General features: G+C 35.7%; 5 protein-coding genes across 7 annotated transcripts; 3 read left to right on the forward strand and 2 right to left on the reverse strand.

Moving 5' to 3' along the window:
* Nucleotides 1-2,168: 2,168 nt before the first annotated feature.
* LOC123545591 (gelsolin-like protein 2) lies at nucleotides 2,169-13,421 on the forward strand. Its single transcript, XM_053524659.1, has 13 exons — nucleotides 2,169-2,319; nucleotides 2,758-2,838; nucleotides 3,493-3,566; nucleotides 4,064-4,138; nucleotides 7,456-7,527; nucleotides 8,463-8,590; nucleotides 8,910-9,018; nucleotides 9,429-9,539; nucleotides 9,974-10,054; nucleotides 10,401-10,492; nucleotides 10,782-10,860; nucleotides 11,055-11,150; nucleotides 11,334-13,421. Exons 1-13 carry the CDS (start codon nucleotides 2,313-2,315, stop codon nucleotides 11,427-11,429), a joined length of 1,101 nt encoding a protein of 366 aa, XP_053380634.1. The 5' UTR covers nucleotides 2,169-2,312; the 3' UTR covers nucleotides 11,430-13,421.
* A 4,991-nt stretch (nucleotides 13,422-18,412) lies between these two features.
* LOC123545574 (peptidyl-prolyl cis-trans isomerase NIMA-interacting 1-like) lies at nucleotides 18,413-35,530 on the forward strand. 2 transcript variants are annotated; one of them, XM_045331903.2, is made up of 3 exons: nucleotides 18,413-18,510; nucleotides 31,690-31,881; nucleotides 34,756-35,530. In XM_045331903.2, exons 1-3 carry the CDS (start codon nucleotides 18,465-18,467, stop codon nucleotides 34,974-34,976), a joined length of 459 nt encoding a protein of 152 aa, XP_045187838.2. In that variant the 5' UTR covers nucleotides 18,413-18,464; the 3' UTR covers nucleotides 34,977-35,530. The 2 variants fall into 2 exon arrangements, with proteins under 2 accessions (XP_045187838.2, XP_045187846.2); XM_045331911.2 differs by lacking the exon at nucleotides 18,413-18,510 and adding an exon at nucleotides 18,656-18,813.
* A 10,315-nt stretch (nucleotides 35,531-45,845) lies between these two features.
* Nucleotides 45,846-123,063, reverse strand: LOC123553837 (deleted in malignant brain tumors 1 protein-like). The gene is made up of 44 exons (XM_053524085.1): nucleotides 122,687-123,063; nucleotides 110,010-110,160; nucleotides 109,386-109,558; nucleotides 107,616-107,787; nucleotides 106,469-106,647; nucleotides 102,642-102,798; nucleotides 97,527-97,696; nucleotides 95,876-96,073; nucleotides 95,390-95,549; nucleotides 94,892-95,064; nucleotides 89,070-89,223; nucleotides 88,404-88,576; nucleotides 87,642-87,789; nucleotides 86,090-86,262; nucleotides 82,047-82,206; nucleotides 81,010-81,182; nucleotides 79,805-79,964; nucleotides 78,449-78,618; nucleotides 77,855-78,014; nucleotides 77,466-77,629; nucleotides 76,738-76,894; nucleotides 75,315-75,487; nucleotides 74,693-74,849; nucleotides 74,171-74,340; nucleotides 73,273-73,429; nucleotides 71,545-71,714; nucleotides 71,163-71,319; nucleotides 69,008-69,180; nucleotides 67,946-68,096; nucleotides 67,311-67,483; nucleotides 66,108-66,312; nucleotides 65,626-65,798; nucleotides 64,942-65,178; nucleotides 64,356-64,524; nucleotides 60,899-61,026; nucleotides 59,914-60,070; nucleotides 58,641-58,750; nucleotides 58,194-58,322; nucleotides 56,981-57,175; nucleotides 56,382-56,624; nucleotides 52,040-52,240; nucleotides 51,118-51,306; nucleotides 49,196-49,340; nucleotides 45,846-46,862 (listed from the first exon to the last, which is right to left on the reverse strand). Exons 1-44 carry the CDS (start codon nucleotides 122,775-122,777, stop codon nucleotides 46,715-46,717), a joined length of 7,326 nt encoding a protein of 2,441 aa, XP_053380060.1. The 5' UTR covers nucleotides 122,778-123,063; the 3' UTR covers nucleotides 45,846-46,714.
* Nucleotides 123,064-133,835: 10,772 nt separating this feature from the next.
* On the forward strand, nucleotides 133,836-165,261 carry LOC123545555 (palmitoyltransferase ZDHHC23-B-like). 2 transcript variants are annotated; one of them, XM_053524660.1, is made up of 6 exons: nucleotides 133,836-134,126; nucleotides 151,767-151,883; nucleotides 153,306-153,883; nucleotides 156,165-156,318; nucleotides 160,240-160,407; nucleotides 162,208-165,261. In XM_053524660.1, exons 1-6 carry the CDS (start codon nucleotides 134,104-134,106, stop codon nucleotides 162,455-162,457), a joined length of 1,290 nt encoding a protein of 429 aa, XP_053380635.1. In that variant the 5' UTR covers nucleotides 133,836-134,103; the 3' UTR covers nucleotides 162,458-165,261. The 2 variants fall into 2 exon arrangements, with proteins under 2 accessions (XP_053380635.1, XP_045187829.2); XM_045331894.2 differs by lacking the exon at nucleotides 133,836-134,126 and adding an exon at nucleotides 151,410-151,523.
* A 32,696-nt stretch (nucleotides 165,262-197,957) lies between these two features.
* On the reverse strand, nucleotides 197,958-199,206 carry LOC128548677 (D(2) dopamine receptor A-like). Its single transcript, XM_053524034.1, has one exon. It carries the CDS (start codon nucleotides 199,178-199,180, stop codon nucleotides 198,281-198,283), a length of 900 nt encoding a protein of 299 aa, XP_053380009.1. The 5' UTR covers nucleotides 199,181-199,206; the 3' UTR covers nucleotides 197,958-198,280.
* Between the last annotated feature and the right edge of the window lie 4,548 nt (nucleotides 199,207-203,754).

Raw genomic sequence — 203,754 nt, forward strand, 5'->3', positions numbered from 1 at the left:
ACTGTGTTCGTATTACTGGTCTAGCTAAACTTTAGCCTGCTGGTGGCAAGTGATTTTGCCTTTGCGACCAGTGACCAAGATCATTCTGCAAGTCCGTGCAGGCTGATCATGGTCTGCACTGTTCGCTATTCAGTTAGGGGCGTATCTGGATGATTTTGAAGTGTACACCAGATCGTGACACGAGAAGCATAGCTAGGAACAAAGCAGCGGTCTCCGTCTCCTGGCAGGTTTGGATTCTTGAAATCATCGTTAATTTTTTCATACATGACTTCTGCACCCGCATTTTGACAGGTTTTTGATAAATGCGTCTACCCACACTATGCGAATGTGTTAGGTTTTATGAAATAATCATATCTTTCTCACACGAAAATATAAAATCTACTTAAGAGTTTTCCAGTGTGTGTTGCCCCATATAAAACTTAAAATTTTTCATTTTTATGTCTACTGTCCCACATAAAACTGAAACTTTTTCATATATATATTTTTTTTAAGTCTTTCATCGTACGCATGTGCGCTGTTTTAAACTTTTTCATTTTGTGTGTGTTTCCCCTAAACAATACATAAGAGTTTTCCAGTGTGTGTTGCCTTATACAATACTTAAAGTTTTCCATTTCTTTGTGTGTTGCCACATACAAAACTTAAAGTTTTTACATAGTTTTTTTTGCACCAAACAAAAAGATAAGGTATGAACTCAAACATCATAAACTAGGTGGCGGCAGGGGTTGGAAAGGAGGGTACGCGCGCACATTTTTTTTTTCAGAAATTTTCACTTTTTGTGCGTTGCCCCATTCAATACTTAAACTTATTTTTTGGCATTTTTATGCGTATTGTTCCATATAAAACTTTAACTTTTTCATTTTTGTGTTGTTGTGTTGTCCCATACAAAACTTAAAAGTTTTTTCACCATATGTATGCGCGTTGTTTTCAAACTTTTTTATTTTTCTGTGTATTTCCCCTAAACAAAATACTTAAGAGTTTTCTAATGTGTTTTGCCCCATACAATATTTCTTTGTGTATTGCCTCATACAAAACTTAAAAGATTTTTCTTTTTTTACACCAAACAATAAGATTAGGTAAGAACTCAAATATCTTAAGGGGTTGGAAAGGAGGGTACGCGCACACATATTTTTTTCAAACTTTTTCATAAACCTAACATCTGCCAGAAGAAAAGAAGATAAAAGCTGATCGGCAATATTGGCACAAAGGTGCATGACTTAAGAAATAGATCTAATAAAAAATTTCTTATGACAGTTTTGGCATTGCCGATGAGAGACATTTGATCTAGTGACAGTGAGTGAGTGAGTTGGGTTTTACGGCAGTATTACAGAAAGAAGTAACAAGAAGGAATAATATATCATAAAAGCCACAGACTGTCCAAAGACAGTGAGTGAGTGAATTGGGTTTTACGGCAAGAGGTAACAAGAAAAAATAATATATGATAAAAGCCACAGACTGTCCAAAGACAGCACAACTTGACTAAATGAAACCCTCCAATATCATCATCATCATCATAATCATCGCCGCCATCATCATCCAATATCAGCATCGTCATTGCCGCCGATGCCATAGTTATTTACAACAAAAACAACGACATTATTATCATTTACATGTAAATGAATAATAAAACTAAAACATATTTGTCATCTGACCTATTTATACAGTAGTGTCAGATAGTATCATATATGTACACAACAGATGTTCATTTATTGATCAGCAGCAACATGGGACAAACCTATGGAACGTAAAATCCGTCTAATATCCTCGCATATTGAAGCTATACACATTTCTTCGCCTGAAATTAAAAGACAGCGCAAAGTACATGATTTCTTGACATGGATTGACAGCTCCACTAATTTTGTAAATTCTAATATTTCATTCAGTTATAAACATTTTTTACATGTACACCAAGACAACAGTATATCCTCGTAACCTTCTGTATCGGAGAGAAAGCTATTTTTAGACTGCATGTAACTTTCGGATTGAATATACGTGGATATTCAAACGTTATAATTATTCTCTTTGTGTATGCTTACAATCTGGTGCAAAGTTACAGAATATACTTCCAAGCTGAATGTATTGTTCAACGATATTATTCTTCGATTTATATTCAGTCACAGCAGCTCCACGCAGTTGTCACTATAATTTGTAGAGTAACTAAAAACCATATTTATTTGTACAGTACGAGTGGATACAGACTTTCCCTTCCATATACAGATATATTATACGTATTAAGAGCGTATAAAAGGCAATTACTCTGTTGTTAATGCTGTAATATTTCGTTAGGACTTAGGATACAATATTAGTTGTCAATAATGTCAGGTAATACCTTAATATGTTTACTAATGAATTAGTTCTTTGCTTTAATACAAACTAATTAAATTAAGACTTAAATAACATCAACGCATGTAAAACCTTTTCACGTTTGTATTAAATGTAATATTACACATGTTTCATCCACCAACATTAAAGCTCTCATCACATATATCTTGTATATGTTCAACTAAGTGAAGTCTCCGTTCCTTAAATATCTCACTAAAAATGGAGTCCTCGCTTTTCAGCATTTTCTCGAATCTATTAACTTGCAACAATAGACATTATGCGACACCCAGCTGCTGCATGTGACTGCCAGTAAACAAAACTTTTATTTTATTCAGTTATTGTGCATATAAACAAATGATATATGCATGTTACCATGGAGACATACTGGGACCTATATTGTAGTGGTTCAATGTAATTATTCAACTGCGTTAATTGCAGGTCTAACAAAGCCTAAACAGTACAACTGGAAAGATACAAACTTAGCGCTGTTTGGTTCCGACACTGAGAAGGACATCAAAAGTAATTCTTTCCTTATCTATACGTAAAATGATTATAAATGCCTCTTGCGAATGCCGAGCTGAGTGAAAGTGTCAGCTTTTTGTTGACGACATATATACTTCGAGCAAAATCTTCGAAGGCATTTAGTAAAACTACACAAAATATGGGCTTTATTGAATTGAAATAGATACATATCTTATTCAACGTCACTTTACGAATAACTTTATTTGTACATTTTTCATTTGTTTCTTTTAAAGCCGATAAATAAATATCACATTCTCTAGAATGTTCACATCGAGAAATTTGAGTATCGACCAAAGCATTAACCATTTACATAAGGTATAATGTCAAATACAAATGAGCCGCACCATGGGAAAACCAACATAGTGGCTTTGCGACCAGCATGGATCCAGACCAGCCTGCGCATCCGCGCAGTCTGGTCAGGATCCATGCTGTTCGCTAACGGGTTCTCTAATTAAGATAGGCTTTGAAAGCGACCAGCATGGAACCTGACCAGACTGCGCGGATGCGCAGGCTGGTCTGGATCCATGCTGGTCGCAAAGCCACTATGTTGGTTTTGTCATGGCATGGCTCATTAATTATGAAAATACATGCTTAAAGGCATTTGCACTGTTGATGGTACAGCATTATTCTAATATTTATTTTCATGCACAGAGGCATCTGCGGAAATGGAACCTGCGTGGAAAAACGCGGGAACCAAACCTGGACTGCAGATATGGAGAATTGTTGTAAGTTTATTAAGGTGTAAATAGCCGTCCGAGTTGATAAAACTAAACAGAGAACACATAATGATTTTTTAACTGATTGTGATTTTAATTCAGAACTAATCAAATAGGAACGGTGGAAACTCAAGGGCAGCTAAAACATGACAGAAAGGAAAGTGTTGCAGGCTCTATTTGGTTGAGCATGTTCTTAGACGGTAGTGGATATGCATGTTACCGTCCGTGCCCTCTATCCCCGGGTTTAGCAAAACTCAATATCTGGACATATTGGAAGTACTAAAATGCACTTAGAGACATTATATGTTCAAAGTCCGCCCGGGGTCAGCAAATGAATCGCATATTCTGTACATTATTTAACATCAGACTTTATTAAGTTGTAATCTGTTTTGAAAATAAATGATGTACCGGTATATGGAAGTACAAAGTTATGAATAAGTATCGCTGAACACCTGTTTCAATATAATATTACAATTATCGGATGAGAAATGTGGTACTATTTACAGAAATTTAAAGTGACTCATTGGCCTGTTCCCGATTACGGCAAATTCTTTGATGGCGATTCCTACATCATACTTAATGTGAGTATACATACCACATTTACTTAGTGTAGTGTTGTATAAAAAATTAATCCTCTTTTTATGCTTCTGTAGTCACTAGTGTTTTTTTCTACAATACTAAGGCGGGAAATGGTGCGAAGAAACGGCGGATTTAAATAGTTTCTGCTTTTCAGATTTCTATCTGTACAGTTTGTACTTTTTGCCCAGATCTCAGAGAATTTCTCTGCTTTCCCCTTATCCATGCATTTAATTTTATGACCGTTTAATGGACATTAGTTAATCAAAAGCTGTTTATTCAGACGTGGTGCAAATTGATATGATCAGTGGTAATGCCTCACCTAACTATGGTGACTTAATGTTAATGAACATTTAATGGAGACCAAATGCAAGTGGTATTAGAAAACTTATTTTTCCTTGAAAAGATCAAATATCCAAATTTTTTATGCAGCTTCTTCAAGCCTCGTCCTTTAACAAGTGCATGTACTTATTTCACATCTGCCGAATAAGTAGTGTATCTATTGTGAAATTGGCGAAATGGCAGGTTTTCCCCTTTTCAATAAAAACATATGAAAATGTACTAAGAATGTGAAACCCCTTATCTAATGTATTGTTTTATAAGAAGACTTATAATATTTTCTACATATTCACAAGCACATACAGTAATTGTGGTCTAAACTGAAGTAAAACTCTTAAAAAGAAACCTTGAAAAATTAAACAAATTCCTTGAAAAACAGTACAAACTATTATCTGATGAATTGTTCTTCCACCGCTATAAACCATTTATCTACCTGGTACTAACAACGTACCGGTAATTATTGGTTTTTAACCGATATTGCGTCAAGTTCAGTGATTTGAATATTACTTTCTTTTCCTTAAAACAATGCAAAAAAGCACTTACACATCTTAAAGATGATTATCTCTATTATTAAAGTGAACTGAAAAGATAAGGCAATTAATTTTGATGGCATCTACTTATTGTTACGATCATTCTGTTAACTATGTATCAATAACAAGAGCCGTCAAGGGCACCAACGCATCATTCTACAGCCTTGTCAAATGAATTAATATAAAAGTCGAAAAAGGGGCTTAATTTTATGAAAATGCAAAGTAGAAATATGAAATCTGTAAATTGCATGTCAGATAATCACAGTGAACAAGTGTGTGAAGTTTCAATCCATTCCAATTAGCAAGTACTGATAAACAAGAAGGTTATGATGACCATATATCGCTAATGAGGATTTCTATTTTTCGAGTAGTGAGTTTCGAGTTTAAAAAAGTGAGTTTCGAGTTTAAAAAAGTGAGTTTCCAGGTAAATTAAAAAAAGTGAGTTTCGAGTAAAAAAGGTGAGTTTCCAGTTAAAAAAGTGAATTTCGAGTTTAAAAAAGTGAGTTTCCAGTTAAATTAAAAAAAGTGAGTTTCGAGTTTAAAAAAGTGAGTTTCCAGTTAAATTAAAAAAGTGAGTTTCGAGTTTTAAAAAGTGTGTTTCGAGTTTAAAAAAGTGAGCTTCCAGTTAAATTAAAAAATGTGAGTTTCGAGTTTAAACAAGAGCTGTCTCCATAGAATGACACATGCCCCCGATGGCACTTTGAATGAATAGTTATGGCCGATGTTAGAGTGATTGTGAATGAATGACAAACATATGGACAGGTCACGCCCATCAATGCACTTTCCTGAAATATGACCTTTAAAGTCCAAGTGCCTCCTTGACCTTTGACCTACGGACCTGGGTCTTGCGCGCGACACGTCGTCTTACGTGCCCACATCATGCGTATATCTGCATGAATGACAAAGATATGGACCGGACACGCCCATCATTGTACTTTCTAAATATGACCTTTAAAGTCAAGTGTGACCTTGACCTTTGAGCTACGGACCTGGTCTTGCGCGCGACACGTCGTCTTACTGTGGTACACATTCATGCCCAATAATTTTAAAATCCATGCATGAATGACAAAGATATGGACCGGACACGCCCATCAATGCACTATCAGGAAATATGACCTTTAACGTCTAAGTGTGACCTTGACCTCTGAGCTACGGACCTGGGTCTTGCGCACGACACGTCGTCTTATTGTGGTACACATTCATGCCAAGTTATTTGAAAATCCATCCATGGATGACAAAGATATGGACCGGACACGCCCATCAATGCACTATCATGAAAAATGACCTTTGACGTCTAAGTTTGACCTTGACCTTTGAGCTACGGACCTGGGTCTTGCGCGCGACACGTCGTCTTACTGTGGTACACATTCATGCCAAGTTATTTGAAAATCCATCCATGGATGACAAAGATATGGACCGGACACGAAAATTGCGGACAGACCGACAGACTGACAGATCGACAGACGGACAGACGGTTCAAAAACTATATGCCTCCTTTCGGGGGCATAAAAAGTGAGTTTCCAATTAAATTAAAAAAAAGTGAGTTTCAGGTTTAAAAAAGTGAGTTTCCAGTTAAATTTAAAAAAAGTGAGTTTCGAGTCAAAAAAGTGAGTTTCGAGTTTAAAAAGTGAGTTAAGGGAAGGTATGGGAACCACAAACTATGATTTGAAATGAAATGGTACGGCCTGAAATACATAGTTTGACGTGGTATGCGTTCTAAATCCAGTTAGACCTCAGATTTTTCTGTTATTTCTCTTTTTTATGTTCTGTTACATTTGTGTATTTTTGGATATTTTGTTTGTTGGTTAGAACACGACAGATACGCCATGTTCATTTATAGTACTGTTTAGCAATGAATTATAAAAGATAATAGGTAAGGGTAGATTTCTTGGAAGCATATGTATAGTATTTTTCCGTAAAACTGTTGCATTTTAAGAAGTTTTGATCATACACCACTACCATAATTTTACGGTGAGCTTGTTTGACTTAAAATTACTTTCTTGCATCAAACATGGCCCGAAGACTTCCTTTTAATTTTAAATCAGCACTTATAATGTTCTTCAAGAAAAGGTAAGTAACAGACATTCAAAGAGTATTATAGTATATATGTTACAAACAGTTTAAAAGGGTCATCGTGTGTACTGCAGTCATTTGAAGTTTGTTGGATTTATAATGGATACAAATTGCCAACTGTTTAGTGTGTTTATGCCTTCGAAGGAGGTATCTTAAAATCTCAGTTACCACAACATCCGATTAATCTTGGATAAAATGATCAGAAGTCATCACTTAGACATTGACCACGCTATCAGCAATCATTTATGGTCAAGAGTCGAGGAGACTGGAATCGAGAGTAGCTAAAATACATAGAGTAGTTTCTACAATCGATGCTTAAGTTATTGTCGATTTTAACCAACAAGGCAATTTTCACACTAATGAATTGTCATTGATTTCAGACGTACAAAGAGGAAGATTCTGACCAGTTGTTATACGACGTCCATTTTTGGATAGGCAAAAACAGCTCGCAGGTTAGGCTGACAACATATGATACCGTCATAATTCAGAAATGCATACGTATTTTATTATATTGTTCTAATACAATGTGATATGACTTGATTTCTCTTTCTGTTAGTCAAAGAAGACTGAAAATTGTGTGTTACTATGCAACAATTCACTGTTTGTTCGTCACAATTGTTACGCTATATTTACGTCAATCGTCATAGCGGCGCGCTAGAAAAGGAAACTCACTCAAAACAGGCAAATATTTGGTGGGTGTTGTCAAAATCCTAAATATCGTATTAGAATCGAAACAGTGGTTTGCTTTTGAATAAAATCAGTGTTTGCCGTTTAGTTTTGTATTAGTATATCTCTCGGGCGGTGCCCCCGTGATATTATTCCAAACTCCAAAGAATGATTTTATTCAACAACAAATAAATTTTTGGTATATATCATTTCTAAGTAAGCAAAAAATATAGACTGCTGAAAAAATAAGCGGTTTGTTTTTCACGAGTGTCAGAAAATCAAAATAGATATAAGTATATTGATCTTTTCAGTATCTAGATAGAACAAGAAAATGGTCCGTTCACTTTAAATGTTCGCCTTCCGATAAAACAGTTCTTTATCTACCGTAAGAAAACTAACTTTAGTGTTAGCTACAATGTTCTTTTCGAAATTTTGATGTTCAATTTTGAAAGATTTTTTCGAACGACGCCGTTTTGTTAATGTTTTTGGCAAGTCACGCCAGGATGTACAATATCGCGGAAATGGCTGTCTTTGGTGTCATTACACCAATGTTGTTTACATGAAATAAACGCTTTTTTCTTTCCGTACAAAATATACATGGTAAATGTGACAATAAAGAGTAAAGTGGGAAGGACATAGTCTTTTCAAATATTTTCTTGTCTTTACACAAGTTACAAGCACTGTGTTATTTCGAATTTGATAAAAAAATTGTGGATTTCAGGACGAGTACGGGACGGCAGCATATAAAACTGTAGAACTTGACATACTGCTGGATGACAGGCCTATCCAGCACAGAGAGGTACAGGGACACGAGTCTAAACTCTTCAAGTCATACTTCAACACTGTCACGTGAGTTCATTCCTGATTGGTAAATAGAGACTAAAATGTCTAAATCCTAAGTAGTGGTGGCAGTTTGCTTAACGTTAAAGCAGAGCCTGACACCTTAAACTTTTGTGTCAGTAATTTTTATTTATAATCAACAGCTGCTTAGATCATTCTGACATGTAGTTTTAATTTACATCTTGTTTCATAAAGGGCGTGATGCCATTAAAAACATTCAATAATTATTTTTAATATATTTTACTGTCTGTAAAGCAAGCACGCGAAGAAGGGAAAAAATGCTGTTACATTGTATTTTTTGTATTGTTAATTTGTACGTTTCACTCAGAATTTTGAGGGGCGGTGCCGAGAGTGGTTTCAAAAAGGTAGAAGCGACAAAATATGAGTCCAGACTTCTACATTTCCATGGTGACAGAAAACATGTTGAAGTTACAGAAGTAAGTTGTCTTATATTAAACTTCGCGCATTTACACCATATTGCAGTTAAGTTTCGAGACGAAGAAGAAAATCTCATGTATTCAAATCGATTAGTTTAAGGAAAATAACTGCTTCAGAATGCCCCGGCAGATGTCTTGTTTTCATTAATCACAAAATTTTGTAATCGTTTCATCTGCATCAATTCTAAGGTTAGCAAAGACTTGCAAAATTTTCAGTATGCAAAATTATTGAAACTGACAAGTATAATATGTACGGATGCATGTATAAATGTCGGAAATAATTCATAATAATTAGGGATTGTAATAGAGAACTATAAAGAAAATCTCTATTTGTGTGAACATCTTAAAGCATATTTCGTTGCGAAGTTTCTTGCCTGCTGTTTATTATAGTAATTTATTCCCATTTTCAGATTGCGCGTTGTCTGGACATGGTGGATTCGTCTGATGTGTATATCCTTGACCTTGGTCTCAAAATCTACCAGTGGAATGGACGGAATAGTAACAAAGATGAGAGGTTCAGGGTAAGTGTCTGTTGTTAATAAGATCCTTTGGAAGCAAAGAATGCAACCAAGAAGAATATTAGCAGACTCGGCTTGATTGCGTCTGTTCATGAGAGGTAAAGAAATGTACAACACCTCACATGCATTATATCCTATATATAATCTTTTTGTTATCATTATACAATTAGCTTTATTTTCAAAAACATACAGGATTACACACTTCTTTAATATAGTATAAAGGATGCAAACATTCGGAAATTTTAGCAAACCGTATATATCCCATCTTAAAATGCACTGTAGAGTAGTTTGAGTATTATACATGTATGTACAATGGAAAGGGAATAAACTGCACTGTCATTTGTAAAACCAGCAGAACTTCGAGACATGTTTCTTTGAAATAACTAATATTTCTAAAAGAGACCGTTTTATGCAATTAACTCAATGGAAAATTTCAGGCCGCAGGGTATGTAAACGAAATAAAACATCAACGTGGAAAATGCACGTCAGAGACGATTGATGAGGGGACAAAGTCATGTGTAAGTCAGTTTTCTCATGTATTTCAGTAACGTTACACCGTATCAATTCAAACGATAAATTTGCTGCAAATAAGCTGAAAAAAATCTTAACAATTATATAAAGTTTATATAGTTGATACGTCGTAGAAGTTGACTGGCATGTGAATGAGGTTTAGAGTTTTTGGGGGTTTTTTTTCTTTAAATAAAAAATAGGACGTTTAAAATTTCCTGTGTTATCCTTTTTTATTAATTACATTTCTCCCCTGTCGGTACATTTACAGTCGATATACCTCTGCCGAAGAGTATACGATGTGAGTTTATCTTGATTTTAGCAGCATTCATGTCGAAATGATCCAATTCGTTTCAGGGTGCATTTTACAACAGACTAGATGAGGTTGCAGAATCGAATGGAAATAATAACGTGCATTCCACTGAACCGTTGACAAAGAAATTATTCAGGTGAAAAATGTTTTATAGAAAATTAAAGAACATCACACATAATTTCACATAGTTAATGTATTTGTAGTTTTCAATGTGTTACAGCCAGATAAGAGTTCGGTACTATTGCGGTGTTACTTCTGAAAATTATTACAGTGCTGTTTAAATAAAACTAAACGCTGAAGGCTGGTAGTTTCCCGCAAGATATCTTTCGAATCACATAATATTTTTCTTTTGAAATGTTATACATGTATTCATTATATAGTTTTTCTGTAAAAAGTGTCTGAATCAATTTTATTTAATCTGGCAGATTGAGTGATGAGACTGGACAGATGACCTTCAAACTTGAAAAGGAAGGGAAAATGACACATAATGATCTTGACACAAATGTAAGTAGGCTGAAATACGGCACAAAGTTATCTTGATACGACTGTTTTATGTATTATAACGCTTCTTATGACTGTTTCTGGTTGTTTATAAAATAAATAAACTCTTGAAACTCTTCTTTTCATTTAAATTGTCGCTGTTTTTGCCATTTATTACCGTTTATTAAAATCTGTGTTACTTTAATATTATATTTAAGGATGTGTTTATCCTGGACACGTGCAATGATGTATTTGTGTGGATCGGAAATGACACTACAAATAATGAAAAGAAGAACGCTATGGCATATGCACACGTTAGTATTTTTGTTGTTTCAATGTACAGTGTATTCTCTTTCACAGTCAGTGGAAAAATCTTTTTTCCCCAAGGCGTTTAAAAAACAACAACAAAAAATCCATCGTTTATATTGATATATCCATTATTATGGTCCTTTTTTATTTTTATCGAAATAACATACGTATTTTGTTTTTCATTATAGAACTACCTAATGAGAACACAGCATCCATTGATTCCAATCACGTGTGTTGGCGAGGGAAAACTTTCGCAAGAGTTTAACGTTGCGCTGACTGCATAGTTCTGGAACATACCTTTTTGAGCACAGGCACTTTAAAGCACTTTAATTATCTCCCCTGACATTATGTATATCATATATCTGCCATTTAAAACACCATTTTCGTTTGAATAAAAACACCACAAATCAAAATAACTAATCCTCTCCCCCTCCCCATTTTCCTGAAATATACGGGGTATTAAATACATGTATGTGACTGTTTAGATCACGGTTATTGATTTGCATAAATACTGTTTATAATAAACATATAGTAGCTTATTTTCGTCAATGCTTGGACTTTATGACCTGGCAGCATGCATAAAATAACATACATAGCCAGACCAAGTGTCTTGTTTTCTTATATGAATTTAACTGAGACATGTTATTGCCACGTGAGAATTTTGATAACCAGTAAGACTGAGAGAACTCTCTTTAGCTGTTTACATGAAGCAGAATACAATAATACAATCTGGATTATCTATAGTTGTTAATGGGTAACACAATACAAGACTATGACAGTTGTTTATGGAAAAGTAATGCAAGGTTATCTATACTTGTTCATGGAAAACGCAGTACGGGCAGTCTATATAGTTGTTTGCAAGAAACGCGATACAGGACTGACAATACTTGTTTGCAAGAAAAGCGACACAGGACTGACAATACTTGTTTGCAAGAAACTCCACCAGAGGACTATCTATAGTTGTTTACAAAAAACACAAAGTTACTATGATACAAGACAAACTACATTTGTCGACATGAAACACAAAACTGGACTATTTATAGCCGTTTACAGTAAATGCAATACAGGGTTATTATTTTTGTTTACAGGAATCACAATACTGTACTATTCATAGTTGTTTACAAGGAACACAATACCGGACTATATATTATTGTTTACAGGAAGCACAATACTGTACTATTTATTGTTGCTTACATGAAGCACATAATGCGATACTGGTCTATTTATAGTTGTAAACACAAAACGCAATACTGGTCTCTTTATAGTTGTTTACAGGAAATGCAATACTGGACTCTTTATAGTTGTTTATATAGGAATCGCAAAACTGGATTATAATTTATCTTAAGGGTAAATGCCACAGTTGCCTATATGTATATAGGGCAAAAAATTTCCGACGGGCAGAATTTCTTTAAACTTTGTGTACTGACTGAGAATCAAGTTTGAAACGGAAATATGTATAAAAAAGTCATAGGTACCCAGGCTTGATCTTGAATTTACAAATCGGATTCAATAGAAATTATACTGGATTATTATAATGGTTAATATTAGCAACAAAACATGGCTCAATTCAATAGTCATGACAGAAAAGGTACTACAAATATATTGTAATAATAATAATAGTAATTGTAATAATTGCATTTTGTGGGTGTAGGTTCGATATCATTTTCAAGCTTAGTGTTTTGTTGTAAGAAAATACAAAACATAACGTTATGTTATTTCATATACTCTTGCGAGAAATATAGGTAAATGAAATAATATGGAAGTCTTTTGCCTATTGTTAGATATTTTTAACTAAGTATAAACTATTTTTATAGTTCTAAGACACAGTTAATGTACTGTATAAGTATGTTATGAAATATGTTATGACTGTATCAAATGCTATGCTAAAAGATGTGTTTTGGAACTGTTTAATCTGACTTCAAGAATCCGCTGACACAAACGGAGAAACCATGGATACCGCTGACACAAACGGAGAAACCATGGACACCGTTGACACAAACGAAAAAACCATGGATACCGCTGACACAAACGAAGAAACCATGGATACTGCTGATGAAGCATTATGGATTATATTTTATATAAAAATGAGTTTACTAGACTAAGTATAATACGACAATAGTGAAAAATATAATTCCAAAAGTAAGACAACATGTTTTGGCCTAATTTTTAGAGTTAGAAAAGAAATTAAAAAAACTATACTTTCTTTCTTCTAATAATGTGTGTAATCGATTGCAATATCAGACAGCTTTCTGGAAAATATAATTATTCTCTTATAATATCGTTATAACTGTTGCACTGTAAAACTATATGATGCCTTGCCATTTCTTGAGGTTTTTCTTGAAACCCTGCTAACGACCAGTTTCAACGCGTATAGTAGTGACCCTGCACCCGAATTTACCAACATACTGAGTAACATTATTTTTACAACTTTACACTCTTGAGGCGTTTATATAATCTGATGTTAAAAATTCCTCCCTCTCCCAGATTTATATATCTCCCAAGGGCGTAACTACTGTTACGCATAATACGCATGTATGATTTTTTGTCAAAAAAGCACCCTAAAAAGCAGTCTGACTGCATCAAATAAGGTCAATATTTCAAAAAAAAAAAAATCCGGGGGAGGTCCCCCGTCCACCCCTCCCACACTCACCACCTTTCCCTTGTGTATAATTCTTATTGCCCTGGGTACGCCCTTGCCCCCTATGTTGAACGAGGTAACAATAATAAGTTCTATTGTTTTAGTTAATTCTTGGAAATGAGGGCGCCAAATCTAACACATTTATCTATCTATTTTATCATCCGTTACTGTCTGACCCTTAAGACACTTTCGTGTGCGCCAAGCCACAAAGATTGTTCGTAGAAAACAAAAGAAAATCGGGCCAGATACATGGGAAAGGAAAATGTATTACTGATCTAAAAGATAACAATAGGGGTGAAGAACCAGGTTATAATGAAGTACGTATGGTCAGTGTTGCAAACAGCGGCTTTGAAGTTGGAAGGAAGGGAATGTCAGGTGGAAGATTTTTTCATTGGACTATAACCTTTGGAAACAAGGACTATTTGTAGTGGTCAGTGTTGCAGAGATTAACCTGTAATTATCACCCACCGCTGTGGGTGATAATGGCGTGATTGCCTAGCTTGTTATGGGGATGAGATAATCTTCCATGGGGATTGCAACCATTTGATTTGAGATTTTATGTCAGTGACACTGTAGGTGCGGCCAAAGTTGGACATAGCCCAACGCGCGTCCCTTCTTTTGACTGCTTCTTTTTGGTCTATTTGGGTTTTTATGGGTGGGAACAATACTTCGGAGCTATTCCAGCTGTGGTCTGACGAGTGTCTGATATGCCATGGACTTGAGGGGGTTGGACCTTTATATTCCTGCGGAGGAAACCTAGAGTATGATTAGCCTTTTTGGTTGCCCTATTTTTGTGAGCGTTTCGCGAGAGATCGTTCAAGATATAATTAAAATAGTTCGTTTCTGATAAGGGAAGAAAATATACTAGTGTGACTGTAAACCTTATACCTTCTTGAGAACAACTAAATATTTTTAATATTTATTATTCACGGGAATTTCAAAATGTGGTATCACCGTAAATCTTACGTTTTCCCCTCACCTTTTTCAACAATTCACTGTTCGATATAATCATTGGGAAAAAACTCTAGAAAGGTCATCAAACTGGTCTAGTTCTTTTAGATTTTAGCAAGGCATTTGATAAAGTCGGTCATCTAAATATATAAACTGCAAGAACATGGCATCAACAACACTACTTTATTATGGATTAAACATTTTCTTAAAGGTCGCACACAGCCTGAACATTATTCTTGAAGGTGAACAGTCATCCGAAGTAGCTATTACATCTTGAGTACCACAGGGGTCCGTACTTGGCTGTTACTATTTTTATTATATATAAATCCCAATATGAATCCAAAGTTCGCTGTTTACCTAACTATTTGTAGTCCTCAAGTTTCCCGCATTCTTCAAGAAGACCTAATAAAGTTGGAAACATGGGAAGAAAAGTGGGAAATGGAGTTTAATCCAAGTAAATGTACTCTTAAACATTACTAGAAATGTGGTTTATACAAATTTCGTAAGATGTTGGGTCATTGTAATTTTTCAACTGTATTTGGTAAAATTATAAAACGTTTTATTAAAAGAGGTCCAACTGCTTTGAGACATGCCGCATGTTAAGTGTTTACAGTTGGACACTGCGCTTCCATCTTTGATTGTGTCTGACGGAAGAGGGAAGGACTCTGTGAGAAGCAGTTTTTAAATCCCACCAGGACTGAACTGTTTTGATTTCTGTCTTCTGTCGGGTCCTTAAGTGTGTTTCTCTTGATGCTCTGTCTTTTGCAAAGGCATTGAGTATACATACGTTTTTGTTTCTTAATGTTTTTATATTGACTGACTGACTGACTGACTGACCTGACCTGACCTGACCTGACCTGTCTTCAGTATACCAAATACATGATATGGTACAACACTAATTAAGAATGTCAAATATCACATATACAATGAGTAGAAATTAAAACATCTTATCACATGTTTAACGTCGCGGGAGTGTAATAAATGATAATACACTAGTGTAATAAAGCTTTGACGTCGACGTCATTTACAGTATAGGAGACGTTGGTCAAATTGACTTGTTTATATAGTAAAAGAAAGTAGATTTGTTGATGTTTCGACAGGAAACGATAACATGTAATAAAAAGAATATTACATTTGGGACATCAGAAGTAACTTTTTCTGGAAAATAAAATAAATCTATCCGAATTGCTAAAAATCTTGCCTTTCTCACGCTGTTTTTTATACGAAGTTTGAAGGTGGAAGGATTTAAAATAAAACTTCAGTTGAGTTTTTTTCATTTTTTCACTACTCTTAGTAAAAAAAGTTAATTCCATATATTATCCCGTAGAGTTCTGCAGTGAACTCTTTGAAACCATTTCTATATCACTATCTATAAAGCATACATTGATTGATAATGTCACAAAATGTTTAATCCCAGTGAAGTAGATGACCTTCATATTTTTTTTGAAAATTTAAGGGTGGTGGGGTTTGGACACAATGAGACACCTGCAAATGGGCACCATGGGACAGTGTTAAATACAGCTGGAAGAAACTCACAAGCTATTACACTGGTTAATAAATGCATACAAATGTAGAAAACTTGACCTATGAGTTTTCTTGAAATGTCAACCCATGAAAAATATAGCTTCAGTGTTCATTATACCAGACAACAAAGAAACTGATGAGATGGAATATGATGACATTGTAATGAAATTGCCTCAGCCAAGCAATAAGGCAGGCACTGCAAAAGCTGAAAAATAGCTGAGGTTTGACCTCGACCTAACTCACTATTTCTGAGTAAAGGCATATTTTTATATTGTTGACATGCCATTACTGGATAAATCAGTTATCAGAAGTCAGTTTATACTTTAAGTTGAGAAGTTAATTAACATAATTATATATACTGTTGTATTGTTTTATAACTAAGGCATTATCAAGTTAAAAGTATATAGGTCTGTCATTGTAATTAAAATGCATTTGATTAGCCTTTTTCTCGATGTTGGATGTTTAAGCAAATGTTATCATTGCAGTTCAGATGAAATAGAGTTTATAGATTTCTTTATTTCTGTCACTGTCCCATGGTTGCCAGGATGTGTCCCGTGGTGCCCCGGTTTCGGGGTACAATGGGACATTTTAGTGCTAGTCTTCTATGATGCATATCTCAGAATCGATAGCACAAAACATGACCATTAACTACCCCTCATGTACATGAAGTATTGTACTTTAAAATAGTATGACAATTACAGAAAGTTAATTCAAGATGTTTTAGAAAATTGAAAAAATATAATTTTTGTCCCAAGGTGCCCCGGTCTCCCCTACTTAGCGTTTTTTGTAGTTTTTAATTCATGGTTAGGTAACTTATAGGGAAAAGTGATGGTTTTTCTCTTTTTTGAAATTCTAATCACTTCGCACTTATCTGGATTAAACTCCATGGACCAGGTCTTTTCCCACAGTTCTAATTTGTGTAGGTCCTGCTGGAGAGTCTCACAATCATGCATGGTATTAATAGTGAGGTAAACTACTGTGTCATCAGCAAAAAGTCTTACACTGCTTTTAAGTGAGTCTGGTAGGTCATTGATATAAGTTAGGAAATAGAACAATCCTCGGCGCGTTCGAGGTTTCAATACTCACCTTGCGGAAAGAGAAAAGTCAAAATGCAAGGAAACGCCAAATGCAAATCAGAAATCAGGTTGAAAAGAATTATATGATACTAAATAAATGTTGAATTAGACTGCAAGTTATATATCTCTTTTTCAAAATATTGGGAGGGGGCTATATATTGTCCAACAAACGCCCAAATTTGCCGTTGAAAATATTAATTTGTCATTTATTTAGATATTTGGCAAAGCAGAAAAAAATCATAACTTTCTCGAGGGTGACTTTTTTTAGTCTATCAAACCATGATTACTTTGCCGGTAAGTGTCGTAGTTTTTTCATATGACACCAAAGTTGGGGCAAACCTTTGGAATGGAACAGACCTTAGTAAAAACACGTCAAATAAACTGCTTACAATACAATACAATGCAATACAATAAGTTTTATCTTGAGTCGGCAAGAAAACAACATTACAAAACATAAGTTCTGAAGAGCTTTTGAAACGACTATAAAACAAAAACAAATTTAACAGAGTTATAAAATAGCTACAAAAGAAAAAATTGTTAAGCACACAAATTTGAATAGAACTAGTTGAGCATGTGCAATACTATAAGCTAGTGTTAAAACCTGTTAAAATCTGTGTTGAAGCTGCTGATCTAGACAGTGCTGTCTAAAATCTGCCATAAGAAAGGAAAATAAGATCTACAATACTAAAAAAAAAAACAAAAACAAAAAAAAAAAAAAAACACAAGAGTGTATTCTTGAGAAATGGTGATAAAAACTGTATCCCCCCAAATCCCAAATCAAATTTGGAAAGAACTGATTGTTGTATGGATGTTTTCAAATGCGATGAAATGTTACAGGCTAGAGGATCCAAGTCATGGATTGATTCCATACAGTAAAAGACCTGGAGGAAAGTTTTAATATTGAAGTTACAACCATACTGGATCTCACAATAGGATTAACTAAGTCACTAACAAAGAATTTAATTTGATTACTGTATATGTCTTACAAAACCATGATTTTTTAAAAACTTTTTTATTCCGAAATCCTGTGTTGTCCCTGTATTGTGGTGGTTATAGGCTGACGGTGAATATCGGTTATTGTGGTAAAATTAAGAAAAGCCGGTAACCAATGGGAGGTAACCAATCAAGTTATGGATTTACCGGCGGGCTGGGAAGTACACAAGAGCAAATCTTCGGGTAAGTAATTGAGCACGTGTTGATAAACACATTTCAAATTCTAACATAAGAGCTCAAGTTTCGTCTGTTATGATATTTCATGTATTTAAACCTGGTGACTGTGAGTGGTGACAATGACTTTACAATAACCGAGAACCATAATTTGGGCTGCACGCATGCGTAGTGTATGGCTGATTTCGTTTAACATCTACGTTTTATTTCAAAGAATATGTGAATGCTCAAGATATATAGAGTTCTGACATTGATCCAGAGTAGAGCTAACTACAAAAGTTATGTCAAGTTTTCTGGCAGCGTATTTTATGAGTATGTTTGAAAAGTGTTATACAGAGTTCACAATACAATTACAGTAGCTCAGGGCAAAGAAGTATATGAAATACACAGAATGGCAACTGGCTGTAATCTCGCGTGAGCTCGTGTCAGAGCGTGATTCGGCATTATCTTACTAAAAACAAGAAACTCTTAATTGTTCATTCCATAATTGTTTTGTTTACATTCCGCACATGGGGGATTTCACGTGCAACCAATGCGCATGCGCAAAGAATAACTCCATAATCCCCAATTAAGTTGAAAGTTCCTCTTTTTGGCAGTTGAAACCAGATGATTTACCAAAAATACATAATAAAGATAAAAATGAGTCATTTTTGTGCATCGGTAGAACATCGGCTTCACAAGCATGAGATCGCGAGTTCGAGTCTCAGGTTTTGCTTTTTTTTTACCTCCTATTTTCAACAAGGTGTTCTCTTTAGGAGCATTTTACGGAACTGAAACGTTCAAGAAAAAAGATATTTTAAAAACCTTCATTTTATGACGGAAACTGCTTCGAAACCAGTATATTTATAATTCAGTTAAATTCATAAAAATGCAAAATAATGATCTTGACAGGGCTGGCAAAATCTCAGAAAATTTTACTTGTCCACAGACAAGTAACTTAGAAAATTTACTTGTCCGTACTGCTAGTTTACTTGTCCGTACTGGTCGGGAACATTTTCCGGACAGGACCAGTTTCCGGACACATGTAATATCCGCTTTATTTCGTTGTTATTCATGTAACTCTTTCATCTAGATCATTTAGATGTTTGTTCTTCATGTCTACAACAAACTCTATTTTATAAGGCTGTATAATGTTTGGGTTTTTGATGATAACTCACCTGCGTTTACAAAACAACTTTCTGTCTTAACGGGGCATGAAGATAGCATTGCGCATGCGCAGTAGTTCACACATGCCAAGGTATCAAGTGGGGAAGAAATAATCAAACTACATAATGATTGTCTGCTGATAACATGTTCTACTTTTAATTTCATGCTAAAAGTTACGTTAGATCAAAGAAGTATAAAATACACAGAATGGCAACTGGCTGTAATCTCGCGTGATCTCGTGTCAGAGCGTGAATCGGCGTTATCTTAGTAAAAACAAACATCGGCGAGCATGGAGTTCCAATTTGTACCTTTAAAACTACATTTAAAATACATGTTAGCTTCTGAAACAACATTAGTTTAATGTGAAATAGTCTTAAGACACAAATTACACCTTTCTTACCATCAAAAGAAGCGTGGTCATACGGTGGTAATTAATTTACCGATGAATAATTGCTTTCGCATACAAAATGGCGCATGGAGAACGCGGCACTTCCAGTAAGCGAGATCTCATTCAGTTGTCATGTTTTTTTGACGAGATTTGCTCTATATGCCTTTCAAGTTGCCGATCTATTTATTTTTATAGCTCTTTGGTAAGATGCAGGAAAGTCGATTTTTGAAATAATTTTATTCTATTCTATTGCAGGGATCACTTTTGGCAGATACTGTTATGAGATTAATTCCCATTTGCCTTGAATCAGTGAGATTTTTGACAAAATGAATGGGATTTTTTCTTTTTATAATGGGATTTTACATCGGCAGACAGCTTTTATTACCAGGGCCCTCTCTACATTTTGGGGGATTGGGGCCGGGGCCCTTGGAGGGGGGAATTTCGCGTCGTTTTCAAGGGAGAGGGGAATTCATTCTGGAGATATGACATCTGATCATAACCCCTTAAATTAAGGTCAATTGAGTATTACAGATATCAAACTAATGTGAATATATCTGAAGTATTGTACAGAACATAATCTATTGAAAACAGGCAACTTTTATTTTCTTTTATTAAATCAGTTATGTGACATCCAGTCGAGGTTCACATGTCGTCATTATCTGTAGCACTAGCAGTATCCACGGACATTGTCTCAGCTGCAGCCGGAGCAGAGCTTCTCTTCATCGTATCTACCTGATTGTGCATGTCTGGCCCTGATGAAACAGCGGTGTCCGTGACAGTAGTTTTTTTTTTTTTTTTTGAGAGCATGCTGCTTAAAAAGCAAATCTATTTTTGCGCATTTCGCCCCTGTTGCATCCGTGATCTTTTTACGGTATGATGTGCATTATGCGACATTTTTTTTCAAAGGGAAGTAACTTTGCATACACGCATCCAGGGAACTGAAAAACGCGCGTATTATACGGATCAGTAAAACCAGGGGTTCCACTAGACCTGAAAACCCAAGAGTCCCGGCACCCTTGGGTCCAAATTTTGAAGGGTCCTTTTTCAAAGTACAAGAGTCCTGTCCCAACACATCGATACAATTGACTATATTTTCTTATAAAGTAATACTAGGTAATTAATAGCTACTATAACCAAGAACATGTTACAGCATAATAACAATTTCTGTTTCAGGTCATATAATCTCATATTGTAAATAAATTTTTATCAAAATTCATTTTAATTTGATGAGGTTTTTCTTCAATATTTTTGTTTGTTAGCAGAAAAGTGCTAAAACACTGTAAAAATGTATCCAAAAACGTACTATCCGGATACTGGTACACTTTTGGAATGTCGTCTGAAATGTTATTTTTGCCAGTTAACTTGGTCCACTAAGGTAAACCAGAGATAGTTCCTCAATTAATGATGCTACTTTTCATTAAAAATTGCATTGAAAGTCAAGTTTTTGCATAATTATGTCATCGGGTGTAATTAGAATCGTGAACGGACATTCTAAACTTTTTTTTACTTTCCAAATTCATTTAAATTTGTGGATTTTCTCGTTGATATTAAGGTACAATCATTAAACAATGATCTAATTTAAAGTTTGCATGAAGAAATCATGCAGGACACTTTTCACATGCTCGGTAATTAGCTGGTCGCTTAATTACGATAATAATTGGCGCCTTTTTTGACAGTATGCAGGCTCAATACGGGTAACGCTTTATCAATTAATGTTAACACTTCATTGATTCTCATTACCTATGTTCACTCGCCGTGACGTAACTTGCTGATAAAGAAAAATCAGCGTGGCATGTCCAGGATAAAGGGCGGGAATTTAGCAGAAGATCAAAGGCAGGAGGGCATGACCGCGAGTGTTTATTTTGAATACACGTGTTTATCGTGGACATAGTTTTACTGTAGGAAATGACTGATAAGAGGAAGGATTATCAAAGGAAAATGTCTCCGGGTCCCGAGTGACGCACAGGCAATTATCATGCCGGGTCCTTTGAGCGTCTTTTGAAAATCTCCCGGACCCGGGTTCCCGGGTCAAATGAAACCCCTGAGTAAAACTTTATCAGGCCCATTAAGTTACGAGACGCTCCTAAGACTATCGGGTATCGATTTTTTTCTTGATTTTTTTTTTCTTTCGAGGGGGAATTTTTCTACACTTGGGGGGAAAAAAACATACTATTTCGAGGGGGGAACGGGGCCGAATTTCGGCCCCAAAAATCGGCAAACGAGGGCCCTGATTACACTGAAAAACAAACATCTGTTTATTTGTAAGAACAATTATCTTGTAAATAAACAAAACATATCCTTTCAGAGACACCTTTTATAACTCTAAAATTCAGTGCCAGGAATTGCTGAATAGGTTGATGAAAGTTGTAACCAAGTCTTGGGTCCACATGCCTTATTCCCCTAATGATTTTACTTCAAAGCTGCTTTGTCAAAGTTGAAGTTCAGTTATGTTTTAATCTTTCTGGACTTGATACACTTCCATTAGGTCAAAACAATGTTAAAGTCAAACTTATTTATGACCCTACCCTCAACCATTTCGTATTGAAATTCGGGCATTCAGCTTTTTTTATGAAGGGACTTCAGCGGAGGTTTCTCCACCATCTTGTTATTCTCATCGCTATTAGTCAGCGCGAATGGAGGCAGAAAGTTTGTCCTTCCAAATGCTTAAATTTCTGTTATAAGAAATGTTTCTTATTAAATTTCACACCATTTTCATCTCTATTTCCAAGAAAGATGTAATACCAAACATATTGCCAAGTTTCATTGTGAAATTTCATGATTTTGGAGAAATATAGACATTTAATAGAAGCCACCCCCTACCCATTTACAGGGCTAATTTTTGGCCTTATGGACCTTTTATTGTATATTTTGGTAAAAGTTTCATTTTTTTGCATCATTTTTCACTGGGATTCTGAAATATCGTTCATTCCGTCATGAATAACACCCAGAAGGATGCATTTTGTGCATTTTCTGACATTCTGGAGACAAAGTTTGGCTTTTAAATCCCAGAAATCGCAGCTGAAATAGACGCATGTACATAAAATAAGGTCAAAATTCAAAAGTTTTCAAATTTCATTATTATTTTGCTTTGGAAACACTCTTTTATATCATTTTGAAACATCGCGAAAACAGATTATTTTTGTCTGATTGTCATAATCATCGGACGCTCTAAGGAGATAAAAGCGAAATTCAAGCGCCTAAATGAACGTCACACGAAAACAGGGCCAGACACTAACCATTTTTGGCCACTGGTCCGAAGAGCAGTTTCCGCTACATTTTTAGCTCACCTGTCACAAAGTGACAAGGTGAGCTTTTGTGATCGCGCGGTGTCCGTCGTCCGTCGTCTGTCCGTGCGTGCGTGCGTCCGTAAACTTTTGCTTTTGACCACTCTAGAGGTCACATTTTTCATGGGATCTTTATGAAAGTTGGTCAGAATGTTCATCTTGATGATATCTAGGTCAAGTTCGAAACTGCGTCACGTGCCTTCAAAAACTAGGTCAGTAGGTCTAAAAATAGAAAAACCTTGTGACCTCTCTAGAGGCCATATATTTCACAAGATCTTCATGAAAATTGGTGGGATTGTTCACCTTGATGATATCTAGGTCAAGTTCGAAAGTGGGTCACGTGCCTTCAAAAACTAGGTCAGTAGGTCTAAAAATAGAAAAACCTTGTGACCTCTCTAGAGGCCATATATTTCATGAGATCTTCATGAAAATTGGTCAGAGCGTTCACCTTGATGACATCTAGGTCAAGTTCAAAACTGGGTCACGTGCCCTCAAAAACTAGGTCAGTAGGTCAAATAATAGAAAAACCTTGTGACCTCTCTAAAGGCCATATTTTTCATGGGATCTGTATGAAAGTTGGTCTGAATGTTCGTCTTGATGATATCTAGGTCAGGTTCGAAACTGGGTCAAGTGCGGTCAAAAACTAGGTCAGTAGGTCTAAAAATAGAAAAACCTTGTGACCTCTCTAGAGGCCATATATTTCATGAGATCTTCATGAAAATTGGTCAGAATGTTCACCTTGATGATATCTAGGTAAAGTTCCAAAGTGGGTCACATGCCATCAAAAACTAGGTCAGTAGGTCAAATAATAGAAAAACCTTGTGACCTCTCTAAGGCCATATTTTTTACGGGATCTGTATGAAAGTTGGTCTGAATGTTCATCTTGATGATATCTAGGTCAAGTTCGAAAGTGGGTCACGTGCCTTCAAAAACTAGGTCAGTAGGTTAAATAATAGAAAAACCTTGTGACCTCTCTAAAGGCCATATTTTTCATGGGATCTGTATGAAAATTGGTCTGAATGTTCATCTTGATGATATCTAGGTCAAGTTCGAAACTGGGTCATGTGCGATCAAAAACTAGGTCAGTAGGTCTAAAAATAGAAAAACCTTGTGACCTCTCTAGAGGCCATACTTGTGAATGGATCTCCATAAAAATTGGTCAGAATGTTCACCTTGATGATATCTAGGTCAAATTTGAAACTGGGTCACGTGCCTTAAAAAACTAGGTCAGTAGGTCAAATAATAAAAAAACCTTGTGACCTCTCTAGAGGCCATACTTTTTATGGGATCTGTATGAAAGTTGGTCTGAATGTTCATCTTGATGATATCTAGGTCAAGTTCGAAACTGGGTCAACTGCGGTCAAAAACTAGGTCAGTAGGTCTAAAATTATTAAAATCTTTTGACTTCTCTAGAGACCATATTTTACAATGGATCTTCATGAAAATTGATCTGAATGTTCACCTTGATGATATCTAGGTCAGTTTCGAAACTGGGTCACTTGCGGTCAAAAACTAGGCCAGTAGGTATAAAAATAGAAAAAACTTGTGACCTCTCTGGAGGCCATATTTTTCATGAGATCTGTATGAAAATTAGTGAGAATGTTCACCTTGATGATATCTAGGTAAAGTTCAAAACAGGGGCATGTACCTTCGAAAACTAGGTCAATAGGTCAAATAATAGAGAAACCTTGTGACCTCTCTAGAGACCATATTTTTCAATGGATCTTCATGAAAATTGGTCAGAATTTTCATCTTGATAATATCTAGATCAAGTTCAAAACTGAGTCACATGAGCTCGAAAACAAGGTCACTATGTCAAATAATAGAAAAAACGACGTCATACTAAAAACTGGGTCATGTGGGAAGAGGTGAGCGATTCAGGACCATCATGGTCCTCTTGTTAAATGAAACAGTTACTGGTCCTCCAAATATTTCACTGGTCCTTGTTGCTTTTCACTGGCCTCGGACCAGCGGACCAGTGTTAGTGTCGAGCCCTGCGAAAATTAAGTAACGGCAAGACCACATTTCAGCGAAAAGTTGAAATTTCGGCAAAAGATCTACAGCCACGTAGATGCGATTTTTAAGCGCATTTGAGCAAAATTTATGCAATTTTCGCCAAAATAATGCGAGAATATCGCAGCCAAAAGTGATCCCTGCTATTGGAATTATCAAGAATTCATATAAGACGAAATTCGAGTTTTTTAGCTCATCTGATTTTTTGAAAAAAAAATGATGAGTTATTGTCATCACTTGAGCGGTTGTCGGTGTCGGCGTTGGTGTCGGCGTCGGCGTTGCCTGGTTAAGTTTTATGTTTAGGTCAGCTTTTCTCCTAAACTATCAAAGCTATTGCTTTGAAACTTGGAAAACTTGTTCACCATCATAAGGTGACCCTGTATAGCAAGAAACATAACTCCATCTTGCTTTTTGCAAGATTTATGGCCCCTTTTGTACTTAGAAAATATCAGATTTCTTGGTTAAGTTTAATGTTTAGGTCAGCTTTTCTCCTAAACTATCAAAGCTATTGCTTTGAAACTTGGAATACTTGTTTACCATCATAAGCAGACCCTGTACATCAAGAAACATAACTCCATCTTGCTTTTTGCAAGAATTATTGCCCCTTTTGGACTTAGAAAATCAGTTTTCTTGGTTAAGTTTTATGTTTAGGTCAGCTTTTATCCTAAACTATCAAAGCTTTTGCTTTAAAACTTGCAACACTTGTTCACCATCATAAGCTGACCCTGTACATCAAGAAACATAACTCCATCATGCTTTTTGCAAGATTTATGGCCCCTTTTGGACTTAGAAAATATCAGATTTCTTGGTTAAGTTTTATGTTTAGGTGAACTTTTTCTCTTAAACTATCAAAGCTATTGCTTTGAAACTTGCAACACTTGTTCACCATCATAAGCTGACCCTGTACAGCAAGCAACATAACTCCATCCTGCTTTTTGCAATAATTATTGCCCCTTTTGGACTTAGAAAATCATTTTCTTGGTTGAGTATTATGTTTAAGTATACTTTTCTCATAAACTATCAAAGCTATTGCTTTAAAACTTGCAAAAGTTTTTCACCATCATAAGTGGACACTGTACATCAAGAAACATAACTCTATCCTGCTTTTTGCAAGAATGATGGCACTTTTTAGACTTAGAAAATCATGGGTACAATGTAGGACAATATTTCTATTATACAAAAAAAATCAGATGAGCGTCAGCACCCGCAAGGCGGTGCTCTTGTTTATAGTCAACCTCGGTTTGCTTTCGTAGCTGCTATTGAACGTCGGGTTATGTTTCATGTGCAATTTTTAAGAGATGAATGATAAAGAAATGTGTAGAAATAGTTTAATTACTTATTTTATTATCAAATTAACAACAAAACACCGTCAAAATTTGTCCAGATACTGGTTTACCTGACGGGAAAAATAAGTTATTTTAGTGACCCCATTTGAGGCCCCATGGAACCCATATTTTACGTCACAACACGATGCTGATTACAACAGCGGATGTGGAAGGAGCTGAAGTTTGTGCAGCCTGGGCTTCATTTATGTCAAATATTTTTTTAGAGAATAATGGAGCCGAAATATGAAAATGTGTCCGGAAAATGGTTCCCAACCAGTACATTAAGTATAAACTTTTAGTTTTGGTATTTGTCTAATAAAATAAAACAGTGTACTAATTTTCTACTTACTTGTATTATTAGACAGCCACAGCAGCCTATAAAGCCTTATGCTATAAAAAGTCAGACAGTGATTAAATCAGCTTTAAAGTTTAACAAGATAATCACTGCTGTGTGTAGTTTCATACACAGTCAGTAATAAGAGTTATGGTTATGTCTCAGACTCACTTGGTCCTTGATTCGAAAAATGGCCAATCCTATTTCATTCATTTTCTTAGTAATGTCATTTCCAACTCGAGGACTAATGTTTCAATAAAGTTAGTTGTTTTCAAAACGGCGTACTGACAATTTTGTAATATTTGCGCTATACCAATGTAAGGAAAGGGGTTTATTTCTTATTAACACCAAGTCACCAGTCTGGCATTAGGGGTGTAACGATACATCGAAATATCGATGCATTGCGATACTGAGTGTCCCGATAGTATGCATCGATAGAAAAGTCACGATCCAATAACAATCGCCAATAGTTCCTTCAACAATCGATAGTTTCAATAGTTTTGAAATTTTAATAAATACAGAAATGATTGATAATTTATAAACCAAGAAACAAAGCCAGCTTTTATTTGCGCCTGGGAAAATGTTTACGTCTCCATTACAATAATTACCCTCACGGAATTAAACTTCCATAAAGAACTGAGAAGTCTTAATTGGAGATAATAAATAAATTTAGTTTCTTAGAAACTTTGATTAAATATATTTAAATAACCTGTTAATTTTAAATGAGAAAAAGTACTTTAGACATGGAGAAAGTAGGCTTCTTGTATGATATAGCAAACAGTTCGGTAGGGTCCTTCATTTAGTGCTGGTACACCTTAGTCCGATCCGTCAATTTTCGTCTTTTTCGATGCTTTACGTTATTAAACACGTTGACATTTGCAACAAAATGGCAAATTCGTTTGAGTATACCTTGCATAGGTTTATTGTTTCAAAGCCATGGAAGGCAAGAAATAGAAAAAATGTTAAAAATATTTAATGTTAGATTTATTTCTGTCCATTTCAGTTATACAAACATTCAATGTGTATTATTAATACTATTAACAGCAATTATAAACAGTGCCGTGTCTTACACTGTGTAATAATGCCAGTTGGTAGTTTTACTGTATAAAACATGGTGGCCGATAACTATTGCAATAGTATCGCAATAGTAACTTGCAATAGAATAGTATCGCAATAGTTTTTCAGCAATATCAATAGTATTGCAATAGTCAAAATTGGCCTCAATAGTCACCCCTATCTGGCATTACAAAAACAGCATCTCACTCGAATAGAAATGAAAAGTAAATTGTGGAAAATAAAGATATGTGTTCAATTTTCATATCAGTTGATCGACGAAAGATGTCTGCCACCCATCGTCTTAATGTAGTTGAATATTTTCAAATCAATCTCGGGGGGGGGGGGGGGGGGGGGGGGGGGGGGGGGTGAATTTAATCATTTTGGAAATCATACCTGACAGACCCGTACTACATTCATAAAATATATATAGATATATCCCTGTTTCTCGTATTCTCAGGGTTTCTCATATTCTCGTCTTTATGCCCACCTTCGAAGAAGGAGGGGTATATTGTTTTGCAGATGTCGGTCGGTCGGTCTGTCTGTCGTTCGGTCTGTATGTAGACCAATCCATTTCCGGATGATAACTCAAAAACGCTTTAAAAATCTTCTTGTGTTAAACTGCTAGCGTGATTTTAAAATAATTTTACACATATGGTTCTTGTGTGACCCTCTACCAAGGTTGTTCAAATTATTCCGATTCGTCAAAAAACATGGCTGCCAGGAGAGTGGTCACTTTTCCCTTGATGTATATAGATCTAAACAAAATCTTCTTATATAAAACTGTAAGTCTGATTTTAAAATAAAATAATTTCACACAAATTGTCCTTGTTTTACCTCCCACCAGATTCTAGCCCTTTCATTGGTTGAGTAGTGTCACGTGGTTGCCCTCTATATTTCTACAGAGGGTCAATGGGTGACCCTACATGAGAATTGCAATGAGCATTGCGGGATGTTGACCATAAAATTAACATTATTATTTTAAAAATTCAAAAGGATCCTACTACCACCTTCAGAGACCTTTTGAGAAGTACACAAATGTAATCAAGTGGTCGGGAAGTGGAAGGAGCTGAAGTTTGTGCAGTCTGGGCATCATTTATGTCAAATATTTTTTTTAGAGAATAATGGAGCCGAAATATGAAAATGTGTCCGGAAAATGGTTCCCAACCAGTACATTAAGTATAAACTTTTAGTTTTGGTATTTGTCTAATAAAATAAAACTGTGTACTAATTTTCTACTTACTTGTATTATTAGACAGCCACAGCAGCCTATAAAGCCTTATGCTACAAAAAGTCAGACAGTGATTAAATCAGCTTTAAAGTTTAACAAGATAATCACTGCTGTGTGTAGTTTCATACACAGTCAGTAATAAGAGTTATGGTTGTGTCTCAGACTCACTCGGTCCTTGATTCGAAAAATGGCCAATCCTATTTCATTCATTTTCTTAGTAATGTCATTTCCAACTCGAGGACTAATGTTTCAATAAAGTTAGTTGTTTTCAAAATGTCGTACTGACAATTTTGTAATATTTGCGCTATACCAATGTAAAGAAAGGGGTTTATTTCTTAACACCAAGTCACCAGTCTGGCATTACAAAAACAGCATCTCACTCGAATAGAAATGAAAAGTAAATTGTGGAAAATAAAGATATGTGTTCAATTTTCATATCATTTGTTCGACGAAAGATGTCTGCCACCCATCGTCTTAATGTAGTTGAATATTTTCAAATCAATCTCGGGGGGGGGGGGGGGGGGGGGGGTTAATTTTCATTTTGGAAATCATACCTGACAGACCCGTACTACATTCATAAAATATATATAGATATATCCCTGTTTCTCGTATTCTCAGGGTTTCTCATATTCTCGTTTTTATGCCCATCTTCGAAGAAGGAGGGGTATATTGTTTTGCAGATGTCGGTCGGTCTGTCTGTCGGTCGGTCTGTATGTAGACCAATCCATTTCCGGATGATAACTCAAAAACGCTTTAAAAATCTTCTTGTGTTAAACTGCTAGCGTGATTTTAAAATAATTTTACACATATGGTTCTTGTGTGACCCTCTACCAAGGTTGTTCAAATTATTCCGATTCATCAAAAAACATGGCTGCCAGGAGAGTGGTCACTTTTCCCTTGATGTATATAGATCTAGTACAAAATCTTCTTATATAATAATAAAACTGTAAGTCTGATTTTAAAATAAAATAATTTCACACAAATTGTCCTTGTTTTACCTCCCACCAGATTCTAGCCCTTTCATATGTTTGTTTGTAATTGAATTGTAATTAATTACATCTGGAGAATGTAATTGTAATTTAATTAATTACTTTCAGAAAATAACAGTAATTGTAATTGTAATTTAATTGGCTGATTTGACAAGTAATTGTAATTCAATTAATTACAATTCAAAGCAATTGACCCCAGGTCTGCTTCTGAGGCCCACTTTAGAAAGAATTTGTCTCTCAGATATTTTCATTGTTGTCTGTAACCGATTATGCAGCAATTTCGATTTTCATGAGAAATTGTTTTTACGCATGCCGCTAAGGCCAATTTCGAGTTTGTAAACAACGTTTTCTTACTGATTTTCGGTGCATATTATATTCCAATGTAAGCATTTTCCCAAGATTTTGATACTAGATCGTGGGGTGCGTAATATACACGCTAGTGTAATATATTCGAGTTTTTACGGTACTGTAATTATTCAAATTATTGCCCTAGGTTCAAAAATGTGTGTGACATGTATATAATATAGGCTAACATAGAAGAAACCTAACTCTGTACTTACATAAACACACTTGAAGCCTTGTACACAGGTGAGCGCTTTAGGGTCAATAGCCCTCTTGTTTAAAATGTTCATTGTTTGAAATTTATTGATAATTTATCAAATTTGTGATTGTGTTATTTTTCAGGATTAAGGGATTATAAATAGTTCTGTTTTCCATTATTTGAAATATATAAATTTAAAACCATGAAAACAAGAGCAAATTTTTGAAATCACCTTTTTTCCATATAGATAAATGAAAGTTTCCTCTCTGCAAATAACCTTTAGTCGGCCCTGCATGGGTTATCTACGGGTAAGATAACTTAACCTCTAGACTCCAGGTCTAGAGTTCTGGTTACCGGACCCGTAGCCACCGCCATCTTTGAAAGCAACTCCATCATCTGCAGGAAAAGCTGCCTTAGAATTTTCACTTGTCCTGCAGAAATTCGTACTTGCCTGCAATTTACAAAGAAAATGATACTTTTACAGACAGCATCTATTTTAAAGTCTGTTAAAAAATGGTACATACTGGAATCTTGCTCTTCGCTATCGAGCATTAGTACATAATTGATGTCCAGAACCCAATTTTTGTGATGAGATTTTGCAATGCGCAGTAATATAGCAACAAAAACAGTAGTACATGATTTTCTTAGGAGTTTTTCTTGGGATCTTTCATACATTTCACTTGCCCATTTGGCAACTGCATCAGATTTTTTGCCTGCCTCAACACTCCACTTCTACCTGTACAGGCCAATAGGGCAGTCCTTTAGGTCAAACTCTGTCAAGGGCAGTCATGGCCTCTTGTTTAGTTCGATCAGGCTTTTGTAATTATGTGTAGAAAATTATTTATTGATAAAAAATGAATGTATCTAATTTACATTTTTGTCAGGACGTGATTATTACCTGAACGTACACACGAAGGAAAGTCAGTGGGAAAGACCGACTGCGGAGGCAAAAAGAAGTATGGCTCAAGTACAGTGTTCTCATCTCCTTGTAAAACATCGTGATTCACGTAGACCAGCATCTTGGCGTGAGGATAATATCACAAGATCTAAGGAAGAAGCTATCGAGATTCTGAATGGTAATTCCGATGCTTATAAATTAAATGTACCGATATGAATTTTTCACAGGTTTGTTGTAAGTGAAATATGCATATTATGGCATAATAATTGAAAGTAAAGAAAAGTCATTCAATTTTAACAATTTTCTGGTGGTACTGGTGTTGTTCATATATAGAAAAAAGAAACAAAAATTAACACAAATTCAAGTGCAGATTAGAAGATTCTCATTAGCTCATATTTTCTATTTCATGAATAAAGAAGTTGATTACTCAAAGCAGATTCATTAGTACTGATATTTGTTTCAATCCACTTAATGCACTTTACCTGCCCGCTTAGCTCAGTAGGGAGAGCATTGGTCTATGGATCGCGGGGTCTCGAGTTCGATCCCCGGGCGGGGCGTATGTTCTCCATGACGATTTGATAAAAGACATTGTGTCTGAAATCATTCGTCCTCCACCTCTGGTAATTCATGTGGGGAAGTTGGCAGTTACTTGCGGAAAACAGGTTAGTACTGGTACAGAATCCAGGAACACTGGTTAGATTAACTGCCCACCATTACATGACTGAAATACTGTTGAAAAACGGTGTTAAACCCAAAACAAACGAACAAAAAAAGCAAAAACTTAATGCGATTTAGCTATATGAAGGAAAAAACAAAAAGTTACGTTCTCAAGAACTGTACTTTAATTTGTATTAATTTTTGTCCCCCTACTTTGGGCAGCGATTTTTTTTGCCATTTTGGGAAAGCGTCCGCGTCCGGACGATTTGGGAAAAATAGCGTCGTTTTAATCCTAATTGGGAATTTTGTGTAACATATAAAATTACAATAACCCCTTTCCTGGATCTAATTGAGTTACACTAGAGCTAGTGTTCTGATCATCACAACATGATACAGTGGCCTGACTCTGAGATAACAATGGTTGTTCTAAAGGCACACACTCTGGCACAAATTCAACCGGAGTTACACAAGAGTTCTCCCGACTCTGACATGAAAACGACACCGGTGTCGACGATTCAACGGACGTTTCCTCAGTCAGAACTGGCTGTGAAGATGCCCGTGAGAATCTGAATTCCACAAGGCTTTTGCAGCCAGCAAGCTTGGATTTTGTTAGCCTTTGAACATTATATTTGCTGTTGTGACTCATTGTTCGCACAGTTTGTCACTGGTTCTACAGAAAAAGATCGTGGAAACCGATTACCGAAAACAATACATGGTGCGATTGATTAAATTCACGCTTGTGATGACAGAGAACATGTTCTTAATTTTAATCGGGTATTTGCCCTTTGGTCAAAATTAGCAAACACTCGATTAAAATTCGGAACATATATTTTCTATAATCGGCGAATTTCACGATGTCGGGACAGCAGCCGTTTCAAAAATATTTGTAGGTCATTTTTGGGAATAATTTGGTCTGAAATTGGGAAAAATGGTCATTATTTTCAATTGGGAAAGGGTCCGTTTTACGGACCCTATTAAAGAAGGAAAAAAATCACTGTTGGGATAGAGAGTAGCACTTAGAGTTGCCCATGTCCATTGAAAAAAATTGGTGTTGCACATCTCCAAAACTAAAAAAGTGTCTTGAAACTTTATAGGAATGTTATTCAGCATATTAAATTATGCTTATGCATCTGGGTACAGAAATCGGTCACCGTTTCTCTAGAAGAACGGAAGTATGTCATTTATTTGGCTTAAATTTTTGGTTGAATTTAATAACTATAACCCTTTTTCAATGCAAATAATATGGTTCTGCATGCAAGTATCAAGCTGTATTTCACTAGCAGCAACTAAAAATGTTTTGGGTTCACAATTTAAAGAACTCTTTGTTGAATTTAATTCAATTAATGGTTCTTATTTGACTTTAAGTTTTGAATGCAGGTTGTCAGATTGCCATGATAAAATTTATTTGTAACACATTCAGTCATTGTGTAATGAAATAACAGTCAAAATCTTGGCAAGTTATAGCCCTTGTTTGACTTAACAGCTCCTTTTTTCCTGAAATGTTTCAAGGAGATTGTTAAATTATCTAACGGATATCCAGTCTGTATTAATAAAGATGCATTAGACCCAGATTCATATTTGAAAATATAAAAAATTGTTCCATGGAATCTATCAAAACATAAAATTAGCAAATATTTGTGTGTAATACCTGGAGTATATTAGTAAACAGTACTGTTTGTTTAAAATAGTACACACCTAATACATGTCACAATGTATAGCAAAGCCGTGCACAGTGTAAAAAATTGTACTTCCACCAAAAATTGGAACTCCATTCAGGGTTTCACTTAAAACTCTTTAGAGCACTTGCAAACTCTTTAGAGCACTTGCCTATGGGGCAAAACTACTATTTTACTTGCCTGAACCCAGTTTTTGCCAATGAATCATGGTGATGTGATGAAATACTGCAATGCAGTATAGCAACAAAAACAGTAATACATGATTTTCTGGGAAGTATTTCTTAGGATCTTATATATAGTGAAACCTGCTTCAGCAGTCACCTCTATTAAGCAGCCAACCTGTCTTAAGCAGCCAGTGTCCCATTTCCCAAACTGGTTACTCATTCTATAAATTACCTGCATTAAGCAGCCGCCTGCTGTAAGCAGCTGTTTTTCCCAATCCCTTGGCTGCCTGCTTAAGACAGGTTTTACTGTATTTGCTCAGCAACTGAGTATGATTTTTTGCCTTTACCTGACCGACCAAAGGGCAGTCCTTCAGATCAGTCCTTACTGTTTAACAGCTGCTTTACATGGTATTTAGTTATGAATGTAGCAGTATGAGCACAGTTAGTTTGTATATTTAGTCAAGTTAAATTCACTTTATGAGAATTTTCTACATTAGAAGTTAGTTTGTAAAAATGAACTATTTAAGTATATATATTTTATCATTGTTGTTCCAGGTTATAATCAGCAAATTAAAACTGGAGAGAAAACGTTCGAGGAGTTAGCCTCTGAGTTCAGTGACTGTAGCTCGGCTAAACGAGGCGGGGACCTTGGACCCTTTGGTCGTGGTCAGATGCAGAAACCGTTTGAAGAGGCGAGTTTTAACTTGAAGGTGGGAGAAATGAGTGGTATAGTGGAGACAGATTCAGGTGTTCATATTATAAAGCGAACTAAATAACAGTGTGTTACTTTAGTAGATACAAGAAACGCTTCCGTCATAGGGATATAATGCCTACATTTACAGAGATTTGGGGTTTTATTTGTCAGACAGGGGATATTGATCCACTGTTGTCAGATATTTTTTAGTAATGTTTGTAATGCCGGTAATGTTATTGGTTTCTTCATTACATATAGAAGGGTTTAATTTTTTGTTGCCATAATGTTAAAATTCAGTGTTCTTTGTAGAATGTTAATTACACACATACATTCTTAATTCAATATTAAAGTAGTTGTTTTACTTTTTGCATTTTTTCCTTAGAACACAATGTGTAGTATTAAAGGTTAAAAGAATAGTGTTACGATTTGAGAGGCTTACAGGTGTTTCTGCAAGAAATATTTTGAAACCTCATGAATTATTGTCAGTATGAAGTGCTATACATGTTTTTTTTGTTATTATAGAGCAGTGCCCTAACAAAAACATGGCTCGTGCAAGTGTTTATTTTTGTCATTTTTTCCATTTTATTTCTTTTTGTCACATTTGTAATTTGTAGAAGTAAAGTATGGTTTTAAGTCGGTATTTGTTTCTTTTCCATTTGAAACCTTGTGTGTTTAGGGCGTGACCATTTGAACTTCTTGGTGGGGGCCTGGGATTTTCCTCAGCGCAAAGAAAATGTTCCGCTTGAACAAAAGGAATGACTTTATTGAGCTTAATGGCCAGATTTTTAACTCAACTATGGGGGGCCTCCGTGGCCGAGTGGTTAAGGTCGCTGACTTCAAATCACTTGCCCCTCGTCGATGTGGGTTCGAACCTCACTCGGGGCGTTGAATACTTCATCCAGCTGGCTTACAGAAGGTCGGTGGTTCTACCCAGGTGCCCGCTCGTGTTGAAATAATGCAAGGAGGGGCACCTGGGGTCTTCCTCCACCATTAAAGCTGGAAAGTCGCCATATGACCTATCATGTGTCGGTGCAACGTTAAATCCAACAAACTTAAACTTAACTCGACTATGGAGAGCTATTCAGCCTGGCGATGGCGTCGGCATCCTTCCGTGTCCACACCTTGGTTAAAGGTTCTCTCTTTTCTCTTGATCTCTGTAATTACTTTATGGATTAGCTTCAAACTTAAAATAGTTATTCCTCATCATCACCCATATCATCTGGCATTAGGGCCATAACTCTTTCGACAATATTTTATGAACCCTCTTCCTACTTAGAATTTCAGGTTAAAGTTTTAGTGCACTTTCACTCCAGCTCAGTTATTATGTCTCCTACACTACTGTGGTGGGAGACATATTGGTTTACTCCTGTCTGTGTGTGTGTCAGTCTGTCACAAATTCTGTCCGCACTGGTAAGTCGAACATTTCTCATCCAATCTTCACCAAACTTTATCAAAATGTGTTTGCCAATAAGTCCTCTGCCAAGTTTGATAGTTAGCCAAATTGGCCCAGGCACTTTGGAATTATGGCCCTTGAATTTCCAAAAAATACTGATGCCAGTGATACAGGTCTGGTATCACTATTTCATGTATTATGCCCCGTTTTACTTAGAATTTAGGTTAATGTTGTTGCACTTTCACATAAAAATATCTTTGTTATTACTGATTGAATTTAATTCAAACTTACAATAGTTCTTCCACATTGTCATCCTCATCATATGACAAGGTCCATAACTTTGGCACAAATATTCATTGACTTCTGTCCCATTGTAGTTGGTTAAAAAGCACAGTCAGAGCTTTATGTTGTATTGTTGTATGTCTTGCCAACTTAAAATAAAACTTATCTCATCTTATCCCCTTTTTACTTCAGCTTATTTCAGTTCATTTTTATGCTTTTTCGCTATGTTCGGTTGTTATAAAATGGATTTTATTCAAATGTAAAACGGTTGTCCACATGGTCAACCACATCATATGATACAGTTTTCATGATGCTGGCATCAAAATGCTGAGTTATGTCCCCTTTTTTCAGGTATTTTAGGTTCAAATTGAGATGCATGCCTGCTCTATCTCAAATATTTGATTCAAACTTCAAGTAGTTGTTCCACATTAATAGCCACATGATATGACACTGCAGAAATTTTCCCTGAATTATGTTCCTGATGTTTTGATACACTTCTGTATCTCTGTTATTACTAAATACATAAAAATGGTTTGACACAGACTTAAGGTTCATGTAAAGTGTTTGAGACTGCCCTGCTAGTGAATTTTTGTTTCAAGACCTCATAGGCCTTTGTTTTTCATACATTGTATACCAGACTGTTCAGAAAAAGTAGACGCGTCATTCAAGAGAGGTTGTTTTGTTCGGTACAATAATATTTCTCTTATATGACATGTACTTTGCTTGTCCACATTCTGTTTTGTAAAAAATATCAAACTTCTTTTTCAAAAATATTTTGACATTAGGTCTATACTTATTGTGTGCCTAACATATTTCTCCAGGTACTCCCAGTGTTAAAATTGCTACAATACATCTACATTTCAAACAGTTGCCAAAATTTCAAAACGAAAGTGAAAGTAGAGCTGTCAAAATGACAAAATACTCCTATATTTCAGAAATTATTGAAGTTAACTGTATTTCAATACTAGGAGTACCTAGATAAATATGTTACAGACACAAACAAAACAAATTAGAGAAAAAATACTTTTGAAAAATAAGTTTGATATTTTCTACAAAATAGAACCGTGATGGTCGAAGTACATGTAATTTTAGACAAAATACTTGTTCTCAAAGAGGCTTACCTTTGTATAATGTATTCCCTACTTCCTGTGAACAGTGCAGTGTATTTATAATAAATAGAAACGGTCTTTGAAAAATAAATTTCCAAAATCAGAATTCACCTGAGGGGTGGTCTTCAAACACTTTACATGAACCTTAAGCTACTGTTCAATGTCTTCATCCACATTGGAGTAATTAAGCACTCCAGTGACAGCCCCAGCTTCCTCAGATGTACCCAATTTCACTATCCAGCATCAAAATAGTTGAGTGCACTGTCTCCTGTGACAGTTCTTGTTTATCAAGTAAACCCAAATTTTTTTTATTTTTTTTCCCAAAATAATTTTTTCAGAAACTAATCCAAGCATGGTAAAAATACACATTCTGAGTAGTTTGTTTAAGTAAACTGAAATAGCAAACTGCAAGTCTTTGGCCAACACCTTGTTGATTTGAGTTTCAAAAGAAGCAGTTTGACCCAACTATAGCTCCTGTATTTGACCACAGTCACGCATTAAGCAGAATTATTCAATGTGCTGTTAATGCCTATATGTTTATTTGATTTATATCTAAAGAATAAATGCGACACTGGGGACATTACAAAACAGTTCTGGGAAAAAAGGGGAAGCTCCCATGGAATAATTTTGACTAGGTATATTTGTTGTCCCAAATCCCCCTTTAGAAATTATTATATTTCACTGGAGGAGACATTATCCCCCACTGATGAAAGCGGGAGGAGGGTATTGAAATGGCGTCCGTGCATCCTTGTGTCCGTCCGCAGCCATTTCTCAGTAACTAGCTGGTAGAATTTCATGAAACTTGAAATTAAACTTGAACCAACATACTGCGATGATGCCCGTCAAGTATTTTTCTTGATTGGGCAATTTCCCTTAGAGTTATTGCCCTTGATTTAATGAAAAATGTCCGTCCGCAGCCATTTCTTAGTAACTATCAGGTAGAATTTCATAAAACTTAAAATAAACATGCACCAACATACTGCAATGACACCCGTCAATTTTATTTTTTTTGATTGGTCAATTTCCCTTAGAGTTATTGCCCTTGATTTAATGAAAAATCCACAACGGCAGCCATTTCTCAGGAACAAGCTGGTAGAATTTCATGAAACTTGAAATAAATATGAACCAACATACTCCGATGATGCCTGTCATTTTTAGCTCACCTTAGCACAAAGTGCTCAACGTGAGCTTTTGTGACCGCCCTGTGTCCGTTGTCGTCAACATTTTAACTGTTAACACTCTAGAGGTCACAATTTTGGCCCAATCTTAATGAAACTTGGTCAGAATGTTACCCACAATAAGATCTGAGACGAGTTCGATAATTGGGTCATCTGGGATAAAAAACTAGGTCACCAGGTCAGATCAAAGGAAAAGCATGTTAAGACTGTAGAGGCGACATTTATGACTGTATAACCAGGTCAAATTGAAGGAAAAGTTGGTTATAACTGGAGAGGCACATTTATGACCTTATATTGTAGAAACTTTTTCAGAATATTATTCTTGATGATCTTTAGTTCGAGTTCAAATCTGGGTCAGCTAGGGTCAAAAACTAGGTCACAGGTCAAATCAAAGGAAAAGCTAGTTAACACTCTGAAGGCCACATTTATGACCATATCTTATTGAAACTTGGTCTGAATGTTAATCTTGATGAACTATAGGTGAAGTTAAAATCTGGGTCAGGTGGGGTCAAAAACTAGGTCACCAGGTGAAATCAAAGGAAAAGCTATTTAACACTCTGTAAGCCACATTTATGACTGTATCTTCATAAAACTTAGCCAGAATGTTAAGCTTGATAATCTTTAGGTCATGTTTAAATCAGGTCGAGTCAAAAACTAGGTCACCAGGTCAAATCAAAGGAAAAGCTAGTTTGCACTCTATAAGCCACATTTTTAACTATAACTTAATGAAACTTATGCAGAATGTTAATCTTGATGATCTTTAGGCCAAGTATAAATCTTGGTCAGGTGGGATCAAAAACTAGGTCACCAGGTCAAATCAAAGGAAAAGCTTGTTAACACTCTTGAGGCCACATTTATGACTCTATCTTCATGAAACTTGATGAGAATGTTAACCTTGATAATGTCTAGGTCAAGTTTGAATCTGGGTCATGTTGGGTCAAAAACTAGGTCGCCAGGTGAAATCAAAGGAAAAGCTTGTTAACACTCTTGAGGCCACATTTATGACTCTATCTTCATGAAACTTGATGAGAAAGTTAACCTTGATAATCTTTAGGTCAAGTTTCAATCTGGGTCAGGTGGGGTCAAAAACTAGGTCACCAGGTCAAATCAAAGGTAAAGCTTGTTATCACTTTAGAGACCTAATTTTAAGTTTGAAACACATGGGAATTGATCAGAATGTTTGTCTGGATGACCTCTAGGTCAAGTTCAAATCTGGGTCATGTAGGGTCAAAAACTAGGTCAACAGGTCAAATCAAAGGTAAAGCTTCTTAACAATCTAGAGGTCAAATTTATTACTGTATCTTCATGAGGTCAGAATGTTAATCTTGATCTTTAGGCCAAGTTGGAATCTGGGTAATGTGGGATCAAAAACTAGGTCACGAGGTCAAATCAAAGGAAAAAGTGGTGAACACTAGAGACCACATTTATGACATCTCTATGAAACTTGGTCAGAATGTTAATCTTAATGATCTTAAGGTTAAGTTCCAATCTGGGTCAGGTAGGGTCAAAAACTAGGTCACCAGGTCAAATCAAATGTTAAGCTTGTTAACAATCTAGAAGCCACATTTATGACTCTATCTTCATGAAACTTGGTGAGAATGTTAATATTAATATTTAGGTCAAGTTCGAATCTGGGTCATAAAGTAGTTCACTAGGTCAGATTAAAAGAAACACTAGTTAACACTCTAGAGGCAACATTTATGACCATATCTTAATGAAACTTAAGAATGTTAATCTTGATGATCTTTAGGTCAGTAGGTCAGGTGAGTGATACAGGGCCTTCATGGCCCTCTTGTTTTTTTAATTGGTCAATTTTTCTTAGAGTTATTGCCCTTTAATTATTTAAAAATCTACAGATTTGTACGAAACAAACCAACCAATTGGTAGAATTTCATTAAGCTTCTTTCATTCTTTTCCATGAACATTTATTATAAACATGTGAAGTTATGTACCCACAACTGGCCACCACCTTACCTTGGTCATACCCACCCACCCACCTCCCAAATTTTTTTAAATTTTTCATTCATTCCTTTTTAGCTCACCTGTCAGATAGTGACAAGGTGAGCTTTTGTGATCACCCTTTGTCCGTCGTTTGTGCGTCCGTGCATCAACAATTTCGTGTCTGCACAATAGTGGTTTCGTTTATGATTTTATTTTAACCAAACTTGCACACAACTTGTATCACCATAAGATCTCGGTTCCTTTCTTGAACTGGCCAGATCCCATAATGGGTTCCAGAGTTATGGCCCCTAAAAGGGCCAAAATTAGCTATTTTGACCTTGTCTGCACAATAGCAGCTTTATTTATAACTTGAATTTTACCAAACTGGCACACAACTTGTATCACAATATAATCTTGGTTCCTTTCTTGAACTGGCCAGATTCCGATATGGGTTCCAGAGTTATGGCCCCTGAAAGGGCCAGAATTAGCTTTTTTGACCTTGTCTGCACAATAGCAGCTTCATTTATGATTTGATTTTAACCAAACTTGCACACAACTTGTATTACCATATAGATACTTCATTTATGGTTTTATTTGGTACAAACTTCCAAAATATCTTCAACAACAATATATCTTGGATTCCATGACAAATCAGATCCAATCGTAGGTTCCAGAGTTATTTTATATCTGATTACCTCCCCTGATTGTAATCAAAATGGATTTATATCAGTAAGTACTTATAGGACTTATTTGAAATTTCATTATTGACATTAGTTGGACTGAGCCAATCAGGGTAGATAACTATGGACTGATTTTATGTCAAATTACCTCCCTTTATTTCAAATTAAAATGGGTATATCTCCGTAACTAATGAAGATACTGATCTGAAATTCCACTTATGTCAACAGATTTATTTGGCAGATCCTTCTTTTGTTCACTTACAATAATTTCTTTTTAATTACTTCCCTTTTACGTTACTATAAATAGCTTATTTTTAGTAACTTTTTTATTATTGGCCATAGGAAAAACCCGAGACCACTTTTCTGTGGTACAACATGGATGGTACCTCCAATTTTTAGGTGTATTTTGACATATCTGTACCTTGTAAGAATTTTTTTTTCTTTTTGGTTAAATTTCTTCTCTTTGTTATTCCTGTCCTTTGGACTTAGATATTTTTTCTGAGGACCTTCTTGTCCTCAAGTGCAATGATAACAGGTGAGCGATATAGGGCCATCATGGCCCTCTTGTTAATAATTTTTTTCAAACCTTTCATGAATATTTATCAACATGCAAAGTTGTACTGTTCCTCCACCTCACTCCTCCACCCCGCTGTGTCAACCGTACATGCATCAACACCCACCCCCTATATTTTTTAATTTTTTTTTAAAAATTTTCCATCAATATTTAAAATCAACATGTGATGTTTTGTACCCTCACCTGATCACCCCCTCTCCCCCACATACCCCAAAAAAAAGCATTTTCTGTTAACTGATTTTGAGTATTGAAATTATTTGCTTCTTAGTAACATCCTTAACTTTTTGCCGGATATATTTTTTTGCCATTCCTCACCACAAACCCTTTTGGCGGGGATACCAATTCATCGAATTTGCTTGTTGTTTTTGGCCTGTCCGTCACACTTTAATTTTGATCACTAAATGGAGAACCATTTGACATAAAACCTTCAAGCTTCATAGGGTGATGGGGCTTATAGACTAGATAACAGCTATTGAATTTGGGGCCACTTCAAACGTTGAGGTAACAGGCCTAAACATAGAAAAATGTTTCTGATCAGTAACGTGTGAATGACTTGACCCAGAATGATGAAACTTCATAGGATGATTGGACATGCAGAGAAGATCATCCCTATTGATTTTAGAGTCGCTCGATCAAAGCTCAATGCCATAGGGGAAAGAACATGGAAAACTGTTTCAGATCCATAACTTGAGAACCACTTGACCCAGAATGTTGAAACTTCACTGAATGATTGGACATGCCTAGTAGATTACCCCTTTTGATTAGAGGTCAAGGACATGGGGGCCAGAACATGGAAAACTTTCCAATCCATAACTTGAGAACCACTAGACCCAGAAGCAGGTTGGGATCCACTGCAATGAGATTTGAATCCAAATGTACAATTTTTGACTGTATTACTGTCTGATGTGAACATCAAAGCTATTTAAAATGAATGGTGGAAACTTCATGGGATGATTGGACATGTCAAGTAGATGACCCTATTGCATTCAGTCAGTAGGCCAACCATCAGAGTCTCTTGACTTTCGCTACTGTCCCCTAGTTTCTTCTTGCCTGTTTCTACTATGCTTTGAGGGAGACATGTGCTTTTCTACAAAAGCATCTTCTAGTTTAATGATATAATAACCTCCCCATGTCAACAAAAAAAAAAAAAAAAAAAATTCCGACCTACCTACCCTAATTTTTTTGAGCATGTTACTAGAAACAAAGATTTTTTTTTAGGCCTTAGGAATTTTGTTGAGTGTAGACCAAATGCAAAGTACAGGCAGTCTGATTGGTAGAGAGAGAAGAAAAGTATCTAGTATAATGGAAACCTGTGTATCATCATTATGTAGGGTGAGGAGACACTCCTCTGACACCACTAGGCAGATTTACACCAGACTTCACAGGAGTGATCATTGCCAAGCCTAGCTGTGCACATTTTTTTCTGGTTATGTGAGTTATGGCACTCAATTTGTTCAACTTAGAAATCATCAAATGGTGGAGTGTGATGCCTTAAAAGACAAGCTCCTATTATGATATTCAAAACTTATGTACATAAAAACTGCTTACAAGAGATTCACTGAATTTTACGACCAGAATATTTATTTTCTTTAGGCCAAGGGGCCTTTGCGGCTGAATGGATAAGTTTTGTTGATGTTATCGGGGTACATTGCTGTAAGTTTGTAACCTTGCAAGAGATAGAATTCTTTTATGTGAAAAAGTCATACGGCTTGCTTATGAATGAATAGCGGTTCTATACAGGTGATCAACCTGTGCTGTTTAGGGGGTCTTTATATAGTGTTTTTTTGAAATTACGTAACCTCCCTCAATCACACTTTAATCATTTTAAGCAAAACATATCGGGGGCATGGCCCTATAGCTGATTTCAGCAGTGTTTACTGACTGACAAGGTGCAAACCTACTGTCCCTGAAATTGGTCTTTGTGAGACTACAAGAGCAGGTCATGTTAATATCCATTCCGCACCTGTAACATAATAAAACGTATTAGCGTCTGATGGCCCTTTCATGCTTCCGTAAAATCAACATTTATTACACGAAATACATTTTGAAATTATTTCTGAAATGTCTTAAATCTGCAGCTCTCAAATATGGAAATATCTCGCATCCGAGGCATATACTGACACTTTCAGACAACATCAAAAAGGACCTTTTGAACAATTTGACGAAGTTAAAAAAATCTCCATATACACTTGCTCCTTTACGAACCCCTTTGGGATTTGTGTTTATTCAGAGTCCACATGCATACATTTTGACGAGGTGACCCCTGTGCGTGAGCCCTGTCTATCGAACAATGCAGATGTGACTTTCGTCTTCAAGTTTGGCTTGTCTACTTTCATTTTCTTTACTTCTCGTAATAGCTGAGGATGAGTGAGGTCATTTTCTGTGTTGTCAAAAACATGCCAATGCCTGACGAGATTGCATGAAAATGTGCCCAGTGTCCTATTAAGGACATAGAACATTTTTAAAAAAGAAAGTTTTATATAGAAATGTTTATTATTTTATTAACAGAAATATAAACAATTCAAAATATAATAAAAACAACAATGAAATAAATCAATAGAATTTCCTTTAAGTTCATAATCATTGTGTAAATAATTTCATCTATAATGTAATATCATATATAAATGTTTCAGGTTAAAAATAAAACATAATTTACACATACATATTGAACAAGACGAGGCAAAATGTAATATTTGAATACTTTAGCAATACATGAAAGCTATACATACAGCTCATATAAAAATCTTCACGCTTTGAATAAAGTTTGAAATATTGCACACCTTTTTATTGCATAATTTACAGATATGACATCGCACCTAAATTTGTACACCGGTTACCTTTGTGTGACTAAAACCATCTCTGAGTATCTGGTAAACTCTACAAACTTATGATGATACCTAAACTGTAGGGATTCTGATCTAGCTGCATTAGCAATGCAACATACATTGTAAAGCATTCTTAGGAGTGGGATTTTGGAGGTATTTGTGTTATGATGAGAAATTATTTTATTGATGACACCCAGAACTTACATTAAAACAAAAACAGTTCTTATTGCAAGTATTAAGTCATTCGAGTACAGTTTAATCTCGGTATCTTTTAAAAGTTTGTTTCTGAATTGACACAGCATCTTCAACAGTGTTATATTAGGTAACAGATAAATGTACGCCTTTCCATTTCTCTGATTGTCATTATCTGCTATGGAAAAATTAATACAATATTAAAGTATTTGTGTTTTTAAATAATGATGTTAATAAATAGTGATCAACGTAATGTGATATGCAACTGTGACTTCAAGTATGAAATAATGTATGAAATAATTTTCAGCATGTTTTGTAATTATTTGATTCAAAATATTATGTAAGAAGTACATGAATTTATAAAATAATTACATTCAATTCAGTTCATGTTGCAGTCAATTACCTAAAGTCCAAGGAAATATCAAAAATCTAGAATGATTAAATGAAATGTAAATCAAACAACTAATTACCCATAATGCATCATTTTCTTGCCAAAATCCAGGTTATCAGAAAGTATCAACTAAAAACTTTTATGTCAAATGCATGATCTTTTCGCTCTTCGTCGTTACATTTATACAGTGCAGACAGTATTGAATCTTTGTACATGCAATTCTGCAGCTACACACAGTTCAGCAAAGTTTCATTAGTAGAAATATGCTAAAAATGAAGTTGCGGTGGCAAACTGAATATTTGTCATTCTTAATTTTATATATCAGACTAGTTGTTGATTATTATGACCCCAGGACAAGGAAGGTATACCCCACATCTTTGTTTTACATAGTCTATATACATAATAAATAACTAATGAAATCTAAAAAAAAAAGTTTATTACAAGGAAAATATGTGGAAAAATATTAAATTTTATACAAAAATGAAATAAACATGATAAACATTCGACATAATTCTAAACAAAATGACAACCTTACATCTCACATAGAGTGGCAACCTTACATCTCACACAGAGTGGCAACCTTACATCTCACACAGAGTGGCAACCTTACATCTCGCATAGAGTGGCAACCTTACATCTCACACAGAGTGGCAACCTTACATCTCACACAGAGTGGCAACCTTACATCTCACACAGAGTGGCAACCTTACATCTCACAGAGTGGCAACCTTACATCTCACATAGAGTGGCAACCTTACATCTCACACAGAGTGGCAACCTTACATCTCACATAGAGTGGCAAAAAGTCTTACTGAGCTGTAGAACTAAACAGATTGCATTTTTCACCACTAACATGTTGAGAGAAATACAAATCAATCCATACGAATTCATAACTAACATGAAACCCAGCCTTACCTATCACAAAACTCTGTATATCCACATTATAAGACCCAGTGTCCTTGTAATACTGAAAAATACCCTGGCTAAAACCATCCCAAAAACTATTTCGATACACAGAAGTTGAGCATGTTAAACATTTATTAAGCAGAATATATTGTTTTCTTTCAACATTAATGCTTAAAATACCAGTTTTTAATTCATACGTGTATTTGAAATGTGGGTAAACATATCCCCGTTTCATTTGGCATTTATGAAATGAAGGAGATGACACTGTCTGATACAGCGTGTATCAGCTGCTGTTCTTGTGTATTTTTCATGAATATTTATGAAGTTTATAGTATGATGTAACGTAAGTTTATGCATCAGCATCCATGTTGTCGTAATTGGGGTTTTCCCAACCTGCTGTCCCTGTGGCCCCACTTCCTTGTTTCTTTGAGGCAGATAATGATGTAGACATGTTCTCCATCTGATAAACACCAGAACCCATACTTGCTTGCATTTGCCTGTAAAAACATACTTATTAAATCATTCTTAAATACAGAATATAAATAAACCAGATGTATGAAAGCAACCCGCTCTCTTGATTAAAATACTTCTAGTTTAATAGCAGACAACAGAATCTCAAAGAACAACAGAGCAATAATTACATACAAGAGGGCCATGATGGCCCTATATCGCTCACCTGTTATCATTGCACTTGAGGACAAGAAGGTCCTCAGAAAAATTATCTAAGTCCAAAGGACAGTAACAACAAAGGGAAGAAATTTAACCAAAAAGAAAAAAAAATTCTTACAAGGTACAGATATGTCAAAATACACCTACAAATTGGGGGTACCATCCATGTTGTACCACAGAAAAGTGGTCTCGGTTTTTCCCTATGGCCAATAATAAAAAAGTTACTAAATATAAGCTATTTATAGTAACGTAAAAGGGAAGTAATTAAGAAACAAAAAATTATTGTAAGTGAAGAAAAGAAGGATCTGCCAAATAAATCTGTTGACATAAATGAAATTTCAGATCAGTATCTTCATTAGTTACGGAGATATACCCATTTTAATTTGAAATAAAGGGAGGTAATTTGACATAAAATCAGTTCATAGTTATCTTCCCTGATTCTCTCAGTCCAACTAATAACAATAATAAAATTTCAAATAAGTCCTATAAGTACTTACTGATATAAATCCATTTTGATTACAATCAGGGGAGGTAATCAGATATAAAATAACTCTGAACCTATGCTTGGATCTGATTTGTCATGGAATCCAAGAATTATTGTTGTTGAAGTTATTTTGGAAGTTTGTATCAAATAAAACCATAAATGAAGTCTCTATATGGCTGCAAAAGCAAAAATAGCCAATTTTGGACCTTTAAGCGGCCATAACTCTGGAACCTATGAAGAAATCTGGCCAGTTCAAGAAAGGAACCAAGATCTTGTGGTGATACAAGTTGTGTGCAAGTTTGGTTAAAATCGAATCATAAATGAAGCTGCTATTGTGCAGACAAGGTCAAAATAGCTAATTTTGGCCCTTTCAGGGGCCATAACTCTGGAACCCAGAATGGAATCTCGCCAGTTCAAGAAAGGAACCAAGATCTTATGGTGATACAAGTTGTGTGCCAGTTTGGTAAAAATCAAATCATAAATAAAGCTGCTACTGTGCAGACAAGGTCAAAATAGCTAATTTTGGCCCTTTCAGGGGCCATAACTCTGGAACCCAGAATGGAATCTCGCCAGTTCAAGAAAGGAACCAAGATCTTATGGTGATACAAGTTGTATGCCAGTTTGGTTAAAATCAAATCATAAATGAAGCTGCTATTGTGCAGACAAGGTCAAAATAGCTAATTTTGGCCCTTTCAGGGGCCATAACTCTGGAACCCAGAATGGAATCTCGCCAGTTCAACAAAGGAACCAAGATCTTATGGTGATACAAGTTGTGTGCCAGTTTGGTAAAAATCAAATCATAAAGAAAGCTGCTACTGTGCAGACAAGGTCAAAATAGCTAATTTTGGCCCTTTCAGGGGCCATAACTCTGGAACCCATAATGGAGTCTGGCCAGTTCAAGAAAGGAACTGAGATCTTATGGTGATACAAGTTGTATGCAAGTTTGGTAAAAATCAAATCATAAATAAAGTTGCTATTGTGCAGACAAAGTCAAAATAGCTAATTTTGGCCCTTTCAGGGGCCATAACTCTGGAACCCATGATGGGATCTGGCCAGTTCAAGAAAGGAACCGAGATCTTATGGTGATACAAGTTGTGTGCAAGTTTGGTTAAAATAAAATCATAAATGAAACCTCTATCGTGCAGATAAGAAATTGTGGACCGACGACGGACGAAGGGCGATCACAAAAGCTCACCCTGTCACTATGTGACAGGTGAGCTAAAAACACGTTCATTATATGTAAAGCATAACATGTCATATCATAAAATCATATATCATCCTCTAGAAAAATTAAGGTCAATAAATGGTGCATGCATCATCAGTTTGTCTGCGTTTTGATTAAGACTTGCATACTGATGAAAAAGCTAAATATTACGATAAAGACTTCTGTTTTCTGCAAATATTTTTAAATGAAGACTTGCACTTGCTTGCAGCAGAACACTTGCATTTGCTTGAGATAGATATTTCTCAATAAATACTTGCCCGAGCCAGAATGTAGTTGCCTCTGTCAAAGAAACATTTGGACATCAAAACTTATACTGTCCTTTGGATACAGATTTATTTGGACATAAAGACTTACTTTACGTAATAAGAAAATGACTTATCTGAAGGAAGTGACTTGGATTTATAGATTGTAAAAGACCAACAGAAATAAACAAATATTTAAATATGACTTACATTCGCTTGAGATAGACAAATATTCCTCCAAGAATGAGAACAATGAAGACTACACCAACAACAACAGCAGCTGTTATACCCACATTGCTCTGGCTTCCTCCAGACGATGGTGCCGAGCCTGATAGTGCCTGGGCGCCACCAACTGCTATAAAAAAAAAATGGTAAGATGTGCATAACTATTAGTCGTTATTTCTCCTGAATGTTCTAGTCATCTGAGTTTTTTTTAGCTGCTCAGGTGAGTTATTGTGATTGCTCGATGTCCGTCGTCTGTCTGTCTGTCGTCTGTCAACATTTAGCTTTTGTATGCGATAGAGGCTGTATTTTTCAACTGATCTTCATGAAATTTGGTCAGAATGATTATATTGATGAAATCTAGGCCAAGTTTGAAAATGGGTCATCTATGTTCAAAAACTAGGTCACTAGGTCAAATCAAAGAAAAACCTAGTGTATGCAATAGAGGCTGTATTTTTCAATTGATCTTCATGAATTTTGGTCAGAATGATAACATTGATGAAATCTAGGCCAAGTTCGAAAATGGGTCATCTGGGGTCAAAATCTAGGTCACTAGGTCAAATCAAAGAAAAACCTTGTGTATGCGATAGAGGCTGTATTTTTCAACTGATCTTCATGAAATTTTGTCAGAATAATTACCTTGATGAAATCTAGCCCAAGTTTAAAAATGGGTTATCTTGGGTCAAAAACAAGGTCACTAGGTCAAATCAAAGAAAAACCTTGTGTATGCAATAGAGGCTTTATTTTTCAATTGATCTTCATGAATTTAGGTCAGAATGATTGCCTTAATAAAATCAAGGTCAAATTCGAATATGGGTCATCTAGCGTCAAAAACTAGGTCACTAGGTCGAATCAAAGAAAAACCTTGTGTATGTAATAGGAGCTGCATTTTACACCGGATCTTCATGAAATGTGATCAGACTGTTTGTCTGGATGAAATCTAGGTCGAGTTTGAATATCGGTCATCTAGGGTCAAAAACTAGGTCACCCAGTCAAATTAAAGAAAAACCTTGTGTACGCAATAGGGGCTGCATTTTACACTGGATATTCATAAAATTTAGTCAGAATGATTGCCTTGATGAAATCTAGGTGAAGTTAGAACATGGGTTATCTGTGGTCAAAAACTAGGTCACTAGGTCAAATCAAAGAAATACCTTGTGTATGCGATATAGACTGTATTTTATTTTTCAATTGATCTTCATGAAATTTGGTTAGAATGATAGCCTTGATGAAATTAAGGTCCAGTTTGAATATGGGTCATCTGCGACCAAAAACTAGGTAGCTAGGACAAATCAAAGAAAAACGTTTTGTATGTGATAGAGGCGGTATTTTTCAATTGAGGTTCATGAAATTTGGTCAGAATGATTGCCTTGATCAAATCTAGGCCAAGTTCGAAAATGGGTCAAATGTAGGTCATCTTGGCTCAAAAACTAGGTCACTAGGTCAAATTGAAGAAAATACTTGTTTGCACTTAAGAGACCACATTTTTGGTCCAATCTTAATGAAAATTGGTCAGAATATTTGTTTCCATGAAATCACTAGGTCAAACATGTTTACACTGTTATGGTGTGTTTCTCAGGTGAGCGACCTAGGGCCATCTTGGCCCTCTTGTTTTCAAAAAAGCTTGATTATCTGAAGAAAATGAAGAAGTAAGTACTTTTCAAAACAGTAATAAAACAGATTTTTAGTTGTAAGTAATTGTAGGCATCATGTAAATCAATCACTTATACAAAATTATAGTAAAGGAAAATATTGCAATTTTAACTGATTGGAAACTGAACCAGATCATTGTAGGAAATTTATAAATCAATTTTTTCTGATTATTTGCTAGTTTTCCTCACAAAAAGGAAAACCTGTCCAAAGTATGGTTAATCATCCCTCATTCTGTTCAAATACAGTAAAGGACTTACCATTATTGCTACAGATAATAGACTGTCCAGACCAGGTACCATCCCTCATACACATACGTGTATCGGTTCCCTGTGTTCTATAGAATCCCGATTGACACTGCTGTTGACACATAGCTGCAAACTTGTATGGTGCTGTACAACCAGACAACATCGCATTCTTCGGGGCAGTCAGCTTTGGACAGGTCAAAGCTAAATACAAAAATAAAACTTCCATGTCTAAAACGTTGTACGCAAAATATTCTTCGGACAAGAGTTTATATCATATTGTCCCCTAGGATCTTTCAATATTGGACTAAGCTTTAACAAAAGAAAGTATTTACACAGGAAAAAAAGTCAATTACTTCCCCCTTCAAACATGTACCCTTAATAGACCATATTTCCACCTTGATCAAAGTTAGATAAAAATATATTGATTTACAAAGTTTAAGGCTTGTCAAGAAATTTGCAATGTACCAACTGAAGTATGAAAATAATATTTCTTACAGAGACAAGATGATAAAAATAAAACATATGTTAAATGTCCACTCTCAATTCATTTCTTATTTTTCATCTTAGATACATCTTTTATATCAAATTCTCATGTAACTGAAATATTCAATCTCTCCCATAGTGAATAAAAAACTTTAAAGTAAGTAAGGTCCAAAAATATACTATTTAGAATAAAACTCAAATAAAAGGCCTAATGCTACTTTGAGTTATTTAAATGATTATGTCACAAATGGCTTGGATGCAGAATAACAAGGAATGTTAATACACAAAGATCAACTTTATAAAACTGAACTGAGAGTACACCTTGCCCATTGGTCAATTTCAAGACAAAGGCAAGAATACACATTGCAATTGGTCAATTTCAAGATTTGGATTTTGAGACTTGTCTTTTAACTTAGCTTAATGACCTAGATCTCTGACTATAGATCCTTACCTTGGCACGACAGTCCTACTCCATCCCATAGTGGTCTATTGTTGGCATCAAGATTACATGTAATCTGTCCATTGTGAGTTGGATCACTGAGCTGGTACCCGGGGTTGCATGCCAGCATACAATGTGCACCATAGTAGTCTGGACAGAAACCAGACAAAATGTAACCATTCTGTGGAGCAGTTCGTGCAGGGCATCTATACACTGAAACAATATAACAACTAGAACATGCTTTTGTAGAAAAGTGCATGTTTCCCCCAATTCATAGTCATAAAGGCAAAAAGTCAATAGGGAAAAGGAGCGAAAGTCAAAGAGACACTGATGGTTGGCTGCAATAGGAATCATCTACTCAGAATGTCCAATCATCCCACTAAGTTTCAACATTCTGGGCCCAGTGGTTCTTAAGTTATGACCATGTGACCTTGACCTTTGACCGAGTGACCCCAAAATCAGTAGGGGTCATCTACTCTGCATGTCCAATCATCCTATTAAGTTTCAACATTCTGGGTCAAGTGGTTCTCAAGTTATTGATTGGAAAGTGTTTTCTATGTTCAGGCCCCTGTGACCCTGACCTTAGCTCAAGTGACCCAAAAAACGATAAGGGTCATCTACTCTTTAAGTCCAATCATCCTATGAAATTTGAAGGTTCCTGGTCAAATGGTTCTCAAGTAACTGATTGAAAATGGTTCTTCATGTTCTTGTTCCTGTGACCTTGACTTTTGATCAAGTGACCCAAAAAGCAATAGGGGTTATCTACTCTACATGTTTAATCATCCTATGAAGTTTCAACATTCTGGGTCAAGTGGTTCTGAAGTTATTGATCAGAAACAGTTTTCCATGTTCAGGCCCCCGTGACCTTGAACTTTGATCTAGTAACCACAAAAAAATAGGGGTCATCTTCTCTGTAAGCCCTATCACCCTATGAAGATTGAAGTCTGTAGGTCAAATGGTTCTCAAGTTACTGATCGAAAATGAAACAGAGAACAGAATAATATAATTTTTCAAGGGTAGTTCTGCACATATTTTATTAAATGGAATTGATGGTGTAACATCATTTATCCAGAAAAACTTAGAATCATGCCTCTAAAAGGAATCTATTATATCCCATGTATTAAGTGTTAAATGGTCAATGCTACTGTCTTTCATTAGGTTAATTTTGACAACAGATAGGTTTTGATGTTAAATAATTCAAATAATGACACAAAATAAGCATAATTATAACATACTCGTTTCTATTCCCCGTTAAGTTACACTGGTACCGGAAACGTCAATATTTTTCCATACACTGACGCCTGAATTTCATATCGGGTGCGTGACGTAATTCAGTGTGTGTTGTTGCACTGTTTTTTTCTATTTAGTTCAGTATTATCATTCCTATTCAGGCTATTGAACATATTTATGATATTTACATAATATTTATACGTGCAGATGCGTATGTAATAAAAAGGTTATTATCTTTGCATCGGGAAATATGCACTCGTTCTTCAGCGGAAGAATATTGCGCTCCTAAAGTAACGTAATATTTCCGCTGAAGAACTCGTGCATATTTCCCAATACAAAGCTAATGACCTATAAATGTAAGAACTCCAATAACTTATATTGGCGCAATAACTGATATTGGAGAATTAAGTACAAAGACATACACATTTTATTTGGTCCACGACTGAAAATAGGTAAATATGTAAATATGAGGTTTCCTTAAAATTCACTTTGTGGAACTTTTTCTATATACATGTATGAATATGTCATAAAAAGTGTTGATCCTATTTGTGAACAAGAGGACCATGATGGTCCTGAATCGCTCACCTCTTCCCACATGACCCAGTTTTGAGTATGACGTTGTTTTTTCTATTATTCAACATAGTGACCTAGTTTTTGAGCTCAAGAGACCCAGTTTTGAACTTGACCTAGATATTATCAAGATAAAAATTCTGACCAATTTTCATGAAGACCCATTGAAAAATATGATCTCTAAAGAGGTCACAAGGTTTTTCTATTATTTGACCTATTGACCTAGTTTGTTAAAGGTACGTGACCCTGTTTTGAACTTTACCTAGATATCATCAAGATGAACATTCTCACTAATTTTCATGAAGATCTCATGAAAAATATGGCCTCTAGAGAGGTCACAAGGTTTTTCTATTTTTATACCTACTGGCCTAGTTTTTGACCGCACGTGACCCAGATTCGAAACTGACCTAGATATCATCAAGGTGAACATTCAGATTAATTTTCATGAAGATCCATTGAAAAATATGACCTCTAAAGAGGTCAAAAGATTTTTCTAATTTTAGACCTACTGACCTAGTTTTTGATCGCAGTTGACCCAGTTTCAAACTTGACCTAGATATCATCAAGATGAACATTCAGACCAATTTTTACAGAGATCCATTCACAAGTATGGCCTCTAGAGAGGTCACAAGGTTTTTCTATTTTTAGACCTACTGACCTAGTTTTTGACAGCACATGACCCTGTTTCGAACTTGACCTAGATATCATCAAGATGAACATTCAGACCAACTTTCATACAGATCCCATGAAAAATATGGCCTTTAGAGAGGTCACAAGGTTTTTTTATTATTTGACCTATTGACCTAGTTTTTGATGGCACATGACCCACTTTGGAATTTGACCTAGATATCATCAAGATGAACATTCAGACCAACTTTCATACAGATCCCATGAAAAATAGGGCCTCTAGACAGGTCACAAGGTTTTTCTATTATTTGACCTACTGACCTAGTTTTTGAAGGCATGTGACCCACTTTCGATCTTGACCTAGATATCATCAAGGTGAACATTCTGACCAATTTTCATGAAGATCTCATGAAATATATGGCCTCTAGAGAGGTCACAATGTTTTTCTATTTTTAGACCTACTGACCTAGTTTTTGAAGGCACGTGACCCAGTTTTGAACTTGACCTAGATATCATCAAGGTGAACATTCTGACCAACTTTCATAATGATCCCATGAAAAATGTGACCTCTAGAGTGGTCACAAGCAAAAGTTTACGGACGGACGACGGACGCCGCGCGATCACAAAAGCTCCCCTTGTCACTTTGTGACAGGTGAGCTAAAAATGACTGGAGGACCATGCAATATTTTCAAATCAGTCTATCAAAAAAACAAGGGCACAACTCTATCTTTTGATGCTTTGAAAAATATAGTGTTATAAAATTCTACATTTAGAACAAAATTGCAGAAGTACCTGAAGGTGCAGAATTAAAGTATCCAATCCACAAATAAGCAAGTTTATATAACAGTGCTATTAAAATATATCAAATATTGATGCCTGGTAAGCTCATATAATTTTGGTATCATTTGAAAGTGTATTGTCTACTGAAAAAGAAAATATAAATTACATAACAAAAATATGTAACAGAATTTTTATTATTTTACTTTATAGTTTTCAATGATAATTCAACATAAATCCAGTCATTACAGTGTAAGATTTGTCATTTCGCAGTTAAAAAACATGACTGAAAGGACTCTTGCATATTAATTATGGTCATCTTATTTACCAATTCTAATTCAGCAGACAAAACTCTTTCAAATGACACCAAAAAATTATGGGGTCACCAGGCATCGAAATGTTACCTTTAATTTTGTGGATCGGATACCTTAATTCCTTCAATTAAATAACATTTTTAATTGCATGACTAACATCTTCAACAGCTTTTCTATTCAATTTACAAACTTAGTTAATACCTATCTATTTGAACTAGATGTGTGTCCATTGGACACTGATGCCCCAACTTCCTGTCACCATTTATGTTTCCATGACTATAGGAGAAATCCCAAACTAAACTCCAGTTACACAACTTCACATGCTGAATAATATTCCTATTATGTTTCATGACCCTAGGTTAAATATGTTTTAAGACACATGAGAAAGAAAGTTTCATGCCCATTTATGTATATTTTTGACTAAGTCAAGGGCCATAAACCTGGTATGGCTGAATGAAATCTCTAAAAAAAACTGGTGCACAACTTCACAGGCTAAACTATATTTCTGTAATGGTTCATAATCCTAGATTAAATACTTCCTCATACATGTGACACAAACATTTAGGCCCTTTTTACCAAGAACCATAACTCTTGTCTGGCTGTGTGAAATCCCAATTAAAATACCAGGTTCAAAATTTCACATACTGAATAACAATCTTGTGAGGTTTGATGACTTTGGGTAAAATAATTTTAGAGATATACAACACACAAATATGGACAGACAGATGGATAAGGGCAAGTCTAAATCCCCTAACCCCCAATTTTTTTCAGGGACACAAAAATGCATATATGAGTGACTAAAACATATATGAAGATACATGTAGGGATATACAAACCTTTAACTGTGACCTTGAAGCTACATGTAGATGTAAGACCAATCTTGTCTGTTGCCATGGCAGTGACACTATAAACACCTTCAGCAAGGGTCATACCACTCTGCATGCTCTGGAACAAGTTGGGAGTTACACCAGAATTGTCTGAGGCAGTCACTTTTGGCCATGTGGCCTTAATGGTTTGCTGACCTTGAGGAACAATCAATGTCTGATCTCCTGGGCATGTCACAGTGGGTGGGGTAATGTCTGAAACAAAACGAAAATGCAGTAGGTCACTTATCCATTACAAACTACATCTGAATAGTTGTATTGCTGCTATAATGTTGTATGTATTATACTGATACACAGGCTATATTTTGTATCATTATTAGTACTACATTGTGTTTCCATTCTAAAATCAAGTCATTCAATATTTCAATATGAACATGGTAGAAATATGCACGTTGTGACAAATTTTAAAGAAGTTCATTTTGGCCAAATTTAATCAAATTCTGTGAAAGACAGAAGTTATTTTATTCACCTATGTTAAAACACAGACAGACAGACATCATTAATAATTCTTACTCACAGACTGATGAGAAGCACTGTAAAAACTATTTTACCTTTACATGTTACAGGATATCCATTGTTACTCCACTGTCCACTTCCAAAGCATTTTAACTTTGTGTTGCCAGAGAATCGGTAACCTTGGTTACATGTTACTGTGCATACCTGACCCGGTTGTGACATACCACTAGTACAGCTAGCAGGTGAGATTGTTCCCCCAGTCAGTGCTGGCAGAGCTTGGCAAGGATTAGCTGAATACAGATATAGAATTTTGTAAGAATGACTTTACAATTCATAATACCACAGGCATATAAAAGCTACAGTAAAACCTGTGATAAAACTACCTGGCTCTCAAGACCTGTGACACTTCGAATTTGACGACTTGCACTTAACCTTTGAAAAATGACAACATGCAAAGTACTTAACCTGTGAAAAGCTTCATTCAGGTTTGTCACACTTAATCATTATAATACTATTGCAAGTCAAAATATATAGCAGAGAATATACAGCCAGAAATACGTGCAGCATATAGTTGAAATGTGTGCAGCATACAGCCTGAAATGTGTGCAGCATACAGCCTCAAATGTGTGCAGCATATAGCTGAAATGTGTGCAGCATACAGCCTGAAATGTGTGCAGCATACAGCCTGAAATGTGTGCAGCATACAGCCTGAAATATGTGCAGCATACAGCCTGAAATGTGTGCAGCATATAGCTGAAATGCGCACAGAACACAAAAATGCTTGCACAATCTAGCTAGAAGTGTGTGTAGCCTGTAGCCAGAAATAAGTACTGCAAAGCATATATAGCTAGAAATATGTACAGCATATAGCCAGAAATACATACAGCATAGAGCCAGGAATGTGCAGCATATAGTTGGAAATGTGTACAGTAAAAATACAGTCAGAAATGTGTATAGCAAGGCATATAGCCACAAATGTGTGCAGTATACAGCCACAAATGTATACAGCATATAGCCAGAAATGTGTACTTGTTAGAGCACAGGAATAACAAACATGTTTTGTTTCCTTCTAACATAGATCTTTAGAATCTCAATGGATTAGTTTGTGCCTGATCTCGTCCTGACGAGGGCACCAACATATCCTGAGGGATTGAGTAGCTATTATGACTGGGGCTACATGTTAAAATGCATTAAAAAGTGTTTTAACAGCACACGGTCTCCTTGCTCACACACATTTACCCTCCTATTGAAACACTGCTTGAAAATGACAAACACTCAATGCTAGACTAAAAGACGGAAGTCACTTACAGTTGCCACAGCTGATTCCGTCAGGCTGAAGTGACATGCCTGTTGAACACATACATGTCCTGCCTCCTCCAATGTTTGGTAAGCAAATATGACTACATCCACCATTACCATTTGTACAGCCATTTATACCTGTCACATGATAAACAACAGTTATTTATATCTGTCACAAGTCACATGATAAACAACAATTATTTGTACCTGTCACCTGATAAACAACAATTATTTGTATCTGTCACCTGATAAACAACAATTATTTGTATCTGTCACCTGAAAAATAACAATCATTTGTACCTGTCACATGATGAACAACAATTATTTGTACTTCACACATGATTACAACAACCATTATTTGTATCTACCACATGATAAACAACAATTATTTTATCTGCCACATGACTAACAATAATTATTTATAACTGTCAGATGATAAAAGACAAAAATATTTACCACTAGGATTGTATCCATTCTTGTGCACATGTATATCATTAAGTCTACGGAATCCCGGGGGTCCAAAACGTGTACTTGATCCTCCACTGGTTGGCAGACTCATCACTGTGCTAGATAAAAGGCAAAATAATTTTTTAAAGATACATTTCTGTTAAACTAATGCTCTTCATACATAAACCTACAACTTGTTTATTTTGCCACCAACTTATATAAGATAAACTAGAGCTATTTCTGAAACTGATTAATACCCCAACCCAACTCTAAATACTACTGTGTCAGAGAAATAATTAAGGGCTCTTAGCTCTGCAGCATATCTCTGATCCCACTCCTCCTATACATATAAAAGCATTTTTAAAGTTTGGTTATCAGGGTGTTTTTTTTTGTTTGTTTTGGGTTTAACCCCATTATTCAACAGTATTTCAGTTTATGTAATGGCAGGCAGTTAACCTAACCAGTGTTACCAGACTCTGTATCAGTACAAACCTGTTCTCCTCAAGTAATGCCGACTTCCCCACATGAATCAGAGGTGGAGGGTGAATGATGTAAGACACAACGTCTTTTATCATATTGTCATGGAAAACAAACATCGTGCCCGAGGATCGATTTCACGACCCCACGATCTGTAGATCTGTGCTCTCCCTATTGAGCTAAGCGGGCTGGCTGTTATGAGGGTGTAAAAGTGTGCTAGCAGAATAGCTGTGTTAGAACATTAACATACCATGGATATTTAGTCAGTGGCAAACAGTACAGCTGTTCTCAATTTGGAAGAAAAATGCAGCTATACTATTGAAGCTGATATTTTATTAGGATGATGTAAAAAACAGCTAAATTCCTTCATATACTTTACGTCATGTTTCTACTTTTTTTTTTTTTATATATATATCAATGGCCACCTTTCATGATGCCAAATTTGTATTTTGGGCAATTTCAAGCTTTTTTTCCATCATTTAATCTTCCATATTTTTGAATGATGAAAATCACCTATCCATTCAGAAAAGCCTAATTTGATCATTTGATAAAATGTCAAACAACGATTGGTCAATAGTAGACAATAGTGAACCTGCAAAAATTCTGCATCTTTTATATAAGCTGGTATTTAAGATTCGCTAGAAACTAAACTGCAATTTCAACATGTTTGTAACTTTGGTTTTTATCATCTTTTCCTGAAAAATTTAATTTGCTTCTACTGGCAAGTTTTCGTAGGTTCATCATCTTGAATGGTGACCATGAACATGTATGACATAATAACAAAATCTTCTGAAAAACTGTATACCCTTGCTGCCAGTCTGTGTAATACAGTGTATTCATATAGAGTGCGAGACCAAAGTAGTGAGCCTGAATATCTCTGTGCAGGACAACTCTGTTACTGCCGTCTAAATTGGCCTTCTCTATTCTATTCTTTGATCCATCAGCCCAATAAAGTATTCCAGCTGTGTAATAAAACAAGAAAACATTAACAATTTGTGCTTGCATTTTGAATATCCTTCTAGAGGTTAAGAATATATAAAACAAACACAAACAAACCTATCTGACCTCCATGAGTGACCTTGACCTCTGACCTTAGTGGTCTGGACAAGTATTTTGCACATAGTCTTGAAGAAAAAAAACAGTATTTATGCTAGTTTATATCATGCCTTCATAGCTAAATACATTTGTTTGTTTTATTAACCCAAATTCTAATATAACTAACAATGCTTTAATCATCACAATGTTATTGTGTTGATGTCACGTCAACGTGATATTTAGCGCCATGTATGCATCGAGAAATAGCACTTTTAAATTTGATCAAATATTTTACTTTAAAACATGTTTAAAATGAACGTCACATAGCATAACTGCCTTAATTAATTTACACATACTCGGAGTTGGTTATTAGCTGTGAAGAATAATTTGCCCTCATTTGCGCCCTAATGGAACTATTCCACAAGACATATTACCATTTCCAGTCCTGGCATGTATAAACAAAGGAGTGTGACGACCTTCCATTTGGTGCCATACATGCAAAGATATATTAGAATCGAAATAATTTATAGCAAAACCGTGTTTGAACACTATTTATACACTCGGGCGGTGAAACTTCATATGAAATTATTTCACCCGACGTATTACCACCCATCGTGTATAAATAGTGTTAAAACAAGATTTTGCTATAAATTATTTCTTAAATGAAAATTCAGACTGTATTACCAAACACAGACAGATAAGTGTGGTTTTATTGACCAAAAAAAAGGCCAAAGAATAAAGCAAAAGTTACAAACCTTTGTTATCTACAGCTATAGCGTTAGGCCATGTAAGGTCATTCTGTACAATTATTCGCCTGTTAGAACCGTCATAATTGGATGTCTCGATCTTAGGCTGATGTCCCCAGTCAGACCAATATAGTTTTCTGATAACAATAACAAACAACTGTGTAACTAAACATGAGAAGTATGATCAGCTTCTTTGTAACTCATGAAGATGTAAAGCGCCTAAGAAACTAATATAGTCATCATTAACTAGAACTGTATCCATTCAATCTAGGTTCCTCATAGAAATGTATCTATTTAACCTAGGTCCATCACAGAAATGTATCTATTTAACCTAGGTCTGTCATAGAAATGTATCTATTTAACTTAGGTCCGTCATAGAAATGTATTCACTTAACCTGGTCATGCCTGGGAATGTATCCATTCAACCTAAGTCCGTCATAGAAATGTATCTATTTAACCTAGGTCCGTCATAGAAATGTATTCACTTAACCTGGGTCATGCCTGGGAATGTATATATTCAACCTAAGTCCCTCACAGAATTGTATCTATTTAACCTAGGTCCGTCATAGAAATGTATCTATTTAACTTAGGTCCGTCATAGAAATGTATCTATTTAACCTAGGTCCGTCATAGAAATGTATTCACTTAACCTGGGTCATGCCTGGAAATGTATCCATTCAACCTAAGTCCCTCATAGAAATGTATCTATTTAACCTAGGTCCCTCATAGAAATGTATCTATTTAACCTAGGTCCGTCATAGAAATGTATCTATTTAATGTAGGTTCCTACCAGAAATATATCAATTTAACCTAGGTCCTTCCTGGAAATGTATCTATTTAACCTTGGTCCCTCCTGGAAATGTATCTATTTAACCTTGGTCCCTCCTGGAAATTTATCTATTTAACCTGGGTCCCTCCTGGAAATGTATCTATTTAACCTTGGTCCCTCCTGGAAATTTATCTATTTAACCTGGGTCCCTCCTGGAATTTTATCTATTTAACCTGGGTCCCTCCTGGAAATGTATCTATTTAACCTTGGTCCTTCCTGGAAATGTATCTATTTAACCTTGGTCCCTCCTGGAATTTTATCTATTTAACCTTGGTCCCTCCTGGAAATGTATCTATTTAACCTTGGTCCTTCCTGGAAATGTATCTATTTAACCTTGGTCCCTCCAGGAATTTTATCTATTTAACCTGGGTCCCTCCTGGAATTTTATCTATTTAACCTGGGTCCCTCCTGGAAATGTATCTATTTAACCTGGGTCATGCCTGGAAATGTATCTATTTAACCATGGTCCCTCCTGGAAATGTATCTATTTAACCTGGGTCCCTCCTGGAAATGTATCTATTTAACCTGGGTCCCTCCTGGAATTTTATCTATTTAACCTTGGTCCCTCCTGGAATTGTATCCATTTAACCTAAGACCCTCCTATAGATGAATCCATTTAACCTCAGTCCCTCCTAGAGATGTATCCATTATACTTAGGTCCTTCCTAGAGACGTACCCATTTAACCTAGGTCCCTCCTTCAAGTAAGTAACATTAACCAGAAATGGAAGGCTGAATGTACAACTGTCTTATCTCCTTTATTAATACGAGTTAAACATTTTTTCATCCCCCTCGGAATGTTTTCATTTATACTCATTCCCTCCTAGAAGTAGTAGACAGTGTCTCTCAGCTGTTAATAATTAACAAAGGGCTATGTAACTCTAGGAATTATGTTCCTTTAAAATGACTTTACATCTACACCTAATGGGTGATTTTCTGTAAACATTTCAACCAAGTCTGTCAAGTAATAAACAAGAGCTGTCTCCATAGGATGACACATGCCCCCGATGGCACTTTGAATGAATAGTTATGGCCTATGTTAGAGTTTAAGACCTTTGACCTACGGAGCTGGGTCTTGCGCGCGACACGTCGTCTTACTGTGTCACACATTCATGCGTAGTTATTTTAAAATCCATGCATGAATGACAAAGATATGGACCGGACATGCCCATCAATGCACTATCATGAAAAATGACCTTTAACGTCTAAGTGTGACCTTGACCTTTGAGCTACGGACCTGGGTCTTGCGCGTGACACGTCGTCTTACTGTGGTACACATTCATGCCAAGTTATTTGAAAATCCATCCATGGATGACAAAGATATGGACCGGACACGCCCATCAATGCACTATCCTTTAAAGTCTAAATGTGACCTTGACCTTTGAGTTACGGACCTGGGTCTTGCGTGCGACACGTCGTCTTACTGTGTCACACATTCATGCGTAGTTATTTTAAAATCTATGCATGAATGACAAAGATATGGACCCGGACATGCCCATCAATGCACTATCATGAAAAATGACCTTTAACGTCTGTGACCTTGACCTTTGAACTATGGACCTGGGTCTTGCGCGTGACACGTCGTCTTACTGTGGTACACATTCATGAAAAGTTATTTGAAAATCCATCCATGGATGACAAAGATATGGACCGGACACGCCCATCAATGCACTATCCTTTAAAGTCTAAATGTGACCTTGACCTTTGAGTTACAGACCTGGGTCTTGCGTGCGACACCTCGTCTTACTGTGGTACACATTCATGCCAAGTTATTTGAAAATCCATCCATCGATGACAAAGATATGGACTGGACATGCCCATCAATGCACTATCCTTTAATGTCTAAGTGTGACCTTGACCTTTGAGCTACGAACCTGGGTCTTGCGCGCGACACGTCGTCTTACTGTGGTACACATTCATGCCAAGTTATTTGAAAATCCATCCATCGATGACAAAGATATGGACCGGACACGCCCATCAATGCACTATCCTTTAAAGTCTAAGTGTGACCTTGACCTTTGAGTTACAGACCTGGGTCTTTCGCGTGACACGTCGTCTTACTGTGGTAAACATTCACGCCAAGTTATTTGAAAATCCATCCATCGATGACAAAGATATGGACCGGACAAGCCCATCAATGCACTATCCTTTAATGTCTAAGTGTGACCTTGACCTTTGAGCTACGGACCTGGGTCTTGCGCGCGACACATCGTCTTACTGTGGTACACATTAATGCCAGGTTATTTGAAAATCCATCCATCGATGACAAAGATATGGACCGGACACGAAAATTGCGGACAGACTGACAGTCCGACAGACTGACAGACGGTTCAAAAACTATATGCCTCCCTTCGGGGGCATAAAAATTAAAAGGGGCGTTTGATATGTAACACTTATGGTAGAAAAAATTGCAAACTGATACTTTAATAGAATTATAAGGTCATACAGGTCACAAAAATTCTTCTGACTTGACTTTGTAATTCTAAGCAGTCGAAATGTTCCCCTCTATTTCAAGGTACTAACATTGTTTCTATATGCATCTTATTATATAACTGACCTGTTTAAACTGAGTGTAAAATCTGTTCTTTCTCAGAAATACACTCACACAGCCACTCAATTACAAACAAGTTTACACTCACGCTTTATTTGGATCAGCTGTTATAGCTCTTGGCTGGTCTAAGTCAGAGTTTATGATTTCAGCTGAGGCGGACCCATCTAAAGTGACAACATAGATTTTATTCTTCCCGGTGTCGGTATAGAAGATAAGTCTTGACTTGGAATCCACAGCTATACCATCAGGCACTGAGTCTGAGAAATGCAGAATATAAAGCATCTAATAAGATTAACATGTAAACTGTGACAATGTGCACATTAATATTACAGAAACTGTGATAAAATGCCATCATCCAATTCTGAATAAAAGTTTGACAGCTGTGCAATATTGCTTCAGATATGTAGGCTTTATTTCAAGGCTATAAAACTGAGGAAGAGGACCAGTCTCAAAACACTAGCATCTGATTGGTTGATTCTAATTTCAAACTAGAAACTGACCAATCACAGGCTTCCATACTGAGACTGGTCTAGAAACTGACCAATCAGAGGCTTCAACACTGGGACTGGTCCCCAAATTTAGTCTTATATTCTTCGACTCACCCTCCTATGTGACAGAGCAAAACATTATAAGCAAGTCTATTTTGAAGACAATAGATAAGCAAAGAAACTCACCAGAATCAAGGATCAAGACTGTTTTTTCTGAGTTTCCATTGATAGAGGCACTTCTAATTTGTTTAATACCAACATCAGTCCAGTAGATTCTTCCATCAATATAGTCATAATCTATGGCTATAGGTTTGTCATGCCCTGACAAAGGTATTGTCACATAACTTTGTGTTGTCAGGTCCATGCGGTATATCTGTTTCTGGCTGGAGTCGGTAAATAAGAGGAAGCCATCTGGTAAACTATCTATAACACAAAATCAGTACTTACTTGAACATTTATTACATTGTTCAGTAATAAACATAAAACAAATAAAAGGTACTGATCACCTGAGAATGAATTACACTGAGGCTGCTTTTAGTGTGTGCACACTTAATCACTGCATATAATAAATGAAAGAAATTAGAACACTGATGCAGTAAAACTCAGATATAGCAAACACGTCATCGGGACATTGGTCAAATAATCCTTGTAACTAATATTTGTTGTATCGGTATAAAAAAAGTCCACACCATTGCTTATGATGTTCTAGATTATATTTATTGTATACATGACTGAATCATTTACAGTTAAATGACTTGGATCATCTTTGGTAACAACTGAGGTGTGAGTAATGTGTTATAATCATTTTTTTAAACTGTCATAAAAATATATATATATATCTTATGTACATATAATTGAGTGGTATTGTACCTGTTGCACAGGAAATCCCAGCATCCTCCTGATGTCCACAGTTATGTGCTCCCCAAGCATTAGCTGGACAAGTTGCTATGGACCTCTCATTACCATGGCAATGAACGTTGTCAAGCCAGATCTGACCACTTCCTTGCCCAAAGTATGCACTACTTCTGGCTGCAGCTCCAGTTCTAACCGTACAAATTGTTAGTGTTAATCTCAAACAGACAGTCCATGTAATACAGTGTTATAGTACTTGCAATGAAATCATACAAGATACTTTATTTCATCTTGCATTTTAAATCATCTTAATAAACAAATAAACTTTTATTTTACTTTATCTGTACAACAGCAAACTTTGCAAAAGTAAGTCATTCAAACAGCAATAAATCATTTGTTAAATAAACATGACTTAGCATAAGTCCCTAAACCTCCACAGTCCAGCTATATAATGGTGATCATACTTTATAACAAATGGTAACTGAGGTATGTCAGTTTACCTCTGATATCCCAGCATGCCACAGACAACATTAGCGCTGCTGGAGTTCCATTGATCGTCGCAAACTGTTCCCCACTGATTGAAGGCATACACTTCAACACGGCCATCATATGCATTGCTTCCACCAACAAGCCTCACAAATACACTAGAGGGGCTGGGAGTGGATGGTGGTAGACGTGTCGTTGGTGTTGTTGCAGGTGTGGTAGCTATAAAACACAATGTCATGTTCATTGTTTACAACACCATTCAGAAAACTGTTTTAAAGATTGTCATTACTAGAAGTTTCAACATAGCTGAATTCCACTGTTACCAAAGGATTTGTTGCCAACATGCCATTTTTACAGATCATGTAAGAGAGAAATATAGGATTTCAATGAAAAAAAAATTGAAATCACTTACAGGAAAACTCGTCATATATTCATTCCATTTTGGAAAATTTAATGGTAAGAATCAAAAACATCACACCACATCTTTCTTCTTTTTTTCAAAACAGCAAATGTCATAATCATATAATACTGATTTGACCTGAGTAATATGCTCACTGACAGTTTTAAAGGGGCTTAAAGTGATTCAGTTTTTATACTTGTAAGCAGGTAAAAAGTATCTAGTGACTCAATTTTTATAAGCAGGTAAAGGGTATCAAGTGACTCATTTTTCAAAATCAGGTATTAAAGGGTATCTAGTGACTCAATTTTTAGAAGCAGGTAAAGGGTATCAAGTGACTCATTTTTTATGAGCAGCTAAAGGGTACCAAGTGACTCCTTTTTCAAATGCAGGTATTAAAGGGTATCAAATGACTCAATTTTCATGAGCAGGTAAAGGGTACTGTGAAATCATTAAATTTCGTGGGCATGAAATTTCGTGGTTTTGGTCCAAATGGCAGTTTCGTGGGGATATGAATTCGCGGATTTCAACTTTTGAACATAAAATAAATGGGAATTTTACTTGTTCATTGGGATAAAATTTCGTGGATTGACTCAACCATGAAAATTAGTCCCCCACGAAAATTAATGATTTCACTGTATCAAGTGACTCATTTTTTATGAGCAGGTAAAGGGTATCAAGTGACTACTTTTTTATGAGCAAGTAAAGGGTATCAAGTGACTACTTTTTTATGAGCAAGTAAAGGGTATCAAGTGACTATTTTTTTATGAGCAAGTAAAGGGTATCAAGTGACTACTTTTTTATGAGCAAGTAAACTTACTAGCAGTACAGAAGACACCAATATCTTCATTATGACCACAGTTGTTTGATCCCCAGTTATTGTGCCGACAATTAGCTATAGAAGATTCATTTCCAGTACACACAAGATTGTCTAGCCAGATCTTAGTTGGAGGGTTAGACCAGCCTCCACGTGTTACTTTGTATGCTCCAGCGCTGAAAATGCAACGTTGATAAGTTTAACAAAAAACACTGCAAATATCCTACACACAATAATTTGGGAGAGAATTTTAACTGAATACTTCCCTGGAAATTTCTTTTCACATTAACTTAAAACTTACTAAATTCAATACTTGGTGAAGTACTTTTGCTTAATGGCTGTAGAAGTATTTTTCAGGAAATTGCTGTATAAACAAGAAGTTTTAAAATGTCTTCATTTTTGTGCACATACTGATAGTTACAAAAGTGGTCTTCTTTTCAAAATCAGCTTCAGAATATGAAGCAGGATAATGAACAATAAGACAATGAAAAACATGGTTATGAATGACAGGACAATGAAGTCCCTCATAGTGAACAACAGGACAATAAAGAACATTAAAATGAATAACAAGGCAATAACATAATAAAACATTTAAACAATATGATTATGAAAAACATGATCATAAAAGAAGTACATACGATGGGTAATGTAGCATTGAGCAGACAACCTTGGCAGCCTTGTTTGTGAAATAATCATCACAGACTGTGCCCCAAGTTCCATTATAGAGCACTTCAACACGTCCTGTATACTGGCTAGATCCACCAACCAGTCTTACGGTTGATAATGAGGCTGTAATACATATACAAGAATAAATACAAAATATTCATTTGGAAAATTTTGCTATCAAGCATTAACAAAAACATATTTTATATCAGTTCAGATAAATCCATGCAATTCTTTTAACAAACATTTTTATATTCTTCTAAATGTTTTGACTTTGAATTTTTAATGGTCCTTGGAAGCTTTTGCTATTATGAAACTGATATGGAAACGAAAAAGAAACAATCAGCAATGAAAACGATTCTTTCACATCATGTAAATATAAATCAAAAAGCAATTAATTCTGGTGGTACTGGTTTTTCAATAAACTACTGTACCGGTATTTCTTTTACAGAATGAAATTCACCGGATAAATCCTTTCTTATTAGTCTAATGATATGAAAAAAATGCATAATTCTTCATCAGTTTACGAATTAGAACCACCATTTTATTTCAATGACTTTTTTCCAGGCTACTAATATGATTGTGCTTTTCTTGCTGATAACAGACACTTGTATTCACATAGAAAGCTAAGAAATAGCATGCAAGGTTATCTAGTGATTCTTACATTGGATGTGATAAAACTGTAGCACACTAGTCTGTTATTAAACAACCAATCCCATTTCATGGAAGTAAGGTATATATTTACACAGCCACTTTAACCCTCATCATGCTGGACACGATTGATTCTGCCTTTGCGAACAGTGTAGATCATGATCTGCACTGTTCGCCATTCAGTCACTATCTTTTTGGTAAGCACCCCTTTTTACAGTTAATGGTACTGTCCGGATTGAAAGATGTTCAAGTTCATTATAGAAATTTAGCAGGATGAGGGTTAAATCAAAATTTGATAGAAATGAAAAATAGGTGGCTCAACCTTCCAGGTATCTATCAAACAGCCCGTAAAGAAAATGACAGAAAAGAAGTACACCAGTACTCACATGTCTGACAGATAACTCCGACATCCTCATCATGACCACAGTTGTTTCTGCCCCACCCCTTGGCATCACACTGTAGAATGTTTGTTTCCTGACCTAAACAGTGTAGATCATCCAGCAGGATAGGTCCAGAGCCCTGCTGGAAAAATGCACCCCCTTTAACCACAGCACCAAGCCTAAAAGTAAAATAAAGTAGAAGATGCTTTTGTAGGAAAGCGCATGTCTCCCCCAATGCATAGTCATATAGGCAAGAAGTCAATAGGGGACAGGTACAAAAGTCAAAGAGACACTGATGGTTGGCTGCAATAGGGATCATGTACTTGGCATGTCCAATCATCCCACTAAGTTTCAACATTCTGGGTCTAGTGGTTCTCAAGTTATGAACTGGAAACGGTTTTCCATGTTCAGGCCCCTGTGACCTTGATCTTTGATTGAGTTACCAAAAATCAGTAGGGGTCATCTACTCTGCATGTCAAATCATCCTATGAAGTTTCAACATTCTGGGTCAAGTGGTTCTCAAGTTATTGAATGGAAGCTTTCTATGTTCAGCTCCCTGTGACCTTGACCTTTGATGGAGTGACCCCATAAACAATAATAGGGGTCATCTACTTTGCAAGTCCTATCACCCTATGAAGTTTGGAGATTCTAGGTCAAATGGTTCTCAAGTTATTGACCAAAATTGGATTTCCATGTTCTGTCTGCTGCGACGTTGACCTTAAATAGAGTGACCCCAAAATCAAACAGGGGTCATTCTGCATGTCTAATCATGCTATGAAGTTTCAACATTCTGGGTCAAGTGGTTATCAAGTTATTGAGCGGAAATGGTTTTCCATGTTCAGGCCCCTGTGACCTTGACCTTTGATGGAGTGATCCAAAAAACAATAGGGGTCATATACTTTTTAAGTCCTATCACCCTATGAAGTTTAAAGGTTCTAGGTCAAATGGTTCTCAAGTTATTGACTGGAAATGGATTTCCATATTCTGTCTGCTGTGACCTTGACCTTAAATAAGTGACCTTAAAATCAATAGGGGTCATCTACTTTGCATGTCCAATCATCCTATGAAGTTTCAACATTCTGGGTCAAGTGGTTCTCAGGTTACTGACCGGAAATGGTTTTGCATGTTCAGGCCACTGTGACCTTGACCTTTAATAGAGTGATCCCAAAATCAATAGGGGTCATCTACTCTGCATGTCCAATCATCCTATGAAGTTTCAACATTCTGGGTTAAGTGGTTCTCAAGTTATTGATCAGAAATGGTTTTCCATGTTCAGGCCCCTGTGACCTTGACCTTTAACAAAGTCATTTCAAAATCAATAAGGGTCGTCTACTCTGCATGTCCAATCATCCTATGAAGTTTCAACATTCTGGGTCAAGTGGTTCTCAAGTTATTGATCGGAAATGGTTTTCCATGTTCAGGCCCCTGTGACCTTTGATGGAGTGACTCCAAAAACAATAGGGGTCGTCTGCTCCACAAGCCCTACCATCCTATGAAGTTTGAAGGTTCTAGGTCAAATGATTCTCCATTTATTGGTCGGAAATGAAGTGTGACGTACGGATGGACGGACGGAGCAAAAACAATATGTCTCCCCCCCCCGGGGGGGGGGGGGGGGGGGGGGCAGGGAGACATAATAATCATACTGAAACATGCACTCCTATGTTTAGAATTTCATTTTTTATTTCAATAAGCATCTGAGGTGTAAGCTGTTTTAGAACATTTCAAGTTATTAACATTTCAAGTTATTAACATTTATAAGCCATAAACATTCAAATGTACTTCTTAAACCAAAATCTGAATGTTCAAACATGCAGATTAATTTTCAAGGAAGAAACATGCTTAATTTATTGAACAAATTTTAGCAGACCCTTTACATTATTATCATACAGAGATTTACTACAAGCATGAGAAATGACCGCATGGTTTGCAATCTTTTGAAAAATGAATGAAAATGTTCCATTGAATTTCTTGACCCCTAAATGTCCCCTATAGAACATTTAAAACAAAACCAGGTTGGTAAATTAAGGACACACATCATTGATGGTGCAATCTGTAAAAGCATAGGTGCATGTAAGACATTCCCATAAAATGGATATCCACTATATGCATATAAAAAACATATGAAAAAATATGCAGAACAAATAATTTGAATGTTAGGTACCTGGAGAATCCAAGCATTCCACAGACAACTCCAGCAGCTTTTGAATCAAACCCATCATCACAGACTGTGCCCCAGGTATTGTTGTAGTATACCTCTATGCGACCTTGATTTGCTGCGCCGCCCGGTGGTGGAACCAGTCTGATCTGGACAGTTGGAACTGGAAGAATTCAGTGAAAGAAAACAATATTAATCCAGTAATGATTTTAAAGCAAGCAATTTTCAGCTGAAATTTATGTTACAAACTTATTTGTATACTGGGTAATTATTGGAGCAAAAATGCCACCAGGTAGTGTTTCTAAAACATGTAATTTGACAAAGTGATTTTATAAGAAGTTTAACAATAGAAAATACTTAAACCTACATGGAGCTTTAAGGAGCTTACCTTGACATATAACACTGACATCTTCATTATGCCCACAGTTATTGACGCCCCAGTTGGCGTATACACAATTATCTAGCACAGATTCATCGCCCTGGCACGTCACATCATCCAACCAGATCTGACCTTTACCCGGACCAAAAAATGCCTCCTTTCTCATTGCAACATTATCTCTGAAATTACATGTGCAGTGTACTATATTGTTAATGTATGCACTCCTAAGATACAATTAGGAAAAGGCAAAGGTAATTTCAAAAGCTATGATAAACAAAATTTATCTTTACCTTCATACAATGCAGCACTTTATCTTCCCCTAACATCCTAACAGTTTTCCCCACAAAAATGGTGGAAGTAATTTGAGATGGAGAAATGACAGAGAAAATAGATGGCAATACAAAAGCAAACAGTCACTACTGATTTGAAAAACTTCATCTTGGGGAGTGTTTTATGTGCATTGTATCATTTCCACTTGCCACCTGATTGTATGTACAGTCAAGCATTTATCTTTGTGAGTTATACTGATGTCTTGCTTCTTCAAGTTTTTCTATTTCTCCCTCTAATTGAATATAAAGAGAAACAAGAGCACCGCCTTGCGGGTGCTGACGCTCATCTGATTTTTTTTGTGTAATAGAAATATTGTCCTACCCATGATTTTCTAAGTCTAAAAAGGGCCATCATTCTTGCAAAAAGCAGGATAGAGTTATGTTTCTTGATGTACAGTGTCCACTTATGATGGTGAAAAACTGTTGCAAGTTTTAAAGCAATAGCTTTAATAGTTTATGAGAAAAGTTGACTTAAACATAATACTCAACCAAGAAAATGATTTTCTAAGTCCAAAAGGGGCAATAATTATTGCAAAAAGCAGGATGGAGTTATGTTGCTTGCTGTACAGGGTCAGCTTATGATGGTGAACAAGTGTTGCAAGTTTCAAAGCAATAGCTTTGATAGTTTAAGAGAAAAAGTTGACCTAAACATAAAACTTAACCAAGAAATCTGATATTTTCTAAGTCAAAAAGGGGCCATAAATCTTGCAAAAAGCAGGACGGAGTTATGTTTCTTGCTATACAGGGTCAACTTATGATGGTAAACAAGTGTTGCAAGTTTTAAAGCAATAGCTTTGATAGTTTAGGATAAAAGCTGACCTAAACATAAAACTTAACCAAGAAAACTGATTTTCTAAGTCCAAAAGGGGCAATAAATCTTGCAAAAAGCAAGATGGAGTTATGATTCTTGACGTACAGGGTCTGCTTATGATGGTGAACAAGTATTCCAAGTTTCAAAGCAATAGCTTTGATAGTTTAGGAGAAAAGTTGACCTAAACATAAAACTTAACCAAGAAATCTGATATTTTCTAAGTACAAAAGGGGCCATAAATCTTGCAAAAAGCAAGATGGAGTTATGTTTCTTGCTATACAGGGTCAGCTTATGATGGTGAACAAGTATTCCAAGTTTCAAAGCAATAGCTTTGATAGTTTAGGAGAAAAGCTGACCTAAACATAAAACTTAACCAGGCAACGCCGACGCAGACGCCGACGCCGACGCCGACGCCGACGCCGACAACCGCTCAAGTGATGACAATAACTCATCATTTTTTTTCAAAAAATCAGATGAGCTAAAAAAACTACGGAATTTAGATAAACTATGAAAATATAATTTTAATTTTCTATTTAAAAAAAACAAACAAAAAAATATTTTCATACAAAAATATTTTGAAATTTTTGCTTGACTTACATTGGATAACCGAGTTGTCTGCAAATAACTTGTGCAAAGTTTCTGTCCACTTGATCATCGCAAATAGTGCCCCATGTCCCATTGTGGAAAATTTCAACACGACCCTCAGCACGTGTAGTACCATTGGCAAGTCGTATAGGACTGGTCCGTGTAACACCTACAATAAATATTATTTAATCAATGATAAGTATAAAAGAAGTAAACAGAACCACAGGTTTAGAAAATATAGCAACAGAAATTGAGATTTCATACCTGCACAGGTACATGGAAATGTAGGACGTTACTTGCATAGGGCATGTATTGTTAATTGAATATCCACTGTAAAGTTTTGAAATATGCCTTCACATGCAAATCTAGGGGTATAATAATTGTTAAATGTCCTGCTGATGACTACAGGTATTTTTCAGAATCAAAACACAAACAATTTCTGTAGTTCTTCGAACATTCATGGAGATCATTTGGAAATGGTGACCAGATATAAACAAATACAAGTTGTTGTAGAGAATTTAGAATTCATTCCTGATAGAATATCAGACATTGTCTGAGAAACTCCTTGAAAATCCCAAGGGAGACTTTTATAAAATAACATTTATGTACATATAGCCCTTTTATTTTCTTCAGTTCAGACCGGAGTTCAGGGACTAAAGTGAGATACGACAGGCATAAATCACAAAGACAACTTTTACAAGATGATTATTATTGGAATTTTCTACAAGTCTGTGCATTAAAATCTTAACCTGTCAACTTTTATGAACCAGAAGGAATGGAAACAATACCAAAATGATAAGTTCTAGTCTAAAGCAAGTTTGTAAACAACAACATTATCCAGTGATGTATAAATCATATGAATTTACAACTGAACAATCATACATGGTAAAGAAGCACTATATGTATTTACCTCCACATACAACTCCGGCATCTTCCGAGTGTCCACAGTTGTTGGTTCCCCAGGAAGCATGTCCACACAGTGCAAGAGAAGTCTCGTTACCTATACAGTTTACATCATCTAACCAGATTTGTCCGGTACCCTGACCAAAAAATCCTCCCATCCTTGGTCTTGCAGTTTGTCTGTTTAAAATATATTAATGTGTCCACTAAATTAGATCATTAAAAGCCACCTCTTTGACTTCTCAGTATTTTCATTTATACACGGAATTGACTAGAATGAACATTTTACTTGGTAACATTTTTTTTCAATCTAACTAAAGCATTGTGTATGATATCAGGGGTAAGACAACTGATACCTTATAAAAGTGAACTGAGATCAATGATCATACAACTGACACTGAAGATGAGAGAACTGATATCAAGAGTAAGAGAACAGATGTATGACTAGTAACTGAGTTATGTTGGGCAAGAAAGCAGACTTCATTCAGTAAGAAGACAGACATAACAGGTAAGAGAATACCGGTAGACTTACGCAGGGAACTGGAGCATACTGCAGACAACCTGAGCATCATGTATATTCCAGTTGTCGTCACAGACAGTCCCCCATGTTCCATTATATCTCACTTCCACACGACCTTCATTAGAGTTACTTCCCCCTACCAGTCTAACCTGTAGGCTTGTCACTTGACCTGGAAGAAATCTGTTCATGTTCATTTGGAACTTCATGAGAATTAATGAGATAAATATTTTATCAATGAAAGAATCATTTTTGTTCTAATGATTTTAAAGGAAAGGTTAACATTTCTAGAATGTTGTAAAATCTGGTGCAAGTCAGGAGAAGTAGGTTCTCTTCTAGTAAATTCTCAACACAAATCCCGCTTGGTATTAGGCTGGTTAGGTAGTTGATGTCAGGCTGGTTAGGGTGTCAATCAATAATTTTGTGATTTAACTAAAAAAATAAGTAATGATTTCTGCGTGGATGAATACAACCACAAACAAAATAAAACTGGAAAGAAAAAATAGGACATATCATCACCTCAGCATGAAAAGTGCGCAATGGCACATTTTGAAGAAGCACTTATCCATTCCATGTGCTGATGTGATTGTATGTTTCCTATCACAATAAAGGAACAGTAAACTTTCAAATATTATACCTCCTCTGCACATGACACCAGCCTCTTCCCCATGGTTACAGTTGTGTAGTAACGGTGGATTAGACGGACACTGTCCTAGATTAGTCTCTGTTCCCACACAGTTGACCTGATCTAACACAAAGCTGGAATTACTCTGTCCATACTTAGCTCTGCCATAGGCTGTAGCCCCATCACTGGCAACAAAAAAGTGGAAAAAAAATCATTTAGATATAAAATCAGAAATAGTAGAAATGACAATACTAATTGTAATGAAATACTTGTTGACAGTTTCAAACTTAAATGTTCATTATTAAATAGCAGATAAGCTTCCAACTACACATAAAATAACCATATAAACACGCTGTTATGCTGTTCATTAAAACAAAACAAAAATCGTCATTGACACTGGAAGTTTATTTGCTTTTTACCAAAACTAGAAAAGAGGTATCCTGACGTCATGTGTTCTCGACATACATGTATTCTCAAGCTATTATGGAAATGGCCAGTATATTTTTGCATGCAACATAATCCTCACAAGTAAATACACAAGAGTGTAAACATCGTGTCTGCTGTTTTAAAAATGAAAAAATAAACAGTTTACCTCGAGTCTGAGCAAGACAGTTTCAGTCTGATATCAAATTATGTAATTAAGTTAGAAAATCTTAAAACTTTTAACATGGTTTAAAAATTGGTATATCTCCATATATCTTCCATCAAGCAACATTACTGCTATCAAAATTTCTACATCGGAAGTGAATCAAATAAACCATGATGACATCAATCTGCCTGATTTCAACTGTAAGAGATGGTGACTGCGTAAAGTAGCAATAGGCGTTACGTGAAAGAACTGAAACACATATTTATTTTCTCAGATATAAATCAGGGTTGTCTGTAAAGGAAATATTTTAGAGGAAAAGTGTTAACTGTTCAAAGAAGTTCAGCCTATAGCCTTTTGATATTGATATGGGTATATAGGTTCTGAAAAATATGTAGCAATTTGGGGTTTTCGAATTATTTCAATTGTCAGATAAGTTGCCGGGCAACCATATCATTTCTACATACCCTTTGTTTTAGTTTAGAAATATTAAGAAAATAATGAAAAATGCTATTTTTATAAAACAGGTGATATTTCAAAATTATATACTTTTTGCAGTGACACAGTTTCACAACAGTGATTTTAACAGAAATGGTAAAAATATCAGTTTCTATATATAGCTCGGGAATATATGACAGGTGCTTCCTGGAACTAGAAAGTAGGTCACTGATAAAATGTGCTACTATGAACTCAACGAAAATAAAAACGTGTATTTTTTAAAGCAGGATGATCAGGAAGGGGTAAACTTTTGAGGAAATGGTAATTTGAAAGATGAATTAATCTTATTTATTTTTTAAATATGCCTGTTTTTGTTAGACTGTTGAGAACACAGGATACCAGGATACTTACGTTGTTGCACCAAGCATTCGACACACAACCTGGGCGTCAGCGTTCGTCCAGCTATCATCACAAACAGGACCCCAATTTCCACCAACAAATACTTCCACACGACCTTCAATTGTACTTGGCCCATTTGCTAGTCGTACCTTGTAGTTCTGAACCGTAGCTGCAAACAAAAAGAAAAATTATATTTGCGCCATTTCTGCCCATATTTGATTTTACGGAGTTTAACTGTGAACTGCAGATCTATTTTGATAAACTGTGAAAAAACATCCCTGTAACAGGGATTTTAAGTTTTCTAAGTGTACTAAGTACTTAACGACTGGTGCATGATTATAAAGAATGAGGCCATTCTGTTTCTTTGACGACTTCAATTATGACTTCGATTATGAAAGACAATGTTCAAAATTGAACCATTACTGTATTTTTTCTAAGTTACTTTCTAGTTGTTTTGCAATACTTGTAAATTGCTCGATGTGCAGATCCATATGTTTGAACTCACCGGGTTATTCCATTTTTGGATCATTCAGTACATAAACTACAATGCCAATAAATGTATAATGATTGTTTGGTTGTCTCTTATTTACATATCTGTTGTTTTTTTCATGAATGTATAAATATGGAAAGAAAACAAGATCATTTTCATTAAAAACAAACTTCAAGCATGCTCTATTTAAAATAAAGACAATGGAATTTATCTGCTATTATATGAACAAGGAAAATAACTCTTGACTTACTATCGTTACAATTAACACCAGCATCTTCAGAGTGATCGCAGTCATTTTCAGCCCAACCTTTAAATGGGCAATTTGCAATGTTTGATTCTGTACCAACACATTCCACATCATCCATCCATATTGGACCCCGGCCTGTACCAATAGACTTCAGTGCTGTACCACTCCTGCAATAAAGAATCATATGATATACATCTCAACATTTTTTCATCTGCGTTATCTACTAACTGACTTACGACTTTAACGTTAAAATCTGTTTTAGAGGAAACATTCATCTTTTTTCCAGTTCTGTTTCTTTTCAGTGCAATGTTAATGATATAAAACTTACTCTTTACCTCAAAAACTTTTATCCTTTTAATGAAACATTGTTAAGCAGGACTGATGCTACTTACGAATATCCAATTTGTTTGCAGATGACAGTTGCATCACGATCATCCCAGGAATCATCACAGATGGAACCCCAGACACCCTGGTACCTGATCTCAACCCGTCCTGACCTACGACTCAGTCCACCAGCTAATCTTATACTTATACCACTTGTAGGTGCATGTGCTGAAACAAAACAAGTTTAGGAACTCATAGAGAGTGTGCATTGACTGAGAGCTGTTACATTTGTAAATATGTTACACAAGAAAAGATTTTCACTGCTTATGCAACTCAATATGCCTAGAGCTTCAGTTATTATTTCTGTAATATTAAAATGTTCTAGAAATCAACTTTGGATTGTTTCTTGAAACAACCATCATTTGACTCAGACTGATCAGCATGATACTGATACATGAGAAGTCAGTCTAAATTCTAACATTAGATCTATCTGTAAATATTCTGACATAGGATTTATCAAATTGAAATCCAAAACATAAAATTTATCAGTCTGAATTCTGACATAAAATTATCAGTTTGAATTCTGAAATAAAATTCATGAGGAAGCCCAGTCCTTAACACATACATCAAGGTATGTCAACAGGAACTCATACAACACATACCAAGACACATAAGTCCAGCATCCTCGTCATGTCCACAGTCATTAACACCCAGTGGTTTCCTGTCACACTGACCAATATTTGTTTCATTCCCAATACAGTTGATCTCATCAACATAGATAGGTCCTGTACCAGCACCATAGTAAGCATTGGACAGTGGTACAGCAACAGCACTGTAAAGTAACATATCCTGTTGTTATTTTAACTTTTACCCTGCTAAATTTTATTTATGGATTGGTCTATCATTCTATTTTGACAGTACCATTTACTACTTTAAGGGTTGTTTACTCACTGAACTGTGAACAGTGCAGACCATGATCAGCCTGCACAGATGTTCAGGCTGATCATGGTTTGCACTGCTCTAAAAGGCAGAATCAACCCTTTTGGTTGTAGTGTAGTTTCTCAAAACCATGACAGATCAGACAAATCTGACAGCTCCAGACGGATATTTGGCAATGGACAGTCTTGTGTGGAAATAATTTGGTTTACAGGAAGAAATCTAGGGTGGAAAGACCTCCTGTCATGAGTTATCTTAGTTTGCAGTTTGTGGTTTTCCAGTTTTGTCTGGAAACCTGCGTTAATAATGGTTAATCTTTTTTGCCTTTTCATAGACGAACATGTATTTATTCATAAAATGCTTAGCTGCCACATAAAGAAGCAGTAATCATTACATATATTTTCATTTCACATTATCAAAAAAGCAATTCGATCAATAATCGAAAATTGACAAAAACCCGTATCAGATTATTTTCGATGATCAGTCAGGAAAATGGACTCATTAACCTTTAGCCTGTTGGTGACAACTGATTACAGTTTTGCATAAACAAATGTTGCTCAATGAGTGAGCTACTATGCAGAACTCATTTGGTTTTTCTTTCTGTGACTTACCCTTTTGGTTGTAGTAAAATGATTCTGCCTTTGCAACCAGTGCAGACAAAGATCAGTCTGCACATCAGTGAAGGCTGATCATAGTCTGCACTGTTCGCTATTCAGTCAGTAAATTTTCAGTGAACATCCCTTCAAATAATCAATTGTATTGCCCTAATTGAATGATGTTCCAGTCCATTTTACAAATTTAGCAGGTTAAGGATTGTAGCATTAACTTAGGTAAAACACAATTTTTTTTTCATAATGTTGACTGATATTTAGTATCTGGCCACATCCCACAGAGATGTGCAGACTTTGAACCAGCATGACTGAATGTTACTATCCCCATTTGCATCTCATTATGGCAAACATTTTGGCAAAGCTTACTGAAAAACTAGAGTTAAAACGATACGGAGCAAACATGGAAACATGGTTATTGGACCTCTGATCTCCTAAAAAATTGTGACAAAATTAGACTGAACTGGTACATACGTTGGAATACCAAGTTCTCGGCAGGCAACCTGGGCCTCAGCAAGTCCAAAGCCATCGTCACAAACAGTTCCCCATACTCCATTGTTTTTGACTTCTAGACGACCATTACGAGTAGTTGTTCCATTTCTCAAACGCAGAGGTCCCAGTTTGAGTTGTACAGCTGATATAAAAAGAAATAGCTAAAGTCTGGTTTACAAAAATAAAGCTAGTTTGCTAGGTAAGATTTAGATTTTATAACTTTTTTTCTTTTTTGAAACTTACACAAGTGACCGCAATTTTTTTTTAGAAATATAAGTGCACACTTCTTTCAATGCAAGAATTCTCTTCCATCTGCAAGTACTGAACTATCCTTTTAACAGCATATACCCAGTTTCTTTATACAATTCTTAAAGGTGTGCAAAGAAAATCTGGTCTAAACAGAACAAGAACTATAGGGCCATGAACTGAACATTTTGCTAGACTGATTTGAAAAACTTGGATCACATGCAAGCTTTCTTAATGCAAGTCTGTGGGAAAATTACAGACTTCATGACACTTTGTTATATAGAAACAGTATCTATAAATAGAAAGTAGGTTCAAATGGAACTTCTCAAGTAATATAACATCATATGATTAAAGAAAGATGTATTGTGCTTATTTCCTAGACATCTGCCCTTACTGAAAAAGGTTCACTAATTTTAAGCTGATTTTATGACATTATTTTGAATTATTTCCTATGATCACAACTTGTTGACATCCAAGTCTTTATGATAACATTCTGTCAGTGATGACTAACGCCTGGCACCTGACACAACCGTAGCATAGACAACTCCTACACATTCAGAATGATCACAATCTGACTGACACCAAAGTAACTATGACTACACTATGTCAGTTCAAGCTAGTCTCTACAGAACTGAACGCAGTAGTACAGACAATGCCAACAATTAGGTATGATCACAACCCGTGACACCAAAGTAACTATGGCTACACTGTGCCAATTATAAAGCTAGTCTCAAGAGCACTGGACTCACCTGTAGCATACAACCCAACCAGAGCACTGGACTCACCTGTAGCACAGACAATGCCAACCAGAGCACTGGACTCACCTGTAGCACAGACAATGCCAACCAGGGCACTGGACTCACCTGTAGCACAGACAATGCCAACCAGAGCACTGGACTCACCTGTAGCACAGACAATGCCAAACAGAGCACTGGACTCACCTGTAGCACAGACAATGCCAACATCTTCAGTATGATCACAATCTGTGACACCAAAATCACTATGGCTACACTGTGTCAGTGATGACTCATTCCCAGCACATCTGACATCATCTAACCATATAGGCCCAACTCCAGGTCCGTATTTGCCTGACTTGCCAAGCACTGCTTTTACACTAGAATATAAAATGTTTAAAAGCTTTTATGATTGCAAAAAGTATCTGAGATAAAGTCTATAGAAGTCCATATTTTTTCAATGCTCATTTCCTGTACTGAACCAATAATATTAGGTACTGGAATTTTTAAACTAATCTGAGCTTTGTCCTCTTGTAAAATAAAATCTTGTACAAGTATGCTAATGTGTATAAATGTTCTCTATAAACAATCTTATCACTTTACAATTTAAGCCAAATTTCATTCAAGTATGTACAACTTTTACCTTCACATGCTCCCTAAATTAATGCACTTAATCTTATGTTAAGACAAGCACTGAACATTTCTGTATATTCTAAGCCTTAACTTCTTTAAACTAACACTGATCTTTATATTTTAATAGTATTATGCCCAATATGTAACACTATGACCTCACTGCATTACCAGCACCAACCTTTAATGTTACACCCAAAGATATACACGATGTTCAATTAATCATAAAGATGTAAGTGTCAGTGTGTACACAAGTAAGTTTTAAATGGATTTACAAATCCATTGTCTAAATATAGAAAATCATTATAAAATTCGGGAAGAAATGTGTAAGCAGCCCAGTAGCTTAGTGGACTGAGCATAAGAATGGGACCTTGAGAGTTTGATACCAGTCTAGCTGCATATTCTTGCATCACATTAAATAGAACTGCATACGACTGAAAACATGATAAAATGGAAGATCAGAGGTATTTATGTTGGCACTATAAAAAGACAATGCACCAGAATGGCACTATCACAAACCATGTGCATTATACAGTATCTGTCACTTAAACATTCTAGATTCGTAACTCTTCATACATTCAATATTTACATTACTTCAACAAACTCAAACTTACTACGTTACATTCAACGTGTCACAAACTATCTTTGCTGCCTTATTATCAAAACTATCATCACAGACTGTGCCCCATCTTCCTGCATAGTTAACTTCAAGTCTTCCCTCGTTATTTCCTGGTCCACCGCGGAGACGGTACTGAAGATTAGTTGATGGAGCGCCTGAAGTTTGAAGGACTATTTGTTACAACTATTGTAATTCTACCTCACTGTACAGAAAACATCATTTATCACACAGCAACAATTTACAGAAAATAGATTGTTTACAATGATACAATCCTAATTAATGTATTTCTATGATTTTAGAATTTCATGAATTTTGTTAAACACTGAAACTCAGTTGTATGTAAAACTATGCTGGCTATTTTACAATATTGATTTTTTTCTTCATTGTACAGCTATCCCTATCTTTATGTTCTAATAGTCTTTGTGGATAACTCAACTACTACACTGTTTAAAAGTATAAATGGTTGGTGGAGTTTAACAGACTTCTCTGTAAAGTAAATGGTGTGTGCTGTTATGTACAATGTGAGGTACTAATGATATGTGCAGTTAATCAAACTTCTATTTCAAGTACTAACTATGTGTAGTTAACCAAACTTCTATTTCAAGTAATAACAGTCTGTACAGTTAACCAAACTTCTTTTTCAAGTACTAACAGTCTGTGCAGTTAACCAAACTTCTTTTTCAAGTACTAACAGTCTGTGCAGTTAACCAAACTTCTATTCCAAGTACTAACTGTATGTGCAGTTAACCAAACTTCTATTCCAAGTACTAACTGTATGTGCAGTTAACCAAACTTCTATTCCAAGTACTAACAGTCTGTACAGTTAATCAAACTTCTTTTTCAAGTACTAACAGTCTGTGCAGTTAACCAAACTTCTATTTCAAGTACTAACAGTCTGTGCAGTTAACCAAACTTCTATTTCAAGTAATAACTATGTGTAGTTAACCAAACTTCTATTTCAAGTAATAACAGTCTTTACAGTTAACCAAACTTCTTTTTCAAGTACTAACAGTCTGTGCAGTTAACCAAACTTCTTTTTCAAGTACTAACAGTCTGTGCAGTTAACCAAACTTCTATTCCAAGTACTAACAGTCTGTGCAGTTAACCAAACTTCTATTCCAAGTACTACCAGTCTGTGCAGTTAACCAAACTTCTATTTCAAGTACTAACTGTATGTGCCATTTTCCAAACTTCTTTTTCAAGTACTAACAGTCTGCGCAGTTAACCAAACTTCTTTTTCAAGTACTAACAGTCTGTGCAGTTAACCAAACTTCTATTTCAAGTACTAACTGTATGTGCAGTTAACCAAACTTCTATTTCAAGTACTAACTGTATGTGCCATTTTCCAAACTTCTATTTAAAGTACTAACAGTCTGTGCAGTTAACCAAACTTCTTTTTCAAGTACTAACAGTCTGTGCAGTTAACCAAACTTCTATTTCAAGTACTAACTGTATGTGCCATTTTCCAAACTTCTATTTCAAGTACGAACTGTATGTATAGTTAACCAAACTTCTATTTCAAGTACTAACTGTATGTGCCATTTTCCAAACTTCTTTCTCAAGTACTAACAGTCTGTACAGTTAACCAAACTTCTATTTCAAAATACAGACTGTATGTGCCATTTACCAAACTTCTATTCAAGTACTAACTGTCATGTGCCATTAACCAAACTTCTATTTCAAGTACTAACTGATGTGCTTTTCATACAACTTCTACTTCAAGTACTAACTGTATGTGCCATTTTCCAAACTTCTATTTCAAGTACTAACTGTATGTGCCATTTTCCAAACTTCTATTCCAAGTACTAACAGTCTGTGCAGTTAACCAAACTTCTACTTCAAGTAATAACTGTATGTGCTATTTTCCAAACTTCTATTCCAAGTACTAACTGTATGTGCAGTTAACCAAACTTCTATTTCAAGTACTAACAGTCTGTACAGTTAACCAAACTTCTATTTCAAGTACTAACTGTATGTGCCCTTTACCAAACTTCTATTTCAATACTAACAGTTGTACATTAATCAAACTTCTATTTCAAGTACTAACGATGTGCATTTCCAAACTTCTATTTCAAGTACTAACGTATGTGCATTAACCAAATTCTATTTCAAGTACTACAATCTGTGCAGTTAACCAAAATTCTATTTCAAGTACTAACAGACTGTGCAGTTAACCAAACTTCTATTTCAAGTACTAACAGTCTGTGCAGTTAACCAAATGTCTATTTCAAGTACTAACAACCTGTGCATATAAAATCAAACTTCTATTTCAAGTACTAACAGACTGTGCAGTTAACCAAACTTCTATTTCAAGTACTAACAGTCTGTGCATTTAACCAAACTTCTATTTCAAGTACTAACAGTCTGTGCAGTTAATCAAACTTCTATTTCAAGTACTAACAGACTGTGCAGTTTTCCAAACTTCTATTTCAAGTACGAACTGTATGTATAGTTAACCAAACTTCTATTTCAAGTACGAACAGTATGTGCAGTTAACCAAACTTCTATTTCAAGTACTAATGTTTGCATTATTCCAAACTTCTTATTTCAAGTACAACTGTATGTGCATTACCAAACTTCTATTTTCAAGTACGAACTGTTGTAAGTTAACCAAAACTTACTTTCAAGTACTAACTGTATGTGCCATTTTCCAATCTTTATTTCAAGTACGTGCAACTGTATGTCTATGTAGACCAAACTTTCTATTTAAGTCACTTAGTCTGTATGAACATGTTAACTCAAACTTCTTATTAAAATGTACAACTACTGTGCATTCTATCCATATTGAACGTTTCTGTAACAATGCTGTTCAGTACTATACTGTCTTTGATGACAGTCTGTATCAACTACTTGAGCACTTACTGTCTCTGTATGGACAGTCTGTATCAACTACTGTAGGACTTACTGTCTCTGATGACAGTCTGTATCAACTACTGTGAGCACTTACTGTCTCTGTATGAACAGTCTGTATCAACTACTGTAGACTTACTGTCTTTTGCATGAACAGTCTGTATCAACTACTGTGAGCACTTACTGTCTCTGTATGAACAGTCTGTATCAACTACTGTGGGCACTTACTGTCTCTGTATGGACAGTCTGTATCAACTACTGTGAGCACTTACTGTCTCTGTATGAACAGTCTGTATCAACTACTGTGAGCACTTACTGTCTCTGCATGAACAGTCTGTATCAACTACTGTGAGCACTTACTGTCTCTGTATGAACAGTCTGTATCAACTACTGTAAGGACTTACTGTCTCTGCATGAGCAGTCTGTATCAACTACTGTGAGCACTTACTGTCTCTGTATGAACAGTCTGTATCAACTACTGTAAGGACTTACTGTCTCTGCATGAACAGTCTGTATCAACTACTGTGAGCACTTACTGTCTCTGCATGAACAGTCTGTATCAACTACTGTAAGTACTTACTGTCTCTGCATGAACAATCTTACTGTAAGTACTTACTGTCTCTGCATGAACAGTCTGTATCAACTACTGTAAGTACTTACTGTCTCTGCGTGAACAATCTGAATCAACTACTGTAAATACTTACTGTCTCTGCGTGAACAGTCTGTATCAACTACTGTGAGTACTTACTGTCTCTGCGTGAACAGTCTGTATCAACTACTGTGAGTACTTACTGTCTCTGCGTGAGCAGTCTGTATCAACTACTGTGAGCACTTACTGTCTCTGCGTGAGCAGTCTGTATCAACTACTGTGAGCACTTACTGTCTCTGCGTGAGCAGTCTGTATCAACTACTGTGAGCACTTACTGTCTCTGCGTGAGCAGTCTGTATCAACTACTGTGAGCACTTACTGTCTCTGCGTGAACAGTCTGTATCAACTACTGTGAGCACTTACTGTCTCTGCGTGAACAGTCTGTATCAACTACTGTGAGCACTTACTGTCTCTGCGTGGACAGTCTGTATCAACTACTGTGAGCACTTACTGTCTCTGCATGAACAGTCTGTATCAACTACTGTGAGCACTTACTGTCTCTGTATGGACAGTCTGTATCAACTACTGTGAGCACTTACTGTCTCTGCAAATCACTCCAACATCTTCTTTATGTGTACAGTCTGTATCTCCTGGAGCACTTGTATCACACTGCATTAATGTTGTCTCATTTCCAAAGCATGTAACGTCATCCAGCCAGATTGTACCTGTACCAAATCCATACGATCCTGCCCCAGCTGGAACGGCATTCTGACTGGAAAAGAAATGTCCAAAATAGATCTAAGTCATGTTACCCATGGAAAGTAAATGTCCAAATAGATCTAAGTCATGTTATCCCTGGAAAGTAAATGTCCAAATAGATCTAAGTCATGTTACCCATGGAAAGTAAATGTCCAAATAGATCTTTGTTTGTTTGTTTGTTTTGGGTTTAACGCCGTTTTTCAACAGTATTTCAGTCATGTAATGGCGGGCAGTTAACCTAACCAGTGTTCCTGGATTCTGTACCAGTACAAACCTGTTCTCCACAAGTAACTGCCAACTTCCCCACATGAATTATCAAAGGTGGAGGATGAATGATTTCAGACACAATGTCTTTTATCAAATCGTCACGGAGAACTTATGCCCCGCCTGAGGATCGAACTCGCGACCCCGCGATCCATAGTCCAACGCTCTCCCTACTGAGCTAAGTGGGTGGGTTTTCCAAATAGATCTAGGTCTTGTTACCCCTGGAAAGTAAATGTCCAAATAGATCTAAGTCATGTTACCCATGGAAAGTAAATGTCCAAATAGATCTAAGTCATGTTACCCAAGGAAAGTAAATCTCCAAATAGATCTTAGTCATGTAACCCATGGAAAGTAAATGTCCAAATAAATCTACATCATGTTATTCATAGAAAATAAATGTCCAAATAGATCTTTAGTCATGTTATCCATGGAAATAAATGTAAGTAAATGTCCAAATAGATCTTTAGTCATGTTATCCATGGAAAGTAAATGTCCAAATAAATCTAAGTCATGTTATCCATGGAAAGTAAATGTCCAAATAGATCTTTAGTCATGTTATCCATGGAAAGTAAATGTCCAAATAAATCTAAGTCATGTTATCCATGGATAGTAAATGTCCAAATAAATCAAAGTCATGTTATCCATGGAAAGTAAATGTCCAAATAAATCTAAGTCATGTTATCCATGGAAAGTAAATGTCCACATAGATTTTAGTCATGTTACCCATGGAAAGTAAATGTCCAAACAGATCTTAGTCATGTTATCCATGGAAAGTAAATGTCCCAATAGATCTAAGTCGTGTTACCCATGGAAAGAAAATGTCACAAAGAAATCAAGGTCATGTTATCAATGGAAAGGAAATGTCCATACAGACTTAAGTCATGTTATCTATGGAAAGAAAATGTCACAAATGAATCAAGGTCGTATTACTAAACACATGATTGTGTAAGTTTTTAATATTTTTTTTTTTGCGATGGTCTACAAGACTTTAACAAACTTTGTTATTTAATGGTTTTTACATTATTCCTTTACGAAATGTTTGCTACCCAGTACCTGAGGCTAATATCACATAATGAACATGCAGGTGAATTTTGTAGCTTTCCCATACATATATATAAGATGACTTACTATGGACGATGCAAAGACTTGCAAATAACTCTAGCTGCTTTCACATCAAAGTGATCATCACAGACTGTGCCCCATTGTCCTGCCAAGTAGACCTCTACACGACCATTGTTGAGATTGGTACCATTCACAAGGCGATATCGTGCTGCAGCTGAATTGTTAATAAAACATATCTCTATATTACAGGCTAAATTAAATAAGTCAAGTGTTGTTCTTAAAGTTCAGTGAGTATGACATTTTTTCCTCTATCCAACCTCCCTGCAAATTCTGGACATTTTAACCCTTAGCCTGCTGGTGACAAATGATTCTGCCTTTGCGACCAGCGCAGACCAGGATTAGCCTGCACATCTGTATTGTTTTGGTAAGCATTCCTTTTAACAGGTAAGGCATTGTCCGAATAGAAAGATGGACAAGTTCATTATAGAAATTTAGCAGGCTAAGGGTTAATGATTTTTTTTGGGGGGCTCCGAACAGGGATAACCCCATTTATCTTTATAAGGTATGAATATTTATAAATCAATAGCCATAAAAAATGAAGATATCAAAACAAATTAAGACAAACATATTCTGAATAATAAATTCAATGATATCTTGACACAACAGTTACTTCACCAGTGAAAAAGAACTTGTGTTCAATTTGATAAAGTTTCTTTTTTCTTTTGTTGTATTTGTAAAACATGTAACTGCATGCAAATATGCAAAACATTCCGATGCAATTTTTTAATATTTCAAATGTATATGGTAAAGACAGAAATTATTGTTTACCTGCATTGCAGACAACTCCGACATCCTCGCCGTGGTTACAGTTGTTGCTATACCAGCCCTTGTTACGACACTGTACAAGATTGTTCTCTGAGCCGAGACACTGTACATCATCTAACAGGATAGGTCCTGTTCCATTACCATAGTGACCACCAGATACAGGTAAACTGTTAGCTCTGCAATACAGTATAGTATGTCAAGTAGTTCAAGTGAAACAGTACATTTACATAGTCACAATTTTTGTATGCTCATTATCTAGTAAAACAGACTCATACAGACTGTGTATACAAATTATGCAAGAGTGAACTTTTAAATGAATTATTTAAAACAGACAGGAACGCAGACTGAATATATGTGATTAGAAGAACTTGCTACAAACAAGTGTCTCTAGCCAGTATTTCTGTACATTCTTCATTAATTTCCTTATACCCGAGTATGTAGTGACAATGATTTATGATAAAAAAAATTCAGTTGTGGGTATTCAGATTTTTTTTTAACCAAATGTTCAAATCCATTTTACTGGAAAGAAAACCCTGCAAAAGCATTTACAGAACCCTGTAGAAAATATGCAAATACTTAATAGATTTAACTTTTAATGGCTAATATGCAATAAAAAGGCAAAGAATGAATTTGACAGAATGCAATGTACAGCATAAATATGAAACATACGTCTGAAAGCCAAGCATACGGCACACAACCTTGGCATCATTAACACTGAACCCATCATCACAGACTGTGCCCCATGTATTGTTGTAAAACACCTCAACACGACCATTGGATGTAGATGATCCACCAACCAGTCTGACTCTCACATTGTTAGCAGCTAAAAACATGACCAAAAACTATTACAAATGAAAGCTAGACACAAGTCCTTATAGTTCTAACACCACAATATATCTCACAACTACTAAAAATGTACCTTTACTAATACAGTAAAAATGTACACATTCTTCTAAGGCCAGAGTTTTTTTATTTTTCGTTTTACGGGAGCGCTGGTCCTAAATATTGCAAAAATGGAATAAAATTAAAATTCATTTTCCCGAGTTTTATTTTATTTTTTCCGCCGGTCGGTTGTTTACAGCCCCCCCAAAAATAAAATTAGTGTATTTCACCTTGATGTAATTTCACAGGAAGGAAGTTTAATGCGCGCAGTCCACTCGCCCGCTCGCATTGGCGAGTTAAGTCTCAGTAGGACGAGTAGACATCGCTGTGTACTCGACCGATCGGGCGAGTGTTTTTTTACGTCCTTACTTTACCAAAATTCAGAAATTACATCTCCAAAACGTCAACAAACTTTGAGATGGTTCAGTCGCTACCTGGATTGACTGGAATTTACCCGTGAATCGTAAAGATATCAAAACGTCATGCCAGTAATTTTCCATTCCACAAGCACGTGTGACCTATCGTAATATCTAATTTACATCGACATGTACACAAAAACCGTGCGTAGTGAATTCATTTTTTAACATTTTCGCTTCAAGTTTTCAACACCACTTGAGAAATAATACTATTTGAATTCTATAATGATTTTAATAAGATATCGACAGAAATGTAGGCAAAATTCTATAAAACGGTCGAATTTTCATATAATCATTTGTAAAAATTCAAACAGCGCGATCTTAGTTACTTATTTCTTTCTAAAAGTAAATAAATGATGAATACTATGGGCATAAAATTCAGACTTTTGACCAGAAACAAAGTACAAGAAACAGAATAAAAAAATCTTAAATAATGAAAAAGCGGCAGCAATTACAATACATGGAGTAAAACGATTTTTGGCAAACAGATTTCTGCTGGTGCGGCAGAATAGGTTACGTGACCTCGTGAACGTAAATAGAAATGCGATTTTAAAATTAAGCAATGTGATGTCACTGCGGTTTTTAATAAATTTTAAAAGAATCTTTGTACATGTATTTTTTGACCGACAATTTAAAAGTTTTTCTTGTCAAACAATAATGTAAATTCCTTGAGGGCAAATAGGTCACAGAGGTAGGATATCCACTATAGTAACTATCGTTTGAGACATTTACCTTTTATACAGGATATAGCACATTCGCTTTTGATAACAAATTAAAGAAGAAACTTTTTATTGATTTCTATTTCTCAGCAATTTTAAGAACCGATGCGGTACGATCAGACACTGATGTGTCACATGGCGCGAAAACATGACGTAATGCCATGACAATCTCGAGCAAAATACCGCTTTGATCTCCACGATACTGACACACTTCTTTTAGCTCTTTGAGGAGGTGTAAATTGATCATGAAAACAAGGTCAACAAGCAAATTCGATGAATTGGTATCCCCCGCCAAAAGGATTTGTGGTCAGGAATGGCAAAAAAATATATCCGGCAAAAAGTTAAGGATGTTACTAAGAAGCAAAAGAAGCAAATAATTTCATTTGTCAAAATCAATTTAACAGAAAATGAATGCTATTTTTTGGTTGGGGGAGGAGGGGCAGCGGGGGTGACTGGGTGAGGGTACAAAACATCGATTATTGTCATTGATTATTGATGTTGATTATAAATATTGAAATATGGATGGAAAATTAAAAATGAAAAAAAATAAAACTGTGGGGGGGGGGGGGGAGGGGGGATGACTGGGTGGAGGAGTGAGGTGGGGGAACAGTACAACTTTGTATGTTGATAAATATTCATGAAAGTCTGAAAAAAATAATAATAAAAAGGAAAGAATTTTTTTGGGGGGGGGGGGGGGGGGGTTGGGGGGGGGGGGGGGTGTGACGAAAGCAAGGTGGTGACCAGGTGTGGGTACACAACTTCACATGTTTATAATAAATGTTCACGGAAAAGAATGAAAGAAGTTTTATGAAATTCTACCAATTGGTTTGTTTGTTATGTACAAATCTGTAGATTTTCAAATAATTAAAGGGCAATAACTCTTAGGAAAATTGACCAATTAAAAAAAAAAAATGACATACATCATCAAAGTATGTTGATTCATATTTATTTTAGGTTTCATGAAATTCTACCAGCTTGTTACTGAGAAATGGCTGCAGACGTGGATTTTTCAGTAAATAAAGGGCAATAACTCTAAGGGAAATTGACCAATCCAAAAAAAAACTTGATGGACATCACTGCAGTATGTTGGTTCACATTTATTTCAAGTTTCATGAAATTCCACCTGCTAGTTACTGAAAAATGGCTGCGGACGGACATTTTTAGGCATTTTTCATTAAATCAAGGGCAATAACTCTAAGGGAAATCGACCAATCCAAAAAAAACTTGATGGGCATCATCGCAGTATGTTGGTTCATGTTTATTTCAAGTTTCATGAAATTCTACCTGCTAGTTACTGAGAAATGGCTGCGGACGGACACACACACGCACGGATGCACGGACGTGACAGACGGACAACGCCATTTCAATACCCCCCTCCCGATTTCATCGGCGGGGGATAATTACTTAGTTTATCAACTGAATAATTACCGATAATCTTTAACATTTTTTTTTCTCTCTTTCAACACGGGTGGATGGACGGTGATTATTGTGGCCAAATTGAGCTGATGGTAAACTTCATTTAAATGATTAAATTACTAGTAATACTAAAGTGTAGTCTGGCATATCTATAAATTGTCTAAAGATTGTCTTCCTCACATATTGTTTTCAATAGATTCAACTTACAAGTTTGCCATAGAAAGGTAATACAATATCAAAGGTGCTTTGACATTAAATTTTATTCAAGATTTTTTTAAAATTTTTATTTCAATGGTGACCCCTCACACTTTACACAGGCTTGGGACTGTCTGGCATAAAGCAGCTGGTAGTGTTGGCAAAATCTCAGACAGATGGTCCATTTCTTTTGTAACTTCAATAGAATTCATAAGTGTATTAAGAATAAAGAATACTTTTCATTGGAGACAATATTTTGACAAAAGTGATGCAACTTCAGTACTTGAACTAAATGTACTATAAAAAGGTGCAAATTACAGAGTTAAATGAGGTAAATTTTCAGTTTACTTTTTGCTAGATTATCTTTCGTTTTTCATCACTGAAAAAAAAAACCTTGTCATCTGAACTGTTACTGTTATTCAAAGTTATTAAATACTTTATTTTGCTGATAAAACCCAGTATATTATGAGCTGGCATAAACTGAAAAGTAACCTCCTTAAAGATGATATTGGTGAAAGATACAATAAGTAAATATTACTTATAAAATGCAGGTTACACAGCAGAGCAAGCAAACCAAACCACCAAAACTACTACACTACTAAGCCACTTTACACCAGACGTGTTTAGTCTCTACTTGATGTCACTGAAATTCACTGTGGCTGTTGTTACAGATTAAATAATTTTTGTCTTCCACTTAAATTAAGTAAAACAAGCTTTCCGAATTTTAAAGACTTGCCAGTGTGAGTTACAATGACTGAAGCAGTTTATTCACAAGCATGCATGAAAATAATTGTCTGGCATGTACATTTCGACAAAATTTTATTCAATGCTCATCCTGTATAAATGGCTTTTATAGTCTTAAAACATAACAATACATCACAATATTTAATACTGGACACAAACACAAGTAAACAAAACTTGAAACGAAAGTCCATCAAAATAAAACAAATCTTTAAAAATTCTATTTTATTTTCATTTTTTTCCGAGATGCTCACTTTCAAGCTTTTTATTTTTATTTTTATTCCCTCCTCCCCCTGCTCATTTTTCAAAAATCTCCCGTAAAACGAAAGATAAAAAAACTCTGGCCTAATCACTTTTATGCAGAATAACTTGAATCTGTGGTTAGAAATCAAGGTCATTTGGTCTACATCTATATCTCCTTAACCACTAGAAGGATTTTCATAAAATTAGGACTTATTGTTAACCAGAACAAGACAAACATGCAGAGTTCACAGTCCATGTCAATATGTCCAAGGTCATTGTCAAACTTGAAGATCAAAGGTCATTTTTTCTTGGTTTTAATGTCGCACCGATACAATTATAGGTCTTATAGCGACTTTTCAGCTTTGATGGCAGAGGAATACCCCAGATACCTCTCAATGTGACTGGACACTTGGGTAGAACCACTGACCTTCTGGTAAGCCAGTTGGATGGCTTCCTCACATGAAGAATACAGCACCCCGAATTAGGCTCAAACCCATTTCGGTGAGGGGCGAATGATTTTGAGTCAGTGACCGTAACCTTTCGGCAATGGAGGTCCCTGTTTATCTGCTATATATACTGCCAATTGATGATACACCGGATATAAACCATTTCATTAGGAAAAGCATATTTGCAGAATTGCACAAAGAACAAGAGCTGTCTCCATAGGATGACACATGCCCCTGACGGCACTTTGAATGAATGGTTATGGCCGATGTTAGAGTTTAGGACCTTTGACCTACGGAGCTGGGTCTTGCACGCGACACGTCGTCTTACTGTGTCACACATTCATGCCTAGTTATTTTAAAATCCATGCATGAATGACAAAGATATGGACAGGACACGCCCATCAATGCATTATCATGAAAAATGACCTTTAACGTCTAAGTGTGACCTTGACCTTTGAGCTACGGACCTGGGTCTTGCGTGGGACACGTCGTCTTACTGTGGTACACATTCATGCCAAGTTACTTGAAAATCCATCCATGGATGACAAAGATATGGACCGGACACACCCATCAATGCACTATCCTTTAACGTCTAAGTGTGACCTTGACCTTTGAGCTACAGACCTGGGTCTTGCGCGCGACACATCGTCTTACTGTGGTACACATTCATGCCAAGTTATTTCAAAATCCATCCATGGATGACAAAGATATGGACCGGACACGCCCATCAATGCACTATCCTTTAACGTCTAAGTGTGACCTTGACCTTTGAGCTACGGACCTGGGTCTTGCGTGTGACACGTCGTCTTACTGTGGTACACATTCATGCCAAGTATTTGAAAATCCATCCATCGATGACAAAGACATGGACGGGACACGCCCATCAATGTACTATCCTTTAATGTCTAAGTGTGACCTTGACCTTTGAGCTACAGACCTGGGTCTTGTGTGCGACACGTCGTCTTACTGTGGTACACATTCATGCCGAGTTATTTGAAAATCCATCCATCGATGACAAAGATATGGACCGGACACGAAAATTGCGGACAGACTGACAGACCGACAGACAGACCGACAGACTGACAGACCAACAGATGGTTCAAAAACTATATGCCTCCCTTTGGAGGCATAAAAAGAAGACTGGCTTTATATTTATGGTAACTAATTTCATTCGCAGAACACTGAATTGCTGCCAGAAATGGATAACAGCACTATTAAGCATATATCTATGTTTATCTTAGAGAAGTTAGTACCTTCTACCATAGGTAGATATTTCATTTCAAACTGGACTTAGCTTTAGTATTTTAACTCTTCACAACAACACTTCCTTAAACCAAAAAAAAAAAAAAAAAAAAAAGATCAGTTTTTAATACAATTTCTGTTCCACACAGGTTGCATAATAGGAATATGAAAGTACACAACTAAATAGTGACCTGTATCACACAGGACTCCAACATCCTCGCTGTGGCCACAGTTGCTCACTCCCCAGTTGTTATGACGACAGAATTCTATACTTGATTCATTCCCAGTACATCGTAAATTATCTAACCATATAGTTCCATTGCCTGGACCATAGTATGACTTCGGCCTTGGCTGAGCACCAGTGCTGAAATACATATAACAATTTAATAATAATTAGGTCTAGGTACAGCACTAGCATGTATAATAGTTTTAGTAACTGATCTGATAAGCCCTTGTTAGCAAATTGAAGTATAAGCACTGAGTTTAGTAACAGATCTGATCTGGGCTAGGTACCAACAATTTTAGGCTGTAACTGTTTTCAAAAATACTCTGATATGACTTTAACTACTAGTACTGTACCACTATAATGAAACACATTTTCCTGTAAAAATGCAGATTTAATTTTGTGTTGCCTAAAGTTTATAAACTGATGGGTATACCAAATGCAGAAATGAAACAAAAAGTGTTACCTTGGTAACCCCAGCATTGCACAGACCACACTTGCAGCCTTGGTATCAAAGTAGTCATCACACACAGTACCCCACTGGTTATTGTGGTATACTTCAACACGACCCTCTGAGGAAGATGCCCCACCCACAAGTCTGACAGTAACATTGGGATGTTGCGGGGCTGGTAGAATATACAATACAGTTATTATTATTATTATCGAAAGATCTATATTTCATCCTTGAAACTATTACTGTGACACTAAGTAAGTCAAACATGTGATGAAGACCACTGCTGCAATAAAATCTGCCTATACAGACCACTGTTTTCTATACCCAACTAACCCTAGTGTGAATTTACCTGTATTAAGAGACCATCTGTTAACAAATATTTCACCTTTTTAATTTCTCAGAGACCGTCTCTATATAGATAAGTTAGCCTTTACATATGTGTTTCTTTATCAAATTTCATTGCATATAAACTTTCATGCATTAAACAAAGGTGTCAACCAGAAAGGCAAGGACATAACAAAGTGTGATAAACATCGTACAAGGGAAGTCCCAGCATCCGGCATACAACAGCAGCATCAGAAGGTGACCATATATCATCACAGACTGTCCCCCACATACCATTGTACTGAACCTCAACACGTCCTTCATTTGCATTTGTACTGCCTGCCAAACGCACCTTTATATTTGGTGGGGAATCTAATGGATAGAAGACATAATAAAAGATCCTAATAGTAAATCTGTAAAGGGAGATAACCAGTATCTATCTTGCTGATTATCATTGATAATTGTAATTCATTGTTGAGAAAATAAAATTTCTACACATAGAATTTGATTGAATCCTAATATATTCAAAATCTGAGTACACACTGTGCAAGATAATTTGCAACGAAAAAGGTATGTGAACTTATTTTGTTTTTCTGATTTAAAAACATTAGACCTCTGCTTAAGCATGGCATCTTGTATTATAGGAGTTTATAAAATAAAACATCTTTCTTTTTACACATGATAATGAGGCATTTGATTTCAATTATGTATCCTGCATTTGTTAAACATATGGTTTATAGACAGGCTTAACCTGTGGTATGATTTAGTGATTTTCACAAATCTGAGCTCCATTTTCTACCTGAAGTACAAATGACATGAATCTAAGCTCTATTGTCTGCCTTGTATGTACATGGCACACATCCGAGCTCTATTTTCTACCCTGTATACAAATGACATGAATCTAAGCTCTATTTTCTGCCTTGTTTGCACATGGCACAAATTCGAGCTCTATTTTCTACCTTGTATACCAAGACACAAATCTGAACTCTATTCTACCTTGTATAATCTGAGCTCTTTAATATACATTGTATAATCTGAGCTCTATTTTCTACCTTATATATCAGCTCTATTTTCTTCCTTGGATAATCTGAGCTCTATCTTCTACCTTTCTCCCTTGTATACACATTACTCAAATCTGAGCTCTATTTTCTGCCTTTTATAATCTGGGCTCTATTTTTTACATTGTATAATCTGAGCTCTATTTTCTACCTTTCTCCCTTGTATACATACATAAAACACAAATCTGAGCTCTATTTTCTACCTTGTATACACATAACACAATTCTAAGCTCTACTTTCTACCTTGTATACACATAACATACATCTGAGCCCTATTTTCTACCTTGTTTACACATAACATACATCTGAGCTCTATTTTCTACCTTATATATCAGCTCTATTTTCTTCCTTGGATAATCTGAGCTCTATCTTCTACCTTTCTCCCTTGTATACACATTACTCAAATCTAAGCTCTATTTCCTGCCTTGTATAATCTGAGCTCTATTTTTACATTGTATAATCTGAGCTCTATTTTCTACCTTTCTCCCTTGTATACATAAAACACAAATCTGAGCTCTATTTTCTACCTTGTATACACATAACACAATTCTAAGCTCTACTTTCTACCTTGTATACACATAACATACATCTGAGCTCTATTTTCTACCTTGTATACACATAACATACATCTGAGCTCTATTTTCTACCTTGTATACACATAACACAATTCTAAGCTCTACTTTCTACCTTGTATACACATAACATACATCTGAGCTCTATTTTCTACCTTGTATACACATAACATACATTTGAGCTCTATTTTCTACCTTGTATACACATGACAGCAGCATCTTCATTGTGCCCACAGTTGTTAGATCCCCACGGTTTGTGAACGCAATCTTGAATTCTTGATTCAGTGCCGTTACATTCCAAATCATCCAACCAGATTGGTCCACTTCCTCCACCAAATGATCCACCTTTAATCACCCTGCCACCCCTGTAAATGATAAAGCCCAGTTCTTTGATATGATCTTTATATAATTGTTACACAAAAAATAACCATTACCAGTAAATAAAAGAAAGTTTCAATAATATCATAAAAACACCCAGAAAGCAAAAGTGTACACAGAAATATCATATATAGATGAATATTCCTTCAAAACCATACATCATTCCCTGCTCATGTTAAGATCATGATATAAAATTGAGAATTACAGGCCCTTATGCCCAGTTAGTAGTAGTTTTTAGAAAGTTTTGTAGTTTTCTTACATTCAAAATGGAAATCTATCAACCAAAGGAACGCTCATTAAAACCCCAGATACCTTGTCTTCATCAAAGGCAACTGACCTTTAAACCTAAACTTATGATAAACTGTAATTTTATCAAACATGATATTTATTTTCCCTGCAATTTTGATAAAAAAAACCTTTGCAAGAAAGAACAGACATACTGACATGGTCTCCATGAAACAGATCATGACATGCCTAAAAGTTTATTCCTAAATTTTTTCCCTTACGAACTGATATTGTACGGTGTTACTGTATGGTGATATTGAGTAACATTTTGTACAGCAACAAAAACTGCTAACTATAGTTCACTATTTTTATAGTTCTTAGTCGTCACACTGAAAACAGAACTACATGTACTTAAACTCAAAGTTAAGAAGTTAAATTCATTTCTCTTAATAACATCCCTGTTTATAGTATTAGAGCCAACAACGGTACCCTGTATTTTTTTCTCTAAGCAGACCTTATACTGAGTACATGTATGTAATAAATAAAATATCAAGTTTCAGTAGTATCAGTACTTAATGTATTTGACTAGTAGAATAAAAGAGTCCAGGTTTTTTTATAACATACTTTATTCAACTTGTTTTAACTTTAACAAATTAAGTTCTACAACTACTTTCATTTCATATTCCCTTTTTCATGACTGAACTGTTTTCCTGACACAAAGAAAGAGGTATACCTATGATGTCTAGCATTTTACAGATGACAGTGGCTTCCTGGCACAAAGAAACGGGTATACATACCTATGATGTCCTAGCATTCTACAGATGACAGTGGCTTCCTGGCACAAAGAAACGGGTATACATACCTATGATGTCCTAGCATTCTACAGATGACAGTGGCTTCCTGGTGCAAAGAAATGGGTATACAAACCTATGATGTCCTAGCATTCTACAGATGACAGTGGCTTCCTGGCACAAAGAAACGGGTATACATACCTATGATGTCCTAGCATTCTACAGATGACAGTGGCTTCCTGGCACAAAGAAACGGGTATACATACCTATGATGTCCTAGCATTCTACAGATGACAGTGGCTTCCTGGCACAAAGAAACGGGTATACAAACCTATGATGTCCTAGCATTCTACAGATGACAGTAGCTTCCTGGTGCAAAGAAATGGGTATACAAACCTATGATGTCCTAGCATTCTACAGATGACAGTGGCTTCCTGGCACAAAGAAACGGGTATACATACCTATGATGTCTAGCATTCTACAGATGACAGTGGCTTCCTGGCACAAAGAAATGGGTATACATACCTATGATGTCCTAGCATTCTACAGATGACAGTGGCTTCCTGGCACAAAGAAACGGGTATACATACCTATGATGTCTAGCATTCTACAGATGCGGTGGCTTCCTGGCACAAAGAAACGGGTATACAAACCTATGATGTCTAGCATTCTACAGATGCGGTGGCTTCCTGGCACAAAGAAACGGGTATACAAACCTATGATGTCTAGCATTCTACAGATGACAGTGGCTTCCTGACACAAAGAAACGGGTATACATACCTATGATGTCCTAGCATTCTACAGATGACAGTGGCTTCCTGGCACAAAGAAACGGGTATACATACCTATGATGTCCTAGCATTCTACAGATGACAGTGGCTTCCTGGCACAAAGAAACGGGTATACATACCTATGATGTCTAGCATTCTACAGATGACAGTGGCTTCCTGGCACAAAGAAACGGGTATACATACCTATGATGTCCTAGCATTCTACAGATGACAGTGGCTTCCTGGCACAAAGAAACGGGTATACATACCTATGATGTCTAGCATTCTACAGATGACAGTGGCTTCCTGGCACAAAGAAAGAGGTATACCTATGATGTCTAGCATTCTACAGATGACAGTGGCTTCCTGGCACAAAGAAACGGGTATACATACCTATGATGTCTAGCATTCTACAGATGACAGTGGCTTCCTGGCACAAAGAAATGGGTGTACATACCTATGATGTCCTAGCATTCTACAGATGACAGTAGCTTCCTGGTGCAAAGAAATGGGTATACAAACCTATGATGTCCTAGCATTCTACAGATGACAGTGGCTTCCTGGCACAAAGAAACGGGTATACATACCTATGATGTCTAGCATTCTACAGATGACAGTGGCTTCCTGGCACAAAGAAATGGGTATACATACCTATGATGTCCTAGCATTCTACAGATGACAGTGGCTTCCTGGCACAAAGAAACGGGTATACATACCTATGATGTCTAGCATTCTACAGATGCGGTGGCTTCCTGGCACAAAGAAACGGGTATACAAACCTATGATGTCTAGCATTCTACAGATGCGGTGGCTTCCTGGCACAAAGAAACGGGTATACAAACCTATGATGTCTAGCATTCTACAGATGACAGTGGCTTCCTGACACAAAGAAACGGGTATACATACCTATGATGTCCTAGCATTCTACAGATGACAGTGGCTTCCTGGCACAAAGAACGGGTATACATACCTATGATGTCTAGCATTCTACAGATGACAGTGGCTTCCTGGCACAAAGAAACGGGTATACATACCTATGATGTCTAGCATTCTACAGATGACAGTGGCTTCCTGGCACAAAGAAACGGGTATACATACCTATGATGTCTAGCATTCTACAGATGACAGTGGCTTCCTGGCACAAAGAAACGGGTATACATACCTATGATGTCTAGCATTCTACAGATGACAGTGGCTTCCTGGCACAAAGAAACGGGTGTACATACCTATGATGTCCTAGCATTCTACAGATGACAGTGGCTTCCTGGCACAAAGAAACGGGTATACATACCTATGATGTCTAGCATTCTACAGATGACAGTGGCTTCCTGGCACAAAGAAACGGGTATACATACCTATGATGTCTAGCATTCTACAGATGACAGTAGCTTCCTGGCACAAAGAAACGGGTATACATACCTATGATGTCTAGCATTCTACAGATGACAGTGGCTTCCTGGCACAAAGAAACGGGTATACATACCTATGATGTCTAGCATTCTACAGATGACAGTAGCTTCCTGGCACAAAGAAACGGGTATACATACCTATGATGTCTAGCATTCTACAGATGACAGTGGCTTCCTGGCACAAAGAAACGGGTATACATACCTATGATGTCCTAGCATTCTACAGATGACAGTGGCTTCCTGGCACAAAGAAACGGGTATACACACCTATGATGTCCTAGCATTCTACAGATGACAGTGGCTTCCTGGCACAAAGAAACGGGTATACACACCTATGATGTCTAGCATTCTACAGATGACAGTGGCTTCCTGGCACAAAGAAACGGGTATACACACCTATGATGTCTAGCATTCTACAGATGACAGTGGCTTCCTGGCACAAAGAAACGGGTATACACACCTATGATGTCTAGCATTCTACAGATGACAGTGGCTTCCTGGCACAAAGAAACGGGTATACACACCTATGATGTCTAGCATTCTACAGATGACAGTGGCTTCCTGGCACAAAGAAACGGGTATACATACCTATGATGTCTAGCATTCTACAGATGACAGTAGCTTCCTGGCACAAAGAAACGGGTATACATACCTATGATGTCTAGCATTCTACAGATGACAGTGGCTTCCTGGCACAAAGAAACAGATATACATACCTATGATGTCCTAGCATTCTACAGATGACAGTGGCTTCCTGGCACAAAGAAACGGGTATACATACCTATGATGTCTAGCATTCTACATATGACAGTGGCTTCCTGGCACAAAGAAACGGGTATACATACCTATGACAGAGCTCCAGATAAGCTTTTGGTGCAATTGGGTATTTACCCATCACTTTTTGTCTGAATTGGGTATTGGAAATTTGAATTGGGTAAAAAAAATATCATTACCCAGCCTTTTCAGAAGTAATTGGGTATTTGCTAAAACCAATTGGGTATTTTACCAATCTCGCACTAACAATTGAGTATTTTTTTGCTTACAGTATACATGGTATATATCATTAAACAGGACTGACTAAGTATTTTAATGGCGCCCTTCAATGTTTAATACAAAAATGTATTTAAAATTGTAATGAATGTTTCATACTGTTGTTTTCTTTTTCACTTTTAATGCAGTCTGAGATCAGTTCATCCACAATATCCCGAACGATATGGTCACCGCAATATGCATTCTCCCAAAAGATGTCATCCAGTATTGGTGACACTACATCGTCACAAACAGAACTGTCATTGTTGAACAGCAAAATATCCCACTTATTTGTTTGTTTGTGCTGCAACAATGTTTTCTCCTGCAACCTCTTTACATTTTATCGGCGTAAAATTGTTTACAAAGCGCCCAAATAACACCGATCAGCCGACTGAATGGTCCTGTTATTTTTCCGATAAATTGCAACCTGTTCTGCAGTAACGTATAACCAGTCAGTCAAATCTAGCGTTAAAGTCTAGTACCCGTTCTAGTTATAAGGAAAATGCGATACGCAAGCTATTTTTTACGAATTGGGTATTAGGAATTTTAATTGCGTTTCAGTACGCACACTGTATGAATTCAATTGGGTTTTCTGCAATTTTAATTGCGTAAATACGCAAATACGCAGCTTATCTGGAGCTCTGCTATGATGTCTAGCATTCTACAGATGACAGTGGCTTCCTGGCACAAAGAAACGGGTATACATACCTATGATGTCCTAGCATTCTACAGATGACAGTGGCTTCTCGGTCATCAAATCCATCGTCACAGATTGTGCCCCAATGATTAAACACACGTAACTCTACACGACCTTGGAATATAGACAGTCCTCCCGTCAACTGTACCGTCACATTAGGATTTGGTCCTGAAACATCATTGATTAATTATCAATTGGTAGTCTTACCAGTGAAATAGTAAAAGGTTACAACTACATTGCCACTCATTACAAGCTGCAACAGACCCCTTACAGAAGAAAAAGGCCTGCTGCGTACTCTTGCTGTGTACATACAGCGTATATGATGCGTACATGATGTGTACTGAAATCAAGGGCTTTAAATAGTACGCAGGATATACACCGCACATACACCGATAGTACGTTTGTAGTACACTTTTGACATGCAAATGAGCTCTGCCACATACTACTTGCTGCGTACATGCTGTGGACTACATAGTACACAGGATGTACGCTGGAGGAATTTAGTATGTGGGAAATAGTACACAGCATGTACGCGGCACATACACTTTTCACATGCAAATGAGCCTGCGGTGTACTACCCCTGCGGCGTACATGCTGTGTACTCCTGGCCCCGGGTCTTGCGGCGTACATGCTGTGTACTCCTGCGGCGTACATGCTGTGTACTCCTGGCCCGAGTCCTGCGGCGTACATGCTGTGTACTCCTGCTGCATACATGCTGTGTACTCTTGTGGCGAAACTGCTGTGATAATGTAAATTCCTTACCCCACCAACTTTCATATGCAAATGCTGATCATTTGGACAGAAAAAAACAGAAAAAAGATAAGTGACAAGTCACATGCATCAATAAGTATTTACCCTTACCAAAATAATGTAGACTGATGTTATCAAATAAATTAGTATGCTTTTCTTCATCCACTTTTCAATGAAATAAATCAATTTTGTAGCATGTAATTTGGTAAACATTTGAAGAAAATGGCGTAACTGCATCAAGGGGAAACAACTTTAATGCAACTAAATATAAGTGTTATGATTTATTATAGACGATGTGTGCGTAGTTTGTATTTATTTTGATTAAAATCCATCTGAGAACAATCTAGGACTGGAATTATATAAGCATTTATACACTTTTACGTCCGTAAAAGTAGCGCACCAAAAAATTTTGGATTGATTTTTTCCAATGGGGCGAGCGCAATTAGCCAAAAACGTTCTGAAAATATAAGAGCGGCAAATCCGATGAACAACTTTTTAATTTGGTGAATCCTTAATGAGTTAACATAATGAGCATTAAAGCCTTTATAAAACATGATAGAATGGTGTTTTGCTTAAGAGTATTCAAATAACAGTGAGAGCTATTAATTCTTCTCTTTCGGGCGCTGTTGAGGCATTATCTTGGTAATTATTTCATGTATTACAAAATGTAATGCAACGAAGTTCAAATAAGGCTTTTCAATTATCCAAGTTAGAAAGCTCCAGGATTAATTCAAAATGAAAAAGAATATATTTTTACACTGCATGCAAGGTGCAGCTCAGAAATCACTAAGATGTAAGCTTCACAAATGAACATTGCAAATAGTTTGGCAAATTTTCATTGTTCAGAATACCAGGGGCCTCTGTGGCCGAGTGGTTAGAGTCGTTGACTTCAAACCATTTGCCCCTCATCGATGTGGGTTCGAAACCTCATTTGGAGCATAGAATTCTTCACGTGAGGAAGCCATCCAGCTGGCTTACAGAAGGTCGGTGGTTCTACCCAGGTGCCCGCTCGTGATGAAATTGTGGACGGAGGGGCACCTGGGGTCTTCCTCCACCATTAAAGCTGGAAAGTCGCCATATGACCTAAAATTGTGTCGGTGCGACAATAAACCCAACAAAATAAATAAATAAATATTGTTCAGAATACCGGTAATCTGAACTATTCTATGCTATTAAGATAAAAGTTCTCGGAAATCAAATTCTTGCTTCCAAAAAAAAAAAAAAAAATGTACAAATCCTTCCTGCATGAAGTGTACTTCAGACTTTTACCTAAAAACATTCAAAGTATAATCACCAAAAGAAAATGAACAAGTCCCTTCAGCGTATATGAAGTTTACTTCAGACTTTAACTTATAACAAGAGCTGTCCATAAGACAGCCAAGCTCGACTATTCGAAATATTGTCACAGAAGCTGGAAATTATTACCCAAAATGTTAAATATCAAAAGAGTTTTAAGTTCAAAAGGGGACATATCAGAGTTATGGGACTTGATGCTATCAACTAGTTTTATAACCCCGAAGAAACATGTTAAGTTTCAATTCAATATCTGCATTAGTTTTGGGGATAGTAACTTGCATGTAAAACTTTAACCAGAATTTTCTAAGTCCAAAAGGGGGCATAATTTGCTCAAAATACATGTTAAGAGTTATGGAACTTGACCCAGTGAGGTAGGTAATTGATCTAGAAAAAGAATAAATAAGTTCCAAATCTATATGCCTTTTAGTAATAGCTGTATGTACTTGCACGCAAAACTTTAACCAGAATTTTCTAAGTCCAAAAGGGGGCATAATTTGGCCAAAATACATGTTCAGAGTTATGGGACTTGACCCAGTGAGGTAGGTAATTGATCTAGAAAAAGAAAAAATAAGTTTCAAATCTATATGCCTTTTAGTAATAGCTGTATGTACTTGCACGCAAAACTTTAACCAGAATTTTCTAAGTCCAAAAGGGGGCATAATTTGGCCAAAATACATGCCAGAGTTATGGGACTTGACCCAGTGAGGTAGGTAATTGATCTAGAAAAAGAAAAAATAAGTTTCAAATCTATATGCCTTTTAGTAATAGCTGTATGTACTTGCACGCAAAACTTTAACCAGAATTTTCTAAGTCCAAAAGGGGGCATAATTTGGCCAAAATGAAGGTCAGAGTTATGGGACTTGGTGCTATCAACTAGTTTTATAACCCCGAAGACACATGTGAAGTTTCAATTCAATATCTGCATTAGTTTTGGAGATAGTAACTTGCATGTAAAACTTTAACCAGAATTTTCTAAGTCCAAAAGGGGGCATAATTTGCTCAAAATACATGTTAGAGTTATGGAACTTGACCCAGTGAGGTTGGTAATTGACCTAGAAAAAGAATAAATAAGTTTCAAAGCTATATGCCTTTAAATGATAGCTGTATGTACTTGCATGCAAAAACTTAACCAAGGTGTGACGCCGACGCCGACGCCGACGCCAGGGTGAGTAGAATAGCTAGACTATTCTTCGAATAGTCGAGCTAAAAACTAAGTATAAATGCCAAAAGAAATTGTACAAGTCTTTCCCGCGTATATGAAGTGTACTGCATAAATTTCAAAGTATCTGCGGTGTACATGCAGTGTACTATTTTCTTGTACAAGTCCCTCCTGCGTACATGCAGTGTACTCCTTAAATTTTCAGAGTCTGTGCTGCGTACTTGAAGTGTACTAGTGACCTCCTGCGTACATGCTGTGTACTCGTCGAAATAGTACGCGGCATGTACACGGCATGCGGTGTATGTAAAATGTACTCCTCTGGCGTACTACTGTGTTCGCGGCATATACACCGCAAATACGCAGCATGTACGCCACAGAGGCTTGCTTCTGTAAGGGACATGCAGCCATAAAACATAATAACATCATATAATTAACTAGGTTGGACTAAAAGAGAAGATAATAAATACTTGTTATCTAAAGTAATGTTGAATATTACTAACACACTGTTGTATATTCAAACATGGTATTATGCTGTCTGTGGAGGTTTTGGTGGTATGAACTACCATGGTCTTAAAGGTGTTTTAATACATCAAAGAAGAACTTATTTTTCAGTGTTAAAACACAGCAACTTACCTGATTTAGGTAGACACATGACACCAGCATCTTCATTATGTTGGCAATTTGACTGACCCCAAGGTTTATGGGCACAAGCCCCGAGCCCTGCCTCGAGTCCCGTACACTTTACATCATCTAACCAGATGTTACCTTGTCCCTGCCCGAAAAATGCTCCAGTCAAAGGTATAGCTGTAATGCTGTAAAAAAATGACTTAACTTAAAAAACATTTTTGATACACTGACGGACGGACCGACCGACTTACTGACTGGATTTTAAGGTGATTCAATACAAGAAGGTCATATAATATTGAGAGCATTTTCTAGACTTTATTTCCACAATTCAGTTTTTCCATTTATACCTAAACTACTGGTTCCAAATGTACTCCAGCCTGACAGAGGCTTGTGTGGCATATTATTTAAGACTGAAGAGTACAAATCATCGGGCTAAGTCAACTATAACATTTCACATCTTTTTGTGGAAAAAGTAGTACAGCTGGCTTGCAGTTCTATGGTTATATCTAGGCCCCCTAAACTGGCTTACAAAATGCATGGAAAGGTACCTGGCACCTTAATAAACCACTAAAGTTTAAAACATGTTGCATGATGTCAACCAACATTGCCACTCAACCCCACTGAACATAAGAGGAAAAAGGCTTCACCTCAAGTGAAATTTTTATCAATGGAAGTGTGGAATTCTATACCAGTTATTATCCGAAATGCAGTGAATGTGAATTTTTTCAAACAGTTACAAAAAACTTTTATTTGATGAAGTCTGCACTGCATAATCATAATGCTACAGGTGCTCAGATCAAATGTGTTTTTACCTTTTGTTGTTTTTGATATTGTATTGTTTTAATACGAATTTTAAAAAAAAATACTTTGTACCTTGTTGAAGGCCTCATTGTAAATATGTGATTTCATTTGTATCTGCTTATGTGATTGCATAATGGGTTTACCTTTGTAAAATAAAGAAATTATTATTATTATTATAATTATTATTATCAAGTATCAGAAAACATCTAAATACACAGTCAAAAAGCTAGAGGTCTTAACTTTTATAAAATTACTGAAATATAATCAGCATAAATAAACTTCTTAAACTGTAAATCCTCTCTATCCCCATCCCCTCCTCTCACCACAACAAAAAGATATAATAATGTCTTACCTATTTTGACTACGTTTAGTAATTTGTTGACAAACAATGAGAGCTGCTTTCTCATCCCACTCATCATCACAGATTGTTCCCCACAACCCGTTCACACCATGCTGAACTTCCACACGACCTTCATTTCCGTTTGAGCCGTTCACAAGACGTAATGTCACCTGTGCATCTCGATCTGTGAACATATCATCACTGTCATCAGTATTATCATTTTCACAATCATGAAATACAGAACATGCTTCTCCAAGATTTTGCTGCAACAGATCACAACTAAATCAGCATCAAAACTGGAATATTATTATTCTCTGTTAATAAAAACTCAATAAGTACCAAAATATGCTAGCTGGGTAATGTTTGTGAAGACATGCTTATCACTCATTGATGACTTATGTGACTTGGTTTGTACATGATCATTTACAACGTAGGATCAGAGTCCTTGAAAGGCAGGTACAAGTTTTCAAGGATAATAGTTTTTAAAAGAGGTTTTTAACCCTTAGACTGCTAAATTTTTAAAAATGGACTGGTCCATATTTGAAGGGATGTTCACTGAAAATTTAATGACTGAATAGCAAACAGTGCAGACCATGATCTGACTACATAGATATGCTGGTTGATCATGGTCTGCACTGGTCACAAAGACACAATCACTTGCCGCCAGCAGGCTAAATACTCACATACTATGGTAGTCTGTATGAAATTCAAAAAGTGGAAAACCACATGACTTGCTTTTAAATAAACATTCCTAAGTTCTCTATAACTCAGTTATTAGTACATTGGATTCACAAGTGGGAGGTCATAGGTTCAAACCCCACCACAGGCCAGACACTACGAAATTACTAAAAACTTTAGTAGTCTTTGAGATGAGACTTTAAACTGAGGACAAATGAAGTGTGTTTGACAGTCTGCATGTTAATAAAGATACCAGTGGAAATGTCTAGCTTTGGATGTATCCTTTGGAATAGCATGTAAGTATCTCCTCTAATAAGAAGTATTCTCTTGAATTGGTGTATGCATATTCTGGAAATGGGTGAATCTTCTGGAACTGGCGTGATTCTGAAAATGGGTGAATCAAAATTCTGGAAATGGGTGAATTTTCTGGAACTGGATGTTTGGGTGTTTTTCCAGTATGTTACACTACCCTCCAAAACCTTCTCCTGGATGAGTAGCCGATACAGAGTAACCGGTGGCAACTATATTTAGCCGTTACAGAGTAACCCGTGGCAACTATATTTAGCCGATACAGAGTAACCGGTGGCAACTATATTTAGGCGATACAGAGTAACCGGTGGCAACTATATTTAGCCGATACAGAGTAACCGGTGGCAACTATATTTAGCCGTTACAGAGTAACCCGTGGCAACTATATTTAGCCGATACAGAGTAACCCGTGGCAACTATATTTAGCCGTTACAGAGTAACCCGTGGCAACTATATTTAGCCGTTACAGAGTAACCCGTGGCAACTATATTTAGCCGATACAGAGTAACACGTGGCAACTATATTTAGCCGATACAGAGTAACCCGTGGCAACTATATTTAGCCGATACAGAGTAATCCGTGGCAACTATATTTAGCCGATACAGAGTAACCTGTGGCAACTATATTTAGCCGATACAGGGTAACCTGTGGCAACTATATTTATAAACCTAGATTCATATTATACAAACATTTGCATACTACGATCATAGTTTGAGTGAAGACTGGTTTTCAAACAAATATTCACATGCAAATATTATAATCAACTAAATGCTGGTCTTTAAAATATTCACATACTAGGATCACAATCTACACCAACATCCTCGTCATGTCCACAGTTATTTTGACCCCACGGATTTGTACGACAGCTGAACAAACTAGTCTCGTTTCCCTGACAGGTAGTGTCATCAAGCCAGATCTGCCCTGTACCAGCACCAAACTGAGCTTTTTCTCTTGCAACAAATAAATTTCTGTAAAATATTATTTATACATAAGTATATATGTTGAAGTATATAAGTATATGTATATATGTTGATGACATAACTGAAATATGCACTCAATAAGAATGATTCGTATCATTCCATGCACTAACTGCCTATATAATGTATATCAGCTAGTGTCTATGTAAATGCAAAATGAAGTCAGACTTCCGTGATTACAAGTCCAAGGGTACAAATTGTAACATGGTTAAGACTTTACGTCAGATTTTCATATATAAGCAACGCTTTGATAATTTTGAAACAAGTATTTTAAATGAGCATTTTTGACTCTAGAGACAGTACTCAAACACTTTTAGTCATTGTCAGGCTTGAATATACATTAAGTGATAATTTAATAGAATACATGACAGTTTTCAGAAATACAAAACCAAGAGTTCTGGAGGAAATGTTTTGATAAAAAGGTATAGTACCCAGTACTGACCCAGTATATCCCAGCATACGACACACAACTGTAGCTGCATGATTGTCAAAATTGTCATCACAAACTGTCCCCCATGTTCCATTATGCCGAACTTCCAGTCGACCATTACTGTTACGTGTTCCATTGACCAGACGTATGTTGGAATTCTGTGCTGTAATAATTCAGTTCTAATCTTAAATATCAAACTACATTAATTTTCTTTTCTTGAATTATTTCCTAATGTCTTATTGCAAAGAAACACAAAAATGATTCCAGAAGTGGGAACAGAATTGGAAACGAGTTCTACAGTGGAAATACTGCGCGACTTTAGGAGACTAATATTATTCTGCGAAAGAACGAGTGCATATTTCTTGATGCAAATCTAATAATCTTTTATTACATTCGCATCTACACTTAGAAATATTACATAAATGATACAATTAAATTATTTATTTATTTATTTAGGTTTTACGGCGCACCAACACAGTATAGGTTATATGGCTCCAAACACGACTACAAATTTTGGTTCCACATCTCATTTACATCGAAATAAAAACATGAGGTATGGAATCAAAATTTGCATACCTGCTGGAATCACAGAGTTACTGCAAAACCAAGTGTTAAGACCCTATTAGTCGCCTCTTATGATCACGCAAGGGTAAGGCAGCTAGTGGTTCCAATTTTTTTCATACACAGATCGCCCCAGAACCACATGGGGCTATAAATGATACAAATCTGCTATTAAGCCTAATTCTAGCATAAAACTGCTGTTCTTGTCACTTTTTGGGGGTGTTTTAATAGGAGAGAAAACGTGTGTTAACAGAGAGATTCTCGCGCTCGCGTGCTGTTATAACATCTTTTTATATATGCGCGATCCGTGACAAAGCGTAAACGTCATTCGGCCCCAGAACGGATAATTCAAAACGAAATGACGTCAACGTAAAAAACAACCTAGACATTCCCGCGCATTTCGTGGAAAATTAATGATGTTGAGAGACATTGCATCCATTTATCAGTTTTAACGCGTTTTATGCTAGAATAGCGTTAGCGCATGTTCATTTCGTGTGATAACATTTGCAGAATCCCTCGGGATACGTTGGTACCCTCGCCCTAACGGGCTTGGGTACCAACCAATCCCTCGGGATTCTGCAGATGTTATAACACGAAAAAACATGCGTTATCCCTAAAATGAAATATAAAATATTGTCATTAAAAAACTTTAAAACACAACATACACGAAAAACAGAGATCAAAAATGACGTCACACTCACATACGATATGAAATTTGAACGTTAATATGGCAAAATATTGATGTTTCTGGTTCAACTGAAACTTAACGGAGCTAATAAATAAAATGAGAATGTAATAATATCTAACACAGTTAGGTCAAAAATTTTAATGAAACTGGTCATTTGTTGCAAAATGATAGAAAAATATCCGATACCAGACAGTGAAAAAAATTGACTCAACATAGAGATATACTTCATGTTTATGTGAAAATTACTTTTGGTTTGAAAATCAGCTCAAATACAATAAAGTAGTAAAAAAAGCAATTAATCCAAAATGAGAATTCTAAAGACTATATCAATGTTCTTACAGTAAATCTCGTTTATAAGGAACAGCTCGGGACCTTTAAAATTTGTTCCATATATCCGTATAGTGAACTAGTTCCTTGTAACCGAAGTTGGTATAACGAACACAATTTGTATAGCGAACACGATTTGAATAACCTTTGAAAATGGCTACGTTTTCTCACTCCGGGACGACCATGAATCTTTATACCTTAATCAACCATTCACCTATTGGAAAACGTGGATCTCTGATTGGCATGCAAATGGCGTAGTTGAAAAGAAGGGGCGTAAGCTGTAGAACCTAGTCTACGAGTTCTACAACACTGAAGCTAGATTATATGATTAGCATCAAGTTATAATTATGAAAAGAAGGTGGAAACTGAATAAATTCTACCTAGCAGTTGTTCGGATAAAATTAAAATTTCCCGCGATTCTCTACTCCGGTACTTTTGTTAACTTAGTACTTAACGAATAACTAAATCGCACATCGTCTCAGTCACTATAGTAATTTGAAGATTGGGATAGTCATTTTACTGAGCTACATTTTCGTCCGTTTAACCAAAGCCTCTCTAATATCATACACATTTCTGGTGGGAGTTTCTTACACTGCCAATTGGCTGCTCAATGCGGATTTTACTAGATATTGCACCATGTTACACTGGTGGATCAGCAGCAAATAACAATTAATGGGTAACTTTTGCATCTACTCTAAACTAAACGGGTCATTTTGTTGTTTGTGTTAGTAAAATGGCAACATATGAAATAATACACAAACGGTACGCCATCACGTTCTCTTTTTTAAAACAAAGAGCGTCTCTGTTTTTTAATTTCGCTAGGAAACGTATATTTCATTCTGACTTAGAACTATTCAATTTTCTAACACCTTTCGTGATTAAAAGTCGTAATTTAATTTCGAGTTATCGCCGTTATAATAAAAGATCAAACGAAATGTGATCTGAATGCATGCTTGTAGTAGTTTTGTTTATATGCTAACATCTTTTTTTTTTTCAGGAAAAAAAACAACAACTTTTTTTCTGCCTTAACATATAAAAAATTAAGTCCCCTTTATTGACGTGAGCTGATAGAAAATAATACCCAGTGTCTTCATCAAAACAAGTTTAGGTTTGATCTCAGAAAACTTTATTAGATTCTTCGGTTCATAATATAATATCTACGATATGGGAGTGTCCAAATTAAGTAAGAACGATTGTCAACAAGTCATTCACCGAAACCGTAGGCCATCCCACAAGATTCAGGTAGATTCAGCTTGTTGACTAATCACACACCGAGACTAAGCCATCCCACTAGATTTTAATTGTTTAGTTTGTCAACAAGTCACTCATCGAAATAAGGTCATCAAGATCTCACTTTTCAACAATCACTCCTCGAGACTAGTCAATCCCGCAAAACTCTAATGGTTCAGTTTGTCAACAAATCACTCATCAAAAAAGGCCATCTCACAAGATTGTAGTGGGTCGTCTTGTCAACAATTACTCCTCGAGACTAGTCATCCCACAAGATTCTAATGGGTTCAGTTTGTCAACAAATCACTTATCGAAATAAGGGCATCTCACAAGATTCTATTGGGTTCATCTTGTCAACAATCACTCCTTGAGACTAGTCCATTCCACAAGACTCTAATGGTTCAGTGTGTTAACAAATCACTCATCGAAATAAGGCCATCTCACAAGATTTTAGTGGGTTCGTCTTGTCCACAATCACTCCTTGAGACTATAGTCTATCCCATAAGATTTTAATGGGGTCAGTTTGTCAACAAATCACCCCTCGAGGCTGGTCCATCCAGCAAAATTCTGGTAGGTTCAGTTAGAGTATTGCTACCTGTAGATATATTTCACCTTAACACTAAATTCATTTACTCTTTTAGTTCTAGAGAAAACTCTTTCGTCTCTTGCAATATAGCTTTACAGCTTATTGTTATCTGCGGTACTCTACTGTATAACACGGGCCTTACAGAATATATTGTCTAATTGTTGATTTTTAAATGGTTGTACGTGTTCGTCGATGTTTAGCATTTTAATGGTTGTACGTGTTCATCGATGTTTAGCATTTTAATGGCTGTACGTGTTTGTCGATGTATAGCATTTTAATGGTTGTACGTGTTCGTCGATGTATAGCATTTGCTGTAAGTGTAGGCGACTGTGTTCAGATAGTACAGGAATGTCAAAGTATACCGATAAACAATTCAGTTATTTCAATCTCGTCAATATGAGTTATCTAATGAAAGTGATTATACTAATCGAAATGAAGATAGTTATCTTGTATTTGTACAGACACATCATGTACAGTATCAGAAGGCGTACGGACAGATGAACAGAGATATCTCTCAAGTTCATGATTTAGTGGATGACTTGCATTTGCAAATAGATTGTGTTATCAGTATTAATTCGAAATTGGTGTCATAAATAAAGAATTCTTAAACTATTTGTGAAATATTTTATAATGATGTCGATGATTTAAACCCACATAATGAAACTGCTCCTGTTTTGAAGAAATTTACATCAGACATTAGTTTGTAGTTCTAAATTCAATTATACCTTTTAAATACAATGTTTCGGTACATTTCAGATGTGCTTAAAAGCTTTCATTCCTTTATAGGATATGATATAGATGTAATGATGGTGATGATAATGATGATGATGATGACGATGATAATGATGATGAGAAGGAGGAGGACGACGATAATGATGATGACGATGGCGACGACGATGATGATGATAATGATGATGGTGATGAAGATGATATAATATTGAAGATGATAATGATGATGATGATGATGATGCTGATGATGAACTATGATAAACTGTCGTTTTCTGGAAAAAATATACACAAAACACCCTTTATTATTATGTATATCTTAACTTAACATGCGTTTTCATATCATAATAGATTCGTAATCTTTCATATTAGATGTATATGTTAACTAAACATGTGTTTTCATATCATTATAGATTCGAGATGTTTCGTATTAACTATAGGAATGCATTGCCACTGTGAAAACACGTTTGTTGACAACTTTATTACATGGTCACTTAAAAATAATATGCATGTCAATTTGGCTTGTTCGTGAAATACCATCTATATTATAATATACCTTAGGCGTAAAAAATGCTTGTTTCCGATATCCCGACCTACCCTAAATTTTTGGCCCGACCCTAAATGTTTTATGGCCCTGGAGAATTTTTTTTGCAACCTTTTAACAAAAAAAAAAAAAATGCAAAACTGCACTTTTATGCTTTCAACATGGTCAATAATGTTAGAAATCAACTTACTGATGCTCTGAAGGCATAACCCCCTTATTTGTATTCATCTTTTGACACAACAATAATTTCCGAAAAGTCTCACATAATAAAAAAAAATATTCAAAAAAAAAAAAATCCGAGCTACCTACCCTAATTATTTGGAGCTTGTTACCGGAAACAAAGATTTTTTAGGCCTTACTATTAACAGTAACAAAACTATAGACCAATAACCGAATGCAGGAAAATGATAATAGCCTTGGATCTATGTGTCGTGTACTTTTTACGGCATTTCACTATCAGTGTGCCCATACCACGTGACTCTGGCGTCATTTTATGGCTAAGACGGCAAGCCAAATTCCGTCGATTCGATTCTTCGAAGTGGCGTAAGTTATTTATTTCTTGATCAAATATGACCAAATAAAGTGCAGGCTAAGGAAAAAAGTGAGTACTTCACTCACAAGTAAACGGTTTTATCAACAGATGAACAGTTTTGGCCTGAAAACGGGAAAACTGTTTTGTTTAGAGAAAATGAGCATGGTAAGACGGCAAGCAAGAGCCCTTTTTGACAGAAAACGGATGATCGTACACATCAAAGAAGTCGCACGTATTACCGATTCACAGGAATTTAATGCCGGCTCTGTGGGAGGCCTTAATTGACAAAAATGTAGCCGAATTATTTAAAAACTTTTTAAAAATCCAAAATATGCTAAGACGGCAAGTCCGCTAAGACGGCAAGTCATTTTTATTAGATAGACCTGGTTGCACCAACTTACGTAATTCAAAACTTCCGTGGTTACAGGCCGTCCATCCTTCTATCAATCCGTCCGTCAATAACATTTTGACTATGTTTTATCAATGCTTGTGAAATAAAATAGAGAAAAGTGGAAACTTTACAGATCGCCCAACACGACAAAAACGAAAATGTTGCAGGCTCGGTTTGACTGAGCCTGTTCATGGACGGCAGTGGGAATGCATGCTACCGTCCACGCCCTCTAGCCCCGGGTTGAGCAGAACTCAACATTTACACATGCTAAAAGTACAAAAAGCAATTTAGAGACATCCGCAGATGTATTCAAACGGCGGTGAACATGGAACCTTCAATGAACACTTACATAAAAGTTCAGTGACATTCACTGATCATCTTTCATCTTCTCCTTAAATCACTAGTGCTGGGCAAAAGAGATATGAACGGTTTATCCTCACTGTTTTCTCATTAAGGTAAAACAATTATTTTAATTAACTTTGGACCATACACCGTTTTGGTGGAATTACACACTACCATTGAAATTACCATCTGCATCGCCGGATGAATACATCATCGGATGTTGCTAAATTGCTTAAGGGGGAATGGTACTTTGTCAAAATTTAAGACTTGCTAATAAAGCAATTTCTTAGTGATCATTAACATGAAAAGGTATTTTCTATCCGAATTTTCGAAGGAGGTTCGAAAACAGACATTTGGTTGTTTAAGAAAATTCAGGAAAAAAATCTTTTCTGATCCATTTTGCAAAAAAATGGCCCGTAGAATTTTTGCCAATTTTTTGTTATGTAAAAATTCATTATGTTGCTAATGGCTGTGCCAAAATAGAAAAAAGTTCACCGAAGCGTTTTTCTAGTACAACCGTTTGAATTAGAGCATTGTGACGCAATAAACAACGTCGCTTAAGACATGACGTAAGCACGTGAATATTTACATTATTAGCCTTATTTTTACACCAGTGGCTGCAAAGATGGTGCTCTCCATACATATGTGGAACTATGCTTTCTAGCGCCTGTATTAATTCAGCTTCTCCTTTTTCTTCAAAATTTATTGGAACTCACTTTGCACTGGAAAACAAGCTTGCAATGGAAATTATTTTCTATTGTTAATTGTTCTTTAAAAAAAATATTCAGGACAATTAAAATGTAGAGAAAAAATATGTTTGTACATCAGTCCAGAATTGCTTGCCTCTTTATGCAATTGAGCACGAATATCGGGCTCCATAGCTTTTACAGAATTGCTCCATTTTTTTGGCATCTGTGAAGTTGACCATATTTAATTGTTTTCGTGTAAACTTTGATAAGTTTTCACACAGTTATTGTTACTTTCAAACATTACATATGTTGCAACAATATTTGTTACTTATTTATAAACTTGAAGCCATATAATAAAACAGTTATTGACTGTTAAGCCATCGGATATGATGTGATATTCAACGGAGGACAATATTGACCTCTTCCAGTGAATACCATAGCATATCCAATTGCTCAAGGGTCAATAATAATATAATTTTCAAAACGAAATTAACATAAATAACTGACAAAAAAAATCAATAAAAATGTTGCTCTTTTTCACTCTAACTTTTAGAAAATTATTAAACTTATATAGCAGTCATAGATAATTATCACTCACACGGGTGTGTTAAATTTACATATATATTATTTTTGTATGTGTATTTATTTTATGTAATAAGTTGCTTTGAAACAAACATAATATTTTGATGGCAAATTTATATTTATAGATAGATTTATTGATAATATTTCTTTAGTACTAATATTTACAAGATTATCGCATTTTTGTTTTCATGCAAAAATATAGCCAAGGGAGACAAACAGATACTGATTAAGTACGGCTGTTATAACATTCTTATTACAGAAACACAACCTAAATTATAGATTTGTACCAGCATCGTGTTGACTTGTCAGGAAATTATCAGTAGCGCGGTACGGTGACCTCGGAAAAGGGCGCATAACATGCGAGATTGTCGGCTTATATGGAAATTCCAAATGAATTCATATTATTGTTTGTTTTGATTGATAGAATCCTGTTTTACGGCCCTTTCAGTATTTCAGTTATGTCAGGCAGGTAGACAACATTGGCTGGTTTTTTTTATTAAAAATATAAGCATTCTTAATTTATTAAGACCTATTATACAGCCATTCCATTCAAACTTATTCTTTCTAAAATACGTGTAAAATAAAAGCTCAGTACATAATCCAGGATCGGGAACGGATTTAGCATCTTTTTGAGTGATCGTTCTCTAGTGTATACTGCTAGTTTCTATTTGGACCAACATTGCAAACTTTAATATATTTTTTATTGAATTTTAGGAAAGACAATATTGTGAAACAAGCCGCGACGGCATATGGACGAACATTCATCATTCTATATCGTTATGTCGTCATGTAAACGGAAGGAGCATATCCGTGATGGCATGTTTAAAATTCATAATTTAGTCGTTTCTATTCAGGCTTTTTCCCCGTCCTGTGCAACAAATAACAAATAACAGAAATATTTAAATGAAATGAGCCGCGCCTTGTGAAAACCAACATACGGTGGCTTTGCAGTCTGGTCAGGATCCATGCTGTTCGCTAACGGTTTCCTAAATTGCAATAGGCTTTAAAAGCGAACAACATAAATCCTGACAAGACTGCGCAAACTGGTCTAGATCAAAGCTAGTCGCAAAGCCATTATGTTGGTTTTTTCATGGCGCGGCTCAAATAACATTATGTTAAAACAGGTAGAACGGTATCCATTTATGTAAATGTTTTGACGTGTAATCTTTGCAAACAGTACACGGCGGAATCTTAAAATTCATACGTAACATTCGAATTTTAAAATTCCATTGTACTGCTTGCAAAAGAAAAATAACGTATATATATAAACTGTCAACTTTTAGGACTGCCTACGTGGTCTGATTCACTGAGATATCTCACTGATGGAGGACTGTAAGTTCGAGCCCCGCTACCGAACATGGCTCTTTATGTGAGAACACTTGGTAGTTTGTGTCGGAGGTTAGGGGTTTAGTACAGGTCGTTCCCTGGAACAATGTTTAAGGAAACTACCCGCCATACTGTTGAAACGAGCGTAAAAACTTGATTCAGAAAACTAATCAACCTTTTTAACAGTCTTATTACCGTTTCTATAAATCTGCCTTTAATTGTATCATTAATACAATTTAAACGAAATTCACATTCGGATAGAACTGTGCGGAAATGTTTGTATTTTAATTATCCCATGCTTACATAATGCAGCTGCAACGTTTATTAAATAGGGGTTCCGTAAAATGCCGTAGCATTTTAGATTTTACATTTTAAAATGTAGTACACTATATAGACCATACATAGTTTCGGAAAATAGGTTTTTTCCAGTCAAGTCTTTGTTTTGAGTTTAACGCCATTTTTTCAACAGTTTTTCAGTCATATAACGGCGGGCTGTTAACCTAACCAGTTTTCCTGGATTCTGTACCAGTACAAACCTGTTCTCCCCAAGTAACTGCCAACTTCCCCACATGAATCAGAGGTCGAGGACTAATGATATCAGACACAGTGTCGTTTATCAAATAGTCACGGAGAACATACGCCCCGTCCGAGGAACGAACTAGCGACCCCGAGATCCGTAGACCAACGCTCTTACCTATTGAGCTAAGCGGGCGGGCTTCAGTAAAGTCTTTTTCCGCATATTTTGCAACCATTGTCAAATACATTACCAAAATATGCATAATCGACGATTCTTCTATTTTGCTTTTCTCCGTTTTATTATCACTCCCGACACTCCCTTTCTTCAAAAACTTAACTTTTTTAGCCTTCTGAACTGTCCGTATTTATCGCGACTTATTTTAGAGAGCAGCTGAGTTTGAAAAAGGTGCATGAAGTGGCTATTGAAATGAACATCAAGAACTTCTAGTAATTTTAAAGATACGCACTTTTCAACGAAAATATTTTGGAATACTGCATGTTATGAAATGTGTAATATTTTTACGATTAGATTGAAATATTTAATTCATGTCTCATAACTGCTTGTTTATAGGTTTCCAGGTAGAATTATGACAAGCCATTTAAAATAAACACATGCAACGTTACATAACGATTACATGTCTTTTAACGACGCTGCAGTAGTCAAGTTCAAACGGTTTTACTACAAAAACGCTTCGGTGAACTTTTTTCTATTTTGGCATAGATATTAACAACATAATGAATTTTCACATATAAAAATTTGGCAAAAATTCCACGGGCCAATTTTTTGCAAAATGGATCAGAATCGATTTTCTTCCTGAATTTTCTTAAACAACCAAATGTCTGTTTTCGAACCTCCTTCGAAAATTCAGATAGAAAATACCTGTTCATGTTAATAATCACTAAGAAATTGCTTTATTCTGTCGTTTGATATATAATCTAATGCATTGACGCCAACAATACGCTTGTAGTATCGAGTTTTATACTATTTTAGTGCTACCATTAACGGACGTAAAAAGCGCGAAAACGGGTCATGTTTGCGACGTCATGGTAACGTCATACGCATGTTTATTGCTCTAAAAGATGATGATATCAATTGGAAATATCTTCAAGTTTATTTTGGTATATAAGACAATCAGTAAATCTTAAATTTTGACAAAGTACCATTCCCCCTTAACCAAATACGTTTTCGAAAACGGCATTTCACTATGAGTCGTCGCGTTTTAAAGATGTTTTTCACGATTATTTCTAGCGGACGGAATTTTTTGTAACTTTGCATATTTATAGATTGATGTATGACAAGTTAAAATAAAAAATAAAAATGATAGGTACCCGTGCTTCTTTTTTCAATATTTAAATTTTATTAAGAACACCAAATCGATATTTTTGTCTGAAGAAACAATACATGCATGTCATAATAAAACTACTGCAAACAACTATTTATTCAAAGTTTCATTCTGATGTTACTGTTTATACATCACAATTAATGAAACCACTATAACTATGCATAAAATGTCAACATATAGATATATTAATTCAGAAAAATTACTCTTGACAGATGTCGAAAGTATCTGAAACTGATAAAAACACGAAGTATTTCTTAATGATATGAAAAATCTAGTGGACAGAATTTTACCAAATTTTATATTATGTAAGCTAGAACTAAGGCAAAAAAATCTAAACCAAAAAAATAATATCAACCCGTGCTTGTTTTCAAGAAAAATTAAAAAATATTCACGCCACCCACAAAAGTATTTTTTCATTACCCCACCCACCTAAAAATTATGAATATTTTTTTCTTACAAAACAAATTGCACAATGTTATTATCAGTTTCTTAACCAATTTTCTTACTCACATGCGGAATAATGCCCCTTTAAGGTTGCATGCCTCTAGGTCAAATACTTTTTGAGATACGTGCTACACAAGCTTTCACATGCCATTTACGTATACATTTGACCACGTCAAGGGACATAAATCTGTTTTTACTGAGTGAAACCTCTAATAAAAGCACTGGCGCACAACTTCGCATGCTGAATTTAATTCTTGTGTGGTTTCATGACTCTTGGCGCAAATACTTTTGAGGTACATGCGACACAAATGTTTAGATCCTTTATGTACAATTTGACTGTCAAGGGCCATAACTCAGGTCTTACTACGTGAAATGCGGGATGGGGCACAAAAAAAGTATAACAACATTTTTAGGAAGTCACATTTGAACTTGAAGGAAATAGATCTACGTTAAGATTTTCTGGAATTTTATTTGACTTGGAGTCGGCTGCATCATTACTGGACGAAAGAGTTTACTTTCAAATTGGCTGTCCACAATGTATTCGATTCGAGCACCTCCTACGACTACTCCTCCAATAAAACACCATCACTTTTAAAGGTAAAATATGGATGCACGACCTATATTGTCAGTACGTACGATATACGAGTGCGTTGTATATCCGACAATTATGCACTTTCGGCGGCGAATCCTGAACTTTACAGTGGTTATTGCTTGCTGCGCGATTGAGCTGCGCACAAAATATTGTGATGAACTCCTTTAAATTAAGTCTACGTCGACATTTTATGCAATTAACCAAATACGTTTTCGAAAAATGTTTGAATGCTTTATGGTCGTGATATCAAGAAGGTATTGTACAATGTATTTATTTCAAAAATGTTAGAGGTCGAAAAACTTTATGTAAAACTTTTATGTAAAACTGGGCATTTTTTCACTAGAATTTAATATTATGTAAATCATTTTACGCTTATTGTTTTGACCTCTTAATGTTTCTTTCGCTTGTTTTTGGTTTAAATCCATTTTCAACAGTATTTCAGTTAGTATTTAACTGCGGACAATTAAACTACTAGTAACCATTGTTCCTAAATCCTGTACCAGAACAAACCTGTTCTCCGCAAGTAACTGCCAACTTCCTCACAAGAATCAGAGGTTGAGGAAGCATGCTTATCAGACACAATATCTTTTATCAAATTGCCACGGAGGACATGCGCCTCAACCGGTGATCGAACTCGCGGTCTCGCGATCTATATTTCTGCGCTCTTCCTATTAGGATAAGCGGATGGGCTCTTAATGTTTCTGAGTCTTGTAAGAGATCATCCTGTTGTCAACTTGTTAAACGAAATTTAATAGGGCATTTATGCACGAAAATAGGGCATGCTATAAATTATATTGGACATTATTAATTCATTCCGCAGCAAAAGTTCAGAATAAACCGTCTATTAGAAGAAAAATGTCGGCTATGTCGAATACTCGTTATTGTAATTAGGTCTATAATAAACAATTTATTCAAATATTAATGACTTGTTGTTACGCCTAAGCCTGAGTTGAAAGTCAGGCTAGGCAGCTATAATTTTAAACCACTTCAGTCCCATCATTGCCGTTTGGTTAGTGTACAGTATTGGACAGGTAATACGTGGAAAAGTCCTATATTTTCCGGTCGTTACAGAACTAGCAAGAAGTATATATACCGATTGTTACTACCTTCTTAGTCTTGAAAATTAATATTGATTACGAAGTGATAAAATCCTACATTCGGTAAGTTTTTTTCTAGTGAAATCCTACATTTAGTGAAATCCTACATTCGGTAAGAACTAGAACCAATTAAATCATACAGTAATTGAAACAGGAATGATTAAATTTCATACCTAATGATACTGATGCAAGGTGTAATATAAGAAGACTTCCTATCCACAGATATCCCACTCCTCCACTCCGAAACCACTGAGACATCAACATTGTTTATTTCGTGAGATTTCAGCCTTCGTATATTGAGTAACGGCTACTTCTAATCAGATCTTATTGTATTTAGTACAAAGGTGTTTTTTTTCACTACTCCTTTTTCCTTACATTGAGAAAATAAATCACAAAAATATAAAAGAAGAGAAGGTAAATGACGTGAATTCCTCACTGACTTCAACTGTTGTACTAGTATAAACGTTCCTGTCCATATGAAATATGAAATAGATAATCTATGTATTGTTTTGCCCTAGTTGAACTGTGATACGGGTGTACATACGGACAAACAATAAGAAGAGTGATGACAAAAAGGCAGTGACAGGTACATTGAAATCACGGGAGTGAGGGAGCAAGGTCCGAGTTAAACTGATACACAGCAACATGACTGATAACTCTGTTAGATATACTCTAGTGTCCGCATTTCATAACAACGTTATCGCAAATTTTAGATAATCAGTTAACGAGTGAAGTTTCATGTTGTTTTCGATTTCATGCAGACATTTTATAAATGCAGCTTTATATATTTCGCAGGTCTAAAGTTGAAATTAAAGAGTCTCGTACGAACGTAATGAGAAGTAATTTACATTTACATTTACAGTTTGGATGGGAGTTTAAGGTTTAGGCCAAGCCTCTTGTGTCCCATGTCTCTTAGTTACATTCCAGTGGTGGTCTAATCTTTTTTTGAATGTTTCAACTGTCTGAGCACTTACAACCCTTTCGGACAATCCATTCCATGCATTTACTATTCTGATGGAGAAAAAAAATTTCCGAAGGAGGAGTCCTTTCTTAAGAGTTGGTTTGTAGAGCTTGAGTGAATGTCCTCTGGTAGATGAAATATCTGATAACTTGAAAAACTTGTCAGGATAAGAATTGTATTTACCAGTCAAAAACTTATAGGTTTCAATCAAGCAATCTCTGTAAAGTACAATGCCGGGTGTTTTATGCTTAAAAAATATACGTGTCTTTGGATAAAATTGGCTTCCATATAAATTATATTGAAACAATTGCAATATCGGTTTAAAGAGACACGTTAGACATGTTATATCCCTGTTCCGTATGCATTTTGACCTTCATCTAAAAGATACATTTACATGCTATTTTGGTGTCTACAAAGAATGTGATACCGTCAACAGAGATTGTAAAAGTGTGTAATGTCGACCTGGACAGTATCAGACACAAATCGTAACATCATCGTTCTAAACGACTATTGGAAACTCACTTTCACTTTAAAGTCGCATGTATGATTGTCATTTATGCCAAATAGTATCTGCATATTATTATATGACGTAACCAAGCATTGGTGCCGTGAAGAGGCATTACTGGTCATATCAGGGTATTATCGAAAGGCAGAAAAACACTACTGGATGAATTAACCGTTACGTTGGATACCACAGCATTTTCAAACATTAATCTTACCTTTCCTTGCGAAAACTGAAATTATTTAAAAAATCTAAAAGAAGATCCTTTGAAAGCATAGATCGCAACCCTGCAAAATAGTATCATAGTCGGTTTGACTGCTCAGTCTGTTCTAGAGAGGTAACGATGTGTACAACATCGCTCCCGTCGACTAGCACCAGCTTAAGCGGAATTCTATCATAGTAAAACTGAATGTACTCAGTGATCTTTTTAAAGGACCAGAAAATACAACAACAGTCGAGGTACGGGGACACATTGTACAGACGCCACACGACAGGGGTGTATGTGAAATTTTGGAAGTTGAAGGTTTCGCTAGGGAGTTCTACAGGCATGCTCCTTTACATCGATGTCTAAAATGGACGTTAAATGATACAGTCAAGCACATTCCAGGGGTACTTTTGAAGTCATTACCACTCATCTAAGATTTCGACTTGATGTTTACTAGCGGATGACTGTATGAAATTTCGGCAATTGCCAGAGGCGATTGCTATGGGCGGCGGTAACCGCCAAAATTAGTAAATATACAATCCATTCCTAAACAAGTCAGTCAGTGCAGTGCATTTCAACGCCGTCTAATCTAAAACTCAACCCCGTCCAATATATTTGCATTCAACGCATTGCATTTTGAGACCATTTAATGCAAAACTTCATTCCATTCATTTAAACATGGAACGATGAATTGAAAAACTTATTCTGATCCTGTTTAACGAAACACGAGTGCGTGCAGTGTAAAGTGAAATGATTTATTACAACTTGACGCCGTCTAATGCATATTGAAACCGCTCTGTGTAATCTAGGGCGGTGTATAAAAACTTGATGCCATGCAGTCCAATGTGAAGACGTTTAACGGAACATGAATTCGTGCAGTGTAAAATGAAACGATTCATTAAAGCTTGGCGCCGTCTAATGCATACTGAAGCCGTGTTGTGTGACTTGGAGCGGCTTATCAAAATTGACGCCATGCAGCCATTAACGAAACACGAGTACGTGCATTGTAAAATGTTAATAAGACTATCAGTTTATAAGTTTGACCTGTTATATTTATAGATTCTGGATCAGTTTTATATAAAAATATCTTAAAATTTGTCCTAAAACCGACCTTGAGGTAAAATTCTAACATTTGATTTAAACAGTTCCTGCGATTTATCTCAGTATTAAAAGGGACCTTATGTCTGTGAAACGAAACACCTTTCTTCTTAGAGTTACTCGTTAATAATATAAAATCAATGTTAACATGTTTATGCTTCTAGACAGAATGTCTAAATTACATGTACTTCACTGTACAATGTTTTGTCAATGTTTGTTTGTTTGTTTGTTTTTTCGGGGGTGGGTGGTGGGGTAGATCTAACTATGCCGCAGTTTTTGAACAGTATTTCATTTAAGTTGGTCAGTCAGTTTCCTGGATTTCATACAAGTATTAACTTTATCTCCACAAGTACCTGCTACGATCAATCGGTTCATAACAGGCCCGGATCAAGGACGTGAGAAGTGACCTATACTCATCAAAAATTCACCCTAATAGACCTAAAAATGCACCAGAGGCCACCATTCCATGCCTGTATTAAAAACATTTCCAGGGGAGAGCCCCCTGATCTCCACCCCCCCCCCTCCCCAAATAGGAGGGGAGTACACACACCAATAAATGCACCTGGGGATACCATTTCATACCTGTATTTCAAATTAATCCCTTGGGAAGTCCCCCTGAATTCCCTAACATTGGCAAAGGCACTCCACTCCAATACCTTGCTATGCGCCTCGGCTGGTGCCCCCTCCCCCTCCCCACTCCCGTCAAACATTTCTGGATCCGGCCCTGCCAAACCCGCTTACAGGTCGTATGAAATCCATGTTAACATTGATTTTATATTATTAATAATTAACTCTGGAATTTTTTAGTGTTAATTTTGTCATTATTATTTCTATTACTGAGACTGTTTCACGAATCATACTTCTCATAAAGCTTAAACTAAGAAGAAAGATGTTTCCCGAAAATAAGGCCCCTTTTAATACTGAGATAAATCGCAGGAACTGTTTGAAATTAAATGTCAGAGTTTTACCACGAAGTCGGTTTTAGGACAAAATTTAAGATATTCTTATGAAAACATATCCAGAATCTATATTTATAACAGGTCAAACTTATAAACTGATACTGTATTACTAATCTTTTACAATGCACGCACTCGTGTTTCGTTAAACGGCTCACATTTGGCTGCATGGCATCAAATTTTGGTACGCCGCTTGAAATCACACAACACGGCTTCAGTTTGCATTAGACGGCGCCAAGCTTTAATGAATCGTTTCATTTTACACTGCACGAATTTCATGTTGCGTTAAACGTCTTCAATTTGGACTGCATGGCATCAAGTTTTTATACACCGCTCTTAATTACGCAGAGCGGTTTCAATATGCATTAGACGGCGTCAAGTTGTAATAAATCATTTTACTTTACACTGCACGTACTCATGTTGTGTTTAACGGCTTCACATTGAGCTGCATGGTATCATGTTTTGTTGGATGATTTCATATTACGGTGCATCGCAACAAGTTTTTCAATGTATCGTTCCATGTTTAAGTGAATGGAATGAAGTTTTGTATTAAATGGTCTCAAAATGCAATGCGTTGAATGCAAATATATTGGACGGGATGGAATTTTAGACTAGACGGCGTTGAAATGCACTGCACTGACGGACTTGTTTAGGAATGGATTGTATATTTACTAATTTTGGCGGTTACCGCCGCCCATAGATTGCCTCTTAACTTCCATATCACGACGAACGAGTTTTAAATGGACTATTCGTTCGCAAGATAAGACGCTAATGTAACAGGTATTGACAGCGATCAAAACTATTTGTGTTTTATGTTAAGAATATGGTTGGAGAAAACACCGCATCCGCGAGATTTCTTGAAAATGTAGAATTGTTTGTACAGCAGCTAACTTAAACATTTTTTCAAGTCAGGATCTAGAAGCACGGCACGTGGCGTACAAGAGTTAGACAGTACCGGTGTAATGAAGTATTTCGACCCAAATAGAATAATGACCCCCCCCCCCCCCCGGTCATTATTCTACAGAAAAAGTGACCCCCCGGTCATAGTATTATGACCTCCAGATCATAATACTATGACCCCCACGTGAAGTAAACTGAACCTCACGAAGAATATTGACTCCCATAAAAAAACGACCCCCGGTCATTTGGTCAAATTTAGCGATAACTCATGTATCTAAGGCCTAATTGCTGCATTTTATGCCCCCACTCGGGGGAGGGGGGGGCATATAGATTTGCCCTTGTCCGTCCGTCCTTCCGTTTGACCATTAGCCTCAGATACCATCTCTTGACACAGAAATCAGAGCATTCCGCAACGGGAAAAGGGATTCTATTTCTAGACGCTGTATCTTGGTGTATACATTTTTTTCAGGAAAATAACAATTCACAATACGTTCACAAAACACACCAGTGTCATTAATCCCTGCAAACTTCGGTATGAAGTAATTATTCAGAAGAAAACTGCACAAGAAACTTCTAGCATAGAACTTAGTATTAATAGAAGTTGCAATACTTAGCAGTGGCAGTAAAGTACGGTAGCGGCAACAATAGAAAGTAGTAGTAGTAGCAGTAGTAGTAGTAGTAGTGGCAGCGGTAGTGGTAGTGGCAGTTGCAGCAGCAGCAGCAGCAGCAGCAGCAGCAGCAGAGGAATAAGTGACAGCAACAACAGTAGCAGGAGAAGAAGAGGTAGATGTACAAGACGTATTAGTGGAAGCAGGTATAGTAGTATCAGTGGTAGCAGTTGTAGTAGTAGTAGTAGTAGAAGTAGTAGTAGTAGTAGTAGAAGAAGAAGATAGCAATAGAAGTAGCGGCACCAGTAGTAGTAGTAGTACAATCAAAATGTTAACTATTGGCAATGGAGGGTATTAGAGTTGTAGATCTAGTAAAATTGTCCGTTAGGTTTGGTGGGGATCACTTTTTAATAGATATTATCGTCGAAAGTCTTTTTAGGAGCCGGTGTTTTACACGGAAAGAGTAACTTTTTTAAATAGAATAATGTCCGGGAATCGATATTGTATGAGAGTTCGAATGCAGTAATTTCGGCAGTGAGTATTTTACATGGAAGGAGTCACTTTTTCTATAGAATAATAACCGGGGTCGTTTTTCTATGAGATTCGAAGGGAGTCATCTTTAGGGAGTCAGTATTTTACTTGGAGGGGTCAGTTTTTCTATAGAATAATGACCGGGGGTCGTTATTCTATAGAGTTTTCAAAGGGAGTCAGTTTTTTATAAGGGGAGTCAATATTTTACAGGAAAGGAGTCACATTTTCTATAGAATAATGACCGGGGGTCGTTATTCTATGGGGGTCGAAATACTTCATTACACCGGCCTAAAAATGCTTTGTTTCCTGTGACATACTCAAAAAATTTAGGGTAGGTAGGTCGGATTTTTTTTTTCTTGGATTTTTTTTTATTAAGGGAGACTTTTCAGATTTTTTTGTGTCAAAAAATGAATACAAATAAGGAGGTTATGTATGCTTTAGAGCATCAGTATGTTGATTTCTAACATCACTGGCCATGTTTACAGCATAAAAAGTGCAGTTTGGCAACTTTTTGTTAAAATGTTGAAAACAAAATTATCCAAGGCCATAAAAACATTTAGCGGCGGGCCAAAAATTTAGGGTAGGTCGGGATACCGGAAACAAACAATTTTTTTACGCCTCAGTGAAAAACTTAAATCTTTAAAACATACAGATGAATAAAGTGCATCCGTTACAAGAGTCTAGAACAAAAGCCGTGGTCCTTAAGAGACGCAAATAGATTAGTTGTAAAATTAAAGCATATTTTCTGCTGTCAGAAAGAGCTACGTTTAATCAGAAGCAAATAGATGGAACTTGTAAGAACTGTGAAATAGAAATTGAAAAAAATGGAACATTTCATATTCCATTCCATTTCATGTTCCGATGTCCAGTGCTCTCCCCGATGTGAGATCCTGTTAGCATTCTGTTCGACTTGATCCACGAATTTGAAAATGTTGGTGTTACATGATGGGACCAGTTGTCACAGCCAGAACAAACTAAATTAATCATTGACTGTACACATCTCTGTCAGGATCTAAAAAGAAGAAACTCAATGCTACATACGCTAGAAAAAGTAGAATTCCAGTGCAGAAGGCTCTTGTTTAACCTTCAATATTTATCCAGCGATATTTGACTGCAATCACGCAAGCAGAAAATAACAAGTGAATGAAGTATTGCCATGCAGTACAAAGTCCTCTGTTGAAATGCATCTAATTTTCTCTACTGCAGCATAATGAACTGATATCTGTCAATGATGTATAAATAATGTTGTACTACATCAAAGAGCTATAAAAATAAACTTCTTTGACTACATGTATATATACTATACTATAACATAACAACTGAATTAAAATTTGCATATATAAAAAAAAACCTACAGTTGTTTTCATATAGAATTTTTCGGCCGATTATAAAAGTTGTTTTATAAGTTAATCCTAAAAATATATAATCTATTTATAGTATCAACAAAGGGAGATAGTTCTAAAAAAGGTTGTCTCGTGGTGGTGAACATGCCAAGTTACATCAAAATCCCTCCATGCATGAAGAAGAAATGCTCCAGACAGGGTCATTCCTGAATTTGACCTTTGATCTCCAAGTGTGACCTTGACCTTTAAGCTAGGCTTCTAGTTGTTGGGCATGACATGTGGCCTCATCATGGGGAACATTTATGCCAAGTCATAATGTAATACCTTGATGCATGACAGAGTTCTGGACCGGACAGGAAAAAAAACTACTGACCCTTGACCTCCAATTGTGACCTTGACCTTTAAGCTAGGGGTCCGGGTTTTGTGCGTGACACGTCGTCTCATCATGGGGAATATTTGTGCCAAGTGATATAAAAATCCCTTCATAAATGAGTTATGGACTGGACAGGAAAAAATCCCCATTGACCTTTGACCCGCAGTTGTAACATTGACCTTTGAGCGAGGGGTCCGAGTTTAGCGCATGACAATTCGTCTCATCATGGGGAACAATTGTGCCAAGTGGTATTAAAATCCTTGATGAATAACAGAGTGTATGTAACGGACACGAAACAGACCCTGTTCATGCCAGTTTAACATTTGAATGCCAAGTGTGACCTTGACCTTTGTGCTAGGGGTCTAAAAGTTATGCATGACACATCGTCTGATTATGAGGTATATTTGTGCCAAGTAATATTAAAATCCGGTATGACTGAATAGCGAAATCTAGTAGATTTCGCGAAATCTAATCAAATTAGCGAAATCTAGACATAAAATGTTAACTAATGAATATTTTTTAAAATCCCTTTAAGCTTTTGTTAAAAGTGTAAATCTACGTTTGCATGCCAATTTTCAAGAAAAAATATTTATATTTAGGGTGGTTTTGAAGCGAAAAACGTATACGGGTCTAGATTTCGCCCGATTCTACATGCGCGGAAATCTCAAGTGTCAGGCAAAATCAAGATAAAAAAATCTAAAGTGATGAATTTGATTTCTAAATCTTTTTAGGTTTTTATTAAGAATATATTTATAAGTTTGCATGTCAATTTTCAAGAAAAAATATTTATATATAAGGTGGTTTTGAAACGAAAAACGTATACGGGTGATGATTTCGCCAGAGTTTATTTGGGCAGAAATTTCAAGTGGCAGGCAAAATCTAGACATAAAATTTAAACTAATGAATATTTTTAAAAATCATTTTAAGCTTTTATTAAAAATGTAAATTTACGTGTGCATGTCAATTTTCAAGAAAAAATATTTATTTTTAGCGTTTTTTTTTTTAAGCGAAAACGTATACTGGTCTAGATTTCGCCCGATTCTACATGTGCGGAAATCTCAAGTGTCGGGCAAAATCAAGATATAAAATCTAAAGTGATGAATTTTCTTTCTAAATCTTTTTAGGTTTTTATTAAGAATATATTTATAAGTTTGCATGTCATTTTTCAAGAAAAAATATTTATATATAAGGTGGTTTTGAAACGAAAAACGTATACGGGTGATGATTTCGCCAGAGTTTATATGCGCAGAAATTTCAAGTTTAATTTAGTTTAAACATATTTATTCCATATATATGTACATATAGTTACATAAGCATATATTACATCTGTATGGACAGGATTAGAACGAAAGACAATGTCTTATAGAGTTCTTCTCCTATGTCTTGTATATTTGTACTTTATTATTTCTACTGCCCTGAGCTTTAAGATTAACGAAATATGGAATATCTGATTGAGAAAAAAATGAAAATGACCAAAACTCTAACGAAAGAAATTCTTTGCAAAATGTATGAAAGTGACTGAAAGTGGAAAGGAAAGAAAGGAAGAAAAGAGGAAGGGAAAAGCAATGCCTCATTTCCGGTGAGTTGGATATGTTTGAATCAGTTGAGAAATCTCTTGCTGCTTGATATATAAGATTGTACTAATGTAAAAATGAGAGAATTATCTTGATCTGAAAGAGCTGGGTCCCCAAATAATAGTGTATCCAGGTTAATATTAAAATTTTGAAGACTGCCAAGCAGAATTGTACGAATGTCATTATAAAACCTGCAGTCGAAGAAAAAGTGAAAGTTTGTCTCAATTTTACCACAGTTGCACAAAGGTGTAGGGGATACGTTTTTCAGAAACAGATGATAGTTGAGAGAACTACATTTTGTACGAAGGCGTGTGTGAAGGACCTGAAGTCTTCTAGTACCTACATAGAAAATTTCAAGTGGAAGGCAAAATCAAGACATAAAATTGAAAGTGATGGATATTTTTTGAAAATCATTTAAAGGTTTTATTCAAAATAAATTTCTACGTGTGCATGTCTATTTTCAGGAAAAAATATTTATATTTAGTATGATTAATAACATATAATGATGTTGATTTCGCCCGATTTTATATGCGCTGAAATCTCAACTGAGAGGCAAAATCAAATCCTAAAATTTTAAGGAATGAGAGTTTTTAAAAAAAAATCCTTGTGAGCTTTTATTAGGAATATATTTCTACGTGTTCATTTTAAGTTTCAAGAAATAATAATAATTAGTGTGGCTTTGAAAAGAAAGCCTATGAATTTGCCTGATTCTATATGCGCAAAACTCTCAAGTGTCAGACAGAATCGAGACATGTATTTTTAGGTAATGAATATTTTAAACCTCCTTTTGAGCTTTTATTCGGAGTGTATTTCTACCTGTCCAAGTCAAATTTAAAGAAAAAATATTAATATTTAGCATGGTTTTTCATTAACACATTTTCCATATGAAAACGTCTTTCTAAGAATTAAATTGAAGTTAAATGTTTAGGATATGGCCCATTTTCTTAATGTCATTCATATATGCATTCTTTCTCCAATCATTGTTGAATACAATCTCTTTCAGGTATTAAAAAATTTAGATGATGATTGATAAATATGACACGTGCAAACATAATTATATTCTCAATAACGGCTCAACACTATTTTAATAAATAATACAAACTTTTAATTTTTCGAGTTGATTTTTTTTCTTTCGCGCAGAATAGGACGAAATCAACACTCGCACAGGATTATTCTTTTCAGAACCTTGCTAAATATAAATATTTTTTCTTGAAAACTGACATGCACACGTAGAAATGTATTCTTAATAAAAGCTTAAAAGGATTTTAAAAAGTATTCATCACTTTAGATTTAATGTCTTAATTTGCCTGTCACTTGAGATTTCTTGAAAATTGACATGCAAATGTATATTTTTACTCCTGATAAAAGCTTAATAGGATTTTAAAAATTATTCACTACTTTAAATTTTATGACTTGATTTTGAATCAACATCAGTATATGTTATTAATCATACTAAATATAAATACTTTTTCCTGAAAATAGACATGCACACGTAGAAATTTATTCTGAATAAAACCTTTAAATGATTTTCAAAAATTATCCATCACTTTCAATTTTATGTCTTGATTTTGCCTGCCACTTGAAATTTCTGCGCATATAAACTCTGGCGAAATCATCACCCGTATACGTTTTTCGTTTCAAAACCACCTTATATATAAATATTTTTTCTTGAAAAATGACATGCAAACTTATAAATATATTCTTAATAAAAACCTAAAAAGATTTAGAAAGAAAATTCATCACTTTAGATTTTATATCTTGATTTTGCCCGGCACTTGAGATTTCCGCACATGTAGAATCGGGCGAAATCTAGACCAGTATACGTTTTCGCTTCAAAAAAAAACGCTAAATATAAATATGTTTTCTTGAAAATTGACATACACACGTAAATTTACATTTTTAATAAAAGCTTAAAATGATTTCTAAAAATATTCATAAGTTTAAATTTTATGTCTAGGTTTCGCTAATTTGATTAGATTTCACGAAATCTACTAGATTTCGCTATTCAGTCATACCCATTAAAATCCCTTCATGGATGGCAGAGTTGCGGACCGGACAGGGAAAAAGCCCTGTTGGCCTTTGACCTCCAATTTTGACATTGACCTTTGAGCTAAGGGTCGGGGTTTGTGCATGACACGTCGTCTCATCATGGGGAACATTTGTGCCAAGTAATATTGAAATCCCTTTGTATGATAAATATCGTAGACGGGAATTCCATTTACGGTACGGGAACGATACGGGGATTAGGAACAACCACCAGCGCTTGCTAATTGTGTGCGTCTAAAAATGCAGATGACAAAGAAAAAATCAATTTTATATTTTCATTTTAAAATTTAATACCTTGGTCTGTAGATAAACAGCTGTCGGCAAACACATGTTCTTTTCACGGTACATCGTGTTTGCTGCAGTGTCTTTTCACAAAGAAGAGCAAATCGATAATAAATTAAATCGATCTAAAACATGTTTCCGCGACATCAGTTCAAGCTGTCGTTGTTTTATTTAAGAAAGAGAAACTAGTGCGCTATTTCTTCAAAAATTCATGAAGGATAAATACATAATCAGGTAAATTTACTGCCTTAATATGTGGAGGTCCTTGCAAGTTTATCAAGTCTTAGTTTGATGTATGGAAGTGGCTATTCTTATGGCTCTCCCGTAAGAATAGTGAAAAGCCCGCAGACGTCTATTCCTACGGGAGTTTTCTGTTACAATACATTGTTCTGAAGTTATTCAACTGATATATTTTTAAACGATTTCAGAAATGACATGTAATCACATTTGGTCATTGTGTTACATAATGAACTTCCGCTTCCGGTCTAGTATGGCGGAAAAATAATAGCTCTCGGAATATTTTAAGAAAATCCAGTTAAATCCTTGGATGTAGTGAAAAATATGAAGGGATACTTGGCGGTTTAGTGCACATAGTGTTACTGCGTACTTTTGCAAAAAAAGTTTATTAGATTATTTTCGAATATTGAGGAAAATGGCTTGTACAGACACCGCCTCGTCGGGCAAACCATCGTGTAGAGATTGTGATTTAACTTTCACTATGAAAAGCAGGGGATTACAGTGTAGTTTTTGTGAAAATTCATATTGCTTGAAGTGTTCAAAGTTAAAAGCTAGTCTTTTTAATGAAATTGGTAAAGATGAATCTGTATTCTTTAGCTGTACTCATTGTAGGATTGCTATGCCTTCACTGTCCAAAGTGCTTGCTAAGATTTCATCGTTTGAAGAAAGATTTGAGAAAATTGAGAGAAGTTTGGATACTTTGACCAAGCATGGAGATTCTTTGACCAAGAATGGAGATTCTCAAAGCAGTACTAGTGATAGGATTAGGGAAATTATACAGGAAGAAAAACAAGAGGAACATGAAAGGGAGGTGAGAAAATTGAACATTATTATACATTCTCTTGCCGAATGTGACGATGATAAGAAGGAAGTGGATCAGATTTTAAATGGAACTTTGAATTTAAATCTGGAATTTGAAAATGTGATCAGAATGGGGAAAACTGCAACAAATCACAGGAAGCCAAGACCCTTGCGTTTCACTGTAAAGGATGTGGATTTGAAACACAAAATACTCGGGACCTCAAGGCTCTTGAAAAATCATGATAAGTATTCTTCAGTAGTATTTCTCACACCCGATCTTACACCGAGGCAACGTGAAATAGCTTTTAAATTACGTGAGGAGAAACGTAGAAGAGAAGCAGCGGGTGAGTCAAATCTAGTAATTCGTAAAGGTCGGATTGTCCAACAGGACAATGATAGAAGGATGGGTGATCATGGTTACAATGTAGCACAGCGCCGTCATAATCCATCTATGCTCCACTCCACTCCGCGAGGCAGTGGTGGGGCTTTTCACTAGAAACGCTTGCATAGTTAAAGACTGAACATGTACATATGTTAACAGTTTACAGTTAAATCAAAGTTCAAGTTTTAACAGTTCAAATGTTAGTGCACCAAATAAGGGGGCAAATGTTCTTTTTGACTCTTGTTCTACATTTTTGTATTCTGGAGATGATACAAATGACAGTTTTGTTACGGTGGGTGAAAATTCTACAGTTTTATATTCTGAACAGCATTCAGATTTTATTTCAGACTTTAGTTTGGGTGGTCAGTCAGATCTTTTTTCAGATTTAAATTCGAGTGGTAACTTGGGTAGTTCAATGTTGGCAAAAAGCCGGTCAATATGAGTATTGACCGGGCCGGCGGTCAATACTGGTTAAAACCAGTCAATACTGGTCAATACCGGTCAATACTGGTCGATTCAATACTTTGGTCACTCTTGGGTGGTCAATACTGGTTTATTCAACACTTTTACATAATGCACATTCACAGATTAGAACAAGCTGTAACAGTAATGTAAAAATTATAAAGCAGTCTGAATAATATAAAATTTTGTTTGTTAAAAAGTATAGTGGATTAGTGGTCAATACTGGTCGATTCAGTTTTGGTCCTTGGCAATGTGTCCTGGTCAGGCTCAGTTCTGGACAATATACTTAGACTGCTCAGTGGTCAATACTAGTTTGTTAAATGCTTTTATCACCTTAAAGTATAGCCTTTATTTTGAATTAATTAAAAAAAATATTACTATTTATAAATTACACTCATTGAAATGGATAGTACTGGTCAATTCAAATTTTGGTCCTACACAGTATCCCTGATCAATACATATATTGGTCAATACTAGTCATTTGAATACTTTGATTGCATAAATGATTTTTTTCAGATAAAGTTACTATGTTCATTAATACAGTGGGATTATTGATCATGACAGTTAATTAGTGACTAGATAGATAGGCCTGCAACATATAATCTGTTGTATATTGTAAGACCAGGTGTCAATTAGGCAATATGACACTTGCTATCAAAACACAATTAAACCACTTCAATGAAAGGGTCCAGTTGTAGGCAGCAATTTTTCATTGAATTAAATACCAGTAAAAATAATTAGATTTATCACATGTGAATCAGACAGTTGATGAAATACTTTCTACAAATGAAGTTCAGTTAAGTTAGCAGACTAATGACCAGTATCAACCAGTGCTGACAAACTGACCACTTCTGACTAATTTGGGAGTATTAATTTGGTTGCTTGAACTAGATATAATGCATGCAAATACCTTCATCAAACTCCAAATGCTCTTAACAGTCATTATTTAAATTGTTCATAAAGTCTGCAAAATATCTTAACAGTCAGTATTTACTAATTGACCACTATTGACCAATCGACCAGTATTGACCACTTCAGGGAGTATTGACCGGGGCGGTTTTAACCGGTTAAAACCACTGGTTAAAACCGGGGGCGGTTTTAACCGCCCAACATTGGGGTAGTTTGAATGGAAATTCTTCTAATTCATTTGAATTTAGCAGCACACAGAGAAATGGACTCGGTCTGTATTATACGAATGCAGATAATCTGTTAAATAAATTTGATGAACTGGAAATATTGGTTTCCTTGAATAATTTTGACATTGTTGTGGTAACCGAGGTTTTCCCGAAAAATGTAAAACCAACTATCATTGACTATCATGAATATGCCTTGAAAAATTATCAATGTTTCATTTCGAATGTTCACGAGAGTAGTCGTGGAGTGGTAATTTATATCAAAGACAGTATCCCTGCTGAGTATTGCAAGGTTCTGCAAGGAAATGATTTTTCTGAATCAGTATGGTGTGTAGTAAGAATGTCAAATTCACAAAAACTGCTTTTAGGGGGAATTTACAAGTCTCCGTCTTCTGATATTGAAAATCATCGGAAACTGAACATGTTATTAAATCGGGTATCTTCATTGAAATATGATCATTTAGTAATTGCAGGAGATTTTAACTTTCCAGAGATAGACTGGAGCACGTGGTCTGTAAATAGAACTGAAACACATCCGGCATTCTTATTTGTAGAATGTTTGAGGGACAATTTTCTTGTGCAGCATGTAAATTCATATACAAGGTATAGGGAGGGTCAAGACCCCAGTTGTTTGGACTTAATATTAACTGACAGTATGACAAATATTGATAAAATAAAAACAATTGGTAATTTAGGTGCCTCTGATCATGTGGGTATTGTTTTTGAATTCCTCAGCCCTGTTGAAGAAAATTGTGAAAAAGTTCCCAGACCTAAATTTTACAAAGGAAATTATGATGATATAAGAAATTACTTGGAAAAAGTCTCGTGGGAAGCTATTAATGATTTGGATGTTCAAGAAGCATGGAATTTCATGTTGAATCATATAAGACACTGTATAGAAACTTATATACCAAAAACTTGTGACAGTAAATCAAAATTTAAGAAGCCAAAGTGGATGGACTCATATTGTGTTAGGAAAGTAAAAAAGAAGTATCATGCATGGAAATGTTTCACGTTTAGCCATAGTTACCGGGACTATCAGGAATTTTGCAAACACCGAAATCTTGTGACAAGTGCTATACGTTTTGCTAAAAAGAAATATCAAAAAGGAGTAGCTGAAAATTCTAAAACTTCTCCTATTTTAAAGTCCTTTTGGAGCTTTGTATGGTCTGAAACCAAAAGCAAGGATGGGATTGCAGATTTAGTAGATGAAAATGGTAACATTGTAACAGAAAATATTGGGAAAGCAAATACACTAAATAACTTTTTTGCATCAGTTTTTACGGAGGAAGGGCAAGCTGATTTACCAGATTTTGAGGAGAAAATTGATAGAGATAGTTTTATTTCTGATATTGTAATTTCGCCTGAGAGCGTGCTCAAACATTTGAAAAATTTGAATGTATCAAAGGCTTGTGGCCCAGATGATTGTCACCCTATGTTTTTAAGACAATGCAGGCCTTTTTTTATGCTGATTTTAGGGCCGAAATTCGGCCCCATTCCCCAATCTAAAAAGTATACTTTTTTCCCCCACCTTGGCCAAAAATTCCCCATGCAAAAAAAAAATGAAATTAGTTTTGATTTTCAGTCCTGATTTTAACAACTTTTCAGCAAATATATTCCTCCAAACAATGATTTCGCGACGTAAATTTCCCCTCCAAAAGGGACCTGGTACCCTTCCCCAAATTTACAAAAAAAGGGCTGCAATGTGCAGAACAGTTGTATAAACCTTTAAGTAAAATTTTCCAAAAATCTGTATCTACAGGGGTGTTACCTGAAGACTGGAAGGTTGCAAATGTTACTTGCATTTTTAAGAAGGGAGATAAATCTTCACCAGGAAATTATAGACCCGTTTCTTTAACTTCAATTGTTTGTAAAACTCTTGAAAAGCTTATAAGACAAGTAATACTAAATCATCTGACAGAACACAATCTGATATCTGATTGTCAGTTTGGCTTTAGGAAAAATCGTAATACTATTTTACAACTGTTAGCTGTACTTGAAGATTGGACGAAGGCTGTAGATAATGATATTCAGGTTGACACAATATACTTAGACTTTCGAAAGGCTTTTGACAGTGTTCCCCATCGTCGTTTACTTCAAAAGGTGGAAGCTTATGGTATAACTGGTAACATTTTGAACTGGCTTAAAAGTTTTTTAAATGGTCGAAGACAACGAGTAGTATTAAATGGACATAAATCAAATTGGAACTCAGTGGTATCTGGTATTCCTCAGGGATCCATATTAGGGCCAATTTTGTTTATTATTTTTGTGAATGATCTGCCAGATGTAGTTGGTTCTGTATGCAAGATGTTCGCAGATGACTGTAAATTATATCGTAACATCACGTCAAGGCAAGATCAGCTAGACCTGCAAGATGATATCGCACATTTATGTGACTGGAGTAAGGACTGGTTGTTAAAGTTCAATATACAAAAATGTAAAGTTGTTTCATACGGAAATGAAAAAATCCGAAAAGACTATACTATGCCTGATGCAACTGGAGTAGAGCATAAACTGACAAGAGATAACTCTGAGAAGGATAATGGGAGTATTGTTTACTAGTAAACTGAACTTTGAGCAACATATAAGCAGTTTAGTGAATAAAGGGAATAAAATACTTGGTCTTATGAAAAGGAAATTTACGTACATGGATAAATCATTGTTTTTGACATTGTATAAGGCATTAGTTCGCTCCCATATCGATTATGGTAACTTAGTGTATTATCCAGTTACGAAAAAATGTAAACAGCTGGTTGAAAATCTACAAAGACGGGCTACAGCACTAGTTCCTGAAATTAGACATCTTTCTTATTGTGAGAGGTTAAAGGAATTAAATCTTCCTTCTTTAGACTATCGTAGAAGTAGATATGATATGATCCAGGTATTTAAAATAATACACAAGATAGATGATGTAAACATGAACACTTTCTTCAGTTTTGCTGGAAATAGCGGTACAAGAGGTCATAATTTGAAACTCTACAAACCAAAAGCCAAAAAATCATTACGGTTAAACTCCTTTGGACATCGCACTATAACAGTATGGAATAACTTACCAGAGGAATTAGTCAACCATGACACTGTAACTTCATTCAAATCAAAACTGGACAAATACTGGATATCTAAACGATATGATGTTTCTCAAGTATATTAGGTCTAGACTAGACCGGAGGCAGAGAACAGTTTTTATGAGGTATTTCAAGGGGACTTATTTTAATTAAAGGGCTATGGAGTGTCCCCAGAAGACAAAAGGTAGACAAAAGGTAGGTATATGAAATATCAGGTCTGAAGTGAGGCACACATGTCATGCTGATGTGTGGAAAACATGTTTAGAGTGGTAAGGGATTTATACTGTTGTGAAAATGTTGCATGTATATACACAAAACGTAAATCAATAATTCTCCAACTGGTTCAGTTGAAAAAACTTGGTCAATATTTTTAGTGTTTCAATATTATAACGTATGTATTTTCATCTACATCTGTACAACCAACAATAAATTGTTTTCCGATTTATTTGGAAGACACATTTTAGTTAAAAAAGTATTTACACTTACGATAAATTCGTTGTATCAGAATTGTTTGTTTATGTAATAAATGGAACCAATAAAATGTAATAATATGTGTAATACTACTACTAGGGGAAATCACTTCTATTTTTTGTCTTCTCTGGATTTCCTTACCGGAAAAGTAAAGAAGCTAGGTGAAATTATATCAGTCAAATGAATTCAGTATGATGTGTAATGCAAAACTGCCGTGCAGACTTTTCATAATTCGTACGGGAGAGCTGTAGGGATAGATACCTGTGGGCTTTTCACTATTCTTATGGGAGAGCCGTAAGAATAGCCTGCGAGGCTATTCCTACAGGACCGTAAGAATAGCCACTTCCTTGATGTATATATTTACAAATTATCTCTTTATAACCTGATTACTCTATAGGTAAGTATTACTTTACAGATTTTTCCATCTTTTGATCAACGGTAAAGGTAAGCTTTATTTAACGTTGCAAACTAGGTATCCAGTAACAAATACTTACCTGTGCTTGTTTTACCTCCTGGTACTGCCCTTTCAATGCTGAGTGCCAAGCAAGGGAGCTACTGGTACCATTTTTCACGTCTTTGGTATGATGCGGCCATGGATCGAACCCCAGACCTCCCGCACTCAAAAAAACAAAAGATTGTGTGTTATTATGTGTTTGAAAGCAGCTAAAATTATACTAATACATATATTTGACAAAAAAATGCATGCAGCTTGCATTTAAAAAATTCATTAATAATATGCATGAATAAAACAGGGATCACTTTTGGTTGAGATTTCGCCATATTCTCGCATTTTTTTTTTTTTTTTTTTTTTTTTAAATCACATCAATTTTGCTCAATTGTGATTAAAAATTGTATCCATGTGACCGTGGATCTTTCACGGAAATTGCGACTTTTCGCTGCAATGCTGACTTGCCATTACTTGCTGATTGTATTACTACAGTTTTTAGGCACCTGAATTTCACTTTTGTCTTCATAGTGTCCATTGATAATGATTATCAGGCAAAAATCACCCATTTTCGCAGTGTCAGTAGCCACCAAAGAAGAAATTGAAGCGTTTGGCAGGCAAAACTTTGCTTCCTTTTGCTCGGACGAGTAGTGGTGAGAATAAGAAGGTGGAGAAACCCCTTGTGAAGTACCTTAATGAATAAAACCAAAAAAAACGCTGAACGCCCGAAATTCCATATGAAATGTTTGTAGTCGAGGGTGAGGGTAGTGTCATTATGAGTTTGACTTCAAAGCTGTTCTGGCCTAATGGAAATGTATCAGATCCAGAAAGATTAAAATATAACTGAACTTCCACTTGGACATGGCAGCTTTGAAGTAAAAGCTTGAAGTTAATCCCTTTCATTAAGGAAGAATGCATGTGGACCCTGCACTTGGCTACAGCTTTCCTCACCTATTTAGGCACAGAATTTTGAGCAATGTTAAAAGTGTCTCTGGAAGGAACTGTTCTGTTTATTTACAAAGATAAATTGTTCTTACAAATCAACAGATGTTTTCTTTTCAGTGTGATAAAGCTGTCCGCTGATGTAAAATCTCATTATAAAATAACTCCTATTCTTTTTGTCAAAATCTCATTGATTCAAGACAAATGGGAATTAGTTTCATAAAGGTATCTGCCAAAAGTGATCCCTGATAAAGAAGATTTTTTGTTACAATTACTATTTCCTATAAATGAACTATCTGTTAATAAGTACCATATTTCGTTTGATCTCAAATCATTGATGTAGGTAGAAGGTTAAATAGGTCATACCGGCTTGACTCATTTAATATTTTTTATTACCTCTGCATTTTTCAAAGAAAAAAAGGGGGACATAGTATACAGTGCATCCTTCAGTCCATCCTTCTGACCATCCGTCACTCTTTGTGTCTAATCCATAAATGATTTCTCATTTGACACTGGTCAGTACTGGTTTTTCCAGAAAGCAGACTCAAGAGTGGTTCAGATAAGCTGTAAGCTTTCATCACAATCAAGCTAAAACAAATTAGTATAAAACCAATCAATACATGGATTTTTATATGCCCATTTTAAAAAAATGGACGTATTATGTGATGGCGCATGCATCCGTCTGTCTGTCTGTCATAATTCGTGAAATTCTGTCCGGAACATAGCTTTATAACTATAAAAGCTTTTGACTTTAAACTTAGCATATAGGTAGATGGCAGGACTCCAAATAAAATGTATTAGCAGGGGTGTGGAATTCCTATGTCCAACTCGGGACTTTTTGCCAGCAGACAAGTGCATTTTTTCATTCCATTTTTCTGCAGACAAGCATCCATTTTCTGGTATAAATTACGCAAAAAACAAGAATAATTAAGTCACTTTGTTGCTTGAAGTTTATGGAAGTGAAAAAATAATCTTTTCTATGAAATCCATGTTATACCCACCGATGGCTCGATGATGCAGTTTTAGAAAAAACATAGACTAGCGTCTAAATTTAGAATCTATTTGCTCTTGGTTCCAATCTCGCATGATTTTGCACACAGTAAATCTACGAATATAAACCGGAAATGTTAACAGTTCTTGCAAAAACCTTTAGACAAATTCTCGCTGACAAAAACGGGAGTCAATGGTCAGGTAAAAACAAAAATCAAAAGCACAGAGAAATCGCGGATACAATTCGAAATGTGTCAGATCATTTCAAGAGTCTTGATTATCTAAATTCAGCTGGCTTCGCACGGGCAATGTTTCGGCATGGCATTTTTGTTATACTGAATGCGAATTCAGCCTTGTATATAGCAAAAAGTGTTGTTAGCTTTTTTGTCTCAGTTAAGTAATACACTATAATGTTTACTATGTTCCTACCTGTAGTTCATAAAAACACTTGCCCAACATAAAGAATATTTGGCAGTTTAATGTAGGCTTTGTTGAAAATTTGGACAAGTGAATTTTGACTGCGGGCAAGTGGACAAGTGAAAAATATTGCGATTCCATTCCCCTGATTAGCGTAAATTACGCTTTGAAATAATGCATATACGCATGTCTGATAATTTTTATGTGAATTAAAAGGTAAATGAACTTACAGAAACGCATGCAATGACTTTTTACCAGCGTAAACAAAATCTGAATTGTCTGGATGCTTAAAAAATACGTAGCAGAGAATGGTAGGCATTAATTTTCCCACAGTGAACATATACATATATATACACACATGCATTGAATGGTACACACTAAACCTAGGTTAAACTATATCATGAACTCAATGAGTGCATAAATCAAGGTCAAATCTGCCAATTATATTTTGTGTCTGTAAGAGCTACAGCTTTGAAACTTTGTACACTTGTTTATCATCATTAGATTACTGTGTATGCCAGAAACCATAGATCTGATATGAATTTTGTTAGATTTATGACCCTTTTGGTACATATGTAGCAGAATTACAGCATTAAATATTTTTCATACAAAAAAAAAAATCAAAGGCCTGAAGGGCCAGAGTCGGCTAATGATTGATGTACTGACAGTATAGTCTACCAGTTTCAGTTTGTTTTTAGTTTTTTTCTAAAAATTTCATAACACAGCTCGATATTTACCCAAAATATTATATCAGGATACGATTACACTTTTCTCCAGTTTCAACAATATATTTTACAAATTGTGATGATACGAAGACATTTAGCAGCAATTGGCAGTATCTGACATTGAAGTTTATGGTTAAATTACCTCTTATTTAAATATTTTCATAAAAAAGTTGTTTCGTTTCGTGAAAGCAGCCAAACATAGACGATCTACTTTCGATTTCAAAAACTACAAGAAAATACAATTTAATGTTTCGCCGATTTGTTTATTTCTCGAAAAATAAGAATTAAAATCATTTTTAATATCAGTAGCAACTAAACAAACCAGTAAGAGCTTCTTCTTCCGATAATTTATCTGTTTACTGACTGCAAAATTCAACCCACGCAAAGTTTATAGAAATCATATGATGCGTGTTTACGTTCAATGTGGGAGAGTTAAGGCTGATCGGCTATGTTACCTAACGCATCCAGACGATTCATATTTTGTTTTTAAAAAAGCATTGTGTGCTTTTCTGTAATTTTATATACGTTTTTATACGCTTAGAAATTATTAGACATGCGTATTTGCATTATTTCTATACATAATTTACGCTAATACTTATCTTATCTGGAGCCCTGTGGAACTATTTTTTGTCTTTCGCTGGATGTTACTCAAGCTTTGTAAGCCTGCGCAATTCTTAAAATGCACATTTATGCTTAATGAGTTACATTCGAGTATTGCACAATTACAAGTCATAAATATGACAGATTACATCGTATATTGGTTATAGGAAAGGGAATTGACACAACTTAACTTCATTCATGCAGTGAACTGTTTGAAGTTTGAGAAATCTAATGGAACTACATCCCTTCACGTGTTATTCGGTCCATTTAGAGAATCGCTGAACAGCAAGGACTCGTCAAAAGGCTTTCAGCCTTTAGCCGACTCAAAAATTGGGAGGTTTCAGTTTTGGGGATTTTTTTTTCATTTGGGGATTTTTTTTTCTAGGGGAAGATACCGAATATCGGCCTCAGTTTCTAAAGAAAAAAAACCTGCCATAACTTTGCCATCCATGTAGGGATTTTGAAATAACTTTTCATAAATGTTCTTCATAATGAGATGACATGTCATGTGCAAGACCCAGCTCGAAGGTCGAAGTTGCAGAGGTCAAAGGTTAACAGGGCCTGTTTCGTGTCCAGTCCATTATTAACTCTGCCATTTATCAAGGAATTTTAAAATTATTTGGCACAAATAGTTCCCATAGTGAGACAATGTGTTATGCCCAAGACCTAGAACATTTTTATCTACGTTTGTTTTTGTCTCAAAGGTCAAGGTCACAGGCACCCAAGTCAACTTATTTTGTTTTGGTACATGAAATTACCTCCCTTTTATATAATAAAGTATTGTCTAACATTGCTCATTTTGTGTGCCAGTTAAATAAAGAAGAGAAGTTCAAGCTCTGTATATTCCAGAACCAACAATGGTTGAATTGCTGACTGGTAAGAGAACATTATGACATCACATTCAAGACATTCAGTTCATTACTACTGAATAAATGTAGCTTAGCATAATTTTTATCAAAACATTTTAATGACAACAATCAATGCCTTCTTGTGGTTTGTCACCTAATTTACCACGGTTGGTCATTCAGATGTTTGAATATGGAACCACTAAGGCTTACACCCTTGTGATTCAATGCCTGCACATCTGAACCATGATTAATTAGATGACAAACCTCTCAAAGGCCTTGATTATTTGTTAAAAACGTGTTTTTATATCAGTTTTCCCACTAATTTGAAAATGAAATTATTTTTTAAGTACTGATGATATATATTGATAGATGTAAAAAGCTATTAACAATTGTAGAATTCAAAACCAGGCACAAGCTATAACTTAATGGTAATACTATATACTGTGTAGGTTACTGTAAATGCAGTATTAGGCCTAAAAAAAAAATATGTTTGTTTCCTGTAACCCGACCGACCGTAAGTTTTTACCGCCAACCGCAATTTTTTTATGGGCTGAAATTCGAGATTCTGATCATATCTTTATTGATTATAGGGATAATTTAGTTGCACCCGACCTCGTCGCTCATAGTCACGAACGTTCCTGGTTCTGTCGACATGAAACAACATGGCGAAAAGCCTGTTTGTCGGTAGACTCGAGGTTCCGGGTTTTCACCCGCGAAAATCGAAAAGTTTTCTTTGATGCATATCGAGTTCAAAAGTTCTGCCCCTAGTCAATCAAAATCTCGGTGAATTTCAATACTGTTCGCCGCCACAAGCGGAAGTATGGCAGTAGGCGGAGCGTCATATACTAATTAGCTACTGACAGATGTCAATCACGCCACGCGCCGACTGACACGTGGTTATCTCGCGGTTTGTATTTAGTACAATCTGACTAAAGTACATCTCCTATTACGCTACGCATAGGATCTGAGAACGACCTATTCATAGCCTCGTTCTGACGACCCTTTCGCTAGCCAATCAGAGCTTAACTTACAAAATTTAGCAAATTACCTGTAGCCTTGTCTTTTGATATTTACAATTCTTATGTCGGAATATGTCAGATAGCCGGTTAGCTCAGTCGGTAGGCCACTTGCTTAGTAATCGAGGGGTCCCGAGTTCGAGCCCTGGAATAACTGCACATTTTTCTTACTCTTTGACATTCTAACAAGTCATCTCATTGGTTAAAATAAAAATAGCAATGCTGGAAATCCAAAATATACAGAAGACGTATGTGAATGGGTCGTTCTCAGATCTTCGTTTAGAAGATCAAGTACTTCAGTCAGATTGTATTTAGTACTTCATTATGAAAAGTGTTTATTGATCAAGGTGTAAACGTTAATTGATAAACAATTCGTAGAAGAGCAGTCTATTATCATGTTTGTACCACTTGTTAAGGGGTCACGCTGTCGGTTGCACTTGAGCCATTTGCGACAAAAGATTAATTGTGGCCCCGAAAATCTCTAATCGGCAAAAACGGCCCGAAGCTATTTCTGTCTGCAAAACTATGAACTTTGCCTGTTACACAATGTTTACTGAACGAAAGGAATCACTGTAGAAAAAAAAAACTTGTATGAACAACATCTGTTATTGAAAGGCGGGAGCAAATTTTCAACAATTTTATTTGATTAGTAATTTAATTTATACAGGCCTCGACCTTAGCGGTGGACCGTTGGACCGACGCAACCAAAATCGGCAGGTCCACTATCAAAAGTTGGGTAGACCGACTGTCAACCAATTTTCAGTCACGGTCTGCAAATAAAATAAAACCCTTAAAAGTGGAAAAATAGGGGTGATGGGGGGTGGGGGATCGTACCCATATCGGCGAATTCACAAAACGAAAGTTGATTTTGCCTTAGTACGACATTCTACAGTTATAAGCATTGGCGAGTTTATGGGCTATATTCATAGACAAAACTCCAACACCACTCATTGAGTATACTCAAATAAATTGCCGAACGGTCACGTCTTCACTCAGGAAAGATTTCATTTGTATTCATAAAGTGAGTGACAGTCGAGTCAACTCCCAAGAGTGAGTGACTGTTAAGGGAGGTCCTGGGGACCCTTGAGTGTTTCTCAAGGTCTCATAATGTAAGTTTAGATGATAAATTTACAATATTTAATTAATTTGAAGGTAAGATAACAGTGTCATTTAAAAGCGAAAGTTCATATTTGTGCAAGGTATTTTGGTAAAAATATATTTAGTTCTTTTTTTAAATACATGTTGTTGAGGACGACGAAAACGTAAAATTACCCAACAAATTAAAAGACTGTTGAATTAATAAAAACGGTTAAAGATAGATACAGGAAATCAAATATACATCTACTAAACCTAATCTGACGGGGCTCATCAGTCACTCTCAGAAACACACGTCTTAGTAACTAATATTTACATTTCACAACCCTAGATATCGGTTATTTTTTCTTCTTCAATAATTCATACTGAAAAAATATAACAATTTAATGTTATGAAGAACCCATCATTACGGAAACATTTATTTTATAAAAGATATGAGCCGCGCCATGAGAAAACCAACATTGTCTGGTCAGGATCTATGCTGAGAATAGAGAAACTATTAGCGAACCGCATGGATCATGACCTGACTGCGCCGATGCGCAGGCTGGTCTGGATCCATGCTGGTGGCAAATTCATCAGTCAATCCAAAAAAAAAACAAAAAAAACACACGTCCTAGTAACAAATATTTACAAGCCTAGATATCTGAAAATTCATACTGAAAAATAAAAATATTTCCCTCCGACTTAATGTGTCATTAAAAAAAAACAATATTCACCAAATCTCATTCGAAAACATTTATTTCACAAATGATATATACGTAATGATTGGAATTTACGTGGAATGGCTTTCGGAAACACCAACAGTTAAAGACACGAGTATTATTCAGTTGTAATAAAATCTCAATACAGCGGAAAAAAAACTCATGTATTTTTAAGTATAAATTTTATTCTACTAACATGACTAATAATACTAATATTAATACGTTATATAAAACAAATAGACGGACGGACAAACATTCAGACAGGCAATAAAACGACAACTTCCGACTTTGCAAATAGATCTGCAAAAATAACGATTAACACTTTTGCATACCTTTGATGTTATTGTCATATATACCGTTATAATCCTATAAATATATTGTGTACAATGAAACCAATACTTGAGTTACCCTTCCGAAAGTTAAGATTGGGTGGGATTTATGAATATGACATTCGACTTCCACTCACACTCCCGCAAGGTCTACTCGAGGCCTACTTGAGTGATACTTACACAAGTTTGAGTCAAGTGTGAGTTTGAGTGGCGACTTTGAATATGGCCCAAAGTCAGGATAGCACGAATGGACTACTCCACCGATCGGGTGAGTGGGTTTTACGTGGTAACTTTACCAAATTGAGTAATTACATCAGGCAAAATTACCTGGATGACTGGAATTTACCCGCGAATCGTAAAAATATCAAAACGTCATGCTGGTAATTTTCCATTCCACGAGCACGTGCGCCCTACGTAATACTTAATTTACATCGCAGTTACTTTTGACACAAAAAACGCGCGTAGTGCATTCATTTTTTCATATATTCGCTTCAGATATTCAACACCGCTTGAGAACTAATACAGTTTGAATTCTATAACAATTTTAATAAGATATCGACAGGAATGTAGGCAAAATTCTTTTAAAACGATCAAATTTTCATATTATGTTTTGTAAAATTTCAAACAGCGCGATCTTGATTATTTATTTCCTTTTTAAAGTAAATAAACGGTACATACTATGGTAATAAAATTCAGACTTTTGACCAGAAAGTACAAAAAACACAATTAAAAAATCTTAAATAATGAAAAAGCGGCAGCAATTTAAATACATGGAGTAAAACGATTTTTGGCAAACAGATTTCTGTTAGCACGGCAGAATAGGTTACGTGACCTCATGAACGTAAATAGAAATGTGGTTTTAAAATGAGGCAGTATGATGTCGTTGCGATTTTTAATAAGTTTTAAATGAGTCTTCGTACATATATTTTTTGACACAACACTTTGTTAGATATTCTTCTCAAACAATAATGTAAATTTCTTGAGGGCAAATAGGTCAGTATCGTTCACGATCTGACACATTTACATGTCAGTTTATTCGGGATATTGCACATTCGCTTTTAAAAAATTAAAGAAAAAACTTTTTTACTGATTTCTTCTCAACAATTTAAGGAATCGAGAAAGTACGATCAGACAGTGATGTGTCACATGGCGCGAAAACATGACGTATTGCAATGACAATCTCGTGGAAACTATACCGCTTTGATCTCCACTGCAGATGCCACAATAACCGACACATTTCTTTTAGCTCTTTGAGGGGGTGTTAATTGATGATGAAAACGAGGTCAATTACTTAGTTTATCATCAGAATGATTACCGATAATTGTTGATGTTTTTTTTTTCACTTTCAACACTGGTGCTGATTTCGTCCATATTTTGGGACACTTTTCAAAATAATTATTTTTCGGGATAACAGATTGCTACAGTCTTCCATTTTTAATTATTCAGAAATAAGTCCTGTTTCTTTGAGTCATATGAAGTTATGACGTCTACAGCATCACAATTTATGAGATAGAATTGGAGGTCCACTAAAGTCTGGGCAGGTCTACTAGACTTTAGCAGTTGGTGAACCTGCTGGCAACTGCTGAAGAAAGTTAAGGTTGAGGCCTGATTAGGCAGTTAATTGGCGATAATAAGGTTACTAAACACTGAAATGTTCTGACACCTACTAAAAAAAAATTAAAAAAAAAAAATTCCCTACCTACCAACCCCCATTTTTTTCAGCATGTTACAGGAAACAAACATATTTTTTTTTATGCCTTACACCGATTGCAACACATTAGGTACATATGTAGTGCAACTCTGCATTGACCAACAATAGAATTCAGCTTTTTTCTGGTATGTAATTTAAAACAAGTGTGTCATGCATTTCATTTATTTTTATTAATTACCTCTCATTAATGTGATCAAAGGCAGAATCGCTTGTTGCCAGCATGCATGCTAAAGGTTACAAAAATGTATACATGTGATATTTTAAAAAATACATATTATGCATTTACATGAATTAATTTTAGCAATGTCTTTCAATCTACATTTACAATGCGATATATGACCTTTTTGTGTTGATTTGCTGTAAAATCCAACTCAGTCATCTCCCCTTTTAGTGATGTATGTGAAGAAAATTGAAACACATGAAAGAAGAACTTTCCAAACTTAATGTTATCCCACTATTATCTGAGCTTCACTCCTTAGCTATGTTCATGTACCAGTTTATTTCTCCTTGTCAAATTTTACATTTAAAGTATTTTTTGAAGTTCTGTGCAGAAATGTCTGTAAAATGTCTTCTGTTTGTTTTTTTTTTAAACCACAAGAAAACTAAATAGTTTTACCAGCAACTTGTTACTGTATACACACAACATGTCTGCTTAGTGATAATGTTATGGTAGTTTATTCGATGGCATCTATTTACAAACCATTTTTTATTTTTTTAATAAAATTCAGTTGGTTTTAACCCTTAGTGGCCTTCCCATGCTAAATTTCTATAATGGCTGGTCCATCTTTCAATTAGGACAGTACCATTAACTGTTAAAAGGGGTGCATTCCAAAAGGATACTGACTGAATGGCAAACAGTGCAGTCTGATCATGATCTGCACTGGTCGCAAAAGTAGGTTCAATCATGTCCAGCATGATAAGGGTTAATTGTTGACTGATAAATAAACACAAAGATGAGAAGCATTAATACTTAATTGCTTTTTGTGATTTCAGGATAGTTGTCTTCAAAGTGAATAATAATTGGCTTATGGCTCTCAGATCATGTACTATGTTGGGCATTTACCTGTAATAATGATGGGCAATCGTGTATTAACTTATAATTACTGTTGTTATTAACTTATAATTACCCCATGTGGTTTTGGGACGATCTGTGTATGAAAAGTGTATGAAAAGAATTGGAACCACTGCCTTACCCTTGCATGATCGTAGTGGTGACTAATAGGGTCTCAACACTTGATTTTCTGTAACTCTGTGATTCCAGGTATGCAAATTTTGTTTCCAAACCACATGTTTTTATTTTGATGTAAATGAGATATGAAACCAAAATTTGTAGTCCTGTTTGGCGCCATATAACCTATACTGTGTTGGTGCGCCATAAAACCCAAATAAATAAATAAATAAAATTACCGTTTGCAGTTGTAATTTATTAATTGCTTTTGCAAATAGTTGAACCTGATTTACATAGATAAAAAGATACAATTTGTACAACAATTGATTGTTGCAGAAAAATGGCATCAGACGATGTATTATGTTGTTGCGAGTACCGAAACAAAAGTGGTGAAAGAACTCATTTGTTGGCTTGTTGTTGCGACTGTGAGGCCCTCGACCAGATGGCAGACAGGTATTTCTCCCATTTATTTCTGTATTGCTGGGATCTTGACCTGATGGTTGATTATGTATATTTTTGTATATGCCTGAAATTGCACCTTGAATCTAGAAATTCTAGCTGAAACATTTTCATATATATAACTTTTCCAGTCCTGCAACAATGCATAGACAACATTTTCTTCTGTTTGAAAAGATTGTATCTGAGAAAGCTCATATATAGCTCCTAATAAAACATTCAATATTATTGAAATGTACATACTAATTGTGGGTAATATTTTAAGCTCAGACGAGTTACTGTTATAACTTGATTGGCTTCAGCGTTGCCAAGTTAAAATTTATGCTTAGGTCAGCTTTTCTCCTAAACTGTCAAAGCTATTGCTTTAAAACTTGCAACACTTGTTCACCATCAATAGCTGACCCTGTACAGCAAGAAACATGACTCCATCCTACTTTTTGCAAGACTTATGGCCCATTTTGGGCTTAGAAAATATCAGATTTCTTGGTTAAGTTTTATGTTTAGGTCAACTTTTCTCCTAAACTATCAAAGCTATTGCTTTAAAACTTGCAACACTTGTTCACCATCAATAGCTGACTCTGTACAGTAAGAAACACAACTCCATCCTGCTTTTTGCAAGAATTATTATACTTCCTTTTGGACATAGAAAATCAGATTTCTTGGTTAAGATTTGTGTTTATGTCAGTTTTTCTCCTAAACTGTCTAAGCAATTGCTTTAAAACTTGCAACACTTGTTTAGCATCAAAAGCTGACTATGTACAGCAAGAAACAAAATTCCATTTTGCTTTTTGTAAAAATTACGGCCCCTTTTGGACTTAAAACTGTTAACCCTTTCTCTACTATAAACATTATGAAACTTATGATATTGTGCATGGCATTTCACAGACAAAGTAGGTAAATCATGTAATCACTTTATGAAAGATACCGTACTTCAGTCTTACACTGAAACAATCAAATGCATAACATCCAAAAGTGGAAACTAACCGATAGAATTTAACATTTTATAAATCATAAAATGGAATCATTGTTCAATTGTAAATGGCATAGACAAAGCATTCCGCGTTACTTTGGAAAATATTTATCAGTCTTCTCCAGTCGTGTCATATAAAAACACCTTTGTTTAGCCAGGAAAAAAAGTCTTTAACCCTTACCCTGCTAAATTTCTGTAATGAACTTGCCCATCTTTCAATTCGAACAGTACCATTAACTGTTAAAAGGGGTGCATACCAAAAAGATACTTACTGAATGGGAACAGAGCAGATTGTGGTCAGGCTGCATGGATGTGCAGGCTGATCATGATCATGACAGATCAACAGTAGTAGCAAAGGCAGCATCAGTTGTGTCTAGCATGAAAAGGGTTAATTAAATTAACTTTGAAAGTTTCTGATATATTGTCAGTTGTTATATTTCTTCTTTCAGATTGTTTAGATGTGAAAAGATTCCTACGTCCCTAGTTGACAGGTTTCTTGATACTGTGATGGATAGGTGCCGTATACCAGGTTTCTCCGGAGGCGGGGCCACACAAGTCAACTTTGAAATTGTCACACCTATTGTTGTTATACCTATCAGCTTGATGCTATGTGCGATTGGGCCAATTTCATCCTTTCTGATATTGAGCTGTTTTCCATACTTCTGTTTCTTCTTCTACCGTACTTGGAGGAGGAAAACAAACAAAACAAGGACCAAATTTTTCTTTGTGTGGGGCTTAACATCTCTCCTATTCATGTATTTTCTTTTTGAGATGATAATATGCTCTTACACAAATGTTTCATTTATAGACAACCTGATTATAAGTTTATCAGTTATAGCGATGTGTGTAGCCCTAAAATTTGCAAAGAAGGACCCTGGAATAATACCTAGTGATAAACTCAAACAATATTTATATGATTCGTTCAGTTTGTTTGGAATGCTAGAGAATGCAGACAGAGATGATGAGGATATAGCTGACTTTGAAGTTGTAGAACATGATGACGTACCAGGTGATGTTGGTGAAAAAGGTAAGTTGACGGTGAGAGGGAATTATGTAGCAAGTGTTGTTAAGACGATTTGTTTAAATTTATTCAGTTACTGATTTCATTATATACACTATATACAGATGCTGATGTAAAAATATTTATCAGTAGAGAACCAGAAAATATGTGCAAGTAGTGATTTTAATCCTAGTGTTTGGTCCACTCAGTCCATAGCAGGCTTTTTCATTATTATGCAAGATCATTTTGCATGTGCAACATTGCGATGATAAGTATCATAGAGGGAAATTTCCAAATACTCTGCTGCACAACAGTATTCCAATTCATGTACACATAAAAATTGAAAATGAATTACTTTGAACTTCAAATTTCAATTGCTGCACACAACAGATACTTTTAAATGATTCACCAAAATCTTTTAGTTAAAACTGTAGCATTTTTTATGATGTAAAACACTGCATGTAAAGAATATTCCATAGTCCTCCATATAACGGTTTCTATGATTGCAATAGGCTTTGAAAGCGAACAGCATGGATCCTGACCACACTGTGCGGATGCACAGGCTTGTCTGGATCCATGCTGGTTGCAAACGCACTATGTTGGTTTTCTCATGGCGCGGCTTATATTATGTCTCAAAATCAGTTTAAGATGTGTGAATCTCTGTAATTATGGTCAGCTGTCTTAAAAACAAGCACAGACACCAATACATTTTATTTCACCATTATTATAGACCATAATTTCTTGACAATCATTTGAAGTATCAACATTGTAGAAACAATTTCATTTGCGAAAAATGTCATCAAAATTGTCATTTTCCCAGAGACAACCATTATGAAAACTTTCCCGGGGTCCAAATTTTCAAATCAACCTAGCAAAAAATCAGGCACCCGGCCCTATCTTTTTTTTGCCTAATTTTCAAAGTATATTTTGAAGTTTTGAAAAGTTGGCGTTTAACTATAAAAATGTTCGATCTTAATATGCACAAATACCTTAAAAATATAAATTTTAAAAAATTGTTCATGTCAAAAATGGCTGAAATTACATTGGAAAATACCCTATCAGAATTATATTTGTTACTCTAAATTTTAAAAGAAACCATGATAAATGAAAGCTATATAAAGTTTCTGTAACCAGCCTTGCCTAAGTTTTTCACAAGAAATAAAAAAAAAGCTTTGTTGTGGAAAATATAGATATAACAGTGTCAGAGTAAACATTCTAGCACATGTAGTGCAGGAATGTACATAGATATAACAGTGTCAGAGTAAAACATTCTAGCACATGTAGTGCAGGAATGTACATAGATATAACAGTGTCAGAGTAAAACATTGAAGCACATGTAGTGCAGGAATGTACATAGATATAACAGTGTCAGAGTAAAACATTCTAGCACATGTAGTGCAGGAATGTACATAGATATAACAGTGTCAGAGTAAAACATTCTAGCACATGTAGTGCAGGAATGTACATAGATATAACAGAGTCAGAGTAAAACATTGTAGCACATGTAGTGCAGGAATGTACATAGATATAACAGTGTCAGAGTAAAACATTGTAGCACATGTAGTGCAGGAATGTGCATAGATATAACAGTGTCAGAGTAAAACATTCTAGCACATGTAGTGCAGGAATGTGCATAGATATAACAGTGTCAGAGTAAAACATTCTAGCACATGTAGTGCAGGAATGTGCATAGATATAACAGAGTCAGAGTAAAACATTGTAGCACATGTAGTGCAGGAATGTGCATAGGTATAACAGTGTCAGAGTAAAACATTGTAGCACATGTAGTGCAGGAATATAATTTGTTAATTAAAGCGGTAACTTTAGTATTGTTGATAATTTACAGGACATTTGTGTGTCCGAATATACATGGAACCCTCTGAGAAATTATAAATTATTGTTTCATTTTACTCATCTATTAAAAGAAAATATTCTTGGATCTATGGATTAATTGTACAAATTAATTCAGGGACCTCGTGGACTGAGTGGTTAAGATTGCGGACTTCAAATTGCTTGCATCTTACTGCTTTGGGTTCAAAACATCATGTTGGGTGTAGAGTTCTACATGTGAAGAAACAATCCAGCTGGCTTAGGGAAGGTCAGTGTTTCTACCCAGGTGCCTGCCAGTGCCTGAAACAATACCTGGAGGTACACCTAAGGTCTTAATCCTCCATGAAACAATGCCTGGAGGTACACTTAGGGTCTTCATCCTCCATGAAACAATGCCTGGAGGTACACCTAGGGTCCTCCATGAAGAGTATGAAAAGTTGCTATATGATAATATGATCTAAAATTGTTTTATTTCTAGCTATAGAACTTCAGAACAAGAACTCAGCAAATAATGAACAGCTTAGTAAGGGAGGTAACTGTTGTGATTCATGTTGTGTAGAGAAACCTCCAAGATCTGGGCACTGTACTGTGTGTGATGTGTGTATATACAATAGGGACCATCACTGTGTATGGTAAGTTTGCAATTGCACTGAACCTTTACCCTGCTAAAATTCTATAATGAACTTGTCCAGCTTCATTTAAGGCAGTACCATTTATTAGTCCCCTACTGGTTGAAAACCAGTTTTGGGGACTATAGGAATGCTCTTTTCCGTCATTCCGTCATTCTGTCATTCTGTCATTCCGTCATTCCATCCGTCCGCAATTTCGTGTCCGGTCCATAACTCTGTCATCCATTAAGGGATTTTAATATTACTTGGCACAAATGTTCCCCATGATGAGACGACGTGTCATGCGCAAAACCCAGACCCCTAGCTCAAAGGTCAAGGTCACAATAGGAGGTCAAAGGTCAACAGGGCTTTTTTCCTGTCCGGTCCACAACTCTCCCATCCTTGAAGGGATTTTAGTATTACTTGGCACAAATGTTCCCCATGATGAGATGATGTGTCATGCGCAAATCCCGGACCCCTAGCTCAAAGGTCAAGGTCACAATTGGAGGTCAAAGGTCAACAAGGCTTTTTTCCTGTCCGGTCCATAACTCTCCCATCTATGAAGGGATTTTAATATTACTTGGCACAAATGTACCTCATAATAAGACGATGTGTCCTGCACAACTTTCAGACCCCTAGCTCAAAGGTCAAGGTCACACTTAGCAGTCAAATATTAACATAGCATGAACAGGGTCTGTTTCGTGTCCGGTCCATAACTCTGACATTCATTAAGGGATTTTAATATCACTTAGCACAAGTGTTCCCCATGATGAGACGATGTGTCATGCGCAAATCCCGGACCCCTAGCTCAAAGGTCAAGGTCACAATTGGGGGTCAAAGGTCAACAGAGTTTTTTTCCTGTCCCGTCCATAACTCTGCCATCCATGAAGGGATTTTAATATTACTTGGCACAAATGTTTCCCATGATGAGACGACGTGTCATGCGCAAACCCAGTACCCTAGCTTAAAGGTCAAGGTCACACTTTGCGATCAAAGGTCAAGAGGATTTTTTTCCTGTCCGGTCAATAACTTTGTCATGCAAAGCAGAATTTAGATATCAGTTGGCACAAATATTCCCCTGGATGAGACAACATGTCATGCGCAAGAACCAGGTCCCTAGCTCTAAGGTCAAGGTCATATTTAGAGGTCAAAGGTCAAATTCAAGAATGACTTTGTACGGAACATATCTTCTTCATGCATAGAGGGATTTTGATGTAACTTGGACCAAATGTTCACCACCATGAGGCACCCTTGTTTTTAGAATTACGTCCCTTTGTTGTTACTATAAATAGATTTTATTGTAACTTTTTTATTACTGGCGGTAGAGAAAAACCGAGACCACTTTTCTGTGGTACAGCATGCATGTTACATCCAATTTTTAGGTGTATTTTGACCTATCTCTACCTGGTAAAGAGTTTCTTGTGGACTCATATTATATATATATTTTTTTTTTTTTTTTTTTTTTTTTTAAAGATTAATTTCCCTTTGTTGTTACTATAAATAACTTACATGATAACATTTTTATAATCAGCCCAAAAAATTCAATATGAAAACAACTGTGGGTTTTTATATATGCACATTTTAATCCAAGTGTGTTGTTATAATGTTATAACATATTGTATATGTAGTACAATATTGTTTATACATCATTGACAGATATCAGTTCATTATGTTATACTGCAGTAGAATAAATTAGGTGCCTTCCAGTAGGGGACTCTGTATTGCATGGCAATACTTCATTCACTTGTTTCACAAAGGGGTGTTCACAGGAAATTTACTGGCTGAATAGCAAACAGCGCAGTCTGGTGAGGATCCATGCTATTCGTTAATGGTTTCTCTGATTGCAATAGGCTTTGAAAGCAAACAGCATGGATCCTGACCAGACTGCGCGGATGCACAGGTTGGTCTGGCTCTATGCTTGTTCCAAAGCCACCATCTTGGTTTTCTCGTGGAATGGCTCAAACAATATCAAAACGTTTTTTTTCTCAAACGAGCCTGCTAACTGTCAAAAGGACTGGGAGTTGCACATGACACTCCTTGTCACATTTAGGCAAACATTTATGCCAAATAAAAAAGAGATTGCAAATAGTTACAATATAACAAAGCTGCTATGTTGATTTTCTCGTGGCACAGCTCATTTGTAAATGGATTTCTGAAAGACTTGCAAGATATCTTAGTGTATAAGCAACGTTTCCTTGAAAAAAAGTTTGTAACATTTCAATTTTAGCTCACCTGAGCACAAAGTGCTCAAAGGTGAGCTTTTGTGATCGCCCTGAGTTCGTCGTCCGTCTGTCCGTCGTCGTCAACAATTTGACTGTTTACATTTTGGAGGTCACAATTTTGGCCCAATCTTAATGAAACTTGGTCAGAATGTTACTCTCAAATAAATCTTGGATGAGTTTAATATTGGGTCATCTGGGGTCAAAAACTAGGTCACCAGGTCAAATCAAAGGAAAAGCTTGTTAACACTCTAGAGGTCACAATTTTGGCCCAATCTTAATGAAACATGGTCAGAATGTTACACTCAATAAAATCTTGGACGAATTTGATATTGGGTCATCTGGGTTTTAAAACTAGGTCACTAGGTCAAATCAAAGGAAAAGCTTGTTAACACTCTAGAGGTCACGATTTTGGCACAATCTTAAAGAAACTTGGTCAGAATGTTACCCTCAATAAAATCTTGGACAAGTTCGATATTGGGTAATCTGGGGTCAAAATCTAGGTCACCAGGTCAAATCAAAGGAAAAGCTTGTTAACACTGTAGAAGCCACATTTATGATTATATCTTCCTAAAACTTGGTCAGAATGTAAATCTTGATGATCCTAAGGTTGAATCTGGGTAATGTAGGGTCAAAAACTAGGTCATCAGGTCAAATCAAAGGAAGAGCTAGTTAACACTGTAGAGGCCACATATATGACCATATCTTAATGAAACTAAGTCAGAATGTTAACCTTGATGATCTATAGTTCTTGTTCAAATCTGGGTCAGGTCGGATAAAAAACTAGGTCACTAGGTCAGATCAAAGGAAAAGCTAGTTAACACTCTGGATGCCACATTTATGACTGTATCTTCATGAAACTTGGTCAGAATGTTAATCTTGATGATCTTTAGGTAAATTCAAATCTGGGTCATGCAGAGTCAAAATCTAGGTCACCAGGTCAAATCAAAGGAAAAACTTGTTAACAGTCTAGAGGCCACATTTATGACTGTATCTTCATGTAACTTAGTCAGAATGTTAATCTTGATGATCTTTAGGCCGAGTTTGAATCTTGGTCATGTGGGGTTGATCTTTAGGCCAAGTTTGAATCTTGGTCATGTGGGGTGAAAAACTAGGTCACTGGGTCAAATCAAAGGAAAAACTAGTTAACAGTTTAGAGGCCACATTTATGACCATATCTTAATGAAACTTGGTCAGAATGTTAATCTTGATGATCCTTAGGTTTCTGCTCAATGTTTACACAGGGAAAGTATGTGGACCAAACAGTTTGCGTTATGAACCCTTAGCCAGCTGGCTGCTAGTGGTTCTGCCTTTGTGACCAGTGCAGACCAAGATCAGCCTGCACATCTATGCAGGCTGATTATGGTCTACACTGTTTGCTATTCAGTCAGTAAATATTCATTGAACACCCCTTCGAATAATAAATGGTATTGCCCAAAATTGAATGATGGACAAGTTCATTATAGAAATTTAGCAGGGCAAAGGTTAAAGATATTTTAAGCCCTCAATAAGTATCCAGTAAGTATCTACTGTCACACTAAGAGACCTTAAGAATGATGTATAGTTTATGTCTGAATCTTGTAAAATAAAGCCGCAACTCCCAAAAAAACATGGTTACAGATTAGGTTGATCAACCAGCAGATGGAAATTCTGTAAATGTATTTCTGTTTGAAACTTTACCTGCATAAGTTTCATGATATATTAAAACATACTGGTATAATTTCAGGATAGACAGCTGTGTTGGAGCCAGAAATCACCGATCATTCCTTGTTGCTATGACGATATTTGTGTTTACTTGTTACTATGGAAGTTATTTGACCTTGACCTCAGTATGCGATCCTAACTGGCCCCATGAGATCACTTGCTCCTTCCATACAGCTTACAGGGACTTCAAGTAAGTTTTCAGCATATACATAATGAAAAAAAAAAGACATGGAATAACTTTAAAATGCAGAAAATTTCCTTACCTACAAATGCAAGTAGTTAATTTATAGCATTTAGTTTTGCACAGTTCAGATGGAAGATTTGAGCTATTTTAATCCCATTTGAGTCTGTTGACATGTAAATTACATGAGAAAATATCCCATATATGGTTTTAACCCATGGTCTATGGGGTGGGGGGTTGGCACCTTAATATCTAGATCACCAGTATAATCTAATCATCAGATTTAGATTGTTAGAAACATATAGTTTTACAATAAAAGCAAACTTGCATAGTTCTCAAGCTAGCATCCTGTTCATATATCCCAGATGATCCTTCCCTGTCTTTTTGTAGACATTACATGATACATTGCAGTAAACTGGTATCTGCTGAGCAGGCTGTCAATCAGCTTTTTCATTCTGAAGTTGTTAAGAGACTTTCTTTTTTGAGGACCTTACTTAATTCCTATATTGTCCTTAAATAAGTTATTATGTTTACTCTAAGAATTATCATGTTTCCACTCTACATGCCATATTTTCTAACCATGGTCAGAAATATTTGTCTTTACATTCGAAACTTGGTCAACTTTGGTTGAAAGTTAGGTAACTAGGCCAAATCAAGTTAGGTAACTAGGCCAAATCATAGGAAAACCTTGTTAACACTAGAGGTCTTATTTTCTACTTTATGTCAGAATGGGTTGTCTTTATGAACCTAGCTGAAGTTCAAAACTATGTTTTCTTTTGTCATAAACTACATCTTTTGATCAAATCAAAGAGAAACGTGTTTACACACTAGAGGTCACATTTTCTATTTGATTTACTTGAAACATGGTCAGATTGTCTTAAAGTTGAAAACAGGGTAAACTGAAGTCATAAACACGGTCCCAAGGTCAAGCTTTGTTAATATAGTAGATAGATAATTTTATCCCCAATCTCCATGAAACACTGTCAGAATATCTCAGTCTTAGTCTAAAGTCTTAGTCATGTCTGCAACTTTGTTACAAAGGGTAAGAAGAAGGCCACTAGGTTAAAGCATAGAAAATCTTGGTTAACAGGGTCTGTCTGAAATATATTTATGAAACCTAGTTGAAGTTCAAAACTATGTTATATGTAGGCTAGTATTACTATTATTATGCTAAAAAAAAATGAGCACACAGTCATTTGACAACTCATTTTTGTTACTTTATTTAGTTATTTAATCTTTATCAGGATACTGAGTTGCTTGTTTTATCAGTTAACCAAAAAAGTTGCCTTTCATTTAAGACATGGGCTTCATGCCAGATTCAGCTTTTTATTATGCCCCCAAAGGGAGGCATATTAGTTTTCAACTGTTTGTTCGTTAGTTCGTTCATCACAACGTTAACTTTTTGCATGAAGGCACTTTACTCATGAACCACTGCACCCAGGACCTTCAAACTAAACATACTGATAGTACTTATTGAGTACACAACCCCTATTGACTTTGTCACCAGGTCAAAGGTCAAGGCACTGCAGGGGCATTTGTCACCATTAGTGACAGGTCTTGTTTTGTTAAGAAATGAAGTAAATCCTTGACTCTATATGTAATTAATGTGAAAGCAACAAGAATGCATACATTTTTGTCAATATTAAGCAAGTTTAGTTATCAAAGGTTTTATACCAAACATCAACATTCACAAGATAAAAGCTCTTAAATTGTTTTATACAGGATATGAGTTTGTAGACTGGGATCGGCACTCCTATTTTTCTAAAATGCCTGCATGTAAATTCAGGTGTATATTTTCTTTTATTTTAGATGGGGACTTTGTTATGCCAGTGCTTGGTATGTAATTGTTGTGGCAACAATAATGTTGTTCGGGCTGTTTCACCAGATTGTGCTAATATCACAAAACATGACTTCACAAGAGTTGCACAATGCAGCTAAACAAGGAAACACTCGATTGTTGATGTTCAACACCAGAAATGTGTACAACAGAGGAATTTTAAACAACTGGAATGATTTCTGGATGAAACAAAGATATGTAGGAATGTATGAAACTGTTTAAATATTTACTTTAAGGTAGCTCTGCACGTTTGGATCGAAAAATTTTCTACAATGTAGCATTTGATAAAACTCCCCTTTTTCAAATCTTAAGAATATACTTAGAAAACTCAGCAAATAATAAAGACAGAGTGGTGTGCTTGATTTTTTTACTAGACTGATCTGAAAAGTTTCAACCTCACGTAATTTTTCATAATGGAAGTCTATGGGAAACTCACAACTTTCATAACATTTTCACAAATAGAAATTTTTCTACAATGTAGATTTTAATAAAACTTCTCACAGTAGTAAGTAAACATATGGTCTATAATGTGGTGAAATAAAATGTGTATGTCCGTGTACTTATTTTAGAGATAATTGACCATGATTAAAGTGAACAGCATATTTCAAGCTAATTTTCGGACATTATTTTGAATAATTTAACATGTATCATATTTTAACTTTAGGAAAATAGTAACATTGCCATTGTAATAAATTTACTCGTGGATTGCCATTTATTCATAAAATGATTTTCATTTCCGTACTCCTAATATAGGCTTTATTCTATGTTTTCTGGATAAATAATGTTACTCCATCACTTCCGGTTTATCAGATGTGCAGAATTACCTTAAAACAGCAAAACTGTAGAAAAAATAAAATCAGCATCTTTTATGTGCTTGAAGTATTTACCAATGCACTTGCATAGTATCTGTTAAACACTATATTGCTAAGTACTCTAAAAAGATCTTTTTGTTTTTAAACTATTTTATCTGTGATTAAATAATCAACATTTTATTAACCTCTCAAGACTTTGTGGTGTTTGTAATTTTTTTAAAACTATTTTATGGTTTGTTATTATTTTAACTGTGCAATAACTTCTTAAATGTTTGAGTGTTTTGTCTTGAAATTTGGAACATGAAAAAATGGCTAAATGGTGGGCGCCAAGATCACTCTGTGATCTCTTGCTCCAATTGTAACAGAACTTTATAAAAATAATCTTTTCAGAAACTGATTGGCAGATTTTGAAATAATTTCACCTAAATATGTCTAGTTTCAAATTATTCCAGTTTGTCAAAAATTTCTTATAAGATATATTGTTGTTTGTGTTTGTTTATTGTGGAAGCTTGAAAATCATCGAGTCAGAAACCACAGGCCAAAATTCAGACTGATTTCACATTATTTTCCTTGTATGACCCTCTGCCAAAATTGTTTAACTCGGACGAGAGACCATAGAGGCTCTCGTTTTTACCTTATTGATGATTAAAATAGTTGTTAGAGATTTCATTTCCATTGTTACAAACTTGTAGATGTGGAAAAGTTTCTAATTTTAACATCCTCAACTCTTGCCATGTATATACAATGCTTTATTGATTAGCTTAACCTTTACCCTACTAAATTTATGAAATGGACTGGTCTATCATTCCATTTTGGCAGTACCATTTATTATTTGAAGGGGTGTTCATTGAAAATTTACTGACAGAATAGCGACAGGCTGATCTTGGTCTGCACTAGTCGCAAAGGCAAAATTTCTTGCTGCCAGCAGGCTAAATGTTAAAATTGTAATGTAGTAATTAGTCAGGATAGTTATTTTATTTGCATATCAAAATAGATGTAAGATGCAACTTGTTAAAGAGATAGTTTGTATAATCAGTTTATTGTACCCCCCGACAACAAAGTTGTAAGGGGGGGTATACTGGTTTCAGGTTGTCTGTCTGTCTGTCTGTCCGTCTGGTCGTCTGTCCGTCTGTCCGTAAACGCAATCTTGTGCGCACCATCTCTCCTTATCCCCTTGGCAGAATTTAATGAAACTTCACACAAGTGATCAGTACCAACAGTAGTTGTGCATGGGGCATGTAAGGTTCTTTAAGAAAAAAAATTTGCAGAGTTATGGGACTTTGTTTTTTTGTTACTATACTATATACATAGACACAATCTTGTGCGCACCATCTCTCCTCATCCCCTTGACACAATTTAATGAAACTTCACACAAGTGATCAGTACCAACAGTAGTTGTGCATGGGGCATGTTAGGTTCTTTTAGAAAAAAAATTTGCAGAGCTATGGGACTTTGTTTTTTTGTTACTATACTATATACATAGACACAATCTTGTGCCCACCATCTCTCCTCATCCCCTTGACACAATTTAATGAAACTTCACACAAGTGATCAGTAACAACAGTAGTTGTGCATGGGGCATGTTAGGTTCTTTCAGAAAAAAAAATTGCAGAGTTATGGGACTTTGTTTTTTTGTTACTATACTATATACATAGACACAATCTTGTGCGCACCATCTCTCCTTATCCCCATGACACAATTTAATGAAACTTCACACAACTGATCAGTAACAACAGTAGTTGTGCATGGGGCATGTTAGGTTCTTTCAGCGACAAAAATTGCAGAGTTATGGGACTTTGTTTCTTGTTAACATACTATGTACATACAGCCTGCATATGCAATCTTGTGCGTGCCTAATCTACCAAACCCTTGCACACAATTTAATGAAACTTCACACAAGTGATCAGTACCAACCCTAGTTGTGCATGGTGCATGTTACATTCTTTTAGATAAATATTCTGCATAGTTATGGGACTTTGTTTTTTGTTACTCTACTGTATACATACAGTCCACATAATTATGCAGTCTTGTGTGTGTCAAATTCAGTGTACTGTGTCAGTGCATGCGGGGGGTACATTCATCACCTTTAGTGATAGCTCTAGTTTTATGATTAAATTCAATATTTTAAAACTAACATATTGTACTTACCTGATGATAATTATTGTTAAGACTACATATTTTCTAAGGATGTTTTTTTCATATGGAGGATATGGAGCATTACATGCCATTGTTAAGTATGAAGAGAATTATGAAATGGCTTAAACAGAAAGCTCTCTTGAAGTTCATTTGATAAAGACAGGACTGGTGATCTCTTGGTTCATTTTCGATTTTGATAATTTTTAGCTAGACTATTCAAAGAAGAATAGTCTAGCTATTCTACTCACCCTAGTGTCGGCGTATCACCTTGGTTAAAGTTTTGCATGCAAGTAATACAGCTATCATTTAAAGGCATATAGCTTTGAAACTTATTTTTTCTTTTTCTAAGTCAATTACCAACCTCACTGGGTCAAATTCCATAACTCTGACATGTATTTTGGCAAATTATGTCCCCTTTTGGACTTACAAAATCCTGGTTAAAGTTTTACATGCAAGTTACTATCACCAAATGCAGATATTAAATTGAAATTTCACATGTGCCTTTGTGGTTATAAAACTAGTTGATTTCATCAAGTACCATAACTCTGACATGCATTTTGGTCAAATTATATCCCCTTTTGAACATAAAACCTCTGCTTAAAGTTTTGCATGCAAATTACTATCTCCAAAAATGATGCAGATACTGGATTGAAACTCTATAGATATTTTGACATTTAGGGAAACATTTTCCTGCTTCTGGGACAATAATTTGAATAGTTGAGCATTGGCTGTCTTACGAACAGCTCTTGTTAAACATAGTCTGTCCTTCAAGTACGCCTGCTTAGCTCAATAGGGAGAGCACAGATCCACTGACTGCAGGGTCGCAAGTTAAAGCCCTGGGCAAGGCTTATGTTCTATGTGATGATTTGATTAAAGACATTGTGTCTCAAATCATTCGTCCTCCACCACTGATTCATGTGGTGTAGTTGGAACTTACTTGCGGAGAACAGGTTTGTACTGGTACAGAATCCAGGAACACTGGTTAGGTTCACTGACCGTTGGTACATAACTAAAAAACTGCTGAAAAAGGGCGTTAAACCCAAAACAAACAAAAAAAACAAGCAAAAGAAATAGATTAAATGTCTTGAGTGTAGGACTAAATTAATGACACACATTGACTTTTCCCGTAATAACTCTTACATGTAAATAAGTGTCTTTGTCACAAAAAATATGTGAATTTTTTTAAAGATCTAATCAGACAAATGTTTTTTCATTGTATTAAGGAACTTGTAAATAACCACAGTATATTATATCTAATATAACAAAGGATAGGTTAATTTTGAGCTTGTCCACAAGACAACATACTTTAGGCAATGCCATGTTGGAAAGTGGTTCAGAATCATTTGCAAATTATACAGTCTATGGGAAAAGTTACCTTTTTTGCAATTTTGACCAACTTGTGAATTTTAATTTTAAAAGAAATATATAAAATGGCCCAAAATGATATTGTCTGTTAGATAACTAAATGTGTTTGTGAAATGAATGCAATGTACATGTGCTTCAAAAATGATATTGGGCAGACTTTTGTTTCAGTTTGTTTAAGACATGTTGCTATAGATCCTCCTGCAGTAAAATCATTGAATGTGTTGATAGTATTTATAGGCCAATAGAAAATTAATGAAAAAACAAAACAAAACAGTATTTTTCAAAATAGTAAGAAGACCTAATATTTATCATATAAGAGTTTTATATTCGAAATGAAAATGAGATGTGATATAATTATTATGTAATTAAATATATGTTGAAAATTGTTAATTGACATTTTTACTAACTAATGCTTGGCCAGTTGTGAATTTATTTTTATTGTCAACAGAAATTCAGTGCATTTAAATCATAGAGTCTGGTGAATGTTGTTCAGAATTAGTCCTGTGACACCCAATAAACCTGGCAACACTTACATTGATAAATAGACTAAGTCCTTTTTCACATGGAAATATTATAGATTAATCCTTCCAATTAATCTTGTTTATTCTGGCTAAATTCCAATTTAATTGTTTGTTTGTAATTTTGCATCGGTTGTCATAACGCTAAGTCGTTGCTATGGTATGTATCGCGAGATTTCGTAGCAGACGATAATTTATAAGTAAAGTCACGTGTTTGCCGTGCTTCCGATTTGCCATTCAGCACGAGGCCGTTTTAAGAACAACCCGCCCACCGCACCCCTTTTTTAGCATAATTTAAATACTATTTCGTTTGTTTTATGATACTATAGATTTTCAATCAATAATTATAATGTTAAAGTATTAAGGCAGTTACACGTTATATGCAATACTTGCCTATTTTTGCAACATTCTTTTTACTTTTTTGCTGCCGAGTTTTTCTCACTCTTTCAGAATGCTTTACTTTTTGGAAGTGTCTAGGGGTACGGATCCGTACCTCTAGAATCTGATTCTAGAGGTACGGATCCGTACCTCTAGACAAGCCTGTTAGGAGTTTTCTAGGGGTACGGACCTCCTTTTTCTAGATATGTAGGGTCATATATATCTTAAATTTTGTTGAAAATGAAATAAAAAATAAGACTTAACCAGTGTTCACTTAAAACTTGGATCTAAATGGTTTACAGATACCAGCGTTCACCCGATGTTTACCTTCTCTTTCAAAACCTAAATAACCGAGGAACTCCAAATGAATACACTGGTTTGTTGTAAAATGAACTGTTGATAACAGATAAATGAGTGCTTGTAACCCTTTAATGAATTCTATTTGATATTCAGCAGAAAAAAATAAATTAAGCATAATAATATGCACCTATTTATTTTGTTATTTAACAAGATATAATGATAATCGGCACGGAACTGATTGTTTAATAATCAATTAACCGACATTAAGTAAAAGAATTAAACTGTTTGTGAAAACGTCCACGGCTATCAAATGTGTGGAAAACATAAATACCCTAGGGGTTAATTATCATAAAAATAGTTTTTCCCCAAGATATTTAACTTTTTTGTTTTTGTTTAATCTTTATATATATATTTATTTTTTTTGCCAGTTCGAATCATCATCATGATTTATTCGGTGTTCCTCGGTTATTTACGTTTCGAAAGAAAATGTAACAAATCGGGTGAACGTTGTTATCAGTTAACCATTTAGATCCAAGTTTAAGGTGAATTCTGAAAAATTCTTATTTGTTATTTCATTTTTAACAAAATTTGAAATGTAAATGACCCTTAATCTCTAGTAAATTGGAGGTCCGTACCCCTAGAAAACCCCTAACAGGCTTGTCTAGAGGTACGGATCCGTACCTCTAGAATCTGATTCTAGAGGTACGGATCCGTACCCCTAGACACTTCCTTACTTTTTATGGCATCAGATGTTAAAGCACATGAGTCAAGAAACGCTATAACCAGACAGAATCGACACAATATGCTACTTTTGAAGTTCAACATCATAGTATCGCTCAGAAGCCAATGATTATATCATTCAGCCTTATTCGGAAGGATCACAGGATACGATGAAACCAGTGACACTGTGATGGAAATGTATTCTGTACTGGTTCAAAATATCTATATTGACCGTTAACATTCACCAGCGTTAACTTTTACTTGTGTTTAAATGTGCTTATTTAAAGAACTTGACACTTTAAGACATCTTTGCCTAATTTATGATTTTGATTACTTATACCATTTGTAATCAGATGTACATGGTGACATTTAGAAATGATGTGAAGTGCCTGCGTTTAGGAGATACATATATTCCGGTTTGTTAACTTTTACTTAGGTTTAAAGGTGCTTATTTGAAACACTTGACTCTAAGACATTTTGCCTAGTTTATGATTATGATTACTTATACCATTTGCAAATCACATGTACATGGTGACAGTTATAAATGATGTGAAGTGAGTGCGTCAAGGAGATACATATATTCCTGTTTGTTTTTTTTTAAAATTGCTTAGCTTGTTATCTTAAGCCGGTACCAGAACTTATAACTTTAAACTCTAAATATTTTCTTTTACTTTCATCTCTTTTATTTATTTTCTCTCTTCTAATCTTTCTTCTGTCATACTGGCGGAAAATTCTTACGTCTGGGTGCGACTAGGGCATGTCATACTGAGTTGTTAACTGTCAATTACTAAATCTTTTTGCATACTCATGGGTCCCTGACCAGCCGCCGCCATTTACCGGGGTTGGTGACACTCGTGGGTTCAAAATTCAATTTTTTCTGGTTCATTTTTTCGAGCATATAAGAATTGGCCAGAGAGCGAAAAGGGCTAGGCGTTCTTATAGTTGCTCAACCATTTACATAGGTTACATTTGTTGTTATTAGGTTTATGTTGCGCCAATGGTATCTGGTTCGTATATGGTACATGGTGTACCTGGTTATTATATGGTACCAAAGGGGTACCTGGTTTGTATAAGGTACATGGAAGTACCTGGTTCGTATATGGTACAAAATGGGTACCGGGTTCGTATATGGTACATGGAAGTACCTGGTCCGTGTATGGTACAAAATGGGTACCGGGTTCGTATATGGTACATGGTAGTACCATATGGTACATGGAAGTACCTGGTTCGTATATGGTACAAAATGGGTACCTGGTTTGTAAATGGTACATGGAAGTACCTGGTTTTTATATGGTACCAAAGGTGGTGCCTGGTTCTACCTGGCTTTGGCGCAACGAGGTTCAAATTATCTAAGGCATGCCCGGGTCGCACCCTTTGTGAGGATTTTCAACTTCAATCGCCATTTAACGTTTGAAGTTGTAAGCCACTATGACCGTCTTACAATCCACACTTACCCTAAACGAAAAATAAACTTGTGTTTATAATCGGAAGTGTTTTTATTTTCTTTTAAACATGAAAGCTTAGGTTATATGATGGTACGTCAACCTAGGAATTCTATCCTAGAATAATAGACCTCATGAAACAATATTTTAGGTACAAGGGTTTCAAGTAACCAAATATATCTAAACGTTGAAAATCATACAGCTGAGGTAAATATTGATGCATTTGTCACAAATTATTCAGATCTCTCTTGCTTTTCAAAGAAATTTACACATATTACATAATAACTACTAGTTCCACATATCATGGTATGTATTGTCTATGTTTCGTGGAATGGCTGATGTGGCAAACTTACACATATTAATTTTGATATTTTTCCTTTTTTTAAACCTTCAGCTTGATAAAATTTGGAAATAGTCTGTCCCTTGTTCCAAGCAAAGTAAAGTTTGAGTGGGAATTAATCAAAATTGTGGTCTTGTTTTCAACATAGAGAGGTCATGTTTGAGAAAACCTCTCAAGGGGGCTTCTAAGGATTATTTGTTTTGATACAATAATTGCATTTAATGTTATCAGTTATATCTTAATTCCTTCTGTTATGCAGCAAGTGTTTTGTTTTGTTTTAAGTTTTAGTTACCAAATACATTTTTAGCTCGACTATTCATAGAATAGTAGAGCTATTGGACTCGCCCATGCGTCGGCGTCCGCGTCCCGATTTGGTTAAGTTTTTGTATGTAAGCTGGTTTCTCAGCAACCACTTGTGGGAATGGATTGAAACTTCACACACTTATTCACTGTGATAAACTGACTTACATTGCACAGGTTCCATAACTCTGTTTTGCTTTTTTACAAAATTATGCCCCTTTTTTGTCTTAGAAATTTTTGGTTAAGGTTTTGTATGTAAGCTGGTATCTCAGTAACCACTTGTGGGAATGGATTGAAACTTCACACACTTATTTACTGTGATAAACTGACTTACATTGCACAGGTTCCATAACTCTATTTTGCTTTTTTACAAAATTATGCCCCTTTTTCGACTTAGAATTTTTTGGTTAAGGTTTTGTATGTAAGCTGGTATCTCAGTACTCACTAATGGGAATGGATTGAAACTTCACACACTTGTTCACTGTCATGATCTGACATGCACAAAGCAGGTCCCATAACTTTATTTTGCTTTTTTACAAAATTATGCCCCTTTTTCAACATAGAAATTTTTGGTTAAGTTTTTGTATGTAAGCTGGTATCTCAGTATCCACTAATGGGAAAGGATTGAAACTTCACACACTAGTTCACTGTCATGATATGACATGCAGTGCAAAGGATCAATAACTCAACTTTGCATTTTACAAAATTATACCCCTTTTTCAACTTAGGAGTTTTTGGGTTAAATTCTTATATGTAAGCTGGTATCTCAGTACCCACTAATGGGAATGGATTGAAACTTCATACACTTGTCCACTGTCATGAGCTGATAAGCACTTTCAGGGCTAGCGCTGGGTTGAAAAAAGTTTGAGCCAAATATTTATGCCGTAGATCGAAGAGGCCCGCATGCCCATTTGCGTGTCCAAGACAGGGCTTTGGTGGGGTTCACCCGGGGCTGTGCTCCCAGAAGCTTTTAGGCTTTAAGTTATTTCAAATGCTTAGATTGCAGCAGAAAACACCATTATCCACAAATGTTGAAATATATTAAATGCTTCATAACTGAATGGTCTGTCCTTGTGTTACGAATAATAAGCAAAACAGTGCATCAAGAATAAATTTATTTTTAACCATAGTTTATATCATTTCTCAATGAATTAACAGTATACGCTCGCACGCCCATCTGCGTATCCACAACAGGGCTTTGGTGGGGTTCAAAGGGGGCTTTGCCCCCTAATACTTTTGGGCTATTTTGGGGTATTTCAAATGCTGGATTGCAGCAGAAAACACCATTATCCACAAATATTGAAACATATTAAATGCTTCATAACTGAATGGTCTGTCCTTGTGTAATAATAAGCAAAACAGTGCATCAAGGATAAATTTATTTTTAACCATAATTTATATCATTTCTCAATGAATTAACAATATGTTATATACACGTAGCTACTGGGACAACTCTTAAGCAATGTTTTAATTTATCAGTTCTGAAATAAATCACAAAAACATTTAAGTAATCCACAAGCAACCAAGGAAAGTCTGTTTTCCGGGATCTGGACAATTGTCCCCCAGGACATTCCCCCCCCCCCCCATGAAAACATTTGCCCCCAAGTTGAAATGTTAGATAGGACATTTGCCCCCCAATGCTTATTTCTGAAATGGACATTTGCTCCCCCAATAGTTTTGTCCCCCAGTAATCTTTTGGGAACTTGATACAAGACATTCGTCATATTTTAGGGGACAGTGGCTTTCTATTTTCCATTTTTTAGCTGGATTTAGAGTCCTAGTTTCACTTTTCACAGAGTTTGCTTTCCTTGCAGGAGGTAAACTACCTGATTCAGAACTAAGTTTCTCAGCCATAATGACAAGCAAGAAATTAATTTAAAAACATTTTAATATATACTTATTGCCATCAATAATGAATTACTCATTCAAATAATTTTATTTAATCAATCTTTTTTGAACAATAATCTTGTCTTTTGATGAGATAATAACAGAAGGACCAATATTTTATTCAAATTTCAATCAAGGAACTTCAATCATGGCATGATTGTACCACAAACAAACACCTTTGATCCATGTGTATTCATTAATCAGTGCCAATGTAGCTAAACAAACTGTGAGAGATGCTTTTAATTACTCCTGAGGGCACAGGTTTATTGTCACTTGATGGTGTTAATGGACCATGGACTCTGCCTCTTGTTTATTGCATGTTTGTCACAGTCTGTCTTGGCAGTCCTTGGTCCAAAATAACATTATATAAAATTGACTGATTTTAATTCTTAAAGTAGGTTTTTTTTAGAGTTTGAGCCATTTCTGAATTGTCTTGAGCCAAAATTAGCATTTTAAGCATTTTGCTCAAAATGCCCATTCCAGCGCTAGCCCTGACTTTGCAGGTTCCATAACCCTATTTTACTTTTTTACTAAATTATGCCCCTTTTTCGACTTTCTTATTCATTCAAGCGACAAGGCTGTTAAATAGTCGAGCGTTGCTGTCCTCCGACAGCTCTTGTTTTGTATACATTGAGTCTGTATACTTCCCTTATTTATGTTCGATGCTTTGCGTAAGATGTCATACTATCTTTATATCTTTTTAATTATATACTTTAGGGGAGATTAATATTTGCTTTGCTGTAATCCTTTTTTATTAAAGCTTTCAGCTGTATTTAGTTTTTATTTATGTTTTGTTCAAATAAACTATGTTTATTTTATACCTGTAATTTATAAACTGAAAGGTGTTAGAAATAAATGGAAAAAAAGCTACAATTTTGTTGTTTGAAGTTCTAAAATTAAATAGATCTAGTTCTGCACTGTAAAAGCCGAATAAATAAATAAAGATCTAGGTCTTTTTAGTCCCATAATGGTTGAACATGGCAGAGGACTGTAGGAATGCACTCCATCCATCTGTCCGTCTGTCTGAAAATCTTGCTCATAAAGTATTCAAGCTGTGTTCATAAAACTTGGTATGTGAATAGAGGGCAATATGTAGAGGGCAATATTAAGATAAGGCACAGACCTGACTTATGCTTGAAGGTCAAAGTTCAAGGCCACTACTGAAGTTCAAGATTTGTTTCCACTCCTTTTATATGCAGCTATTGAATATTTTAGTGCTACACACAAACTTTCCCCATGATGAGACAATGTGTTGTCAGTTAAAGGTCAAGGTCACTGTTTAAGACAAAGTAAAAGTTGTTTTTATATGCATTGAAGGATATTGTTATTAGCTCACCTGAGCCAAAGGTTCATGGTGTGATTTTGTGACCACTCAATGTCCGTCGTGAGACGTGCGTCGTGTGTCATGTGTCCGTCAACATTTTCTAAAATAAATCTTCTTAAAAACCACTATGCAGAATTACACCTAACTTCACAGGAATGATCCTTGGGTGGCCCCCTTTCAAAATTGTTCAAAGAATTGAATTCCATGCAGAACTCTTGTTGCCATGGCAACCAAAAGGAAAAGCTTTAAAAATCTTCTTGTCCTAACCTGCATGTCGTAGAGCCTTGAAATTTGGCATGTGACATTATCTAATGGTCCTCTATGAAAATTGTTCAAATTGTGCCCCTGGGGTGAATAGGGGCCCCACCCCAAGGGTCCCAAGTTTACATAGACTTGTATAGGAAAAAACTTTGAAAATCTTCTTGTCTGAAACCACAAGACCTAGGCCTTTGATATTTTGTATGAAGCATTACCTTGTGGTCCTCTACCAAGATTGTTAAAAAATTATGACCCTGTGGTGAAAAGAGGCTCCCCCCGGGGGGGGGGGGGGGGTCCAAAGTTTTACATAGACTTTTATAGGAAAAAATTAAAAAATCTTCTTGTCTGAAAGTTCAAGGCCTAGGCCTTTGATATTTGGTATGTAGCATTGCCTAGTGGATCTCTAACAAGATTGTTCAAATTATGACCCTGGGATGAAAAGAGGTCCCGCCCTTGGGTTCATTTGTTATATGAGTTACAAGGAAATTATCAGATTATATTTCCTAGACTGTTTAATTATAATTACTTGATGACCCTAAGCAGTTAGGAGTCACTTGACTGTGACCTTGACCTACTGACTTACTTTCTTGTTTCTAGCTCACCTGAACCAAAGGCTCATGTTGAGCTTTTGTGACCGCTCAGTGTCCGTCGTCCGTCATGTGTTGTGTGTTGTTTGTGTCATCCGTCCGTCAATATTTTCTAAAATAATCTTGAAAACCACTGGACAGAATTACACCAAACTTCTTAGGAATGATCCTTAGGTGGACTCCTTTTAAAATTATTCGAAGAATTGAATTCCATGCAGATCTCTGGTTGCCATGGCAACCGAAAGGAAAAACTTAAAAAATCTTCTTGTCCAAAACCACAGGGCCTAGATATGTAGCATCATCTAGTGGTCCTCTACCAAAATTGTTCAAATTATCCCCCTAGGGTCAAATATGGCCCCGCCCTGGGGGTCACATGGTTTATATAGACTTATATAGGGAAAACTTTGTAAATCTTCTTGTACAAAACCACAGCACCTTGGGCTTTGATATTTGGTATGTAGTATCATCTAGTGGTCCTCTACCAAGATTGTTCAAATTATCCCCCTAGGGTCAAATATGGCCCCGCCCCGGGGGTCGCAAGTTTTACATAGACTTATATAGGAAAAATATTTTAAAAATCTTCTTGTCTGAAACCACAACATTTAGACCTTTGATATTTGGTTTGCAGCATTGTCTTATGGTCCTCAACCAAAATTGTTCAAATTGTACCCCTGGGGAGAAAAGAGGCCCTGCCCTGGGAGTCCCAAGTTTTATATAGACTTATATAGGAAAAAAAACTTTAAAAATCTTCTTGTCTGAAACCATACGACCTAGGCTTTCGATATTTGGTTTGATGCACTGTCTTTTAGTGTTCTACCAAAGTTGTTCAAATAATGCGCCTGGGTTTAAATGAGGCCCCGTCCTGGGGTCACTTAGTTTTTATGTGAGTTATATAGGAAAAAATCATTTGATCCTATTTCCAAGACTGTTTAATTATAATTACCTGATGACCCCAAGTAATATGATGTCACTTGACTGTGACCTTGACCTACTGACCTACTTTGTTGTTTTTTAAGATACAGCCTTGAAATTTTGATGACACACACAGTTTTACACACCTGCACACCAATCGTAAAACTGAATTTCATTGACAATGAATATGACCTACTGACTATCTTAATATTTTATCATCAGTTTGACATTTGAAACATGTAGCTCATATTACTCAGGTGAGCGATCCAGGGTCATCATGACCCTCTTGTTTAAGATACAGCTATGAAATTTGGATGACATGTACAGTTTTGCACACCAATCTTAAAACTGACTTTCAGTGACCATGAATATGACCTACTGACCTACTTTATAATATTTTAGCGTCAGTTTGTCATTTGAAACGTGGCTCATATTACTAAGGTGAGCGATTAAGTGTCGTCATGACCCTCTTCTTACTATTCAGAAATGTTCCCCATGGTTAGATGATTTGACGTGCGCATGACCCATGGTTGTCGGTTAATAGTCAATGTCACTATTTAAGGTCAAGTATAGTTTTTCCACTCCATAATATTTATGTGCAATGATAGGTCTTAGTGCTGTACACAAGTGATCCCTGCTTGTAGGTCAAGATCACAACTAAAATTTAAGTAAAAATAGTTTTTGTTATGCCTTGAAGCATTTGGATCCTAACACTGTTGCCAACAACCAAAAGGGACGAACACTAACAACGTTTCTCGCTGGTAGGGGATTTCTTGCCACAGCAATACACTATCAATTGTTTAAATGAATCTTCTATCCATTATATAGCACATGAGATATTTCATTTTAGCTAAAAAACAAAGACAAATATCAAACAGGGAATGCCACGTACCAAAATCGCAGCCTCCCCAAAACGAAACCTACAGCACGCAGACGTGCGCAACACAAACACATACACGTGCACACACATAAAGCCAACACACGAAGACAAAACGAACAAACAAATGAACACACACACATACACGCACACACACACAAAGCCTACACAAGAGGACCAAACGAACAAACAAAGGAACACAGTGGGGCACCGCCTTGGAACGGTCAGTGGCAAAAAACACCACTGGGGAGCTTAAACCGGTTTATGGTGCGCACCCAACCTCACTCTTACCCCCACCATGTTCCAAAGACACGGGACAGTGTAAATAAAAGTAATCCCCTCCAGGTGAATCTCTAACACACGTAATGGAAACAAAAAGGCATGGCATGTAAAACACAAAAATTGCTCGTGTATAAAAATATAAAAAACAAACCTTTAGAACCAAAAACGTATGTACTCAATGCCTTTTCAGAAGACAGAGCAACAAGAGAAACACCCTTAAGGGCCCGACGAAACAGGCCAGAAGACAGATATCAAAACAGTTCAGTCCTGGTAGGATTTAAAAACTGCTTATCATAGAGTCCTCCCCCTCTTCCGTCAGACACAATCAAAGAGGCAAGCGTAGTGTCCAACTGTAAACGGGTTGAACACTAAACATGCGGTATGTCTCAAAACAGACCAGAGTTTGGAAATCAGTCGTAAGAACGGGGTCCGGGGTGGCCCCGGGAAAATTTTGCAAGCTAGAGTAAATGGTGCAATCTGGCGACTTCTTAGACTGCTCAGTATCTGTTGAACATACTCTTTTTTTTTCGAGTTTTCAACCCTATTTACAGTTTACTATGTTTAAACACTGTAATGGCAGTACGATGTTAGATAGGACAATGTCTTGCCAGGGTAAAACCAGTAATGTCCTAAGTAGGGGATCTAGCACAAGACCGTGACTTAAAGGGGTAATCCAATCCTTGTGGCATTTTAGTCATTAAATGGCATTATAAAGGTAAAACGCAGTTCACTGTTTAGGGTTGAATGAACGGAGTTCAGGGTTCTTTTTATCAAATGATCGATTTGGATATGCAAAATTGCGAGGCTGATTGGCCTTTTATATTTTTATGTAGAAGCTGTAATACTTGTTAATTTAACTAGATCTGTAAAATCTATGAGGATTTTTCTACATTTCATGCATTGAATTTAATCATTATGATTGGTGCCTTTGATTTTCAAACAATATGTTTAAGTGTCAAAAATAGTTAATATATTTTACGTAAAGACATCTAAAGACATCGGGATGATTTGCCTTTGTGTTTTACTCAAGATACTTTCCTTTGTCAGCAGAATTTGAGACACAACATTAATTGCAATTTTGGAAGTAAGCAATTAAATACGATTAACTTTCATTAATTAAATTAATGTATTGCCTATAATCCGAGTCTGCGGTGCGTGAAAATACAGCGACCTTGGTCATTGCGGATTATCGATTTGTACAATACCCTGTCACCAAGGTGGTCTAGCAAGGTGTCAGCGATATGACAAGATTCTGTGTACATGTCAGTCGCCGATGCACTTCATGATAAATGGAAGACCGCTGTATTTATTTTCAATTATATTTTCTAGCCTTTTCAAAAATTTCAAGCATTTCGCCGCTCCTCGAAATATTGGGGCGGCGGACCCAGAACTTGATGTTTTATCCTTCTCACACAGTCTGTATTGTATCTCTTTGAAGCTTAATGTATATTGTGAAAGATAAAATTATGTTATGTATGTCCCTTCTATGTGATTTCTCAGGTTGCTGTCTTTATTATTTTTTTTCAAATTCATTATCTGATAAATCACATATGAGCCTCGCCATTAGAAAACCAACATAGTGCGTTTTTGCGACCAGCATGGATCCAGATCAGCCTGTGCATCCTAACAGTCTGGTCAGGATCCACGCTGTTCGCTTTCAAAGCATATTGCAATTAGAGAAACCATTAGCAAACAGTATTGATCCTTACCAGACTGCGCATATGCGCAGGCAGGTCTTGACCCATGCAGGTCGCAAATGCACTATGTTGGTTTTCCAATGGCGTTGCTCAATTAACAAGAGCTGTCCGTAAGACAGCATGCTCCACTATTTGGGGATTTGACAGTAAAATGAATATATGTCTGAATAAGAGACCTCTACTATAAAAGGAAGATACACCAAGGGGCATAATTCCATCAAATACACAAATTAGAGTTATTAGGATTGTTACAACAAATGCAGGTGATGATGGTAAAGATATATTTTGAGTTTCAAGTCATTATCTTATATAGTACCAAAATTATGTCCAGAAAATGAAGTTTGTTAAAAACATTTAAGTGTAAAAGGGGCATAATTTGGTCAAAAATACAAATCAGAGTTATGGGGATTGTTACCACACATGCAGATGATGGAGATAAAGATACATTTTAAGTTTCAAGTCTTTATCTTATATTGCATTAAAGTAATATCCAGAAAGCAAAGATTGCAAAAATATTATAAGTACAAAAGGGGCATATTTCTGTCAAAAATACAATTAGAGTTATGGGGTATGTAACCACACATGCAGATGATGATTATAAACAAATATTTTTAATTTCAAGTCATTATCTTTTAAAGTACCAAAGATATGTCTATCAATAAAGCTTTCGAAAAAATTTAACATGAAAATAATTCCAAGTATAACTCCTTGGTGACCTTGACCTTGGGTATAATGGGCCCAGCCCCTGCATATATTATGTTTGTATGCTGGACAATGTTTATGAGAACTTACAGTAAGGTATAAGTAAAAGTAACAAAGTTATGACAGAAAAACAAAGGTTGCCGAAAAACTTTAATCTCAAAAATAACCTAAGTATAAGACCTTGGTGACCTTGATCTCAGATAAAATGGGCCCAGTCCCTGTACATATTTTGTTTGCATACTGGACAATGTTTATGTGAAGTTACAGTAAGATATAAGCAATAGTAACAAAGATATGACAGAAAAACAAAGGTTGCCGAAAAACTTTAACCTTAAAAATAACCTAAGTACAACACCTTGGTGACCTTGACCTTGGGTATAATGGGCTCAACCCTACACATATTTTGTTTGCATACTGGACAATGTTTATGTGAAGTTACAGTACTGAGTAAGATACAAGCAATATTAACAAAGATATGACAGAAAAACAAAGGTTGCCGAAAAACTTTAACCAAGAAGGGTCACGCCGACGCCGATGCCAACGCCGACACCGGGGTGAATAGTATAGCCCCCCCCCCCCCCATTCTCCGGATAGTGGAGCTAAAAATGTAGAAAAGTTGACTATATCTTTCCTTCTGCAAGTTTCTAGTTTTTCTGTTCAACTTGACTCAAGGAACAAAATCCAATACACGTATATTTCATTGGTAAACATCGGATATGGATTTGGACTTAAACAAAATGGTAACAGGATGATACTTACCCAACGAAAAATACCGAAAACCGCGGTCTGAATAACAACAGAAAACAACAACATAGGTCAAAATATGATACTAAAATGATACAATAGGAAAAACAACAGAAAACAACAGTATAAGTTTTAGAGATGATACAATAGGAAAAAAAAACAGAAAACAACAGTATTAGTTTTACAAATGAAACAATCTGAAAAAAAACAACAGAAAACAACAGCATTACTTTAAAAGATGATAAATCTGAAAAACAAAAGAAAACAACAGCATTTTAATTTAGTTTTAAAGATGATAAATCTGAAAAACAACTGGAAACAACAGCATTAGTTTTAAAGATGATACTTACCTAACAAAACATATCGCGACCTAAAAAACAATAGAAAACAATAGCATTAGTTTTAAAGATGATACTTTACTAACGAATAATACCGAAAACCGAGATCTGAAAAACAACAGAAAACAAATGCATAGGGCTAAAGATGATACAATAGGAAAAACAACAGAAAACAACAGTATTAGTTTTAGAGATGAAACAATCAGAAAAACAACGGAAAACAACAGCATTACTTTTGAAGATGATCAATCTGAAAAACAACAGAAAACAACAGCATTCATTTTAAAGATGATACTTACCTAACTGCGATCTGAAAACAACAGAAAACAACAGCATTAGTTTTAAAGATGATACTTACCTAACGAAAAATACAGAAAATCGCGATCAGAAAAACAATAGAAAACAACAGCATAGGTCTAAAGGTGATACAATAGGAAAAACAACAGAAAACAAAAGCATAGGGCTAAAGATGATGCAATAGGAAAAACAACAAAAACAACAGTATTGGTTTTAGAGATGATACAATAGGAAAAACATCAGGAAACAATAGTATTAGTTTTAGACATGGTACAATCTGAAAAACAACAGAAAACAACAGCATTACTTTTAAAGATGATCAATCTGAAAAACAACAGAAAACAACAGCATTAGTTTTAAAGATGATACTTACCTAACGAAAGATAACTGCGATCTGAAAAACAAGAGAAAACAACAGCATTAGTTTTAAAGATGATACTTACCTAATGAAAAATACCGAAAACCGCGATCTGAAAAACAACAGAAAACAACAGCATAGGTCTAAAGAAGAAACAATAGGAAAAACAACAGAAAACAACAGTATTGGTTTTAGAGAAGTTACAATAGGAAAAACAACAGTATTGGTTTTAGAGATGATACAATAAGAAAAAAAACAGTATTAGTTTTCGAGATGATACAATCTGAAAAACAACAGAAAACAACAGCATTAGTTTTAAAGATGATCAATTTGAAAAATAACAGAAAACAACAGCATTAGTTTTAAAGATGATACTAACCTAACTGCCATCTGAAAAACAATAGAAAACAACAGCATTAGTTTTAAAGATGATACTTACCTAACGAAAAATATCGAAAACCGCGATCTGAAAAACAACAGCATAGGTCTAAAGATGATACAATAGGAAAAACAACAGAAAACAAAAGCATAGGGCTAAAGATGATGCAATAGGAAAAACAACAGAAAACAACAGTATTGGTTTTAGAGATGATACAATAGGAAAAACAACAGTATTAGTTTTAGAGACGATACAATCTGAAAAACAACAGAAAACAACAGCATTACTTTTAATTTTTTTTTTTGGTTTAACGCCGTTTTTCAACAGTATTCAATCATGTAACAGCGGGCAGTTAATCTAACCAGTGTTCCTTGATTCTGTACCAGTACAAACCTGTTCACCGCAAGTAACTGCCAACTTCTCCACATGAATCAGAGGTGGAGGACTAATGATTTCAGACACCATGTCGTTTATCAAATAGTCAATGAGAACATTCGTCCCGCCCGAGGATGAAACTCGCGACCCTGCAATCCGTAGACCGACGCTCTACCTACTGAGCTAAACGGGCGGGTTGCATTACTTTTAAAGATGATAAATCTGAAAAACAACAGAAAACAACAGCATTAGTTTTAAAGATGATACTTACCTAACGAAAAATACCGAAAACCGCGATCTGAAAAACAACAGCATAGGTCTAAAGATGATACGATAGGAAAAACAACAGAAAACAGGAGCAATAGGGCTAAAGATGATACAATAGCAAAAACAACACTATTAGTTTTAGAGATGATACAATCTGACAAACAACAGAAAACAACAGCATTACTTTTAAAGATGATAAATCTGAAAAACAACAGAAAACAACAGCATTAGTTTTAAAGATGATACTTACCTAACTGCCATCTGAAAAACAACAGAAAACAACAGCATTAGTTTTAAAGCTGATACTTGCCTAACGAAAAATACCGAAAACCGCGATCTGAAAAACACCAGCATAGGTCTAAAGATGATACAATAGGAAAAACAACAGAAAACAAAAGCATAGGGCTGAAGATGATGCAATAGGAAAAACAACAGAAAACAACAGTATTGGTTTTAGAGATGATACAATAGGAAAAAGAACAGTATTAGTTTTAGAGATGATACAATCTGAAAAACAACAGCCTTAGTTTTAAACATGATCAATCTGAAAAACAACAGAAAACAACAGCATTAGTTTTAAAGATGATACTTACTTAACTGCCATCTTAAAAACAATAGAAAACAACAGCATTTGTTTTAAAGATGATACTTACCTGACGAAAAATATCGAAAACTGCGATCTGAAAAGCAACAGCATAGGTCTAAAGGTGATACAATAGGAAAAACAACAGAAAACAAAAGCATAGGGCTAAAGATGATGCAATAGGAAAAACAACAGAAAACAACAGTATTGGTTTTAGAGATGATACAATAGGAAAAACAACAGTATTGGTTTTAGAGATGATACAATAGGAAAAACAACAGTATTAGTTTTAGAGATGATACAATCTGAAAAACAACAGCATTACTTTTAAAGATGATACAATCTGAAAAACAACAGAAAACAACAGCATTAGTTTTAAAGATGATTCCTCACCTAACGAAAAATACCAAAAACCGTGATCTGAAAAACAACAGCATAGGTCTAAAGATGATACAGTAGGAAAAACAACAGAAAACAAAAGCATAGGGCTAAACATGATGCAATAGGAAAAGCAACAGAAAACAACAGTATTGGTTTTAGAGATGATACAATACGAAAAACAACAGTATTAGTAATAACCATTTTGTGATAGCATGCAATATGGGTTTTTATAAGTGCAATATAATGTGGAGTTTGTTTTGTATGATATAATCTCTGATATAATTTATATCATGATATATAGTCTCAAGTAACTCAGTATTGAGTGGCAGCATTAAGTATGTTTTAAGATATTATATGTAATACAATGTACTGTGATTTTATTTATGTATGCTGATGAGAGTTAAATAAAATAAATAAATAAATGTTTATACTGCATGTACAATTATCAGAAATAGACGTCATTCTAAGCAAGATACCTTTGGCACATTTATTGATATACAGAAAGCCTTTGACTTTGTCGATAGAAATGTACTTTTATATAAACTATTGTCAAATAATATCAATGGTAAATTTTATAACTGTATTAAGGCTATTTTGACTGTTACATCTTCTTGTGTTAGACTTAATGGTATGTTAAGTGACTGGTTCCCGACCTTGTCGAGCGTCAGACAGGGAGACAGCGGCTCTCTGACAATCTTTGCTTACTTTATCAATGATCTTATTGAAGGTTTGAAAAGTTTAAACAAAGGTGTCAGGTTCAATGATAACGAAATTAGTTGTTTATTTTATGCTGACGATATTTTGTTGCTATCTGAAAAACATTTTTAAATGAATGGTGCAGAAAATGGAGACTTATGATTAATGAGTCAAAATCAAAGGTTATACACTTTAGAAATAAAGGTAAAAGGCAAAGTAATTTTTCATTTAGAATAGGGAATATGTGTATTTCGTATTTATCGAGGTATACATATTTAGGTGTTACCTTACATGAACATTTAGACTTTTCACATACTGCTGATATACTTGCAAAATCAGTAGGTCGAGCATAAGGTGCAATAATGATCGGCGTGAAGTTGGCAGTACAGCAGTAGCAGCAGTAGGAGCAGTTAACTGCTGCTACTGCCAGCAGAAGGAGCAGTTAACTGCTACTGCTGCTACTGGCAGCAGTTACATCAGTTAACTGCTGCTACTGCCATCAGTTACAACAGTTAAATGTTAGTACTACCACAAGTGAAGATGAAGTGCTGCTACTGCGGGCAGTTACAAAAGTTAACTGCTGCTACTGCGATCAGTTACAACAGTTAAATGTTAGTACTACCACAAGTGAAGATGAAGTGCTGCTACTGCGAGCAGTTACAACAGTTAACTGCTGTTAATGCCAGCAGTTACAACAGTTAGATTGCTTGTACTACCAGAAGTGAAGTGCTGGCATGAGTAAATGTTCAGTTTTAAAGTTAGCGATGCTTTATGCTTTTTATAAAGGAACGGTATATAATTTGGAGAGTGTGTGCATAAACAATGCTACTGCCAGCAGTTAGAACAGTTAAATGCTTGTACTACCACAAGTGAAGATAATTAAGTGAAGTGCTGCTATTGCCAGAATATACAGTTAACTGATGCTATTGTCAGCAGTTAAGAAGAGTTAAATGCTTGTACTTGTAGAAGTGAAGTACTGCTATTTGCATGAGTTACTTTTCAATTATAAAGTTAGTGATGCTTTATACTTTTTATTAAGGAACGGTCTACTAATTTATACAATATAGTAGTATAGATTTATTTTGTAAAATAATTAATTTTAGCAGCAAAAAGATGAACGATCTAAATAGCTGTGATAGTAAGGTAGGTATAAGCATTGCTTAAATATCCATCCGTATTTTTATATAAATTTTCATTTTAACTTCGCTGATCTTAGTATTATGCAAAGCCATAACAGATCGGAAGTGTACGGTGGCACAGAGGTGATATAGATGTTTTTTTCATTAGTATGTGCGCACGTAATAACTAATACGTGCGGACGTACTAGTACAAAAAACATCATCGCACATATTACCAAAAAAAAAAAAAACATCTTCATACGTATAAAGTAATACGTGCGTACGTATTAGTACAAAAAACATTATCGCACATACTATAAAAAAAATATTCGTACGTTTAAAGTAATACGTGCGCACGTACTGGTACAAAAAACATCATCGCACATACTATAAAATAAATCTTAGGATAAAGTAATAGGTGCGCACGTTCAAGTATAAAAAACATCGTCGTACGTATAAAGTAACACTTATGAATATAAAAAACATCTATGTCACCTCTGTGCTACCGTAGAAGTGCAGTGCGTATTTTAATATTTTTTTACAAGTAAGTATGAAATATTTTATATAATGCACAATGTATGAGATGCATGCATGTGCAAATAGAATTAGTTATTAATTTGCCTAGAAAAAATTGTACTGTGTAATGTGACGAATTAGCTGGCGAGACTTACCAATAAAGAAAATTATGCATAATTTTTTGTGTTAAGATGAAATTTATTGTACATAACAAGAGAAATGGAAAACATATAAGTGAAAGAATGAATATTATCGCACATAAAAGGTTCCTAGAAATGAATTGACAGAGTACAGAGTCCCAACCACTAACGTGACAATACTAAAGGCAACCACACCACCATTTTATTTAGACAGGAAGGGAACATAATGAAACACGCGAGACGACAATCCTATAGCCTAAATTGAATAGTGTATTTAATTTCCACTTTTGGCCTTAACTATGATGTAATTACCTCCCCGGATTGCATCTTAAGAAACTGAAAGTAGAAAATCTCGCTTTTTTCTAAATAGGAAGGGATGGTTTCGAATTAGGCCCGGGCACGTTTTCTGTATAAAATGAATACATGTATTTTAAAGGCATTAATATTCAAATAGTTATTTTCAACGATAAATGAAGTAAAAATACAAACAACAGTAACAGTTTCAAGGAAGTTGTATGCTAAAGTCGAATTACCCAGCTCCCGACTAAAAATAGAATTGCGAAACAGGAAAGGGCAGTCATTCATCAATGTATTCATTAATGTACATTGTAGAAATAAAAATCATGACTTTCAAATAAGACAGAAGTTTGGGGGACCCCAGCTCCGCCCGAGACCTTGACTTTTGGATCGGACCGGGTGGCCGTTGTGGAGGGGGTCGTCCCCCACCCGGCACGGTTGGCCGCCATTCGGGGAAAACTCTTGTTTGTGAGGAACCCGGGGTGAGGTGTGAGGCGGGGGTGGCCTAAAATGCTTACAGCAGTTAATAGGAGGACCCTACGGGACCTTGACTTTGGGACGGGACCGGGTGGCCGTTGTAGAGGGTGACGGTGTATGGGGGGCCAGCATAGCGGCTACCCCGGGAAAACTCTTGTTTACCCGTGAGCGGGTCTCGAACTTGGTCCGAGGCCGTATATGGAAAATCTCACTTTTTTCAGTTTGGGCACCCCCAGCTCCGCCCGAGACCTTGACTTTTGGATCGGACCGGGTGGCCGTTGTGGAGGGGGTCGTCCCCCACCCGGCACGGTTGGCCGCCATTCGGGGAAAACTCTTGTTTGTGAGGAACCCGGGGTGAGGTGTGAGGCGGGGGTGGCCTAAAATGCTTACAGCAGTTAATTGGAGGACCCTACGGGACCTTGACTTTGGGACGGGACCGGGTGGCCGTTGTAGAGGGTGACGGTGTATGGGGGGCCAGCATAGCGGCTACCCCGGGAAAACTCTTGTTTACCCGTGAGCGGGTCTCGAACTTGGTCCGAGGCCGTATATGGAAAATCTCACTTTTTTCAGTTTGGGCACCCCCAGCTCCGCCCGAGACCTTGACTTTTGGATCGGACCGGGTGGCCGTTGTGGAGGGGGTCGTCCCCCACCCGGCACGGTTGGCCGCCATTCGGGGAAAGCTCTTGTTTGTGAGGAACCCGGGGTGAGGTGGGGCGGTGTTTCCAAGGGGAACTCTTTGTTTTAGGGACTCGTGGCTGAATGCGACTTAAGTGGTTTTCTTTCAGCAGTTAATACACCAGAAATATATACGAAACTGGTAAATTGCTCTCGTTAGCTGTAACAGGAACCTTGTTATTTGCTGTCATAAACAGTTTACTGCTAGCAGTAATAGGAGCCTTGTAAACATTTAATCACTGGTAGTTACATATAAAAAAAACTGGTATACTGGTCTTATAAACCATTTGACTGCTGCTAGTAACACATAGAAAACTGCTTTCATTGGTCATTTGACTCATTTCATTGCTGGAAGTGATATGTTCTCATAGACCACTCTGCTGGCAGAAACATAAATGAGACTTATAAACCATTTAACTGCTGGTATTATATAGTTTACAGGAGAATTTAAGGGTGAATGGGGCAATTTTCTATAGGGCAAAATTTTTCTTACGGGCAGAATTTCTTTAAACTTTGTATACTGTCTGAGAATCAAAGTTAGAACGAAAATATGTATTGAAGATCATAGGTACCTAGGCTTGATCCTTAATTTTCTGCCCTTGAATATCGGTTTCAAGGGCAGATAATTCATGATAGATTAAAAACGCTTTAATGATCTTTAAACGATACGCGAGAAGGGTAGGTTTTACGGCCTATTACACATCTGAAGGAATCTTGTAAATGATTTTAATAACACAATTTAATTGCTGGCAGTATTATATGTAGGACACTGACAAAATAAATACCTTATGTCATTCTCATCACCTGGTAATACAGCTTGATGAACTGTTATAATTGCTGGCAGTAGTAGCAGTTAACTGGTGTTAGCAAACACGATCAATTGCTGTAACTGGTGGCAGTTAACTGCGACAGGCAATAAACTGCTGTAACTGCTGGCAGTAGGAGCAGTTAACTGCTGTAACTGCTGGCAGTAGGAGCAGTTAACTGCTGTAACTGCTGGCAGTAGGAGCAGTTAACTGCTGCTACTGCCAGCAGTTACAGCAGTTAACTGCTGCTACTGCTGCTACTGCTGTACTGCCAACTTCACGCCGATGCAATAATGCCGAAAATTCAAAGTAATAAAGATGTAGGTTTCAAGACATATTCTAAAATGTATTATTCTTGTGTTGTACCTGTTACTGATTATTGTTCATCAATATGGGGTTTCAAGAATTATAATGTGATAGACATGACACAAAATAGAGCAATAAGATATTATATGGGTGTGCATAGATTCGCTCCGATTCTAGCAATTACTAGAGATATGAGTTGGATTTCAACTCAACACAGACGTTGGGTCAGTATGCTGAGGTTCTGGAATCGTGTTGTAAATATGTGTGTTGAAAGGCTGACAAAGAAAGTGTTTCTTTATGATTATAACTCTGTTGGAAATACATGGTGTTCTAACATTAAGTATATCTTACAACAGGTGAATATGTCTAATTGTTATGACAACAAACTTCATGTAAATTTGAAAGATGTTGAAGATTCATTTTTTTATTACATAAAGGAAACTGGTGTGAAAATGTTAGAAATGTTTCAAAACTTCGAACATATATCAATTTTAAACACGATTATGAAACTGAAAAATACATGCTATCATCTGTAACAAAGAATGAACGTTTTGCTGAGGATGAAACTCATTTCCTACTAAATTGTCCAAGATACAATTATTTAAGAATAAAGTTGCTGTGTAAATCCAGATAATCGAACAAAAATTTCGATAACTTGTCAGACCTAGAAAAGCTTACTTATGTAGTACAAAATAGTTATGTTTATGTTTCAAACTTTTTAGTTGAAAGCATGAATAGACGGAGATTGTATCTTTATAGAAACTTAATAGGAAACAAAGAAAAAAAGAATGAACTTTTTAAATTGTGGATATGTTTAGCAACTCGTTATATATTTAAATCTAATGAATTTGTGTATATGGAATGTGTACATGTAAACGTTCTTGTGTTTGAAATTAACATCAGTATTAAATTAGCATTACTCTTGTGTTTCAAATATTTCGAATCTGTTATTTAAGACGGCAGATATGATAGCAAGTTCATTTTCTTAAGGATGTACGAGCGGTTTTTTTTCAGGATATCCGCCATTTTGAAAAATGTTTCTTTGAATATTGCTTTCTAACAAAAGTTTGGCCAAAAATTAATGCTAAATAATTAAAATATGGCTAAAAGTGTACCATTTAACCAAATATATTATGCTTTTCGCGAAAAAAGTTTTTTCACCCTTATTTTTGGCTGGCATTTGCCTAAAATTGACGTAAGGTTTACAATGGGGTAGGGGTAGGTAATTTCAAATATCTATTAAAATAGATCAGGTTTGGTTTTGATATTTTTTGACTGATACATATACTGTTAAGCTATAAATGAAATAACAGTTTTCAAGATAGCACTTTATATTATCTAGAAAATATAAATTAAAACACAAAGAACAAAAATATTAAAATTCACCACGATTTAACAGTTTTTTCTTAATAAATCTCTTAGATGCACGGTGACCCTATTTTTTTCTTTCAAATTTGAAGCATTTTTGTGTGTCGTTAATGCTGCAAAATATTTTGAAAATCTGAACGTCAGAATTTGTTTTTGTAGATCTAATTACGTTTTTTCCATTGAAAATAAAGTGGGTGGGATAATTATGTCAACATGTAAGAATTAAAGAGATTTGTTAGTAACATTTATGCTTATATAATACTGACATCACAATATATTCATTAACCTGTAAGACCGGAAATCCCTATAAGATTAAGTAGGATATTATATGTTTTATAAAGTACCACCATTTTTCTAATTTTACAAAATTTCAGAAATGCTTAAGCAGTGGGTGAAGAAAATGCCCTATAAAATTAAAACGAGTACGGTGACCTATGTTTTTTCTGCTCTTGTTTGTCTTAGAAACTAATGTTCTTCAAGCTCACAGGGTATGAAAATATTCATAACGTTAGAAAAATTTCGCTCGTACATCCTTATGTTCTTAAGAAATAGACAATTATTTGAAATTATATTACTACTTAAATTACATGTACATATTGAGTAGCTATGTAGTTGTGAATACTATTAAAAATTTATCACGTAATGCAAGTTTTCCTGTTGACAAATTTCCATTTTTTTCGCATGTTAATTATCTACTGGTATTTTTCTTCATGTATATTGATTTTCGAAACTTTTAAAATTTAAAGTGACTTATAGGCCCAACGTGGCCGGGTGTTGTAAAATGTTAATCTATATGTATTAATATCGTACATAACACGATGTCACTATAATAAAGACGTCAGAGATTGTCACCCTGTCATGAAAATAGAAATAACATAAAACGACGCAATATTTCGAATAAAGTCACCCGACATTTCATTTAACCTATTTCAAAAAGTTTTCAAGCTTATCAACTTTGTACCATACTTATGACCATAACACCTTTTGAAATTTTGATTGTAAAATACATGATACAAAATGTATATCTGTGGAAGATAGGTAGGCACCCTAAAACAAAACAGAAATTATTATTATTATTATTATTATTATTATACCAGATTTTATATAGCGCCCTTTTCATGATCAATTTCACGTTCAAAGGCGCTTTACATAGTTCAAATGCAGCCACACAGGGCGCATAATTCATCCTCTACTAGTACAGACACAGAGCGATCTGACCAGAGGAACAGAGTGAGACAAAGCCCCCACGACAGAGAGATCAGAAATCAGATACAGGCTTGTCCGGCTAACTTAGCCTAGCTCGTTGCGAATACACAGCCTGGTTCTTTAACGTGCCCAGTGTAAGCACTGATACACGCAAGGATTGCCTGGGTTCCTGAGCAGTACACCTCTAGTTGGGTGGGAAACACTGAAAAGCGTTTCTGAAAATTCCCGAGTAGCTGCCGGGGAAAAACGCATGGCATTATTATAGTTTAGCTAATATTGATATATGTTTTTGGCACTGATATCATATTTCTCAGGTTGATATTGTAGTAGGGTAAAGTATAAAGGTTCACTTATACTTCCTTGCTATTGAGCTAGCTTTTATAGCGACGTGGTAGAGTGTCCGCCTTAGGTGTGAGAGGTCCCGGGTTCGATTCCCGTTCAGGCCTGAAGTATTTTCAGCCTGTTACAATATTTTGCAACACTTGTTTAGCATTTAAATATAGCCACTCAAAGTTGCAGCCAGCTGTAGGTAACTTCCCTATGTTCTGGTTTTAATTTGTATACAACGGCGCTTGTCATGAGGTCAAAATGTCATGACGTCACTGTGGAAGGTCAATACGTGTTTTTGACTTCGTTTTCGTATTAATTATATTTATTATCATTAACCTTATCATGCTGGACACGACTGATTCTGTCTTTGCGACTAGTGCAGATCATGATCAACCTGCATATGAGTGCAGTCTGATGGAGATTTGAACTATTCGCCATTCAGTCAGTACCTGTTTGGTAAGCACCCCTTTTAACAGGTAATGGTACTGTCCAAATTGTAAAATAAAGACAAGTTCATTATAGAAATTTAGCAGGGTAAACCATGTTAACACCGATGAGAAGAAATATTAATAAAGATTTAAAAACAGATAGATATCTTTTATTCCACCATAAAATGAGAAACATGTAATACAGACAATTGGTAACAGTTACACATATTGAAGTGAACAGAGTAAACAAATACATGAAGTTAACAAATACATGAATGAAAGTGAATAAAAATTAAAAAGACAAATTTTACAGTACATTTTTTTCATAATGAGCGGACAACAGAAATCGTTCTGATCTGAAATGAGATTACTTTTGCATAATGAACATTAACAACAAGATAATAAATAAAATCATTACTGTTTTCACAACTTAATATGCAAGCAGACTTCAAATTACTGGATTTTAGCACTTCCCTTATATAACTGGTAAAGCTAGCTATATGTACAATGTACCATAATTTAACAAAGCAAGAAGCGCGACCATAATAATGCATATACAATATATATGTACATCACATATTTTAGATCACTGTTAAATTGATTATCAACTGAGATGAAGTATATCATTTAAACTATCTAGACAATTCTATGTTATAATTTAAGTACAGTGGTAAGTCAGACCTACTCAGTTTCAAACTTTATATAAATGATGCATCCCAACAAATAAGGGAAACAGACATTATTTAATCGAACAGTTTCAAATTGTCGGGTAAAGGCTGATCAAGTGCCTTGTACATAGTTTTGAGATGACAATATAGCCAATTGAAAATTTTCTAAGATTTTTTGATTAAATTTAAAACAAAATTGAGCCTTGCCATGAGAAAACCAACATAATGCATTTGGGACCAGCATGGATCCAGCCAGCCTGCGCATTCGCGCAATCTGGTCAGGATCCATGCCGTTCGCTAACTGTTTCTCTAATTGTAATAGGCTTTGGAAGCGAACAGTATGGCTCCATGCTGGTCGCAAACGCACTATGTTGGTTTTCCCATGACACGGCTCAAACAACTGAGTATTAATCAATAACGTAACGAATCAGTAAAGAGCTCTTACGACCACACAGAGCTGAAAGAAAAAGCTTTTTTTTTCAAACAGTAACTGAATTGCAAGTTAAGCTTATTTGATACAATGTATACAGGAGATAAAACTTGAAATTTTTACATGTCAAAATGTCCCAGTGAAGTATCCTGCAATGTTAAAACAGACTTATGTTTTCCAAAGATAATTAGTTTTTTCTATTCATGTAAATAGGAACTGCAACAGGGATGTGATTTTACAGACTATTAATGTACAGGTTTATTACAACTTGCAGTTGATGACTATTTTATTTTTAAGTGTACAAGTGTAGGGCTAACGCATGTTTTTCGTGTTATAGCATCTGCAGAATCCCGAGGGATTGGTTGGTACCCGAGGGATTATGCAGATGTTATAACACGAAATGAACATGCGCTAACGCTATTCTAGCATAAAACGCGTAAAAACTGATAAATGAATACAATGTCACTCAACGTCATTAAATTTCAACGAAATGCGCGGGAATGTCTGAGTTGATTTTTTACGTTGACGTCATTTCGTTTTGAATTATCCGTTTTGGGGCCGAATGACGTTTACGCTTTGCCACAGAACGCGCATATATAAAAAGGTGTTATAACAGCACACGAGCGCGAGAATCTCTCTGTTAACACACGTTTTCTCTCCTTTTAAAACACCCCCGAAAAGTGGCAAGAACAGCAGTTTTATGCTAGAATGTCATTTTATGATTGCATCAAAAAAGATCAGAATGAAATTCATATTTTCGAGTTTTATAACTTTAATATAGGATGAATACAACGACTGTCCTTCCAGAATACAGTTATTCGGTAAAATTGCTTGAAGTCAATTATTCAAAGGACGGCAAGGTCCATTTCGTCTTCGATTTGAGCCGCGACATGAGAAAACCAACATAGTGGTTTTGCGACCAGCATAGATGGAGACCAGCCTGCTCATCCGAGCAGTCTGGTCAGAATCCATACTGTTCGCTTTCAAACCCTATTGCAATCAGAGAAACCGTTAGCGAACAGCATGAATCTGCGCCGGTCTGGACCCGTGCTGGTCGCAAAGCCACTATGTTGGTTTTCTCACGGTACGGTTCATTTAATTTTAACGTCTGAGTGTGATTACAGTTTACTGAAGGGTATAGTGCACTTTGTAACTTATCGCACATATTCGTATTATTATCCACCGTCGAAAGTCGGAGGGATATTGTTTTAGCGTTGTCCGTCCGTCCGTCCTTCCGTCCGTCCGGAGCCATATCTAGGAAATGGTTCGGAATATTTATATAAAACTTCATATATATGTTTACCACTATGAGTTTTATGCATACATTTTAACCTTATATAGTCACTAAAGTAACAATAAGTAAAGCCAATTGAAGTAAATATCATATGGCAGCGTGTGTGACATGATATTTTCAACCCGAGGGCAGAATGTCACCCGAGGCGAAAGCCGAGTGCTGACATTCTGTTTCGAAGGTTGACAATATCAATGTCACATACGCTGCTATATGATATTTATTTTATCATACCGAACAAAAGTTTGTACATAAAATGTTTGGAAATGTTTTAATTCATCTTATTTAACAGTTTCATCTTTTGGGCGGTAATCGCCTGTGTACACATTGAATAGAGATGTCACTACTACATGTGTACAAGGGAGGCAGTCATATGGCTAAGAATTGAAGCAGTTAATTGCCCTTATATCACACTCAAAATATCAGCGCGGTCACTTTCGCTTGGTCACGTGTCAAAAAAAGATTGAAAATGTTTTTTTATAGTCAAAATATCTTTTTCTCGAGTAATGGGATTTTTTCATTGTAGACAAAAGAGAGGTATAATAATACAAATTAGCCGTTATGTAAGCATTGCAGAAGCGTAAATCTGGATATGGGAATGCTCTTGAAAATGTATATATTTTAAATAACATTTCAACTAAAATCAAAAACACACATGCTCAGTTATGCCACTTTTTGAATTTTAAAAAGCATATTCATTTTTAGGAAGTGTTATTCGAAAGTAGAGCGCCTTGATAGCTTAGTTATGGAACATGCACATGTCGTTGTTCTGATCCTCGGCAGCGTCATACACGAGACGTGAAAAATGGTATTAGTTGCTTGGAGCTTAGCTTTAAAAGGGAAACTGGCTTCTCCTCTCTCGTGGCAATGGATTTCATCAGGAATGAGATTTCGATAATGTAACTTGTAGAACTTGCTTCACAATCGACCTAACATAACTTAGTAGAAACTAAAAGTAAAGCCAAACTGTTTCAATATATTCACGTATACAATAAATAATGCATTCTATAACATTGTGAAAAACTATCAAATGCGCTAGCCAGACAGTTAATGTCATACTGTAACATCGAAACAATTTAGTTAATATCATAGTGTATCATCGAAATAATTTAGTTAATATCATAGTGTATCATCGAAATAATTTAGTTAATATCATATTGTAACATCGAAATAATTTAGTTAATAATATATTGTAACATAGAAATAATTTAGTTAATATCATAGTGTAACATCGAAATAATTTAGTTAATATCATAGTGTAACATCAAAATAATTTAGTTAATATCATTTTATAACAAAGAAATAATTTAATCAATATCATAGTGTATCATCGAAATAATTTAGTTAATATCATATTATAACATCGAAATAATTTAGTTAATACCATATTGTATCATCGAAATAACTTTAGTTAATATCATGGTGTAACATCGAAATAATTTAGTTAATATCATATTGTAACATAGAAATAATTTAGTATATATCATAGTGTAACATCGAAATAATTTAGTTAATATCATTCTATAACAAAGAAATAATTTAATCAATATCATAGTGTATCATCGAAATAATTTAGTTGATATCATTCTATAACAAAGAAATAATTTAATAAATATCATAGTGTATCATCGAAATAATTTAGTTAATATCATTCTATAACAAAGAAATAATTTAATCAATATCATAGTGTAATATCGATATAATTTAGTTAATATCATTCTTTAACAAAGAAATAATTTAATCAATATCATAGTGTATCATCGAAATAATTTAGTTAATATCATAGTGTATCATCGAAATAATTTAGTTAATATCATAGTGTAACATCAAAATAATTTAGTTAATATCATTCTATAACAAAGAAATAATTTAATCAATATCATAGTGTATCATCGAAATAATTTAGTTAATATCATATTGTAATATCGAAATAATTTAGTTAATACCATATTGTATCATCGAAATAACTTTAGTTAATATCATGGTGTAACATCGAAATAATTTAGTTAATATCATATTGTAACATAGAAATAATTTAGTATATATCATAGTGTAACATCGAAATAATTTAGTTAATATCATTCTATAACAAAGAAATAATTTAATCAATATCATAGTGTATCATCGAAATAATTTAGTTGATATCATTCTATAACAAAGAAATAATTTAATAAATATCATAGTGTATCATCGAAATAATTTAGTTAATATCATTCTATAACAAAGAAATAATTTAATCAATATCATAGTGTAACATCGATATAATTTAGTTAATATCATTCTTTAACAAAGAAATAATTTAATCAATATCATAGTGTGTCATCGAAATAATTTAGTTAATATCATAGTGTAACATCGAAATAATTTAGTCAGTATCATAGTGTATCATCGAAATAATTTAGTTAATATCATTCTATAACAAAGAAATTATTAAGTCAATATCATCGTGTATCATCGAGATAATTTAGTTAATATCATTCTATAACAAAGAAATAATCTAGTCAATATCATAGTGTTTTATCCAAATAATTTAGCTAATATCATTCTATAACAAAGAAATAATTTAGTCAATATCATAGTGTAACATCGAAATAGTTTAGTTAATATCATTCTATAACAAAGAAATAATTTAGTCAATATCATAGTGTATCATCGAAATAATTTAATTATATCTTACTAACTAAATAATAATGCATGCTGTATGATATCATTACACGTGACTACTTGATTTAAAAATGGGATCATCATATTTTTAACAGCGTAATGCGTACATCTAGAGACAAACCTCTTTTTCAAAATAATTTACTATATTTCAGGTGTATTATTTCCTTGGAAACCTTGTTCTGTCATACGGTGCAGCGTTTGTCATTTCGTTATTCTTTGAATCGCCGATGATGGGCCTGGAGAAAGCCATCTTCAAAAAGTGGCTGAAACAGAGCTGATCCACGAAGTAATCAAATAATACAATAGTTAAGACAGAGTGGACTAATATCATAATTAAATTATCTACAGTAATGTTTTATGAGAAAGATAATGGACAACACATTCAAATAACATGTTATGTGAAATCAATGAAATCAGTACTAGCAACATGGCCTAAGACCACAGTTATTTTTACTATATGCTCTATATCTATATAGGCACTGGACACTGTAGCAATTATGCATGCATTCCAACCCCCCTAAAAATACCTGAACTCAACAGAACTATTCAAGAGAAAAAAATACAGCCACGGTAAACATTGGGTTGACCGGGCCTTTTTCCCACCATTTTGAACCAAATCACATGCGTATGAAGAATACTCTCTAGATGGCCGCAAACAGGCAAAACAGGCCCTATCAAAAAGTCATGTTATGCATATTCTGACATTCTCATTCTGTCAAATTGTGCCTGTACCTACTATTTCATATCTCCTCTATTAAATCATGCCACTTATTGCAGGTCTTTCACTCAAAAATTGACCAATATTCACCATCAAACAGAGGAACTATTTTCCGGGTAACCACTTCCGTATTGTCAACCAAGGGCAAATAACTGTGGTCTTGTGCCTTTTTACATGGGAGTATTTTTCACATAGTTCAGGATTGGATTAATTATGAAAATTGTGAAACCACGAAGTGTTATTTCCAGGAAACCAGTTTTTACATTTTATGAACATACGTATTTACATGTCAATGCTTTGATGAAGTAAACAAAAATACAAATTCTATTCTGTATTTTTTCTGTCATGTTCAAAATGTACCCACATAGTATATAAAGTGTATGATTTTCTCTTAAAGTAAATAACCTTATTCTCAAAAACAACCTAATTTCGGGTACACATATGTTATTAATTCTACAGATTGCAATGGTTACTTCTGTACTTTCAACCGGTCTGTGTGTCATTAATTAATTAATCAAATTAGCTTTACTCTGCAATTATGAATTGTATCGGTCTTCAAGTGAATTTGACAGAAAGGACAAGAAAGAAACGGCTACTCACATTCATTATGTTCTTTTTGCACAGTTCAATGAAAACGGCATTGACAAAAACTGTATCTTCCTATAAATGCTACAGCATCCATCAAATTATTCTCTTATTAATTTTTTGACATGATTTCGATGCTCTCTTAAAAGAATGAGGTGAGTGAAAATCTTTATACATGTATAATATATGTGGAATTTACCACTTATAAACGTCTAAATCTTAAAATTTTTTTACATACAATGTAGGCCATTCTACTATGTCATAAGTGATATAACTCCTTTGTATGTACGCACGATCATTTGATATTTAAAAACGAATTTAATAATCTAGCATAAATAGCGGTACAGGGTAAGTTGCTGTTTTCTTTAATAGACATAATTATAGTTTTTTAGCCTTGTATCGGGAAATATGAACGAGTTCTGCAGTGGAAATATTACCCGACATTAGGAGCGCAATATTCTTCCGCTAAAAAACGGATGCAAAGATAACATTTTCCCACATACGTATCTACAGGTGTAACTGTAAAGAAACCATTATGAATTTGTTCAACAGGCTGAATAAGATTGACAGTACTGGACTTAATAAAAGAATTCATGCAGGCTGGTCTGGATCCATGCTGGCCGCAAAGCCACTATGTTGGTTTTCTCATGGCACGGCTCATATTCGGTCACACACACTGTGTCGGTGTATGAAAAAAGAAACGCTTCCGGTTCCAATGTAGTTTAACAGGGAATAGAAACGTGTATGTAATAACATTGGTTATTCCTTTATGTTATGTTTCTGCTGGAGTACTCCATCACAGTCCCTTCTCTATTTCTTTTGCATCTAGCAAAAACGTTCTTCATATCTTGTCTAAATCTTGTCCCAGTCACGAAGTATACGTAGAAATTAAGTACGCTGTTTAGCCTACTTAGAAGAAGAAAACTGTTGGACAAATACAGCATTCGAAGATGATTTTCTATAGCCGTGAGATCAGTCGATATAACATTATCTATTATGCCACCATACAGGAGATTTATCAACATTAGAGGAAACTTTGTGACAAGGAAAACTATGTTGACTATCAGCATTGTAACTGTGACAGACCTCCTGAAAGTCCTTGAAGATTTGCTGCTTTTCATTTTCCTTTTTGAAAGTAGAACAATTATTATGACCGAACAGATTAATATTATGACAAATGGCGCAATGCTGTCAAAAGTGAATTCTATCCAGCCCATGTAGGTAAAATAAAATGATGCAAACTTATCATCAATTATACACGGTTTATCTGGATCGAACTTTAAAAACGAAGCAACAGTACTGGACATACCGAACGATAAGATCCAAACAAAAGCAATAGAAAATTTAGCAACTTTCATTGTTAAGATTCTTTTAACATGAAGCGGTGCGGCAACACTGAGCAGCCTCTCTATAGAGATCACGACTAGCATCAAAGGAGAAGCATACCGTCCTACAACAAAGAGGGTAATCGTTATCCAGCAATGAATAATAGAAGTATAAATGATTTGGAAGTTAAATTCTATCCATTCAAAGAGGCACTGAAATAACACAATAATGTCTGCAAATGCAAGGAATATTAGGAACATTGCTGTTGAAACGTGCCGATACTTCTTTTGCAGTAAGATACAGATGGTAATTATATTTCCAGGAATTGAAGACATGAACATTATAAGCAGTAAATATTTCCGTAAGAACTCATTCATTTCGCGTAGATTCTTCAACCGGACATCGTCAATGTAATACATCATCTGATATAAGCAGTCTAATTGTATGTCATAATCATTTACTCCATAATTATAATATGTATACTCGTCAGAACAATTGAACTCCATTTTTCAGTAGAACTTTATGATAATGTAATAACTAATGCTCTTATTTGTTGAATTTTTTTTCTAAAATAATGTAAATTGTTTCACTGATATTACGTTATTTCATAAAGTTGTATATGAATGCAAACGTTTTGATACATATGTAAGACTACATGAACTTTTTATTTAAGTTATGCCATCTTTCCATGTCAAAGACTAATATGAAATTGATTTAAATGGCTGCATTATGTAACGTATACTGACATTTCTCCAATAAGGAAAACTGCAACATTTCATTGGGTAAGATATAATAAAACACAGAAGTACACGCCCTTGGATCGGATAGAGTGGCCTTCTATTGACGCAGTTATTTAAATAGTTTTGGGTTAATTCTGATCCTTTGGAATACTGCAGTTCATTAAATGTTAATCTGTGACAGAGTTTTACCTTTTAGCTCACCTGAGCTTGAACTTAAAGGATCGTTGAATGTCTGTCGTCTAACCGTCGCCCGTCGTCCACAATTTCTTTAAAGAACGTCTCCCCATAAGCCATTTTCAACCCACGTCACATGTAAATTCTTTGGATAGTCCCGTTTCAGATTGCTTCAAATCTAGATCATCCGTGAATTCTTGTTTCCGGACAATCCAAAGGAAAAACGTAAAAATCTTCTTTAAGAAACCGCCGGTCTGATTTTGAAATGAGCCGCGCCATGAGATAACCAATATAGTAGCTTTGCGACCAGCATGGATCCAGACCAGCCTGCGCATCCGCGCAGTCTGGTCAGGATCCATGCTGGTCGCAAAGCAACTATGTTGGTTTTCTCATGGCGCGGCTTAAACACATTCACAGAAAAGTCGTTGGTTCTGTACCAAATTTCTTCTGATCAGTTTGTGCGGTTTAAATGTCTGGCCTCACATGAGCGAGGCTAGTTTTCCCTATACGGCTGAAAATCTTTTCTGAAATCATTGGTCTGGTTGTAAAACATTTCACAAAGAGGTTTCTAAGGTATCTCTCTTTGACAAATCCTTGAAGATCCCATTCACATTACAAACACTTCCACCCGACCCGATTTTTGTGCCTCCCAATGATTTGGTCTTGTCCGTGCATCCGTGCGTCCGTCCGTCTGTCCGTGACGCGTCTAGCTTGAAAAGTATTTGATATAAATTGATGAAACCTTGCATGAGTCTTTATCATGATATGAACTTGCGCACCTCCTATTTTTCGTCTGGCTCCTCCCCCTATTTTCTGAGTTATGGCCCCTGAAATAGTCAAAAATGCACATTCTCACCTTGGGACGTGCCTAACTCAAAAAGTATTTGATATAGATTCATGAAACCTTGCATGAGTCTTAATCTTGATATGTACTTGCGCACCTCCTATTTTTTGTCTGGCTCCTCCCCCTATTTTTTTGAGTCATGGCCCCTGAAATAGTCAAAAATGCACATTTTCACCCTGTGACGTGCCTAGCTCAAAAAGTATTTGATATAAATTGATGAAACCTTGTTTGAGTCTTTATCATGATATGAACTTGCGCACCTCCTATTTTTCGTCTGGCTCCGGCCCCTATTTTCTGAGTTATGGCCCCTGAAATAGTCAAAAATGCACATTTTCACCTTGTGACGTGCCTAGCTCAAAAAGTAATTGATATAAATTGATGAAACCTTGTTTGAGTCTAAATCATGATATGAACTTGTGCACCTCCTATTTTTCGTTTGGCTCCGGCCCCTATTTTCTGAGTTATGGCCCCTGAAATAGTCAAAAATGCACATTTTCACCTTGTGACGCGCCTAGCTCAAAAAGTATTTGATATAAATTGATGAAACCATGCATGAGTCTTTATCATGATATGAACTTGCGCACCTCCTATTTTTCGTCTGGCTCCGCCCCCTATTTTTAGAGTTATGGCCCCTGAAATAGTCAAAAATGAACATTTTCACATTGTGACACGCCTAGCTCAAAAAGTGTTTGATATAGATTCACGAAGCCTTGCATGAGTCTTAATCTTGATATGAACTTGCGCAACTTCTATTTTTCATTTTGGTCCGCACCCTATTTTCAGAGTTATAGCCTCTGAAATAGTCAAAAATGCACATTTTCACCTTGTGATGCAACTAGTTCAAAAAGTATTTAATATAAATGATTGAAAACTTGCATAAGTCTTTAACATGATATGAACTTGCATACCTCTTATTTTTTGGCTGGCTGCATCCCCTATTTTCTGAGTTATGGCCCCTGAAATAGTCAAAAATGCACATTTTCACCTTGTGACGTGCCTAACTCAAAAAGTATTTGATATAGATTCATGAAACCTTGCATGAGTCTTAATCTTGATATGAACTTGCGCACCTCTTATTTTTTGTCTGGCTCCTCCCCCTATTTTCTGAGTTATGGCCCCTGAAATAGTCAAAAATGCACATTTTCACCTTGTGACGTGCCTAGCTCAAAAAGTTATTGATATAAATTGATGAAACCTTGTTTGAGTCTTTATCATGATATGAACTTGCGCACCTTCTATTTTTCGTCTGGCTCTGGCCCCTATTTTCTGAGTTATGGCCCCTGAAATAGTCAAAAATGCACATTTTCACCTTGTGACGCGCCTAGCTCAAAAGTATTTGATATAAATTGATGAAACCTAGCGTGAGTCTTTATCATGATATGAACTTGCGCACCTTCTATTTTTCGTCTGGCTCCTCCCTCTATTTTCTGAGTCATGGCCCCTGAAATAGTCAAAAATGCACATTTTCACCCTGTGACGTGCCTAGCTCAAAAAGTAATTGATATAAATGATGAAACCTTGTTTGAGTCTTTATCATGATATGAACTTGCGCACCTCCTATTTTTCGTCTGGCTCCGCCCCCTATTTTTAGAGTTATGGCCCCTGAAATAGTCAAAAATGAACATTTTCACCTTGTGACGTGCCTAGCTCAAAAAGTGTTTGATATAGATTCACGAAGCCTTGCATGAGTCTTCATCATGATATGAACTTGCGCACCTTCTATTTTTCATTTCGGTCCGCACCCTATTTTCAGAGTTATGGCCCCTGAAATAGTCAAAAATGCACATTTTCACCTTGTGATGCAACTAGTTCAAAAAGTATTTAATATAAATGATTGAAAACTTGCATAAGTCTTTAAAATGATATAAACGTGCACACCTCTTATTTTATGGCTGGCTTCATCCCCTATTTTTAAAGTCAGGCCCCTGAATTAGTAAAAAAAATGCACATTTTCACCTAATTATGTGTCTAGCTCAAAAAGTATTTGATGTAAGTTTATAAAACCTTGCTTGGATCTTTATCATGATGTGTCCTTGCACACTTGGCATTCTTCCTGAGAATCTTAGCATTTATTACAAAGTTATGGCTCTTGAAATAGCCAAAATAGTGGATTTTTTGTTTGTGATGGTCATAGCTCAAAAAGTATATGGCCTAGAATAATGAATCCTTTTCATAAAATAAATGCACCAGTGGGTAGGGGGGGGGGGGGGGGGGGGGGGGGGGGGGGGGGGGGGGGCACACCCTGTGTCCTACAAACACATTCTAGTTTTACTTTTATTTTCTGGTGTGTCTTGATTTTGTATCTTCGTATCACTATGATTATCATTCACCTGCCCTCATTGTTAACCCCTATTCCTCTACTCCTGCTACATTACCACCCCATCTCACTCTCTTCAAAAGATTTTTTTATGCTATTTCCTGGTACTGTACTTTAGATTCCTTTGTCCACATCCCATCACCCAATACCCCAGTAACAAACACGCAATGACATAACCAACTCGTATTTAATTAGTGGAACCGTTTGATAATCTTTCTGTCAGAAAACACTGACCCTTTTTTTCAACACAATATCACCGTGACCGCTTACCAACACTGTTCAGGCAATCTGTTAAACTATGTTTGGTCCTCTTGTAATTAGATTTCCGTTTTGGAGGCGGGAAGGATACTGTACATTCTATTATCTCTCATCATGCCGAGTCTGTTATATCATACTTAGCCGTGTGTTATGATTCCAATTCATATCATACAAAAATACCCTGCAACAATTGCTTCTGATTTATCATCCCTAAAAATTATTCATTCGCCGTGAAACAATGTTATAATAACAATTTCTTAGTACATACCACTTACAGCAGGTTGGGAAACGAGAGAATTCTTAGTGGACTCTTTATAAGAATTTTACGTTGACTTTGGAATTTAATGTTCTGCTTACTGCGAAACAACTGTATTTTTATTCTTAAATTTCAGGGTATAAATTTGACATGAAAGTAACGATTTCACTAATGATTGCTTGGCTTAATGGCAACTATTCCAAGCAAGACTTTATGATGCCCGAGTTCATGACGACAAATCATGCAAGTAAAGAATTACCTTTATAGCTCGATTTAATTGAGGGATATTAAATGTTAAAGCAACTGTATTCCTTTTAAAGGTAAAT

This window comes from Mercenaria mercenaria, chromosome 15 (assembly GCF_021730395.1).
Source record: "Mercenaria mercenaria strain notata chromosome 15, MADL_Memer_1, whole genome shotgun sequence".
NCBI classification, from domain to species: Eukaryota; Metazoa; Mollusca; class Bivalvia; order Venerida; family Veneridae; genus Mercenaria; species Mercenaria mercenaria.

Coding starts and splice junctions, on each gene's coding strand:
- LOC123545555 (XM_053524660.1), top strand. CDS start 134,104: ATGAAGGATAAATACATAATCAG. Junction 134,127..151,766: donor AAGGATAAATACATAATCAG/GTAAATTTACTG, acceptor TGATTGTTGCAG/AAAAATGGCATCAGACGATG. Junction 153,884..156,164: donor AGGTGATGTTGGTGAAAAAG/GTAAGTTGACGG, acceptor TTTTATTTCTAG/CTATAGAACTTCAGAACAAG.
- LOC123553837 (XM_053524085.1), bottom strand. CDS start 122,777: ATGTTGATGTCTCAGTGGTTTCGGAGTGGAGGAGTGGGATATCTGTGG. Junction 73,430..74,170: donor TGCCGGAGTTGTATGTGGAG/GTAAATACATAT, acceptor TATTTATTGTAG/GTGTTACACGGACCAGTCCT. Junction 46,863..49,195: donor TTTGTCTATCTCAAGCGAAT/GTAAGTCATATT, acceptor ATGTTTTTACAG/GCAAATGCAAGCAAGTATGG.
- LOC128548677 (XM_053524034.1), bottom strand. CDS start 199,180: ATGTTCATGTCTTCAATTCCTGGAAATATAATTACCATCTGTATCTTA.
- LOC123545591 (XM_053524659.1), top strand. Junction 2,839..3,492: donor CACTGAGAAGGACATCAAAA/GTAATTCTTTCC, acceptor TTTCATGCACAG/AGGCATCTGCGGAAATGGAA. Junction 11,151..11,333: donor ACGCTATGGCATATGCACAC/GTTAGTATTTTT, acceptor TTTTCATTATAG/AACTACCTAATGAGAACACA.
- LOC123545574 (XM_045331903.2), top strand. CDS start 18,465: ATGGATTTACCGGCGGGCTGGGAAGTACACAAGAGCAAATCTTCGG. Junction 18,511..31,689: donor ACACAAGAGCAAATCTTCGG/GTAAGTAATTGA, acceptor CATTTTTGTCAG/GACGTGATTATTACCTGAAC. Junction 31,882..34,755: donor AGCTATCGAGATTCTGAATG/GTAATTCCGATG, acceptor TTGTTGTTCCAG/GTTATAATCAGCAAATTAAA.